At 37.8% G+C, this 288,358-nt stretch overlaps 1 pseudogene; it reads left to right on the forward strand.

The window, feature by feature from the left end:
• Positions 1 to 220: 220 nt before the first annotated feature.
• LOC143682391 (NHL repeat-containing protein 3 pseudogene) lies at positions 221 to 197,447 on the forward strand (annotated as a pseudogene).
• Positions 197,448 to 288,358: the final 90,911 nt, after the last annotated feature.

The raw sequence follows: 288,358 nt of genomic DNA on the forward strand, positions 1-288,358 counted from the left end.
CTTTGCCTAAGAATACCTGTATTCTACCTGACCTTTGCCCTTTACTTTCTTTTCCTGCACTATACATTTCCACTGCTTCTTTTCCTTCACCACCCTTGCTCCCTTGCTCTCCTGGCTAAGACCCATCCTTATACAAATTCCTGTTTGTCAGTTTCAGGAGCAATAATTACCTAGCCTTGCAACTTAGTTCTAAAAACTTTGTTCCATCCAAATCTACACGATGTCTGACCTGGACATCAGGTGTCTGATTATTACCGCCTGCTGCGTACACACTCTGAAATAGCATCATGGTTAAGGAAGAGAATGCTTTTTGCAATATTAAATGGAACGACACATTGCTCTTGTGATACAGGTGGATTTCACAATGATTAGACATTTAAAATTATTTGTTTGGTAGGTTTTGTTTTGTTTTGTTCAAATTGAAAAATAACGGGTCAAGGAGGGATACTTTTTAAGCTTTTGCCACAGTTTGGAGGGAATTAATCTATCCTTTTGTAATTAAAGATTAGATCCAAGGATTATTTTTAGCTGGAGGCTTTCTTAAACCACTTAGAATACTTGGCAATTGAACATTTTGAGTGTTTTTTCTTTTCTTTTCTGAGATTTCTTTTTGTTTGTGATTGGATTAAAACATAGACTCAAGGAGTATTTTCTAATGGTCTGGCTGATAGCTGGAAATAATATGCCATTTTCCCTACCTAATAAAAATAAACCAGAATCTCTTCTATGTATAAGATAATTTTAAAATCAGATCAGTCAGAGTAAATAACAGAAGTCACTGAAGAGGTAAAGTAGATTTTGGAGCCAGACTGCCTGTGTTCAAGCCTCTGATACTTATTAGCTGTGTGACCTTAGACAGGTAAAATTTCTCTGTTCTGTTTCTCCTCATCTATAAAATGGGGACAATAATGAGACTTATCTCCTAGTCTTATTGTGGAGATTAAAATAATATTTGTAAAAGACTTAGAACAATCTTCTGGTATATTATAAGCAAATAATTACTATTTTGAGCTTACTATGTCTTTTCTGGGAATAGTATAATTGGGGATAATAGTCTAATTGCCATTTGTACAAACTCTGATTACTGAAGGTATATAGGAGAGTAGCTAGCTCTGTCAAAAACTTGGTATTTGTTGATAACTAGCATGCATTGAGGAAACTCTTTGCCAGGCACTTCATTAACTACTTCCCATATACTAATCAGTTTCATTCTCATGTTAACCCAAACCCAATGAGGTAGGTACTGCTATTGTTTACATTCTACAGATGAGGAAACTGAGACTTAAAGGATTCAAATGAATTTCCAAAGCCACAAACCAATGACAGAGGTGGGGTCAAACCTATATTTGAATGACATCAGAATATTTGCCAATAATGATAATCTCCAACTTTCTCTTTTGTGCGGCAAATGAAAAGTGATGTATTATCAAATTTAGAAATTAAATTAAAAATGATTCCCAATCCCATGCTCCAACCTGACTTCCTTTCCAAGTGCTGCCCTCTTTTTAGTCTAGGTAGATTGTATTAAGGAAATTATGAGGAAGGGACCAACATATTTTTAGTGGAATAATAAATGGTATTATCTGTAAAAAATGGTAGTATATTTATACAGTGCTCATTTGTTAAATTTTCTATAAACATTGGTTTAACACTTGCGGAGTGTAAAACTCTGGGCTAGGTTTTTCTATGCAAGTATGCAAGGAAGAGTGAGAATTGTCTGCCCTCCTGTTGCCTTTTGGTTAGTGGGATCTGCTATGTATGCAAATAGATCTGCAATTGATGACCAAATCTTTATATATATACATATATATATATATTTATATATTTATTTATTGAGAAATCTCCGCTCACATAAGTCCAGCCATATTATATAATCAGTGGCTCACAATATTATCACATAGTTGTGTATTCTTCACCATGATAATTTTAGAAACATTTGCATCACCCCAGAAAAAGAAATAAAAGAAAAAAATGAATTCTTACAACCCAGACTCCTTACCCCTCCCTTTCACTGACCACCAGTATGGGAGCGAAAGTCTAACGTACCTCGAAACTAAGCATTTGGATCCTTTCTTTCTGAAATGTCACAATTTAAGTTAAGTTTCCCCAGAATTGTATTAAATAGCTAGCAAATCTATTTCCTATTGGGCCTTGAAGTATAGAATTTCCTTCAATTTTTAGGTTTAATACTGGGCAGCATTTCCTGCTGGTTGGGTGCATTCTCTAAAGCAGAGCCATTTCAGGTTGCCTGAAGTTATGAGGTTTAAATATTCCAAACATGAACATTTTTTTTCTAAGAGAAGGTTTAACTTCAGACCCTTAAGTCATTAAGCTAAGACCATAAAGAAAGTTTCCCTCAGGCTTTAATTGTGGGTTTTCAAGCATATCTTTAGTTTTGTGAAGTTTTAGAGTTTTTGGCCAACTCATGTCTCATAGAGGGAAAAGGAAGATGCCAGGAGTGGCTGACTGCAGTAGAATATTTGTTTGATCACGACTTTGAGAAATGCTAGCTTCTTTGCCCAATTGCTGGACATAAACATGTAATATTTTGCACTAAACTCTGTCCAATATCCCTTAGTCTTCAGGCTTCATTTAAAAAAATTCTGTTTAGAGTTTTCTTATCAAGGCTAATCATTTCATAAAGTGTTAGGAAGTATCTTGGACCATCAATTATTTAATGTGTCAGAGAATTAGCTCCTAGAAGAAATTTCTCTCATAATTTCTTGCAAATTCAATGAATATGAAAGGTGACTCAGGAGTTTTCAGATTGAAGAAATACCTGTCTTGATTTGACAAGTGTAAAGGAACTCGAATTCATGAATTTGCTAAGTTGCTCCTGGTGAATTGGCACCAGCTTGAGTCAGATTCAGGAAAAATCTCCTTTTATATGATACTCTGATTCAGCAAATCCAAATAGTAGATTCTGGAAAATAAGGAAACAGATCAAGATTTGAAGCATGCAGTATCTAAACATCCCCATCAGGTCTTATATACTTTTCCGTCTTCTCCACTTTCCTTAATTTCACCAAAATTTACTCTTCCTATATGCCACTCTCATCTATCCACTCACTGAGTAACCAGAGGGAATAAAAATACAATAGAATCAACAAAACCAAAAGTTGGATCTTTGAAAAGATCAATAAAATTGACAAACCTTAAGCTAGACTGACAAAGGAAAAAAGAGAGAGGAAGAAAAGAACTAAAATCAGAACTATAAAGGGGGTTACTACCAATCTGACAGAAAAAAATGGCTATAAGAAGATACTATGAGAAACTATACACCAATAAATTAGATAACCTAGGTAAAATGGACAAATTCCTAGAAAGACAGAAATGACCTACATTGTCTCAAGAAGAAATAGAAGATACCAACAGATGAATAATGAGTAAAAGAGATTGAATTAGTCATCAAACACCTCCCAACAAAGAAAAGTTCAAGAACACATGGCTTCACTGGTGACTTTTACCAAACATTCCAAGAATAATTAATACCAATCCTGCTCAAAATCTTCCAAAGGGTTGAAGATGAAAATGAGGGAACACTTCTTAAATCATTCTATGAAGCCAATATCACCTTGAAACTAATACCAAATAAAGATATTGCAAGAATATAAAATTACAGACCAATATCCCTTGTGAATATAGATGCAAAAACCCTCAATAAAATACGAATCCAACAGCAAACCTAATCCAACAGCAAACCCAATCCAACAGCATAATGAAAGAGAATTATATACCATGATCAAGTGGGATTTATCCCTGGTATGCAAGGCTGTATCATCATAAGAATATCAGTTAATCTAATACATCACGTTAATACAACAAATGGAAAAAAAACACACATGATCATCCCAATTGATGCAGAAAATGCATTTGACAAATTCCAGCACCCCTGCTTGATTAAAAAAAGAATCTTAAAAAACTAGGAGTAAAAGGAAACCTCCTCACCATGCTAAAGGGAATATATGAAAAACCAACTGCTAAAGTCATACTCCATGGTGAAAGACTGAATGCTTTTTCCCAAAGATCAAGAACAAGACAAGTATGCCTACTGTCATCACTGTTATTCCACACTGTAAGGAAGTTCTAGGCAGAGTAATTAGGCAAGGAAACGAAATAAAAGAATCCAAATTGGGAAGGGAGAAGTAAAACTTTCACTATTTGCAGATAACATGAATTTTATATAAAAAATCCTGAAAAATCCACAAAAAGCTACTAGTGCTAAGTGATGGGATACAAGATTATGCCAAAATCAGTAGTGTTCTATACCCTAGTAATGAGCAAACTGAAGAGGAAATAAAAATAAATTCTATTTGCAATTGCAACCAAAAGAATCAAATATCTAGGAATAAATTTATCCAGTGATGTAAAGGACTTATACTTGGAAAATTACAAAACATTGCTTAGAGAATTCAAAGAAGACCTAAATAAATGGAGATTTCATAGCAGCATTATTCACAATTACCAAAATTTAGAAGCAACCCAACTATACATCGACAGATGAGTGGATTAACAAATGTGTGTGTATATATATATATATGATGGAATATTATTCAACTGTGAAAAAGAATGAAGTTCTGATGTATGTGATAGAATGGATGAACCTTGAAGTCATCATTTTGAGTCAGAAACTAGAATACAATTACCAGGGCTGGGTAGGGCTAAGGAATGGGAAGTTAATGCTTAACTGGCATAGAGTTTTTGTTCTGAGTGATAGAAAAGTTTTGGTAATGGTTGGTAGGTATGGTAGCATAACATTATGAATGCAATTAACATTACTGAGTTATATATTTGAATGTAGTTAAAAGGGGGAAATGTTAGTTATATATATGTTACTAGAATAAATTCTTTTTAAATGGGACCGTATGACATAAACAACATGTACTGCAGACTATGTAATACCATTAATAATATAAATATAAGAAAAAGTATTCCAACAATTATAACAAAGTTACTATACTAATGTAAATGTTAATAATAGGGTAAACTGTGGGTATAAGGGGGTGTTCTAGTTTGCTACCTGCCAGAATGCAACACACCAGAGATGGATTGGCTTTTAATAAAAGGGGATTTATTTCGTTAGTTCTTCAGAGGAAAGGCAGCTAACTTTCAGCTGAGGTTCTTCCTTACATGGGAAGGCACAGGATGGTCTCTGATGGCCTTCTCTCCAGGACTCTGGGTTCCAACAACTTTCCCTGGAGTGATTTCTTTCTGCGTCTCCAAAGGCCTGGGCTAGGCTTCGAGTGCTGAGATAAGTATGCTGAGCTGCTTGGGCTGTGCTATGTTGAGCTCTCTCATTTAAGCACCAGCCAATTAAATCAAACATCATTCATTACAGCAGGCACACCTCTTAGCTGACTGCAGATGTAATGAGCAACAGATGAGGTTCACGTACCATTGGCTCATGTCCACAGCAATAGAGCTAGACACCTTCACCTGGCCAAGCTGACAACTGAATCTAACTACCACAAGGGGTACATGACAATTCTTATTTTTCTCTAAGCCTACAATTTCTTTAATAAAAAATAGTTTTAAAGAGGCAAGATGCATGGGGGAACATCATTATTAATACAACACTTATTTTAAGAGTACAATTTATTCATTTGGTAAAGTTATTGTTCCTCAGGAGGCACATTATCTATTTATAACATTTAATCCTGGTTTCTTAAGGTGTAGTACTAATGCCAAATTTGTATCAATTTTACCTACTGTACCCAAAGTGGAGATAATGATGATGATACTATTACCCGGAGGACACTTTCTTCTAAAAAGATCTCTCATTTTTCCTTTGTTGACTGTGGATGGTGCTGAAATAAGTAAGGGTAGATGTTATCATCCCACTTTTCCAGGTCATGCATAAGAAGCCCAGTGAGGACAAGCAGAGAAGCTGAGATTTAATCCATGTTTCCCACCATGCATCTGTGAGCCTTTTCCTATGAAGCTGTCAAGATCTGGGAACTCTTGATCCCGTGATCCTTTTGGGCTGGAGTCTGGAGCAACCAAGTTAGTTAGATGGCAAACTGAATTAATAAGATGATGGATGTGAAGGTGATGCCGGAAAGTGTATTTCTGGGTGTTTCTTTAAATGTGGCAAAGGTAGTAGTTTAACCAATTCAACAAAACTAGCTTGGAGAGTGGATGTTAACAACTCAGCAGCTGTTCACTGCATTGAGAGACTCTATTCCCCTTTTTCTGCCACTACGTTCTTATGCAATAAATATGTTCATTGATTATGACAGGCTGCCTTGTGTTATACAACCCAGGGCTCTCCCTGACCAGAGTGGAAGAACCATCCAAGAGGAGTACAGATTTAGAGCATAAATCAATGTGGGACAAGGTATTTGAACTTTGTAAGGGCAGTAATTTTTGTAACATTTGAAAAGACGGAAGACAAGTAAAATCTCAGCCTCAGAAGATTCCTGAGATGTCAGAGGTATATTTTCTAGTCTGAAGGAGCATCCTAGATGGGAAAGCTCTTTGAGAAAATTTAACTTACCTCCTGCTCCCATTACAATTAAATTTCTAATCATTAGCCATAAAATAGCCTTCTCGGTAAGAAATGGATTCAGTTTCAGCATTACGGGGGTAAGTTAGCACTTTTTCATTACTCTACTTGCAATATATATTGGCCACCAGGTTATCCTGGTACAGGGTCATGCATATGCTTGAGAATCAGATTTACAGTTACAAATTAATAACAAATATAAATTTTCCACAATCTGTCTAAACTTTAGAGTCTTATTCTCATCTTAAAGAAAGAACTCTATGACTTCTTTGGCTTACTAAGTCTCTTAACTCCTCCTTTCTCTGTCAACTCTGAACATTTCAATCAGAAATTACTGTTAATTTTTTGATTGCCTGGAAAGTCCTCAAAGGTATTGCCATATTCCTTCTTGGTTGTCTTAGGTCCAACTAGAAATAACATTCTCAAAAGACCCAAATGTGCTCCACCTTGCATCAATTTACTCAGGAGGATGCAGGAAGGAATTTTAGCCTGCCACAGTGTAATGACGGGTGTTACTGCTCAGTGAGAATCCTCCCAGCAATCCACACAGAAGTCCATGGGCTAATCTTTTCTAGTGCCCCAGTACAACAGACACAAGAGAAAGACGCCCAAGAGTTGACTGTGGGAGCCACCCTGACCTCATGTCTCAAATTGGAACTAATATCACCTACGACAACTCCATAGACATAGTTTCCAGCCTGCAAAGGACATGTTAATTTGCAAGTGTCTCTGAGCTTAGAGAGACCAAAGCTATGGTTTATTCATGGTTCTACCAGTTAAAACACAGTATACCATCAGGGGTCATTTTTACCATAAGCAACCATGCCTTGTAACATGGTTTGCATTTCACTTTTATCACATTTCTGGGAGAACAGAGATAGAAAGGTAACAAAGGTCAAATTTGACCATACAGGAGGAGAAATGCTTTGTTAACCCTTTAATCAATACTATTATAATAGTTTCTCTAGCTATACTTTACACCAGCACTTCTCAGTTCTCCCTCAAGATCCTAGGATACCCAGGGTGAAATTTAGGGGGTTTGTGAATTCCTAGAAATTTACATAAACTTTTCTAATAACTAGAACTAGAGAGTTACTTTGAAGTTGTAATCTGAACCTGGAGAAAATGCAGCAGCTTTGTAACTTTCAACAAACTGTGTGTTTTCATATTGCTTAACTGGAGTTGGTATTTCTGTACACTACATTTTAAGGGAAGAGTAGAGCCCTGTACAACCCTCCTATGGGCTCTAGAGATATGATAATAGGAGGCAGAGCCTAAGCATTTTCCCCCTTTCGTATCTCTTGACTCTTGGTTCAGCTTTCAAACATGAGTTTAGGTAAATTCATAGACAACAAGTATACTGAAAAAACATTATGGATTTTCAGGGTTAAATGTTAACCCTAAAAGACAATGGTTAGGAAAGAGCTTACGATGCTCTTTATCTTCAGAATGACCCTGAAAGCACCATCAAGGAAAAAAACATAAGTCTGTGCCAAGATATGGCAAGGTTGGGAGAGATATGCTGATAATCTCATAAGTAGCTGACCATAGCAGCTTTTGAACACTTGGCCATACTTCTAAATGTTTGTAAAATAGGAGTGCATAGGAACCTGGGTGTGTCTGCTGTATTCCAGGGATTTACAAATTTTAGAAAACAAACATTTTTGGGATTTTATTTCAATTGCAATCTTAAATATGAGCATGTTCTGAACATGTTCTCGTTCATCTGGGTCATACTGTGGACTGACTACTGCTGTGCAGTTTTGTTATCTAAATTTTCCTAAATTGGAGTTTGTGCTAATATTAAAGGTATGAGTCAGGGTTCTTCAGAGAAACAGAATCTACAGGATATTATGAGGTATTAGTATATGAATTGGCTTATGTAACTGTGGGAATTGGCAAGTCCAAATTCCATAGGACAATCTAAGTCAGAAATGCTGATGAAGGCTTCCATAAATTCCCCAGAAGAAACTGGTTGACTGAAATGGAGAGAAAAATTCTTTCCAATTGCTGAAATAATCAGTTCTCCCTTTAAAGCTTTTGGCTGACTGGACGGGACTTTTCTCATTGCGGAAGACAATCTCCTTTATTGGTTGGGGATGCAACCAGTGGACGATGCAATCAAATTATTATAAATGCAAATCTACCTGTGAAACAACCCTCACAGCAATAATCAGACTAGTGCTTGCATGAACAAACAGCTAGACACCATGAATTAGCCAAGTTGACACAAGAAATTAACCATCACACTATCCCTTTCCTCATAGTTCCCAACCAGAGGTAACCAGCATTCTGACTTCTGTCTCAATTGATTAGTTTTACTTATTCTTGAAATTCCTATAAATTATATCTTTATATATGTAACTTTCTTGCATTGTCATTATCACTCATAATTATGTCTGTGAAGTGTTATGCATGGAGGAGTAGGACATTTTTTACTGCTTTATAGTACTTCAGTATGTAAGTAGACTACAATATTTTGTTGCATTCTACTGTTGGACAGTTGGACTGTTTCTAGCTTTTGGATATTACAAATAAAGCTGTAATGTAGTTTTGAAGCTGTCTTTTGATAGACATATGCACCCATTTCTGTTGGGTATATAATTAGAAGTTCAATTCTGGGTCATAGGGCAATTTTATGTTCAGCTTAAGTAGCTACTGCAGTTATTTTAAACTCTTTTCTACACTTGTTACTAACAGTCATTTAAATTTTAGCCATTCTAGTGGGTGTGTACGATATCTCATTGTGGCTTTAATTTTCATTTTTCTAATAAGTAATGTGTTGACAACCTTTCATATGCTTCTGTCCATTTACGTACCCTTTTTTGTGAATTGCCGGTTTAAATACTTTGTCCACTTTAAAGAAAAGGATTGTTTGATTTTACCTTAATGATTTGTGGGAGTTTTACATGTTATATATACAAGTCCTTTGTAGGATATATGCATTTTCTAGTATATGTCTTGCCTTTTCAATCTCTTTAGCGGTGCCCTTTGATGAAGCAAAGTTCTTAGTTTCAATGACATTCAATTTATCAACAAGGTCGTTGTGTTTTTTGAGAAATTTTTCCTTCTCCAAGATCATGAGGATATTCTATTATGTTTCCTTCAGTAAGATTTATTGTTTTACTTTTCGCAGTTGATATATAATCCATTTGAATTCATTTTTACATATGGTATGAGGTAGAGGATGAGTTTTACTGCTTTTTATTCTGATGTCTAATTGATTGGACTGGTTCTCATGGAAAAGACCAGTCTTTCTTCACTAAATTTTAGTGGCATCTTTGTTGTAAATTAGTTGAGCATATATGTGTGGGTCTTTTCCTTGCCTCTCTATTCTGATCCACTAGTCTATCAATCCATTCTTTTAAAAGAAAGTGTTTAAATGTCAATGTAACATTTATCAGGCATATTCTCCAGAGTCTGTGATTGATCAAGCCTGAGAAACACTACTCTGTTAGCTAGACCAATATCTCTCCAATCTGCCTGAATTTCAGAATGATCTGTAGAGCCTTTTCAAGTACACATGCCCAGGGTCCAGCAACAAAGATTCTGATTTAATGCTTTGAGGTGGGGTTTAAAAATCTCAGGTTTTTAAAAAACTTCCTAGATAATTCGTATAATTGGCCAAGTTTGGGCATGACTTCTGTAGGTAATGCTCTCCAGCCCAGGTTGTTCTTACTGGCAGGTATGAGAGCTGAAAAGGAACTGAAGGATAATTGACTCCAAATTTCTCACCTTAAGATAAAGGTCTTGAAGCTTAGAGAAAAGAAATACGTTTTACAAATCATAAAGTGACACAGTGACAGAGAAAAGCATTTGAATCAGTTTCCTGACCATCATTCTTTTTATCCCATTCATTAATTCATTTGTTCACTTTTTATGCATTCATTCATTTATTTTTTCACTTTTTATTTCATTCAAATACCAAATATTTTTAAGGACCTACATTTTGGTTTGGTAGATCTTCCGGAATGCAATATACTAGAAATGGGTTGGCTTTTACAATGGGGATTTATTAACTTACCATTTACAGTAATTAGGCCACGAAAACGTCTAACTCAGGGCATCTATAGGACAATACATTATCTGAAGAAAGGCTGCTGGGAATCTGGACTCCTCTGTCACATGATTAGACACATGGAGACATCTGCCGGTCTTCCTTTCCTGTGTTTTGTTGCTTTCAGCTTCTGGCTTGAGTGGCTTTCTCTGTCAGCTCTTTTTTTTTTCTGTGAGCATATTTTCCTGGAGCATATTTGAAGGGAAGGCATTTCAGGCACTTACTCTAAACATAGAAGCATGAAAGGTGAGGAAGAGTTTGGAGAAGTGCACATAGTTGGGTATTCCTGGAGAAGGATTGGAAGAGGCAGGATGTAAAACTTGAGATAGAATTAGGGCGCCAATTGTAAAGGTTTTGTATTTCCTTTAAGGAACTCAGGTCTTAGACTGATGCTGAAAGGAAATCAGTAAAGAATTTTGAAAAGAAGATGACTGACCTAAGAAAGATCATTCTACTCTGAAGGATAGATTGAAAAGGGGAGAGGGGAGCAGGAGGTAAACCAGGAGGGATGTGAGAGTTTAGGTGAACTTTGATGTCTGAACCAGGGCTTGGGAATTGTGGACAAATGGAGAGGTGAATAGAAGATAAAAAGGGGTGGAATCTCCGGGACTTTTTTTTTTTTTTTTTACATGGGCAGGCATCGGGAATCGAACCCGGGTCCTCGGGCTTGGCAGGCAAGCATTCTTACCTGCTGAGCCACCGTGGCCCACCCTTTTTTTCTTTTTCTTTTGAATCTCCAGGACTTAATGACAGATTACATTTGGGGCATGTGATAGTTTGGAGCTTTTATGTATCCCGGAGAAAGCCATATTCTTTTAATCAATTCCTGTGGGTAGAACCTTTTGGTTAGGTTATTTCAATTGAAATGTAGCCCATCCCATTCAAGGTGGGTCTTAATCCTTTCACTGGGGTTCTTTCTGAGGGCAAAAGACATAAAAGCCCAGAAGCTCACAGAGAAAAAGCCCCCAGAGGAGCTGAGAGAAGGAGCCATTGAAGCCAGGAGCTGAAAGCAATGAAACCTGGGGATGAAGGACCAGTAGGCGCCAGCCACAGGCCTCCCATGTGTCAGACGTGTCCCAGATGCCGGTGGCCTTTCTTCAGAGAAGATATTGTCCTGTTGACATCTTGATTTGGACATTTTCATAGCCTAAGAACTATAAATTTTAAATTAGTAAATCCCTATAGTAAAAGCCAACCCATTTCTGGGAATATTGCATTCTGGTAGCTTTAGCAAACTGAAACAGGGTAAAAGAGAACAAAGAAATTAGGATGTTACTTAGCTTTTTTAACTTAAGAAATGGTATATATCATGGTGCCATTCATGGAGGGAGGGAATTCAGAAGGAGGAGCATTTTGGGAGAGAGGTTGGAGGATGAGCTCATTTCAGATGTTTAATTTGAGGTATATGTGGGTCAGGCAAATGGAGGTGTCATCTGGAACTTATGAGAAAGAACTATACTACAGCTATGGACTAGTGAAATAATCCTGGCTTTTGGAATAACTTGGTTATTAATAGCTTAGAACAAGAATTGGACACTGAAGACATGATATTCTTAGCCACAGTTATTCTGAATACAGGTTTCAGCATGAAATTGCTTTTTCCTACAGCAAGAGAAATAGATTTCTCTTCTGTAGTTTCACCATCTTTCAAAGTCACAAACATAGTATATTAGTGTCTGCTTTATAAATCTTTATTTCATAAGTGGCTTTGTCAGCTTGTTCTGCATGATCCTTAGTTCTTGCCCATTTGCCTTTGAACCATCTTGGCCTCCAACTTCCATACTATTCCATTTTCTATGTCTGTGAAACGAATTACCCCAAAACCTATTGGCATAAAACATGAACATTTATATTGTTTGTGAATCTACAATTTGTTCAGGACTCAGTGGAAATAACTTGTGTCTACTCCATTCAGCATCATCTGGGGTAGCTTGAAGGCTGGAGATTGGAATCTTCTGAAGGTTTTCTCACTCCCATCTAGTTGTTGACACTAGCCAAAATCTTAGCTGAAGCTATTGGCTGGAATATCCTGCATATGGTCTCTCCATGTGGCTTGGGCTTCCTCACAATATGGTAACTAGGTTAAGGTAAGTGGAGAGGGAGAGAGAGGGAGAGATAGCTGAAGGGTGGGGGTTAGGGGAAAAGAAAGAGAGAGAGAGAAGGAAGAGAAGGGAAAGAAGGAGGGGAGGAAGAGGAGAAGGAAGGAGAAAGTACATACTGCCTTTTATGATCTAGCCCTGGCAGTCACACACTATCATCTCCTGGATTCTATTCACTAAAGCAGTCACAAAGTCTCTCCCAAGTTCAAGGTGAGGAGAAATAGACTTTACTTCTTGATGGAGAGTGGTACGTTTCTGGATGAGATATAGGACCAGAAATATTGTCATGCTTATTTTTGGATTATGGATTCTGCCATATGTCTGTTTATGGTCTAGATCATTACCTTAATCTGTTTCTAACCCTTCATTCTGCCTCTCTTGGGACTTGCTGCATTCTTTTCTTCATGCTTGCTGACTATGGGCTAAGTTCCAGAACAGATGGAGCACAATTTGCATGCTTTTACATTCTTTTATCCAAAAAAAAGTGATCAAAGGTGGCGATATCACCTTTGACAGTCACTGGGGGAGAATGCCAAAGCCAAGAAAAATGCCTATAAAATCTAGAGCTTCCAAGTTTTCTGTCAGCGAAAACAGTTAGATTTAGGGACTTGTAGCTAGCAGTGAGATTTAAGATGTTTGGTAGCACAAATCAAAAACTACATGTCTTCTTGGGTTAACCAGGACAAATTTATGATGGAGAAATCATGTTTTTTAAAAAAGACTTTGTGAGATGAGTTAAGATTTCTGTGTCTGTAGGGCAATTTTTCCTTTTGAAATTTTGGAATTTCTTTTCAAGGTGAAAGGTACTGTTGGTGACTTTGTTTATGACTGAGAAAGCAATATATTTGCAAAGTGAAGTTCTTCCCAGGAAGTTAGTTGGTCCCTGACTTTTGTTGCAAAGCTGCTTTGATTTATCCACAAGCCAAAGTTTCTCAACCATAAGGTTGATTAAACTGGCTACCAATTGAAATATGATGTAAAATCATCCTGATTGGGCAGATCACATGACTAGGATAGAGCTTCTCCACCAAGGTCTGTGACCCTGGGACAGATGTTTTGAGTAAATTTATAGGATGAATGGAAAAACAGAACATCAATGGAAATGGAAAAAATAAATCCCCATTCTGAAACCACTAAAAGCCAGAGGATTTGAAGGATACCATGATGATTAAATTAATCTGTCCACTTGGCCAGGTTATGATGTCCAGTTTTTCTGTCAGGCAAACAGTGGTCTGATTTTTACTGTGGGGGTATTGTGTGGATTTAAATATTCAGTCAGATGATTGCATCTATGGCTAAGATTACATCTATATCAGCAAAGGAAATTGCCTTCAGCAATGACTGAAGCCTCATTCAATCAATTGAAAACTTTAAAAGGAAAACTGAAGATTTCAGCAGTAGGAAAGAATTATTTCTCTCTCTACTTCAGCTAGTCAGCTTCTCCTGGGGAATTCATTGAAACCTTCATTGGAGTTCCCAGCTTGTGGCCTGCTGTATGGAATTTACACTTGCCAGTTTCCTGGAAAACCCTGACTAATAAGGATACTCTGATATGAAGTGAATGCCTCACCAACATTTTTTGAGTGCTTATGCAAGACATGGTATAAAGGAAGTAGCTTATTTGTATTAAAAAGCATCAAGCACTAGCCATGGAAACTTGAATGTAATAGTAATGATTATAGAAGTATGGATAGATAAGTTCATTTATTTAGCAAATTTTGTTGAGCACATTACTAGACACTGTACAAGGTACCTACAAATATAGAGTTTAAAAAGCAGTTCTTTTCATCTTTAAACTTTTAATTCTGGAATAATTTCAAACTTACAGAACAGTTGCAAAAGTTATACAAAACCCATACAGAGAACTCCAGCATACCACTCTCAGATACCCAGATCCACTAATTTTAACATTTTGCCACATTTTCCATATCAAGATCTATCTATCATCAATTTATGTCTATCTATCTATCTATCTATCTATCTATCTATCTATCTATCTATCTATCTATCTATGTACTTATCTATTTATCATTTTCTGAACATTTGAGAATGGATAGTATATTCATGCTCCTTGAACACATAATACTTGCATGCACATTCCCGAAGAACAAAGATATTCGCTTATGTAACCAATTTAAATACAGTTATCCACTTCAAGAAACTTAATATTGATATAAAACTTACTGTCTATATTCCATCTTTCTTATGTCCTAATAATGTATTTATTTATTTGTTCATTCATTCATTCGTCCATCCATTTTAATAATGTACTATTGAGACTTATCTCCTTCATTATTAGATCCTGTTAGGATTAAGTATTACATTTAATTGTCATTGTCTCTTTAGTTGTTTTTCCTTTGCTTTTTTTTTTTTTCCCATGGGCAGGCACCGGGAATCGAACCCGGTCCTCCGGTATGGCAGCTGAGAACTCTGCCACTGAGCCACCGCAGCTTGCCTTCCTTCTTTGTTTTTTAACTGTGGAAATTTATATAACAAAAACTTTCCTGTTGTAATCACTGCCAGGCATAGCATTCAGTGGGATTAATCACAATTTACAATGTCTGTCACCCTCATTACCTTCTGTTACCAGAACTTTCCCATCATTCTAAACAGGAAGTCTGTACCAATTACGCATTAACCCCCCATTTGCCCTCCCATCCCCACTCCTGGTAACTCATACTCTACTTTCTATCTCTGTGAGTCTGCATATTCTAGCTATTTTATACAAGCAAAATCAGACAATATCTGTTCCTTTGTGGCTGGTTTATTTCACTCAATATATTGTCTTTGAAGTTTATTCATATGGTGGTATGTATCAACACTTCATTCCTTTAATGAATATACCACAGTTTATCCAGTCATCTGCTTTTGAACATTTGGATTTCTTTCGCTTATTGACGAAAGTGAATAATGCTATGAACATTGGTGTATAAAATATCTATCTGAATCCCTATTTTCAGTACTTTGGGGCATATACCTAGCAGTGGAATTGCCTAGGTATATGCCCCATATGGTAGATTAAAATTTAACTTATTTGAAGTGCTTTCCATAGCAGATGCACTAGTTTACATTCCCACCAACAATTTACAAGGGCTCCGATTTTTCTACATCCTTAACAGCACTTTTTATTTTCCATTTAAAAAAATAATAGCCATTCTAGTGGGTGTGATGTGGTAACTTATGGTTTTGATTTGCATGTCCCTAATGGTTAATGGTGTTGAACATATTTTCATGTGATTATTGGCCATTTGTATATATTCTTTGGAGAAATGTTTATTCAAGTCATTGGGCTTATATATACATATTGTCTATTTGTTGTTGAGTTATAAGAGTCCTTTATACATTCTGGTTATTAAACTATTGTTAGATATATGGTTTCCAAATATTTTCTCCCATTCTGTCAGCTACCTTTTTACTTAAAGGCAGTTCTTGCCTGGATGAGTTCACAGTTTGGAGAGAAGTATGATAAGCAGAATAAGGGCCCCCAAAGATGTTGACTTCCCAATCCCTGGAACCCTGTGAATATGTTACATTATTTGACAAAAGAGACTTTTAAAAATGTGATTAACTTAAAAGTCTTGATATGGGGAGATTATCCTGGATTTTCTGAGTGGGCCTAAATGCAATCTCAAATGTCCTTATAAGAAGTAACAGAGGGGGGTATGACTACAGAAAAGAAGACAGCAATGTAACAATTGAAGCAGATGTTTAGGATTTGACAGATGTGGCCATGAGCAAAGGAATACAAGGAATAACCTTATTTTTCACTCTGAATGCTTTAAATAACTTCAGCAAATGGGAACGCTATCTTCCAAAGCAGAATCTGATCCTTTAGTTTGGGTAATAACCCCAAATAATCTCCAAAGTCTACTGAATAAAATGGAGTTTGAAGTTATTGAATACTATTATGGGTAGCGATAAACTGCCTCACATATACAAACAGGTCTCTACCCCAAAGCATGATGCTAATAAAGTATTGAGCTTCATTTCTGTGTGTCTGTGTGTTGTATGTGGGATATTTCAATGGCTCCAAGTCACCGTACACTTATTTTATGCTTCACAAAAAACAAAAATAATCTGCTAATTAGACAATGAAACAATTATTTTCTAGAATTTTAATAGAATATTTAAAAAAGAAAATTTAATCTTATTTAGAAGAATTCAAATTATATACCATTCTGTACATATATGACAAAGAGAATCTCTGTAAAATTGGTTGATATTGCCCTGAAATGTCTCCTTGTTCAGAGTCTGCCTTTCCGGAATAATTTTCATTTCTGGGTCACTGGTGTCCAAGTCTGTCAACACACCATGACATCCTCTGTAACATCAGAATATTTGAAAAGAAGCATGCTGAAAAAGAACATTCCACTGCATGTTCTAGAATTTTCTCCAAGTCCCTTAAACCCCTGTGCCTGTTTTCATGCAGATGACCATTCTCCGATAATGAATATTTACTTCAATAATATCATATTTACACCTGGTTGTTCTGTTTCTATGCCTTATTGTGCACCTGTTAACATTCTGTTTTAATGTCGAATCATAATGTCATCTTTTTGAAAACATTTTAAATAGCACTTACACTCAACATATGCAGAATGGACAATGCATACGACTCAATTGAAATGACAGAATGAACAGCTATGAATAGGTTTGCATATGCATAGACAAGGTCCACTACATCATGACCATTAGTTGGCCAACAGTGATTGTGATATAGCACTGACTATAAGAAATCCACATCTCAGAGATTTTAAGATGGGAAAAAATGTACCTCTTGGAGTTTCTAGAATTTATTATCTTTGTATAAGATTGTTCACTTTTTATTCATATATAACATCTCTGTGAGCACCCTATTGCAGTTATTATTATTTGCCATATGATGAATAAATTATGGCTTAGAAAGCTAAGTGGCTTGCTCAAGATCAGATATATTCAAGGACATTGTCCCTTGGCCCAGAGTCAGTGGGGCAATCACTCTAATTCTTTCCTTTTTGTGGTGATGGATGAAATATCATGTGTTCTTCATAATAGCTTTTGAGAAACAGAAACATGTGCATACATATTTAATATCAGAGGACAAATACTCTTCCTTGGACATAGATGTTGACTCCTGCAAGGTTAATGACAATATCAAGAAAACATTTATACATGTAAAAGTACAGTAGGATATTAAAGAGTATTTATATATCAACTTTGGTATTTTCAAATGATAATTGACTTTTTAGATTATTGAAGACAGTTCTGTTTCCTTTCTTTCCTATATCATACTTTCTAATTTATCCTCAAATGTTATCCCCAATAACACTGACTCCAGTTTTTTAAAAAGGTCTTTAAAACACTTTCTTTTAAGAACCTAATTTTCAGGGACTATTGATTTAATTAGCCTGAGGTCATTTGTTGGATTACTAATGTCTGTGTGTTCTCTTCTGGAAGTAGAGAAGTGGGAATTGTAGTGGAAGGAGAGTTCATTAGCTTAGATCCTGTGAACAGTTCAGCTAAGGTCTCCTGATAACATCTACTCTGCTTTTCTGTCTGTTAACTATTATGGACTTCAATTTGCCTGATTCCTACACAAGGTACATAAATTACTGGTAAGCATTGAAATATATGATTTTTAGAAGAGATGACATCATGGGATGCCATTCAGCTAATGAGTTCATCACTTTGGGTTTCCATAGCTAAAATGTTGCACTGTACAAATTGCAGATACATGATTTTTACTCGAGGGCTCTGGTGTTCTTATTTTTACTCAAGCATTTATAGAGCACTACTATGTATCTGCCACAATGGCGAGGACTGGAAAGATAAGGATGAAAGAGACAGGGTTCCTGCTCTTGAAATGCTTATCCATTAATGGCAGAAGCAGACATAACAACAGATGGGTTTAGTCCACAATGGTCCATTATCTTATAGAGCATATAAAGGGTAGAGTGGGTGCTCAGAGAAAGCCTAGCCCATTCTGGCTAGACAACTTTATGCATTAAACTAAGGAATTCTCTTGGTTTCATGTGACTGTGAAGAGTTTCTGAAAGGCAGTACTTTTTGGAGATTGGAGATGGGATTTTCCTCAAGGCCCAAATCAAGTTTCTCCTCTCTCATGAATTCTTCCTTGATATACCAGGCCCCAATATCCTTTCCCTTTTCCCAATTATTAGTCTTAAAATTTGGTTCATGTATTTTTTCATTGTTTCCAGAGATTTACTTCCCCCTCATTTTTTATTGTATCTATTTGAAGTTACTAACGATATTAATATATAAATATTTTTCACATATGAAGCACTGAGTATTGGAGGAAGGAACCTGCAGTTTTAAAATAAGCTCTGATTGAGACAGATGTAACTAGGAGGGCTATGATTATATAGGAAATGTCCCTGGCCCTCATAATAGAAGACAAGTTTTAGAATTTCATCCCAGTGCTTTTCTCGCTATACTTTTCTCATTGGGTGGACAGGAAAACAGTATCTAGCTGTTATTATGATAAAGGATTTCAGAGAGTTGAGCCTCAACTAATTAATATGGTAGAAATTCTTACACATTGTTGAGCTTCTCCATGGTTATGTGGATGTAACATATGATTGGTTTTGTCTATCTGAATCTTTCATTTATTCAAATTTTTAAATACTTACTAAAAATAAAGACTAAGGGTTTTTTTTTTTAATTCACCTAACTGCAGAAGCAATAGTGTGCTATCTTTCTACTTTAATTTTTTAAATCGTTTCTTTGGATTTTGTGACACCTTTCTTTGCTGGATCTCATCATAGCCTCTCTGTCTATTTCTTCTCAGCCTTCTTCTTTCTCTTCCTTTCCTTAATGCATTTGGTTCTAGTCATTTTATCTTCTTATTGATTCTCCATTTCTCTTTATAGTTGTCTCCTTTTTCATGACTTTTACTAATATCTATATGCTTATAACTCATACACACACAAATACACATGCACACATATGAGACAGAGGAAGAGAGAACAGTGAACAGAAGAGGAGAGGAGGGGAAGGAAGGGGAGGGAAGGTGAGAGGAGAGGAGAAATATTCTCAGTCTTGGTCTATTTCCTGATCTCTAACCTACAAACATAAAATTCCTTGAATATTTCTGAAACTCAGCAAGTCCAGAACTGAGACCATCACCATCCCCTGTACCTTGTAAGCTCCTACCTCCCCTTGTGTCTGCTCCTCAGTTGATGACATCACAAGACACCCAGTTTGGCCAAATAAAAAAATAAAACTTGCTGAGCCACTTTGCCTTCTTGGTTGTTCAGTACTTTTTCCAGGGAAGATGCGTTCTGGTGGATGTTAACATGTGATACAAAATTTTTAAACTTTGTGCCTGCTTCCATATAGCCTTCTATATCCCTTTTTGTTTCTGATCTTCAAGTCATTTTTCCTTCCAGATTTTTGACCATCTTGCCAGATTATTGGTCACTGCCCAGGAATCTTTGTACATTCTTTTATTTTTTTTAACTTTTTATTTTGAAATGCTTTCAAACTTAAAGGACAGTTACAAAGTAATACAAATTCCATGCAGCAAACTCCAACATATCCTATCCTCTCCCCATTTCCAGATCCCATATCCACACATTTTAACATTTTGTAACATTTGCCCTATCCGTTCTATCAATCCAACTATCTACTTGTTTACCTGTCTGTCAATCTATCTATCTCTGTATCTGTTTATTAATTCACTTTCTGAAATCCTGAGTGTAGGTTGTGTACCTCATACTCCTTGAACACATAACACTGCCATGTACATTTCCTAAAAACAAGGAGATGTATGCGTGTAGCCACCTTAAGTGCAGTTATCAAGGTCAACAAACTTAATGTTGGTATACAATTTACCAATTTTTCAATTGTCACAATGATGTCCTTTTTTTTCCCCTTTGGGTGCATGGTCTGGGAATTGAACTCAGGTCTCCCACATATAAGGCAAGCATTCTACCTCGGAACCACCTGTGCACACAAAGATGTCCTTTTGAGCCTTTTCTCTGCCCTTGTTATATCTTTGTCCAGAAACATATATTGTGTTTAATTGCCATTGTCTCTTTAGTTGCTCTTTATTTCTTTTTTTTAAATTTGTGGAGTATACACACATACGCACACACACACACACACACACATATATAATCTCCTTTATATATATATATATCCTTTATACATTCTTATCTTTGACCATTTCTCTTTCTACACAAGGTAGATGATGGATGCACTACTCATAACTTCACCCATCTGGAAGATTTCCACTCTCTACTGTCTTTCAAGGACACCATTCAATCTGGCTGTTGGATGGCTGCTGTCCAGTTTAGGCTTCACTTATATACTGAGTTGGCAAATTATAAACCAAGATTGGGTTTTTTGTTCTCCTTTAGCTGGTTGAGTGGGGGACTAACCCTGATTGAGGGACTAATACAACTATGGTGGATGAAGTAAGCCTGGGCTATATGCTCATACAGCATCCTCGTGCCTTCTGGCCCTGTTCAAACTCAATTTTAGATGTATTATTTCCAACTTATGATTGATTGCTGCTGGGTCCATCTGACTTTATAATTTTGTCAGTCCAACAGAAGCTAGAATATGATGGGCAGTTCCAAGTACCTGGTTACTTGGTGCCCTATGGTCAGTCTCATCAGAGCAGATTAATATACTAGGAACTGTGTTTCATAAAGCAAATAATTCTTTTCTGCAGATGGCAAGGCCTTGCTCCCAAAACCCCAGGATTCTTGTATGTGAGCCTCCTGGTGGAACTTTTCAGAAATTCCTGCTGCATCTTTGTCTACCTCCAACACCACAGTACTTGCTGCATCTTTCTGTACCTCCAACACCACAGTGCCTGAGTGACCATATGACCTAAGTAAGAAGACTGCTTGTTTCATAGCCTGGAAGAACCTTTCCTTTGTTCTAAGCCCCCATTCACAGATGGCAGCCTTTCATATTTCCCAGTTTATGGGCTAAAGTAGGGTTCCTAGTTGTGAACTAGAAGCCCAAAGAAGCCTATCAGGAAGAAAGGAAGGAGTTATGCTTTCTTTTTTGTCATAGGAGATGAAAGGCTCATCAACTTGTCTTTTATTTTGAAGAGGATTGTTTGTGAATGCTTAAAAAAGAAGTGATAGACATTGAGAGTCAGTGTGGGATGACTAAGGAAAAATTATTATTGGATAAAGTTGTTAGACTGCTTGTTTGGAGGAGTACAAAAGATATAGAGTTCGGAACTTAGCAAGGTAGCCAACAAGTTCTCTCATTATTGCATTTAAAATAAGGTGGAGAAATATAGGCTTAGTTATGGTAGAATTCATATGACCATACTGAAGAAGTATTGTTTAATGGATTTGTACTAGTATGGAGGGATGTCTTTAGGGTCATACAATAGGATTCTTTCTTCATGTATCTTTTATTGGTAATTTGGTTATAGACATTGATGGCTGGCTGATGAACCCTTCCAGATCATATGAAGTTTCTTGGGGATAGCTAATATGGTAGATGACAAAATCAAGGTCCTAAACTCAAAATTGCCTTTAATGATTGGCCAAACCTAGCAAAGTAACATTTATAAAGTTTTGTTTCTGGGTCCAAAATATCCAGTGGTTCAAGTAGAGAATAGGAGAGCTATAACTGAACCAACATTAGGCATCAAAAATACTAAGTTTTTGCAGTTTGTTGACTAATTAGTTTAATATGAGTCATCAGAGATGTGTCTGCCTTTAAATTAATCTGTTCTGGGTGGGATTCCATCTATTACTATGTAAAGAAAATTGACACAATTAATTACCATCAGAGAGAAGGGATTTGAAAACCTGTTTAAGAGGCATTTAAAAGCAGAGGATATTTACTCTATTAGAGAAAATTTCTTGAACCAAGAATAGTGGAAAGAGTAATATCTTATCACTAACCTGTTAGTCAAGAGCCATTACTTATATAATACTTTTAGTAAAGCATTAAGATAAGAATTGGGACCAAGGTGGCATAATTATCTGGGGCAGGAGGATGAGAGGATGCCAGCATTTTGCCTCCATCATATTTTGCATAGCCTTTTCCATTGGTTCCTGGCTAACTGATCCTGCCAACTCTGATGTTATTATCTACCATCATCTCTATGCATCATAATGATTAAATTGCAATTGGTTTTATAGATCTAAAGGGAGGAAAAGTCAATAAGGTGACTTAGCAAAGGAAGGAAGGGGAGAAACTCTCAGTGGAATTAAGTCACAAGGCTGAAAACCACATAGGAAAAGTTTCCTTGTTAGGGGAGAGAGCCATGATTTACCCAGCATCTCTACTTCTCCACTTTCCAGAACCTTTCAAAGTAAATGAGGATGAAGTTTATATAGCTAATGGATGTATAAAAATAGCATTATCACCACTTTTATACCATTCGATTCTTATAAGAAGTCCATAGGAAATTCCACTTTATAGATGAGGAAATCCAGGAGAGGGAGGTTAAAAAGTATGCCCAAGGTAATTAGTTGGTGACAAATATGGGTCTTCTAACTGTAGGTATAAGAGTCTAGCAGAGTTTGGATTTCTCAAAAAATAGAATTGTGATAGGTAAGCAGGGGGTATTGAAGAAAAAAAGCCATCCATTGGATTGCAGCATCAAGCTATGCAATGGTTTGAAGCTTTATGTACCTTCAGAAAAACATGTTCATAATTTTAATCCATTCTGTTGGTGTGAACCCATTGTAAATTGGACCTTTCAATGCGTTTTCTTCAGTTAAGGTGTGGCCCAACTCAATCAGCATGGGTCTTAATCCTATTATTGGAGTCCTTTATAAGTAGAGTGAAATTCAGTCTGACAGAGAAAAAGCCACAGGAAGCAAAATGCTGGACATAGACAGAACCGAAAGAGAAGGGAGAGACAAGGAGATGCTGCCATGTGCCTTGCCATATGGCAGCGGAGCCAAGAATTGCTAGTAGCCAGCCACAGAATGCTATAGTTCCAGGAAGAAAACATCGCCTTGATGATGCATTGATTTGGACCTTGTTTTAACTTCAAAATTGTAAGCCAATAAATTCCCACTGTTTAAACCAACCCATTATAGTATTTGCTTGAGCAGTCTAGCTAACTAAAGCAAACTCATTTCCCAAGTGAGTTATTTCTCATATAAACTAAGAAGACCAATTTCCTCAATAGGCAGGTATTTTCCAGCTGTACTTAGCAGTATTATAAATTTAGGATGACAGTTTTCAGCTTTTAGGATGCCTTGGACATGTGGACAGTTTTCATTATTGCTGTTCTTTCTGCTTGTGGAGAAGTTTACATTGGATGGAGCCTTCATCTTGAATTGGCTACAGTCACAGTAGTCTAAAGAGATTTGTAATCTCTAATGCCTCCAAATGGTAAGTAAAAAGGGAAGCTTCTGTATATGTGTATCAGCTGACTCATTCTATTCTGATCTTAATAATTTTTCCTAAAAACTCTTTCCTGAATCACACGTAAATTATTATCAGATGTCACTCAACATGTGACTGCATAGGTTAAAACAGCCGTACCAACTAATTGTATCTAAATCCCTTCTTTTTCCATCTGGAGAGTTTTTTGCTTTGGCCCTTTAATCACTCTATATTTACTTGCTGCTAAGGACTACAATCCTTATACTTCATCTTCAAATGTAATTAAAACAAAGGGTGTGAAAAGAATGTCAATAAGACTGCCCATGGAGATTAATTCAGGACCAAGATAGCTTTTTTGCTTAGTGAGTGGAAAGGTTAGTGGCTTTGTGGTAAGGCTGTGAGGCAGGTGGCTGTGACAATACTTTTTTTATATAGTGTTGATTTCTTTCTAAGATATTCAGAAACCTATCATCACTGTGGATTTCTTGGACAAAGATGCTTAATATTTCCTGGGAATAGCAACCATATAAACTTTCTGGCAGACACAAACACATGAATTTATTACTTGAAGAGTATGCCTTTGAAGGAACAGGATAAAAGATTAGTAAATTTGTTTGGAAGGAGAGAAAGGATCGGCCCAATGATGTGAGATTCTAGAAAGTCAGGAGGCTACTAAGAAGGATGGAGTGAGAAAAGAATAAAAAGAGACTTGGAAAAGATTCACTTAGTTTTATCAAGACAGGGTGGGTGATAGACAATGCGATTCTTGGCTCCCTGGTACCTAAAGTGGCACGCTGGGAACTCATGGAATTTATGGAAGCAGAAAGCAAGGATCCGACAAGATGGGGAAGTTGGTGAGTCCAATGCGGGGTGTTTATGGGGAATTTGAAAACTTGAATATATTTGGATATAGATTAATAAGCGAAGAAGCCCGGCTTGGCTGGTGGCACATAGTAGTGGGAATCCAGTTTCCATGTGAGACTAGAAGTCTCAGGGTAAACCATGGTCCCCACCCCCAGTGGTCTTTTAATAGTAAGACCCAAGTCAGGAAAAGTGAATTCAGGAACCAGAGTCATGATCTCCAAGGGGGAGACTGACAAGAAGTAGGCTAGCTAAATGTCCACATGGGTGGGCAGTGGTACCAGCAGGACATGGAATGCCAGACAGGGGCTGAGGCAGAAAGCTTCTGCCAACTTGACAGAAGAGGTGGTACTGGCACTGACAAAGAGAGAACACAGGTTCCTGGAGCTCATCCCCAGGCCTTTGGGATCTATTGTAGCAAGACTAATTCCAGACTCCATTGGCTGGATGGACAGAGATGACTGCTTCCCCTACCTGATTAGAAAGGGCTTATGACTGGGGTTGAGCTGAGCCTTTTGGGGAAGAGCCTACATGATCACAGTTTAAAAGGGATGGAGAAAAGTTCATGTAAATACTGGCCCACTCAGAAATCTCTGGCCCTTGTCTTGTGGCTGAAGCAGCAGGAGCTAGTTTAGTGATAAATGGTGGCATCTGATCCCTGGGGACAATCAAGGTCGCCATTATTTCCATCCAAGAAAGGTGATTAAAACAAAAATGAAAATAAATGGTTTTAATAGTTAGATATAAGCAGAAAATGCTTTGAAGGGATCTATCAAAAGGTCTAATTAGCTAGAAGGAATCAAATAGGTGATTACTATAGGAAAACTTAAGTTTTCTCTTCTGGGGATTGGGTTGTAGAGTGTGAAACTTCTGCCTGGGGGAAAGACATAGCGCAGTGTGTGTATGCTCTCAAGGAGTTCACTTTCTGTATTTGGTTCCTTCTGTTATTGTAATAAATTACCAAAAACTTAGTGGTTTAAAACAACATACAAGTTCTGGAGGTCAGAGGTCCTAAAATCAAGATGTCACAGAGCTGTGTTCCTTTTGTAGGCTCTAGGGGAGAAACTATTCCTTGCCTTCTCCAGTTTCTAGAGACTACCTGCATTCTGGCTCATGGCTCCTTCTTCCTCATCTTCAAGGCCAGTAGCATAGCAGCTTCAAATGTCTCTCTCTGTTCTCTATTTCTGTTGTCAAATCTCCTTCTCTGACTCTCCAGTCTCCTTCTTATAAGAACACCTTTTGCCAGGGAAGGTAACACATTCAAAGATTTTTGGGATTGGGTCATGGAAATTTTGGAGCAGCATTATTCTCTTTCCTACACCACCTGTTTTGGTTTGCTAAAGCTGATGAAATACAATATACCAGAAATGATTTGGCTTTTACAATGGGGATTTATTGATTTACAATTTACAGTTCTTAGGCCATGAAAAGGTCCCAATTCAAAGGATCAACAGGATGATACCTGAACTCTGAAGACAGGCTGCCAGAATCCAGGACACCTCTGTTACATGGGAAGACACATGGCGATGTCTGCTGGTCCTTCACCCCAGGTTTTGGTTGCTTTCAGCTTCTGGCTTCAGTGGTTTCCTCTGTTTTCTCCAGGTCTTCTCTTAGTTTCTCTGGGACTTTTCTCCGTGAGCTTCTCTTAATTTCATCTCTTCACTTGTGTTTGTGTTTTATCCTCTTATAAAGGACTCCATTAAGCAGATTAAGACCCACCCTGAATGAGGGGAGTCACATCTCAGTTGGAATAACTTAATCAAAAGGTCCCACCTACAACAAGTCTGCACCCACCAGAATGGATTAAAAGAACATGGCCTTTACTGGGGTACATAACAGCTTCAAACTACCACGCCATCTAATATCAGAGTAGAGAGCTAGGTGTGAGTAGCAATATAATGTCCAGCATGGTGCCATACCCATAAGGGATACTGTATTCTTTTATTGAATTGAACCGAAGTGAATGTAAATCTTTGCTCTCAGTTTCCTCTTGGTAGGAGGTTGGTACATATTGATGCTTTTTGCCTGGAAAACCAGGGGTCCTGGGCACCAGGTCTTGGCTGAGATTCACTGTGTCTGGGTGCGGGGGCCAGAAGGGTCAGGCTCATGGACTGTGGAGCATGGCGCCAAGGGGCATCTCTAGCGAGCAGGGGTGAAGTGGGGTTGAGAGTCCAAATGAAGCAATGCTGGAGGGTGCTGGGGAAAAAATCAAAGATCAGGTACAAGGCAAAGGGGCAGCAGCTAAGGCAACAATGCCCAATGTCTTAGTTTGACAGTCTGCTGTGACAAATTCCACATGATGGTTTGGTTTAAACAGTAGGAATTTATTGACTTACAATTTTGAGGCTAGAAGAAATCCAAAATCAAGATATCAGCAAGGCTTGCCTTCTCCCTGAAGGCTGTAGTGTTCTGCAGCTGACTGCTGGCAATCCTTGGGGCTCCTTGGCTTGTATTTTTGCTTCTCATCACATGGTAATGGCTTCTCCTATCTGGCTTCTGGCTTCTCTGTTCTTCCAGATACTCATCATAAAGCCTCCAGTACTCCAAATTAAGGCACATATAGCTTCAGTTAGCCACACTTTAATTAAAAATAACATCTTCAAAAGATCTTATTTACAGTGAGCTTGCACCCACAGGAATGTGAATTAAGATTGAAAACTTATCTTTGTTGAGGCACATAATTCAAACTACCACACATGCAAGTTAAAGTGGGAGGCCAGAGAAGGAGTAATGTCAGGAAAGATAAATAATAATAGTTATAATAATAATTCATTATGTAAGCAATCATTATGTGCCAGCGCTGTGTGAATTTCTGTACGTTATCATATTTAACTCTCACAAGAACTTTACGAAGTAAATACTGTTATTATCCTTATTAAACCCACAGGAGACTGAGGTATATAGCAAATGAAAGAACTTTCCAAGGATCAAGAGCTCTCAAGTGGCAAAGTCAAGATTTGAAATGAGGTCAGTTTGATTCCAGAGTTCATAAGCTTAGCGCACTTTAAAATGTCCCAGTCACATTTCTGATGCCCTGAATCTCTGCATATGGTACTTACAGCTTTGTCCATAGGTTGGGGCCCTCAGTAAAGCAGGCCTTAGGGAACTGAATGCAAGATCCTATTTTCATTTGCAACAAGTTCCAAACAACTGAGCTGATTAGATTCAGATCAATGAGAATAAATATTTTTACATCATAGCAAAGAGTTCTATTATTATTATTAAATGTTTCTATCAGCACAATGTCTCTTATAGTGCTCTTGGCAGGTCTGATAAATTGATGGCTTCTAAATTAAGTCCAGTCCAGGCTGGTTGTTACGAATTCTGCTGGAGCTGTCCATTGCATTTGGCAAGCGCACCCAGTTGGGGTGCACCCTGTATTAGCATTTTAATTGCTGGATGATTGCTTTCCTGTTCCAAGACTCAGACCACAAAGGTAGAGCAAGTAGGTTTCAATTAGTTCTTATCCTGTGATTTACTGAGGCTATAAAGAACATCTCCCTGTAGCACTTGCAAAGTAATACCCTTAATGTACTAAGAGCAATAGAGAACATTAAAGAAAAATAATTGCTTTAACCAAGATATGGACATCCAGGGTCCCAAAGAAAATTCTTGGTTGAATGATAGTACATTTTCTTGGGTGGGTTCACAATGAAACAGAACAAAACAAAACAAAACAAAAAAACAGGGTTCTTCTAAATTCTAGGCTAGATATTATCTCCTTAAGGCAAACATGGGAATATAAAGGTTGAGGTTTTTTTTCCTTGGGCTGATTTACTTTTTTTTTTAGGGGGAATTAGTTCATTCAAATGCTACTTTTTCATATGCTGAGCTTCTAGTGGTCTGTCAACTGAGAAATTACAGATTGAGTTGCAAGGCAACAAAAGTGTTTATTTGGGGTCTTAGAATTGCGATTTGGAAAGCATGGATTTTGGTAGGACCCCAAACTGTATCGCATTTTGGGGCTTCCAAGCAAGGTTTCTTTAAAAAATGTGTCTCTCTACCTATATCTACTTCTGTATCTATATATACACACACACAGAGGCAGCTTGGTGATATGTATATCATAGGGAATTTTGTTCACAACTTTTTTTGTGGGGGTGCATGGGCTGGGAACCACAAGGCAGGTGAGAATTCTACCCCTGAGCTATCCGTGCACCCCTCAAGAAGTAAGGGCTTTTAAGGAAAAAGAAGATTACGTAAATTGTTTGTGAAGAACTATGATTTGTGACTATTTGGGGGCCTTCTGAATGTCCTTCAAGTTAAATGGTTTACTGATTTCTTTATCTTGCATTTGTTTCACGGCATCTAGATGTCCTCAAAAACATCGTTGCTTTGGTTTTGCATATCTTGGCTGTTTGTGATATCTGGCTGAGATGTGTATAAGAATAACTTCCTGAATGGCCTTCTGACTCCATTTGAAATCTCTTAGCCATAGTAACTTCATTTTGTTTCATCACTTTTCTCATTTCCCCTTTTTTGAACAAGATCTTTCTCTGAAAGCTTCACCGATCAAAATTTGATATTAATCCCTTGGCACCAGGGCAGCTCATCCTAAAGAGTCATGTCCCACATAAAGGGGATTGTAGGTTTACCTGCAGAGATTGGTTTAGAGAGGCGCCACATTTGAGCGATAAGGAGGTTCTCATGGAGTGGCTCTCAGGCATTGGTTATAGTTAAACTTAGCTTTGTTATAAGTTCCATAAGTACATGCTTCAGAACTAAGGGCCTGGTTTGTTAGCATGGCTTGGGGGCAGTTGTGGCCATTATTAGAGATGAGACAATGAATAAGAGACACCATAATAATTATAATAAGAAAAAAGATTAGCAGGGTTTGAAATATGCTATGAATTTAGTCACCATAAGGTTTAAGATTCAGCTAGGATTATTTTCGATTATCATATTCTACTTAAAGCTTTGGTTATATAATTTGTGTTTCTGATTATGTCCTGTTAACAAGGAGGACATTTTCTTATTGAACTTATGCAGATAATTATATTTCCATGAAAATAAGAATACTCATAAGTGTTTCAGAATTATAGGGGATCAAGGAGGGAGAAAAAGATAATTTTTTTTAGGCATTATAAATAGCTGAAAGGAAAAGCCAAAGGGATCCCTTTTATTAAAAAATAAAATATTAAAATATTAACAATATTTTCAACAAAATTCAAAATCTTTTTAATAAATTCATTCAGTCCTAGGTAATTCCTGTTCCTCTTGATTTTTTGTTAGCAATTTCATGAATCCATTAACTTCCTACTAGATTTTTAGAAATTCTGTATCGATTCTGTGGTATGATCTTAAAGTGCTTTAAGTGATGCCATTAGAAGCCAATGCCCTAGAGTACCTGGCACAGACCTTTTCACAGGTTTCTGAGACAGTTTTTTCTGTTGTTATTGAAGATGAAGCACTTTGGTCTATAGTTGGTTGCAAGTGTTTTCAAGAAAACTTTAGAATAAAATAAAAACTTATTTGTGAAATACAAAAGACTTAAAACATAAACAAAGAATGGCTATGATTGACTAATTACTGTTTTATAAAAGTGAAAGATTTAATGAGAATTTATTATAAAATAATGTATATTTTTGTGGCATACAACATTTTTTAGGAATAACTGAAATTATGCCTGAAAATATTATACTGTTGTTTGATACGAGGCAGTTTAGTACCAGGATATCTTGTGAACAGCGAGGACATTGCAAATTTTTAGAAATAATTTCAGGAATATATATATATATATATAAATAACATTTTATCCATATAAATCTAACTAATAGAATGTTGGAAAACCCCTTCTAATCTGATAATACTTTCTATTCAGTTTATAATACATTAAATAAACCTATTTCTAGCACCTTTCTTTTTTATGAGGTGAAAGAGTAGATTCTTTGTGATTTTCCAGGGGCCCTCTGGAAATCCCAAAGAATTTAAAATAAAAAGCTGTCATTCAGTATTTGATCTGGGAAGGAAAAATGTCAAAAGTTGTCAGGAGGGTTGAATGTTTGGTTAAATAGGATCACAGCTTACTGTGAAACAATACTTAGTGCTCTTCTTTAAAGTGGCAATAAAAGATTTTAAAAGTAAATATAGGAAATAATATAATGGTAACTGTTTTAGTTTGTAAGCTGCTGGAATGAAATATACCAGAAATGGAACAGTTTTTAAGAAGGAAATTTATTAAGTTGCAAGTTTACAGTTTTAAGACCATGAAAATGTTCAAATTAAGGCACCAACAAGAGGCTACCTTCACTCAAGAAAGGCTGATGCTGTCTGGAACACCTCTGTCAGCTGGGAAGTCATGCAGCTGGTGTCTGCTGGGGTCTTTGGGCTCTTGACACCTCTCTCAGCTGGGAAGGCATGTGATGACATCTGCTAGCTTTCTCTTCTCATTTTGTAAGGCTTCCCCAGGGGTACCTTCTTTCCACATCTCCAAAGGGCTCTGGCTGTGTGGGCTTTGTTGGTTCTAAGCTTTTTCCAAAACAATTTTCTCTTAAAGGGCTCCAGTAAGCAACCCCACCTTGAGTAGTGGGGACACATCTCCATGGAAACCATCTAATCAAAAGTTAGCACTCACAATTGAGTGGGCCACATTTCCATGGAAATAATAAAAAAGATCCCACCTAGCAATATTGAATGAGGATTAAAAAACATGGCTTTTCTGGGACACACAACAGTTTTAAACTGGCAACAATTTTTTTATTTTAAATAGAAGTGTGGAGACTTGCTTCTCTTGAACAATTAAGGACATAATAAAGCTAATACAAAGTACAAGAAATTATTTTCATAAAATATAGATTTTCTACCTTTTACATTTATTATTCAGAAAAAACTTTTACAACATCTCACTAAAAACAGACTGATAACATAAAAAAACTTTGTCATTTTAATAGAGAGAAAATCAAATTCTAGTTCTGCATTGTTGCCAAAAACCACAGGTTTGCTGCCTAACAAGTGCTGAAATGAATATAGTGATATTAGTGCTTCAGAGAGAGAAAGGGTTCTATTTCATGGCCTCCAAGAAAGGAAACAGGAATAAGAAAAATCTCAGATTTCCCTGAGTCTAAAAAGTTTAGGGTTTTCATGGATTCAAAGAAGGGGAGATGGAGTTGCTACTATCACAATAACAAGTGATATAAGCTAAAATAGCCACTACAATAACAGTTATAAACAACTGTAGTATCATGTAAAGGAGTGAGAAATTTACCATTACTTCACTTTAAATCTCTTACCTATAGTAATTCCGTTTTGTTTTATCTCTTTTCTCAGTCTTAAGAATTGGAAGCTTTGCATCCTTTTGAAAGATTTGGGTAGCTTATTAAAACACCCATTCCTGGGCCTCATCATAGACTGATGCAGTAGAGCCAGAGTGGCACCTGAGTCTCAGCATTTCTTAGAAGCTTTCAGGTCATCACAATGATGCCAGTCTATGGGTAACACTTCAAATAGCTGGAGTTTAAAGGCCATACAAATGGGAGGAAATGCTGCATATGTGTCATGAATTGAAGGTCTTATTGCACATGCCCTGTCTTCTATCTTTAGTTTTTGAGTAGAACTGCTTCAGTCACTCTAGTCGAAGAGAAGACCCAACCCTGGGGGTGGAGGAGGGGCAGCATTACCTGTGCAAGGATTTCATCGTTAGTTTATTTCAGAGACAATATGGACCATCCCCATTGGTCACTTAGCACTGCTAAGGTGTCTCATAGGCTGGATGTTCTTTATACTATATATATCCTTGTGACTTGGATTTCTTACTCTTGCTGGAGAAGGTGCAACTTCAGTTACTACAGTTACTATAAGGATTCTCCAGGGAAACAGAAATGACAGATCTATGCATGTGTGCATGCATACAGACACACACATGCACATATGTATGTAAATATTGTCAGATTTATTATGGGAATTGTTTCCTGTGACCATGGTGATTAGTAGTCTGAATTCCATAGGGTAGGCTACAAATTGGGAACCTCTGATGAAGGTTTTATTCAATTCCCCAGGAGAAGCTGGCTGGTTGAAGTAGAGACAGAAATTCTTTTGGATTGTTTAAATCATCAGTTCTCCCTTTAAGGCCTTCAGTTGATTGGATAAGACTTCTCCCATTGCTGAAGGCATTCTCCTTTGTTGTAGTGATATAACCAGCCATAGATGCAATCAGCCGACATGATTTAAATCCATGAACTGTCCTCCCAATAACTATCAGACCAGTGTTTTCTTGATCAAACAATTGGACACTGTAACACCCAAGTGGACAAATGAACTTAACTGTCACCATCCTAGTAACTCTAAAGCTCTTTACTTTATTTTTAAGACTTTGAAATAGACTAGTTTTCTAGAACTTCCTTCTGCAAACTTCAACTTGAATCTCAAGGCTTCCTGGCACAGCTAGAGCAATAACTCCTGGTCTGGATGGGAGCAGGCACTTGCTACTGGCTTTTATTGCCACCTTCAAGTTACCTATTGATTCCCTAAGGACTCTGTCTACAAGACTAGGCCATAATTTGGTGTTTGTGCTGAACTGAAATGGAGAGTGAAGAGAAGAGTCTGCATATTTCGTCTTAATAAATGTTTCAGTAAACTAATGAAAAAGAATTGTGCTTAAAATTACCTACATAGGGCGGGCCATGGTGGCTCAGCAGGCAAGAATGCTCGCCTGCCATACCAGAGGACCCGGGTTCGATTCCTGGTGCCTGCCCATGTAAAAAAAAAAAAATTATCTACATAATCAGTTTTTTTTCAATTCTCTATTGTGTGTGAAATTCCTGAGAGATTAATTTCCATGAGCAAGGATGGTGATGGTAATTTTATAAAGCATTCTTCTAAATTTAGATTTTCCTCAAATTGCAAATAATAATTTTGTAATTTACTATTGGCATTTGTGGAAGTTAAAGATAATTCAGTACCAAATTCTCTGTCTCTCTACCCATGATTTGTGGTTTAATCGGAGGTATCCTATTTTTTTTTTAAATTAAATAAGTTGTGGGTTTACAGGAAAATCATGCATAACATACAGGATTCCCATATATCATCCTCTTATTAACACCTTGCATTGGTGTGGTACATTTGTTACAGTTGATGAGAGTTCATTTTAATAATTGTACTATTAACCATAGTCCATGGTTTAACTGAGGGTTCATTGTTTTTGTTGTTCAGTTTCATGGATTCAAAAAAAAATTTATTCTAGTAACATATATATAACCTAAAATTTCCCCTTCTAACCACATTCAAATATATAATTTAGTGCTGTTAATGACATTCACAATGTTGGGCTACCATCACCACCATCCATTACCAAAACTTTTCCATTGTCCCAAATAGAAACTCTGTACATTTTAACTCTATATTCCCCATCCCCACTCCATCCCCTGGTATCCTATTTCTTAAGATCTTTTCTTCAAAGACTGCTAAGTACCCACTGACTCTCACTATACTCCCAGGATAAGGAGTGAAGTGAGGAGTGATTTCATAGAAAAAAATATTGAAAATAATTTTGTTCTATCTATCTTTCTATCTATCATCTTTCTTTATCATCTACCTATCTAGCATTTATTTATCATCTATCATTTATTTGGGTTGAAGGAATATGCAAATGGAAAGAAAATTGTCTACTCAGCAGAAATTGCTGTAGATTTGTACAAGAGGTGCTGTCGTCAATGGGCTTCCGTGATCAGGACAATTTTGTGATATGTGAAGTTCTTTCTAAATAATTTTTTCTCAAATCTCTGGATGTGTATGTTTATAAATGAGTGGTTGAAGTAAACCAAAAGTGGTCGACTCAGACTTAACTATAAGGGAAAAAATGATACAATTTCTATAGAGAAACACAGGAAAAAGTACTTGTTACATTGGGCTAGGCAAAGATTTCTTGAATAGGACACAGAAGGGCATAAACCATGGAGGGTTTACTGATAGATTCAACTGCATACAAAGGCACAGTTAAGGAAATGAAAGGTAATTCAAAGACTGTGAGAAATATTTTCCATATATATATATTTGACAAAGAGTTTTTATGCAGAATATATAAAAAGCTCTTACAACTCAGTAATAAAAGTCAAACAACCCAATGAAATGGGCAAAGGATTTGAATAGACTTTACACCAAAGATGTATGAATGGCCAACAAACATGTAAAAAATGTTCTGATCACTAGCTATCAGGGAAGCGTAAGTTAAAACTATAATGAAATACACCATTCACCACCTATAGTGGTTAAAACTAAAGAAGACTAATAATACTAAGCATTGGTGAGGTTGTGGAGCAACAGAAACTCACATAAATTGCTGGTGGGAATGGAAAACAGTATAGCCACTTTGGAAAAGAGTCTGGTGGTTCCTTTCAAAGTTAAAAACTCATATATCATATGAAATATATGTCCACACAAAGATTTGTATGTAAATGTTCATAGCAGCTTTATTTATAATAACCAAAACTAGAAATAATTCCAAATGTCTATAGTAGTAAAACAAATAAGCAAATTGTGGTATAGCTATACAATGGAATACTATCCAGCAATAAAAAGAAATGTACTATTGATACACTACAGCAACATAAATGAAGCTCAGAAATATTATGTTAAGTGAAAGAAGCCAAACACAAAAAGTAAAATTATTCTATTTTTAAGAAATTCAGGATGGACAAATCTATAGTGACAGAAAGAAGGTCAGGATTTTCTTGGTCTGGGGGTCCAGAGAGGGGTTGACTACAAAAGAGCATGAGGGAATTAGGGGGGAGATGAAAGTGTTTTATATCTTGATTGTTGTAGTGATTATATGACCACACATTTGCCAAAAGTCACAAAACTGAATACTTAAAATGATGAATTATACTGTATGTAAAAACCCAAATAAATCTGGGGAGAAAAGGTGACTGACTGAATCATGAAGAGCAACAGAGGCTGTCTAAAGACGCAGCATGGCTTAGTGGTTAGGGGCACAGGCATGATGTCCAACTGCCTGAGCTCAGTTCCAGCTGTGCCACTTTCTATATGTGTGAATTTGAGCAAGTTATTCTCTTCTCTGAGCTTTAGATTCTTAATTTGTAAAATGAAGATAAGAATTCATAGTTTATAGGGTTTACATGAGGATTAATATATTAAATCAATTAGAATAATGCTTGGCACCTCCAGGTTGTACAAAGTATTAAATCCATCATTGTATATCGTGGATCCTTGGCCAGTTTCTTGACTGTGTAACTCTAGATGAGAGGAAGATGGGGTTGAATGAATGTCCTGTCTTGGAAGCACGTAGTCTAAAAGCAGACTATTGGTTTAGAGGTGCAGGAGAAACTGTCACAATTTGTGGAGATCAAGAATAGGTTTAAAAATACAACAGATTAGTTTCTTTTCTTTTACAGAAATATTTATTAGATGTTTGGGAGTGACTCAAGACACCAGGGTTTACAAAACTTTGTACCTTTTTTGCTCTAGAGAAGAGTTTCCCAGAAAGCATCCTTTAAGTCGTTCTTTCACAGGACCCTTTCAGACTCTGATGCTTAGAAAAACTTGGAGATTAGATTAAATGAAGTTAAAAGCATTTATTTACTACCAGATTCTACAGACTTTATTTTGCCACTGTTTATCAACAGTGGAACAAATAAGCGAAACAGGCAGCATTTTCTAACCTTATTTGAATTTATAATCTTTTTTTTTTTCATAGCAAATCTTCCACACACCATAGGTTGGGAAAAAATCTGGCTTGGAGGCATGTAAATTATCTGTCTGCATCTTGGAATGTGTCAGCAGAGATTCTGGGAAGTCAAAAATGTCTCAATTTTGTCAAGATGGAACAAGTTACCATACGGTTTGGGGAGAACAGATCTCCCTAGAGAATTCAATCCAAATGGAAATTAACTTCAAGAAATGCCCTTCTTCTGGTGGGGGGATTTCGTCACCCATATAGAAAGTTATCAAATGGAGTCTTTTGAACCTGAAAGTAAGTATTCATGATTAGGTGTGGGGTGGGGGTAGGGGTGTGACATCTTAATGAAACTGTTGTTTGTTGGATTCCCCTAGTGCTGTAGTTAGTTGCTTTCATAGTTAATATTATCTCTTTTTAAAATTTTATAAGAAATTATTCTTAAGAATTGCTTATGTAAGTTGACTTTATGGATACCGTAATGTTCCTTATCACTAAGTATCTCTCATTAGCTAAAGCTGTGCTAAAATGTCTTCCAGAAAACTTACTCTTTTTGGATTAAGTTATAACTTCCAGAAGGTTTCTGGGAGCAGAAATACACTTTCAGCATCATTTAATATGGAATAATTGTCAGAATAGAGTAGGTACTGGTCAGGGATCAAGAGTATCCATAGTTCCCTCAAGAGAAGGGGGTGGGACTCTGGTAGGTGGGTCATGGCTCCCGAGTAACCTAGAACAGTATCAGGGATCCAGGTGTTAGGGGATGGGTTTCAGGAAAAGCATCCATCTCCAGGATTCCCACTGATTCCAGGACTCAGGCTCTCTCAGATCAGCTGTATGTCATTCTGCCCGTAATTCATCCTATCACAAAGGTCACCCCTTCATCACTTTTTACAAGAAATCTGTTCTTGGTATGTTTTTTTAAACTTTGATTTACTGATGATTTGAAGATTATGAGGAGGTGGTACTATCCTCTGGCTCCATCCCCATTCTCTTCTTTCTTCAACCCCAGCCTCTCTAGACAGGCAATTCATCCTACACAAATGAGCCTGGTAGTCTCACCTTTCACTCTAGTTGCTTTTCAAGACCCCCTTCCCCTTAAAAAATCTATAGTTCTTTTCCTAAGAGCAATTCTGGAGCCAGCTATTAAAAATATTAGCCTTTCCCTTATAATGTAAGTTAGGATTATCCAAAAAACAGAAGCACTTTAAATATTTAAAGTAGGAGGAGAATTAATAGAGACAATTATGGTTTTGAATAAGTTGGGGAAGACTGAAGAAGAGAAGATCAAGGAGACTATTTTCAGGAAATTCAGAAGTGTAGCAGTTGCAGGAAACATCATCTTCTAAAACACCGAAGCAGGAGATTCTCAGGAGAATGCCCAGAGAAGCTTGCAGGCCCCGCTAATGATCTCAGTTATAGCACCAATAAGAGGTGACTTCAAAACCCCACTGTTGTTTGCCAGCCAATTCAAAGCGCCTGAAAATAATGTATTTTTTTATTCTGGCCTCTAAATTCTGCACAAGTGCCTTCCACTGAAGTAATCAAATTGGAAGCCTTACTGGCAAGCGAGTCTGGAAAGTGACTCCCTTGCCGGTTTTCACTCTTTTAGTCTCTGGGTACAGGAGATGGCTTAGAAGGGGAGGATGAGGCTGAGGATAAGTAAGGAATATCTAGCAATCCACTTATATGTGATTTCAGTAGGGGAAGAAAAGGAAAGGGGGATACTAAGCAGATAGAGAGTCATGAATGAAGGAAGCAGGAGACACGTTGGGTGAACATGCACGAGGCTAGTTTGATTGAAATTAAGGGTTCCCATGTTATGAAAGAAGGTGTTGGAAATTCAGATGGTGACCAGGTTATGGGGACCCTTGAATAGTGGAATAAGATATTACATAATAAGCCACATTTTAAGGAAAATGTATGAAGAAGATGAATCTGACAGCTGTGTACAGGAAGGATTGAAAAGCATGGAAACTGGGAAGAAGGACAAGTTGGTCTAGCTAAGCACCATTTCCAGTCCCCGACTCTTGCTCTGCATGATTTGGATTCTTCCCCTGAAACAGCCACTGAGGGGGTGATGACTTGAAGGAAACAATATTATCCTGGCAGGAACAGTCAGATCCGTTTTAAAGCCCTATGCTTTAGTATTTGTGGACTTGCCACCAATTTAACAGGGTCTTGAGCAAGGTCACAAGAAAATAGCATCTCCCCCTCTGATAAACTGCTGATGCACAATATCTATTATTGTTGTTGGCAAAATAAATCTGCTTTTATAGGCTGTTTGCTTTGGAAAGTGAAAGCTCTTGGAAATTACATTTGGGGCAATTTTTCTGTCAACCTTTAAACAGTAACATGTGAGTGTTTTTGGGAATTGGTGCTTTCCTCATGGGTCTCCAATTCTAACTCAATCAATCAGTCAGTCAGTCAATCATCCCATCAAGAAAAGCTCAGAAGACTGGTGTTGGGGACTTTTTGGATGTTAGTAGATGGATGTCGCTGGAACAAGGGGTGCTTTGAGTGAGAGTGAGCTGTAGCTGGTGATAGCATGGAAGATTTTGGATTCTCCCTTAATGACTGATGCAATAGTGAGACTTAGAAAGGTTTAGAGCAGAAGGGAGAAAGGAAGACACATTGGAATCTGTGTTAGAGTCTGCTGTAGATGCTCCTTAAAGATCCTAAAATTATCTGCACAATATGAACTGTAAATAATGACCTTTGCATGATCTCATTTAATCTAATGAAGAAAAAAAACAGGTAAGAAGTCTGGATGCAAATAGTGCTCATAAGTTATCTAGTATTTGTTTTTAAATTTAATGCTGAGGCTGAAATGAGAAGATTTCAATTTATTTTCAAAATAAGTATCCACCTGTACATACATACATTCGATAGATGACTAACCAAATCTAAAGCATAAATGATAAATCTTACTTTATAGAATATGGCTAAAATTTTCCTCACTATGACTTGTAGGTTTGAAATGGCCTTAACATATTTTTATAGACCTGAGTTTTTTATTAGTGGGACTGCTCCTGTATCTGTACTACATTGCTTTTAATTTGGTTAAATAAAAAGCCTATCAGTGACAATTAATAAATGCTTACAATTTGAACATTACTGTACAAGATGTTGCAAGGAACTAAATAAGAGGTGAGAAGTGCTCCCAGCAGTGATAACAAAAAGATTGACAGACCCTCATTACGATTAGGGTTTCTACTGAGGCTGCAATACCTACACTGTGGGCTTTACTAATAATTGTTAGACTTGTGTATTGCTTGATAGTTTGAAAGCATTTCATATATACCATTAAAGCCTTAACACAAGCTTGCCCGTAAGAAAGTGAGGCAGTTTTTAACTTTTAACTTAAAAAAATTTTTTTTTAAGATGGAAGATTAAAGTTGGGGGAGATTAAGAAACTTGTGTGAAGTCACAAGTCTAGTACATGGCCATCAGATTCATGGCAACACAGCTTTGCCACATGTTTAATTTTTAATGTTGTTTGACATATATTGTTTAAAATCATCACTAGCATCATATATTGAGCACTCATCGGTTTACTGTAGAAGGGTAGATGTTCTGGTTTGTTTTTACTATCAACAACTTCTACTATCAAGTTATCCATCCTTCCAGATTCTCTTAAGTATTATGCATATGTTTGTAAGGACTCACTCACTCACTCAACACTTCTTGAGCTGCTACTGGTGCCCCAAGAGTAAGACATGGTATCTGCCGTCTCTGAGAGCTGTTGAATATTTGCTAAATACCCATCTAATTGTGCCTCCATGGTATCAGGAACCCATACAATGTATCTGCTGTTGTTTTGTTTCTAAAGGGTTTGTTTCCCATCAGACTTCAAAGAATTTAGTTCTCCATAATCCCAGGATTATGCTTCAATTTCCTAAAGTCTCTGCTTATGTCTGCTTTTTTTCTGGGTCCTTCTAACAGCTACGCAGAAGATCTGCTTCCATTCATTAATTCAACACTTATTTAGTGAGCCTCTGCTATGTGCAAAGCACTGTTCTAGAAGCTGAACAGAATTGGCAAAAATTTTTTCTGCCATGGCCATCAGATTCATGGCAACACAGATGCACCAGTTTGCATCTATTATATACCCCAGAAAAGCCATATTTTAATCCTGACCCATTCTTGTGGGGGCAACTGTTTCTTTTAATCCTAATCCAATATTGTAGGTTGAAAACTTTTGATTAGATTATTTCCACAGAGATGTGACACACCCAATTGTGGGTGTGGCCTTTTGATTAGATGGAGATGTGGCTCCACCCATTTCAGGTGGATCTTGATTTGTTTACTGCAGTCCTTTAATAGAGAAAACATTTTGGAGAGGGGTTAGAGCTGGCAGAGCAGAAATGAGAGCTGGTAAACTTCAGAGCAGAGATGACACAGATACCAACACTTGGAGAACAGGGACACTGATGTTTGGAGATGCTTGGCGCCCAGCAGGCATTACCATGAGATGTTACGCAAATCTCAAATTGAAGAGAGCCAAGGGAAGCCAAGAGATGAAAGCCAGCCCCAAAGAAGCAAAGTGAGGAACCCCCACAGAAACAGAGGCTGAAAGCAACGGAGCCCAGGAGCAAGGGACCAGCAGATGCTAGCCATGGGAAGTCATATGTGACTTCCCAGCTGACAAAGGTGTTTCTGACCCATTGGCCTTTCTTGAGTGAAGGTAACCTGTTGTTGGTGTCTTAATTTATACAGTTTCACTTCCTTGGAACTGTAAATTTGTAACTTATTAATTTCCGTTTATAAAAGCTGTTCCATTTCTGGTATATTGCATTCTGGCAGCTTGCAAACTAATATAACAGGGTTGCCACATTTTTAACTTTTAGAATTATTTTATATTTTTGTAGGAGGAAAACAGAGGATAGACTAATAAATAAGTAAATTAGTTAGTATAAATATTTTATTTAAGTACATAGATAAATATTTTTTAGCATTTTTATGGTGGTAAATGCTATAAGGATCTAGAAGGGAAGGAAGCTAAGAAGTGCCGGAGGCAGGTTGTGTGCAATTTAACATAGGGTGTTCAGGGCAAGACTTAATGAGAGGATGACACTTGAGTAGAGAACTAGAGGGAGGGAGTATGCTGGGAAGAACTGTTCCCAGCAGAGAGAAGAGCAAGTACAGAAGTCCTGAGATGGAAGCATCCTGGTTTGTTCCTGGAATGGCAAGGTGGGTAGAGTGGCTAGTGTGGACTGAAAGAGAGGCAGAGAATTGACAGTGAGGCCAAAAGGGAGAAAAGAGAAGGGCGATCGTTTAGGGTTTTGTAGGCATATGTCAGAATTTTGGCATTTTCTCTAAGTGGGAAGCTGCTTTATTGATCTCTAGAAACCTTCCCTAAGTAGAGAGGTCTCTCACTATGAGATACCAAATAACTCAGACTCTGCCCTGACTCAATTGTTGGAGTAGAGGTGGCATAGTGTGTGACCAGACCGTATTGCCCAGAGACAATAGACCCAAGTTAAAATGTTGACTCTGACATTTAGCAACCAAGAGATTTTTAGGAAAATTTGTTACCCCTCTAAGCCTCAGTTTCTCAGCTGTTAAATGGGAATCATAATTATAGTACCTACTCGTAGAGTCATTATTTCTGCTTGCTCAATGTCTGAAACCTGCTTCTTGAGGTTAGGAAATTTTCTTTTTAGGACCCTTGAAAGTGGAGCTTCACCATGGAGGGTGATTAAGTTACACAGGGCACAGCTTAGATGTGATGATGATAACTCAGGGTCATCCTTAACCTTAGACTGTGAGTTTCTACCCATTTCACAGATTAATTTCTGTTCAGCAAACTTGCCAGGGCTGTATTTCAAAATTAAGTCTTTCAACTCACTTAAGTCATAATCTCTAGAGGTGGGGCTACTGTATGCATTTGCATTTAGACATAGGTTAATTGACCTATTTTTCCAGTAGAGCTAGACTGTGAAGGGAAGAGACAAAGAATAGTGAAATTTTCATAAGGGAGGTAATCCTTTGACTCAATCCTCTGTGACTTAACTGTCTTTTACACTGCTTTAGCTGTCCACAAGCTGGTTCTTCTCTCCAAGCTAAGTTCTGGGAGGGTGAACAGAGATGAGTTTCCTGGTTCAGTCTTTCAGGTTGCCGTTGGATAGATTGGTCCCTGCATATAGGCACCTCAGTATGTGCATATAGGTTAACCTGCTCCTTCCAGAATAGGGTCGGGGATGCACAAGTTGGCTGCACACTGCACTTTGTAGGGGATGGAGGAGAGGCCAGCAAAGGTACCAGGAGGTTTGCCTATCTTTCTTTCTTTCTTTTTTTTTTTTGCATGGGCAGGTACTGGGAATCGAACCCAGGTCTCTGGCATGGCAGGCAAGAATTCTGCCACTGAGCCACCTTGCCTGCCCTCTCTTATCTTTCTAAAAACTGAGTCTTCTTGATTTCACTTGCCCAGTTACTCTAATGTTTTACCTGTTTTCTGCAGCTTTAAGGAAGATCACTTTGTCAGTTTTTACTAGTTGTTCTAAGATTTTTGGAGGAATGGCACCCTGGAACATCTTACGCTGTCATCTTGAAGGACTAGAAGTCCAAGCCAAATACCTTTTGGAAGTAAGATTATCTTTGGTGAATTCTAGCTATCTTTTTAACATGATCTTTGGAACTGTTAACTTTGACACAGTAAGGTGTCAGATTGCTTGGAATGGAAATTAGGAAATATTTTGGCATTTATACTTACAAAATGGATCAGAAACCAGAGAGATAATGAGTGGTGTTGTGCTGTAGGCATGCATTCCATTTATTCTTTTATTTGTTGATTCAATTAACACATGATGTTTGAGTATTTACTATGTCCTAGGCTCTGTGTAGATGAGGAAATAGAAGCCCAATGAAATTGTGACTTGGATAAAGTAAATAAGCTGGATATTTGGACTTAGCTTTTGTGCTAGGTAATTTCTGTTTGCCTCTCCAGATCCATTCCTCACTCTTTTCCACCCTGCTGTATGCCATAGCAGCCTCTTTGGACTGCATTATTTAGGTTTCTTTTTCCATTGGCCTCGTGTTGTACTCAGCCAATGGGAAGCACATGCAGGAGATGAAAGGGTGGGAGGAGAGGTCAGGGTATTTATTCCTCTGGGTCATTTTTTTTTTTATGCTGCAATTATGCAGTGTTTTTATTTCTTTACCCATGACCACTGCCTTTTCTTACAGTTATAGCTCTCACTGGGTTCTGGTAACTACCATCTCCCCACTTTAAACTAAGGAATATCAATGATTTTGTAATGTTGTCAGTCCAGGACTAATTCATATTCCTTTGTTGATTTCCCTTAGTTTTGCCAGCAACTTTGGAAATGCTCCTTCAGTAAACTCTTTTCATTTATTTTTTTTGTGTGTGGTATATATTTTCTGTCATTATCTTGACTGGTACAAAAGTTAGGAATAAAAGTCTTCCCAACACAATGGGAATCTCAAAATGGGTTCCTGGAATTGTGTGCTTATATCTTTGTTGAATGGTCAGATGATTTCCTTGTGGTGAGAAAATGGGACACTGTCAATCTATAGCATCCAGTAACATATTATTTCTCAAACTGTCACTACTGGTGAGTTGAGATTAAGTGCAATTAGCAGAAGAGAGAAAAAGCACAATCCTTTCGGATGGATTTGTACAATATGTACTAGTAGATAGCTGCCTTGTTATAGCCCCTCCTTCCAATGATAAGGAGATAAATAGAGAGGAAGATATTTAAATGATTGGAACTTTAGAGAGTTCCTCTATTTGTTTAATTAGCGAAGAAGGAGAAATGGCTGAAAAATAAGGATCAACATTGATTCAGAAGAACCAGATACAGGTTGGAAGTTTGGTCAGGGATCTGGAGAAAAATGGTTAGGACAACGATTAGGTTTATGAAACCCTTAGAATGGAACTAAAGGTGAAGATTTTTGTATCCCTCTTAAATGTTAACTAGAATGCATCTGCCACACTGGAAGTACTCAATAAAAAGCTGGACAGGATGAGCCAGAGCTAGTACTACATATTTTAGTTTCAGCAGCATTCCACTTGTGGATCAATTTCTGAATTGGCTAGTGGTTACTGTATAACAATCTACCCTGTCTCTTAATGGCTTAAACAGTAAGCGTTTATTATTTCTCATGAGTCTATGATGGTCTATTGATGGTCCTGGCCAGGCTTGGTTGGACTGACTTATTCTTATGCAATCTGCTTTTGGTCTGGTTGGCAGCTTTGATGCTTTTGGCTAAGTTGTCTACTATTTTTGTGATCTTCTCATGCTCCAGAAGGGTGGCTTGGAATTACTCACATGGAACTTGGAAGGGGAAGAGAGAGAAAGAAAGAGAGAGCGCAAGCGAGCATCCCTTCCACTGTGTTCAGTTGGCCAAAGCAAATCACAAGTGCATCCCAGATTCAGAAATAGAAGTTTCCAAGTTGCATTGAAAGAGGTGTGGATTCAGGGAAGGGAATAATTGTGGTAATTTTTGTAAAAACATCTACCATGCCCTATGACTTCAAGCTAGGTTCAGATAATATGAAGCATGCAGAAGATTAGAGGTTGGGAGAAGAAAGTGGTTAAGTTATTTATTTTACAGGCTCCTCTTCTGTAGAGGTGACTTCTTTTCTCTATGAGGAGATATTTCTCTTATAGCTACAGTTCTCTATCTGTATTCGGTAATTGTTCCCACCCCTTGCTTCTTTAGGACCAGGGATGATAAAGCTTTTCTGCTTCAGGGTGCTTCATTATTTCTTTGTTGGTTTTCTTTTATTTTGCCTGATCTTCTGAGTGTTTGATTTGTTTCCTGGTAAGAAATGCCCTTTTCCATTTTAAAACATTTTTTTAAGTCCCTACTATGTTCAAGGAGCTGGAATAATTATAGGGAAATATAAAAAGGGAGAGGTATGAGTACTCTATGCTTTGTTCTCTCAACCTCACCATCAGTGCTAATGTGCTAAATTAGATCTCTTACCCATTAACCTGAATATCTTCCAATTTTTTTGTCATGTTATATTGGGTCTGGGTTCTGCTTTTTTCCTAAGGTGGAGCAAGTGGATAGAAATGCAGTATCAGTATATATGTCTGTGCAGGTCTTTACATAATTCAGGAGCCTATTTTATACGGGGTGGCATCACATACCAGGGCTTCGTAGTACCTTTAGTGAAGAATGCTGGGAAATGACAGAATCAAGGAAGGGATATAATAAGATTTTGTTTCTTTCATTCTCTATTATTCAAGTTTTAGCAATTACGTAGTGTCTACAGGAAGGATCATAGACTGTGAGTCAGAAAAAGAGAATTATGGTTTCATTTCTTTTAATAATTAACTCTGATCACTCCATTCTATCTCTCTGATCCTCAATTTTTCTCATCCGTGAAATAAGCATGATAATAATGTCTACTTTCACCTGTCTTCCATAGTTATGCTAAAGGTAAAATAAGGCATCTCAGGTAAGGCACTTTGAAAGATACATGATTCTCTATAAAAGCAAGTTATTTTTATTTTTATATTTTTCTCCTTTTTACTACTGCCTTACTTAGAAAGCAACTCTCTCAATATTTCTTTAGAAATATTTCAAAAACTTTTTATGATATCAGAAATAATGCTTTTTAGAATGGGAAAAATACTGGGGAATGACATTAGCATTCTCTACTGGGGATTGTTGCACTTGGCATTCTGGTGGTGAGAGTACTAAACCTGTGAAATCAGTAGGGATCTGAAATTTGGACCAAACCAATTAGGTCCAGATCCAGCCAAGTTATTTATTGGCACTAAGAGACAGTCCTCATCAGTCCAAGGAGAGAACTGCCACCGCAGAAAAGGTTATGTCCTAATTGACCATAATGAGTTTGGTTCCTTTGGGGCTGGTGGTTTTCAGAAAACTAACAGTGAATATACAGGTAGGGGGGAATTTATTGCTAGAAGACCAGATTGGTGCTATACAATAGATTGGTGCCCTCTCATTACCCAAGACTATGCTTTTTTCTTTTTAATAATTCTGTGCAGGAATTTGACAATTCCTATGTGGATTGGAATTGTCAAAAATGGCTTTGGGTAGAGGGCAGTACTTCAGCCAGAGGGTGAACCAGACACTAACTGCAGTTAGTGTTTGCCAACTCCAAATTATTTATTCTTTGATAATGGCTTCAGTGCATGGGAGTGACTCAGGCTTTCTGACTCTGACTTTCCTTACTTATGCACTTGCTATTGCTGACAGGTTTGGGGAAAGCATTCTTAAGCCAGGATAATCAATTTCATACTCCTGGGAACTTGACTGTTGGATGATGAGACACAGAGTGTAAGTTTTTGGAGTTGAGACACTTTGAAGACAGTGTCCAATATCCTTCAAATAAATCCTCTTTTTTGCTTTAGTTTGTCAGAGTCACTTTCTATTACTTACAATCAAAATACCTTAACATACAAGGAGAAGTGATTAGATGGGTGAAGAAGAAATAAGCAAGTTTCTGACTGGTTTGTGAGAGCTTCCACAAATCTGACTTCATTTTGCCTATCTTCTCTATATATTTCTATATTCTATCTTCTCACAATCTAAGATCATGTGTACTTCTTTGCCTTTGTCTCACGAGAACTGTCATTATATTATTCCATTTCCTCTTGTCCAGTCTTACCTAAATTTCTTATCATCTCAATCTTCTCCTCCATAAATTCAACCTGGACTTCTTTGGTCTTTTCTTCTTTGGCTCTTTCTTCTTTGTACTATAAGATCAATGAGGACCATCATTTAGGCATTTAATTGATCACCATAAGTTTCTTTTGTGTTTTTGCTCCTTAGCCGAACTCTTGAAAGTAGGGGCTAATTCTTACATTTCTTTTCTATCACTATAGTGCCAAGCATAGCACTATATACATTTTAGCTGTTCAATGAAGATTTACTTAGTAATGATGGCATTCTAGTTTGCAAGCTGCCAGTATGTGATATACCAGAAATGAAACAGCTTTTAAAAAGGGGAACTTACTAAATTGCAAGTTTATAGTGCTAAGAGTATGAAAACATCCAAATTAAGGCAAGGCATTGAAATGCCCAAACTGAGGCATCAGGGAAAGATAGCATGGCTCAAGAAAGCCGATGGTGTTCAGGGTTTCTCTCTCAGCTGGAAAGGCACGTAGGGATGTCTGCTAGCTTTCTCTCCTCATTTCATATGGCTTCTTCAATAGCTTTCCTGTGGCTCTGTCCATTCTGTTGGCTCTGTTGATTCTGGTGGCTCTCATGGCTCTTTCCAGAATGGTTCCCTCTTAAAGGGCCCCAGTAGGTAATTCTATCTTGAATGGGTGGAGACATATCTTCATGGAAACCATCTAATCAAAAGTTACCACCCACAATTGGGTGAGTCACATCTTCATGGAAACAACCAAAAAACTCCCAACCAGCAATATTGAATGAGAATTAAAGAACTTGGCTTTTCTGAGATATACAACAGATTAAAACTGGCACAGATAACAGGGAGCAAGGCATTTTGAGGGAACAATAAGAGACCAATTCTTCATTAGTATGAACTTAATTTTATTTTTAAGTTTTATAAGGATGTTAGGGCTGGCTTTGAATGTCAGGATATGCAGCTTGTCCCAGATATCCTTTGTCTTCTAAAGGCAAACCCAGTTAGTAATCATTAGAAACTTCCACATATATCCAGTGATAGGAAATGGCATGGAGAAAAAGTGGGTCTGGAGAAAGTGAGTGGGTAGGAAAGGTGCCACATTCCACTAGGGTGGAAGGATGCTATTCAGATTCAATCAATAGTCACTGAGTTCCTACCTTGTCCCAGATACTGGCTGGAGTGTGTGCCAGTTTGAAATTTGTTGTGTACCCCAAAAAAGACATGTTCTTTAATCCTGATTCAATATTGTTGGGTGGGATATTTTGATTAAGTTGTATCCATGGAGAGGTTACCCACCCAATTGTGGGTGGGAACTTTTGATTAGGTGGCTTCCATGGAGATGTGTCTTCACCCATTCAAGGTGAAGCTGCTTACTGGAGTCCTTTATGAGGGAACCATTTTTGAAAAAGCTCAGACCTGACACAGACAGAGACCTTTGGAGATGTGGAAGGAAAATGCCCCCAGGGAAACCATTTTTAAAGGAGAAACCAGGAGAGAAAGCTAGCAAATGTTGCCATGTGTCTTCCCAGCTGAGAGAGAAACTCCAAACATCTTTGGTCCTTTCTGGAGTCAAAGTATCTTTCTCTGGATATCTTAGTTTGGACAATTTTCATGGCCCTAGAACTGTAAACTTGCAACTTAATCAATTCCCCATTTAAAAGCTGTTCCATTTATGGTGTTTTTCATTCTGGCAGCTTAAGCAAACTAAAACAGAGTATTTCCACATTATCTGGTCCAATCCACACAAGAACCCATGAGGTACAATTAGTTCAGCATTTAAGATAAATTGACTGAAGCTCAAGATGTTAAGTGACTTGTCCAAGTTTGAATGTTATTTAGAGGGAGACCCTGGCCAGGAATCCAGGTGTTCTGACTCCAGAAGCTGTCTTCATACTGTCTTTCTTTTTTTTATCAGCTACTGTAGCCATGATGGCTTGAAGCTGGATGTACCCCAGAAAAGATCATGTTCTTCTAATCCATTCTTGTAGATATAGGCCTATCATGGGTGGCATTTTTGGTTAGATTATTTCAGTTGATGCATACTCCAGGTGAGTCTTAATCTTCTTACTGGAGTCCTTTATAAGAGGATGGCAGATAGAGAAAAGACACAGAAAAAAGACCCAAAGAAACTGAGAGAAGACACCACTGAAGCCAGAAGGTGGAAGCAGTGAAATTCGAGAGACAAGGGAGAGATCAGCAAATGTTGTCATGTGCCTGACCATGTGACAGAGGAGCTGAGGATTGCTGGTAGCCAGTGTTCAGGGAGAAAGCATCACTTGTTGATGCCTTGATTTGGATGTTTTCATGGCCTAAGGGATCCGATTAGAGATCTCTAGAGAAACATAACCAACAGGAGATATCTGTAAATAAGAGATTTATAAAAGTGCCTCATGACAACTGTGGGGATATAAGAATCCAAAATTTGTTGGGCAAGCTGTAAGGCTGGCAACTCTGATGAAGGGTCTCAACAAACTCCACAGGAGAGGGTCTCTGGCTGAAGAAACAGGGAAAATTATCTCTTTTCCCTTAAAAGTCTTTAAATTATTGGATCAAACTCAACTGATAGGATTTTTTTTTATTTGTGGAAGTCACACCCTTAGTAAATCATAGATATAATCAGTTACAGATGCAATCAACTGACTGATGATTTCATAAACCAATCTTCTGGTTTATCAACTGGCCACAAAATATCCTTGCAGTAATGGTTAGGCCAGTGCTTGCCTGACCAGACAACTGGGTACCATCACCTGCGCAAGTTGACACCTGAACCTAACCATCAAAAACTAAATTTGTGGGTGGTGTGATGGTGGCTCAGGAACAGAATTCTCGCCTGTCATGCTGGAGACCTGCGTTTGATTCCTGATGCCTGCTCATGTGCAAAAAACAAAAACAAAAACAAAAAACTGTAAGCTTGTAAGTTAATAAATCCCCATTGCAAAAGACAACCCATTACTGGTATATTGTATTTCATAAACTTTTGCAAACTGAAACAGTGGCTCAGTTTTGAGCTTTGTAACCATTGATTAGTTGACAAAACTGTGCCATATTCTATGCCTCGATAATATAGTACCTATCAGAATCTGCATCTTCCATACCTCTCTAGTTTTATCATACACCAACCCCCTCTGGGCTCTAGCTTGGAGGGATCCTTCTCTTATTCTACTGTTTCTTCTGCTCTGTTGCTTAGTTAATTTTGACACAACTTTCAAATTTCAGTTCTCATAATTGTTCTATTACACATGTCACAATTGCAATCTTATATTTATATGTATGATTATTGGGTAATGGTTGTCTCTTCCCTGACATACATGCATACACACTGATTGTAAATTCCATTAGAACAGACAATTGTGTATACTTTTATTTCTATATATTTCCACTATTTATGACAGTGCCCAGCACACAGGAGGAACATAATTATTTGTTGGTGAACAGAAGTTTGAATGAACAGGTGCATGAATGGTGAATTAATGAATGGATTGTGAACATGACAAATTTGGTTTAACTGTTCAAATCCCTCATAATGGGCCAGAATTAATGTGAGGAAGTTGGTGGTTTCTATCCAGGATTTACCACCTTTGTGGTCATTCTTTTTTTTCTAATAACTCTCTGCCCCTGTCTTCTCCCTTCTAAATCTGCCTTTGGACCATTTTTATATCAGAAAAGACCTCCTGAATGCCTTTGAGCTAAGATATAAATCACTGCCAGTGACTTTCGGTGCTATGCTTTTGTGAGTTGTTCCATTTAACTGAAAACAATTTCCTAACTCCTAGGCTGGAGTTCTAAAGGTGATATTTCATACAGAGTGGATGGGTTGGGAAGTATATACCTCATGTTATGCAGTTAAAGAAGAACTATCTATGAGTGATCTAACACCTGTTTAGATCCTCAAAGTAGGACCTTTTCCAGGGGAATCTTCTCCTGGGAAATGTGGGATTAGTGTAAGCACAAATAAGAAGGATGGGGAGAGAAGGAGAAAAAAACTAACCTTTACCCACTCATTGTTAGCTTAAACAATTTTTTCAAACAATATTTTTATAAATTAAAACATACATTTGTGGTGATGGGGCAAGCCCAGGTCATGGGACTGAGTGGACCGAGCCGGCCACATGGTTTCCTTTCACCCTGAACCTGTGCGGGTGGGCCCTGGCCTGACTGCCTGGCCACAGCAGTGTACCGCCCCCCTCCTCCTGTTGGCTGAGCTTAGTCCTCCTGATGGTGAGGCTTGGGTGTGTGTGATAGCGCCCACCTCTTATTTGGCTTCCTGCCTTTGCACTCACAGGTTTTTGGTTCTCTGATTTTAAGAACTTTGTGCTTCACATTTCCTGGAGAACTGAAAACACTCCTGTTGGATGTGGGTTGCCTAAGTGTTCAGAATATCTTACTGGAGCAACATTTCATGCTGACATAATGAATTGGGCTATGTAGCTCAAAGAGGGATGGCATCCCAAAGGTGTTAGTGTTCACAGAAAGCAGATATTTCCTGGGAACCTAAAATGACATGGTTGACACACCACATGGCATGTTTGCAGCCAGCATACTACATGAGCAATCTTTCTGGAAAATGGATGTAGGAAGTGGACCAATGGTCATCCTGTTAAAAAATACAATTGCTTTGGCGAGCTTGTTCAAGTCTTGGTACCTCAGGCAAAAAAAGGCACTGTTTTGAATCCCCTGCAATTTGTCAATGCTGCAGGATTATATGTAGAGGACACAGGAGAGTTACCTTGTAGATGAAGATGGAGGATTGAATAACATTGCTCAGACTGTACCAAGATTTTCAATGCTTTGTTGCATGGAGAGGATGGGACAGGACCTACTCTGCTCAACATATCTCACAGTGGTACAATTGATTCAGCTGGTCAGGTGTGGGTGGCTGACTGAGGAAATGAAAGATCCAAGTGTTGGATAAAACCACTTGGGAATGGTTAGGAGCTGGGACTAATTGTTTCACAGAAGATGGACCTTCTTCCATTCCTATTAGGAGTTACTTGGTTATGGCCCAGCTGAATTTTGGCAGGCTTTTATTCATGGCAGAAGCCCGAGTAGGACATATTGGCAACTGTTTTGTGGTCAGCACTATCCAACTTGTGGATAAAGCTTCACTTCATTACTTAGACATGGGTAGGAAGATTAGAACTATCCAGCAGAAATTGGAGCAAAACAAGAACAAAAATATATCCTTTTTCGTAAGGGGCTTGCAATAGCCAAAAACATCTTGAAAAAGAAGAATGAAGTTAGAGCTGTCACATTTCCTGACTTTAAAACATATTATAAAGCCATAGTGGTCAAGAGAATATGGTACTTGCATGGTACAGACATATTAATCAGTGGAATAAAATTGAGAGCTCAGAAATAGACCCTCAGACCTATGGTCAGTTGATTTTTTTTCTCATTCAGCTTCAAATTTTATTTTCATTATTTTGGATTTGGTGAAGGAAAGGAATCTTGAATGAATGTATGGATCTGTGATATTCTGTTAATCTCTCAAACAAAACTGGAATATAGGTTCAAGTTGTTGTTAAGACCAGGATCTGTATCAAAGTCAGAGGAGGTCAATCACTGCTGCTGGGGAGTGTTATCTTCCAAGAGAATGGCAGGATACAGGAGTGGAGGTGATCATGGAAGGCTCGGGGTCCAGAGCACCCAACCCAGTACCTGAGGGTTCTCTACATAGATCATGTGTTGGGATGTCCATATCAGCTCTTCCAAGGGCATGAAGATGGCACAGGGTTGGAACTGGAACTTGGGAGGTGGAAGGTTGGTCATGTCTACATGGGGACAATCTGTGGAGACTCTGTCCTCCCAGCTATAGTACATTATTCTTTGTAGGGCCTCTCAATGAGGAGAAGGCAAGGCTTTGGTTCTTGGCTTCCAGCTGTCCTCCTCATAGTCCAGTAGAAATCTGTCGAACTTAGCAACACGTGGAGTCATTGTCACCAGCTCTTCTTCATACCCCTCTTGGCTGGGCCCTTCAGATACTGATTTAGACAGCATGTGATTCCTTTTCATCTGTTTGGGGTACATTACACATTCAAGGAATTCCTGTTTTTGAATTTAGCTCCGGATTTCCTCATCATTCCAAGGAGAATTTAGCTGGCCTGAGGGCTTTTCTGGTTCCTGAGTGTCTTTCTCCTTTACTTCCTGGGGATTTCTAGTTATTTCAGGATGAAATGTCAGTTCCTCCATTTCTCCATGTCAGAAAACTCCCTGAGTTTTCTCTGGAGACTCTTTTCTCTACAGCCATGGGGCCTACTCCAGGGTGGGCAGAGGAAGCACTCATTCCTGTACTGTAAGAGGCCCCGAGTTTAGAAATGTGCTCTCTTCTCTCTGCTGCATGGAATCTCTGAGATCTATGGTCAATTGATTTTTTTTTGTCTTTTTTACTGTGAATTATAATATATGTATACACAAAGAAGCAATAAATTTCCAAGTACATTTTAACAAGTAGTTATAGGACAGATTTTAAGGTTTGGTATGGGTTACTGTTCCACCAGTTTTTGTTTTTTTCTTCTATCTGCTCCAGGACACTGGAGACCAACAGAAATATCAGTGTAATGATTCAGCAGTCATACTCATTTATTACATCTTATCTTCTCTGTTATACTCCTTCTCTTTATATAACATATATACATAAAAGCAATAAATTTTAAAGTACATTGCAACAATTAGTTGTAGAACAGATCTCAGAGTTTCGTAAGGGTTACATTCCACAATTTTAGGTTTTTACTTCCAGCTGCTCTAAGATACTGGAAGCTAAAGGAAATATCAGTATAATAATTCAGCATGCATACTCATTTGTTAAGCACTACCTTCTCTGTATAACTCCACCATCTTTCTCACACTTCTTGGGGGTATTTGGGCTATGCCCATTCTAACTTTTTCATGTTGGAAGGGGCTGTCGGTAATATGGGATAGTGGAATGGAGATGGTTGATGTTCTGGAAGGGCTGGCCCCTCTGCATTTTAGTACTTATCTGGCCCAGGGACCCATCTGGAGGTTGTAGGGTTTGGAAAGTTACCCTAATGCATGGAACATTTGTAGAATCCTATATAATGCCCTAGGTGTTCTTTGGGATTGGCAGGGATGGTTTTTGTTGGGATTTGGCAAGTTATGATGGTAGCAATGTTTAACTGAAGCATGCATAAGAGTGACCTCCAGTGTAGCCGTTTGAACTCTCTCAGCCATTGATACCTTATTCATTACACTTCTTTTCCCTCTTTTGGTCAGATTGGCATTGTTGATCTCACAGTGGCAGGGCCAGGCTCATCCCTGGAGGTCATCTCCCACATTGCCAGCAAGACTTTCCTCCCTGGATGTCAGGTCCCATATAGGGAAGAAGACAATGGTTTCACTTGCAGAGTTGGAGTCACATCTGAGCAACAAAGAGGTCCTCTGGAGGTAACTCTTAGGCATAGCTAAGCTTCTTCACTACATACATAAGTTTCATAAGAACAAGCCTCAAGATCTAGGGCTTGGCTTATTGATTTGGATATCCCTAATGTTTGGCACAGTATCCAGTTTTTTTCCAGTGCCAATTGATTTTGACAAGGCTCTCAAACCCACTTAACTGGGACAGAATAGTCTCTTCAATAAATGGTCTTGGTAAAACTGGATATCCACCATCAAGAGAATGAAGAGGACCCCTATCTCACACCCTATTCAAGACTCAAATCAAAATGGATCAAATACTTAAATATAAGAACCAGTACCATATAACTCCTAGAAGAAAATGTAAGGAAGCACCTTCAAGATCTAGTGATAGGCAGTAGTTTCTTAGACTTTATACCCAAAGCATGAGCAACAACAACAAAAAATAGTTAAATGGGCACTTCTCAAAATCAAATACTTCAGTCCTTCAAAGGACTTTGTCAAAAAGGAGAAAAGGCAGCTGACTCAATGGGAGAAAACATATGGAAACCACATATCTGATAAGAGTTTGATATCTAGTATATATAAAGAAATCCTACAACTCAAGAATAAATAGACAAACAACTTAATTAAAAAATGGGCAAAGGACATGGATAGATATTTCTCCAGAGAGGACCTACAGATGGCTAAGAGACACGTGAAAAGATGCTCACCTTCACTAGCTATTAGGGAAATGCAAATCAAAACCACAATGGATATCATTTCATACTTGCTAGAATGGCTGCAATTAAAGGAATAGGCAACTACAAGTGTTGGAGAGGATGTGGAGAAATTGGAACACTTATTCACTGCTGGTGAGGATGTAAAATGGTGTAGCTGCTGTGGAGGACGATTTGGCAGTTTCTCAGGAAGCCAAATATAGAGTTGCTTACGACCAGGCAATCCCACTACTCAGTATACCTGGAAGATTTGAAAGCAGGGAGCGAACAAACATTTTCACACTGATGTTCACAGCAGCATTATTCACGTTGCCAAAAGATGGAAACCATCCAAGTGATCATCTCAGATGAATGGATAAACACAATGTGGTATATGCATATGATGGAATATCATTCAGCAGTAAGAAAGAATGAAATCCTGAAGCATGTGACAACATGGATAAACCTCAAGAACATTAAGTTAAATGGAATTATTCAAGACACAAAAGGACAAATATTGTATGATCTCACTCACTAATTATAATATGTGAACTCATAGACACAAAACAGAATATAGGTTACCAGGACATACAATGAGTCTAAATAATGGGGAGCAGTTACTTAATATGTGCAGAATGTTTAACTAGAGTAACTTAAACTTTTGGGAATGTATAGAAGAAATGGTAGCACATTATTATGAGAATAATTAACAGTGCTGAATGGTGTGTGAATGCAGTGGAAAGGAGAGATTTAGAGTCATGTATGTCATCTGAAAGAAAGTTAGAGGATAAATCATGGGAATGTATAATATAGTGAATCTTGTGGTTGGTAATGCCCATGATTAACTGTAGAAATATAAAAAAAGTGATTTGATGAGCTAGAACAGATGTGTGAATCTATTATAAGTACTTAATAATAGAGAGGTATATGGGGAAAAATGTACATTTTGGGAACTGTGGACTATAGCTAACAGTAACAATTTAATACTCTTTTATCAACAATGACTAATGTACCACACCAACACAGGTCAATAATATGGGGGGATAAGGAGTATAGTAGTATTAGGGCTTTCTTTTCTTTTCTGGAGCAATGAAAATGTTCTAAATTTGATCATGGAGCTGTATGTACAACCATGTGATGATTGCATACTTTGGATGAGTTCGGTGCTGTATGAATATGTCTCAATAAAATTGCACCCTTTGTATAGCTATTTTCTTTCACTTAATTCATGGGTTTTTTTTTTTCTTGGAGATCTTTCAAGTGGAAGCTCAGAGTCTCAAATTCATTGTTAAGTTCTGAAAAATGATATTCTAGTACAAGAATAATTTTCTTTATTTTTACCTGATCTAATGTCAGAAAGATTTTTTTTATATCGTTAAGAATCATGTTTGGTTGCCTTTCTTGGGACCTAGTTTTACTTGTAAATGTATAAGGATGTTTTAATGAAATAAATGCAAATTGTGAAGAAATGAGGTTGGAAATAGGGACTTACCTAGTTAATTGTCCCGGTAAACTAATTCTTCCAAGAGAAAATGGGATTGAAAATAGGTTTAGAGAATATTTGATTGAATTTCATGGGAAGAACTGAAAACTTCAAAGTTTTTTCACTTTAGATAAAATGAACTGAGAAATTATGAGTCAGATATTTATTTATTTGTATATCCACTAAGTGCTAGGTCCTGAAGATTAAACAATGAAAGGCAGGCTTTTGAGTATAGTCTGCTGGGAGACAAGCGTGCAAACAGTGCTGACATGGTGATGGCAACATGGTGTAGTGGGCTTCTAGCCATCACGCAGTGGAGCACCCTACTTCTGACGGCAAGTCAGGGAGGACTTGCAGGGGGGTCATCTGGGCCAGGACTTGAACAACCAAGTAGGAGTTTGCCAGGTAATGAGGAGGGAAAATGTGATCCTAGTAGAGATGTTATAAAATGTGATAAACTGGGCAGGCCATGGTGGCTCAGCAGGCAAGAATGCTTGTCTGCCATGCCAGAAGACCTGGGTTAGATTCCCTGTGCCTGCCCATGTTAAAAAAAAATGTGATAAACTTGCCGTGAACTTTGTAGGTTTTTAAATAAAATCCTAACTTAGCTTTGGTCCTTTAGCTATATGATGCTTAATATCAACCTTTAAATGTAGGAATAAAATGACATCTAAGCACTGCACTGAAAGGAATTCTACCAGATAATCTGATTGTTTTTTATAGATAGCATTAAAAATAAGGACTTTCCTCAGTGTTTCTTTCTCAAAATACTTTTAACATGGACTTAATTTTTCCTAGTATTTGTCTACCTCAAAAATATCAGGAGCATTATTTACATTTTTGGAGATGTGTGCCGCCAAACACATGTAGATATTGAGATGAATACTGTCCTGTCTTTCTATTCCTACATGTCTTTTTTTTTGTGAATATTGGCTTTCCAATGAAGACCATTTTAATTTTGTTCTAGTTTATGCTAGATTTTGGTGGAACCTTGCCATATTATGATCATTCAAATCATTTCCCCCCTTTCCTAGAATTACCTTCTCTCTCTATTCCAGTATATATCCTAAATTGTATAGCATATGATCAATCTTGAGTTGCCTTTCCTTATCATTCTTATGGTTGGAGTCTGTTTTACAGTCTTTGAGGAACTCACACTTTACTGCTTGAATTTTTTTCTACATGTAGATAAGAAGGTAAATCTGCGAATAGGAACTCCCGTCCTGTATTCCAAGGCCATTTATACATGTGTTTGTGCCACTCATCAAGTGTTATGATCTTGAATGTGTCACTTCTCTGTGCCTTAATTTTCTCTTTAGAAAAATGGGAATTTCATTTCTACCTTCATTAATGCTGTGAGAATCAGATGTGCAATCAAAGGGTACCTTTGAACCATATAAGTCCTTGTATGTTAAATGCATTTAATTAATGGAGTTCCTTTTAAATTTGATATTTATCTGATACCAACACAGGTTTACCTTAATTTTGCATTTATTGCTTTTATCAAAACATAACCTCATGGACTTTATGAAGTTTAGCTAATATAGTAAGTTGATTTGGATGAAAGATAGTAATTTGAGGTTTTGTTAGTCTGTTTTATTTTTAAGTCAGGATGAGAAGTGCAAATGTCTCTTTGAAGGAATGCAAGTTAAGTGAAATGATGTAGTCATTTTTATTTACCTTAGTTTTATACTAGATTCTTTTAAAAGTTGCTGAAAATAACATTTTAAAATATCTTCCTAAAAGTGCTTCTTTTATTATCATGCTTTTAATTGTAATATTTCACTTTTTTCTACAGATTAATTGGCTAAATAGATGAGAAATAAAAATGTGTTGTGTTTTCTAGAAATAAATACAAATTAATATTTTGGAAAGAAAGTCAAAACAAAATGTCCCATACATTTGCATAGAGTTCAAAATTGTCTCACAGTTCTTTTGTCTCACTTCCTTATGCCTTCTTCATAAAATCCCAGAATGCTCTGCTTCCTAAATGGGGAAACAGGCCTACAGAGGTTAAGTGGCTTGTTCAAGGTCACATAGCTTGTTAATGGCCAGATTCAGCCTAGAGCACAGGTAGTTTGAGAAATCTTAGGGAAGGAGATTGATTCAATAGCAAACTTTGCCAGTTTGAAAGGTTTCTGAAGAGTTTTGCCACAAAGAATATTTCTTAGGAAAGAGAAAGAAAAAAAAAATCAAAGGAGGTCAGACCATGGATCAGAAATTCATTAATTTCTCTGGAGGTCCGTTACAGGCACTACGGCCTTTGGTAGGTTTGGAGTATGTGTGTGAGTGTGTGCATGCACACATGTGTGTGTCTATTTGTATGTGTGTGTGTGTGCAAAACTATATTCCCAGAATTGCAGCCGGTTTGATCTCTTCTCAGCACCTGCCTGTCCTGTATTAAAAGGATTGATTGATGAGGCCAGATTTTGATAAAAATCTAACCCCCTGAGGATGGGAACTTTGCCTTGTTCCCCATCTTCTCCTCAACAAATAATATAGTAGCTGACCTATAAATAGCAGACCCCAATGGATGTTTGTTGAATTATAATTGAAAGGGTAATCTCCCCAGTGAAGTTGAAATTGGGGTAAGAAAGGGTTTGTGGGGTAGTGAGTAGGGTCGAGGCAACTGAGGGGCAGGGGATGAAAGAGACATCAGTTTAAGAGTCCTCAGTCTGAGGAAGGAGCTGCTGAGAAGGCGATATACACTTTGGAGCCAAAACAATTAACTTCCTTTTTTTTTTTTCTTCCATAAGCAGCTAGATTCATGGACCATTAGGTGGCCACCCGCAGAGTGTGATTTGAGGGGTGGGGAAAGCCTCCCCACTTCAGAATTGTTCCCATGTTATTCATGTTAGTCAAGACCCAGCAGAAAGCAAATGGCGCAATTGAACTAGGAATCGAGGAAGCTTTGAGCAATGAATGGTTGACAAAGTTATCTGCAGACAGAGATCGATGCTGCCAGTGGAGGAGGCACAGAACAGTTGGGAAGCTTAAATTTCTTGCTAACCCTTCAGGTTGAAGCTTGGTATAAAATGAATTACCGAGGAAAAGACCTCAGCCCTGAGAAGGGGCAGATGGGGGGGGTGGGTGGGTCATATGATTCAGGGGTAAGTTCACACTAATAAGAACCTTGGAAAACTGCATGATGAAAGTCATTTCTGGGCGGGCAACGGTGGCTCAGTGGCAGAGTTCTTGCCTGCTGTGCCAGAGACCTGGGTTTGATACCCAGGGCCTGCACATGCAAAAAAAAAGAAAGGCATTTGTGCTGCCTTACAACAGAACTTACCAAATTATAATGTGCATGTACATCACTGGATAGCTTGTTAAAATGGAGATTTTACTTTAGAAGAACTGGGGTGGAGACTGGTGTTCTGTATTTCTAACAGATTCTCAGATGCTACTACTTTTGTGTCTCATCAAAGCCAGATCCTTCCGTGTTTCTCAGCAATGCTGCCCTTCTGAAACTCTCCTCTATCTCCCTCCTTTTTCATTATTCAATCCTTCGACCTCCTATTTTCCTTTAGCTACAATCCAATTTCTCTGTTTTCACTAACAGCCAATCTCAAGACCTCTTTTGATGCCACCCTGGCCTGGTTTTCTTCCTACCTCTCTAGACACTTAATCTCAATATTGGTAGGTTTATCTTCCTCTGCCAGACCTCTAAAAGTAGTGTTCTCTTAGGCTTTATCTTATGCCTTTTCTCTGCCTCCTCATTTCTGCAAATTTATCTTCTCCATTCATGTGGCTTTAAATATTCTATGTATGACAATGTCTCCTAAATTTATATCTCCACTCTAAATCTTTCTTGAGCTTCATATTCATGTTTGCAATACATCCCTGCTTGAATGTTTAACAGGCATTTCCAAGTTTGTTAGTAAAACTAGCTTAAATTCACCTCCAAATCTTTCTCCCTTCATTGGAAATGGTACCATCATCTACCCAGTTTCTAAAATCAGAAACCTGGGAATTGTCCTTGTATCTCCCCTTTCCTTTGTACTCGCACCCAACCCATCAGCAACCTCCAATAACATACATCCATTCACATAATGTTACCTACCATTTCTACCCTATTCTATGTCACCATCATCCCTGGCCTGGAATACAGCAATAAATTCCTAATACGGCTCTCTACTTCCATTCTGTGCCTCTATGCTAACCTCAACCTAGTAGCTGGAGCCATCTATTATATTGGTTTCTTGCTTAAAGTGGCAAGGGGAATAGAGTAGCCATGATTGACTTAGAATGATCAGAATTCACTCTCTAGGACTGGAATTTGCAGCTACCCATGGAGCATATTTTCATGTGAGAAAAGGTGGATGCTTGAATGAAATTCAGATTCTGGTATGGTGGAAAAAGGGGGATATTTTTAATGTGCTGTAAGATGTTCAGGTTCCTACTTCTCTTTTATCACCGAGCCACCTTATGTGTCAAGAATGTATCAAAATGATACAGGAAACTGGTATTTGCTTTTTTAAATCTAGGATCCTAGAAAACGGTATTTCTATAAAACATTGAACACTTTTCAGTTTAAGTTTCTTAACTCAGAATTCCCTTTAATAGTGAGGCTTGTTTTGGGCAAACTAACATCACTAATGATACGTGCTTGATGAGTTTGGGTGAGCTGAAGTTTTACAAAGACCTTTCCTGCCAGCCAGAGCAGTAGGAATTAATTTTCTAGTTTTGGCAATGGGCACTGCACACATGTCTTACCTCACAGTGCAGGCTTATGTGGTACCATTTATTTATCATTTATAGAAACTTATAATTTCCACAGGGTCTCATTTGTCTCATTAGATTACTTCAATATTTTCCCCCTCAGGAAAAATGGCACATTGATGTTTGTAGAGAGACATAAGCAATAAATACATCTACACCTCAGGGTTGTTTTGGGGATTAAATGAGTTAATCCAGATGAAATGATGAAAACAGTGCCTGGCACATCATAAGACTCCTTTAGTGTCAACAATAATTTTAATAAAATAACATTATTGTTAGTGTATGCAATGTGATCATGACATTCTGTTCGTTCAAAACTGCCTTGAAACAGTCCTTTTAGTGGAGCTATTCTAATAAATAGTATAGAAGGCCTTGTCCTCTGACTCCTAACATGGTGTCCTATTCCTTCCCAGGCAGCTCTGAGATCTCGGTGTGAGGCCAGTGGCAGGAGGCCATACTGTACACAGCATAGCTCCCAGCAACACCAGCCTGCCATCCCGGTGATCTTAAAAACATACGGTTTTCTCAAGCACCTTAGAAGATGACTCTATGAGGAAATATTGTTGAAGGCAGGGCAAAATAGAGTTACATGGGGAGAGGAATAATGGCAGTCTCTGCGTGTGAAGAGACAGGGAGATTATGGAGTGAGAGGCTTGAGGTAAACTAGCACTTTGAGAAAGACAGCGTGGAAAGAGATTTAAAGATTTTTTACTATACCGTAGGAATGTACCTCCCTTTTAAAAAAATGTTCTTGAAGAGGTGTCAATAAAAAACATAAGCTCCCCTCTCCCCAACCCCCGCCTACTTTTTTTAGGTGCACGGTCTGGGAATTCCCCTTCCCACTTTCTTTTTATTACTGTTGGTTCCTGCCAAGTGTTTCTGTGAATTCACATTGTATTGTGACTGGAGCAGGGGAGACCCCAACAATTTTTTGGTTTTCAGTACCCTTATGAATCATACAAATATCGTAATAAGAATTGGTGAGCTGGTGCACATGACCATTTATTAGAACTGAATTCTCTTAAGAATCCTTGTTTTGGATCTTCTAAGTATTTATTACTCCTGGGTTTTACTGCTACAAAAATAATCAAGATCCTATTTTGAGAGAAGGCAAACAGTATTAGATTTTCAAGCTTTTTTCGGATGAATTGGTAATGGCAGACTTTTTCAAATGGACATTCTTTTGCCAGCATTTGAGTGCTGCATGATTAAACCTTCAAAATGTGGCTACACTGCACTGCAATCTGAACCAGGGTTAATATGCCCAAATAATGGCAAGGGCTCTTTGCCTATCTAGTGTAAACATTTCTCTGAGTGGTTAAATACATTTTGGTACAATTATGTGGTAGAATGTTATCTGATTATGAAAATTTTTATGACCAAGAAAAGTTTAAGAGCTAAAAGGGGAAAATATATAATATGAAGCTATGTCTTGTTTTAGCTTAACTTCATGAAAAAAAATTTGAAAAAAAAAAAAAGACTGGCAGAATATTCAGCAAAATGTTAATAGTGGTTATCTTCAGTACTAATAAATAGCCTGGAGTGCAAAATAGATGTCAGTTCTAGTTAGGGGGACATCCATAATTCATAAAGATGCCCTTCATAATCTTTTTTCAAAATGTCATTTGACAAAGTTGTTGAGAATGCTATCTATATGTTTTTCAAGATTACACAAAACTTATTACAGGTAATATTTTATTTCCTTTTTTTGGTACTGACCTACAACGTCCAAATTTTCTATAATGGTACTACTTTTACAATCACAAAACATTAATAAAAAGAACCTATTTCTTCAATTTCTAATACAAATAGTAGTTTTACTGACCTGAACCATTTTGATGGATACCATGAATGTTAATTATGATGATCAACAACTCAACTCCACAAGTACTGTATCTTGTAAAAATCTTAAAAATTATAGTAGTTGAAGAAGATATAACTCTGTATTGTGCCCAGCAATGATGCTGATGAAAATATGTTATTAATAATTCCAAACCATATAGATTGTTTAAGAGGGATAGGGAGTGATTTTTAAGTGGGAAGTGTTTAGGCCAAGAACTGGCAGGAGCTAAGCATGTTCCTGTTCAGAGTCCCCTATGGAGTTTACTTCAAGTCAGAATAAAAGCCTCTTGGCATACAAATCTCTAGAAGTAGACCGCATCAAATTACTTTTCCTTAGGGCAGCCACTTTGAGTGCAAGGGGAGTTTATATTGAACAGCAAACATGAAGTTGAGTTTGTACTACTTGTTATTTTTTCTCCCAGCATCTTTGTCAGTGGAAACTACATTAATTGATGAATTACTTCAATACATAAGTTATCAAACACCTACCATATGTCAATCATGGGATTCCAGATTATATTTGGTTGAGGAGACTCATAATAGGTCACTAACTGCAGTGTGATATGATGAGGGTTAGACTAGAAGTGTAACAGGGATCTCAACATAGACGTATACTACAAACAGAGTTCACTAAGATTCAGGAAAGTCTGGATGTTCTGAAGAATGCATGTGTGGTTTGGTTAGGGCAAGACAGGTTGAGAAGCCCATGGTGAAAGAGTTTGTCTTAAGGGAGAGAGTTGAGAGAGGTGAGACACAGGTTTGGCCCTAAAGTTGTGTTTTTGGATCAGAGGGTGTATTAGTTTGCTAAAGCTGCTGGAATGTAATAGACCAGAAATGGAATGGCTTTTAAAAGGGAATTTATTAAGTTGCAAGTTTACAGTTCTAAGGCAGTGAAAATGTCCAAATTAAGGCAAAACTATAAAAATGTCCAAACTACGGCATCCATGGAAATATACCTTGGCTCAAAGAAGGCCAATGATGTTCAGAATTTCTCTTGCAGCTGGACAGGCACATGGTGACATCTGCCAGCTCTCTTTCCTCATTTCATAAGGCTTCCCCAAGGATGTTTTCCTTCTGCATCTCCAAAGGTTTCTGGCTCTGTGGACTTTATTGGTTCTAAAGCTTTTTCCAAAATTGTTCCCTCTTAAAGAGCTCCAGTAAGCAACTCCACCTTGAATGTGTGGAGAAACTTCTCCATGGAAACCATTTAATCAAAGGTACACCAACAATTGGGTGGATCACATCTCCATGAAACAATAAAAAAGATCCCACCCAGCAATATTGAATGAGGATTAAAGAATGTGGCTTTTTGGGGGCACATGACAGTTTCAAACCTGTATAGAGGGGAAAGGTAATTTGGATCAGATAAGAGGTAGGACCTGATTTCTCCTCTTCATGGAAGACTAGTGTGAATGGGGACTTGAGGAGCAGACCTTATCATAAACATTCAGAGCAGCAAAGGAGGGTGATTCGAGATAGTAGCTGTGAAGATAGTGTTTCTGAACACTAGTGAAACATGTTGGGGATTCCTGGAGACAGTTGTCAGAGCCTTTTTTTGTGTGTGTCAAAGACTTTTAAAGGGGCTTGAAGTCCTACAGAGCCAGTGAAGTAATATTTAAACTGCTGGGTGGCCCTAATTTTATTCCCAGGCTTGCACAGTCTGGGAAGCATAGAGCCTATGATATCTCAAAGGAAAAGTTGCTACCTCAAGAGAATAGGGTGGAGAGTGAGATTAGAAATGTTTCTTGGAGAGCTAACTTTCAAAAGATGAGTATGGTGGACAGGAAAAAAAAAGTGTTATAAAATGCTGCATTATTGTAGCAGGTTCAACATTAGCAAAATGGGGGAGTAGCAATTCTTCTCAAGAGTACATATCTTCTTTGTAATTACAATAACAGTGACAAACAGGACCTACATCTACTGAGAGCTATGAGAAATATATTTGGTCTCACTTCTGCCATAATATTCTACTTTGTTTTCTGTTTTTATGTTTTAAAAACTGTTTCATTGTGGAACATTTGAAACATATACAAAGTAAACGGAATGCTATAGCCGCTGGCTTCAACAATTGTCAGTATTCTGCTTTTCTTGTGTCATTCATTCCACCATAGGTTTCCCACCTGGCAACTCAATATTAATCACGATTATTTTTACTGTTCTTTTCTGGAGGTGAAATTTACATATCTTGCAATGCATAAATATTAAATCTAAATTTTTTTGTAAATGCACTCATCCATGAAATCCATATTCCTGTCATGATGTAAATAATTTCTCTCTCCTCTGAAAGTTCCCGTGGCCTTCCATAGTTAATCCTTATTTCTTAGAGGAGGAGAAAATACTGTTCTTATCTTTTTCACTTTGGATTTGCTGTCTGCTCTCGAACTTCCTGTTAATGGAATGACAGGAATATTCTTTTGTGTCTTGCTTTGCTCAGCATAATGTATGTTAAGTTATTCATTTGTTATATGTATCAGTAGTTTGCTCCTTTTTATTACTAAGCATTTCCATTGTATGAATATACCACTGTTTGTTTATCCATTTTCCTGTTGATGGCCATTTGGATGATTTATTTTTATGTTGCTTTTAAAAGTCTTTTACTATGTGATTTATATTTTATTTGTGTTTTGTGATATTCTTCTGGCAGAAAGATTTTTATTTGCTCTAATAGTTGTCTTTATAATTATAACTCCATAAAATAACCTTAGTCTTTTATTTCCTTGTTCTCTGTCAAAAGTCATAATAAAATAATCATATTTTTAATTCCTTTTCCATTTCCCTACCACCAAATTATAGTTATTATTATCTATCTTAGTGTTTATCTTTGTTCTTTTGTTGCTTGATCTGTTAGCTTAAATGATATTTGTGATAAGGGACTGTTTGCTTTTTCCTGTGACCCACAGATGAATCCTGTACTCAGGATTTGAAGCCTTAGTGTGGCTCTTAGAACTGGTTGACTTCTTTCTTGGGAGTGCCTTAGGTATAACACATCCCCCAGCAGATAGTGGCCTGCTGGCACGTTGCTTCTCCTTTTGTCCAGAGCATATTAACCATTCACTGGTGGCAGTCTGACTAAAGTATGTAAGTTTTATGGCAGCTGGCCCACTCCCAGAATACGGCCTTTCACTATGCTACAGGCAAAAGAGGAATGTGTGTAGGACATCTTCCTACATCATCAGCTGATTGAGACTCACTGGTCATGGGGCATCAATGCCCATTAGTGAAGTTGACCTTGCTTTGTCTCTTTTCTATGTGAGTAACTTTATTCCATGCAGTGCATGTGCTGAGTCATGTTTTTGCTGGCAACCCTTACACCTGCAAATCATGGAATGGGTTGGGACCCCATGTCTGCTCTTCCTGGTGGCAAGCATTACCATGCTTTTGCCTCCCTCTATGCAGTAAGGCACCTTCCTTGGAAGTGGTAGTAGGTGTCTCCCCTGACAGACAGCAGTCTTTGAATCACAGCTTTCACAGTTGAGGCATCAGTATACTTTTTCTATCTCCTACCTTCTTTCTCCCTCCTCTCTTTTTTATTTTTATTTTTTGGTTTTGTATGTGTATTAGTTGCATCATTTCTATGTTGTTGGGCACATAATATTTATATTCTGTTCTAACTAGTCATGTTTGTTTTAAACTTTACTCTACTATTCGATATACTTAAGACTGTTTTCATTAGTCTGTTTGCTTTTGTTTTCCTCACCAATCTATGGTTAGCTGAAATTCATACTCCAGTCATTTCCCCAAGGAAAATGCATAAGAACAATATTTGAATTATTTCTTGGTAAAAACTTTTGTCTGTAGTTTTTATAGGTGAAGGACCATTTGGCTGGCTATAAAAGAATTGATTTACACTCTCTTTACTCGAGGACCTTGTATATATTGTTATATTAAATTCTGGCTTTGAAATGTGCTGAGGCAAGCCTGATTTCTTCATGGGCAGGTATTGGGAATCAAACTTGGTTCTCCAGCACGGCATGCGAGTACTCTGCCTGCTGAGTCTCTGTGGCCTGCCCAATTTCTTCCTCTTTTAAGTGACTATCTATTTGCCAGCTATCCAAAGGATTCTTTTCCTTTGAAATTTAATAACTTTAAATAGCAAATGTCATAGCATCAACAATTCTGGATTAATTTTTCCTGATACGTTGGATTTCTTTTAAATGTGTGTATGTGAGGGTTCTCTAGAGAAACAGAATCAACAGGAAATATCTGTAAATATAAAATTTATAGTAGTGTCTCACGTAACCGTGGGAACGTAGAGTCCAAAATCTGTAGGGCAGGCTGTGAAGCTGACGACTGTGATGGAGGGTCTGGATAAACTCCACAGGAGAGGCTCACCGGCCGAAACAGAAAGGGAGGCTGTCTTTTCTGAATCCTCCTTAAAAACCTTCCATTGATTAGATTAAACATCACTCATTGCAGAAGACACTCGCCTTGGATGATTACAAATGGAATCAGCTGTGGATGCAGCTGATGTGATCATGATTTAATTCTATGAAATGTCCTCATAGCAACAGACAGGCCAGCACTTGCCCAACCAGACAAAAGGGTACCACCACCTGGGCAACTTGACACATGAACCTGACCATGACAATGTGTATAACAAATCTTTAATGCAGGAAAAAGTTCTAAAATTATATTTTTAATTTTTCCATTATTTTGTTTTTGTTTTTTTAAAAATTCAATTATGCATGTGCCGGCTCTCTTTTGTCTATTTTCTGCAAATAACATATCCTCTGTAGACTTTTAAAACTCAGTCTTTGTTCCTATTTGATTTACTTATATAATTTTTAATCCCGTATCACTTAGTAGTTGGGCCAGTATTTATTTGCCCCTGTTCTTATTCCTAGTTCACCTTAATTTCTGTTTTATTAGTTTTTTGCCAACTTATTTCCTGAATCTCGGCCACTAATGCTTCATCTTTTTCTTACCAGCTCACTGTTTTTTTCTGAGTTATTCCATTTCCTCTTAATGCTGTTCCTTCATAAGGCAAGTCTTGAGATTTAAAAAATTGCATGTGAAATATGAGGCCACTGTTTTCAGCTGCTCCATGGCAACATTTTTCTGGTTAGTGTTTTTTTTTTTTCTGTTAATACATTTTTGATGGCTCTTTTCCAGTCTTTTTCTTACGGCATTTGTTTAAATTGTTTTGTGTTACTTAACATTAAATGAGTTAGGCTTTCCTAGAGACACAAGGGAACTTCTAGACTCTTCTCTCCTGTCACAAAGGCAGGTTGATTCCTGAAAATAAGACTCATCTACCTGACAAGTTCTTGACCTTAATAGCAGGCAATTAGTATATAGTTTAGATTGTAAAAATGAATGATTATAGCACATTATATGATATATGCATTCATACTCCATAATATAATATAAAACTTTATACATATAAATTTTTGTGCTTTTTTTTTGTCATTTAATTAGAAGCTAAATTGGAGCCTTCTTTTCTACTGAGGCTGATTAAACCTGGGGAAATACATAATAAATTAAAAACATTATTTATATACTTAGTTTATGTGTCAAAATAACCTAGAAGTGTTTTAAAGAGGGATAGAATAAAAATATTTTGCTTCTCTGTTTTCAAAATTGGAAGTTGGAAATATAAAATTAAATTCAAAAAGGATTATAATCAGTCTTACAACTATATTGTGACTAGTTATTAGAGAGAAACAGAAGAGAAGCAAGAACCAGGAGAGAAAATGAAAGAGTATAAGAGATGAAATAGACATCAAGAGACAAAAGTAAATAAACTCTGACAAGAAGAAAGAGGCATGGATTAATTTGGTGAGTATGTGTGAAATTATTTGGAAGATAGGAGAGACTAGAGGTAGCTAAGAGGTGATTACAGTCATTGAGATTTCAAAAGTGGGAATGTTACAAAGGATCAATTGGCAGTATATAACCATAGTGTTTTATTTCTCTATGGTACCATATGCAGAACCAAGCGCATATGAGGCGTCTAGTAGAACTATTATATTAATTTAGATAATAGGGTAACAGGGGCCGAGGCAAGGGTAGTGACTCAACTAAAATCATAAAAATGTGGAAAGTGGTCTAGACTTGGAGCCTGGAGAACTGGCTTGTAGATAAATCTCTGCTATAAAAGCTGAGTGACCTTGGACAAATTACTTCTCCTTTCTGAGTGCCTCGGTTTCTCATTTGTATGACAAGGGGTTGGACTGAATGACTTCTTTTCACTTGATTCCAACATTTTCATTCTTATAACTCATTTTGAAGAAAGGGACAGATTTCTTGTCTTCTGGCACCTAGTCTGATACTGAGTTTTTACTGGCTGGCATGTGTCTTTTTAGAGAGCTGCTGTGCTGTGGGGTGACAGCTTTCCCAACGTTCATGCTGAGTAGGGCAATGACACCCCCTAAGGTGACAGAAAGGGAAAGGATGCTGCTGCTCAGGGCTCAGGTCTTTCTTCCTGGCTCAGGAGGGAATCTGATGAATGGAGACTCACTCTTTCAGCTTGCCAATTGCTTCTGGCAGAGCTTTTGGCTTCAGGAACTTTGGCTTGATTATAGGAATAAAATTCTTAATAATCACAAAAAGATGAAACTCCTATAGCCCCCATTCCACACACGTCCACTCAAATTCTCTTTCTAAAACGAATCTTGTTATTCCTCAGTGTCTACAGACCAATCTGTCACTTGGCATGAAGTCTGCATTTTGGGCCCCTTAAAAAGACACTGTGTCTTATTAATCTTCATGTTCTCAATAACTAAATCAGGATCTGGCACAAAATGTAAACAAGAGCTTTTATTATTGAGGCCAGGCTGTGTTTCAGCCTCATTTTAGGCTTGTCTTCCTCACAGATCTATGGGTCTTCAACCAAGCATGACATGGTGGGAAGGGGAGAGATAGGCTGGGATGCCTTTGAGTGAATAAACTTACTCTGTAGACTAAGGTATTTTCTGAGCCATTAGTGTTTTAACTTAAAATAAATAAACTTTTTCAACCCATGGAGTTCCCACAATGGAAGGTGTAGTGTTCAGACTCTTAAGGTGACCCCATTCATCCCCACGTCCTGGTATTCATGCCCGTGTAATCCCCTCCCCTTGGGTGTGGGTGGACCTGGGACTTGCTTCTAACCAATAGAAGGAGGGGATGTCACTTGTGTGATCATGTAACAGAAGATTGTAGCTTTTGTCTTGCTAGCAGACTCTCTATTCACTCTTTCCTTTGATGGCTATAATGGCATAAACGACCATAAGGGGTGGCCATATGACAAGAAACTAAGGGAGGTTCTTGGCCAAGCCAGCAAAGAGCTGAAGCCTTTAGTTGAGAACTGGTAAGGAACTGAATCTGCAGCTAGCCACATGAGTTCGGAAGTGGAGTCGAGACCCACATGAGACAGCCCTGGATGAATCTTGATTGCAGCGTTGTCAAAGACTCTAAAGCAAAGACACTGGTTAAATCATGCCCATGTTCCTGACCCACAGAAACCATGAGATAATGAATGGTTGTTGTTTTAAGCCACTACATTTGTGGTAATTTGTTAAGCAGCGCAGAATAACTAATAAGGAATGGATACTTTTGGGGGGATGGAAAGGAGAATTGATTATTCAGGAAAGCTGAGAATGGGTTCCTGGCCTGAGAACTGGCACTATGGCAACTATATGTTTGAAGTTGGATGTTGTGTTAGAATCACTGACACTAGGATTTTTTCTTTCTTTCATTTTTTTCTTTATTAGAGAAGTTGCAGGTTACAGAATAATTCCTGTATACCACCCCACAACCACCACCTTACATTGATGTGGAATATTTGTTAAAACTGAAGATAGCACATTTTTATAATTGTACTATTAACTGTAGTTCATTGTTTAATTTAGGATTCACTCTGTAGTGTAGTTCCGTGTTTTTTTTTTCTTTAACTTTAATTCTGTTACTATGAATACAATTTAACATTTCCCTTTTCAATCACATCCAGATATATGTTTCAGTACTGTTAATTACATTTACAATTGTGCTACCATTACCACCATCAATTACCAAAACATTTCCATCATTCCAAATAGTAACCCTTTACATTTTAAAGCCTTACTTCCCATTCCCTATCCCCACCCCATCCCTGGTGTGGGGATATTTTTTAGATTCTAACTCTATGAGTTTGCTTATTCTAATAATTTCAAATCAGTGAGATCATAAAATATTTGTCCTTTTGTGTCTGGCTTATTTCACTCAACATGATGTTCTGTACATCGTTATTGTTGCATGTATCAGGACATCATTCCTTTTTAATGCTGAACAATGTTCCATCATAGGTATTACCATTTTTTTTAGTCCACTCATTGGTTGATGGACACTTGGATTGCTTCCATCTTTTGGCAGTTGTGAATAAGGCCATTATGAACATCAGTGTGAAAATGTTTGAATCCCTATTTCATTTCTTTTGGGTATATACCTAGTAGTGGGATTGCAGATGTCATGGTCAGGTTGACATATCAACTTGGCCAGATGGTGGTGCCCGGTTGTCTGGTTGGGCAAGTGCTGGCCTGTCTGTTGTTATGAGGACATTTAAATTATGATCATGTCAGCTGCATCCACAGCTGATTCCATTTGTAATCAGCCACAGGGGCATGTCTTCTGCAATGAGTGATGCTTAATCTAATCACTGAAAGCCTTATAAGGAGGATTCAGAAGAGACAGGCTCTTCCTGTTTTGGCTGGTGAGCCTCTTCTGTGGAGTTCGTCCAGACTCTCCATTGAAATCACTGGCTTCACAGCCTACCCTGCAGATTTTGGACTCTGCGTTCCCGCGGTTACGTGAGACACTTTTATAAATTTTATATTTGTGAGTGTTCACTGTTGATTCTGTTTCTCTAGAGGGCCCTAACTAATACAGGGAGTGTCTTCTGCAATGAGTGAGCTTAATTAAATTACCAGAAGGCTTTTAAGGAGGATTCAGAAAAGACAGTCACTCTTCCTGCTTCAGCCAGCCAGCCTCTCCTGAGAGTTCACTGAGGAACTTCATTGGAGCTGCCAGTTTGTGGCCTGTCCTAAATACCTTGGACTCTACATCCCCATGGTTATAAAATGTATATAAATTTATATTTATGGATATCTCTTCCTGATTCCGTTTCTCTAGAGAACTCTAGCTAATACAGCTAGGTCAAATACAAATATGGTATTTGTTCTATATTTAGCTTTTTGAGGAGCTATTTAACTGTCTTCCACAGTGGCAACACCATTTTACATTTCTGCCAGGAATGAATGAGTGTCCCCATTTCTCTGCATTTTTTCCAAACACTTCTTATTTCCTGTTTTTTGAATACCATCCATTCAAGTGGGTGTGAAACAGTATGTCATTGTGGCTTTGATTTGCATTTCCCTGACAGCTAATGATGTTGCACGTCTTTTCCTGTGCTCTGGCCATTTATATATCTTCTTTGGAGAAATATCAGTTGAAGTCTTTTGCCCATTGTTTTAAATAGGGTTGTTTGTCTAGGATTTTTAAATAGGAGGATTTTCAGGAAAAATAGTCTAAAACTTGGAAGTAAGGTAAAAAAAGAAAAAGGTTCCATGACCTTTGAATATCATGTCCAAGCATTTTCTAATAAACCCACCTGAGGTCATCAGACTCTTGGGAAATGTAATTGTGCTTGGCTAACAATTGATTAGAACCCAGATATTTTACAATTCTGTAAAATTAGAGTTTAATTTGTAGAAAACTGATGAGGTATTCTGATGCTTTCTAACTAGTAGAGAAGAAGATAACCTCAAAGGTTATGGTTTTCTTGCTTACAGGACATTAACCAGTTTTTAAAAATATAACTCAGTATTTTGTTTTAGCATTTCTTTTTCACTAATTGTATGAATTTCAGATTTTCATATCCTTGTGGAATCAATTCTTTGATTCTATAGTTTTTCTCATTAAGGAGTTAAATAAACTTTTACACAGGCTCACTGTTTGTATGAGAATTAAACTTTCACCATGGGGAGAATTGTGCTTTTACCTAAAGGTTTAGGAGAGGCAATCAGGTTAGAAAGGTTGTAGTCTGTTTTGAAGTCGTTTTCTTTGCAAGCTTGCTGTTTTTTCCTTAGTTTGACGTTTATTTAGGAGTGTGTGTAGTAAGGCATTTGGCCTCCAAAGAGAGGTCTGGTCTGTGTCCTGGCTCCTAGGGGATAACTTCTAGACCTTTAGAATTTCTTAAGTGACAGAAGGGTCTTTGCATTCATGGGGGATCCCTTGGGCCACACCAGATAGTTTATACAAACAAGGTGACTCCTAGTGGGCCTCTAGGAAGTGAATGCTAATAAGATGACTCCATCTGGGGCTGGCCACACCAAGAAGACCTACTGTGTGATTAGAGGGTTGACTTTGAGCCACGTGAGGGGGGGAAGGAGGGCTAGGGACTGAGCTCAGCCTGTGACCTTCAATCAATCAGTCATCCCTACATAATGAACTCTTAATAAAAACTCTGGACATCAAAGTTCAAAACTCGGGTGAACCTCCTGGGTTGGCAGGACTCTGTACATACTACTACACATTGATTCTGAGTGGAAAAGGTCCCTGAGGACCTTGGAAACATCTGGAATTCCCCCAGATGTCACTCTATGCATCTCTTTCTTTGGCGACTCTAATTTGTATCCTTTTGCTAGAATAAACCTGCAATTGTAAGTATAGCCAATTGAATAAAACTGTGATGTTCTAGTGAATTATTGACCATGAAGGTGGTAGTGGGGGGCCCTGAATTTGTAACCTGCTGCTCTGAAGTGGCACTGGGAACCCCCAAAACTGAGTTGGTGTTTCAAGTGAGGGCAATCTTGAAGGGATGGCTCCCTCAGACTTTGTGGTTTGGCTTAACTCCATGGCCAGGTGGTTTTGGAAGGGACTGCTGTAGGGATTATGTGGGAGGGCAGGTAATGTCCCCCCAAGCCTCCCTTTCCACAACCACTGTCCCAGACCTAGAGCTCTTGTGTGTTTACTTTGCAGCTTCTCACTCCCTCTTCCCTTTTCCTTGTCCTCACTTCCTTTCTCCTCTTTTATTACCCCCCTTTCCATTTTCTCTTTCATTCTTCACCTTTATGTACCCAATGCCAGAAAATACAAGGTACAGTTAAGTAGTGTTTGATTTCTATAAGCATAGCAAAGAATAATGCCTGATTTTAAGCTGGTTCAGTAAGTCCCCATGTATTGTTTCCTGGTAGAGAGGGTGATATATCTATGTGCCTTTAACTGTTCCCGCAGATCAGGGCAAGATAAAAGTAGAGCAGTGAAGAATAAATTATAGAATGAATGAAAATATACATAAGACCTCTACAATTTTGTCTGAATCAAATGTTGGATTCTAATCAATATAATGTATTTTTTTATTATTAAATAGCCCATTATAATATAATAGGGCAATAAATACTGATAAAAGTGTTCCAAGTGAGTAAGTCCTTTTGGAATAATGACTATTTGATTACAGAATGATTTGGCTTTTAATTTACACTAGCACTTAATGTGTTCCTGTTAACTGAACATTCTCCCAGTGGTAAGTGCAGCCCCATTGTCAAAGACAATGATGGATGTGTACCACAGAGGGAACTTCATTAAGGAACAGCTCCTGTGTGGGGCCGTTCTGAGTTCTGTGGCCTGGAGGCTTCCAGATAACTCCAGAATGAGACTGTCTGCTGTTGGAGGGTGCTGTGGGGCCTCATCAGGACCAGCGGTTGACAATTAAGAGTGAGTGGGGGTGGTTGGAATACACTGTAGTTTTGTTCCGTGCTCGTGCCATTTGTTACCCTGGGAATCTGGACAACATAAATACCTGCGACATAGAGCCATTCAAAAGAACTTCTTTAAGAGTCTGTGTGTCAGACTGCTACGTTAGGGGCAGTACTGACAGAAAACAGCAGCCGCAAAACAAGAATCCTAAAGGAACTATGGGATCTTAGGAAAGAATAGACTTTTCATTAATGTGAGGGTGACATTTGCTTCATCTACAAACCACTTGCTCCTCTTTCTCCAGCCACCCTAGCTGCTTCCCAGAGATCTATTCTAGCCGTGGAAACACAGCAGAGGGTAGATCTCCAGCACTCAATGTTCTAAAAGTTGGGCCAGGGAATCATTCCACTCTCTAGAACAAAAGAAAATCTTAATTGGCTAGCTAGAATTTCTGTTTTCCTAGGTGAATTTTAGACTAATTAGGTCAATATACATTGTCATCCCCCGAACTCAAAATGTCTAAGCCTTAATTCACCATCTTCTCATAAAACTTCTCTTCTTCCTCTCTTATTCTTCTCATAGTAATAGTTGCACTTAGTGGTGTGCTGGTAAATGTTTAACAGCCAGTTCTCCAGAATAAAAAAAAAAGGGCCCCGATTTCCTTGGTGTAAATATTCCCATGGTGGCTTATTTCAAGCTGCCAATATGATGTAGTTGAACATGGAGCTGGGAGGAGATGCACACAATGGGCTCTTGCTAGCTGGCCTCAGCTGACTCTAGCCTACTATTCTGTACCATTATCCATGTCAATAAAGCTTTAAAACCTAACCTTAAACTTTGACTTCCTTTCTTTCTTTCCCTTATGCCCCATCCTCCAATATATGCAATAAAAAGAAGGGACTGGATTTCCCCTCGTCATAAGCCCTTTGATAGACCTGACACACTCATGCAAGTATGTCACTAAATAGGTGATGCTCGTATTCCTTTAGATTAGCGGATTCATAATGTGGCTAATACTTCCCTAGAGGGTATTTTGGAAATTCGTGGGAATATTTCTGGTTGTCACAAGGGAGGGATTGCTGTAGTATTTAGAAGATGCAATCTAGGCATGCCTTTCAGTGTGCATCATAGTATTATATGAGAAAGAATTGTTCTTGTTCAACACAACTTTCATATTTTGTTCATAAAGGTGGAAAACTTGTTTACAATTGTCAAGCTTAAAATTTAACTTCATTGTAATGTATTTTTGCACGACTTTCATATCTAGTGACTTTACTGATTTTTTTTCTGGTGTCCACTCTTACCTATTTTTGCTTTTCTTTACTTGTATGGAATGGCTTCTGATCTTATTTTTCTGTAATCCAAAGTTATTCTCTATATGTATGTTCAAGACAACACAACTTTATTTTATCTTTGAGGACAGCAAGCAAGAAACACATATTATTTTATCATATATTATTTTCCCTTTTTATCTCTGTGCTGGTTTGAAACTTTTATATATCTCCAGAAAAGCATGTGCTTTTAATCCAGTCTTGTGGAGGCAGACCTATTGTTGGGTGAGAATGTTTGCTTAGGTTGTTTCCATGGAGATGTGACCCTGCCTACTCAAGGTGGGTCTTAATCTGCTTACTGGAGTCCTTTAAAAGGGAGACAATTTGAAGAAGGCACAGATGCTTGGAGACAGAAAATGCCCTGGGAGATGCTAAGCTAAGAGATGGAATCCAGAGTTTGCCCCAGAGAAGCTAAGAGAGGACCCACAGGCACTTAGAGAAAGAAAATGCCCCCAGGAGAAGCCAGAAAGACACACAGGAGCTGAGAGAGCCATTTTGAAACCAGCCCAGGAGTGAAGGGCCAGCAAATTTCACCATGTGCCTTCCCAAGTGACAGAGAAACCCTGGATGTGATTGTCCTTTCTTGAGTGAAGGTGGCCTCCTGCTGATGCCTCAATTTGGACATTTTCACAGCCTTAGAATTGTAATTTTGTAACCTAATAAATCTCCTTTATAAAAGCCAATCCGTTTTTGGTATACTGAATTTTGGCAGCATTAGCAAACTGAAATAATCTCCTTTAATACAGTAAGATATTATATTTAGCTTTTGGAATTATCTATATAGTTTATATTACCTCTGGAAGTATTTTCCGCAAGACAGAAGGCAGGACCTGGAGAATGTCAAATGCCAAGGAACGAGCCAAAATTCATCTCTTCTACATGTCACAACTCTGAAGCCAATCCGTTTCTAGAAGCATAGAGAAAACTGTCTGTGTTTGTTCAAAAGAGTGTAATTTTGGAAGTGGTAAATTGACTTTAAGGGGTGCAAGGAAAATACTGTTATAGACATATTCATATGTCAGAATCAATATATTTGTTCTACTTTGTGTCTTTTTTAGGTTGGTCTTTTCTCATTTGCATTATATAAATTAAAGCAACATAGGTGTGATATTAAGAACATTTAGCTTTAAGGACAGTGAAGGCACCCACCAATCTGAAAGGAGCCCAGCCTTAGTTGGAAAGCCTGTTCTTGGAGCCCCTGCTGAATCAGGGATTAGCCTTCTAGTTGCTGGATTGTGGTGAGGACAACAGGCTAGGGGTCAGGGGTTTGGGTGTTTGTGATGGGGAGAGTCAGTTGGGAGTTTGGGGCAGTGGATTTTTAAAAATCTGGTATGAATTATTTCAATATTTTATAAACATGTACAACTGTACAGGTGCTTACTAGTGGAATATAAACTTTAAGTTGTCATACTTTATAATATAAAATATAGGAGTGAATACTGCAGAGAATAACAGGGTTAGAAGAATGGGTTCTGTCTTCTGAGAGTCATGTCATTATTGATTCCAGGCACTCTTTTTACAGGGGGCCTTGTCTGCTAGACTGTCATCTATGTGCAGGCGTCCACGATGCCTCTGATACCCCTTCGTTCTTGGCACTTGTTCGTATGGCACTGCCTGAGACTTCTGGGGGCTTTACTCACTGTCAAGTGTTGATTTATGATTTTATTAAAATGTGATCAAGAGGTGCACTGTGATGATTAATCATTCTTGCCACTTGCCATCTAAAACCATACAGCAGCTGCCAACCGCATGGGAAAGACATATGGATCAGCGCTAAGCAGTCCTGGGAAATATGGGCTTCAGCGTGACGGTGTGGCACCCTGCCACTCGAGGATGACTTGAGAGCTGTGTGTTTGGCCTCTCACACTCCACCTATGAGCTACAGGCTTTGACCTCACCTGCTGAGTTGCTGTGGGTATCAAATCACATCGTAAAAATGAAGGTTCTACAATACAATATTAACTATTCATTGTGTTCATCTTATTATAAAAATATATTTTTAAAGCCTAAAACAGTTCAACATAGAAAACGTTAATCATTTTAAATAAACATAATATTTATTTAAATAAATATTCAAAGGCATTTATTTCTCAGGTTCAATTTTGTACCTTTCTTACTAAATTTTAATTTTCCCTCTATCAATCGACTTGGAACTCGTGCTTCGAGGTCTGAGGTGAGAACCTTGTGTCTAATTGTATTAACCATAATTAGAACTGTGCTAGGAGATGTAGGGAGGAGGGCTGGTGGAGAAATGAAGTCAAACTTATTTGAAGGATAAGAAAACCCATAATCCAATGGTGTATAAATTACCCCTGACTTGGCTTGTTCTCGTCTTCCCTTAATTGCAGGTCTCTTTAGCGTGGACCAGTCAAAATCTGAGATATTTCTCAATTTAAACTGGCTGCTTCGTTAAAGCCAAACTTTAAAATTGTTTTGACCCTTGTTAGCACATTTCCCCAACCTCTTATCTCACATTTCCTGTAGTTTTGATCATTGAAGGGTACATCTGCCATATCCAAATGTTTTCAAGTGCACTAAATTTGTCCCATTAATCCAATATTACCTATTGTTACTTAACAATATAGCTGCTGCCCAGATGCCCCTAGGTGTATTTATGCCTTGTTCCCCTTCAACTTTCATTTGCTCTTACTCTGTCACTGGTACAAATGCTCTCCATTCCATTTCTGTCCTTATTCTAGTCCTCTTCTCTGTTCTTGTGTCTATCTGGTTTCTTAAACTGTGGCTTGTTTCATGTCTCCAGATTGCACTTAACCATTTGATTCTATGAATTAAATCCATTTTGGCTGGTTTGTTTTTTGTCAGGCATTCTTTTGGATGCAACTCTGCTACATTTTAGCTCTTCTTTATCCTTCCAGTAACCACATCACTCCGGACAATGAAGGCTGAGCATACAAAGAACAAAGTATTGATATTAAATAAAACTTATAGTAAAGTTAATCAAACATGTAATTAATTATATGCACCATGGCTTTTATGCTACTTCGTAATTAGGCATGAATGATAAGCAGCTCATAAGTGACTATAATCTGTTTTACTTTTATGTGGCCTACCCAAGCATTTTTGGGAGTAGGGAGTGCTTGTGTGTGTGTGTGTGTGTGTGTGTGTGTGTATCTGTGTGTGTGTGTGTTTTGGTGGGAGAAAGGGGGATGAGAAAGGGTGATTTGGACAGGTAGTAAGTAAAGGAGTAAATGGAGAGGAGAGTTGTGACCTTCAGTCCTGACTTCTAACAGTGTGACAGGGTAGGAGGTGTTCATTATGAGGAGTAAGCCACAACTGTGTTTTATTTCTCACACCTTCTGCCTATTTCCTCTTTGCTTATGGCATACCTTCTGTCTGTATCCTCTCTACTTATGATCCTCAGAGCAATTTTCTGTTCTCTTTAATTTTACTTTTTCTTATCCCATTCCCTGAGCTGGAGGGAAGGGGGTAAAGGCTATAAATGTTGGTACTACATGCTGAATACTATGATAGTAGGACGATTCCATGCTTAAAAATTGCTCTGTGCATCTGCCTGAAATTCTAGCCTTTGAAATAACTGCCTGACTCCTCTGACAAGGAAGTCAGGGCTATTGGAAATTCAGAGTAGATTATAGGACATCCTAAAACAGAATTCCCAACTTGTGGACTGAGGGGTTTATCACAACAGATCGAATTGTCTTACTTTGAATAATTGCCTTGCCCATATTTACTCAGCTTTAAAAACATGCACAAGGATGTAGTGGTAATCAGTAAACTACAAATTTAAAGTATTATTGTACCCATAGTTGTTCTCCATTATGTATTCTTTCAATCAACAGAATCTAGAAGTAGAATTACTATCATGTGAGGTATTTGTGCAATTAAAAAGGGGTCTTCCTTTTAAGCCTCATATCTTATTATCTTCCTATTGAAGGCTCTGAACATACCATTCTTTTCCCACTTCCATTTCTTTGCAATTATTTCTATCTTATCTTATGTTTTATTATATTACTTCAGTTAATGTTTTGTTAATTTGATCTTCTGTGTGTTTCAAGGAGTTACAATTCAACCAACCTCAAAGGACTGCCATCTTCCATGAAACTTTCTCTAGCTCCTCAGCCACAAACATGGTTTCCTTCTTCAATATTCACATAACATTTAGTCTCTTGATTTCAATACTTATTCATTTTTGTCTTAGAGTTTAATTACTTGTGTGCCTACCTTACCATTCATAGGTAGCAAGTACCTCCTCTGCTTATTTTGTTCATTTTTAGAGCCTCAACAGAACTTGAATACAAAACTATCACAATGAATGTTTTTTTAAAAATCAAATTGGATTGAAATATCAGGAAATAATGCTGAAGAGGTTGTTAATTGGCTTGAAATTCTCTCAGGTGAAGCTTTGAAACTTATTGCTTAAATCCAATATATTAATTAGAGATTTGTGCCCCAAACTTTTCCTAATACATTTATTTTAATAAAGAATTAGCAAGGATTATATTCTCTATTGGTCATAATGGGTGCTTAATATTAATCAGAATGACTTCAGGTCAACATGGCAGACTGAGCTGATATGGGAAATGCCCTCTTCCGTTTCAAACACAGAGAAATAGTGGTACAATAAGCAACAGCAATAAACAACAATGACAACCACAAAGCTGTATATAGAGCACTGAGTTTGGCATCAAGTAAGAGAAATCTTAAGATTCCAGAAAAAAAGAGGAAATGCAATATCAGGATTTTGTCTTGAGTACTATGGGACGGATCTTAAGACTTGCACAGGCAGGAAGTTGGGGTCAGGGTCAGTATGGATGAGGACTGGAAGACAGCTACCTGATTAAATCCAAGAGTCACAAAAAGCTGCCCCATATGTGAAATGGGACTATAAAACTCTTGTCTATTGACATGTGGAAGATGCAAGGATATCTGGCATGTGTTTGGCTTTAGATGGAAAACAAACTCTGTATTTCACTGGGTACTGTGTACAGGTATGAGTATCTGGATTCATACTATACTATCACATGGGTCAGGGATCCTAAATTGAGAAAGTAACATGAAAACTGGCCCTAGATAGGTAAAACCCAAGATCTCTTGGAAGAAGCAAACATATACTCCTCTGAATGAGTACTTCTATACACCAGAATACACAAATTATCCATAGAGATCAGTAGTTACTTATATAAATTAAAAGAAATAGTAAAAAAAAATAGGGAATGAAGCATTTGTTTTAGGAAGAATCAGCAAGCACAAAAGATGATTTACACCCAGAATATAAGAGAATCTTTATAGCAACATTTAAAATATTAAGAGGAATGAAGAATAGAACCATAAAGTAGGAACATGATTTTATAAAACACAACAGGCTTAATTTAAAAAATAACCAAAAAGGAATTCTGGAAGCAAAAAATACGAATATTGAAAATGTTAAGCTAAACAATGAATAATAGTCAGCTGATGAAAAAATGTATAAATTAGAAGATAGATCTGAGGAAATCATCCACATTGTAGCACAGAGATTAAAAGCTGCAAATATGAAAAGAAGAGTGGAGGGTCCAATGAAAAATCCAAATATTTCTAATAGTTCCATAATGCATGAATAGAAATAATGGGGGAAAGAAATATTTGAGAAGTTGATTTCTGAGCATTTTCTGGAATTGAATAAATGCCCAAGTTGATAGATTGATGAAGCACACTAAATCCAGGACAGGATAAATAAAAACAACCCACACCTAAATATATCATAGTAAAATTCTAGATCAACAAAGAGAAGAAAAAATTTTTAAAGCCTAAAAAGGAAAAAAAAAAACAATTAGATTACAAGCAGAATTCCCATTAGCAACAGTAGATGCTAGAAGAAAATAGAATAATATCTTTGAAGTGCTGAATGATAAAACCTTTCATTAGAACTTTATACTCAGCTAAGCTAACATTCAAAAGTAAGCAAGGATAAAGACCTTTTCATCTGATGGAAATTTGTGGTTTTCACAAATTTTTGTGAAAACTCCTAGACAATATATATCAATAAGAAGTAACTGTTCCAGGGTAGTGGTTTGCACATACATCATGAGTAAAAACAATGATAAACATGTAAAAGTATATATATTAGAAAGAATAATTTGGGAATAAAAAGGTAGTATTAAAATACTGTATAAAAACAAGTTAGGTAGCAAGCAGAAAATTATAGATACAAGTTTTATGGCATTTTCATGATTTTTGGAAGCTAGATGAATTATTAGCTTTGTTGAATATGCATTTTAAACATGTGAGAGAACCATTGAGAGGAAAGAAATAGAATACATAACTTTTAAACTAATAGAGGAACAAAAAGAAAAATTGATCAATTTAGGGTAGGAAAGGAGGGGAAAAATATGGTATTAAAATGTCCTAGTATTCAATATTCACAATAAAAATTAAGAGATTTAATTCACTCAATAATATTCATATGGTGACCTATATGTATCAAATTGCAGAGTGGTGTGTACAGTTGATAACATTTATGTAACTTTAAAGGACATACCTATATTATATGTAATAAAATACTAAAAAATTGACTAGAAAGGTACACATAAATTCATCATGGTAATTGCTTCTGGGGAGGGAGAGAGAGTAATGGGCTTGAGACAAGGGGAAGAGATAATTTAAATTTTACATCTAGTGTTCTTTATTATTATAATTTTAGTTTTTTATTGTAGTAAAATATATACAATGGAAAATTTCCACTTTTAACCATTTTCATGGGTACGATTCAGTGGATTTACAATAGTGTGCTACCAAAACTTTTATACAAAAATTTTGAAATAAAAATAAAAAATAATTAACTTAATTAATCCCAATTTCCTTTTGTTAGTTGTAAGTGTGTTACTCTTCCTCAGGTATATTATGTTAAATTACATATCTCCAAATTCAGTTTAATGATGGAAACTCAGCTATCATGGCAGCCCAGAGAGAGAGGTGGTTTGGAGCAGAAAAGCTTCCGTTGGGCACAGGGGGGAAGTGAATGGGGCAATGGGGCCATGCAGAGGGATCCTTGTGGGATATAGTAAAAGAGCAAGTAATCCCCTTCCACAGCCAAGGGGTCACATGGAGTGGGCAGCCATACCATTTTCTGTGGCTGCATCTGCACCTGTTCTATTTTCTCTCTCAAACTTCTACAGGGAGGTGATGAGGGTCAGCTCTCTCTAGGCATCAGCAGAACTTTATATGATTTCTTGGGAATCCTTCTGGCCATTTCTGAGAGAAAGGATTTGATAAATGTGAGAATGGAGACAAGACAATGTTTCACTCTCAACAACACTTACTGCTTCATAGGCCTGGGGGTAGAGAGAACAACTCAGATAAACACTTGACTGTTTTTTAAAACAGTCTAGAATTGTAGCCTGTGACGGAATTGGTTTTTAGTGGTGCTTGACTAGAACCAGAAGAACTAGAACACCTAGTAGGTGACTGTTCTAGTTTGCTAGCTGCCAGAATGCAACATACCAGAAGCAGAATGATTTTTAAAAAGGGGAATTTAATAAGTTGCTAGTTTATAGTTCTAAGCCTGAGAAAAGTCCCAATTAAAACAAGTCTATAGACATGTCCAATCTAAGGCATCCAGGGAAAGACACCTTCGTTCCAGAAGGCCGATGACGTTCAGCGTTTCTCTCTCAGCTGGAAGGGCACATGGCGAACATGGAGGCACCTGGTGTCTTTCTCTCCAGGCCTCTTGTTTCATGAAGCACCCTGGTAGGTGTTTTCCTTCTTCATCTCCAAAAGTCGCTGGCTGGTAGACTCTCTGCTTCATGTTTCTGCAGTGTTCTGAGGCTTTCTCTAAAATACTTCTTTTATAGGATTCCAGTAAACTATACAAGACCCATGTAGAATGGATGGAGACATGTCTCCATATAATCAAGTTTAATACCCACAATTGATTGAGTCACATCCCCATGGAGATAATCAAGCTTCCAACCCATAGTACTGAATAGGGATTAGAAGAAACTGTTGCTCTCACAAGATTGATCAGGATTAAAACATGGCTTTTTTAGAGTACATACATTCTTTCAAACCAGCTCAGTGCCCAATAAAAAGCAGTTTCTTTTGTTCAGGTTTAATCGAAAACTTCTAATGGCAATATCCTGTCACCAGAAGTGATGGGAAACAGCAAGTTATACCATCATATTTTTCAAAATTTTAAAATCAAATTCACTCCAACAATTTTCTTCATTATCCAGCTGAGTCAAAAATTCAGAACCACATTGGGATGAACTGAAGAGTAGACTGGTCTTCAGGAGATCAACTCTCTGCTAGATGAGTTCCCTTCATTAAACTCAGTTTGAAAATGTGTAATTTAATCAAATAAGAGCATAATATAACTGAGGAAGAGTAACACTGGCATTCCTTTCTCAGTCACTAGCTAGGTGACTTGGAGAAGTCATTTCACCTGTTTGGGCTTGATTTTTTTTTTTTTTTTTAATAATCTAAAATTCTATGTCAACATCCAGACTTTAGGCTTAGATTCTTCCTGCTATAACTCTTGTTGGTTTATAGTGACTTCATTCAAAATGAGAGGAAAGTGAGAAAGGACCATGGCAAAAAAAAAACTATGCTTTCAAAATTATCCAATTTGCCATGGTCCTACCTAGCAAGCATATGCATGCATGCTGGCACTGTTCTAAGTGTTTTACATATATTGAGTCATTAATGCTCATGACAACCTATGAAGTTGATACTATTATTATCCTCATGTAGGAAGGTTTATGCGCTTGAGGTTACAAAGTAATAAGTGGCAGAGCAGGGATTTGAACTAAGGAAATATGACTTTAAATCCATTCCATTAATCACTGTACCTTACCACACAAGCAATCTAATACCTGGTGGAAAGGAAAGGGGAGATTTTAAAAAGTACTGCAGAGGTAAGAAGGAAGGGAAATGGAGTGCAGAACTTTAGCACTTGGCTGGGAAACTGGCACTGCTGGGTAACTTGGGCTTGGATATTTTCAGGGATGAAGACGTCTTTTTCATTTTGTTCTGTCTTCCAGTATATGATGAAACTCTCCTGGAGTACTGAGACTTTGTCTGCCTTTGTTGCTTTTCTTCAGGGAAGTTCTTTTCTTTTGATGAAAATGAATACAAGGATGCCAGATGACTGTCAATGGCTATTTCTATAGCCAGAGTTACTCAGTTTCTGCACATATTAAAACACTCTGATTTTAAGTGAAACAGTGGCTGGAAATGGTGGGAAGAGCATGGAATTTGTGTAAGATAGATCTAACATGGAACTGTGGCCCTGCTTCTTTGAGCTGCTTGACTTTGAGTCTTCTTTTCTTTACTTTACGTAATTGAGAACTCTATCTTACCTTGTAGCGAGAAAACCTATATGAAGCAAATGCCTAGTGTAGGGTAGGCATTCAGATAATATTTCCCCTTTCATTTTATCATATTTGCCTACTTCATGTCATCCTTTCTTGCATTAGTCCTTGGTTTCTCTTGCATCTCCTGTGCTTTTAAGTACAATCTGCTCAGCCTTGCATCTGATATCATTCACATGTCAAATCCTTCCTCTTTCTATTGTATTTGTGAATCCTTCTGACAGTCCCTCACTTTCGCCAGACAATCTTCTTACTCTTCTCTACATATGCCTAGTAGTGTATCCTCCAAGCTCATCTGATAACTGAGCTCTCTTAGTTTCCTAAGGTCTGTCTCCTTTCTGCAGAATAACAGGCACCACTCAATCTTGCTTCAGTGAATTTGCTCATGCCATTTTCCATGCAGATATTGTTCTCCTCTGGCTTCTAAACCTTGATCCCTAGTAAAAAATCACCTCCAAGAAGGTTTCTATGAGTAAAAGCATCTGCTTAGTGGACAAGGAGAAGCCTTCACTGAGGTTGGCAAGATACAGATTAAAGGTGATGCAGGGAGCAGACCAAGCAGTTGGCATTACAGAGGGATCTGTTTTGAGTAAGTGAGCATGACGGACTGGGCTCTAGTCTTTGGAGCTGTAACATAGCAGAGGATCCTGAACCTGAAGGAGCATAGCTAGATGATTTAAAGAAACTTTCATAAGGTCAGATAAAAATGGCTAAAAATTAATTTGATGATAAGGATCTGAGCTGCTGGCTTATGTAGGGCCTGGCTTTCTGAATGTCTATGGGAGCTGTATTAGTTTTCTAGTGCTGCTGCAATAAATTACCACAAACTTAGCTGCTTAAAGCAACACAAATATATTATCTCACAGTTTCTATATGTCAGAAGTCACTGGGCTAAAATCAAAGTATCACCAGATTGCATTATTTTCTACTGGCAGACAGCAGGAATCTGCTTCCAAGCTCATTCAGGTGGTTGGGCGAATTCAGCTCCTTGCAGTTGGTGGGCTAATGATTCTGTGTCCCTGCTGGTTGTCAGCTAAGGACCACTCTTTGTTCTTGGACACCTCTCTCTAGTCCTTTCCTGACACATGGACCTCTTTCTCAGAGCCAGCAATGGCACACTGAATCCTTCTTACGCTTAGATTCTCTCTGACTTCCCCTTCTGTCACATCTCTTCTGCTTCTTCTTCTGCCACATGCCTCTAACTCCAGCTGGACAAAGTTCTCTGCTTTTAATAGATTTTTAGATTGGGCTCAGCCAAATCATCCAGGATGATTTCTCTATTTTAGGCTTATAACTTTAATTACATCTTCAAAATCCCTTTCACCGTGTAAGGTAACATATTCACAGGTTCCAGGGGTTAGGGCATGAAATGTTTGGCAGGGCACATGGCTCTGATTACCATGGAGACCATGAACCCAATGTTAAGCATTAAGTTTTTTATCCATGATTTATAGAGGACCACTAGGTCAGGAAGCTTAGTAGAGTATCATAACCATTTTCACCCCATACTGATTTCTTCTGTACTCTATGTCATCTCAGCATGACAGCCTACAATTTATTTGGTTTAAATTATATTTGTCTATCTGTCAAGGTGTTATTGTTCTTTATTTGTTTAAAGTATGTCTGTTTCATGTCAGAGACTGTCTCTAGAGGTAAATGTGTCTACGTGTGCATAGAAGAAGACTTGTCCTTGCAGGATATGATTTGAGGGGAACTGCAAGGGTTTCCTGAACTAAACATGTCTCATGAACTATGGTGTCTGAAATTCCATTACTTAAGAATAATGCCTCTGGCTTACTAGGGATATTAGAGGTTCAGGAAAGCTCTATCAATATGCAAATTCTTCTTAGAAGCTTAAAGTTATTTCAAAGCCATTGATAAATCTTGGCTAAGATGTCAACATAGGGTTTTGACGGAAAATAACTTGATTTTGGAAAGGTGAGAAGAGACGTTGAGGCCCCAGGGATGCTGCCTAATGAAGGCCAGACTGAGCAGGGTGTCAGAGAGTGGGCAGCATTTGTCACATGGGAGATGTTCCCAAAGTAAACCAAAGTGTGCAAAGGGGATGGGAGGGGAAGGGTTAGACCACAGGCTCTGAAGTCAGACCACTTGGGGTCATATCTTGCCTCAGACACTTACAAGCTCTGTAATTTTGGTCAAATTCTTAAACCTTCTATTTTTAAATGTGTGAGGGTATATGGTACATATCCCAGAGATTCACTATTCTTCCTTATATGTTGTTGTGGACAATAAATGAGATTATGCATGTAAAGTGCTTATAATAGTGTCTTAGCATGATTGGTTATTAAATGGTCACTACTGTCATATTTATTTTATTTTTAAACTTTTTTTGGAATTGAACCCAGGTCTCCTGCATGGAGAGTGAGCATTCTACCACTAAATTACCCATGCACCCTTTGTCACCCTTATTTTTATTTGTTGAATTTCTTTCCTATTTATAACCATACGTGGAAGAAGCATGGAAACTTGGAAACCTTGCCTGAAAACGGGTATTATTATCAACATTTTACAGTGGAGGAAAAAGAGAAATAAAAGTTTCCTGAGGTTTTATAGAAAGTAAGAAACTGGAATTGCTGTGATGTCCTTCCTGATTGGGTGTACTATGTAGCTTTCTTACAGGACCATAGACCAGTGCTGTGTCCATGTATTCTCAAGTGCCACTTGGAGACAGATTTTGAGCTAAGTTTTCTGCCCTTCACATTCAGGCCAGAAGAGACCTTGTTATGTGGGAGACAAAATCAAGGAATTTAAAATATGATATCCTTAGGAAAACAGTGACTCTCATTGCCGTTTTCATATATCTTCTATGGAATCAAATCTAGGTTCTCTTCCAACCACATTTCTTCTGACTCTTGAGAATTTTCATTAACTAGGTTCATCGGGAATTGTTTTTTTCAACTGTGGCTGCCATTTGATATTCTAGGGAATGATTTAATGGTTATAGTCATCTTTTTATTAAGTCTATTTCTTCATTCTTAATGCTTGCATTATTTTAGAAATGCAGAAAAAAAGATTTACAAAAAAGAGAAAGTTAAGTAAAAGAACAATGGAAGGTGTATGGTACATATGCTAGGGATTCATTATTCTTTTATTTTATCCAATTTATATCTGTTCCTTCAAATATTAATTCTCTATCAGTCTCTTAAGGTGAATTGTTTGACTGACATTTTCTTTTTCACAATGCGATTAGATATCATTTTTGAGGACATGAAGGACAGATAAGTATTAATAATATGAATAAAACATTAAAGTTTCACAGCTTTGTATCTTTGAAATTGCTTTTATATATCTTATTTCAGTTCATGCTTTAAACATTCTTGTTCTGTAAGAAAGACTTTGTACAATAAAACCTTAATTTTTATGAGGGCTTTTTTCCAGAAGCCTTCTCAAGTCACCAAAATTGTTGCGTGTCATCTGCCTCATAAAAAAATAAAATGCAATTGAAATGTATAGGGAGGAGATGTGAAATGAGACTCCACTTTAGTTCTTTCTTACTTCACAGCTAGTCATGCTACATCTTGCCGCATTTATTATTTCTGTGTGTCAGCCCCTTCTCAGAAAAAATTATAACTTATAGCATGTCTTGGTCATTAATCACCTGTGATAGTTGAAACCGGATAAATTGAATTTTAAGAGTCTACTGCAGGAATATCAAATATGCAGCTTATTGTCAATATTTCCCCACCCTAGCCCTAAGTATTTGTGGAAGTATATCTTACTTATCTCTGGGCTTGACTCAGTTACCCAGTGTAACTAAGTAGTTACCACCAATGGGTTAGAATTGGCTCTTTGCCACCCTGGAGCTGTGTTATTATTTGCCACTCTAATGTAACCAGAAGGATTCTAATTTATCCAAGCTTAGAGAATCATAGATTATCAGAAGGGGAAGGGATTTGAGAGATTGAGAACAACCCTCGGAAACTTAAAAAGAAAAAAAGGAATGGAAATCCTTGGAAGCAGGACCAGAATCTGGATTTCTCTGCCCAAGAATCTACCAACATTATCAGCATGCAGTTACTTTCCAAAGAAGAGGAGAGACTCCCCTTGTTCTCCCTATTTTTAGTTAATGATAAAATCACAGAATATCTGAATCAGAAGGAACTGAAATGCCCAACTGGTCCAACTTTCCATCCACTGTTGGAAGAGGACCACCTAGACTTTATCTGAATACTTCCAGTGGCGGGGAGCTCTTGACAACCCTTCCCATTTTGGGTCCAATTTGAATTAAAATTTTCTACCTTTTAGCTTTCAACTGGCCCCAGTTTTTCCCTTTCAATGAGGCCCACCAACTGGTGAATATATTATTTTTCCCTCAGAGGTCAAACATTTAATTTCGTTAACACCACCTTTATCCAGACGGCTTTTAAAAAGTAAACATGATGGTGAGCATTTTGAACACACTATTGAGTGAGCAGGGACATACTTTGAGGTAGATGTGGAATCTGCTTTGTAGAACCTTCCTAGTGGCTCAATCTAGACAGTTGCTTTCTCCTCAGGGAACATAGAACTGAGTGAGGCATCCACAGCCAGGGGTCACAGACCAGGCTGTAGCCACACAGGCTGCAATGGAGGTTCTCTGTCCTTTGTTCAGGTGGGTTACCTTGGAAGGATTTTTGTGGTTTAAAATGGCTTCCTCTAGGTATGTGAGTTTCTCCCTATGTGCCATTTTGACTGATAGTAATTTTTTCCACAATCTAAGCCGTTTTGACATGGAGAGTGTGCTTTTCCAAGGTACTTTTGAACTGATCGTTCGCCATCAGCCTTTGACAAAGCTACATATTATCGGAAATACCAAAGGAGCAGCTCTACTCCCTACTATAACTCACAAAGCATATTAGGTGCTGAAATTCTAATACCTCATTTTCATGACAAATGATGCAACAAGAGCCTAAAATGGCTGCCATGAATCTCCGCTTCTGACTGTGATCACAGGGGAAGAAGGAAAGTGCCAAACACTTAACCTCTCCACTCTGGCACGTGGTTAGCATGTAGCATACAAGAAAAGCAGATCATGAGTTAAGGCTGCCATTAATATGGCTTTGGTGCCCTAATATCTTTGAGTGGACTGAATTTTAAAGCCTTGGAACGTGTCAAGAAATCAGGATGACAGTTCCCTGCACATACAGGCACTGGAAAATGGATGATTGACAGTCATAGAAGTAAAAACATCCCATTTAAGTGAGTACATTAATCATGGTTAAAGCTAGCTCTCCAGGGCTCTATAAGAGTATAAGAAGGTTTCCAAACAGCCTGTAAGCTTTCATTTCACTGACTCAATATGCAAATGGAACACAACCCCATGTTTGTATCAACCCTAGAGGTTTCCAAATGTACTCAGCATTGGTTATGACACTTTACAGTATACAGCAGAATTCAGAAGTAGAATGCAGTCTAATCCTCATATAAAGGACTCTGCTAAAATACCAATGGGCTCTACATCAATGTGTTTCGGCATTGGTGTAAGATCAATGGCATGACCCCTTGACCTCTGTTACATAAAGACTTTGAGAATATGGGTAAAATACTTCTTGGAAGGGAAATAAATTGTTGGGAATGAGAGAGGAATTTATAGAGTGAGAGAGAGAGAAAGGGCAAAAGAGAGAGAGAGAAAGAGAAAGAGATGGCTCAAACTTGTAAGCATTTTATAGACTGTATTTAGGATGGTTTTTAGTTTTCTTTCTTTTAAGTATGGGAAAGTCTGTTACAAAAGAGTCAAATTCAGTTCCCAAATCAGTTATTACATAAAGCTAAAACAAAAAAAGCTTAAAAAGTTGAGATTTTGGAACTTTTCATCCAAGCAATGTAGAAGTTAGCATCACAGTGGCAAAAAAGATTTGCCTTCTGTTCTAAGGCGTCACGAGCTTTTCCTCATTAGAATACTATGAAGCAGCCATCACGCCTGTGTATACCCAATTCCATGTTCTACCTGCTCAGGACTCCTTGGACTCCATACTTTAGAAGAGAAACTTCTTAGTGGAAATATCTTACAGGCAGGGATAAGATGAAGGTTTCAAGCTCCTTTGCTTCCCCAAACTCTTGGGCAACATTCCAGAGTCTCCATGGGATTGACCAGAGTGGAGGTCCATTTTCTGAGTTGCATTTGACTATGAATTGTTTCATAATAAAAATACCACAATGAGGTTCAAGAGTAGTTCAGTGGTAGAATTCTCGCCTGCCATGCAAGAGACCCGGTTCGATTCCCGGTCCATGCACTTCCCCCAAAACAAAACAAACAAACAAAGCAAACAAAAATCAAACAAAAATTCAACAAATGGTGCTGCAATACTCACATGGAAAAATAATTAAATGTGATCCACCATATCGTATGCAAAGAAAAAAAAATCTGCAAACAACTTCAGCACTTAATAGGTGGCATGCATTCTATTAAGTTATGTTAGGTGCTAATGTAATTCTTCTAAAAGCCTTCTGAAGTAAATTACTATCATTAGCCGAAGATGAAGATGAAAAGGCCCAGATGTAAAGTATCCTCTCCCCTCACAAAAAGAAGAGTTGACAGTGTAACACATCTGAAATGTTTTTCCAATTAGGTGCTATGTGGTACGAACTGGGACGGAGATGGGTGCAGTGAATTGGGAATGGTGTAAAAGTCCAGATAGTTTGCTCAAAGAGCTCACTCTTGAGAGAAATACAACATTAGAGAAATCATTTTTTTTTTTTTTTTTTTAGTTTTCTCATTATGAACTCCTTTTAAATGGCAGATACTTTGGGAATATAGTACATTTAGTCAGTAACACTTTTACAGTCCACAAACATTTATTCGACCAGCTAGCCGTTCCAGGGCAGCTGTGTCAATCCTGGACATCTGTTGGAGAGGGAGACTGGGAGTTCTAGAAGGGAGGAAAGAGTGTAGACAGGGAGGCTAGGCCACCCTTCATGACACCACAGGGGCTTCATGGTTCCGGCACGGTGCAGACCATTCGAATCACTGCACAAACAAACATTTGCTCATCAACTACTGTAGTTCAGTTACTGGCCTCAATTCTGTGGATACAATTATGAATAAGGCATAGTTCTTACTCAGGTAGACAAGTATGCAAGTAATTGTAGTACAAAGTGATGTGTCAACAGAATCGTGAAAAGTGTAATAAAAGAGGGGCTTCTAACCTAGCCCTGGCAGTGAAGAATTTTTTCCCAGAAAAGGTGGCAGCTGAGATAAGTCCTAAAGGATTTGTAATAAGTCTCCGATCTCTCTGATGTACACTCCATTTGCCAACGCAATAAGGAATGTACTGGCGAGAAGCATACCATCCTCCAAACCAGCCACATGAATTTATTTGAAAATTCCTGACTATCCACAGTTATTCACCTCTGGGCCACTGCAGGTTTATTACCTTTGCAGTCTGTACTTTTCTCAACATCACCCACCCCCATTTACTCCTACCGCATACACAGACACATACACCCATACACACACATACACACACACACTGCAAACTTGAGAGCTCTGATTCATCCTTACTCAGTGGTGGCTATCCTCTGGAGGTCACAGCTCCTGATAGGAGAGCTCTCTGACAGCAAAGGGGATGATAGGATCCTGAAATATTAGAGACAAAGTGATGCTGCTAAAGTGTCAGGTGCAAGGCGGGCACAATTATTTGATAAACCACTGTGTCAGAGTAACAGCCAGGAGGCCTGACCCACAAAGAGCTATGGAGATGATTGGCAGAGGCTGGTGTTTCTAAGAGCAAGAGAGATGAGCAGCCAATAAAGGAATACCACATCTATATAACCAATATAATTCAAGGAGGGGTGATCAGGAGGGGGAACCGGAGTTTGGACCTAGAACCACTCTCTGCCAGAGAGGCCAGAGCAAGGAAGAAGTCCCCTGCAACAGCACAGCAGTTGTATACTGTGGTGATTTCCCCAGTTCTTTTCCAAAGGGACCTGCAGGCATTTACTAAGATAACCATACACTAAGGAAAGGAAATACCTAAACATTTTGAGGACTTTTTGTCACAGGATTTGAGTTGACATCGACACCTGTGAATCCAAAGTATCATCACGTGTCCCTCCCACTCCTGTGGCAGTCTGCGCAAATGAAGCCAGTTAATAAATGATGTGCTGATCCAAATTGCCTAACAGTGAGTTAACTGAATATTGAGTTTACTTGTGGCTATTTTCCCTGTCCTTGAATTTATAACTGAACTAAACATGTGCAGTACTTGGCTGAACCACTGTATTGGTACCTTGTCCTGTGGAGTAAGAGTTATTGTGGAGAAACCCAAGTCAAAATTCTGAAACTGCCTTCCCATGACTGAAATAAAAGTAAAATAAACAACATCACACCCCAGGGAGATTAGTAGATGTTAGTGCCACCAAACATCGAGTTGGTCTCCTCAAGGAACGGTGTCATATTGGGAGCTTAGCATTTGTCTCTGTTGTTGACGGAATGAACACAACAGTGGCAGTAGATAGTTCAGCCTGGTGAGTGGGAATCCATGCTGTTTGGCTGATGCATAGTCTCTACTTCAGCCACCATAGCCACTTTATGCATGCACCCATGGTACCTGCCTTGCTGTGGCCAATGATAAAAACTAGCCAACCATTCTGTATACTTGATTTTTTGGACACTCCCCTGAAGTAACTTCTTTTTGGTGAGCATCATCATGTGATAAAAGATCTTCAAATTTCATGTCCTCTGTCACTGCCTACTTGTCCACCAGTGAACATAGCAAGAGTTTCACTAAACTTTAAGGAATGATGTGTAAACTCCAAACTTTTCATGTCAAGAGAAAGGGGAGGAATAATCATCTTGGCAAGGGCAATTAATCTTGATTATCAGAGAAATAGGATGCAGATTCCAGGCAGAGGGAAAATTCTGTACAAATGCACCAAAGTATGAAAAAAAAAATTAACACAGATTGTGGGGATAAGTAGTTAGTGTGTTTTGGATCAAGCTCATATGGGATATTCTAGCACTGGCCCTGCCACTTATTCACTGTTTGGGGAAGTTAAAATTTCAGCTTAATACTTACTAGCTCTGTGATTCTGAATTCCAAGTAGAGAGGGGCAGGTCCAGCAACACCAGTCAATTTTATGGGGTGGACAAATCTGTCAAAGATTTCCCCTTAGAGGGATAGGAGAAAGAGACAAATGTTAAGCTCCCAATATGACACTGCTCTCCCTAAAAGAGACCCTCCTCCTCCTCCTCCCATTTTCTTCATATGAATCAGGGGACTGTGGATTCCCCAAAAGATTCTGATGAACTGCTCTTCTCATCAAACTCAATAATGGGATTTCTAGAATTTTTGTTCTCAGCTGTGAATTGTCTCCATAGCATTTCTGTCCCCATATTATATGTGTTTCTGGCTGCAGTGTAGGGAGATTCGAAGGTGGAAAGACCAGAGGTGAAAAGCCCAGCTGGTAAGCAGTAATCCATGGATGGAGTTGGGATGGGAGGCTGTGTCTTGTGATGCTGAATAAACAGAAGGCTGGGAAAACACTGAAGAATGCATTCACAGTGACTCAGTTGGATTGCTTCTTTCTTGATGACATTTCTGAAGCTGACATGCAATTAGGGATCCAGTAGGTCCCAAGAGTATAAATATTCATTTGAGTGGGTGCCTAGATAGTTTGTAAAAGTTTTTTCCTGGGTCATGATTTATGTTCTGAGTATAAAATTTGGCTTTTTTCTCAATCCTGTCTTAACCTTTCCTACCTGAATAAAGACTATTCATTGTTTCACATCCCAAAGGGAAACAGAGGCCAGACAAAAAACTCAATAAGGGCTTATATTTACTAATTCTCTGTGTGTCCACCTACTTCTGCTTAGTTCTGCATACTTGGCTAAGTAGACTGGGAGGCTAGAGAAGGCATGTCCTTGCGGTTTTGTTTTGGTTTGTCAATGGCACCAAAGTGCCATTCTGCAATATAGCAGAAATGAAAAGGCTTTTAAAAAGGAAATTTATTAGGTTACAAGTTTACAGTTCTAAGGCCATGAAAAATTTCAAACTAAGGTATCCCAAGAAAGATACCTTAACTCAAAAGAGGGCGATATCTGTCACATGGCTGGCATCTGCTGGTCCTTGTTCCTGGTTCTGTTGCTTCCAGCTTCTGATGCCTGTGCAAAGCATCTATGCACTTTGACTTAGCTCCTCTGGAACACAACTCTGGGTTCTGGCTTGCTTAGCATCTCAAGGGAAGGCACATGGCGATGTCTGATGGGCTCTGTACCTCCAAACATTCATGTCTAGGCAAAGGCTTCTCTTTGCTAGCATTCCAAGCATTTCCCAATACCTGTGTCTCTGTGAGCCCTGAAACAACTGTGTTTTCTCCAAAATGTCTCTCCTTTTAACTGACTCCAATAAGCTAATCAAGACCCACCTCGAAAGGGTGAAGTCACATCTCCATCTAATCAAAAGGCCACACTCACAATTGAATGTGTCACATCTCCATGGAAACAATCCAATCAAAGTTTCCATCCCATAATATTAAATCAGGATTAAATCATGTTGTCCCCATGAGATTGGATCAGAAAAAGGACATGGGTTTTCTGTGGGTGCATAAGAGCTTCAAAATGGCACAGGTTTCTTACTGCCAGTATAGCATTTTGTAGTGCTGCCCAGTATAGAAGATAATCTTGGAAGTAGGCTTGGAGTTGCGGCAGTGAGAGGGAGAAAAGGAGACAGATAGGAGAGGTTTAATTGGTTCTGTGGTTAACTGGGAGCTGAAAGGTGAGGAGAGAAATGGGGTCAAAGAAGAGTCCCAGGTTGTTGGTTTGGGGTTTATGTGGATGGGAGAGAGTTTAGCATGTTTAAATGATGGGAGAGGTTAAAGAAAAAGAGAGAGGGAAGATGGATGATGGAGTGAGACTGAGATTCCAATTTGGAGGGCTTTTGCCTCTAGCTAGTTCTGGATTTGAGTGTACCTCTTGCTCGCATCTAGATTTCTACCTCTGTCACCACCTCTTACATTGTCCGCTCATATACATCCCTGCTTCAGTTTCCCTGATCTCTGTTTCCTGGGTCCTGCTGGACGGCCCCGATTTCCAATCTGCTCACACCTAGGATGGGGCCTTTTACAATCCCTGCACCTTAATCTATAATAAAGTTAGCCTTAGTCCAGGAGATACCAAAATGATCTCCTTGGCTAACTTTGTTCAAGGAGTTCCTACAGGCTTTCACCATACTCTGAACTCTTCTCACGGTATATATTTGCTTTTCCACATCATTGTTTATCCCTGGGATCACCTAGAGGCACATTTACAAAGGAAATCATGTGTATAAATTTGAGTGGACAGCAAACACATTAGCTATTTCTCAGCCCCATTCTGAAACTCAGCTGATTGATAACAGGATTTTATGTTTGGCTTGTTGGCAGGATAGGGATTAGGCAATAAGGAGCTTTTTCCTCCCTGGGATATCCAAATTCATCACCAGAGTAAAGTAGTGCCCTGGCCACTCGTCTTTTTTTGCTTAAAATACCAGGTTCTTTCCCTTCATTTGTATTAATGAGGTCCATCAAAATGATTAAGCTTTGGTGGTTTTGCAGCCCATAAATTATCAAATATAAAAGCTGGGAGGGATTTTAGAAATAACCCCAGTACAAAACTTCATTTCATAGATTTGACAACTAGAGAGGTTAACTGACTTGCTCCAGGCTAAGCAAGTCTCCTCAAATCACATTTCTTTTTATTCTTAGAAATGGAGATTCAACCAGAAATGTACTAGTAGTTGAGCAGGAAGAAACAAGGAAGGGAAGTTTTCCCCCCATGCTCGGCGCTCACTCATCCTGAGTACTTTCTATTGCTGTGCTCCCTTTTTTGTCTCTGTTAAACAAGATACATTAATTTTGTACAGCATACAGCTCTGACATTTTGCTGGAGAATATTAAGGGAGTGGTGTGCCTAGGAAAGTTACAGGGTCATGAAACCGGAGGGAAGGGGAAAGGGCAATATGAAAATGTGACAGAAAAGATGTTCCTTAGTGATCAGTACTCAAGGCAATGTGATTCTGTTTTGTATTTATGGCCACCATAAAATTCAGAGTCAGGACAATGAGAGTCTTCTGGGATGAAGAGGAGGCTGCTGCTAGACTTGCCTGTGTGTCCTTCTGCTAAAGAGCATAGAACTGTGAGAGTGAAGAACTTCAGAGCCAAAAGGGATGGAAAGTACTCTCTTGTCCAGCTGAGTCTCAGAAAGGGAGATACTTGCCAAAGATCACACAGCAAATCAAAGTCAGAGAAATCAGGACATGGATCTCCTGATTCCTTATCTTAATCTTATTTCTTAATATCTTGGCTTTTCTATGAGCAAAGTTATGGTGTTGTGGAAGTTTTCTTGGCCCTATTGCATTTTAGGTGGCAAATCTATAGGGAGTCATCTTGCAATGACAGTTAAATCCAGGAAAATGAAATGGTGAGGATGTGGGTGGGATGATACAAACTTGAACGTGACAGTGATCCTGCCCGAACGGGATTAATTCTGTAGAGAGATAAGCAGCACACACCAGTAAATATAATAGGAAACAGGAGGAGATAAGTGCCAGAAGGCCTCGTATCTACATAAAGAAATTCAGCTGAGAGAGAAATGATTTTTTTGTTAACTGACATATACTGACAACCTACCTGTGACCAGATTTGTGTTAGGTATGATAAAGGAGATAATAGACACGGCCCTGTTCTCTTTCTTAAGGTACTTCTTGTCTGTGGCTTAAAAGGCATTGTTTTGGTCCCAAATTTATATCCTTATCTTGGCCATCTCCTTTTTAGCTTTCCTTTGGACTCTTGCTTAACTGAATATGTCTGCGGTGGCTTTGTACAATTTAGTTATGATGGAAATACATTTCCCTGATTTCCCTTCCTTATATGGCTCTAGGTTAGGGCTGACCAGAAAAGAAATTTGGGAGAGCTTTGGAAAGTGGAAGTGAAACAGTGGTCATTTATATGCTCTGAAAGTCAGCAAAGGGCAGGGGCCACTGGAGCCCACACATGCTGTCTCTGAGCTCCTGACCTGTCTTAGTGCTGTGAAGTTACAGCCCCTGCCTCAGCTCTTCAGCTCCAGCCCGAGCTCCACTTTCAGCTTCTCTGGGTCCTGGGCCAGGCACATGTGCAGGTCCCTGGCAAAGGGCTCCACCTTCTCCTGCAGGTCATGTTCTTGGTTTTCCTCATCTGATGTCCAGCTTTTCTTCCTGATTGGCCTTCCCAACTTCAGGCCCAACAGCAGATGCCTTCTACAGTCTGCTTAACTAGCTCCCACAGTTGCATGAGCTGTAATTCCTATAACAATTTCCTCACTCACATTTCTGATTGAACTTTAACTCATACAATGTATTATTGTGAAGGCTTTCTATAGCTTAAACCACTATTGAGAAATTTTATTTTTCTACTTAGAGTATTATTTCTTATTTTTCTCATTTAGCTGTCACTTTTCAAGGCTTATGGCATGAAGTCATGACTCTTCCTTTTTTTTTTTTGACTGATTTTTATTTATCTCTTACCCCGATTTTTATTTATTTGTTTTGCTACATATAGAAGAAAGGAGACTCTTTGATCTGATTTCCTCTGTTTTTGTGTGTGTATGTGATTTTTGTCCGGAAGCCCAATAATAAATTTCTTAAGGAGGATATTCTGTTCATTTCTGTATCCTCCTCATAGCATAAGTGCCTAGTAAGTCTATTTTGAATTGAATTGGACTCTCCAAAATTTCAGTCTGCTGTTTCTGTTATTGCTCAGCTGCAAGCACAAGTGCATCCATCCTGAAGACTCAGACTTCTGTACTTCCCGAACAAATACAGCCCAAGGCAAGCAGGATCATAGGAATCACATCCTTTACTATACATTTTCCCTACTACTTTAGGTCCAATATCTAGTCTGTCTGGGGTGATTTGTCCTCTGGTGTTAATGCAGACAATCTGAACTCTCACTCAAGTCATCTAACAACCTCAAAATGTTGATGCTAATAAAAATATCTTGATTCTGTGAACTGTTCATGAGATCAGATCCCTCAGGCACAACATCTGCCTTATTTGGTTGATTTTACCATTTCCATTTGGGCACTAGACAGCTGGCCACTCTGAGTGGTATGGAGGGAGAGGATCAGTCCTACCATCACATAATTATCCCAACCCACTTTCATTGATTTGCCCATATGCCTCGCATTGCAACATTCAACGGAGGGCAATTACAGGACGCTTTGGGTGTCAAAGAATAGGAACTCAACTCATATCCATTTTAAAACCTAGTGGATTTATCCAGTCATGTAAATGGAAAAAAAAATTCAGAAGCAGATTAGGCTTTAGGCATGGGTTCAGATTTCTATTTCTCTTTCTCTGTGATTGTCTTGGCTTTGCCCATGTACAAAGTTAGGTTCCATCTTCAGATTCCTTTTCCTTTAACATACATAACAGCTGCCAGTAGCAATTAGGGCAACAAGCTCCCTTGTTTATATTCAGCAGAAGAGAGGGTAGCTTCTCAAATTTATTTTACAAAAGTCTTGACCTACACTTTGATTGAATCATAACTGAAATGCTGATTGTAGTAAGGAAATGCCATACACTGAAAATCTAGGCCTGAGTTATATACCCAAGTACTCTGGCAAGGAGATGTTATTAACATGATTAGGAGATGAGTCAAGACTCTTCTTGGAAGCTGGGCGTGAAATCAATTACACCCAAACTGTGTGGCAGTGAAATAACAGGGGATAGTAGAGTATACACTGGGGATGGAATCATAATTTCTACCAGATGAGGGTAGAGACTTGCATCGGATATTAAAGAATGGATATAATTTGGATATAGAAAATTACACAGTAAGCTTGGATCCACATGCTTTGTCCAGCAAGAACCCAAGAGCAGAAAAATTTCCATCAAATTTATATTACTTTACTGTTGTTCGGGTAGTGCATAACTGTAAGCAAATCAAAGCTCAGTGAAACAGGTGAAAGCTGAGCAGATGGTGAAGGAATGAGGAGAAAACTAATGACAAAATTGGATGGTTCTTTGGCTGTAACAATTCTACACTGTTTTTTTTTTCCTTCCAGAACATTATTTTGATTGGCCAATTACATGCTATAAGATCAGATTGAATTCCACGAAGAAACACTTGGATGGAAATGATTATAGGTACAGTCATTTTATTAGTATTCTTAAAGACCTCTGATGAGGAATAATGATGGTAAATCATTAATATATATTTTCAGCTGCTTTAAAAATTAAATCTGTTCCACAATGTGTTTCACAATTTTATAGCTATTATAGAAATCCCTTTGGGATATTCTCATAAAAGGCATTCCATAAATTTGATCTGTCCTTGTATTGCATTAAATTTTACAGCAATAATCTGGCATTTAAAAAAGCTCCAAGGCATCATCTCCTTCAAAAGCAGCAATGAAGGAAATGTAGGAGAATGGAAAAGAGCAGATTCTGGGAAAGGAGTTGTATTTTTTTTTTCAGAGTGGTACAAGGAAAGGGTTTAGAGGTGATCAGTGGTTTTTGGAGAGCTTTATTCCACATTTACCTGAGGCTTTCTGTGAAACCTCATTGTTCCTTTTTCAATTGTCCCTCCAAAAACAATGCATGCAGGGATCTCCTCTACTTGACATTTATAATACAGCCTGTTGTGTGGATCACTCTTGCCTCTTTGTAGTGGGATCTAAGAAGGATGATGCAGATAAATCTAGCCCAGAGGTGATAAAATTAACTCACCCATTTCTGTTTGCATAGTCTGCTGTTTACCATAATTATTATTAAGGTACTACAAAGCTTTGTTTCACTAGTGAGCATGGTACTCTTCTAATCTCTCTAGGCATTTGAAATTGCAGATATAAATCTTAAAGAATATTCATGAAAGGAGGCAAGGAATCTCCCTAATTTGTTGGAATATTTAATTTTTCAATCATCTAACCTCTGTTTTAACTTTAGGTTGGAGAATCTAAAGGGTGTGGTTTAATGGTATTGCGATCAACTGCATCAGACAGTTCTAAATGGAAGGGGTCTTGACATTAGTGCCTGGAAAACTTGGAATCAAAGTATTTTAAATTTGGGATTTTGATTGATACATCAGTTATTCTGGGCTATGGTTGATACAGATGTAACCCAGATTCAACCCAGAGACAACGTTTTTCTGACTGAAACAAACTGAATAATGAATTAAAGAAAATAGGAGAAAGAACGAAATTGTGGGAGCGGAGATTCATTTCAGGAATACTAAATGCTTCATGAAAGCAAGACATGGCCTTTACAATGGGAGGGGTTTCATTTTGTTTAATTGTATGGGGTGGCAGCAAATTTGTGGGTCTTATATTACATGGCAGGTATTATTTGGCTAGGCTGGTGTCTGATGACCTCTACTGGACAACATAGCTATGGTCGCCATTACTAGTATCCATCAGAATCCAGTTCTCTTCTTCCTGGGTTCATAGAAGACTAGCATCCAGACCCCCGTCCATATGACTAGCTCTAGCTAATAAAATGTGAGCTAAAGTGATTTGTGCCACTTCCTGGCTGACACAGTGAAATCTCTTTCCCCTCATTCAAGAACATCGAGGTCTTATGTTGAGTTTATGAAGCAACAAGTTTGAAGTGTCTTAGATTTCTGAGTCATTGCATGGAGTACAGCTGTTCCTGGATTGTTGCCTACATTACAGAAGATTTTATAGGAAAGGCAAATGCATTTTTGTTAAATTACTGACATTTTTGAAGGTTTTGCTACTTCAGCATAGGCTGACTAATATAATAGCTGAACATTAGTTGAAATGGAAATAAAAGGAGGTTATCTCAAACTACTATATAAAATAGGCTTGCAAAAACTTAGTTGAAGTAATAACTGGTTCTTATTTCATTTCAGAGGCTTCTAAGGGCAACAAAGGTCTGTAGGAGTAAAATATCCATTTCATTGATACTTTGTTATACACATAGGAATAATAGTAAGGACTGCATAAATATCTTCAGGATGTTCCTGACTACCATATCAGGAGGGACACTCCTGATTTCCATACCAGAGAGAGAACAACAATTCCAGTGAAATGCCACCTGGGTTTTAGTTCCATTGGTTAACTGAGTGAAGAATAGCAATTGCCTACTAATGTCAGCTCGAGATACTATCCAAACAATGTAACAGATGGGGTTCTGACAGGGTGCTCTAGGAGCCCAAAGAAAAGGCACCCAGTGGTCACAGTGGACCACTCTGAGGTTCTTATAATATCTGTGAATCTACTGTCTTGACACATAGTGGTACTCAAATGAACAATGAGTAGACAAAACCAAGCAAATGGACTTCTCTTAGAGGCTGTTTCAGCAAGACAAGCTTTAGAGGTGAGTACAGTTACTAATGAAATGGGGGTAACTCTAGGCTGAAATGGCAAGATGTCCATGTGAGATCCTACTGGCCCCCTGTCAAGTTGGGCCTGTGACTCTTTCCTGCCATCACAGCAAGCTCAACATGTGATTGTCTTTTGCACGTTGCAACTTTTATTCCTGGGAAAAAAATCATGTTCTCCTTCATTCTCCCTCCTGATGTCCTAAGGTTTGATGGATTTCATTAGGCGCACCAGGAAATTTTTAAGGGGAAAATCATCAACATTAAATAATTCTGGGGAGCCAGAGGAAATCACAGTCAATAGAATGTTTCTCCTAAATGCCATGATTTCTATTGGAATTGCTGCACTACGATTATATTCCAATGGTGTATGTCCTAGAGTTAACAAAAGTTCCATGATATTTTGGAAAAAAATAGATTCCAGTATTGAATGCCTATAACTCTGTTTCCAGAGAAAGTAATATTATAAGACGCCTGGGATGCTTCTAAGACATGTGGTTATTCCCTGGTATAATCTTGCGGTTTTTTTCTTCCTACCTGCCCTCAGATACTATAAGATTAGTCCTTAGTCTTTTTACTTGCATGATTGGTTTCTCCTTATCATCATATGAACATCTCTTTTCTCATCCATTTTGACTTCTGAGAAGAGTAGGCTCAGAGCTGTCAAGACAGAGCACCCTGAAATGAGCTACTATAGGAGGTAGGTCTTGGCAGATGTTCTTAGGTTGAAGAAGTGACTGAAAGTTCCCAGTGGGAAACACTAGGTGGAAATCAGAGCAGGAATGGATAGTGCCGGTGGGGCTCAGCAGTAGGCAGTAAGCAAAGGACCAGACTCTCGACTTTGGCAGTTTACATATGAGTAGAGAGTTAGGACTTCAGCTCTTCATATTGATCATTATCCTTAAAATTTAATTAATAATTAAATAAATTTAATTATTAATTAAATACATTTAATTAATGACTATTAATTTTTATTTTTTCCTTCTTCTTTTCACATTGGAATTCAACTGGCTATAAAATATGGTGTCTTTCTCAATTCTAACTTCTGCATAGAGAAGCAGAAGAAGCCAGTAGCTAAATAAGCACTTATTTTGTTTTACTAAATTGTAATATTACAGTATTTATTAGCTTAGGTTTTGCATTTATAGATTGAGACTGACTAATATTGAAATCTTTCCTTATCTTTTGTTTGTTTGTCAGATAAAAAGTAAATGTTTTTCTTTCTATTAATTCCCTTTGTCCTTAGATTGAAATGCTCTTATTAGCATGGAAAAACTCTAGGGACCTGGAGAACTTTTAGGATTGTATGGGAGCTATTTCCCTTAGAGGCTGTTGCAATGCAACATTTCTCCAATGCCCCTGATTTACAACAAGTACACCATCACAATGTAGGGAGGATGGCCTTATCAATAAATGGTGCTGGATTGATTGCATATTTGTATGGGAAAAATGAATCTTGACCTTTCTCTCATACTATACTCAAATATTGATTTGAAATGTATCATAGACACATGTATGGTAAAGCAACAAAAATTTTAGATGAAAGCATGGGAGAATATTTTCATGACCAAGGCATAGACAAGTTGTTAGACGTAACACAAGAAATATAATGATATAAAATACAGGGTTGATAAATTGAACTTCTTTACAATCTAGAACTGTGGTCCATCCAAAGATATCATTAAGATAGTGATTAGACAAATCACAGATGGGGAGGAGATATTTATAATACATGTATCTGACAGAGGAATCATATCTTGAATATATCAAGAAGTCCTATAAATCAAGAAGAAAAAGATAACCCAATTAAAAATGGGCAATAGACTTAAGTAGGTAGTTCACAAAGAGAATATTCACTATATGAAAATGCACTAAACATATCAAGAAAATGCGACTAAAGTCACAAAGTGATATGCCATATACCCAACATAATGGTTAAAATTTAAAAACTAATGATGCTAAATGTTGGCAAGGTTGAGTGTGAAATGGAATCTGCATACATTGCTGGTGAAAATGGAAAATTGGCAGTGTTTACTAAAGTCTCACATACCCTATTATCTAGCAGTTCTACTCTTGGTTATATGCCCCAAAGAAATGATTGCAAGTATCGATAACACAAAGGATAAAAAATGCAAGAATACCATTATGTTAGTTTGCAAGCTGCTAGAATGCAATATACCAGTACTGGAATGGGTTTTATAAAGGAAATTTAATAAGTTACAAGATTACACTTCTAAGCCTGTGGAAATATGGGATCCAGAGAAGGATCCTTTAATTCAAGAAAGGCAGATGCCTGGAACACATCTATTAGCTGGGAGGGCACACTGGCCCCTTGATGGTCCCTTGCTCCTAGGCTCCATTGCTTTCAGCCTTTGTTTCTGTCGTGGTTCCTCATTTTGCTTCTCCAGGGCCAGCTTTCATCTGTTGGCTTCCCTTAGCTCTCTCCAGGTTCTGGCTTGCTTAACATCTCATTGTGACATTTGCTGGGCTCCAGACATCTCCAAACATCTGTCTCTGTTCTTCAAGTGTCGACATTTGTGTCAAGTCTGGGCTCTGTGGTTTCTGCTCTGTCAGCTTTGCTTTGAAGTTTCTGTTGGCTCTGTTGTTTCGGTTATTTCTGACTCTCAAAAATGTTTCCTCTTTTAAAGGATTCCAGTAAACTAATCAAGACCCACCTCGAATGGGTGAAGCTACATTTCCATCTAATCAAAGGCCACACCTACAATTGGATGTATCACATTTCAGTGGAGAAAATCTAAAGAAAAGTTCCCAACCTCCAGTATTGGGTTAGGATGAAAAGAAATGGTTGCCTCTGCAAAATAGAATCAGGATTAAAACATGGCTTTTCTGGGGTACACAATATTTTTAAACCAGCACATTCACAGTTAGAAAGATAAACTACTGATAAAAACGTGGTTGAATCTCAAAGGGATAACAATGAGCCAAAGAAACCAAACATTATGTGATTCTGTTGATATGAAGTTCAAGAACAGGTTAAACTATTCTATAGGGATAGACTCAGAATAGTGGCTACTACTGTGGAAGGATATTAACTGGGAAAGGTGGTGTGTATGTTTATTTTATATGTATACATTCCATGTGTATGGAAAAATACATCAAGCTATCTACTTAAGATTTGGGCGCTTGACTGTAGATAAGTTATATCATAAATAACAATCCTACCAATAAAAAGACAGACTGATAAAGGCTACTTACATTTCCAATCTAGTTTCATCTTTGCCTTTCCTCTCACTCTGAATTCTTTTTAGATTGTACTGAAATGAAAGGCATTCTATTTCTTTAAGGGAAGAATATATATATATTTAGTTTAATTAGTAGATAAAATGTGTTAAGTCCATGAATTCAGGGGAGACAAGGAAAAATCTAATATGTGAGGAGGTGTTATTAGAGTTTACATCCCAAATGAATGTGGAGATTGAACTGAGCAGACCCCTTTCCTGGCTGCTCCAATCATTGGGCCTTCTCTGTATATTAACAATTTATAATAAGCAATGGCAAAGAGACCTTCCTGAGTTCATGTAGGGTGAAGTGCCTATCTCATTGGTCCTGCATGGACACTGAGGAGGAGTAGCCAAGTTTGGATACACTTCTCTTTGGAGGACAGTTGGAGGAGACTTGGGAGGGGTATGTATGGTGGACAATGGATGAAATTTCAGTTAGAGCCTTGAATTACAAATAAAAGTGATGACACAATTTTTGCAAGCTTGGGAACTTCTTAGGGCAAGTGGATCTATTTCTTCTGCTGTTAATATAGGCAGTGTAAATAATTTAAATTTTCACAAATCAATGTTATGTCATTAGTTCTGCTTGGTGGTCCCATTCCTCCTTAGAAGGACTTCCACGTCCTGGCATGGCGCTTTTATGAATTGGTTTGAAACTGTGGTAATTTATTCCCTTAATCACTTTTTCTTTCCCTTGCTATTATTAAAGAATGTTGAGCCTAACCAAAGTTTCATCCCTTTCACAAATAGTTGCAAGGGAAGGCAGTTCCCAGAAACATAGAACTCTAGAATTTGAGAGACTTGAAGGATCTTGGTGACCATTTAATAAAAACATTCTACCGTATATGGACTGTCCATTGTGTGCCAGATATTATGAGTGCTCTCATGCATCTGCCTCAGCATTTTATATTTTATCAATGTACTTTCTTTTTATTATTTGATTTTATTTTTACTATAAACTGGTATTAAAGAGGTGGAAGATGTTAGTGCATTAAAAAAAAAAACAAAGTTTAAGGATTAGAGAGGTTTAAAGTAACTTGATCCAATTGGTAACTGAAGAACTCTGAATATCATCTAGATTTTTGAGTCATAGTCTAGTGATCTTTTCTTCATGTGATAATTCTGTTCTGAGAGCAGTTTGGATATATGAAGGGGGAAACGAGTCATAAAGCACAGACCATAGCACACAGGAATGGGGTGGAGGGAGTAGGAAGAAAGGATAAAGGGTGGAAGATATGCTTGTCTACTTCCCAGTTCTTCTAGGGCCAGCTCTGACTCATTAGAGTCCTATTGATGCCCCAAGCTATTTCTGGAAGAAAAATAATAAGCAATGGTATTGACAAGTTTTGATTAAGACTGTGGGGAGATGTAAACTGCTCTAGTTTACCATTACACTTATTTAAAAAATGTTTTAGTTGTCCCCATTTTCTTTCAAGCAATCTAACCACTGAAACCACTCTTTCTGCAAGTTTCATTTTACAAATCTCCTCGTTGCCTCTAAAGTTAATTTTGCATTCTCTTAGATTAATAATTGGTTACGAGTATAGTTATTTTTCTTGTTTTCATGCTTAATTTTTGTCAACTCAGTTGGACTCTTTTATTCATGAGGGCAGGGGCCATATCTGTTTTATTCATTCTTGTGTCCCCAGTAATACATCTCTTAGTTCTTCCTTCTGCTTTCCCTTCTCCAACTATCTGCACTTTGAAGAAAGGTCACAAAGTCAAAATAGTACAATATAATGAAAATAACACTGACCTTTCTGTTTGAATTTGCTGATATGCATTCAAGACTTCCTGTGGGACTTGGTGGGTACTTACCAGCTCTGTCCCATCTCTTATATAGAGTGCAATGGTTTGTCTTATGTGTCAACTTTGGTAAGCTGTAGTACTCAGTTATTTAATCAAACATCAAACAAGGTCTTGCTATGAAGGTATTTTACAGATGTAGTTAACATCAACAATCAGTTGACGTTAAGTAAAGTCTATTACCTTTCGTGGTGGTTTGAAATTGTATGTACCCTAGAAAAGCATATTCTTATAGTTAATCCATGCCTGTGGGTGTGGACCCCTTGCAAGTCAGATCACCTTTTTTCACTCTTTTTTTTTTTTAATTAGAGAAGTTGTGAGTTTACAAAACAATTAATCAAATATCGTTAAAATAGTTTTGGGTGGGCCGCGGTGGCTCAGCGGGCAAAGTGCTTGCCTGCTATGCCGGAGGACCTCGGTTCGATTCCCGGCCCCAGCCCATGTAACAAAAACGGAAAAACAAAGTACAATAAAGCAAGAAAGTGTTTGGAAATGTTTCCCTTTCTTCCTTCCTTCCTTCCTTCTATCCTTCCTTCCTTCTCTCTGTCTTTCCTTTAAAAAAAAAAAAAAAAAAAAAATAGTTCTATCTACCTATTATTCATTATTTACATTAGGTGTATTTTTCCCCATATTCCACTCTTTCATTACATCCTTGCCATGTATTTGTTATAATCCATAACATATAATCCATTGTCTACAGCAGAGTCCACTATGCAGTGCAGTCCTATGTTTTATATTTTAATGTTCATTCTTGTAATACATTCTTCTTAAGTTCTCTTTTAACCACGTTTACTTGTCTAGTTCAGTGCTATTGATTGTACTCACAAGGATGTACCACCATTACCACCATTGATTTCCAAATCTTTACCATCAGCCTGAATAGAAATTCTGTACAAGCATCAACTCCTCATTCTTTAACCCCAATCTATTGCTTGGTGACCTATATTCTAGACCCTAATCTTATGAACTTGCTTAATAATAGTGAGATCATACACTATTTGTCCTCTTGTGTCTTGTGTCTGAATTGTTTCACTCAACACAATGGGCTCAGGGTTCATCCATGTTGCTGTATGCATCATGACTTCTTTCCTTTTTACAGATGAATAATATTCCATCTCTCTCATACACACACCAAATTTTAGTTATCTATTCATTGGATGATAGACAATTGGTTTGCTTCCCTCTTTTGGCAATGGTGAACAATGGCTGCTATGAACATAAGTAGGTAAATATGTGTTCGAGTCCATGCTTTCAGTTTTTCTGGGTACATAGCTAGTAGTGGGATTGCCTGGATCATATGGCAATTCTATACTTAGATTTCTGAGGAACTGCCAGTCTGTCTTTCACAGTGGCTGCACCATTTTATATTTCCAACATCAATGAATGAGTGTTCCTATTTCTTCACATCCTGTTCAACACTTGTAGTTTTCTGTATTTTTTTTTTAATTCTGGCCATTCTAGTAGATGTACAGTGATATTTCATTGTGGTTTTGATTTGCATTTTCTTAATATCTAGTGATGAGAATATTTTCATGTGGGTTTTTTTTTTTTTTTTTTTCCGCATGGGCAGGCACCAGGAATTGAACCTGGGTCTCTGGTATGGCAGGTGGGAATTCTGCCTGTTACGCCACCATGGCCCGCCCTTGTCTGTTTTTCTGTTATTTGTATTTCCTCTTTGTAGAAATGTCTATTCAAGTCTTTTAACCATTTTTAAAATTGGATTGTTTGCCTTTTTAATGTTGAGTTGTAGGATTTCTCTATATATTCTAGATATTAAACCCTTATTGGATATGTGGTCCATATTGGACATGTAGTTCAAAATTTTCTGCCTTTGAGTAGGTTATCTTTTCATATTCTTGACAAATTCCTTTGATGCATGAAAGTTTTTAATTTTGAGAGGATTTCCTTTATCTATTTTTTCTTTTGTTACTCGTGCTTTGGCTGTAAAGTCTAAGAAACCATTGTCTACCAAGATCTTGAAGCTGCTTTCCTACATTTTCTTCTAGGAGTTTTATGGTCCTGGTTCTTATATTTAGGTCTGTGATTCATTTTGAGTTGATCTTTGTATATGATGTGAGATAGGGGTCCTTTTTCATTTTTTTCTCTATGGATATTCAGTTCTTCCAGCACTATTTCTTGAAGTCTACTCCACTGTTTCCTAGTGGAGTAGACTTGGCAGCCTTGTCAATTGTCAATTGGCCATAGATGTGAGGGTCTATTTCTGAACTCTCAATTTGATTGCAGTACTATGCTATTTTAACCACTGTATCTTTGTAATATGCCTTAATGTCAGGAAGTGTGAGTCTTCCAATTTTGTTCTTTTGTTTTTTTTCCTACATGTTTTTGGCTGTTCAGGATCCCTTAACCTTCCTAATAACTTCAGAAATTGACTTTCTTATTTTTGCAAAGGAGGTTGTTGAAATTTTGTTTAGGATTTTGCTGAATCTGTAAATCAATTTGGGTAGGATTGACACCTTAATGATATTTAGCTTTCCAGTCCATGGGCATGGAATGTTTCTCCATTTATTTAGGTCTTCTTTGATTTCTTTTAGCAATGATTTTTAGTTTTCTGTGTAAGGTCCTTTATACTTTGGTTAAATTCATTCTTAGACATTTGATTCTTTTAGATGCTATTGTAAATGGATTTTTTCTTGAATCCTCCTTAGATTGCTCATTACTAGTATATAGAGACACTATGGATTTTTGCATGTTGATCCTGCATCCAGCTGCTTTACTGAACTTGTTTATTGCTGGAGTAGCTTTGTTGAAGATTTTTTGGAACTTTCTATGCATAGGATCATGTCATCTGCAAATAGTGACGGTTTTACTTCTTCTTTTCCAATTTGAATGCATTTTATTTCTTTTTCTTGCCTAACTGCTCTAGCTAGAGCAATGTTGAATAACAAGTAGAATCTTTTGATGAGGCTACTTCAGTTAAGGTGAGACCCACCTAATTCAGAATAGGTCTTAATACTCTTACTGGAGTTCTTTATAAATGAAATGAATACAAAGGGAGAGAGAAAAGCCACTGAAACCAGAAGCTGAAAGCAATGAAACCTGTAGGAAGGGAGAGACCAGTTGTTGCCACAATATGCCTTGCCATGCAGCAGAAGATCACTAGCAGTTAGTCTTAGGAAGAAATCATTACCCTGATGATGCCTTGATTTGGACATTTTTCTCAGCCTCATCACTGTAAGCTCATAAGCTAATAAATTCTTTTTATTAAAGCCAACACATTTCATGGTATCTGCTCTTTCAGTGGACTAGCAAACCAAAACAACCATAGTAATGTGTGTCAGCTCCATCAAATCATTGAAGGCTTTAAGAGCAAAAACTGAGGTTTCCTGGAGAAGAAGAAATTCTGCCTCGAGACTTTGGTAAAAAAATCCTTCCTGGGTTTCCAGGCTGCCAGCTTGCCCTACAGATTGTGAATTCAAGAATGCAAAGTCAATTTGTGCCTGAGTAAGCAAATTGCTGGTCTGCCCTACTGATTTCAGACCTGTCAGAATCCATGATCATGTGTGTCAATTCCTTAAAATCTCTTTATATATATGATATTATATATCATTTATATATGTCTTATTGATCATTTTTCCAGAGCACCCTAATAAGACAGAGAGATAATAATGCAACTCTCCAATCCACCCCCCTCATTAGGGAGAAACAGATGATAATCATTGCTGTAAAAATGAGTGTATGAAAGAGAATGTGGTATATTTGGGTTAAAAATATATATATATTTTTAGAGTAAGCAGGCAGAAAATTAATTAGGTATGCATGTGAGAAGACATGTTGGCATACTTGCAAGAAAAGAAAGGTGACAAGCAAGAGGCCCCAATACTGTGGGGCTATGTACTTTTATAGATTTAGTTCCTTTTGTATTTTTTTAAACAAATTTGTTAATCGAAACTTTTTATGTACCCAATTGTGGGTATGACCTTTTGATTAGATAGAGATATGATTCCACCCATTCATGGTGGGTCTTGATCCATTTACTAGAGTAGTTTAAAAGGGAAAACATTTTGGAGAAACCATAGATGCAGATGCTTGGAGAACAGTTGCTTCAGAGCTGACAGAGACACAGATGTTTGGAGATACTTTCAGTGCCAACAGAGAAAGCAGATGTCTAGACAAAGGCAGAGCCCAGTAGATGTCACCATATGCCTTCCCATGGGATGTTAAGCAAGCCAGAACCCAGAGTTGTATTCTGGAGGAGGTTAATGTCCAAATTAAGTCACTAACAAGAGGTTACCTTCACTCAAGAAAGGCTGATGCCATCCAGAACACCTCTGTTCTCTGGGAAGGCATGTGGCTGGTTTCTGCTGGTCCCTTGTTCCTGGGCTCCATTACTTTCAGTCTCTGTTTTCTGTGGTCTCCTCTCTAGGCATCTTTAATCTAGGTTCCATGTCAAATAAAGCTGAATTAGGTTGTTTAAATAAACTGACCAGAGAAAATTTAAATTTGGGAAAATTTAGAATAAAGTAGTACAATTGACAAATATATTTGGTTGTTTTAGTTATCTGTAATTAAAAAAAATAACAGAAGGATAGACAATCTCTTTTAATTCTTGTAATACTTAATGTTAAACTATTTTAGCACCTCACTATTACAAGGTAAAAGAGCAAATATTTTGCAACTATTCTCTTCTAAAAGTGAGAAGAGACATCTTTTGAAATAAAGGATGATAAGGTCATTATAAACATTTAGACAGAGTACACAATGGTTAAAAGAGCAGCATTGACTATGACAGATTTTCATAAACTCCCTGTAACTTTTTATATGTATCTAGGACTTGTAGTAAGCAATGACTAAAAAATTCAATTTTTCAAACCTTCTATATCTCCATACCCATTCAGAGCTTGTAGTCAGTAGTAATGTAAAAATTCACTTTCTCAAACTTTCTGCAACTTTCCACATCCATTCAGGGCTTGTAGTCAGCAATGACTACCACAAACAAAAATTCACTTTCACTCTAGGAATATGTTCATTCACAAGATTTATATGTTGCAAGACCATGCTTTGAGGAAGTTGGAGGTTAGGAAGGTCTGCTGCTAAGGCATTCTTAAAGATACAGGGACTATTCTGAAACCCTTGGGGAAGTACTAAGTGAGCAGGGCAGGAATCTTATCCTTAAGTCCCTGCCACTCAAAGGCAAGAGGTATTGAAAGTCAGGGTGACGTGGGATACAAAAAGTGCATTTTTAAAGATCTAGGACTGAGAACCTGAATGCAGACAGGGAATACTATGCAGGCTTGCACCAGGATGCCTTAATCCCATGCAGATGGGTTTATTTGCTCAAAGATGTCCTTTGGAATACCAAAAGCCTCAATCTAGTAGGAGACTCAGGGTAAACAAGAGGGTAAACAGGTCTACTAATCTTAAGGTGGCCCCTAAGAAGTGAAGAATATTCCTCCCTAGAAGGGGGTGGGACATTCAGGGACAATGAGAAATTGATGGGATACCAGAATGTCGACACACCTACAAGGAAGAGGGGTAGCAAAAGTCCTAGTTTCGGCTACAGCATCAACTCCCTTAATTAGGCAAATCCGAGTAGAGGTAATTTCAGAGTGGCAGCTCAGAACAGAGTAAGTGTCTTTATTATTTAATTAAGAAACTAACAATCTTACCAGCCACAACAAGTATCACCCAAAGCTACTCTAGATTGATGGTCAGATGTGAAGACAGCACAACCATAAGTGGTCTTGGGCATGCTCATTCTTCTTTACTTGCCATGAGCATGGCTTGAGGGGCCCAGTGCTCATGTTGGAGGTATCCAGGACAAGGCCCTGGTGGGTCCCAAGGTTGAGGGTTATCTCAAGCTTTCTGGCAGCCTCTCTGCTAGTAGCCCTCTGACTTGCAGTTGAATCAAGGCCCTTGAGGTTTGGAACCATGATTTGGGTGACCTCAAGAAGGCAGGGCACTTTTAACTGTGACTATGATAAGCTGAACCTGTTCTCTGGTTCAACCTTGTCTTCTTCACCTCCTCAGCCTTGTCTTGATTGTTAAAGACAACCTAACACTTTATTAGTGGGAGTTTGTGGGCTCATGGAAAGCTTTTGCAGTTTCCTCAGAATTCCAGAGCCATACTGGTTGATGAACTCAGCACCCAGCAAAATATCAACTTCCTGGGAATCTGGGCTTTATATTAGTAAACTTTTTAGGGGTTCCATTGGAATAGGTCTGAGTTTTTCTCTTTCTCCTGAGTGATCTCCCTTAGCTTATTATGATTAACTGACTTGGGGTACATGTTTTTCATGCCTTTTATCAAATAAATTTTAAAAGGGATTATCAAGAAGATTTTTCCCCTAATATAAATTGAGACACACATGTGACAAGTCCATCTCAGGGCCTTGTCTTGATGAAGAGCCATAAACATCAGGGTGTAGGGAATTTCTGACATTTTCCCTGACTTTTATAGACTGGAGGATGGTATTGTAATTGAGAGTCCCATTGGAGGGCCAAACTTGCCCATCTTTTCACTTATATTGACTGTTAGCATTTCCCATTTTCCCTGGAAAAGGAAATAGAGGCATCTCACTAGCATCAATGTTACTTCTTGGCATCACAACACACATCAGGGCTGGACATTTCTCTCTCTGCCAGCCCAGTCTCCTGGGAACATGGGGAGTAAAGTTGCCCGGCATCTGCAGGACACCTTTTTTTTCAGGGATGTCTGGACGTACGGAGGTTGTTTCCCAGGCCTTGCCTGGAAGAATTCCAGGGCAGTGCTCTCGAGGAGTCCTTCTTCTCCACTGGTCCAGACTCTTGGGAACACAGGGAGTAAAGTTACCAGGCATCCCTGAGATGTGCTGCTGGGCATCCCCAGGACATTCCTCCCCAGGAGATGTCTGGACTTACAGTCCTGAGGTGAGGGTGCTTGCCCCATTTGAGAGAAGTCTAGAACAATGCTCCCAGGAATACCTTTGTTCTATAAGCATCCTGTTTATTGAGTGCTTAAGAGGGAGCAAGGGAAGTTTTATATGCGGCTGCGATGGGTCTAAATAGAGACTAAATGATTAAGGCCTGAAGGAGAGAAATTCCACTGGAAAGAACCCAATTTCCACGGGCCTAAACCAAAAGAGACTCCCTAGAATGTTAAAGAGAGCACCTTGTTTGGTATAACAATCCTTAGCCTAGAATCTTGTGTTACAAAAGATGGAATGTCTCAGAATGCATAAAAATTCAGAAAGAGAAGAAAGAAGGAGACTCTCATGGAGGCAGGAGAGAGGACCTCTGTCAAAGAGGTGAAAAGAGGAACAGATCTAGCAGGAAGAAGGGTCTGAGGGGCAAGGAAATCTTAGGCAAGTGACAATTAAGAGGTGGTCCCAGAGGGGAGAAAGGAAGAGAGTGTGGGGAAGTCTTGGGAATTAAGGGGAGAGAGAGACAGAAAAAAGGGGACTTGATTTGGCCTCCATTGGACTCCTGCTCAACACAGGGGGAAGCCCCCAATCAGGTCTCAAGGGCAGTATCACCCAGTGCTCTGAGTCTCTTTGCATCTGCACAGCAAGGAGGCAGGTTCCTGCCACCTCTGAAGAGAGAGTCAAATACCCAGGGTAGGCTAAGCTTATGTCCTGGGGAATCCAGATCAGAATCCCAGTTCTCAGAGACACAGAGTTGCATGAGGACACAGGAGAGGATAACATGAGTCAACTGAGAAGAAACGGCAAAAGCATGCAGTCAATAGCCATGTCTTACCAGTCCAGATGGTTAGAGAGAAGTGTCTACTGCCTGATTTGCCGAAATATGTTACTGGATTTAGGTTAGAGAGAAGTGTCTACTGCCTGATTTGCCGAAATATGTTACTGGATTTAGCTTTCTAGGTTCTTGGCCATGTCTTGAGAAAAGAATTCAAGGGCACAGCACAGGATAGAGTAAGCAGGCAGAAAATTTTAATAGATATGCCCAGGAGAAGACATGCAGATACTCTTGCAAGAAAAGAAAGGTAAAAGGCAAGAAGCCTGGATAAAATATATATATATTTAATGCAATTTTATTGAGGTGTATTCAATACCATATAATCATCTGAAGTGTACAATCAGTTGTTCATACTATGATCATATAGTTGTGCATTCATTATCACCATCAATTTTTGAACACGTTCATTACTCTAAAAACAATCAAAATAAGAATAAAAATAAAAGTTAAAAAGAACACTCAAAACATCCCATATGCCCACCTGCCTATTATTTACTTATTTTTTCCCTTTTTTTTCTTACTCATTTGCCTAAGTACTGGATAAAGGGAGTATCAGTCACAAGGTTTTCACAATCACAAAGTCACACCATAAAATCTACATAGTTGTACAATCATCTTCAAGAATCAAAGCCACTGGATTACAGTTCAGTGGTTTCAGGCATAGATAAAATACTTTGTAAGTATAAATGACAGTAGTTTCTAGTTTTGCAAAGCATATTGTTAACTTGTGTACTGAAATAAAAAAGAGCTAAATTATAGTCCTGGTTCAGCCACTTAGTAGCTATGTGTTTGGTTAGTTAGTCTTTTATAGCCTCAATTCTTGTATCCCCTTGTATAAAGGGGATAATGGTATGTAACGATCAGTTTATTGAAAAACATAATAGAAATGTATTTTAGGCATCTAATATAACACATGGTGTATAGTAAACATTTCATTAAAGGCAGATGGATGTGATAACAAAGATGAACATTATTATCATGGAGATGAATAAATAGAAGGGAAGAAGAGTGAGGTAGAGGAAGAGTAAGATGGAGAGAATGAGGGGAGAAGGAAGTGATATTTGAATTTGGGAAAGTCATTACATTTTTTGAACCTCTGTTTCCTCATCCGTCAAATGGTGCTACTGCACTTGGCTCTTTTTGTGTGTGAAGATAAAATGAAATGATGTATGAGAAAACATCTTAAAAGCTATGACGTGCTATACACATGGAAGTATAATTATTAAGTAAAAGCATTCTGTATTTGTAAACTATGTAACATTTTCAATGTGTGTCATGTGAGACACTGGCCTGACAGAAATGCCCAGGCAATGCAGAAATGCCTGGGAAAAATGAACTCTGTAAATGTGATGCAGCTCTTACTCAATAAATTCCCATCTGGGAAGGAAATGTGGTTAGACTTTCAGGTTACATATACCCCTGGTCTGCCCTGCTATTGTAAACCAATTTATATTCTCACTATTTGCCATGCTTTATTCTATAAAGTAGATCTTTCTGTACTTGTCAGCAGTTTTAATCAGAGTGATGAAGCCAGATTAAAACTATTTAAATATGGTAATGTTCTGACAGTGGGTTAAATAGGCCCTTTAACAAATGACTCTCCATCAAACCCCACTGTCCTCACCTGAAACAGCTGCACATTATTAGCACCAATATTCCTGCCTACCAGATATATTCCATATATCTTCTGGTCTTTGCTCTTGCTATCCACCCATGAGCCGTGTGACAACTGGTGAATTATCACACATTCTTTGCACATTATCCCTCTCTCTCTCTGGGGCCACTGAGGTGGCTTTGTCAGGCTGCACTGAGAATTATTACCTTGCTGATCTATCTGTTCCTGGGCCACTTTCCCAGGTTAGTGACAGATCACTGTCTACAGGAAAAAACCATTTAGAGCACTTAAGACAGCCTTGACAAATGTCTAATATTTTGGGTTCATTTGAAAAGCCATAAGAATTAACATTTACTGTAAAGGCTCAAAAGATACAAGAAGTTGAATATTAAAACTAAAAGGTGTGCTTGAGGCTAGTCCATTTTCATGTCCACTCTTTGGGGAAGGATGTTGCAGTGGTGCTACTTAGATAGCACATCTATTCTTCATTTTGTTTTGGTTGGGAGAAAAACCCATAGATAGACTTTCATGGGCTCCCAAACAGTGTTCACCTAGACCTGAATGAAATGGTATGGGTCTCCTGTAAAGGATGCTCTACTCCCAAAATAGCTTCTTTCTCTATCTTCCTTTGTTCTTTTAGTGATCCACCATTCTCAGATTTCCTGCTCATTCCCTTGGCTTCTTATTCCTTAAAACTTGGTTCAGTTTTCCCCTGCTCTGCACTACTCTTCTAGGCTCCTCTACTCAGAGATTGCACCTTTCACTCTGCTCTGTGGAACTCTGTGCCCATTTCTATTATAACATATTATTAGGCTCCTCTGTAACTAAATTTATATGCCTTATTCATTGGGGCATGCTCTTCTTGGGAAAAAGTGATTTCTTTGTTGTTATTGTTTTGTTTTTATGACTACCAAAAGCTTTACTGCTTACACCTGTTTCCTGGCTTGTTTGAGGGCTGCAGGCAGTTGTATATAAAGATGCCTCCTGGCTGGAAGGAGGGTCTTAGGCAGAAGCCTGGATGCCAGGGGAATGCAGAGGGGTCCTCCAAAGACCTCTGCTCCAGAGTCTCCTCGTTATGCTGGAAGGTGAAGATACCTGCTTAGCATAACCTGTTGGCAAGCCAGCCTACAATGGTACGTCAAGTGGTCACCAATTTTCTTGATCAATTTCACCTCCTCATCTAGGAAATGGCTCTCCATAAAGTCACAGAGACAAGGGTCCATCTTGGCAGATTCCAGGGCATCATATCCAAAAGAGCCTGATCCACATTCTTGCCCAGGGCCGTGGGACTTCCATGGTGTCCAGGATTTAACCCCATTCATCTTGGAAATTCTTCTGCATATCCTGGAAGGGATGCAGCCTCCGTGTTGGTTTTGCATCTTCAAGAGAGAGATTCTGGGTACCCTCATGTTTCTTCTTCAGTAATTCATGGAAGAAGTGATCCATGTCTTCCAGGATCTTCAATCACAACATCATTGTTGTTGAAATAGAAGTCCAAAAGAGGTAAATGTGGGAAACCTGCTGATGCAGGTTGACTAGGTGGTTGTCAGAGACCTCCACTTAGGTGGAATAATTCTGATGGATCTGGAAACTGTTGATCACAATGAGAAATTAACAATAAAAAATGATGTGAGCTGGTCCCAGAAGCAGGGATGGCCAAGAAGATAGTCCTAGAGATTGCCCTTGGAGAGGATGTTGGAGGGTGTCTGAGGCTGAAGAATGATGGAGTCCTTGGGTCTATTCTGTCCAATTACTATTAAAACAAGAGACAGATCTGTGGGACCCTGGAATGTCTCTTTGTTCAGTTTTGTATTCCTAGAGTCTGGTCCAATGCCTACCATTAAGACATTAAGATGTTTCTCAACCATCAAGTGCCTCTATCACTTATGAAGTATAGAGCAAAAATTTTTTAGGAAGTGGTAAAGTTTTCAAATTTATTATATAATACCATGAATTAGGAAGGTGTATTGATCAGGTCCTTGCAGGAAAAAGAAGGTTCATTCAAACTGGAAAATTGAGGAAAAATTAATAAAAGAGTCTATTTAAAGAAGATGTGGGCAAGGTTTAGGAAACCTTAGGTCCCTGGGGCAAGCAATAGTGTGGAACCATTGCAGAACATGATCAAAGACAAGGGTAAAGAATGGGCAGCAGAAATCAGTGAGCATAGCTGTATGGAGGGGATTACTGACAAGGATTGTGGCCCTTGGTATAGGCACATGCCAAGTCTGTGGTGACCTAGAAGAGGGGAAGCAAAGGAAATAAGTATCACCAATCACTCTCCTCTCTCTCTCTCTCCAGTCTTCTGCCAGTGAGGCCCATTGGCTGTGTCCAACTGGACACCAGAAGACAGTCCATAAAGGTCAGCCTGCTGGGGCATAGGCAGAAGGTGGGGTGCTGTGGGAGAATAAGTAGAGAGTGATTCTAGAACTACAAACAGAAGTTATTCACCCATTTTTCCATTTATCATCCACTTTTGTTCTTACCTAGGTTAAAAATTCATATCCCCAATACAGGAGAAACAAAAGTTTGGAGAAGCTAACACATCATGGACATAAGTCACATCACTTTCACCTAAAATCTACATTTTCCACTACCAGGGGTTTTCGTATAAGGTAGGATTGGAAAAAGAAGGTTGATGAAAAATTATTTAACAAGATATATCTTCTGTAATTCTGCTTTTGTAGCTGGTTGAGACTCAAGTCAATAATCATTGCTGACTTCTTCTACCATTTTTGCCATGTTCTCCTTAATCTCTGCTAGCATTGAAGACAGATGTTTCTTTACCTGATGGTATGATCTAAACATTCATTTCCACAAATTTTAATTAGTGGGAATCCTCTTTTCATTGGTGTTCTAGTTTGCTAGCTGCTAGAATGCAATATATCAGAAATGAAATGGCTTTTGAAAAGGGGAATTTACCAAGTTACATATTTACAGTTCTAAGGCCATGAAAATGTCCAATCTGAGGCATCCAGGGAAAGATACCTTGATTCAAGAAGGCCGATGATGTTCAGAGATTCTTTCTGAACTGGGAAGGCACATAGCAAACATAGCAACATCTGCTGGCTTTCTCTCCAGGCTTCTTGTTTCATGAAGCTCCCTCAGGGGCATTTTCCTCCTTCATCTCCAAAGATCTCTGGCTGCATGGGCTCTAGTGGTTCTCCTGGATCCAAGGCTTTTTCCTTTTAAAGGGCTCCAGTGAGCAATCCCACCTTGAATGGGTGGAGACACATCTCCATGGAGGCTATCTAATCAAAACTTGCCACCCACAATTGGGTAGGTCACATCTCTATGGAACAACCAAAAACTCCCACCCAGCAATATTGAATGAGGATTAAAGGACATGGCTTTTCTGGGGTCCACAAATTCAAACTGGCACAACTGGGTTGATACATTTTTCTACTTATGGTAACTACTAGAAAAGGGATGGCTAAGAAACACCCCAGTGAGTCCTATAGGTTCCAAGCTTAGTCTTCCTTGCCCCAGTTGTATAGTAGCAAACTGATTTCCTTTTTGTAATTGGGATCAGTTGCCCTGACCTGTTCAGTGATCTTTTTCTCTCCCTATTGGTGCAACAGAATTAAGATCCCAGACTGTCCAGGAGGCTATTTCAGATCTCAGTTAATCATATCAATTATTACATTCCCTGGTGGAAGTGTTACTCCCTTAATCATCTAGTACTCTAAGTCCAATGTTGTAGGCAGAAAGCAAAAATTGTTGTAGGCAGAAAGCAAAAATTACTCTAGTGAGTTATTTGGTATTATAGTGGGAGGGGGCCCTCCCAGCTCCCCTCCTCTACTTATGAATTCATACACTCTGGCTCTGGGGGAGAAGGCATAATATATTGGTCACTGGTTTCAAACATAGACTGAATCCAGTGGGAAGTATGCAGTCTTATAGATGTTCCTAGGTAGTCTTTAATCCTTCAGCAGGCCATTCCATATTACCAGCTGCTTCTGGGTGCTTGGGCACCCAAAAGATCAGTAAATTCTACAGGCATGAGATTTCTTTTGGCTTTTCGTTGTCCTCTAATATGTACCATGGCCTCTGACAATATTGTATGGGATGCCATGATGATGCATGAAGCATTGAATAAGTCCAAATGCTGCTGTGTATGTCCACCATTAAGGTTTTGTGTATAAGTAAATACATAATTCTCAGTATTGAGATGCACAGTAATTTGATGTCCCATGTTCTAGTGCTCATTCTATTACAATTCTTAAAACATATTTTGAGTTATCTTTCAAATAGAGAATAGTTATGGCCAGAGGAAGCAAGACCTTACTTCAAAACCCTAGCATTCTGCTATTGGGGTTTCCAGAGATCCAAATATCATTTCATCAGTCTTAGAATTTTTTCCTGTCAACATGTGTAAAATAGCACCTTAGTAGGTTCTGATATAGTTTAGTCCTAAAGACTCTGAACAATTAGCCACTGAACAGAAGCTTGAAGGTCAAACCACTCTGTAATCACCTTGTCCTTGTGTCTTACTGTGGTAATGTCATTCACCTTATTTTTGGTGGTTAAGTGCTCCCAACTGGCCTCCTTTACTCAAGGATTCCATTATTCCTACTGAGATGAAAGATAACAATAGTTTTATGTTTTCCCCACCAATATCTATGTTCTACAGAGAAAAACTGCTACAGAGCTTTTTAAAGATCCCATTTCCCTCTTAAAAGTGTATTTTTTGATTGGTATTGCATTGAATCCGTAAATCAATTTAGGTAGGATTGAAATCTTAACTATATTTAGTCTTCCAATCCATGAACAGGGTATGCCCTTCCATCTATTTAGGTCTTCTGTGATGGAAACAGCCAAAATGTCCATCAACAGATGAGTGGCTAAACAAACTGTGGTATATACATACAATGGAATATTATGCAGCTTTAAGACAGAATAAACTTATGAAGCATGTAATAACATGGATGGACCTAGAGAACATTATGCTGAGTGAGTCTAGCCAAAAACTAAAGGACAAATACTGTATGGTCCCACTGATGTGAACCGACATTCGAGAATAAACTTGGAATATGTCATTGGTAACAGAGACCAGCAGGAGTTAGAAACAGGGTAAGATAATGGGTAATTGGAGCTGAAGGGATACAGACTGTGCAACAGGACTAGATACAAAAACTCAAAAATGGACAGCACAATAATACCTAATTGTAATGTAATTATGTTAAAACACTGAATGAAGCTGCATCTGAGCTATAGTTTTTTTTTGTTTGTTTGTTTGTGTCTTTCTTATTATTATTATTATTTTTATTTTTTTCTCTATATTAACATTCTATATCTTTTTCTGTTGTTTTGCTAGTTCTCTTCCTAAATCGATGCAAATGTACTAAGAAATGATGATCATGCATCTATGTGATGATGTTAAGAATTACTGATTGCATATGTAGAATGGAATGATTTCTAAATGTTGTGTTAATTTCTTTTTTCTTTAATTAATAAAAAAAATATATATATATAAATGTATTTTTTAAAATACTTTTACAAAGAGTGTGTCCTCTGAACCTCCCTCATGTATGTGGTTAGGTGATGTCTGAGCAAGTTGCACATATTAGATCCATCTCAAAATTCTCATATCCTTGACACTTTGGACTTCTTTTACTGTATGCCAATAAAATTTCAAGCTACTTATATATAGGCCTATCAAGTTCAAGTTTCAATTAGCCAACCCTGCCAGCTATTAGCACCCCTCCCTGATACCTGAGCCAACATATTGAATCCTCTCTTCTAGGTGAAGGCACCCATATCAGAACATTTAATTCTCATTTGTCTTAGAATCCCCTTCCATACATGCTTCTCTAACTCCACCTGATAAAAACTGGAGGCTTAGAAACTCTATTAGTGTAAAGGCTTTCTCCTTCCAGAGTAGTTCTTATTCTTCTGCCTAGGTGCTATCTAGAACCTACCTCTTGTCGTGGACAATGAGGGGTGGTTAGGATGGATCCTGAGGAGATTCAGCATCATCTTGAGAGACCTGGAAAGGCTGCACCATTGAAAGGCTTTTATGAAGGGAAGGCCAGTTCCCTCAGATAGTGGGTTGAAGGGGAAAGGCAGCTGCTTCTCAAAGAAAGGGAAGTTTAGGGGATTTGTGGTTTTTATTCTCAGCTTTGCCTGAGAATAAAATGCCTTTCTTATATCAACCTTCCCACCAGTGCCCTTATCATAGCCCAAGAACAAAGATGATCATATAATTGGTGATACAAACTGCAGACCTTTCATAGGCCATGGCCTTGGTCACTAGCTCTATCTATATTGTCCATAAGGAGATGAGGGTCTTCTTCAGAGCTCCATTGAAGCTTTGTAATTTCCCACTCACACTCTGAATTTGGAATACCTAGCTTTATTCTTCCTCCTGTGTTCACTCTCTAAGGCTATCAGAAGCAGCCAGCTCATCCCTCACTATTTTATCACTACTTCCCATTTGGTGACCAACTACTGAAGCCACCTGAACTCCCAAAGCTTTGCCATGGCATCACCAGTAATAATTTTAGTACTCAGAATGCTAGCACATCCCACTGGCTACCAATGTTTCATTTTTTCTGCCATGGAAGTTATCCATTCATCCTTCAAATATATAATCAACATAATTCCAGAATCCTATTTTGAGGGATTCTTTCCAGTTACTGTTTCAGTCACCTGACAGAAAACAGATGGAAAGTTTAAACTAGAAAATTGAGTAGAGTTTAATAAAACTCTACTTACCAAGTTCATGGCATGATTTAGGAATACCACCAGTAGATCACTTAGTACCAGCCAGGTCTAGCAGCAGCAGATGTACTATTATCACTTTGAAGTCAAAGTGTGAAGGAAGGGAGCAGTTGCCTGAACCTGAAGAAGGGAACTCTATGGAGAGAACCAGTGGACAAGAGCTATAGCTTTTGGTAAAGAAACATAGGCAACCCATAGCAACTTGACCTGGGAAATAAATACTCCAAGCACACCCTCCTTTCATCCTCCAATATCCTGACAACATCTGCTTCTCATAGTGAACCCAACTGGAAACCAGAGGAACAAGGTGATTGTTGGGGTACTCACCAGGCCAGCTTCCTGGGGCAAAGGGAAAAATAAAGGATGGAGAGTACATCTGGAGGGGGAAACAGAACACTTCATATAAGAAGATTCAGGGATCCCTATAATAATGCCATTTCCTCTCGCATTTTTTTTTAATTAATTAAAAAAATTAACTAACACAACATTTAGAAATCATTCCATTCTACATATACAATCAGTAATTCTTAATATCATCACATAGATGCATATTCATCATTTCTTAGTACATTTGCATTGATTTAGAAAAAGAAATAGAAAGACAACAGAAAAAGAAATAAAATGATAATAGAAAGAAAAAAATAAAAAAAAAAGAAAAAAGAAAAAAGAAAAAAAAAGCTATGCCTCAGATGCAGCTTCATTCAGTGTTTTAACATAATTACATTACAATTAGGTAGTATTGTGCTGTCCATTTCTGAGTTTTTGTATAGTCTTGTTGCACAGTCTGTATCCCTTCAACTCCAATTACCCATTATCTTACCCTATTTCTATCTCCTGATGGTCTCTGTTACCAATGACATATTCCAAGTTTATTCTCTAATGTCGGTTCACATCAGTGGGACCATACAGTATTTGTCCTTTAGTTTTTGTCTAGTCTCACTCAGCATAATGTTCTCTAGGTCCATCCATGTTATTACATGCTTCATAAGTTTATTCTGTCTTAAAGCTGCATAATATTCCATGGTATGTATACCACAGTTTGTTTAGCCACTCATCTGTTGATGGACATTTTGGCTGCTTCCATCTCTTTGCAATTGTAAATAATGCTGCTATAAACATTGGTGTGCAAATGCCCGTTTGTGTCTTTGCCCTTAAGCCCTCTGAGTAGATACCTAGCAATGGTATTGCTGGGTCATATGGCAATTCTATATTCAGCTTTTTGAGGAACCGCCAAACTGCCTTCCACAGTGGTTGCACCATTTGACATTCCCACCAACAGTGGATAAGTGTGCCTCTTTCTCCACATCCTCTCCAGCACTTGTCATTTTCTGTTTTGTTGATAATGGCCATTCTGGTGGGTGTGAGATGATATCTCATTGTGGTTTTGATTTGCATTTCTCTAATGGCCAGGGACATTGAGCATCTCTTCATGTGCCTTTTGGCCATTTGTATTTCCTCCTCTGAGAGGTGTCTGTTCAAGTCTTTTTCCCATTTCATAATTGAGTTGGCTGTCTTTTTGTTGTCGAGTTGAACAATCTCTTTATAAATTCTGGATACTAGACCTTTATCTGATATGTCGTTTCCAAATATTGTCTCCCATTGTGTAGGCTGTCTTTCTACTTTCTTGATGAAGTTCTTTGATGCACAAAAGTGTTTAATTTTGAGGAGCTCCCATTTATTTATTTCTTTCTTCAGTGCTCTTGCTTTAGGTCCATAAAACTGCCTCCAATTGTAAGATTCATAAGATATCTCCCTACATTTTCCTCTAACTGTTTTATGGTCTTAGACCTAATGTTTAGATCTTTGATCCATTTTGAGTTAACTTTTGTATAGGGTGTGAGATACGGGTCCTCTTTCATTCTTTTGCATATGGATATCCAGTTCTCTAGGTACCATTTATTGAAGAGACTGTTCTGTCCCAGGTGAGTTGGCTTGACTGCCTTATCAAAGATCAAATGTCCATAGATGAAAGGGTCTATATCTGAGCACTCTATTCGATTCCATTGGTCAATATATCTATCTTTATGCCAGTACCATGCTGTTTTGACCACTGTGGCTGCATAATATGCCTTAAAGTCAGGCAGCGTGAGACCTCCAGTTTCATTTTTTTTCCCTCAAGATACTTTTAGCAATTCGGGGCACCCTGCCCTTCCAGATAAATTTGCTTATTGGTTTTTCTATTTCTGAAAAATAAGTTGTTGGGATTTTGATTGGTATTGCGTTGAATCTGTAAATCAATTTAGGTAGAATTGAGATCTTAACTATATTTAGTCTTCCAATCCATGAACACGGTATGCCCTTCCATCTATTTAGGTCTTCTGTGATATTTTTTAACAGTTTTTTGTAGTTTTCTTTGTATAGGTCTTTTGTCTCTTTAGTTAAATTTATTCCTAAGTATTTTATTCTTTTAGTTGCAATTGTAAATGAAATTCGTTTCTTGATTTCCCCCTCAGCTTGTTCATTCCTAGTGTACAGAAACACCACAGATGTTTGAATGTTGATCTTGTAACCTGCTACTTTGCTGTACTCATTTATTACCTCTAGTAGTTTTGCTGTGGATTTTTCAGGGTTTTCGATGTATAGTATCATATCATCTGCAAACAGTGATAGTTTTACTTCTTCCTTTCCAATTTTGATGCCTTGTATTTCTTTTTCTTGTCTAATTTCTCTTGCTAGAACCTCCAACATGATGTTGAATAACAGTGGTGATAATGGACATCCTTGCCTTGCTCCTGATCTTAGGGGGAAAGTTTTCAATTTTTCCCCATTGAGGATGATATTAGCTGTGGGTTTTTCATATATTCCCTCTATCATTTTAAGGAGGTTCCCATGTATTCCTATCCTTTGAAGTGTTTTCAACAGGAAGGATGTTGAATCTTGTCAAATGCCTTCTCTGCATCAATTGAGATGATCATGTGATTTTTCTGCTTTGATTTGTTGATATGGTGTATTACATTAATTGATTTTCTTATGTTGATCCATCCTTGCATACCTGGGATGAATCCTACTTGGTCATGATGTATAATTCTTTTAATGTGTTGCTGGATTTGATTTGCTAGAATTTTGTTGAGGATTTTTGCATCTATATTCATTAGAGAGATTAGTCTGTAGTTTTCTTTTTTTGTAATATCTTTGCCTGGTTTTGGTATGAGGGTGATGTTGGCTTCATAGAATGAATTAGGTAGCTTTCCCTCCACTTCGATTTTTTTGAAGAGTTTGAGCAGAGTTGGTACTAATTCTTTCTGGAATGTTTGGTAGAATTCACATGTGAAGCCGTCTGGTCCTGGACTTTTCTTTTTGGGAAGCTTTTGAATGACTGATTCAATTTCTTTACTTGTGGTTGGTTTGTTGAGGTCATCTATTTCTTCTTGAGTCAAAGTTGGTTGTTCATGCCTTTCTAGGAACTTGTCCATTTCATCTACATTGTTGCATTTATTAGCATAAAGTTGTTTATAGTATCCTATTATTACCTCCTTTATTTCTGTGAGGTCAGTGGTTATGTCTCCTCTTCCATTTCTGATCCTACTTATTTGTGTCCTCTCTCTTCTTCTTTTTGTCAATCTTGCTAAGGGCCCATCAATCTTGTTGATTTTCTCATAGAACCAACTTCTGGTCTTATTGATTTTCTCTATTGTTTTCATGTTCTCAGTTTCATTTATTTCTGCTATAATCTTTGTTATTTCTTTCCTTTTGCTTGCTTTGGGGTTAGTTTGCTGTTCTTTCTCCAGTTCTTTCTCCAGTTCTTCCAAGTGGATGGTTAATTCCCGAATTTTTGCCCTTTCTTCTTTTTTGATATAGGCATTTAGGGCAATAAATTTCCCTCTTAGCACTGCCTTTGCTGCATCCCATAGGTTTTGATATGTTGTGTTTTCATTTTCATTTGCCTCGAGATATTTACTAATTTCTCTTGCAATTTCTTCCTTGACCCACTGGTTGTTTAAGAGTGTGTTGTTGAGCCTCCACGTATTTGTGAATATTCTGGCACTCTACCTATTATTGATTTCCAACTTCATTCCTTTATGATCCGAGAAAGTGTTGTGTATGATTTCAATCTTTTTAAATTTGTTGAGACCTGCTTTGTGACCCAGCATATGGTCTATCTTTGAGAATGATCCATGAGCACTTGAGAAAAAGGTGTATCCTGCTGTTGTGGGGTGTAATATCCTATAAATGCCTGTTAAGTCTAGCTCATTTATTGTAATATTCAAATTCTCTGTTTCTTTATTGATCCTCTGTCTCGATGTTCTGTCCATTGACGAGAGTGGGGAATTGAAGTCTCCAACTATTATGGTAGATGTGTCTATTTCCCTTTTCAGTATTTGTAGTGTATTCCTCATGTATTTTGGGGCATTCTGATTCGGTGTGTAAATATTTATGATTGTTATGTCTTCTTGTTGAATTGTTCCTTTTATTAGTAGATAGTATCCTTCTTTGTCTCTTTTAACTGTTTTACATTTGAAGTCTAATTTGTTGGATATTAGTATAGCTACTCCTGCTCTTTTCTGGTTGTTATTTGCATGGAATATCTTTCCCAACCTTTCACTTTCAACCTATGTTTATCTTTGGGTCTAAGATGTGTTTCCTGTAGACAGCATATAGAAGGATGCTGTTTTTTAATCCATTCTGCCAGTCTATGTCTTTTGATTGGGGAATTCAGTCCATTAACATTTAGTGTTAGTACTGTTTGGGTAATACTTTCCTCTACCATTTTGTCTTTTGTATTTTATTATATATATCATATCTAATTTTCCTTCTTTCTACACTCTTCTCCACACCTCTCTCTTCTGTCTTTTCATATCTGACTCTAGTGCTCCCTTTAGTATTTCTTGTAGAGCTGGTCTCTTGGTCACAAATTCTCTCAGTGACTTTTTGTCTGAAAATGTCTTAATTTCTCCTTCATTTTTGAAGGACAATTTTGCTGGATATAGAATTCTTGTTTGGCAGTTTTTCTCTTTTAGTAATTTAAATATATCATCCCACTGTCTTCTTGCCTTCATGGTTTCTGCTGAGAAATCTACACATAGTCTTATTGGGTTTCCCTTGTATGTGATGGATTGTTTTTCTCTTGCTGCTTTCAAGATCCTCTCTTTCTCTTTGACCTCTTACATTCTAACTAGTAAGTGTCTTGGAGAACGCCTATTTGGATCTATTCTCTTTGGGGTGCGCTGTACTTCTTGGATCTGTAATTTTAGGTCTTTCATAAGAGTTGGGAAATTTTCAGTGACAGTTTCTTCCATTAGTTTTTCTCCTCCTTTTCCCTTCTCTTCTCCTTCTGGGACACCCACAACACGTATATTTGTGCGCTTCCTATTATCATTCAATTCCCTGAGCCCCTGCTCAAAATTTTCCATTCTTTTCCCTATAGTTTCTGTTTCTTTTTGGATTTCAGATGTTCCATCCTCCAGTTCACTAATTCTAACCTCTGTCTCTTGAAATCTACCATTGTAGGTTTCCATAGTTTTTTTCATCTCTTCTACTGTATCTTTCATTCCCATAAGTTCTGTGATTTGTTTTTTCAGACTTTCCATTTCTTCTTTTTGTTCATCCCTTGCCTTCTTCATGTCCTCCCTCAATTTTTTGATTTGGTTTTTGAAAAGGTTTTCCATTTCTGTTCATATATTCAGAATTAGTTGTCTCAGCTCCTGTATCTCATTTGAACTATTGGTTTGTTCCTTTGACTGGGCCATATCTTCAATTTTCCTGGTGTGATTTGCTATTTTTTGCTGGCGTCTGGACATTTAATCAGATTTCCCTGAGTGTGAGACCCAGCAGGTTGAAAGACTTTCCTGTGAAGTCTCTGGGCCCCTTTTTTTTAATCCTGCCCAGTATGTGGTGCTTGTCTGTCTGCAGGTCCCACCAGCAAAAGATGTTGTGGCTCCTTTATTAATGCCACTATTAGTGTTTGGTTGGATCCAGGCCCTGCCACTGTCAGAGACTCCTTCCTCTCCCTCCGGGCAGTCACCTGTGGGGGAGGGGCGCCGACTGCCGGCCGCCGCGGCTTGGGGAACTTGCCTCTCCAAGACTCTCAGCCGGTCCGGGAAGGAGGGAGGGAGGGGCACTGGCCGCCAGCCGCTGTGGCCCGGGAAAGCGTGCGCCGCTTGGGGAGCTCACCGCAGTGGAGTCTCACAGCCGGTTCAGCCAGTCCAGACTGGGGTATGCTGTGTTTCCGGTCCCTGCTGTGGCCCCGGGAGCTGCTCTGCACTGTTTCTGGTCACCTAGTAGTTGCTCTGGAGGAGGAACTAAGACGCTCGTACCTTACTAAGCCGCCATCTTGACCCCGACTCTCTCTTGCATTTTTATAAGCATTCTTAAGAAGAAAGTAAGGATGTAGAGTTGTTCTTAGAGCTCATGTGGGTGTTAATTCTATGAGATCATCATTGTGTATGGTGCAGTATAAAAAGGCAGGGAGCTGCTTTATGAAATCACTAACCTTTAACCTTTAACCTGAATTATGAATGCAATTCACTTAATTTGAGCCTTGGATCCAGATAAGTTTGGAGGTGAGATATTGTTGAGGGGAGAAGCATGGTTTAATCAGGCCAATTTCTGGGTGGCACGAGTGCCTTGGGATTGATTATGTGGAAGTAACATTGTCTGTGGGGAAGAGAGAGCAGACTGAGAGAAGAACAGAGGAGAGCTTATCAGAAACGTGGCTCATTTCTCATTTTTACCTGATATTACTTTAGAGAAATTGCTTTTAAAAAGGCATGTTCCAAGGCACATAGAAGTAACTGTGAAATAGCTAAGAAATTACCTGATAGTTTGTGGAATAGATAGAACCTTGTGTTTTAGTTGGGTGTATGAATGTCTTTTCTCCCCTATTCAATTACAACTACCTTAATGGTATAGTTTTGTCTTGTTCATCTTTGTATCCTCAGAAGTACCTACCACAATGCCTGTTGAATAGTGTGAACCAATAAATACTCTTGAGGGATATCAAATTCTTCTGCAGGCTAACGTTTAGTGTTCCATAATGCACAAATCATCTACAAATAATGTTCAGGAAAATAAAATAAAACAGAATTTAAGTCTATTCATTGATTCTTGCTGGCAGCTCTGCTCCTAGGACTTTAGGGGAAAGTTGAAGTTCTCGGCAACATTGGAACTAGGGAATTATCATTAGTATTAGAGGCAGGTCTTAAATGTTGTCTTAAAGAGTCCCTTAAACATTGCTCTGGTCAATACAGACTGTGTCCTGTGAAATTAATGTGAACTGTTTCACACCTGAGTTATGATTTTCTTTGTGCTACTTTTCTTATTGGGATTTGCTCCTGCAGTTCATATTTCTAACCCACCCTGAAAAGGTCTTAGTACCTCCTGGTGAATGACCCTTACTCTGTTTTCTGCCCATGGTGCTGCTTATTGAGTTAGCAACTAAAATCAAACTAAGTACACCTGTCCACCTCTGCCTCACCACATGACTGGGTGCCAACTCTCTCCAGCCTTGTCTTGCAAGGCCAGGTGGCAGGTTATCTCATAAGGTGCATTGTCCCAATTCTTTGAGATGTAATGGCCTGAGGAAAACAACAGATGTTGAATGATTTATCATTTTCAGTTCTGCAGAAGGTAGAGTTAACCAGAGAGAGAAGCCGAGAACCTAGGTCAGGATCTCCAGAGGTCTGTGGTAGGAAGCGTGGTGGTGGGACCATGTTGGGGCAAATTACAAGGAAGTGATAGGTGGGGATAGTCTAAGGACCCCATGCTTCTAGGTGTCCCTGCATGTGTCTGTCTCCTACCTGCCTCTGGCTCAGGTCTCTCGAACTCTTTACTAGGCTGTGGTTCATAGTCCTAACTTAAATGTCCTTGCACTTAAGGTTTTTATGTGTTTAATGTGGAATAGGTGCAATGATCTCTCAAATCTTTTTCAGCTCTTAAAGCCCTCCTTCTATTTTCCTGCAGCACACATTTGGTTCTTGACTTCTCTTGTGGAATCATGTGAACTCTCAAGTGATGGAGCAGGCATGCACTAGTAAAGAAGTATATGGAAAGAACTTTGTTTGAACACCCTCTGAAGGAAGAAGGCAGTCGCCCGTTGCCCTGAATGCACTTTAAATGTATTAGTTCGTCATGTCATGGAAGAATGACACATGAGATTTAGTGATATTCCTAGTGACTAATGCCATGATTGAGAATGCAAATGTAAAGCGTGCTCTTAAAAGGATGGAACCAGATAATTACTATTTTTTACTAGTCCAAGAACTAAAATGAAGGCTTAAAATGCATAAATAAACTTTGTTTTTTTGGGGGGGAGCATGATTTGATGACACAAGAGGGAAAGAGAACTTGAAATGGATTATTATTTTTACTGTTAGGTAAGTGACATCTCAGGAAAAGACAATCTCTCTCCACTTCACCTGCACACACCACCACACTTATACAAATGGGGATGCCATTGAGAGATCGGTTTGCAATTAGCCAAATGAAGGGAACTGAGACAGCTACAGTATTATCATCTGACACTACTGAATGGTGGAAGATCACATGGTATAGAGCTTTGCCATCAGACAGATTTGGATTTTTTTTTTTTTTTTTTACATGGGCACCGGGAATCGAACCTGGGTCCTTGGGCATGGCAGCAGATTTGGATTTTAATCCAGGCTCTAACATGTATTAGTGGTATAACTTTGAGTAAGTTATTTAACTTGCACAAATGTCAATTTCTGCATCTTGAAAATAGGCAGAATAATATATATATATATAATATATATATATATAATATTTATTTCAAAGATAGAAATGTCTGCTTTGCGCTCAAAGTCAAGATACAAGTTTTCTGACTGTTCTACCACTTATATGTTTACATAGAGACAGCACATGTATTAGCTGAGAATACAGACTTTGAAGCCAGAGTGCCTGGGTTTTGTCACTTACTAGCCATGTGACCTTGGGCATGTTATTCAATCATTTTGCATCCCAGTTTCCTGTCTCTAAAATGGTGATGATGATGGTGATAATTCATGGAATTAATCATGCCTCAAGTATCTAGAGTGGTGCATGGCAAGCAATATCTGCTTGACATATTATTATGAGACCTTGGGCCCCTTAGTTGGTAGACATATTATAGGGTGTTTAATGAGGTAGCCCTGGGTTTAAAACCTGGATCCACTAATTATCAGCCCTGGAGCATTGAAAAAATCATAGTGCTTACACTTTTTATGTCTCAGTTTTGTTATTTTTGGGAAAAGTCTACTTTCTCACAGTCCCTCCCCAACAAAAAATTGATAGGTAGCATGATCTAGTGGAGGAAGCATGGATTCTAACGTTAGAAAAACTGGATTTGAGTCTTGGTTCTAACATCTGTGATGATAGGCAAGGCTCTTGGGGAGGTCTTCAGATTATTATTTTCCATAAAATGGAAACAATCTGTAGTGAAAATGAAGGAAAACAATACATTTGAAAGCATCATGAAAACATGAAGCACTATATAAATTCTAATATTTAGAAACATCATTGTTGGCTGCCTTTTTTTTTTTTTTCCTGTAGCTACGGTGTGAAGTGAAAATAAAGTCCCCAAAGTTTTGGCCCAATAAATTAAATCCTGGTTTTGACTTCTGTTTGTCTTATGATTCATCAACTGAGGTGATTAGATCCTGGAGATATGTGACAGTATGGTGGAAGAGTTATCAAAATCATATCTTCTTGAAGGACCAAATTTCCTCAAAGATTTTGGGGAAAACATTCTTTTATATTAACTATGATGGAGTAGAATATAAATCATTCATGAATTTTTTACATTAAAACATGAGACTTTTTAAAAAATTTGTGATTGTGGTGAATTGATTCTGGCTCTGTGGCCAAAAACAATCATCAGCTCTAGGTAATTGTCCTCTAATTGATGGCACTTTGGTGAAAAATTTTTCACCAAATTTGGCTGTTATTTGTTCACCAGAATGAACAGACTCTCTTATTTAATTGTAGACTTAACTATAAGGAGAGATGAAAGTATTTTATCGGAAGAGAATAAAATATGTTTTCCTTGTGGTCTAGAAACTTTCTGGGAGAGAAAACTGTATCAGCTGGGATAACTTTGACTGCAAGTGATTAAAGTATTGCAACTCATAATGAATTCCTTAAACAATCTGGAAATCTATTTTCTCATATATTTTACGTCATAGGAAAGGCAGTCTTGAGGTATAGTACAGTCAGAGGTTTGAAGATGAATTATTCCAAAAGGGCCCAGACATTTCTTTCTGTCTCTCCCCTCTTCCGCCTAAGGTCACACGATGTCTATCAGTGACATTTGTGGCCACCTAGTTCCTTATTTCCCTCCAGTGGAGGAGTGGGGGAGGGTGATTAGAGAGTGGAGCCTGAGAGAACTCGCATCAATCACAGAATATAAATCTTTTGATTCGGTCTGATCTGGGGCATCTTGTGTTATGTCTCCACCTCTAGCCCTATAACAATCACTGGGGAGTGGAATCAGGATCATTGCATGGAGAGTGTGTGTGGGCATGGCTACCAACACAAATTATGGTCATATAGGAATGGAGGAAGAGTAGGATGAGTGTTGGGTAGGAAATCAGCAGTGCCCATTTCAACTGTCCTCGAGGGAGATAGAGTAGAAAACTTCTGAAAATTTTGTCTCGGGACTTTGGAATTTTCCTTCCAAGATGAATTTTGGTCTATAACCATGATACAAAGTTGGTCATTATGATTATGATTTTATCATGTTGATTTTTGTCCTTCTTTGCTGTAATTTCCATTGCTCAGAAAATAGAGGAGACAGTGAAGGGAAATGCTGTTCTGGTAATAAATTATAAGCTCATTGAGAACAGAGAGTACCTGGGGGAAAGTGCCTGTGTCTTTGTGTAATTCATAAAGCCAAGTAAGGGCATTGTCAGAATGCCCTAGATCTTAAGAAGCATATTCCAAACTCAAGGAAAAGATCAGTATAATTATTAGATCAGAGACTTAATAAAATATACCTCAAGAGGAAAGAAAATTAAAGAAACCTTAAATCTGACAATATAGCTGTGAGAGGACACATGGGAAAGATATTTCATCTTAATGCCTAGCTCTGCAACCTTTCAGTTTTCTCCTCTGTAAGATAAGAATAATAATATCCAATTCATATGAGAATTAGAGGGAATGTGTATATATATATATATTTCCAAACACATGTATACTGAAGAAGTGTTTTACAATTATTATTGATCATAAGATGCAAGAAAAGAGGAACATATTTAGATAAATTATATAAATGTTTTGATTAAATAAAAACTTTAATAACATGTGTTCATGTGCAGAGGAAGGGGCACAAAGTCCAGGATGAATCTGAAAGTGTGATTTGAAGTTTTAAAAAACAGAGTTAGTGAGGGCAAAATGTTTCTGAAAAAGTGTTTAGGATAACAAAAATCTTTTACAGAAAACCTGTATTTGAAGCAAGATAAGTAACAAGAATGAGATGATCTGTGACTTATCCAGATGGCAGAAGGCAAAATAGCCTAAGGAGTCTTGTGCTTCTGTCTTCTTTCAACAGGAAGGAATAAATCAAACACAGAAAAGGGGTAACTGAAGAATAAGTTAAGTGAGAATCAGTAAGAAAGGTCCTGGCTTCTTCAAATGAGGTTATCTGCAGATCCAGAAAAGTTAAACTTCGTGGATCTGAGAAAACTTGAACAATAGTCAATTGGGTCAGATCTCTAGATGTCTGTAATTAGGTGTTCATGTCTATTTACTGGCTTAATGATGAAAAACCCAAATGTTTTCCATATGGCAAATTTGATGAAAGTAAAGTGTAGGTATGCCTGCATAAACACACACACACACAGTCAAAAGCTAGCAGACAAGCTAAACCAATGATGATAGACTTATGCTTAATTTTATCTCCCCCCAGCTATATTTTTCCCTGTTCCTTTTTGCCTAGTTTTCTGATTAGTTTTCTGTTGTGTTCAACCCTATTTGGGAGAAACTAAATATCCAAACCTGCGAACACTTCTTGAACCTTTCCAGGGCATACTATTCTTTTCTCCTTCGTTATCTTTCAGTGTTGGCTGCCTAGATCTCACTACACAAGTTTCTTCTTCCAAGGCAGTAGCCATATTTTGGATATATGATGATGTATTATTCTTCCACCACAGCTTATGATTCATTTTAAGCAAATACCTTCATGTTTATCCTTCTGGGTATATTTTCCTTTCATATAGGTACAAATTGGAGTCAAAGTGATTACCTTCAAAGGAATTATCCACTAGTATGGAAATTGGCATAGAAAGGGAAATTCATACAGCAGGCATAGATAGGGATAGATAGATAGATAGAAAGATAGATAGTGCTAAACATGAAGTTTGCCTCTCATGCATAGTAATAGCTCATATAGTTTTGGAAAATAAATGAATTGATATTGCTCAAATCGTCCTATAAAAGAAGCTGCTTTCCCCCCCTACATCAGGCTAATATCTTTCTTTATAATATTTCAAGTGGCAGAACATGTAAAGGCATTTATTCTTGAATTAAAAAAAAGAAAACAAACTAGGTCAATAAATTGATTAACTTAAATATGTTATTAGTTTTTTATGTTAAACCAGTAATTAAAATAATTAATTTATTCCTTCTACAAATTGTATTTACTTCCCAGTACATAATAGGCACTATCTTAGAGGCTGAAAATACAAAGGTAAGAGAAAAATTACATTCATGGCACTTACATTCTGGTGGAAAGAGAGAGATAAAAACAAATAAAGGAAAATAAAGAACAAAAGGAAGATAGGGAGAGCTAGCATGGGGAAGGGTTGCTGTTTACGTAGAATGATCAGGAAAATGTCTCTAGCAATATGACATTGAACTGAGACTTACAGAAATGAAAGAGCTAGTCATGTTTGGAAGAAGAGTGTCCCTGGCTGAGAGAACAGCAAGGGCTTAGGATCCAAGGCAGGAATGTGGTGTATTCTAGGACTGGCAGAGACCAGTAAGAGGTGACCCATGACGTCTGTAGCAGGAGAAAGATCATAATATATTAGAGCTTGAAAGGTCCCCAGAGAGCACCTTGTTCAACAATGCCCCACTTTATAAATAAAGAAAAGGTGGCCAACAGAATATAGGTGACTTGCCAGAGGTTACCCAACTAAGTTATGAAAGATTTGGAATTAGAACTTGTTTCTTTATATTCTGCTTTAGTGCCTAAAAATCCCATTTGTTTTGTCCTTTGATGAAAATATTTCAAAATCTCTGAGACGGAGGGTGGGGATCAAGATGGTAGGGGAGATATTCCAGGCTTATGACCTCCACCCCAACAGACATTTTAAACAAGCAAAAACAGGCAGATTTTTTTTCTTAGAGCTCTAGACAACAGGTAAAGGGTTGCAGTTAACTTGCAAACTACAAAATCAAGAGAAAGGCAACTTAAAAATGGAAGGAAAACTTTGTGGCACCATTGTTGCTCCTTTCATTACTCCCTCCTTGGCTCAGAACAGAGTGCGTCCGTGCTTCCAGTGTGGATCTTTGGTCCTAGTTCCAGAGGGAGTAGAATAACCCTTTTACACATACTAGGGTCCATGAATGTCTTTACTATTCTGTCTGGTGGCAGCTTGAAGAACTAAACTAGGACACTTATTGCAATTTCTTCATTGAAGAACTTGTCCAGCATTTAGAAGCAGTCTATGGGGGAGCTAATGCTTTGTAAAACAGCAAGCAACTCATAGATGCTTGGGGCAATAGATTACTGGCTCTAAGGCATAAAATATAGCATTTGGGATGGGGAAGAACAACTATTTCCTAGGAGAAAAGGGGACATTTGGAGTCTTCTATACAGGAAAATTCCTAAGGCTATATATACATACCCTGGATAAGATAATGCTCAGAAAAGACTGGGGGACCCTATGCTTTTGCCATGGACTGTTCCTTAGACCTCTTGTTTGGATGGTTAGGCCCTGAAGGAGAGCCCTTGCACAGGCTATGGGAATGTTGATTTCCTTCCTTCCTTCCTCTCCTTTCCTTCCTCTCTTCCTCCCCCTGCCCCCTTGCTTCTTTCTTTCTTCCTTCCTTCCTTCCTTCCTTTCTTTCTTTCTTTCTTTCCTTCCTTCCTTCCTTCCATCTTTCCTTCCTTCCTTCCTTCCTTCCTTCCTTCCTTCCTTCCTTCCTTCCTTCCTTCCTTCTTTCTTTCTTTCCTTCCTCCCTCCCTCCCTCCCTCCCTCCCTCCCTCCCTCCCTTCCTCCCTTCCTTCTTACTTTCTTTCTTCTAGTTCCTGGCATTCAAAGAAATCTTAGTATAAAACTAGCTGGGTACAAGTTTAGGGAACAGATACCACAGCAACTAAATTTCAGAGATAATATATTAAACATTAAAATGTCCAGTGTGAAACAAAAGATTACAAAGCATGCAAAGAAACAGGAAATGGTGGTCCATGCAGAGAAGCAAGATAAAGCATTAGATCCCATCAACAAGGAGGATGAAGACCTTGGACGTATCAGATAATGGCTTTAAAAATATTGTCTTAATATTTTCAGAGAGCTAAGGGAAACAGCCCCCTCAAGAAAAACCTAAAGGAAATCAGGAGAAAAATAGATGAACAAAAAAGAGAATTTTAATGAAGATATAGAATTTATAAAAAGGGTGCAGACAGAGATACTGAAGCTGAAGAACATGATAACTGAAAAAAAAATTTCCTAGAGGATTTCAAAAGCAAATTGGAGCTGGAAGAAAAAGAATCTAGACTGTGAAGATAAGGCAATTGAAACTAGTCTAAGGAGCTGAAAGAAAAAAGAATGAAGATAAGTGAACATAGCCTAAGAGACCTGTGGGATACCACCAAGTATAACATATATATGCCTTGTAGGAGTTGCAGATGGAGAGGACAGAGAGAAAATCAAAGCTGGAATAATTTCAGAAATAATGCATTAAAACATCAAAGTTTAATGAAATATTAATTCACACATCCAAGAAGCTCAAAATCCAAATAGGGTAGAGACCCACACTGAATACATTATATCAAACCACTGGATGCCAGAGACAGAGAACCTGAAAGCTTCAGGAAAGAAGCAAACATGTCATGTACAAAGGAGCTGCAATAAGATTAAGTGCCATTTTTTCATCAGAAACCCTGAAAGCAAGAAGGCAGAGGGATGACACATTTAAATTACTGAAAGAAAAAAAAATTGCTAGGCACAATTTCTGTATCTGGTAAAAGTGTCTTTCAAAAAGGAGAGAGAGATAAAGAAATTTCCAGATAAACAAAATCTAAGTTCATCAGCACTAGACTGGCCCTACAAGAGATGCTAAAAGGAGTTCTTTGGGTTGAAAGGAAAGGATACTATACAGTAGATCAAAGGCACATGAGGGAATAATAATTAATACTAATTAATAAATAATAGCTAATAAAAGTAATTGTGTGGATAAATATAAATTTTATAATATTGTATTTTAGTTTGTAACTCCTCTTTTTACTTATCATAGGGAAAGTATTTTATTAGTTTTTTAATGAAAATGCATAAAACTTAATGATGAATGTATTGTTTATATACAATGTATTAAGGTGTAATTTGTGACAAAAATATAAAAGTGGGGGGACAGAGGGGCATAGTATCTCAGTTTGTATATGCTGTTGAAGTTAAGTTGGTATCTAATCAAATGAGATTAGGATATTAAATTTAAGCACCACAGAACCACAAATAAAATATACACAGAATATATACAGAAGGAAAAATATACACAGATGGAAAGAGAAGGGATTCTAAACATTCTTAGAAAGTAATGGAAGAATTGAGGAACAAGAAAAGTATAAGGTTTATAAAAACCAAATAGAGAAATGGCAGAAGTCTTATTTATTATCAGTAGTCACTCTAAATGTAAATGGGTTAAACTGTCTAGTCAAAAGGCAGAGAGTGGTAGATAGGTACAAAGCATGACCCAAGTATATGTTGTTTACAAGAGTCTCACCTTAAATACAAAGACTCTAATAAGTTGAAAGTGAATGTATGGAAATAAATACTCCATACAAGTAGTAACTAAAAGAGAGCAGGGGTACTGTAGTAATATCAGACAAAATAAAAATTTTACAAGAGACAAAGGACAGTATAAATTGATTAAAGGGTCAGTTTAACATGAAAGTTTAATGTTTATAAACATACACCTAGCAACAGAGCCCCAAAATACACAAAGCAAACATTGACAGATTTCAAGAGGGAAATGAGAAATAGTAGGAGACTTGAATACACCACTTTTAATAGTGGATAGAATAGCTAGACAGAAGATCAATAAGGAAATAGAGGACTTGAACAAAACCATAAACCAACTAGACCTAACAGACATATATAGAAGCTTTCATCCAACAATAGCAGAATACATATTCATCTCAAGTACGCATGGATCATTTTCCAGGATAGACCTCATGTTAGGTCATAAAACAAGCCAATAAATTATAAAATGTTGAAATAATACAATGAATCTACTTTGCCCATAATGGAATGGAGCTAGTAATCAAAGCAGAGTGAGAACTGGAAAATTCACAAATATGTGAAAATTAAACAAAGCACTCTTAAACAATCAATGGATCAAAATAGAAAACACAATTAGGAAATATCTTGAGGTGAATGAAAATAAAAACACAACATACCAAAAATTGTGGGATGCAGCAAAGGTTGTATTGAGAAGGGTAATTATAACTTTAAATGCTTGCAAGAAAAAAGAAGAGATACCTAAAATCAGTAATCTCATGTCACACTTGGAGGTAATAGATAAAGAAAAGCAAATATGCTGTTTTGAATCTGCTTTGCACTTCAGAAAAGCCTATTTTATTTTAATTCAATCTTGTGGGGGCAGACCTATCGTTGGGTGGGACATTTTGATTAGTTTTTTCAATGGAGATGTGAACCTGCCCTTTCAATGTAGATCTTAATCTGCTTGCTGGACTCCTTTAAGGGAGAGACAGTTTGGAGAGAGTTCAGAGCCATAAGAATTTAAAGAGACTAAGGCAGAAATGCCCTGGGAGAAACAAGCAAGGATCCATAGAAACCAGACCCGCAACAGGTGTTGCCAAGAGTCTTCCCATGTGACAGAAGAATCCTGGATGTCAGTAGTCTCTCCTCTGAGAAGGATCCTTTGGCTGATGCATTAATTTGGACATTTTTCATGGCCTTAGAATTGTAAATCTTAACTTAATAAATCCCCATTGTTAAAAGCCAACCCCTTTCTGATATGTTGCATTCCTGCAGCCTTAGCAAACCCAAACAGCAAACTAAACCAAAGTAGAAGAAAAGAAATAATATGAAAATAGATTGGCAATAAATGAAATAACAATAGAAAAAAACAGTAGAGAGACTCAATGAAACCAGAAGTTGGTTCTTTGAGAATATGAATAAAATGATTAACCTTTAGCTAGACTGAGAAAGTGAAAAAGAGAGAGAGGATGTAAATAATAAAAATCAGAAATGAAAAGAGGGATATTACTGCTGACCTTATAGAAAAGAAAGGATTATAAGAGGACACTATTAAAAATTGTATACCAGTTAATTAGATAACCTAGATGAAATGGTGAAATTACTACAAACTGCCTATGATTACTCTAGAAGAATCAGAAAATCTCAATGGATGAATAACAAAAGAGATTGAATCAGTAATCAGAAACCTACCAACAAAGAGAAGTCCAGGACCAGACAGCATCACTGAATAATTTTAGTAAAATTCTTTGCTAAAATTAACTTAAAATAATTCAAGGAAGAATGGGCACCAAATCTTTCAAAAGATGAAGAGGAGGGAACTTCTCTTAACTCTTACCAAAGCCAGATAAATTCATCACAAGAAAAGAAAATTACAGTATAATATTTCCCTTATAAATACAGATGCCAAAATCCTCAATGAAATATGAACAAATTGAACCCAGATTTATATTAAAAGATGTATATGCCATGATAATGTGGAATTTATCCCAGGAATGCAAACATAGTTCAACATTAGAAAATCAATCCATGTAATACACCACATTAATAAAATGAAAGGAAAAATATATGACCATCTCAATTGATGCTGTAAAGGCATTTGACAAAATCCAGCACTTTTCTTGATTGAAAATTGGGAGAACAGAACTTCCTCAACAAGGTAAGGGGTGTATTAGTCTGGGTTCTCTAGAGAAACAGAAGTAACAGGGGAGATATTTTTGACAAGGATGTCAAGTCCACTTAATGGGGAAAGAATAGTACCTTTAACAAATACCCACATGTTAAAAAATGAAATGGACTCTTATCCCATACCATATACAAAAGTTTTACTCAAAATACATCAATGTCCTAAATATAAGAGCTGAAACGATAAAATTTTAGAAGAAAACGTAGAGAAATATCTTCAGGACCTTGTATTAGGCAATGAGTTCTTGTACTTTACACCACAAGCACAAACAGCAAAAGAAAAAAATAGATAAATTGAACTTCATTAAAAGTAAATTTTTTGTGCATCAGAGGACATTATCAAGAAAGTGAAAAGATGACCTACAGAATGGGAGGAAATGTTTGGAAACCATATATCTGAGAAGAGTTTAATATCCAAAATACATAAAGAATACCTACAACTGAACAAAGTACTTAAATAGACATTTTTCAAAGACACACAAATGGCTAATAAGCACATGAAAAAATGCTTAACGTTATTAGCCTTTAGGGAAATGCAAATCACAACTACAGTGAGGTAGCATTTCACACCCATGAGAATTGCTGTTATATAAAAAATGGAAAAGAATCAATGCTGGCCAGGATGTAAAGAAATAGGAACTGTTTTATGTTGTTATCAGGAATGTTAAATGGTGTAGATTGTGCAAAACATTCAATAGTTCCTCAAAAAAGTGAACATAGAACTACCAGATGACTTGGCACTACCACTTGTAGGTACAGACCACAGAATTGAAAACATATACTTGAAAGAGATTTGTACACAAATTTTCACAGTGGCATAATTCACAACAGCTAAAAGATGGAAGTAACCCTAGTTTCTGTCCATAGATGAATGGATAAACAATATGTGGTATATACAATCAATAGAATATTAATCAGCCACAAAAAGTCATAAAGTTCTGATGCATGTGACAACACAGATTAACTTTGAATATATCATTGTGTTAGTTAGGGTTCTCTAGAGAAACAGAATCAACAGGGAGCGCTTGAAAATATAAAATTTATAAAAGTGTCTCACTTAACCGTGGGAACGCAGAGTCCAAAATCCACAGGGCAGGCTGTGAAGCCGACGATTCCAGTGGAGGGCCTGGATGAACTCCACAGGAGAGGCTTGCCAGTCCAAGCAGGAAGAGAGCCTGTCTCTTCTGAATTCTCCTTAAAAGGCTTCCAGTGATTAGATTGAGCATCACTCATTGCAGGAGATACTCCGCTTGGCTGATTACAAATGGAATCAGCTGTGGATGCAGCAGACATGATCATGATCTAATTCTATGAAATGTCCTCATTGCAACAGACAGGCCAACACTTGCCCAACCAGACAAACAGGTACCACCACTTGGCCAAGTTGACACATGAATCTGACCATTTCAATCACGTTGAGTGAAATAAGTCAGATGTAAAGGGGATAGATTTTGTATGATTCCACTTATTTTAAATAAGTAGAATATACAAATTCATAGAAACAGAAAACAGAGTATACATTCCTAGGGATGTGTGTAGGGGGGCAGGGATGGGGATTTAATGCTTTAATTGTACAGAATTTCTATTTGGGATGATGGACAATTTTCAAAAATGGTGGGTTGTGATGGTAGTCCAAAACTGTGAATGCAATTAATTTCATTGAATTGTATGCTTGGGAATGGTTGAGTTGGGAATTTTATGTTGTATATATATTACCACATTAAAAAAAAACAGACTAAAGAGATAATGATAACGAAATGCAATACACGATCCTGGACTAGATATAAAATAATGGTGGAGAAATAGTCCAAAAGTACCTTTTTTTGACAATTGAAAAACTAGTTATAGACTTTACGTTTTATATAAATGCTAAATTTCTTGAGCTTAAGAATTGTACTTAATATGGTTACATAAGTGAATATCCTTTTTCTTAGGAAATATGCATGGATGTATTAAGTGGTAAGGAGCATGATGTATGCCATCTACTCTTAACTGTTCAAAAAATAGCTAGATTGATGGTAGATGAATAGATAGAAGAATAGGTAGGTAGAATGTTATAACAAATCTGGCACAGTATTAAAAGTTGATAAATGTGAATATTTGGGTAGGTTTATAATACTATAAACTTCTGTACTATTTTTGCAACTTTCCTGTAAGTTTGAAATAGTTTCAAAATAAAGAGTTTTTTAAAAGTCTATGAAGATCTATATGTACTGAAGTCAATTGGAATATTTTTGATGAATGAGAAAGTTTTGGACCCTCAGGGTCTTCATTTTGAACTTGAGCTCTCCTTGTCAAGAGCCAGAAAGTAGTTGAGCAGTGGCAGAGACTCCTGTCCCCTGACTCTTATTGCTACATAATTTAAAGACTTAAATCATCCAGCATGGGACGAAGAGACCTGGGGCAGAACTTTGTTTCTTTCTTTGTATCACATGAGTAAAGAATCATTAACCTCAACCCCCTGAGAAGAACTCACAGCCAGGAACTGAGAGGACGAGGTGCTCAGTTAGGAAACAAAAAGGAGGTTGGGAGCACACAAAGTAGTGTACGCTTTAAAACAGAACAAGAAAGGATGAAGAAACAGATGGTGGGCACAATGGAGGCCTGTGACCAGGGGGCTGCCTGGGTGATGAATAGACTAAAATAGGACATTATCTTAACAGAGGATGAAAGAACAGATCTTCCCTGGATCACTTTTACAAACAGCATAGAAATGACTCCGACAAGGGTTTTAGGGTTAGTGAGGTTAACTAAGCTATACCAGGTGAGCTGGTCAGCTGTTAATTTTGGATTAGAAAGAGCTATACATAAAAGTAGATACTACTGTGTCTTTTTAATTTTTCCACTTTCTTACTGAAAACTTTTATTGGGAAAAAACGTCTTCCATCCTGTTCTTAGCTGAACTTCGGTTAAAATAGATGTAGCAGGGAGGAGAGAATGAGGCCAGGAACCTGTTGTGGGTTTTGCAGTGGTGTGGCCTGGAATTGGAGTAGAGAGAGGTAGAGAGTCTCAGAGTGACTGAGTATTATTGTGAATTTTGAATTCCTTTCCTTTAGGAGCAAGTTGTTATTGTAGAAGATCAAAAATCTATGTGTGCTGAGGCCACAATATTCATGTTCAACACACATTAAAAGTCATACAATGGGACCATACAGTATTTGTCTTTTAGTTTTTGGCTAGACTCACTCAGCATAATATTCTCTAGGTCCATCCATGTTATTACATGCTTCATAAGTTTATCCTGTCTTAAAGCTGCATAACCGACATTCGAGAATAAACTTGGAATATGTCATTGGTAACAGAGTCCAGCAGGAGTTAGAAACAGGGTAAGATAATGGGTAATTGGAGCTGAAGGGATACAGACTGCAACAGGACTAGATACAAAAACTCAAAAATGAACAGCACAATAATACCTAATTGTAATCATGTTAAAACACTGAATGAAGCTGCATCTGAGCTATAGGTTTTTTTTTTTTTTACTATTATTATTACTTTTATTTTTTTCCTCTATATTAACATTCTATATCTTTTTCTGTTGTGTTGCTAGTTCTTCTAAATCGATGCAAATGTACTAAGAAACGATGATCATGCATCTATGTGATGATGTTAAGAATTACTGAATGCATATGCAGAATGGTATGATTTCTAAATTTTGGGTTAATTTCTTTTTTTCCGTTAATTAATAAAAAAAAATAAAATAAAAAAAAAAGTCATACGATAGAAGAGGTCCTGTCGGACATCGTTGGTAACAAGATTAGTATAAGAAGAGGACAGAGTCAGATTGACTCTTGATCAGTAAAGACACAATTCCAAGTACTAGGGAAAGATAACGAGGCCATTACTCTGCAAAGATAAGAAGTTGATGTATCTGAATGGAGCGTGAGCAGGAATAGAGTCTGAGAGAGAGGTTTTTTTTAAACAAATTCTTTCATGATCCTGATATTTTATATATTGTGATTCCGGGGAAGGCAGGAGGACAAACTTGACTCATTTAGGATTGACTTGAATTCTGGTTAATCTGCCACTATATTGGTCAGCTGTTCAATGACAAAACTTGAAGACACTGAAGGTCAGGAAAGATGCCCAATGAGACAGAACAGAGATAGAAGTAGTTTTCTTCCCTTTCTAACTTTCCTATGTAGGCCTATTAAAAGCAAATCTTTGCTCATCAGGGATTCTCTAAATTCTTTCAATCCTAGTTTTAAGAAGCTGATGAATAAATTAAGCAATACTTCAAGCAAGTATACTTTCTTCTGCCTTCAAAATTGGCTTTTATTAAATTGTATCTTTGATTCTCTTGAGAGTGAAGTGGCTGAATTTCTCTGGACACTGTGTCTTCTTCAGACATACTGTTCCTACACTTCATTATACCAGACTCCCCTGAATGTTGAGACCTAAAATTGAGCAGAGTGTGAGGGGCTCTAGAAGTGTAGTGTGAGCCTTTCTAATACATCTAGATCTTACTAATATGTTTCTTGATGGAAGTTTAACCACTTCCCCCCACCCCCCCAAAACTTCAAAAATTAACAGCTGGATTCTCATTTAACTTATCTTTGATCCTTCTAAGTTGTTGGTAAAACCCTCTACTTGGCATTCATAACACAGGTAGTTTCTTCTCTCTTCCTTTATTCAGCCCCTCATGTAAACTGTAAAAATGCAAACAGCTGAGGGGGAAGAGAAATTACAGACTACTAAAAGGAAGCTAGCAGGATGTGTAAATAAAATTCCTACCTCCAACCAACCAAGAGCAGAATTAGTACAGTCCTCAAACATTTGTGGATGTTTAGGGCATCTTTGTGATTCCTATTTTCAGAAGACTTATCTAGTTCAGTTTAAATTAGTTACTGAGGTGTTTGTGCTGGTTGTACTTGGACTATAAAAATAAGAATAGCTTTGTCCTAATACTTGAAAATTTCACTTTCTAGGGGAGGAAATGGACAAAAGGGCTACTGTGCAAAATGCCATAGAAGATGAGAGATGCAGTTAAACCTAAAGAGAAATACATAAAGCAACCTATCTCAAGTTGAGCGCCAATCCCCAGCCCATCTAGATTTTCTGACACTATAATCCATGGTAATTTCCCCCACTTTTTACCTCTTATGAAATTCACTAATATTATCTCTTCATTACATTGTATAGGTCATGATTTTGAGCAGCGACTGTGTTTCCTTGGTTCTGCAACTTAATAGTTATGTGAGCTTTGACAATTTCTTGCCTCCCTGTGCTTTAGTTTCCTCATCAGCAATATGAGGAGAATGGTTTTTATGCCATAGATGTGTTGTGAGGATCAAATGACTAAATATGATTAGAATACTTAGATTAACACAAAAATGTCGGCTATTATCATTGTTTCTGCTATGGTTTGTCATTGGAGTTTTCTCTCCCCACCTTGAGGTAATCTCTTGTAGAGTAATTTTCAGTGGGGTGCTGGGCTGACAGAGTCAGCATGTAGTGCTCTGGGTTGCAGGGCTTGATGGAAAATAGATGTAAAAAGGAGGGGTTGGTGATGAGTTTGAAATGACAAAGAAATAAGCTTCATGGATTTCCAGCCTCTTCTGGGTTATCCCCATTGCCTACATCTGTAAAACCTTCTATTAACTGAAGAATACTCACCTTTGGAATTCTGCAATGACTACATTCCTGTTGCTACTATGTTCCTTCCTTACTTCAACCAATTATTTTCTGTTGTTTTCTCTATTTTTCTGGGAATGTTCTACTTTGGAATGGCCCCTCCATGAGTGAGGAGAGGAGTGAAGACAACTATAGGTGTGAGTACCCCACCTCGATCTGGTACAGTGGCATATGTTTTGTTCCTTTTCTGCCTCTTCTCTAGCTAGTTGACATCCCTGTTTCTGGTCCTTATCAGGACTTGAGATGACTGACTGTCCAAGCCCAGTGCCTCAATAACTGCCTGTTCTCAGACTGTCTGCCTGGTCTAGCCTGGACTCGCACAGACCATGTTCATCTCAGCTTAGACAGAATGCTCTGCAGTTCTCCTTCAGTATCTTCTCTGACAATGGATCTTTAAAACCCATGGTTTAATGTGACGTTTGTGATATGTGTGTCCATATCCCAAAATATTCCTATTGGATGCTATTCCAAGCCTTTCCCCAACTCTTGATTCAGTTTGTTTGTTTGGCCTAGTAGAAATTCCTAGTGATATTATTTCTTGGATATCATTTAAATAGCTATTGCCTTTTAAGCCCATCATCATAGGTACCCAATCCTCTCACATTTCTTAAAAGAAATATTTCAAAGAGGTCTTATGGACAGTAATAGCTAATCTGGGGGGAAGGAGAAGACATTGAGAATTCATTCATTTTTTCCTGTAAGGAAAGATCTCAATCAAATCTGTTCAGAACAGACTTTTTGTTTGCTTTTGTCTTCAGTTAAAGTTAGTCATTTCTTTTTTGAAGATACAAATGACAGTGGTTCTTCAATATATCAGTGTAACTACTCAGTATTTTTGAAAGCTTTCTGCATTCCCATTTGGCCTAATAAACCCACTAGGTTTCAGCACAAACTGCTAAAATACAGTTTGCTTTTAGGTAACTCTGTTTTTGAACCCACACAATTCTGTAGAGAAAACACTCAGCTTTTGCTACAGATTCAAAGCACTCCTACAACAATCCGTCTCTAGCTTTTAAAGAATGATAACTTTTAGAAAAAGAGTTATAGTTTAAAAATAAACTGCCTAATCACTGCGGAGTTTCATGAGTGAACATGTCCTCTTTAAAGCTGAGTTTCTCAAATTTTAATGTACATATGAATCACCTGGACATCTTGTTAAAATGTAGATTATGATTTAGTAGGTCTGGGGTGGGAATGAAAATCCTGCATTTCTAAAAAGCTCAGGAAATGCCAATGCTGTTGGCCCAGAGACCACACTTTAATGGTTAGACTCTAAAGGGCTACTGTCTGTATGTGTCACTTAAATTTCCCTGATTTACCAGCTTGTGAATAAAGAGCAACTCTTTAACATTAACGCCCAAATAGATGCCTTTTAGTTGCTGTCTGCAGGATTTTACCTCTGTACCATTCCCACCTGTTCTAGTTTGCTAGCTGATGGAATGCAACACACCAGAGATGGATTGGCTTTTAATAAAAGGGGATTTATTTCATCAGTTCTTCAGAGGAAAGGCAGCTAACTTTCATCTGAGGTTCTTTCTTATTTGGGAAGACTCAGAGTGACCTCTGCTAACCTTCTCTCCAGGCCTCTGGATTCCAACAACTTTCCCTGGGGTGTTTTCTTTCTGCATCTCCAAATGCAGAGCTGCGAGTGCTGAGATGAAGGTATGCTGAGCTGCTTGGGCTGTGCTACATTGCCCTCTCTCATTTAAGCACCAGCCAATTAAATCAAACATCATTCATTACAGCAGGCACGCCTTCTAGCCTACTGCAGATGTAATGAGCAACAGATGAGGTTCATGTCCCATTGGCTCATGTCCACAGCAGTAGATCTAGACATCTTCACCTGGCCAAGTTGACAACTGAATCTACCACACACCCCCTTATCCCTACCTGGTACCCCCAGAGAGACCTCATTTGTATGCAGGAACCATCCAGCTGGGATTTCTCCCTTGAGTTCTTGTTGGTGGCAATCATCCTTGGAAGAGCCCTTGAATAAAATGTGTCACCACAGCTGCTCTGAATCCCAGTGCTCTGCTGGGGCCATCACCTTTCCCCAGGTCTGTAGGCACAGTTCTCCACTGGTGGCCAATCTGAAGCCCCACAAGAAATGGTGTAATCACAGGTTGGGGTGGGAGTGAGAAAGAGGATGGAAAGTTTGTCTTTGACTTTAGGTGGGTCAGCTTGGGTGGCAATACTTTTGCCCAGGGTCTTACATCCTTTTATTACCCCCCCTCGGGAAAGAAGGAGAGATGGGGAAAAAACTTTACAAAAATCCTCCCTTCTCCCTTATTTAGTTCTCAAAAATATCACAATTCCTCATACATATTAATTCATTTGTCAATAAATATTGATTAATCACCTGCTAAGTTTCAGGCATCATTTAAGCATATTTCAATTACACATGACATGAAAGGGGGTCTAATTCCACTCATCAAAAATATCTGAACTTTTGACAATTGTTGACAATTGTCAGGGTCCTTGTCTATAAGATATACTATGATGATTGGACTTTGAGTGTTTCTGGCAAGGGTTAGAGAGTAAGATACTGAGACAGGATTAGGTGTTGGATTGCTGTGTGGTAAGACTTACATTCAGGGATGCAAACACTGGTATGTGTCCCAGGAATGTGGTCTAGAGATCTTACAGATAACACCTCCTCAATCCATCCCCCCTCCCCTCCAACACTCCTGACACACATAGGCTGCAAGAGAAAATTGAAGGTGCAGTTTTTATGAAGGAGATTGAGACTTTGGCCAGAAGGAGTGCTTTGGGAGAAGATGATAGAGTTTGACAGAGTAGAGGATGGGATTTATTACAAGTGCATGCAACACTATTTGGTTTCTCTGACACATGAAAGTGAATGTGGCTGCCACCTCATCTGATCCTAAGAAGTTTGCAGATGGAGAAATAAAAATTTAAACTCTAGTTGGGGAATGCTTACCCAGAGCAGGTTGGCAACTTAAGAATGACAAGTGGTTTGTAGACAGTGGACAACTGTGAGGATGCCCAAGCATCAGAACGTGAGCAAACAAACACACAGATTTTTAGAATCAACTTCTATGGGAAACTGAAGTTTTAGGGTATGTGTTTGGGTGATGTGTGGTTAGACTCTCTCTTCAGGTTCAAAATGATCCTTCAGTTGAGTTTAGTCATAAGTGAGTTACTTGGGTGTTCCAATTATAGTTGAAATGTAGGTATTAGTATACTATTTGCCTTAGACAGTCAAAATTATTTATGAGCCCCTTTGTGTGTGTGCCAAGCAGTGTTCCAGGCTCTTTGAGTGCAGTTGTCAACAAAACAGACCAAGATTCTGCCCTCAGGGAATTTACATTTTAGTAACATTCAAGTCATGGAGCTATTCCAGGGTGGGGCAGAGGAGACTGGGCTGGGCTGATCCAGGAAGGAATGTTCTGGTGGTTTCTGCAGGGCCCCAGGCAGAGGTAAGACTGACAGGATAGCTCTTAGAGGCTAAAGCAGGCGGGGACCTGGCCAACTGTGCTAGGGCCCAAAATTGGAAATCCAATGCGTGAAGAGAGCAAAAAGATCAAAATAGGAGTGGGGTAGGAATATTCAAGTGGATGAATAAATTCTTATAGCCACTTTAAGAGCAATTTGGCCATATCAATTAAATGGGAAAAAGAGCAATCTCATTACTTACCTCCCCTGGAGGACAACTTACACATGTGCCCAGAGTCAGGTGAAGGAAAATAATAGAATCACTGTGTGTTATAGCAAAAATCAGAAGGAATACTGAAGTCTATTAATGAGGAAATGTTTGAACGATGATATACCTCTACTGTGGAGTATGTGCTACAGTTAACAAAATGTGGTAGTTCTACATACGATATAAAAATGAAAATATTTTTTATAAGAAAAAGGTGGAAAAGCAACTTGTAGAGTGATTTGTAGAACGTGTAACACTCACTCTCACCTCAGACACCTTCCAAAAGAAAAAAACAACAATAAAATGAACAAGAAACCAAAAATCCAAATATTACTGTGTATTTTCTATAGGTGCATATATGTAGGCATGTCTAGGAAGATTTTTGTGGAGAAGAGGGCCTGTGAAGGAAACCTTGAAAAGGTTTGGAATTTTGACAAGTGTAGATAGGCACATGGAACATCTCTAGCAGAGAAAAGAGTGTAAGCAAATATGAAATACAATCTAGAAGGATGTCTAGAAGATATAGTCTAGAAGGGAAGGGTACCAGGTAGTATAGATACATTTGGAAAGATGGGTTAGGCCATATCATGCAGGACCTTGAATGCCATGCCACATTATTTTGACTTTATCTGTAGGCAATGGGAAGCTTTTATTTTTTTCTGTGGGTAGGGGAAGGTCATAGGTTGTATCTCATGGGCCATAGAGGCTAAGATTTGCATTCAGGAAATTGTTACCAGATCTTGATGAAATAAGGAACTTCCACCAAAATATAAATCAACACAATGCTTCCTTCATCAAGAAAGTCTCACTATGAAAAAAATATCAATGAACTAAGTGGTGTGTTTAGTGATGTGTTTGATATTCTGATACAAACTCATCACCCCATAAACTGGAACAATTTGGGATCTGGTGCCATTCAGCAGACAAACTGAGTTGAGTATCACTGTTTGTGGTAGTTAGATTCAGTTGTCAACTTGCCCAGGTGAAGACACCTAGTTTTGTTGCTGTGGACATGGGGCAATGGTACATGAACCTCATCTGTTGCTAATTACATCTACAGTCGGCTAGGAGGCATGCCTGCTGCAATGAATGATGTTTGACTTAATTGGCTGGTGCTTAAATGAGAGAGTGCAACGTAGCACAGCCCAAGCAGTTTGGCATATTTCATCTCAGCACTCGCAGCTCAGCCCAGGCCTTTGCAGATGCAGAAAGGAATCACCCTGGGGAAAGTTGTTGGAACCCAGAGGCCTGGAGAGTAGGCCAGCAGAGATTATCCTGAGTCTTCCCACATGAGAAAGAACCTCAGATGAAAGTTAGATGCCTTTCCTCTGAAGAACTAATGAAATAAATCCACTTTTATTGAAAGCCAACCCATCTCTGGTGTGTTGCATTCTGGCAGCTAGCAAACTAGAACACTGTTCTAGACTGTTTACTTCACACAGGAGAGCCACTCTGGGTCAGTTCCGGTTTAGCTGTTTGCCTAATTAACCTTTTTTTTTTTGACTTCTGGGGTTAGGGGAGATAAGCTTTACCTCCCCTTCTGCTTTCCTAACAGGCTTTTTATTTTCTCCTCAGGTTGGGAGGTTGATTCATCTTACTAGATTTTGTCAGGTTGTGTCTGACTACATATATTTAGTCTTCCCAGATGTCTAATCTTTGTCAGTGGAGAAATATTTGAAGTGCTGACAAGGCTCTTATGGACAACATACCTATCATTACAGCAAAGTCTGTGGGATTAATTCTTCTTAATTATGTTAATGCTGTGCCATCACTCAAATTTATTGATGCTGTCTGGTCATGTCTAGAAGATTTATAGGTATCTATATTCATCCCACACAGAAGAGACCACAAATAATGTGGCTAAATTCATTTCAGTGTCTTTTTTGCCTGAGACAAATGTTATGCAATTATTAAAGAAAGCTCTTTAATAAATAAGCCCTTATTTTTGAAAGTTTCCTCTCCCAGATCCTGGAAGGAGAGTTGGGGTTTTAGGGATTGTCTCTTCCAATTCTGCACATCCTCCCTCCCTTTTAATTATAAGATCCCTCCTTAGCTGTGATTATTACTCCCTCCTCAGTCAAAAGAAACCACTTGTAATTTCCTTGGAAGGCAGATTGCATAATGTACATGTGTGGGCATCCATAAAATCTAAGTATGGTGGTTTAACTAGTTTAATGTATCTCTCATTGTGCCAGAAATCAGTAAATAATGGAAGAGGAAGGCAAAAGAAGGAAGTTAGAGAAAGAAGAGTGGGGAAAAGAGTTGATTGACAATGGAAGAATAGCATTATTATTAGGACAAATTATTGGGAAGGAAAAAAAGTCCTGAGATACTGGTCAGACAGTGGATGTGGTGTCACCTTAATAGCAGAGCTAGATGACTGGTAGAAGATACACTCTGTCCCTTTAGAATCTTCTTAAAGAATCAGACTAGAATATATACCTGGAAGAAGAGTAAGCATGATAATTTATCTGTCCCTGAATTATGTCAGGCATCAGAAGATGAGAAAGTGTGATTTGGTTAATGCTTTGGCGTTTCATCCCAAAGTCCAACTCTTAGAAGCATCACTAGAGAAATATGTTATTGTCCAAGGCTTGGACTCAGGAACTCTGACCTTAGACTAGAGATTCTTGTAGTGGCTTGAAGCTATTATCCCAGAAAAACATGCTCTTAAATTTAATTCATTCCTGTGGGTGTGGACCCACTGTAAGCAGGACCTTTTGATGAGGCTACTTATGTTAAGGTGCAACCCAACCCAATCAGGTCTCAATTCTATTATAGGAGTTTTATAAGTGCAATGAAATTCAGACCAACAGAGGAGAGCCACAGAGGGAGCAGCCAGAAGCTGAAATTCGATGGAACCCAGAAGAGAACTAAGCATTGCCAGCAGCCAGCCTGAAACATCACAGTCTTTGGGGAGAAGCATTGCTGTCATGATGTCTTGATTTTTACTTTCTTTAGCCTCAAAATCATGAACTAATAAATTCCCATTATTTAATCCTGCCCACTGCATGGTATTTGCTTGAGAAGCCTATGAAACTACAACAGTTCTCCTTCTGTTTTCTTGTTTGTATTTGCCCAATCTCCTCACCTGCAGCAGATTACTAGGTATACATATATTGACACCTTGTTTGTAGGTATTAACTGACATCCTTAAGCACCAACTTCCAACTATATAATTTGGATAGAAGACATGCACTTAAATGAAGAGCTATTAAACAATTAGACTATTAAACACTAAGTAGTCTTGAAGACTCAGGATCTTCCTTAGAGCATGAAGAGTCATACTAGGCTTATTGCCCCAGCATTCTCTGAAGCTATGGGGATGTGTGGAGATATTTATTCTTGTTCCCAATAACCTCAGATCACTGACCCTTTTTGTTTTTATCTACTTCGGTGTTCCTGTCTCTTTCCTAATAGTTAACCATTTAAAAATTGTTGATACATCTATTTTTCCTGCTATAATATGCTTTTGGATAACATAATAATTATTATTAACTATATTTATGTGCTATTTTAAGATAATAGACTCTGTCAGGACCTTGGGGTTAGTCTACTCTTTCTCTACAAAGTGCAATTTCTGACAATCATTACCCAGTTATCTCAAATAAAATTAAAGACTGCTAGAAATTTAAATAGCTTTTGATTTGACTACACTGTTTCAAAAAGAGAAATCAAGGTAATTGTCACCATTGAGTACTCAAATAATTACTAAATTGTCTGCCTTCCCTGCTAGATTTTAACTCCATTAGAGAAAACTCTGATGTTTACTTTTTCCAACCCTTTATTTCTATTCTTATTTTAAAAATTTATTCATGCCACTATTTACCAGATGCTTTTCATCTAAGTGAATGAAAAGTCCTAACTCTTTTTATTGGAGTCTTTATAAGTGGAATGAAATTCAGACCAACAGAGGAGAGCCACAGAGGGAGCAGCCAGAACCTGAAGTTCAATGGAACCCAGAAGAGAAGTAAGGATTGCCAGCCGCCAGCCTGAACCATCACAATCTTTGGGGAGAAAGCATTGCTGTCATGATGTCTTGATTTTTACTTTCTTTTAGCCTCAAAATCGTGATTTAGTGATTTACTAAAATCGTGATTTATCCTTCCACATATTTTAGTGGAGGGACAGAGAAAATAAAGAGATAAATAGTTATAAAATGTCAGGTGTGATGAATGTTTTAAAGACTAAGCAAAGGCACACAGGTAGAGAATGATGGGTGCTGAGCTGTTTTATCATGGTTGCCTATCATTCTTAGATAATTGTTGAATAAATGCTTTCCATTTTTGTAGCTCTAATACAAACAGCCACACTCTGGACACTTGCCTGCTAATTGCCTACATGAGACTATATAGCTAAACATTGGAAAGAAATAAAATCTCTCTTTGCTTTGAGATTAAATATATAATGGCTTAGTAGGAAAATTATTTGACAAATTCCAATCGGTGGGATTAGAGAAGATAAAGTGCCCCTATTAGGGAGAAGGGTGATAGAAGATAGAAGCCAGGAAGAAGGGGGAGGAAATGAGGAGTTGTTAGTTGAAGAGTTAGCCTTGGCCGGGTGTTGATTTTTTTAGGCAGCCAGGAAACTTAGCTGACACCGGCACACAATGAGTAGATTTCTTGGGAGAACAAAGCAAGAATTTTTGAATTTGGTAAAATGAACCTATTTAAGGAAACTAATAACCATCTTTAAAGGTGATAAAGCTACAGTCGGTGACTGGTTAATTGATTTGAGCTGAGTCAGTCCCTGATCTAGATTACTGCTTAGAGCAAAAGACTGATTCTTCTGTCCTAGGAAAGCCCACCTGCCTTGAGAAATCAGCGATGGACTCCATTCATCCATTTATTGACACTTTTCTGGGAATGCAGGGTTGAACAAAGCAGATATGATCCCATTATCATGGCACTCACAGTATAGAGAAGTTGAAAATAAACACCTAAGTAAATGATTTTAAATTATGATTAAGCATTAGGAAGGAGTCTGTGAGGCAAAACTTGGAGGGGGGGTGGTTTGACGGTCTCTCTTGGAGGAGACAGTTTTTAATCTACGACCCATTAGATGATGTGTACAAAATAAAGAGAATTTATTTGGGCTTTTGAATTTGCAAAAAAAAAAAAAAAACATAAAATATTTTATCAAATTCTATTGTTATCATGAGATCTAAAGCATCAATGATCAATATTTTATCAACTTCTATTATTATAAGACCTAAAGCATCAATGATTAATTTTTAATCAATTTTTTCTTTTGTATGTGGTTTCTAGTTTTCTCCGTTTGTTTTTAAATTTTTCACTCAAAACATCTATTTTGTGAATGATTTTTCCGCTCACAGTATTATTTTTTGTCGATCAGATTCTTCAAGTTTGTTCAGTGCATTCAAATTTTAATTCACATGGATTTGATCATATTTCCATTTCTAATTTGACTTCATCCAGGTGAAATTCTTTAGTAAGTCCACTACAAATGGCTTTTTTCTCCTTAATAAGCCACAGTGATGATGATTATCTCTTGAGCAATTTGAGAGGGGTAGAAAAGATGCTGAGATTCAGGCAACCGTCAGATAATGAATAATGAGGAATAATGAGGTGTGATGACTCAGGTAATGGTTGTATGTAAACAGGGTAAAGAGGCAACATATGAGTGTCCAGAATGTCTTTTCTCCAACTGAGGCTCTATTTTGTAGGTCATGGAGTTATTTTATGTCTGGTAAGGAACTAGGGATTTGAGTCAGGGTTCCAGTCCTATGGACTGATGGACTGCAAGATTAAAACTTCAGTCAGTGCTGATTTCCTTCCTACCTCATTGGGTGTGTGGTGTACTTGTGGGCAGACATATGTGTTGATTGACTTGGACTTCTTCTGAGCTGCATGGGGCTGCCTGTCACACATGGTTCTTTATTCACAGTGCTGGGCAGCAGCTTGCTTCTTTCAAAAATGATGTGTTGGGCAGGGTGACGGTGGCTCAGTGGCAGAATTCTCACTTGTTATGCTGGAGACCTAGGTTCGATTCCTGGTGACTGCCTATGCAAAAAAAAAAAAAAAGAGAGAAAAAAGGTATGTCTGCCCATGTCTTCATCCACCCTTAAGTCTTCAACACTCTGGGGTCAAAATGGATTCAGGTTGGCTTTTGTAACCAGCCTACCACGAGGGTCTCTGAACACAAGGGATCATTGGTTTTATTCCTCAAAGTGTGTGCTAACATTTTTTTGAAAATTTTCTACCATGCTGATATCTGCAAATAATAGTTTCAGTTGTCTGGATCATCTCTTTGTCTGGTACGAGTTTTCATTGAGCATGGCAACCTTCTTTGTGTATTATGGTGGGGCAGAGAGGCTTCCCAATTTCGTTAAGGTGAAATTTCTGTTTCTTATTTATATTCTCCTGGGGTTTGATTGGTTTTAGGGCAGATAGGATGGCAAAGGACATTGCTAGTCTATATTAAATGGAAATTTGGAAGATTTAAATTATTTGAAGGTATAATAACTTTGAAAAAAATTCAACTGAAAAGGGTAGATCTTGTATTCACATTAAAAAATAAAATATATTTACAGAGGACATCTGAGCTTACAAGTGGTATTAAATTAGAATTATGTAAAATGTTATAAGACATAATACTCCTTCAGAACAAAGCCCAAAGACTGTTTTGGTAAAGCATGGCCTGGACAAGGGGATGCCCAGGTTTGGGACAATGGGGACTAATTATCACCTTGAGACAAGCGGAACTACAGGGAGGTGTACATTGTCCCTGCCTCTGCCTCCTAAACCAGATGCAAATCTAAGAGATTGAAAAGTAAACACAGGAAACTGAAGTCTAAATATCTTAGAGTTTTATCACTTAGCTTATCTTTATATAATGTTTACAATTTGAACGCTCATGAATATCAGTTTTCCTTCAGAACAGCAAAGAGTTTTTCAGATTCTAACTGGCAAATAGAAAAACAGTTGGCTATTACCTCTACAAGATATTAGAAAAAGAAATTCTAATCTTGATGAAGTATTACTCAAAGAATTCACTTAAAAAAAAAAACTAAACTGAATTCAAAAGTGTACTCTATAAAACTTGTGCTAAGTACAACTTTCTGGGAATTTATCACTTTAAGTCTGTGAGCCGTATCCTCTCACAGCTGAACGGCCAGAGAAGCTAATGCAGCTTCTGAGTGTGCAATAGGAAAGGTATGCCACATAGGTCTCAGAAGCCCCTGAGACACTGCAGGCAGATTGGTGGTGACAGAATTGCTTGTCCAAAACTAGTCATCTTTCCCAGATACTTCTCTTCTTCCTCTACTATCATGCCCTTATCCACCATGCAAGCAGAATATGGATTTCATCTTATATCAGCTGTCTCTGAACCTGGTGGGTTATAATATCCCTGGAATGTATATTCTTAAAAATATTTCCAGGTGCTTTTAGTCCTTACTGTCTTAGAGAAATCCCTCTCATTCATTGCCCTTCTCTGTTCCATCACCAAACTCTACAGTGTCTACCATCTAAAAATATTTCAGATTCATTATTCTCCATTCCCACTGACTGTCATATCTCATCTCAATTACTTCACTAGTTTCCAGTTTTGTTCTCAATAAATTTATTTTCATATTTATCCCAATAATAACATACCTCCTTTTTCATCCAGCTTCCTTTCTTCCTTCAAACCTCAACTCCAGGCCTGGGCTTGTCCTCTGTAGGGTTCACTAATGCTCTATTTAATGTAGATGCCCCTTACCTGCATTACCATTGCACCCTGCAAAAAGCATTATCTTATGGAATTGCACTTTTAAAAATTAATTTCTCCCAAACAGAGGACTAGGTCCGCACACTGTAGAAATTCTTATTCCCTGTGGCATCTTTGTATCTACTAGGCACTTGCTAAATGTTGAATGAAAAATTAAATAAAAACTCTCAGTGGAGACTTTCTGGCTCAAGTAGGTGGGGAGAACTCCATGGAAGAGGTGGAAGTTGGGCCTTGGAAAATGGGTAAGATGGTCATGTAGAAAGAAAGGAACCTAAGGGAGAAGAACATTAGACAGGAAGTTTTGTCCTTGGAGAGGAAAAACAGGGCATGCTCTAGGCTCTGTCATTTAGGGTACCTTGGTCAGTCTGGAGGATATATAGACACTGGAGGGCCCTGAAAGATGAAATAATTTGACATTGCAAGGCAATATGAAGCCCTAAGAAGTAGCATGGTGGAGGACACTCTATCCAGATACCCACCTATTTTCTTTGCCAGTGCTGTGCTACCATCTCCCCTAAGTCTGCTCAGTTTGCAGCAAAATAGGGTTGCCAGATTCAGCCAAGAAAATTGCAAAACACCCAGTTAAATTTGAATTTTGTAGAAGTAACAAATATTTTAGTAGAAATATTTCCCGTGAAATTATTCATTGTTTATCTGGAATTCAAATTTAACAGGGCAATCTGTATTTGATCAGGTAATACTAACTGGAAACAACTTACAGTTATGACTTCCTTCAGTTTGCCCTTGGACTAGGCACTGCCTTGTCCTACAGTAAGCCAGAGGTGCCTGGGAGTTCACATAGTCTAGAGCAATCAGGAGTCAATCGCTTGGTGAGGCAAGTACAAAAGCCTAGCATTCTGGAGGTGGGTTTATAATCCAGACTCCTTATGGGATCAGGCTGAGGCTAGGAATCTGCCTGAATCATACCCTTGTTTGGCTTCTTCCCCTTCTCTTTCCTTCTTTCTCGACTTCCTTAATTGTCTCTCCTGAGAACAATTCCTTAAGAAATCACTTGAGCTCAAGTTCTTGGCTTGGGGCCTGTTTTTGGGAGAGCTTGGCCTGACACACAGCAGGTTATAGCAGAAAAGAGCTTTGGGATTAAAGTCTGATATTATGTGAGATATTTCGTTATTTAGTAATCATACGTCCTGGGCTAATATTTTGAACATCTTTTAAATGAGGCTAATATGCGCCATTCCTTTTGCAAAAGGTTGTGGTGATGACAAAGATGGGATCATGTTGAAAAACTGGAAACCATTTCCTACATATAGAGTGTTGTTAAGAGGAGATCTGGAAGCTTGCTGATTGATAGCTTGCTTTCTTTCTATACCTGCATGGAGTTATTCAAGTCTGGAATTTTAATTTTGCTTTAAGGCTACGCATTTATTTTTCTGAGTCTACTACTGATGGCATCAGCAAATCAGAAGACTTCTAGGAATTTATTGCTCATCTCTAATTCAAGTCTGTGAACTTCTGTCTAGTGGGAACAGTGCTGAGTCCCTGATAGCATGAAAGAGAATTTCATATTTAAATTACTATTATTTTTCTTGAAAAAGATCCTACACGAAGAACTAGGTAGGAGTGGGGAGTCATGTTAATACCAGATGTAAAACTTAAGAGCCAAGCATAATTTCAGATTTTTATATTAAAAGATAATTTTTATGTTCAAATGTCATAACACTTTATTTAAGCATTTAAAATAAAAGCCAAAGTTTACCTTTACTCCCCAAATATGATGTAACTATAATCTTCCAGAGGGCAATAGCCACTGATCAATTACATGGTGTCCTTGTGGTGTATAACAGAAGGAATCCACTCAAGTGATGGAATCCAGTGAATTTGAAATGTAAGCCCTGGTGAAGCATTTTATTCATGCTGAAATATAACTGATTCAGAGCTTTTTGTAAAATCTTTACTCTTGATTTATTAAGGGAGATTAAAGAGAGAAGCAGTGAAGTAATAGTTTATAGACTCATAGATGAGGGAATAAAGCAGAATATAAAGTGGAAAAGAAATTTTAGTCCAAAGTCACAAGGCCTGGATTTGAGTCTTGACTCCTTCAATTACTAACTGTGCAAATTTAAGCAAAGCAGTTATCTGTTTTGAGCCCAAATTTCCTTATTTATAAAATGGGTACATCACCAACTGCTCTATTAATCTCATTGGATTAATAATGAAAATATATGGTTTTAAATACTGTAATGCATTTTTTTTTTCATTTTATTATTCTTAGTAGTGGTGATAGTTTGGGATATGAGAGTTTCATTCACATGAGACTCTGGGGTGGGGGTGGGGATGCAAGATGTGTATTTTAGATGTCTTCTCAATCTGCAAAACAAGAAGCAGTGATACACTATAAAATTTAGTGCTTTTCCTAAAGAAACTTCAAGTTAACTTGGGGAGGAAGACATATGGCGAAGCCTCTACCACATTGTCATGCAATAGGACCTGGGATGAATTCTGCGTCATATAATATAGCCAGGTTCATTGGGGTCTGCTGTCCCCCATCTCTTATCTCCGAGTGGTGACATTTTTGAACAGAGCTTTCTGGACTTGCTGTGAGTAGCATACTGGAAAAGGAGTCTTCCTCTGATGCTCTTCCTTTGTATAGGGCAGTATAAGGGCAACTTCCTTCATTATGGTTAGAAAGACTATTTGAGCTTCAGACAGGCTGTATTAGACACCAGATGTTCACAGCTGAATGAAACAGCTGCTATGGATCCCATAAGAAGCTGAGAGTATAGCTATTCTACTAAGGAAAGAGCCCTTTTCCCAGCTGGCTTATTCAGGCAACTCTGAATCAGCTCTCAGGATGATTTTTGGGCAATCCTGCTTGTTTAACCACAGATAAAATAGCATAATTTGACATTAAGTGCTCAAGTATGTGTTATGGATTGGAATTGCTCATGGTTAAGAAGTGAAGTCAGTGCTGCTGGGGCCACTTCTAAGTACTCAGGTAAGTCCATTCTCCAAGGCACATTGGTGAAGAAGCTTTAATGCCATGTTGCAGACCCATCTGAAAGATATTTATTACTGTTCCAGATAACAGAGCTGTGAACAGACCTAGAGGCTCAAAGGTAAACTGGAGAATTACCTGGTACTGGGAAGAAGGACCTCTGTATTAGTTTGCTAATGCTGCTGGAAAGCAATATATACCAGAAACGGAATGACTTTCAAAGAAGGAATTTAATATGTTACAAGTTTATGGTTCTAAGGCCATTAAAATTTCCAAACTAAGGCATCCAGTTAAAGATGCCTTGACCCAAGAAAGGCCAGTAGGTCCAGAACACCTCTGTCAGCTGGGAAGGAACATGGCTGGAGTCTGCTGGTCATTTGGCTACTGGTTTCAAACAGCTTCCCTGAGGGCATTTTTTTCTGCATCTCTAAATCTCTGGGTCTCCTGTTTGGTCTGTCACTTCTGAACTCTCCAAAATGTTTCTCCTTTTAAAGGACTTAGTAAACTAATCAGGACACACTTTAAATGGACAGGGTCTCAGCTCCATCCAATCAAAAGTTCTTACCCACAACGAGTAGATTATATCTCCATGGATACAATCTAATCAAAGGGTCCCACCCTACAATATTGAAATGGGATTAGAAAAACAAGGCTTTTCTGGGGTATATAATTTCAGACCAGCACAACCCCCCAGATGTCAGAATCCAAATCACTAGGGAGCCAGGTGAGAGAGCTGGAAGGAGCCTTAGCACCCGTGGAAGCCTGTGGTATACCTCTGTTTGGGCCCAGGACTCCATGGTCCCCTTTATCCAGAGGCCAACAGCAGTAGAAGTGAAACCTATGTTTTCCTTTCCGAACATTGTCAGGGATATCAGCCCAAGCAGAGAATCTGTTAAGTGGAGTAATGGTCTTGCCTAATGGGCTTTGATGGCAGCTAATAGCCAGCACAGGCCCAAGGATGACAGGTTCCTTCAGAGGATGTGGCCACTAACATATGCAGCCCAGATTCACTTCAACCCCTGTGATTTTAAAGCACACACAATCAATATATTTTGTAGTCTTAGCGAAATAGCCTATACCATGGTTTGGACATTTTCATTTTTCATATATCTTTATTACAGGACTTCCTGGGTGGCATGAACCTACCCAATTACATACTAAGTTTCCAAGAATTAGGGCATTGCTAGGGCAGAGAAGATGCACTTTAATATGAAACAGTTTTGGTTGAGCTGGTGTTTTAGTTTGTTCAAGCTGCTGGAATGCAATATTCCAGGAACAGAATGGTTTTTAAAAAGGGAATTTATTGAGTTGCAAGTTTACAGTTCTAAGGCCATGAAAATGTCCAAATTAAAGCACCAGCAAGAGATTACCTTCACTCAAGAAAGGCTGATACCATCCAGAACACCTGACAGCTGGTTAGGCATGTGGTTGGCATCTGCTAGGGTCTTCTGGCTTCTGGACACCTCTTTCAGCTGGGAACGTGCAACTGACATCTGCTAGCTTTCTTTCCTCATTTCATAAAACTTCCCTGTGGGCATTTTCCTTCTGCCTCTCCAAGGATCTCTGACTGTGTGAGCTCTATCAATACTAAAACTTTTCCCAAAAATGTTCTCTTTTTAAAAGTTTGCATTAAGTGACCCTACCTTGAATGGGTGGAGACACATCTCCATGGAAACCACCTCATCAAAAGTTACCACCCACAGTTGGATGGGTCACATCTCCATGGAAACAATAAAAAAGATCCCACCCAGCAATTCTGAATAAGGATTAAAGAACATGCCTTTTCTGGGGTACACAGCAGTTTCAATCCAGAACAGCTGGGAAGCTGAGAAACTAGACACAATGTCAGATCATGAGACCAACAAAACCTCATCTTCCTAGGTGTGGTGTATAAACTCCAGAGAAACATGTTCCCGAAGTTAATCAACGTCTGCGGATGTAGACTTATGGTAAGTGGGGCCTTTTGATGAGGTTACTTCACTTAAGTTGTGGTCTACCTCAATCAGGATGGGACTTAATCATATTACTGGAGTCCTTATAAGAGAATGAAATCCAGAGAGAGAGAGAGAGAAAGCCACAGGATGCAAGAAGCTGAAAAGGAACCCAGAAAAGAAGGAAGAGATCAGGAGGCACCTCACAAGCCTTGCCATGTGGCAGAGGAGCCAGGGATTACCAGGTCTTTGAGAAGAAAATATCACTTTGATGATCACCTTAAGGATGACTTGATTTGGACATTTTTATAACCTCAAAACCGTGAGTGAATAAATTCCCAGTATTTAAGCCAAACCATTTCATGGCATTCGCTGAGCAGCCTAGGAAACAAAAACACTAGGGATTACACAAAATGCTAAGAAAATTACCAAAAAATAAAGGGAATTTCTAAGTGAAACCACTGACTTAGTTGAACCTCAACAAAGGGAACTTTGAGTCAGTAATGTCTAACTTCTTGTCGAGTTTTAAGTCTCTTCTCTGACTTTGAGAATAGGGTTAGCAGAATATGTCTAAACTGAGATCTTAGTTTTATTAAGTGGCGGTATGGTGTAGTGAGATGAATATAGGATTAAGAGTTAGAAGATCTGAGTTCAGTTTATTAACAAATAGTCACTGCTGTATTTTCAAATGGGCACATAGTGGTGTTTTATAAATGAGGCAGAAAGAGAACTAAAGCTCCATGAGAGCAGGGACTAACAAGGGAAACAAACAAAAAACCATGCTATTCCAATGCAAGGTGGGAAATGCTATTTATTCTTTTATTTATTCAAATATTTTTGCACCCACAAAAAGTGCAAACACTGTTCAGGGAATTGAGACAAGTGATAAAACAGACAAAAGCTGTGCCTTTGTGGTTTAGGTGATAAAAAATAAAGAAGTAAATGCTATGGTTTCTAGTTAGTGGTAAGTGTTATAGAGAAAAAAAAACTCAGGAAAGGGGGCTAGGGAGTCTAGCTGAGATTAGGGAGGGGTTGACATTTAAAATAGGTGGTTAGGAGAGGCATCTCTTAATAAGGGTGCTAAGAGGCATCTGACCTCTTCTTGAACAGAGAGGTGTCGATGATAACTTCCCAGGAAATGTGATATGCAACCTTGCCATGTCTCATCTGGTCTCCTGGGGCACTTCGTTTTAATATCTTTCAGCCTCATTTCCTTCACTTACACAGTGGGGTGCCTTACCTATCTCACCTACCCTACCTGCCTCACTGTGAGACATCAAATAACGTGATGGCTGAGAATGTGCTATTTAAATGTCAGTTATTACTATAGCATGACTTTGACATTTGATGGGAATAAATGAAAATGTTGAAAGACAGTGACAGACACCTGAAGGCTTTTCTGAATATTTGAGTAAGAGTAAAATAATAGAACCCTGAGGAAAGTTCAAATGAGTAATCGTATAAGAAAAAGTCAGAAACTAATAATTCCAAATTAAACTATCTGCTTGAAGGAAGCTTGGCAGGTCAAGCCCAGAAGCAGTATTAGCTTTAAATTTGATTCTATAAGTAAGGATTAAAAAAGAGTTGATGCAGCAAGTCCTGTGCTACAGAGAACTCAAAAGACACACAAGACAAAGACACATGTAGAGTCTAAAGAGTATAAGGTCTTAGAGGATAAATATGACCAGAAACCTTTAGAAAAGAGAGAACAATTCAAGACTTTTGCCTTACAAGTGCTAAACTTTAGGGTGAGAAGGGATAATACTTAAATATACCGAGGGTAGCATTTGATCATTTACGTTGTCTCCATGTGTTTTGTTTGTTTTTGTTTCATGTTTTGTTTGTTTTTGTTCCACAAAAACACTTCAAGCTGGGTATTTATCTTTGAACCTGGTTTTCATTTATAAAATAGATTTTAGCGTCTTGCCCAAGGAGATATATTTAATAAGTGGCAGCAGATGGATTCAAACACAGGTAAAGCCTGTCTAGCTCTTGGAACCATTCAAGGGTTGCGTCCAAGAGGTTGACTATAAGCTGGGGACAGGATCCTAAGCAATGAAAAGTAATTTAAAAGGTTGTCCAAAATCAAATAATCTTAAACAAGATCTTTCATAATTTCATAATTTTTAGGGCAAATGTATTAAAGCTCAGTGTTTGGGTTTCTGTGCTTTAGGCTTATGTGTAGCCTGCATGTTGGGTAATTTCACACTAGCTGATGGATGAAATTATTATTTATCGAAGGTGGAGTGTGCACAGCACCCGAGTGAGAGGGAGTAAAAGGACAGGTAGTAGGGGAGGCTTCAGGGACAAGCTGGACATTAAAGGGCCCTTAAGGTTTGGATACGAAAGGAAAGGGTGGTAGGAAAGGGCGAGGGCAGAAAGCGGGATCAGTCTGGTGTACAGCCTTCACCTGGTTTGTCCTTTTGGTCCTCTCGGGTGCACAGCCCTGTGGACTGTGTGGTCACCTGCCTATGTATATACCTCTCTGGTTTGATAAAGTATCGTTGATCTAAACTGCGTGGCTGCCACAGCAACACAACAACTGAGGAAAGTGGTTGGAGTAGAAGTGTGAGGGAGATAGCCACAGGAGAAAACAACCAGTATTCTGAAGCATTTTATTATTTCAAGGCTGATTCTCATATAGTCTCTTGTGTCTCTCATCCTGTTGAGTGGACTGAGGATAGAATTCGCATTTTACGGGTGAGGAAATGGAGGCCAGGAGACTCTGAATGAGTGTCCTAAGTGTGTAGGCTACCCAATGACAATCAAGTGCAGAGTGAGCAACTGCTTTGTATTAAGCACTCTGCTAAGTACTATGGTGTACAAAGGCACGTAAGGGAAGGTCTGTATCCTTGAGGAATTTCCAAACAATTCATGTAAGATGCTATCAAAGGGGCGGGTCGCGGGGGGCTTAGCAGGCAGAGTTCTCCCCTGCCATACCGGAGACAGGGGTTCGATTCCCGGTGCCTGCCCATGCCAAAAAAAAAAAAAAAAAAAAAGACTGCCTCCTACCAGTTGTGCAGCTCTTTTGGCTCAGTATTGAAGGGTGTCATTGGAAGGCAGAGATGGGAAAGAAGGCTCGAGGTGGGATTGTTAAGGTTTGGGCTGAGCCAGAAGAAAGGATGGAATGTGCACAGATGAAAGGATGGGATAATTTAGAGAATAATGGGATGAGGAATGGGGCAAGAAGATGTACAAGATATTCCATAACAGGGGAAAACGTGTCTGGAGCAGGCAAGGCAGCAGGCATAACCATACGAGTTGATTGTAGCCAGATCTAATAGGACCCTTTCGTATAACAATAAGGGATTTGGGAGACCCTTTAAGATATTAAGCACTGGATGGCGTGAGGAAATGACTCTAAGGGACATTACTCTGTGAATAGATTGAAAGATATTTCTAAGGAAGAAGAGGAGGGATGGGGAGATTACATCGGAGGCAGCAGTCCTGGAGCAAGGCTCTAAAAGCCTGATCAGAAAGGGGAAGGTTTTGAATGAGAGTGCAGAGATTGATTGTAAAGGACTTGGAGAGCAAATGCTAAATACTGAGGGCAACAGAGAAGGAATAGAAGAGGACTCTGAGGATTTCAAGAACAGTAAAAGAAGTCCATTAGGTAAAATGGAGTAGTCTGGGTTTAATCTACTGGTGAATCTATCAAGTTATTATTATTATTTTTTTAGGCAGAGAGTTTTCAGATTCTCTGGGAAGCTGTTCTCATTAATGATTAACAGTGACAGACTATAGTAATATGTAGTCTTGCTTCCATATTAAAATGGTAAAAATAAAATAACTAATAAATCAATTTACTTACATAGGATGTAATAGGACAAATAAAGGCATAGTGTTACTATATATTGATGGATATAATTGACTTAATAGATATTAACTCCTTATCTTGAATTGCCATTCAAGATTTGTGAAAATAGATCACTGGGATTGTAACTATTTTCCTGTCTGCAACATCTGTAGACTCTGCCAACAGAAGTATTTTGATTTGACTGATAGAGTGTTTTTTTTTAAATTGAATTGAATAAGACACTTTAGGAAGGCATCTATCCCCATCCCCCACCCCCCACCCCACTGGCTACCCACCACTCCATATTATGGTGCATCAGTCTATTCCATTTATTTATAGCTACCTGGTCCTTGAAAGCATTTGGTTTGGGACCTGCAGTCTAGTCATTTGCTTGTGGAGCTATGGAAGATTGTCCTCTGTAATTTCTTTCTCAGCATCTGTAGTGGACATTGCAGGCTGGTCTCCAGCAATGATTTTCCCTTTTTCTTTCCTAAACAAAACTCGATCTTTGTTTAAATGTTTGTATGCCTCCATCTCACACTCCACATGCTTCAGGGAAAGGTGACCCACCCCGTCACCACCCCTCCCCCCCACTCTTGGGGTGGTCCCTGAGGAACCTACATCTTACTCTCTTCCTCCTTGACACATGATTGGTTGAGGAAAGGACATGTGATCTAACCCTGGTCAATGGAACATGAGGAAGAGCTTTCTACAGTCTTCTGGAAAAGGTTGCTTACTCTTCTGGGAAATCTTCTGGAGGCTAATGAAGTCTCTCTTCATAGCCATTTTGAGGAAGTATTTAGCAACAGTTTCTGTTGCCACATCCTGGGTCTGTGAGGCGAACCAGCCTTCTGGTGAAGGCATCCTTGCAAACAGTAGAGTAGAGAGACAAAGAGACTGTATTTTTCATGACACCATTGCACTGCTGAATTAACCAACTTTAAGACTTACCCTCTATGTTATTATGGAGCCAGATAGTTGCCTTATTACTTCTGCAGTTTGGGCTCTATTTTATCCTGTTGGTAGCCAAGAAGCATCCTAACATCCATTACTCCTGTTTAATAGATCAGTAGTTTTTGTGTTCCACACTTGAAACATTCCACCATACTTGTTCTCTGTGCTGCATGTAAGAAGAAGGATAAATGACAGCTTCAACTCCTCCATTAACCTCTAAGAACCTGGAACAGAATTAGACACAATGTAAATGGTCAACCTAAGAAAGTACAAGATTTTTCCAATTATAATATATCTTCCCTAGACCAAAAGGAAAAGAAAATTAAAAATCCTCTAGATTTGAAAAAATGGAGGAATAATTATATTTTTAATGTTATTGGAGATCTTACAAACCCTACATTCAATTACAAACCTTGACTTTAACAAGATTCCACCAGTAATTTCTGAAACAATTGTATAACTTCCAAATCAAACATAGGTTTGTTTCTGCAAATTAAATGTATAGACAGAGGGATAGATAGATAGAAATAGATAGAAAGTTATATAGCTCAATAGATTTAGGTCGTCATCTCAAAAAACGAATGCAATTGAAATTAGGGTGTTTTCAAATCCGAAAAGACTGAGATTATCTAACAATGATTTGAAAAGTAGGTGATTGCCTAATTAATATCAGGAATACCTATGCCTTCCTATAACTTTCTAATTGAATATTCTAGTTGATAAAATAAAGCTCAGGCTTGAAAGCTATCAAAGATGCATTATTCTTTCAAGTCAAAAGACCATGTAGGGGATGCAAGGGTAGTTCAGTGGTAGAATTCTCACCTATCATGCAGGAGACCCAGGTTTGATTCCCAGTCCATGCACTTCCCCCAAAAAACAAACAAGCAATACAAAGAAAAAAAATGTAACAACCGATGCTGCAATAAAGGGATACTCACATAGAAAAATACTGAAATGTGACCCCACCATACAGCATACAAAATTTTAAAAATAATAATAGTAAATACATATATAAAAACTATATAGATACTTCAGGTCAAATTGGCAATAGTTGCATGTCTTTATAGAGATAAAATTAGATTTTCTTGTTACTGCTTCTAAAAATAAGGAGATTATATTGTGTTTCTTACTCTTTTTTTTTTTTTTTTTTTTTTACCACAGAGTCTGGGAGTAGAAAACTGTGTGAGTGTTCCTGAAAACATGCCAACAAGCAGTTTTATTTTTATTTTTTATTTTTTTTAATGCTCCTGAAACAGCAGGTGAAGATGTTAAAGAGGAGGTGCTGAGCCAGGCAGCTACACAAGACTGCATTGTAATTCTTTTTGCAATTTGTTGCCATTGCAGATTCCGGCTCCCTACTACCCTGGGCAGAAGTATTAGAGGAATCAATTCCAGTGATAATTTTAGCCACAGAACTTGGTGTGCAAGTGATGGAATCATGCAGATAGACATACTGTGAATACAGAAAAGAGGAATTGTAAAAGCCTGTCTGACTCACTGAAACACAATTTCCTGGAACCTAACAAAAACCTGTGGGATTTGAATGATAATTCCACCATTAGCATAAACCAGCTCCACCCAATTTCCACCTGTTAAAAGAGGCAGGTCCCCTGTGGCTGATAGGCAATAAGGGAAAGTAAAGTGTGACTACCCTAACCATCACACTCCATACCTCAACAAGTACCCTAACCATCACACTCCATACCTCAACAAGTTGCTCTCTCCTCAGTTCCCTGACCCAACAGTCCTCAGAACACAAACTCACTCCTACTCCAGGCTTATAGTGGAAGACTAAAATTGGGATGTTTCCAGGGATGCTGACCTTTGAAAAAATATATCTCAAAGGAGGTTCACACTTGGTTTTCTTCTGTTTTATTTCTTATTACATACACTACAAAGAACGGCCTTGTTCAATTCTGAGTTTATGACTAGTTCCACACCAGGAAGTCTTTACATTTGGAATGACGGTTTAATTTTAAACTCCTAAACTATGTTTTAATCCAAAATTCAATCTAACTGATAAAAATCCTTGTGTAATGTGGCCTTTTATGCCAATCCTTTCAATATATGCATCACTAAATAAATGCACTGAGAGCAGGAAATATATCATACATTGCATCAAGGATAAGGATAATCTGGGGTGAAGTGTAGTTTATGCCATTCCTCTTTCAGATACAGAAATGGATTTTACATAAAAAGCAGAGGTGCTACAAGAGATGATCATTTCTTCTCGGTTTCAGCTGAGAATAAGTGATCCATGCTTTGCCTTCATACATTTCCCTGAAAGGTGTAAACTTGTATTTAGCTTTTAATAGTAAATGCAAATGATTTGAATTTTAGCATATGAAACAAACAAACAAAAAAAGGCATTGGGTGGGGGGAGAGAAAAGAGAAGGGGTTAAGATTTGGTGCGGATCCTAGAGACAAGGAAATGCGAGACTTAGACAAAGGAGGGCAGCCTGGAAATAAGTTTCCCATTGCACCCATTACCTCAGCACCAATGCATTTTGAAATAGAGTTGCCCTTTGGATCTTCCAGCTATTTGTCCTAATCAAGGGAAGAGTAGACCCCTCAAACACCTTAAAAAACTCAAATTAATGCATTGAACGTCAACATTGTCCCCATTGATATTCTCACACGGATTTTTTCCCAGGCCTGTGCTGTCCATGGTACTTTGCTTAGAGACCTACATCCACATACATCTTGGTCCCCCTTGGTTCCAAATGCTACTCCTAAGCAGATTCATCAGATGAGAAAATTTGTCAAAGAGTTCTAATATCCTTCTAGTCCTTCAAAACCTAGTTTTAGTACCAGGATATGCCATATTCTGCTACCTACCCCAAACACACACAGTCCTTTAAAAGACCCACCAATGGCTTCTCATCAAATCAAAGCATGGAAAGATATAAGACGTTTCTCATATCTCTTTAATACCCTTACATTCTCCTTTTTTTGCTTTATTAACGGGTATCCTAACAGCAATTTCATGTTTTACTGTGTATTAATGGTATTTTCTAGTGTTAGCATTTATAGATGTTCCCCGGTGACCAAGCTCCACCGATATACACTTGCTGTTTATAAATAATTCTGATTTCAGGCTGCTTACAAATAAAAACCTCAAACTCACTAGATGCCACTTCCAAATATAATCAACCAACCTCATGTTAGTGTGCCCCTGCCTCCTGCTTACCTGCTTCTCATGGAAACCACCATAAAGGCACTTGCCTATCGTTTCACACATTGTCTCTCTCTTTTCTGTCTGTGTTGTAACTGATCCTGGTGCTTTCCTGGTGTGGCGCTGTGTGGCATGCTGTGTTCTCCTCAGGGGTTGGTGAGTATGGTACACCTTTGGAATGGTTCCAGTCTCTCTCTTGATCTGTGTCTGGCCTTAGCATATCTCTCACAAGGTAATATGAACAAAATACAAAATACCCCTTATGCCTGGAGGGCTCTTTTCAACCCTTCTACGAACCATGTCACAAGCATTACTTCCTCTAATGCAGCCCTTTCAGATATTGCTAAATGAGTTGGAGAAATCTTTCCAATCAGTCTCTAAATAAACTTCCATCAAAGCATCATTATGCTCTCCTGCTCTTGTCTACATGTCTGATTCCCTCACCTTGATACTTAACCTCTCAAGGTCAAAGGCCATTTGTTTTCATCACCGTGTACATCAGAGTTAGGCACATACTAGTTCTTCATTATGCTCAAATGCTTAAATTTCAGCTTGTCAGATTACATTTTACTCAGAGTGAATGGTTGACACATGTGTCCCAAATCCTCTGGTTTTCTAGAGAACAACTAAATAATGAAAATGTACAGCAAATCTCTTCTTTTGAGATTGTACCTACAAAATCTCCTTGCGCCTTTATGCATATCCAGGTTAGGGCTACATGGGTACACTAAACAAATGAAATTAAAAATTATTTTCTCCCGTTTCCTTTTTGAACAATTTAGTCTTAAAATCATTGGCGAGACAGAGCAAGGCAGGTGTCCATGCTGGCAGTGGGGGCTGGATGCAGCGGGGTGTGTGAGTAGCACAGAGCATGGTTTTAGAAGCCTGGTAGGGTGAGGAGGCCACCCTCATGAGATTTGGAGCCTGAGTACTCTGAGGGTGTCTGTGCAGCCCAGACCAATCAGCCTAGACATCTGATACCCAGTCCAAGGTATCAGAGTCAGAGTGCAGAGTGGGGTGAGATGTAGGAGATTGATTATTCACAGCTGGATTGATTCAATAAGTAAATGCATTAAGGATATGAGAAACCAAGTTTCTTAAAAGAAAAGGGCATTATCAATGTGGAATTTCAGATATAGGATGGGAAAAAAACTTGAATGAATCCTTATTTGTTGGATTGAATTGGAGGTATTAGTGTGAAGAAATAATATTCAATATATTGCTATAGATAGCTGAAGAAATATAGATGTAAATGTGTTTATTACGTACATGTATATACATCTGTATTCCCTGTCCACTAAGAAGGAATGGTAGCAGCTATACTCTTATTGCAATTGTCACACTGAGTACTCAAATCTTGGCATCTGTGGTAGTTAAGTTCAGGTATCAACTTGGCCAGGTGAATGTGCCTAGTTCTGTTGCTGTGGACATGAGCCAATGGTACATGAACCTCATCTGTTACTCATTACATCTGCAGTTGGCTAAGAGGCATGCCTGCTATAATGAATGATGTTTGATTTAATTGGCTGGTGCTTAAATGAGAGAGCTCAACGAAGCACAGCCCAATCAGCTCAGCATACCTCATCCCAGCACTCGCAGCTTAGCCCAGGCCTTTGGTGATACAGAAAGGAATCACCCTGGGGAAAGTTGTTGGAACCCAGAGGCCTGGAGAGAAGGCCAGCAGAGAACGCCCTGTGTCTTCCCACTTAAGAAAGAACCTCAGTTGAAAGTTAGCTGCCTTTCCTCTGAAGAACTATATGTCAACTAAATAAAACCCCTTTTACTGAAAGCCAATCTGTCTCTGGTGTGTTGCATTCCAGCAGCTAGCAAACTAGAACAGCATCTAAATACCATTCCCCAATAAAAGGAGCTAGGACTTCTTGGAGAAATGGTTGCTTCCAGGACTGGAGGAGAGATAATAGAATATGAGCATGGAACATCTTGTTTGGTTAGCAAACAAGAAAGTGCTCAAAGAATCATGGGGAAATGTCAAAGAGACACAGAAACCAGCTTGAAGGGTCTTTCACTAGCCAAGTCAGAGACAATTTGAGGGTCCAAAAAATAGCAATATTAATGGATTGTAAGCCACTGAATACATAGAAAGCCACAAGTTTATACTAATATAAATCAATTAATAAATGATACATTGAAAGTTTAATGAGGAATGGGATATTTACATAGTTTCAAAGTATCTCCCCACAAAATACTTATTAATTACAAAGGGCAAAATGTTTTTTGCCCTTTGTAATTTTGTCATGGTTGACACCACTTTACTTAAGTGACCACAGTGATCATTACCAGTAATGAAAGAAATCATAATCATGTGACAGAACATACAAGAGAAGATCACATAATCATTTTTTGATAACCCTGCCAAAGACATGTAGCCTGAATATAATCACAAGGAAACATTATGCAAACCCATATTGAAGGACATTCTACAGAAGGACTAACCAGCAATCATCAAAAGTCAAGGTCATGGAAGTTAATAAACATATAAAAATACATATCAACAAAATACAACACTCGATTTTGAACAGGATCTTTTTGCTCTCGAAAACATTATTGAGACAACTGGCAGAACCTGAATGGACTCTAAGAATTAGATCTTGGCAATGTATCAGTGTTAATTTCCTGATTTTGACTATTGTGTTATGGTTGTGCAGGAGAACATCCTTGTTTGTAGGAATTATCCATTAAAGCATCAGCTTACTCTCAAATGCCTCAGAAAGGAAAAAACTCCTTTGTATTTTATTGCAAACTTTCTGTAAGTTTTGGACTGTTTAAAATAAAAATGTAAAAGTTAATTATATCACAATGATTTTATATCGCTTATATTTTTGAATCCTTGTGTGATTTTTTTGCAGGGGGATATATGAATCCCAGAAAAGATCATATTCTTAAAACGAACCTATTGCTGCGGGTGTAGACCTATTGTGGGCACATCTTTTGATTAGACTATTTCAGTTGAGGCTTGCTTGAGGTGGGTCTCACTGGAGTCCCTTGTAAGAGGATGAAATTCAAAGAAAGAGAACAGAAACTGAGAGAGAAGGATACACAGAAGCCGAGAGAGAAATCCGCAGAAACAAAGAGGAGGCCACTGAAGTCAGAAGATGGAAGTAATGAAACCCAGAAGAGAAGGGAGGGACCAGCAGATGCCATCTGACACAGAAATCCAGGTATCATCTAATGATGCCTTGATTTGGACATTTTTCATGGCCTCAGAACTGTAAGCTTATAAGCTAATAAGTCCCCATTGTTAAAAGCCAGTTTACTTCTGGTATATTGCATTTTGACAGCTTTAGAGAACTAAAACACTTCACATCAACCCTTTTGGAAGGTAATATCATTACTGTTTTAGTCATCAGAAAAGATTCATGAAGAAGTTAAGTGACACTTTCAAGGCAGAGCCAGAACTTAATCCTGAGACTTCTAACTCCATATCCTTTACTCTCCCCAGAAGGGATGCTCACAAAGGATCAGACGGGGACAAGCAATAATCTCTCTTTAGAGCAATCATTCTCAAAATTTACTGTGCTTATAACTCTCCTAAGGAAACTGTTTATAATGCACCTTTGCAGCTCTCACAGTCAGAGTTTCTGATTTAGTAGGTCTTGAGTAAGAACCAGATAATCTGGCTTTCAACAAGCAGTCCAAGTGATTCTGACACAGTCATCCATAGGCCAAACTCTGAGGAACATTGAGCTTGATTAATGGTCATGAGTAGCTACTGATGTCAATTTAAATCAAATGCTATGACTAAGCTCTCACAATGGCCCAGAAATAAGAAGTAAGATTTACCTCCAAACTATTTGCAGCACAAAACTCAATCTTTTCAAACTTTAAAATTTTTTTAACTCTAAAATACTTTAATTCAGAAATATCCACACACATACAATCCAAGCCTATTATTCAATCAATGACTCACAATATCATCACATAGTTGTGTATTTTTCACCATGGTAATTTTTAGAACATTTGCATCACTCCAGAAAAAGCAATAAAAAGAAAAAAACAACTCCTACATCCCATAGCCTTTACCCCTCCCTTTCATTGACCCACAGTATTTCAATCTACCCAATTTTTACCCTTTATCTTCCTTTATTATTTGTCTATTTTTATCCTTATTTTTTTAACTCACCTGTCCATACTCTGTATAAAAGATACATCAGATACAATGTACATGGTCACATTGTAAAAGCTTTATAGTTATACAGTCTTCTTCAAAAATCTAGGCTACTAGAACATAGCTCAACAGTTTCAGGTACTTCCTTCTAGCCACTTCAATACACCATAAACTACAAAGGGATATCTATATAATGCATAAGAAAAACCTCTAGGGTAACCTCCTGACTCCGAATCGATCTCTCAGCCGCTGAAACTTTATTTTGTCTCATATCTCTCTTCCCCCTTTTGGTCAAGAAGGACAAAACTCAGTCTTAAAACAAAAAATTCATACCCTACAATTAAGTCATAGCACCCACACATTCTTACATTTTAGTTGCACAAGTCTAGCTATACTAACAAGAGAGTCCTGCAGCAGACAAATCAAAAGATTAAGAAACAACGTCTTTAGTACTACTTCCTGAGTGCAGAAACAACTTCTTGAGTACAGAGTCAGCAAAACTACCTACGAAATTCACTTCGGAAATATTTCTCCATCATTGAAAATCCATTTTGTTCACCCCCTTTAGATGTGAGAACAATTACCCAGGGCCTTTCACCCTCTGCCTCAAAGGCAGCGGTGGCACTTCCCCACCTTTAAAGTCTTTGCATGCATTAAGAGGTGGTCTCTCAAACGAGGTACCAGCTGCTGGAGAAATTGCTAGGAGGAAGGAAGAGTGTTTTTCTTTCAAATGTTTTCCCTAAAGAAAATAGTCTGAAATGTTTTTAAAATATGCAGAATGTCTGGAAGCTCTTCTAGCTTATTTTAAAAGTAAGCTCAAACTGAATAAAATAGATTAAGCATCAAGAAAAGTCATTATAAAATGAAAAAAAAGACCAAAAAATATTCTTTAGTACTTCTTGGAAGAAACTTTTTTCAAAGAGAGAGAGAGAGAGAGAGAGAGAGAGAGAGAGAGAGAGAGAGAGAGAAAGGGGTTGAGGGAGAGAGAGAGAGAGAGAAAGGGGTAAGGGAGAGGTTGGTTGAGACAGGGAGAGAAAGGGAGAATGGAGTTTGATGGGGACCAAGCACTAGCATCTTAGCTTCAGAGACATGTAATATACTGAGAATATGATAGTCTTCTGGTTTAGTGGTGGTCCAAGTTTGAGCCTTGGAAGTATTCATTGCTGGAATTTGAACATGATGATGTAAGTTTGCAGAATTGATAGGTGGGCTATCAGGAGTCTATCTGCAAGGAGAAATAAGAAGTCTCTTGAACAATGAATCCTCAAGAAAGTGAGGATCCAGTTGCCAGTTAGCACTGCCTTTGGGAGGAAAGGAGTGAGAGATAGCACCAGAATGGTCTCAGAGATGTGTCCAGAACTACTCCCCTCCCCATCCACATACATGTCTAGGTCCTAGGAAGAAAGAAGAATTAAAACTCATTTTGCCCTTATTCCTGACCCCATGAGAACCATTTTAAATTTTATGTTCATGTTTTCCTCGCTTACATCTGAGACATTCCTCTGGTCCTTGAGCAAACTTAGCGGTCCTCAATACTCAGGAGTTAAGAGCTCAGGCTCCAGAATCAGAGTCTCGGTTTAAACCAGCAGTGGTCTTCCTGACCTGGGAAATTCCTCTTCTCTGAAGTCATAGGATTGCTGGGGCTCTGGAGCTAGCCACGCCATTTGCAGCAAAGATTTGTAAGGCCTTGAAAAACTGTTCTTGTTGTGCTACTGATTCCTAGGAAAGACTGAATGCTTGACCATGGGACACCAAGTGTTCCAGTTTGCTAGCTGTCGGAATGCAACACACCAGAGACGGATTGGCTTTTAATGAAAGGGGATTTATTTTGTTTGTTCTTCAGAGGAAAGGCAGCTAACTTTCCACTGAGGTTCTTTCTTATGTGGAAGGCACAGGATGGTCTCTGCTGGTCTTCTCTCCAGGCCCCTGGGTTCCAACAACTTTCCCTGGGGTGACTTCTTTCTGCATCTCCAGAGGCCTGGGCTGAGCTGCGAGTGCTGAGATGAGGAATGCCGAGCTGCTAGGCTGTGCTACATTGCGTTCTCTCATTTAAGCACCACCCAATTAAGTCAAACGGCACTCATTGCAGCAGACACGCCTCCTAGCCGACTGCAGATGTAATTAGCAACAGATGAGTTCACATACCATTGGCTTATGTCCGCAGCAACAAGACTAGGTACGCTCACCTGGTCAAGTTGACAACTGAGTCTAACTAACACACCAAGTGACTATTGTACCTGGGACTACTTACAATGAACAGGCTTCAGTCAGACCACCAAGTCATGAAGTCAGATGGGTCCAGCAGCAATCCACTGGAAGATGGAAATGGTACATCTGGGATTGAGCTTGAGTAGGACAGAAGGCATGAGTAAGCTGCATGAGCAGTATCCCAGATCCTTATATTATTCAGTATGCTTGTACCAGCTCGTCCTTCAACTTACACCTATGACCATATGCATCCCATATGACTATCACAAAGAGAAGAAAAGTTCAACTTTGTTTACAGATGGATTGGGCCAGTATTGAATATAAGACAAAAATGGATGAAGCTCCATTACAGCCACATTTGAGGGTGGCCATAAAATTTGCTTGGTAAAATTTTTCCAATAAGCAAAGTATTGTGTCTAACTGGTAATTAATCCACTTTTAGGTAGGAACAAGTGGCCCGAGATGAGAATATATTCATGTCCTTATTCCCAGTAGCAAATGGCCTGGATGGATGATCACTCAGTGGAGGACATTTTGTTTTCTATAACCCCAGATTTGCAAGATTTCAGATCTTGGCCCCCAGAAGGGGATGATCTTTCAAGGGGACCCAGCAAGGATCCTGTGAAACTACAAACTTGTTGATTGGGATTTGGATTCCTTGTGCTCAGGGTTCGGCAGACAAAAAGAGAGGTTGACATCTTAGCAGGCCAATTGGCCCTAATCAGCAGGAGATAGAGCTGCTATTACATAAGATCAGACAGGAAAATAAATGTGTGGAACTGCAGTGATCAACCTGGGCACATGTTGGTACTCCCTTTTCCATTGCAACTGCGATTGGAGAAGTGTAGCACCTTGGCCTATAAGCTGTATAATTACCAGTGGCTCAGCCTCTTTGAGATGAGGATGTGGGTCATAACAGGTAAGCTGCAAAGATCATCAGAGGTGATAGAGAGATAAGGACAGAGATAATGAGTACCAGTTGCAACCCCAAGACCAATTTTAGTAATAGGATATGGTTTGTCCCACTGGCATTCTCCCTGCCCCTATTCTAAATTTCCTTGCATAAGGAGAGAGCCAGTAACCCTTGAAGGATCTGCTCCCTGAGCATGTATGGAGAAATTAATATGTGCTATGAATGATGGACTGTGCCATGGATCTCCCTTCAAAAAAGCATCTGTTGTTTAGCTACAAGGAGTGCAGTTATTCTATGCTTTTAACTATTAGCACCTTCAGATACCATCTCAACTTTCATTCTGAGGCCATGATGTACTTAAGAAGATCCAAACAATTTTTGGGCGTGGTGTTGGTACTAGAACCTTGTCATTTCTGCCTGATTCCTCTAATGGGTCATTTTTGCTCCAGAGTTCCTCACTGGTTTGGTAGGGACTTTATTAGTACTCATCACTGTTCCAGATGATGAACTGTACCTAGTCTTGCTTCTTGCCCCTCTTATTTTTCTCAGGCATTTTCCTGTCTCCCCCTGTAAACTCTTGTCTCAGAACTAGATCTTAGCATATGCTTACAGCAGGACCCAACTGACACAATGTATCTAGGTTAGAATGACAGACTGGGGCTGGGCTGAAGTTGCCTTGTTCACATGTAGCTCCTTATTTTCTTCCCAACTTTCTTCTTTGGGTATCCCCATTCACTCAGCTCTCTTTCCCTCTCTTGATTCTGTATGCATGGTATACTATGGTGTATAACATAGAAAGGTGTAGCACCAACTAAAATTATTTAGTTGAAGCTATGACCACTGAAGAACAAGTAGCTAAAAATCTATGATGTGACTACAAAGTTCAAATGTACTCTAAGCATTGCTTGGAATTCTTTACTTGTACATTTCCCTTGGGAAGCTATTTCAGTTGAGTTAAATTTCCTTTTATTTTGATGCAAACATCCCTAAAAGGAATAAAGAATTAAGCTTCTCCTATCAGTATTGTATACTTAATGTGAATATCAGTTTGATCGAGACTTCAAAAACTGGACCCATAAAATAAACACTGCTGTAGATGGGATGCAATTGTTATTGTTGTAGATGGATGGACTTTAAAAATATATATATCATAATGGTACTATTTGTTGAGTGTACTAGTAGTTACTCAGAAACACCTACTGAACTGAATCAAACTACACCATGAGTATCCTATAAATATTCAGTGTTGGTGGTGAGACAAGCAATCACAACTCTCTCTTAATCCTAGCAGGTTGTCTTCTTAGCCATCATTTAGTAGATCCCTGAAGCTTGAGATCTGCTAAGAAGAATAAAATAAATTATGAAAACATCAAAAATAATATAATCAGAAGTGCAATATGTAGTGCAAGATCCAGTTATAATATGGTAACTGAATTGCATCATTTCTGATTTTACAATTGGGATGCACATACTTAGCAGCTGAGAGAACCCTAATGGCTTTCATGGTAGGAAGGGACAAAAGGAAGCTTTGGAAACTGACTCACTCTGGGAGTAACTGCAGTGATAACCAGCACCAAAAAAAAAAAAAAGGATGTTGCATGGTGGTCTCAATCTTATACCCATTTAGTTCACCTTTTAAGTCCTTGCATAATCAAGACTGATCATGGCAGATGATGGTAGATAACAAACAATTAGTCTAACTGTGTAGAAACCCCAATTAGAGCTTCCATGCTGGATATGATATTTTATTGGAGACGTATCATCAACGGAGCAGATCGATGCAGATTCTGGAATTTGATATGTGGTTACCAATCTTATAATGCTTTCTTTTTGATCACTTTCAATAAGGAAGACTGAAAGCATTTTATTTCAAACAATTAGTCTAACTGTGTAGAAACCCCAATTAGAGCTTCCATGCTGGATATGATATTTTATTGGAGATGTATCATCAACGGAGCAGATCAATGCAGATTCTGGAATTTGATATGTGGTTACCAAACTTATAATGCTTTCTTTTTGATCACTTTCAATAAGGAAGACTGAAAGCATTTTATTTTCAGGAAACAGGGATAGCAGCTTGGATTCCCTATCTTTTCCCAAGGCTGTGTGGACTCCTGCTATTTGTCATAATATAGTCTGCAGAGAACTTGAACATCATAACATTTCACATTATACTACATGGTCTACTATATTGATGACACTATGGTAATGGATCTGATGAACAGAAAGTAGCAAGTGCCCTAAATTCCCTAGTAATTCATTTGTGATCTAAAAGATGAGAGATAACGCCCTGCGAAGATTTGAAAGCTCACCACCTCAGTGACATTTAAAGGGTTTGGGACATGCCGGGATATCTCCTCTAAAGAAAATGGAAAATTGTTGACTCTTGGTTCTCCTAATTCTAAGAAAGAGGCACTGTACTTGGTATGCTTCTTAGGTTTTAGAGGCAGCACATAGCACTCTGTGGAATATTGCTTTGACTCACTTATTGGGTGACTGGAAAGTATGTCATTTTCAAGTGAGGCTGAACAAGAATTCTCAGTGGCAAGTCTAGGCTAGGGTACAAGCTGCCATGCCATTCAACCCACTTAATCTGGTAGGTCTGGTGATGCTAGACATATCATATTGGATAAGGATGCTAGGTGAAATCTCATGAGCATGGGAGAAGAATTCTAGCATAGAACCCCAGGGTTCTGGAGAAAGGCCATTCTCTGCAACAGAGAGCTACCCTCTATTTGAGAAAGCTCTCCAAGTATAAAGTTGGTGTTAAGTTACTATGTCTCCTGCCCTTTGTGTTATGCCTTTGTACCAGCTGGTTGGAACAGTACCTAAGCCAGAGACAAAAGCATATGGCTGGACTTGAGGGAAGTCAGCAGCCCCAGAGATGTCTTGTACAACTCTCTGTCCAATAGGAACACTTTACATTGGACTTAATCAGCTGCTTCCCAATAAAGAGAATGCATCTCAAAACCAAATGGGATCATCACAATTTCTGCTGCTTATTTGTATCACTAAGTTTCTGCAAGGGAGGATACATATCCCAAGTTTCAAAGTGACGGTACAGTTACAGAGGAGACAAAATTCTGTGCTGGGTCAGGCTCCTTTGTATCTTTGCTATAAAACACCATTATTGCTGGCACTTCTCTTTATTGACTTTGAGAAAAATTGGCTGTATGACCCTGGACAGGAAGTCTCTGCAGGCTTTTTGCCAGCCTTAGTTGAACCCTCTGCAAGATACAAAAACTACTCATTTGTAAGAAGACGAATAATCAAACATTCAATTCAGTTCTTATTTTTGTGGAGTTGGTTTCGGTTTGCACAGAGCTGGGCTGAAAATTACATTTGTACCATGGTTAAAGGCTTGCTTTCTTCAGAAAACAAAGTAGCAGTATTAGCCAGGACTCTCGTTCCCAAGTAATAGATCTCCAACTTTAATTACATTAATTTTTTTTTATGTAAAAAAAAATTGGGTGACTTAACTGATGTTTCCAGGAATAGATGTGAGGGATAGCTGGATCCAGGGACTTAAGTAATAAATCCATTCAAAATGTTGCCCTTTCCATTTCCAGTCCCCCTTCCCTTCAAAAGTTTTCTTTATTTTCTTGTTCCCCATAGCAAAATGTGACTGGTCCGGTCTTATTGCTAGCTCTCTCATTGTTAATAACTCCAGCAGAAAAAGGCTCTTGTTTTTAAAAAACTCATCCTATTTCTCTGAATTGGAACTGGGTTAAGTCCTATGTCATCCCTGCCTGTTCTAGTTTGCTGGAATGCAATATACCAGAAACAGAATGGCTTTTAAAAAGGGGAATTTAATAAGTTGCTAGTTTACAGTTCTAAGGTCGAGAAAATGTCCCAATTACAACAGTCTATAGAAATGTCCAATCAAAGGCATCCAGAAAGATACCTTGGTTTAAGAAGGCCGATGAAGTTCAGGGTTTCTCTCTCAAGTGAGAAGGCACATGGCGAACATAGTCAGGACTTCTCTCTCAGCTGGAAGGGCACAGTGGGGACATAGTGACATCTACTAGCTTTCTCTCCTGGCTCCCGATTTCATGAAGCTTCCCGGGAGGTGTTTTCCTTCTTCATCTCTAAAAGTCGCTCGCTCGTGGACTCTGCTTCGTGGTGCTGCAGCATTCTCTGCTTGTCCGAATCTCCTTCATTCTCCAAAATGTTTCCTCTTTTATAGGACTCCAGAAACTAATCAAGACCCACCCAAATGGGTGGAGATATGTCATCACCTAATCCAGTTTAACAACCGCTCTTGATTAAATCACATCTCCAGGACATGTTCTGATTGCAGTTTCAAACATACAGTATTGAATAGAGATTATTCTGCCTTTATGAAATGGGATTTTGATTAAAACATGGCTTTTCTAGGGGACATACATTCTTTCAAACCAGCACACTGCCTGAGGAGATGAATGTTCAGTTTGACCCTGCCTGAGTTACATGTCCACCCATGGAGCAGAGGACAGAGGCACCCAAACACCATGACAGGGAGTGGAGGAAATGTGGTGCTCAAGGAAATCAAAACACTGTTTATCACAACAAAGAAAAAACGGATGCTGGGCAGGCATATCATCCACTGTTCACGACAAGCAGCCTGGTGTCAGGTGCAGCCTTAGGAAGGCTTTATCTTTAAACGTAAGCAAATTAATATCAAATCATAATGCCTTCGGGGATGCTCATCTTAGTTAAGAAAAACTGCTTGCAGGCAACAGCTTTTGACTCTAATCAGTTTGCTAATTATAATTATTTTCATTAAAGCAGGTGCTCAAAAGCTTTCTGTTTGGCAACACGTTGTTAATGGTTTGAGTTATAGTATGTGGTTGGAGCTTTTAAAGTTGTATTTCTTGTTGAGTATTTGATCAATAATTTGAAGCAGGTTCCACCTTAATGTTGTTTTGCTCTATTTCCATTATGTTTCCACTCTTATTTTGTGAGCATGAAGCTGTCCACTGGCAACCCTGGGGAAGCAGTTCAGTCTGGAATCACAAGGCTGCCTCTTAACGGATTGCTCATAGGGAATTTCAAATCACTAATCTCCATTAAATTATTAGTAAAATGGGATAATCCCTATCTCTCAGGGATAGTGTGAAGGTTCAGTGAGAGTGCAAAAAGCCCCTAGTCCAGCATGAACTTGGCCTGAAACAAAGCTGGACAAGTGGGGTTGTAGGGGACGGTAGTTGGTACCAACCTGGAAGAGCTGGGTGAGGCTCAGTGCTGGTCAGCACCCTGCCTATTTCATCTATGGTATTAAAAACCTGAACAGTGTAGCTATTAATTTAAGATGAGCATCACATATCACTGACTGCCGTGATCAAGGGAAAGTATAATTCTACCTAAACATAAGAGAAATTATTTGCAGAAAACATTTCAGTTGCTCAGTAAGGTTTGATTTTAATCATAGCCAATTGTACTTGGGGCATTCTTATCTCTGCCATGGTATTTAGTAAGAAAGGGAGCTGATTACTCCCCAGGAAGCTGAGCTGTCTTCATGTTTTCTTTATATCAATTTCCAAACAAGAATATAACAAGTAAAATGAGTGCAGCTGGGAAGGGTGGCCAAAGGCATCTTACCTGCTGGATCCCACAACTGTTTCTCTCCATTCACACATGTGGTAAGGTGGCATCTTTGGCATTTCAAGGAACTGTGAGCTTGGATAACGTCTCCAGTTTTCTAAGTATTGTAACTCACAAGGAGTGTAAGAGTAGGAACCACGCCAGTTTTGTTATCCAACTTCATACCAGGTCCTCAGCACAGTGTCTTGCCTGTTATGGTGCTCAAATGTTTGCACTAGTGCTGAGGACACCAACTGTACATGACAGATAGTTATTCAAAGTGACACCTGGGTCCTGTTCCACCATGACTCTTAACCTGGATTTAGGGGAGGTGCGGCGTGTGGCTAAAAAGCCACAGGAGGTCCACGAGACCCCTCAACCTTCCATGACTCTGTGGATGAAGCAGCCACTTCCTCTGTTTTAGGGGATTTGTTTTCAGAGTTCTTCTTCAAGAATCCAGCCAAAGCTCTTAAGAAGAGTGGTAGCCTGACAGCACAGAAGGCACAGTTGCATCATCGTGAAGGTCAGCGACAGCCATGCAGACCTTTGAAGTAGGTCGCACTCTCTCTCCGTTTTCTGGTTAGGGACCAGAGCTTGAATATTTTCACTCAGCCAATCATGGACAACACTGGAACATGGTCTCTGGCTTGACTGCACGTCCATTTCCATCCACTATTACGTCACAATTTCTACTGTGTGTTACACTCGCTGACAAAAATGGCATGATGGGAAAAGCCTTTAGAAATCTGACTCTTTACTTTCCTATTCTATAATGTTTGTACCATCCATTCCACTTTTTAAAATTTGATTACTCCCTTTTTGTGATTTGGTAAAGAAGTTGCAGGTTTACAGAACAATCATGCATAAAATACAAGATTCCTAAATACTACCCTGTCACCAAGACCGTGCATTGGTGTTGAATATTTGTTACAATTGATGATAGCCCATTTTTAAAAAACTTTTCTTTATTGTATGGTATAGCATATATACAAAGCAAAGAAATAAAAAGCAATCGTTTTCAAAGCACTCTTCAGCAAGTAGTTACAGGACAGATCTCCGAGTTTGTTATGGGCTACCACACGATCCTCTCAGATTTTTCCTTCTAGCTGCTCCAGAATGTAGGAGGCTAGAGGGCTTAAATATTCCTTTATCATAACAATCAACTTTTTCCTTCTTTTTTGTGAAAAATAATATGTATATAAAAAAGCTATAAATTTAAAAGCACAGCATCACAATTAGTTGTAGAACATATTTCAGAGTTTGACATGGGTTACAATTCCACAATTTTAGGTTTTTACTTCTAGCTGCTCTAAAATACTGGAGACTAAAAGAGATATCAATTTAATGATTCAGCATTCATATGATTTAGCATTCATATTCATATTCATTTGTTAAATCTTATTTTCTCTGTAAATTTCCACCATCACCTTTGATCTCTCCATCGCTGTCTTTAGGGCTGTTTCAGCTATGGCAATTCCAAATTTCTCAAAATGGAAGGGTCTGTCATTAAATGGGGTAGGGAGATGGAACTATCTGATGTTCTGGAGAGGCTGGGCTAGGTTTCAGGACTTATCTGAACCAAGGACCCATCTGGAGGTTGTAGGTTTCTGGAAAGTTACTCTAGTGCATGGAACTCTTGTGGAATCTTATATATTGCCCTAGGTGTTCTTTAAGATTGGCTGGAATGGTCCTGGCTGGGGGTTGGCAGGTTATTACAAGTAACAAGGTTTAACTGAAGTTTGCGTAAGAGTAACCCCTAGAGTAGCCTCTCTGCTCTATTTGAACTCTCTCTGCCACTGATACTTTATTAATTTCACTACTTTTCCCCATTTGGTCAGGATGGAGTTGTTGATCCCATGGTGCCAAGTCTGGATTCGTCCCTGGGTGTCACCTCCCACGTCGCCAGAGAGACTTTCACCCCTGGCTGTCATGTCCAATGTAGAGGGGAGGGCAATGATTTCACTTGCAGAGTTGGGCTTAGAGAGACTGAGGCCACATCTGAGCAACAACAGAGGTCCTCCAGAAGTAATGCCTATAGGCAGTCTAAATTTTTCCGCTACCTACATAAGCTTCACAGGAGTAAGCCTCTTGATCGAATGCATGGCCTATTGATTTGGGTGTCCCTAAAATTTGACACAATTCAGGGGATTCCCTGATAGTAAGGTTTAATATTTCCATATTTTCCTCCCATTCCTCAGGGGACTTTGCCAATATTTTTTTATTATCTGCTTAATATACTCAAGGATGTATTCAGGCATTACAAAAATCTTTACAGGATTAAAGAACCTCTTTCTTATTCTGTGCTCCCTGTGTTTCAATTGTTCAAATGAGCTATAAAGATAGGTTAAATTAGATTATGCAATATGGAAAATTTCCATTCCAGACCAAATAAACCTTTCTTCTATTGGTTTCAAAGAGTATGTGTGGTTCTGAAATATAGACACTGTCTTCCTTACCTCTATGATCTGAATTACTTTAACCCCAACCTGTTTGGATTCGTTTTTATTTCTAAATATCAAGTTATGTATATAAAAGAGCTTCTCAAAATCCAGAAATAATAATCACCACTCTGGATTTAATGTGTCTGTTCTAAAAGCTTATAATCTAGGCCCCTGTTTTCTTATAAGCATTTTCTAAAGCTGACCATACCATTCTTGTTCTTTTGTTTCTGGCTTATTTTGTCTCACCAAATGTCCCACATGTTCATTCCCATCATTGCATGTCTCATGACTTTGTTCTTTTTGTAGCAGCACAAACTTCATTCAAAAGCATACACCATTGTTCGCCAATCTACTTCTCCATCAGTGCATCCTGCAGCCACCTGCATTCATCGGGCATCACATAGAGGGCCCAAAGTCCACACTCCATCAACATTCTCAATTTCAGATAATTTCATTGTCCCCAAGAGAAAGAAAACCAATAAATACACCCTCACACTAAATAGAAAATCTAAATCTCCTCTTAACTCTTGTCCCTCCCCCATTATTTATCTCTGTTGTTGCTGCGGTAGTGCTGATGGTTTCTTTTGAACATAGCTCATAGCATGCAATAACAATTCCCCCCCTGTACCCTGGGCTTAAATACTCTTTATACAAGAATCATATTTTTGAAGTAATTCTTGCAAGAATTCATATTTCTAGTGTTAATCATGGAACATGTAGGTCTGTATAACACCTTTCAATCTTGTTCATCTTCAATATGGTAATATTATTTACAGACCCACTAGAGAACCACATTCACTCTTATCTATTCCCTTACATTGGAGTTCAACCTCACTAGTTAACGGTTCACCCATCTCTAGCTTCTGTGTATCTCTAGGTCCCCTATATTCTGTGTTATAAGTCTCTGATTTACTTTAATTCTGGTCATAAAAGTGGAATCATGCAGTATCTATCCCTTTGTGTCTGGCTGATTTCACTCAGCATTATGTCCTCAAGGCTCATCCACCTTGTCATGTACTTTAGGATGTCATTTTGTCTTACTGCTGCATAATATTCCATCATATGTATATAACGCATTTTGTGATCCACTCATCTGTTGATGGGCATTTGGTTTGTTTCCAACTTTTGACGATTGTGAATAATGCCACTATGAACATCAGTGTGCAAATGTCTGTTTGTGTTGTTGCTTTCAGCTCTTCTGGGTAGATACCGATAGCCTATTTTTATAATTGTGCTATTAATTAAAATCCATTGTTTAACTTATGGTTTAGTGTTTCTATAGCATAGTCCCATGGACTTTAAAATTTTTTTATTCTGATACCATATATGCAATCTAACATTTCCCTTTTTAATTTTATCCAAATATATATGTCAGTGCTGTTAATTGCATTTACCAACCATCATCAAAACATTTCCATTATTCCAAATAGGAACCCTGCATATTTTAAGCCTTAACTTCCTATTCCCTATCACTACTCTGTCCCTTGGTAAACTGTATTCTAGATTCTGACTCTATAAATTTGCTTATTTGAATAGTTACAAATCAGTAAGGTTATTCAATATTTGTCCTTTTTTGTCTGACTTATTTCACTCAATATTATGTCTTCAAGGATCATCCATTGTATTGCATGTACCAGAACTTCATTCCTTTGTAATGCTGAATAACATTCCATTGTGGGTATATGCTACAATTTATTCATCCATTCATTGGTTGATGGACATGGATTGCTTCCATCTTTTGACAATTGTGAATAATGCTGCTTAATGCAGTTTTAATTTTTAACAAAGATGTACTCACATGCATTTTAAAGAGTCAAAGCAGTTTACAAGGCATGCTTGTCCCATCCTCCAATATTCTGCTCTCAGAAGCAACCGCTTTGAACTCTTTTGGCTTATTCTACAGTATTTATTTACATAACTAAATAATAAGCTTATATTTCTACTTCTTGATTAAGTTGTAAGCATTCTCCTTGCTTTCCCATTAAGGATGCTGAGGATTCAACTAGTTTTTCGCCTTCTTTCCCCTACTGCACACACACATTTGTTGTGTCCCCATCCTCTCAATATACAATTTGATAATTTTAGTTAGATCATGATATATCTGGTGTTTATATTATTATGACTATGTAAATCATTTAGAGCTGAACTGTGGGGGTATACTATGGCTACTTTTCTTCATGCAATACCATAGTCTCAAAGCTTCTTTCTTTCTTTTTCTTTTTAGAAAATCTTAGTTTTCTAGATATCGCCTTAATTCAATCCCAAATTATTTCCAGTTGTGCAGCTCTCCTCTCAGTGTGTTCAGATACATACTCAGTATTATACCACTTTCATCTTCTTGAAGACTATCTCCTGGAGCCTTTTCACCTTCTTCAATCTGAACAAGTTGCTGTCTCAGATGTTCTCTTGGGACCTCTTACCTTCCTTGTGGATTTCAGACTCAAGACCAGCATCAACTCCTGCTTGAGTTTCCAGCATGCCACTTTGCCCTACAGAGAACCCTGACTGATACTCAGCTTAAAGCTATTTTTATTTTTATTTATTTATTTATTTTGCATGGGCAGGCACTGGGAATCGAACCCGGGTCTTTGGTATGACAGGTGAGAATTCTGCCACTGAGCCACTATCGTACCGCTCTATTTTTTTTATTTATATTTATATTTTTATCCTTCAAAAGAAAATATTTTTCTGCTCTGGAAGCTTTGGATCTCTTTGTTCCCATTGTTCGAAATTCCATGTATTATACTTTTTCTAGTCACTGCAAATGTTTATGAATTTTTCATATAGAAGAAGCTATTCTATATGAATTTAACAGTCCATTTAACAGTGAGGTCATGAAAGCACAAGAAGTTATGTGTCTGGACTGTCCCCACCCTGGAGGCTAAAGAGATGTGTGTGGAGTGAAGCCCAGATTTCTGGAATCCCAGTCTTGTGTGTTCTGCTCTGCATAAAGTAGTGGTACCAGACAGTCTAGCAAAGAAACCTAAATGACTGGGAAATAGAGCAAGCCACTTAACCCCTGTGGGGTCAGCTATAATTGGATTTTGTTTAGTCATATTTTGCTACTGCTGCATAAGAAATGGTGTGATATTATAATAACAAATATTTCTTGTTTGTGGGTCCCTGACTTGTCTGGAGAAACTGCAAAATGGTTTATAACAGCAAATATTTTTTGCTCACGGGTCTGTGACTTCTCTGAGGCTCTTTGTTAGCCTCTCACTGTCTTGTTCTAATGGACTTAGCTCCAGGCTGAGGTCTGGTTCAGGTTTTCTCTACATGCCTTTTCATTTTAGGATCCAGGAAGAAGAAGCACTGTCTGCCCGAGACTTGTTCTCATGACAGATGCTACATGCCACAAGTCCACCTGAAGTTTCTGTTTGTAGCTTATATCACATTGATTAATTTTCCACTGGCAAACCCAATATCCCTGAAAAACAGAGTTTACTTTCCCCACGTAAAGGAGGGGAGAGTGAATATGTGAATATTTGCTGAAGAACTGTAAAATCTCCCTCAGCCTTACTGTATCACGGACAATTAAAGATTGCCACATTTTTAAAATTTCAACACATAGTAATAGTGCAGGGAGTTAATACCATCCTTCCTTGCTGGTAGGAAAGGAGAAAGGTGGGATTCGAAGCCAGAAGGCTAAGTAACTGAGTGGTAATAGCTTTTATCTGAGACCCCAAAATATATACATTCATACCATGTTAGCTGTGCATTAAATATGGCTCACTTTTTCTATTTCTGTTCTTTTCTATAAAATGAAGTGTCCAAAATGCACACTTGTACATCTGGATCTTCTGGCAGCCTGTTAATTCTGAGTCCTTTTTGACATTACACATATCTGCTGCATGATGGTTGGTGATATAAACACTGACTACCAAGAGCCTACTCAATCTTCAAAGACAAATGTCATCACTGTTCAGTAATTTATGACTGGGTTAGAAAATGTTTCTTGTCTTGTGCTGGTACATTTATTATCATTGTGTGTGTCCGTTTGATATAAACCAGAATATTTGATTTTGAATGAGGTCATACTACTCAAACATCCTAAAAGGAAGTGAGCAAGAAGATATTTTGCAAAGAATCATAATAATGTAAAAAGTGTTTTTTACAGTGCTTTATTCCACTCAGACTTGTTTCATTTGTAACATTGCATTTGATGCTCACAAAAGCTCTGTAAGCTAGATAAGAAGAAGTGGTATAGTTCCTTAGACCAAGAAGTATGGATTAGTCCAAGTCCAAGTTTTTAACAATGATTGTGATCACACTATTTCTATTTTAAGTATTTTGACTTCAAAGATTCCCATAAGGTAAATCCTGGTCCTAAATCCACCTCCTTAAGATAGATTAGAAACTCAAAATATGTGTCCTCCCCCTTTCTTTTGTCTTGATGACTCTTGAGGTAGTTTGTATTGGAGGGAGGGTTTAGCCAGAGAGAAGGCAGTTCAGCTGCTGAAGAATATTAGAGTTCTTTTGGTCTGAACAAGCTAGAAGCAGTAGAATGCAGGGATTTGAGCCAGAGTGTTTTTTATTCTAGAGAGTGTCAGTTGAATGTAAATTAATAACAAAAGGTATTTTGTTGTTATATAACCATTTTTTTGAAATATTATCAGGCCTTAAAAAGTTGAAAAATCCCTCAATAATATGCCCTTTTCCCTTATAACCTGTAAGTAGATATTAAGGAATGGGATGGTTGGGAAATAAAAAAGCTATACCCTCATACTCTCCTCTACTTCAGCTCTGCCTGTCTCTGACTGGGCAGGCTGCTTTGAAAACATTATTCTGTGCTGGAAAGGACATTTTAGCTTTCCTAAGGTTCATGCATTGTTTTCTCTGGCTGTTTGGATATCTGGTATTCTTCCAAATAGGGATATGCTTAGGATAGAGCTGGGCACAGCTGTGCAGTGTAATGAAGTCTGGGTCCCTTGAGCTGCCCCTGATATTGCTTCAATAAAAGAACTTCCGAATTCAGGCTGTAGCATCATGATGCATCCTTTTTCATCTTCTCAGGGGAAACTTCAGTGCTCTTTAGCTCTTCCTGAGACTCTAGCTAACAATTTTAGATGAACCATGAATTTGCTGAGGGACAGGAGGATGGTGTATTCTCAGCCTCAGGTAGGTAATAGATATAAAATCCAAAGTTTGCTACCATGTTCTTCTAGTCACTTAGATCATGGTATTCCCCAACTTAAAACCCTTCCAGGGCAACCCCTTTCACTCCATTGCTATGTCTTACAAGGCCTTAGGCTCCGACCTTCTCTTCAACATCTTCTACTGCTCAAATTCTTACTCACTTTCTATTTTGAAATTTCCAACTGTTCTGCCTCAACCCTGAGTTTTAAGCTGTTAAAACATACCCGTGGCCAATGCCATGTGCTTGTTCTCTGTCTGTGGGGAACATCATTTCATTAGCTCTTCCTGTGCCTGGCTCCTTTTTATCCTTTAGGTCTAAATTTAAGGCTTACCTCAAAGAGACCTTTCCCTTACCCACATTAACAAAAATAATAAACCTTTTCATTTGCTTACTCATAGTCCTATTGCTCTGTTTAGTTCTTTTATTGCATTTATCACAATCTATAGATATAATCTTTATAATGGTTATGTCTTCACTATTTCTTATTTTCTCTTTCCCAATAAAACAAAACCTCCTGAAGGCAGAGGACTTGTACCAGTTACAGTTTCTATTTTCAGTGTCTAGAATAGTGCTTGCCAATAGTAAGCTATCAATAAATAAGTGCTCAATGAAAGAGTGGGCATGGAAACTTGACCAAAAGTAATGCAAACAGAGACTCCGTGCTATTTATCGTATATGGCATATGTAAGCAAAAACAAAAGCAAGGCTGTGGTGAGACTCTGTAATAAATAAATCTTGATTTATCTGTCAGTCTTGGCAACTTCCCAGCCTGGTAACTGAAGATGTCACTGTGGTCCCAAGAAAATCCCTGAGAGGCCAGAACTTCTGCTATGACAACACTTCCAGCAGTGGCTTAAGCTATTCGCTTTTCCATCTCTGACTTTGGGCTGACATTTCCTGTCTCCCCTGTTCTTTCAGTGGCCACCTTGAGACTCTACAGCAATCCAGAGAAACTCACCAGGAAAGCTTTATGGATCCCTATCATGGTAAATAATTGGTATCAAAAGCAATATTGAATCAAATGCATGTGGGCAGCTTTGTTTTATTCACAACACTGCTTTTATAGCTTAATATTCAGGGTTTCTTATGAGAAATGAATTTCCAACCCTGTTAGATATTGGACTCCAACAAGCTTGGATGACAGATTCCACAGTTGTTCTTGGCATCCAGAATTCTGCAGATGCTTCTGCAAGCTCTGCATGGACATGAACTAATATGACATTAGCTGCAGTACAAAGGCTATTTGTGCTTTCTAGAGAACAAGGCCATAAATCTCAGCAGTGTTTTTGAGATGCTGGCTCCTTGAAACACATTTTAAAAACCTACAGCACCATATGGATTTACTTTCAATGTCAGCACATGGCTGGAAAAAATTTCACAGCCATTTTTGGTAGTGAGGATGTATACAATGTGTGGCACTCAATTTATTAAACTAGTCTATAAACCTGCTTTTCTTTTTGTCTTCATGAGGCCAAATCTCTGTTTCACTGAATATTAACTCTTTAATTGATTGCTTTAGTGTCATAGAGAGAGCTTGACAGTGTGTATCAATCTTTATTTAAAAGACGGAGATTAGACCATGGTAACTGACTATAGTACTAGTTGAGACTATACTCAATGCAATGCAAACATTTGTGGAGAAATATGTGAGGAAACTATTTCTATTCTCACTGTGTGACCTTAGGTAAGTCACTTAATTTCTGTCCCAGTGTTTTATCTGTCAAATGGGTCCATTTCTGTCTAATTAACTTGCAAGAGATTTGTGTGGGTCCTGCTAGATACAATCCAGAGAGGTGAAGGGATTCGTTCATGGACATACAGCTGGTTAGAGACAGAGTCAGTATCTGGGTTTATGTCTCAATGCGATTTCATTCTTGCTCATACCAGTATATTTCCTTGTCTGAACACAGGTGCTTTAGTGAAAGTGTCATTGAATTTTATTTTTATTTAATAGTTAGAAAATCAGTTGTTCTTACCCTTTCCCTAGGGAAGTTTCGATTGCTAGTACTTTATCTAGAAGCTGCTGTCCCAGGGCACAAAGAGTGATGGAAAACATGAATGAGGTAGTGGAGAGGGAAAGAAACGCAAGGTCTTGTGTTACTGTATATGCTCCCTCTTCACAGGAGTTGTTAAGAGACACAGTTGGTTACTCTTCTTGTGACCCTGCTTGGCCACACAGGGTGACTTTGGACAGGCTGTTTTGAAATGGTACATTTGAGGAAAAGGGAGAACAAATTTTTCTGCTCAGCTTTCTCTTATTTCCTGTCTTCCATTGGTCACAGCTTACCTCATGTAGATTTAGTTCCCCTGCCCTTCTGAGTTACCTGTCCACTCAGTAGCCACTTGGAAGGTCAGATCCTATGACCCGTGGAGTTGCATTTCATTTGAATTGTGGAAGTGAGAGATAGAGTCGGAGACTAAGTACATTTCTGGTTGCTAGGCAGATGTGCTGTGCTGGTTCTGATCTGAATCCTGGCCCCTCTCAGGAGGGGAGTGTGGTGAGAGGAAAGAGGTAAGGGATCATAGGCAGTCGCTGAGCCATTTGCCCAAGGCATCTGCTAAAATAGTTTAAGTGGCCAAGGATCCAGGGAAAAGATAGGCTGAGAAGATCTGAAGAGCTGCGCAAGGCTAACATTTCAAGCTATTGAAGGGATAAGGCTTGCATTTTTGAGTGTTCAACATTTCACACCCTAATGATTTCTGACATGATCTGGAAAAGTGGGTAAAAGTTCCGTGCTTGCAACAGTCTAAGAGAGCTATAGCTTTCTCAAGCCTCAAGAGCCAAAATCCCATATTGCTAAGTTACTCTATGTGGAGAAATGTCTTCTGGCACTTTTGAGGGATAAGAAAGGAGCTGCTAAGGTAAAATATAGTCTGCATCTGGGCCATAGGCATAATCAGAGTTGGTAATTGCTCATATGATATATAAGAAGTGCTGTTTTGAAAGGATGTATGGACCCTAGAAAAGCCATGTTTTAATCAAAATCCCATTTCGTAAAATGGCAGAATAATCCCTATTCAATACTGTATGTTTGAAACTGTAATCAGATCATCCCTCTGGAGATGTGATTTAATCAAGAGTGGCTGTTAAGCTGGATTAGGGGATGACATGTCTCCACCCATTTGGTCTTGAGAAGTTTCTGGAGTCCTATAAAAGAGGAAACATTTTGGAGCATGAAGGAGATTAGGAGCAAGCAGAGAATGCATCTAGAAGATGCTGTTGAAGCACCACGAAGCAGAGAGTCCACAAGCCAGCTATCTTTGGAGATGAAGAAGGAAAATGCCTCTTGGGGAGCTTCATGAAACAGGAAGCCAGGAGAATGAGCTAGCAGATGATGTTATATTCACCATGTGCCTTTCCAGATGAGAGAGAAAATGTGACTGTGCTCACAATGTGCCCTTCCACTGAGAGAGAAACCCTGAACTTCATCAGCCTTCTTGAACCAAGGTATCTTTTCCTGGATGACTTAGATTGGACATTTTTATAGACTTGTTTTAATTGGGACATTTTCTTGGCCTTAGAACTGTAAACTAGCACTTATTAAATCCCCCTTTTTAAAAGCTATTCTGTTTCTGGTATATGGCATTCTGGCAGCTAGCAATCTGGAACAAGAAGGTTGCTCCAAAACATGCCCTTTATTAAACAGATTTCTCATCCATCCACTAGATTGCTAGAAACACCATCTCTGTATGTTGATTCAAAGTAAGCATGTTATCTGGAGCAGAGTTATCGTTGGCCATTATGCGCTCTTCATTTGTTTTAAAGATATGATATGAAGCACTGTACTTAGAGTCTAGTAAAGGGAAGTGAGATAAGAAGTATGGTATGTGGTTCTTATCTCTGTTAAATTTATACCTAGTGAACAACAGCACCTATTAGACTGTCAAGTTAGCATCAGCCTCCAGAAATCCCTGTGGATTAGATTAGGAATGCTTGATGAGAAAGAGATGATGATGTTTTCCTGGAACACATCACATGTGATCAGGACATTAATTTTATAATTGTTATTTTTGCCTTTATTTTATTTAAGAATGTTACTTTGCTAGTCATTGGTAAGGTCTGTAGAATTTTGTTTTGGTTCAGCCTTTATTAAAAATGAATGAAGTTATATGCAATTCTTAAGGAATTTGTAAGTTTTCTTCCTTTTACTTTTGTGCTCTGAACAATTTAATAGGTATTGGAATAATACAATTTGTGAATTTCCCTGGGAAATCAGGTAAGTTTGGTGTTTTTAGTTGGGCAATTTTTAAGTAACTTTTTCTATTTTCTTTTCTGGAAATTGATGGGGTTTTTTTTGTTTTTTGTTTTTTACATGGGCAGGCACCAGAGTCTCTGGCATGGCAGGTGAGAACTCTGCCACTGAGCCACCATTGCCCACCCTGGAAATTAATGTTTTGATTTTTCCATCTTCATAAGAATCAATTCTGAGAATTAAATTTTCCTAGAAAATTATCCATTTCTTCTAGATTTATAAATTTATTTATAAGAACTTGTGTGAAGTAATTTCTCACTCCCCTTTTTACTTCCTGTGTGTCTTATATTTTGGTGTCTGTGCTTTCTCTTTCTTTCTTTTTAAAGCTGACTAACTAAGGATTGTGGGAAGATGGCGTATTAGGAAGCTCCAAGAGTAAGTAAGTCCCTCCTCCAGAATAATTATTAAACAGGCAAGAATTGTCTGAATCAAATATTTTGAAACTCCAGAGTCCAGCAGAACACTGGGCAGCATTCAGGGAAGTTCAGAAGGAAGAGGTTGGTAAATTATGGTAAATGCCAGTAAATTGCTGTCTCCATGCTGGGGTTACCCACACGCGTACCTCGCTTTCGTGGCAGCCCAGGCCTCAAAGGAGTTTGGCTCCTGGGGAAGTTTACTGTTTTCAGAAACAGACATAAAAATCCACTTTCCCAAGACCCAGCATGGATTCAGGCTGAGTTAATTACAGCTTTTATTAAGCTACTTCTCAAAGTTGGGGGCTTGGCCCTGAGGGCAGCCACTGTTCCAACCCTGAGCCCCAACAAAGGCTGTGGAGGAGACTTAAAGATGCTATGCTTTCTCAGAGCTGAAGAGGAGAGTTGAAAGGCTGCGTTTTCTGGGTAGGTCAAGAAAGCACAGCTTCAGGGAGCCTTGGAAGAAACTCTGGTCCCCTCCTGGACTCTCCCTCAATCCCTCTCCAGGGCAGTTTGGACTTGGTCTGTGCCCCGTTTTCGAGCATCTGGCCTTGTTACAGCTGGAAAAGATTGACTTTGGAAACTCCACATTGGTGTGCCCCCTCCCAGAATTTGTGCCCCCAGCAAAAGCCGCCTGAAACAAGGAAAGCAGTGTGAGAAACAAGGAAAGCAGTGTGAGAAACAATTGAGACAGATGACCTGTGGCAAATACGGCGCAGGAAAGGGACGGCTATCTCCTGCAAACAGGGGAACTCCTAAGCAACCAACAAGCATGAGCCTAGGAAAGACACAGGCCCAGGAAAGAACTGGGAGGACTGTGTACTTTGCATTTACTTGGAGTGGATCTTCCTTATTCAAGGGCTGACACTCAAGAAAATCTGTCATATTGCCAGCTGGTTAAAAAACTCCAGAAACAGACATCTTAGAGAACACCTCCCAAAGTCAACAGTTTAAAATATTAAAATTTTATATGTTACACGTTTACATGTATGCAATAAAAGATTATAAGACAAAGAAACAGGAAATGAGGACTCGTCCAAACAAACAGGATAAAAATCCTAAAAGCACCAAACAAAGAAGACCAGACTATGGACATACTGGACAAAGACTTTAAAAACATGATCTTCAATATGCTCAAGGAGACGAAAGAAAGTACAGGAAAGGACTAAAGGATATTAGGAACAGTGAATAAGCAATATGAGAATCTTAGTAAAGAGAGAGAAATTTTAAAAAGGAACCAAACAGAACTACTGGAGTTCAAGACCACAATAATTGAAATGAAAAATTCCCAGGAGGGTGTCAACAGCAGGTCGCAGCTGCCAGAAGAAAGAATCACAAACTCTCAGATAAGACAATTGAAATGAGTCATGCTGAGGATCAGAAAGAAAAAAGAATTATGGAAAGTGAAAATAGCCTAAGAGACTTCTGGGACACCGTCAAGCACACCAATCTACACATTATGGGAGTTGCAGGAGAAGACGGAAGGGGCAGAAGGGGAGAAGAGAGAAAGGGGCAGAAGGAAAGGGGTAGAAGGAATACAGAAAACTTTGCAAACCTAGCAAAAAGTGTAAATATGCATGTCTAAGGGCAGAGAACATCAAATAGGATAAATGTGAAGAAAAATATACCCTGCCACATATTGATCAAAGTGTTGAATGCAAAGGACAAGGTAAGAGTTCTCAAAGCTGCAAGAGAAAAGCAATGTGTTATGGATAAGGGAATCCCAATTAGATTGAGTACCAATTTCTCACCAGAAACCATGGAGACAAGAAGGCAGTGAGTTCAAATACTTTAAGAGCTGGAAGTAAACAACTGCCAGCCAAGAATTTTATATCTGGTGAGACTTTCTTTCAAAAATAACGGTGAGATGAAGACGTTCCCAAATAAACAAAAGCTAATGGAGTTCATCACCACTAGACCTGTCCTACAAGCAAGGCTAAAAGGAATTCTTTAGACTGAAAGGAAAGGACACTAAACAGTGGCTCAAAGCAGTGAAAAGAAATAAAGATCTCTGATAAAGGTAACCATTTGGGTAACCATAAATATAAATAGTAGCATATTGTACTTTTTGGTGTAATAACCCTACTTCTTGTTCCCTACAGGTGCTAAAGTACAAATGTATAAAAGGTAATGATATCTCTATGGTTTTTGACATAAAATGTTCAAAGATGTAATTGGTAGCAAGTAAAAAAAAAAGGTGGGGGGATAGAGAGGTATAGGAAATGTGTATGTAATGCTTTTGAAGCCAGGTTGGTATCAAACTAAATATGATTGTTATATATTTAGGATATTACATTTTAACCCCATGATAACCACAAAAATAATATGAAAAATATTTCCAGATAGAAATGAAAAGGCACGCAATGTTGTACAACACAAAAAATAAAAAGTAGGCATTAATAGAAGAATTGAGGGACAAAAATGACATAACACAAAGACTCAATAGCAAAATGGCAGAAGAAAGTGCTGCATTATAAGGAGCAACTTTAAATGTAAATTAATTAAACTGTCCATTGGCAGAATGGTTAAAAAAATGACCCAATTATATGCTTTCTGAAAGAGAGTCAAGTTAAATTCAAAGACATAAGTAGGTTGAAAGTGAAAAAAATGGGGAAAAGATGTGCCATGCAAGTAGTAACCAAAAGAGAGCTGAGGTGGTTACACTAATATCAGATAAAATAGACTTTAAGTCAAAAACACTTATGAGGAACAAGGATGATCCAGACATTATATACTGATAAAGGGGGCAGTTCAAGAAGAAGATAAAACAATTATAAATATATATTTATCTAACAGCAGAGCCCCAAAATAGGTGAAGCAAATATTGACAGATTTGAAGGGAGAAACTGACAGCAGAAGACACTAATACACTACTTTCAGTGATGGATAGAACATCAATAAGGAAATATAAGACATGACTATTCACTAAAACAGACTAACTGGTGGCTTGTCTATGTTATTGGCCTTCCCCCCCCCCCCCAGAACCAGTATTTAGATTTAATTATTGGCTATATTTTCTATTTTTATCTTTAAATACTTCCTTGCACTAAAAATATAGTATTTTTTCCCCAGTCTTTTGAATTTATTTTCTTTTGTTAATATTTATTCCCCAGCCCCCTGATTCTGTGCTGAGGATTGGCTGCAGCTGCATTCTGCTATCGAAGGCCATAGCTCTTGTGATTGGCCTTCCCTTACAGCTACAGATAGGGCTGTCTCTAGGATTGGGTAAACCATTCCCTTCTTGTAATAAGAGAGATTGTGTAGGCTTGGAATGTGAGCATAAATTAATTTGTGGAATTATATGAATTTTAATACAGGTTTGCGCAGCTCCAAAGCTCATGCTCTGAGTATGAATTCCAGTTCTTCTATTATTCTGTGTGTCTTTGGGGAAACTAATTTCTTTGAGCCCAGGCATCCTTGTCCAACATTGGGACCATCCTTGCAGGGCTGTTATGAAGATTAATAGAGAGATTATTTAAAGCATCTTAAAATGATCTACTCCTGGGTTTCCCATTTTTTTTCTGGTCATTCATAAGGATCACTTGCAGTTGTTGTTAAAGACAAAGAATCTTGAGATTCCCACTAGACTTACTGATTCATTCTTGGGGAGAAAATTTTAGGTAACTTTTTAAAATACATTTTTTACTAAAATATAATATACATATAGAAAGTAAACAAATCATAAGTCTGATGATTTTTTTAAACAAAGTAGTCATGTCCATGTAACCATTGCCCATATCAAGAAATAAAAGCATAGATCAGCCCACCGAAGTCCCCTTTAGTACCTTTCCTAATGATCATATCAGAGATTTTTGTTTCTGGCTTATTTCATTTATTATATTTGTGCAATCCTATCATGTGTAGTTATAGTTCTGTCATTTTCATCATGGTATATTATACCACTAGGTAGATATACCATAATTTGTTCACCCATGCTGTTATTGATAGATGACATTAGTTTTGGGCTAATATAGGCAGTGCTGCTAAAAACATTCGTGTATATGTCTTTTGGTGAACATATACATGTATTTCTCTTGGCTATTGTGCTGGTTTGAAAGGATGTATGTCCCCTAGAAAAGCCATGTTTTAATCTTAATCTCATTTTGTAAAGGCAGCCATTTCTTCTAATCCTTATTCAGCATTGTATGTTTAAAACTGTAATTAGATCATCTCCCTGGAGATGTGATGTAATTGAGATGGGTTAGTAAACTGGATTAGGTGACGACATGTCTCCACTCATTTGGGTGGGTCTTGATTAGTTTCTGAAGTCCTATAAAAGAGGAGAAAGAGATTCAGAAAGCAGAGCAGAACGACATATCCACGAGAAGCAGAGTCCACCAGCCAGTGACCTTTGGAGATGAAGAAAGAAAATGCCTCCTGGGGAGCTTCATGAAACAGGAAGCCAGGAGAAGAAGCTAGCAGATGACGCCATGTTCACCATGTGCCCTTCCAGATAAAAGAGGAACTCTGACCGTGTTCACCATGTGCCTTTCCAGATGAGAGAGAAACTCTGTGTTCACCCTGTGCCTTCTCACTTGACAGAGAAACCCTGAACTTCATTGGCCTTCTTGAACCAAGGTATCTTTTCCTGGATGTCTTTCTATAAACTTGTTTTAATTGGTACATTTTCTCAGCCTTGGAACTGTAAACTAGCATCTGATTAAATTCCTCTTTTTAAAAGTCATTCTATTTCTGGTATATTGCATTCTGGCAGCTAGCAAACTAGAACAGGTATATATGTGGTAGATTGAATTATGTACCCCAGAGAAATATGTTCTTAATCTTAATCCATTCCTATGGGTGTGAACCCACTATAAATGGGACCTTTTGAATATGTTATTTTTAGTTAAGTTGTGTCCAACTGAATCAGTTTGGGTTTTAAGTCGGATTACTGGGGTCCTTTATAAACAGAATGTAATTCAGACATAGGAACAGAAAGCCATGGGCAGGGGCCAAAAGCCAAAGCCAATGGAACCCATAGAAAAAGGAAAGGATATCGCCATGGGCAATGTCATGTAGCAGAAAAGCCAAGGACCAAGGATCCCTGGCAGCCAGGCCCGGAGTGCCACAGTCTTTGGAGAGACAGCATGACGTTGTTGATCCCTCAGTTTTGGATTTTTCCTGGCCTCAAAACTGTCAGCCAATAGATTGCGGCTGCTAAACCAACCCATTGTATGGTATTTATTTTAGCATCCAGGAAACTAAGACAGAGTAGAATTGATACATCATAGGTTAGATTTATGTTTAGCTTTGATAGATATTGTCAGTTATCCAAAGTGGTTATACTAATTTACATTTCTACCACTAATAATGAGAGTTATAATTGCTCTTACTCTTTACTAATACTCAGTATTATTTCTCTTTTTCATTTTAATCATTTTTGTGTGCTTGTACTAGTATTTCTGAGCTTTCCACTTGTATTTGCTTGATTACAAATGAAACTTAGTAATTTTTCATATTTTTTTGGTCCATTAGGATGTTCTCTTTTATGAAGTGCCTGTGTAAGTCTTTTACCCATTTTTCTACTGAATTGTTTTTTTATTTTTTGATTTGTAAGAATTCTGCATTTTCTGGTTACATGTCCTTTGGAGGCTATATGTGTCCATGTTTTCCCAAGTCTAAGTTTGCTTTTTCATTTTCTAATGGTCTCTTTTTAACAAGTGTGTAGAGTGATAATTATAATCTATAAAATTTGGAAGGACTGATTTTGTGTAATTCAGATCTGAATTCCATTTGATGATAGGGCTTAGATGAAATCTCTATATTTCCTATGTCACTTGAATCCCTGTTAGAGAAAACACATACAGTCAGTACTGTTTGCAGAATAATATCTATACTAGGCGGCTTCCTCAAACTATTCTCTTTCTTTGGGACAAAGCTTTTCTCTTTATGGATGTTCAGGCAGACAGGAAGAAGAGTATTTGATCCTAAGATTACTTACGCTATGGCTGTACTGATTCAGAACTGCTATAATGGTGTTTCTCAGTGTGATACTATTGGCATTTTGGGAAAGTCAGTTCTTATTAGGTGAAGAGTTCCCTGTACATTTCAAAAGATTTTGCATCCCTAACTTGTTTGACTCCTTCCCACTAAATCAACTTTGTCCTACAAATTTATTTCAAACATTAACACTCTCTAATATTTCCAGATTTCCTCTGGGGATCAATACCATCTTCTACCAACTCTATTGTCAACCACTATAAGATACTCATATACTTGAAATGTGATATAATTTTTTTTGAGGGGAGTCAGAGCTTGGAGCTTTTTTGAGATATGTATGTGATTCCTTCCTCCCTGTACCTTCTTATTTTCCAGTTTTTCCTAGATCATTGAATTGGCTTTAGGATTGTAGGTGATATGGCTACACATTGACGTAGTCCCATCATTCAAAATTAGAAATTTTTGAATCCTGGAGTTTAAACCCTGAGATAACTGTTTCATTATTCACCAGTGATTTTTTTTACCACAACCAAACTTGCATGACTCCCAATTGCTTTTAATTGAAATGGTACTGAAAGTTTCAGAAATCCTTGGGGGTAGAAATTTTTCATTTGGCAACATCAACTCAGTACCTTTTGTAATGTTAGTGCTTTCTAAATAATGAAGTCTTGAGTTTTTTCATTTCACTAAAACCAACCACTGAAACAGAATTTAATGCCTACAAACTTTTCCCTTTTGTCAGTGAAATTATAGCAGCTCCATAACACTGGATAGCTATGTAATTTATTTGTGAGGCTTGTAAAGCACTTTATATGTTCGTACTCTCATATCCTCTGTTAATCTGGAAACTTATCTTCACTTCTCCCTCACCCTTTGACAGAACTACTCTCAAATGAAGTAACTTACAGAAGGTCACACATTTATGTTAGTGCTAAAGCTAAAAATCGACCTCCAGTTTGCTCTCTGACAGCTAGCTGATGCTTGAGGAATTGGGAAATTATTATTGCTGATCAGAAAATAACTAGTCCATTACTGGGGCCATTGGAGAAATACACCAGGAAGATTGTATAACGTATGCAGTTCAAAATGCTCAATTGGTCCTCTATGGGGGCAATTCACCCAAAAAGAAAAATTTCAAACCAATCCATCCTACAATTTAAAAAAATACACGGGCATTTTTAAGACCAATTAACAACCTCCTTGCTATTTGTTTATGTTATTCTTCTTGTCTAGAATGCTCTTGCTTCTCTCTTCTATTCAAATCACCTAATGTTTCCTACTCATATGTTAAGATCTAATACAGATGCAATGTATTTCTTTAAACTTTGCCATATTATGGGACCCTCTAATGAGCTCGTTTTCCTGAGTGTACTTATTATACTTGATGTCATTGCCACCCACTTGAGCACTTAAAACAGTATGTTGTATAAGACAGCATCACTAAGCAACTGGAGAATAGAATGATTTCTACATTCCTCATGGAACTTGGCAAAGTGGATACTAAATACTCATTTGTGGATTATGTAAACTCCTGAGAAGAATTTTAACTTCCCATATAAAAATTTAAGTTTGCTTACTTTATTTTTAACCCAACTCTCCAAAAGGTTTTTATGATATAATCTTATTGAACACTCTTTAGGAGTTGATTTAATGGATATGAAGATTTAATGGAAAATGCATATTTTGAATCAGAGAAGCATTGCTGTCTGTTTGCTGTCACAGATGTATTTGCCTGCCCCTTTTTATCTATGGTCTTCATTTTAATTTGTTTTTAATTGCCTATTTAACACACCTAGCAATTAAAGTGAAACAGCTCTTTGACAAATGTGAGAGCTTTTTAATTAGTGCTAATTGCTTTGGTTAATTAAAAGTAATGCTTTATATTGTGTTACTGGTATTCTCTTATATAAAACTGGATTAATGACTCCCAATCAGTCCTGTTACAAAAGGACTTTCTTTTGTAATTACTGGGGCTTTGGGCACGCTGTCCCTGCAGAATGAGAAAAGATGGTTAGAATTTCAGAATAAGTTAAGAGTGGAGGCAGATCCGCCTAGATCATTACTAGGTGGATTTGGTTGCTAGCACAGCCTAGAATCTTGGAAGTTTCTCTAAGGCTCTTGCTGAAGGGGTGGTCTTGGCTGCTGCATCAGTCAGAGACCCCAAAGGAAAGATACATGATACTCATCAAATTAGGACAATTTGAGGACGATTTACTAATGGGATCTTTTACAAAGGTCTGAGGTGGATGAAGAGGGTCACAATGGAAAGATCTGTCCCTCCCTCCCCCTTCATTCAGAGGGGCAATGGAAGGGAAAGGCTACTAGAACACGGATTCTGGAACAATAGAGTCATTTAGAGATGGCTGCTTTGAGAAAATCAGTGATCACTGGTGGTGGGGCATGTGGACCGTAAATTCATATTGCAGCGACACTGTAGGATAGAACCAGGGGGAACAAATAACTTGACCTCATTGGCCTTCCTCCCTCTTAATTCTTGCAAAGACACCCCATTGGCTGAATCTCACTGATAAAATTCATACAGGTCAGCCTTCTGGGGCAGAGAGCAGATTGGAAGGTGGAGGGTGGACCTGAATGGCTAATTGGAATATATCTGGCACAACTGTTATATTTATATCAGACCTTCAGACCCTACTAATTGAACTATGTAGACTAGAAAGCTGAAGGTTCCTTTGGGGAAGGCCTGAGGAAATCATTCCTGTGTATAGTTCCATTAGTGTTGCAGGACCTTTTTCCATGGACCAATGAGTTTCAGGTCCAAGAAGTGGTTCAGTGAAAAAAGTGGGTAAGAGATCATGGCATTTTATTGGGCAGTTACCCTTAGCTTCTTGATCAACCATACTTAATTTCTTTCGGTTATATAGATTGAGCCATGCTCTATTTGGTTGCCTTTTTATATTTCTGCTATGGATGCCATATTTCATTAACTATTTCTATGGCTTTCTATGGGTCAAGTCCCTAGCTGCCAACCATTTTGCTACTAACAATTAATGTCACTCCTCCACCTGCTATTGTGCAGCCCAGTTCTATAAGGGGCATTTCTGACTATTAGCCTTGGTTTACAGAAGACAGCCACTCCATTCCTTCTCAGTGATGCTCGTGCTCTTCTCACCAGTGCATCTTAAAAATTGCTTTTTATTGTAAATGACATTTCTTTCAATACTCCCTGGAGTATAGACATCTGGTTGGTTTTCTGGCCTTATATAGTAGATCTACTCTAGCATGACCACTTCTCTGAGACTTTTGATCCCTTCATACCACCATCTACCAGAGTAGTTCTGGCATTTCTACTTCACCTGGGAGTTTGGAGGAAGCAATGGTCCATGCTAAGAGCTACTCTATCAGCATGTTAGTGCCATCTCCCAGAGCCTTGCCAGTGTGTTAGCTCCTCTGTTATGGAAAAGTGTTCCCATCTTCTTCATTGACATATGTTGTACTCTCTTTGATCAAGCATCCTCAGGATACAGTCTCATATGCACTATCCCACTCCTGCCAGTACTTTGCTTCAGCTGATTCTAAGGGGAGTTTGGCTTCTGGATGAGTCTTCAAAGTTGTTCCAAAATAATGGTAAGAAGCCTGGCATTTATTCTCCCTCATTAATCAGCCATTCAAACAACCTGCCTTTGTGAATTTGAGTAAGGTAGCTGTTTTCAACTGAGAGTAAGGTGTGAAGAGGGACCTGGTGTATTTGCCTAAACTCCCAGTCGTTGGTGGAATGAGTGGTTCAGACGCGGACCTTGAAAATTGCTTTCTAAGCTGGTTAGGATACTGGGAGACATGGGTGGAAGGTTGGAAGTAGGGAGGAACAGAGAAGCCAAGGTATTTTTCCCTCACTTTCTGGCTTAGGCCGTGTGTTCACTACCTGTCCCACCAGAAAGGCCCACTGTGAGTCTAGTTCTTCTTACTCCACGCCCTGATCTCTGATCACAGTGCCATTTTCCTTTGTCTCTCCAGCCTAGGAGTGGTAACATCTTCCTGTTATTGCTAATCTTTTGGTTGTGTCACCTTTACTGTTTCCATAGGAGATAGAAGAGCTGAAAACCAATTTCTTGTATTAAAAATGTCTTCTGTTTAAAATGCTTAGAATGATTTTAACCAGTCTCCTATTTTTGGATATTGAAGTTGTTGCTAGTTATTTGTCACTTAAAGCATGGATCCAAGATTATCCTCATTATTAAATCTTTGGGCATATCTGTGATTATTTTATAAAGCTGAATTCTCAGAGATAGAGATATTGCTGACTTAGATGTAAAACTCTCAATCACCTATTGCTAAATCTTCTTCCAGAAAAGACTTTACTTGTTTATACTCGCATTGCTTGTTTTTGCTTAGATACTAACTTACTCTGCAACATAACCAATCACCTTGGCCTATCGAGCCACAGTTTTCTGATTTGCACACTGTCATGATGGTTGCAGCCAGGGCACCATGATGGGAATGGTGACCCTCAGCACTGTGCATGTACAACCTGCACAACTGTTCCCAGCAGTCATGCTGATCTGAACATATGGAACATAATAGAAACAGGCCTGGCCTACTGTGAAAGAGATGCTGAAAGTTAAAAATGTTGAGCAGGCAGAGACGATACTACTGTGCTGCTTCTCGCTGCCCATGTATGTATAGTTTTTCCCATCATCTCTGATGTTCAAATCCTTGACAGTGCCTCTGTGATGCCAGTTCCTCTTCTTCTGAGAAGTCTTCTTTGATTTCATCTAGGCACTCACTCAGATACCATCCTGTACATTTCCATGTTTTGCATGTGCTTGTCTTGCTATTCCTAGAGAATTATTCTCAGTTGAGATATACCTACTTTCCCTCCCTCCATTCTACCCATGTTGTTTATAATGATGCTGTGTTAACGGAAAGCTCAGTTGAATAAACTGTTCCTTTTAACAAGATTTTCTTGATCATTTTTCCTCCCCAAGAGCCAAAATGAAACTCTCTTGCTGAGGCCAAGCACCTCTTTCATAAGGCTAAAATGCTAATCCAAGCCCCAACTCCTCGGTGATCCTGCTATTTCTCCTAGTGTACTATTTACTCTACAACCACAGTTGATGTGTGGTAGTATTGGAGTCGTTTAGTACACTGAGGCCTGTATTCATGCTTTGTCACCTATGTGGAAGTGCAAGTACGTACTCTAATAGATTTCCCACATTTTGAAAATAAAAATACAGGACACCAAGTCACATGTGAATTTCAGATAAATAGCAAATTGATAATGTTAGCATAAGTATGTCTCGTGCAATGTTTTGGATATGATTATACTAAAACATTATTCATTGTTTATCTGAATAATGAATAATTTCATTATTTAGTTAATGAAAAATTATCTAAATACAGCTGCCAGTCTGGCAACTCTACACTCAATGAAATGCTATTATTTTCAGGTAGTGTTGATAATGCCAAAGGGCTATGTGCTGTTTACATTTGCTGTCATGTGACTTTATAATGAGCAGTTGTTATCTTCAGGTAACTTACCTTCTTTCCTTCTCTGTCTGCCTGATCTCATTATGTCTCCCTGTGTGTTTTTGTTAACCTCCTCACTGTTTCTCTGAGGGTTCTAAGGAAGTCTTCACAGTATCCTAAGCCACATGCATAATGAATCTAAAATGAATCTAGCAAGAGACACATTTTTAAAGGCACACTTTTTTGGAAACATCTTTATTGAGATATAATTCACATATAATAAAGTTCACTTTTTTAAAGTGTACAATTCAGTGATTTTTAGTATATCCACAGAGTTACGCAACCATTGCCACAATCCAAGTTTCGAACATTTTAATCACTTCAAAAAGAAACACTATACCCATCAGCAGTCATTCTCTATCCCCTTCCTATCTGACCCTATGCAATCACCAATCTACATTCTAGCTCTATAGATTTTCCAACCTGGATATTTCATATAAATAGAGTCACATAATATGTGGTCTTTCATGACTGGCTTTTTCCACTTAGTCTGTCTTCAGGGTTTATCTATGTTGTAGTATGTATCAGTACTTCATTCCTTTTCATCACTGAACAATAGTCCATTGTATGTATATGCTATATTTTTTATCCATTGACCAATTGATGCTATTTGGGCATTCCCCCTCTTTGGTTATTATTAATAATGCTCCTGTGAACATTTATATACAAGTTTTTATGTGAACATAAATTTTTATTTCTCTTGAGTGGAATTGTTGGATGGTATGGTAACTACATGTTTAACATTTTCATGAATTGACAAGCCCTTTTCCAAAATGGCTGCACCATTTTATACTCTTGCTATAAGAATACCATTTTCCACATCCCATCAGCACTTGCTTTTTTCTCTCTTTTTGAATGTAGACATCCTAGTGTGTAAGAAGTGGTATCTCACTGTGGTTTTGATTTGATTTCTGTAATTATTAAAGATACTGATCTTTTCATCTGTTTATCTGCCATTTATATTTCTTCTTTGGACAAATGTTGATTCATATAGTTTACCCAATTTTTAATTTAGTCATTCATCTTTTTATTATTGAGTTATAAACATTATTTTTACATCCCAGATATAACCCCCTTATCAAATATATGATTAGCAAATATTTTCTACCGTACTGTGGATAGTCTTTTCACTTTCTTAATAGTGTCTTTTGAAGCACGAACATTTTTAATTTTGATGTATGACAATTCATCTATTTTTGCTTTGGTTGCTTGTATATTTAAGAAACTGTTGTCTGAACCAAGGTCACAAAGATTTACACCTATGTTTTCTTCTAAGAGTTGGATGGCTTTAGCTTTTACATTTAAGCTCTTCATCCAATTGAATTTAATCTTGTATATGGTTATTAGGTAAGGGTCCTACTTCATTCTTTTGCATAAGGACAAAACCACTTTGCAGTGGTTAAAAGAATATTCTTTCCTCATTGAACAGTCTTGACTTCTTTGACAAAAATCAGTATGGGTTTATTTCTGTCATCTCAATTCAATTTCATTGTTGTACATGTCTTTTCTTAGGTTAATATCACAGTCTTGATATTGTTGCTTTGTAGTAGATTTTGAAATAGTTACAAGTGATTCCTCTCTTTTTACTCTTTTTCAAGATTATTATGGCTATTTGGAGTCCCTTGAATTTCCCTATGAATTTTAGGATCAGTTTATCAATTTCTGCCAAAGGAAAAAAAAAGGTAACTGGAATTCTGATTGGGATTTGATCTGTAGATCAATTTGGGGAGTATTGCTATCCTGACAGTAATATGTCTTCTGATCTGTGAACATAGGATATCCATCTGTTTGTTAAATCATTGATTTATTTCAACAATGTTTTGTAGTTTTAGTGTAGAAGTCTGGCACCACTTTCTTTAAATTTATTCCTAAGTATTTTACTCTTTCTTTCTTTTTTTTTGCCTTTTTAAAAATTTTATTATTATTGTTTTGCATGGTCAGGCGCCGGGAATTGAACCCAGGTCTCTGGAATGGCAGCTGAGACTTTCTTTCTTTTTTAATTAAATTTTTGTTAGAGAGGTTGTAAGTTTAAAGAAATATCACACATAAAACACCATTAAGAATTTTATTCTTTTTGATAGTATTATACGTGGAACTGCTTTCTTACTATACTTTCAGATTGTTTATTACTAGCGTGTAGAAATACAATTGATTTTTGTATGTTGATCTTGTCCTGTAAAATTGCTGAACTCATTTATTATTTTAATAGTCTGTTCATGGATTCTTTAGGATTTTCGCTATATATGATAATGCCACCTATACAGAGAGGTAATTTTACTTCTTTTCCAATCTTTATGCCCTCTATTTTTTTTTCTTGACCAACTTCTCTGGGTTGAAACTCCCATAAAATGTTGAATAGAAACAATGAGAGTGGACTACCTTGTCCTGATCTTAGAGCAAAGTATTCAGGCTTTAAAATAATTAAGTACAGAAGTGTGAGGATAGTTCAGTGGTAGAATTCTCACCTGATGTGCGGGAGACCTGGGTTCAGTTTCCGGCCCATGCATGTCCCAAACAACAAACAAAGAAACCAACAAAACAAATAAACAATTCAACAAATGATGCTGCAATAATGGGATACTCGCATGGAAAAAGAATGAAATGTGACCCCACCATACAGCATAAGAAAAAAGAAATCATTAAGTACATCGTGGCTATGGTTTTTCATATATGATCTTTATTAGGTTGAATTAAATTTCCTTCTATTCCTAATTTATTAAGTTATTTTTGTAAACATGAAAAGCTATTGGATTTTTGCAAATGCTTTTTGTGTATCTATTGCGATGATCATGTGTTTTTTGTGTTTTGTTCTAGTGATATAATCTGTTATATTAATTGATTTTCAGATGTTAAGCCAACATTCCATTCCTGAGATAGACCCCAATTGGTCATGTTTCTAATCCTTTTTATATGTTGTTGAATTCAGTTTGCTAATGTTTTTTGAGGCTATGTGCATCTATAATCCTAAGGAATAATGGTTTATATTTTCTTTCCTTGTGGGGTCTTTATTTAGTTTTGATATCAGGGTAATACTGGTTTCACAGAGTGAAATGGGGAGTAGTCTCTTTTCTTCCATTATTTGGGAAGGGTTTGTGAAGAAAAGATGTTAATTCTTTTTTTTAAGCATTTGTTAGATCTCATCTGTGAAGCCAAATGGTCCTAGGATTTCCTTTTGGGGTAGTTTTTTTTTTTTTTTTTTTTTAACTAATTTCATCTCTTTACTGTTTATGAGTCTGTTCAGATTTTCTATTTATTCTTGAGTCAGTTTTAGTAATTTGTGGCTTTCTGCGTATTTGTCCATTTCATCTAGGTTATCTAATTTGTAGGCATACTATTGTTCATAGTATTTAAAAAATTCTCTTCAGTTCTGAAAGTCAGTGGTGATATCCCCACTTTCATGCCTTATTATAGTATTTTGAGCCTTTTCTCATTTTTTCCTAATCAGTCTAGCTCAAGTTTCATCAAATTTGTTGATCTTTTCAAAGAATGAACTTTTGGTTCATTGGTTTTATTGTTTTCTGTTATCTTTTTTTCATTTACTTCCTGCTAATATTTATAATTGTCTTTCTTATCTTTGCTTTGCACTTTGTGAGTATCCTTTTTTTTTTTCTCATATTAAGGTGGAGGGCTAGTTATTGATTTGAGATTGTTTTTCCTTTTTACTATAGGTATTTACAGCAATAAATTAATTCTAAGCACTACTTTAGCTGCGTATCATAAATTTTAGTATACTCTTGTTTTGGTTTATTAATCTCAAGGTATTTCCTAGAAATAAATTACAGAAGAAAAATGGAAAATACACAAATATGTGGAAATTAAACAATATACTTTAAAAAAAAATCAAGAGGTCAAAGAAGAAACCACAAGGGAAATTAGAAGATACCATGAAAGCAATGAAAATAAAACACAGCTATTAAAACTTAGGGGATACAGTAAAGGCTGTGCTCATAGAGAAATTTATAGTGTCAAAGCCTACATGTTAAAAGAAAAAAGATCTCAAAACAGTAACCTGATGTCACACCTGGATGAACTAAAAATTGAAGAGCAAACTAAACTACAAGTGAGCAGAAGGGAAAATAATAAAGATTAGAGTGGATATATGTGAAATGGAAAATGGAAAAATAATAGAATCAACAAAACCAAAAGTTAGCTCTTTGAAAAGAACGATAAAATTATAAAACTTTAGCTGGACTGGCAAAGAATAAAAGAAAGCAGACATCATAACTGAAATCAGAAATGAGAGAGGGACCATTACTACTGACTTTACAGAAAGAAAAAGGATTATTAGAGGATTCTATGTAGATAAAATGGACAAATTCCTAGAAACCCAAACTGATTCAAGAAGAGGGTGCAAATCTCAACCGCCCAATAATAAGTAAAAAGATTAAATTAGTAATAAAAAACACCCCAGGACAAACAATGGTGGCTCAGTGGCAGAGTTCTTGCCTGCCACACTGGAGACTGGGGTTTGATTCCCAGTGCCTGCCCATTTAAAAAAACAAACAAACAAACCTCAATAGGGCAGGACATGGTGGCTTAGCAGGCAGACTTCTTGCCTGCTATGCCGGAGACCCAAATTCGATTCCCAGTGCCTGCCCATGCAAAACAAACAAACAAAAAACACCCCAACAAAGAAAAGCCTGGACCGGATGGCATCACTCTTTAATGTTACCAAACATTAAAAGAAGAATTAATAACAATTTTGTCCAAACTCTTCTAAAAAAAAAAAATTGAAAAGAAGAGAAAACCTCTGAACTCATTCTATGAAGTCAGCATTACCTGAAAACTAAAAAGAGATAAAGGCATCAGAAGAGAAAATTGCAGAGCAGTATTCCTTATGACTATAAACGCAGAAATTCTCCACAAAATGCTAGCAAACTGTTTCAGTTTGTTAAAGCTGCCAGAATCCAGTATGCCAGAAATAGGTTGACTTTAACAAATTACAAATTTACAGTTCCAAGGCCATGATCATGTCCAAATTAAGGCATCAAGAGGAAGATACCATCTCTGAGGAAAGGCTACTGGCAATCAGGGTTCCTCTGTCACATGGGCAGGCACATTGCAATATCTGCTGAATCTTCTCTCCAAAGTGTCTCTGGCGAGTTCTTTCTTTCCTAGCTTCTCCCTGGGCATTTTCTTTATGAGCTCTCCCTCTCCATGAGCTCTCTTAGAGGACTCAAGGAAAGGATTAAGACCCACCTTGAATGGGTTGGGTCACATCTCCATGGAAACAACTTAACTAGGTTGTCCCTGCCACAACAGGTCTACACCCACAAAAAAATGGATTAAAAAAACATAGCTTTTCTGGGGTGTATAACAACTCCAAGCCAGCACACAAACCAAATCCAAAAGCACGTTAAAAGGATTTATACACCATGACCAAATGAGATTTTATCCCAGGAATGCAAGGGTGGTTCAACATAAGAAAAACAATATTATACATCACATTAATAGAATGAAAGGAAAAATATTACATGATCATCTCAAGTGAGGCAGAAAGGCATTTGACAAAATCCAGTACATTTCTTGGCAAAAACTATCAGAACAGTAGGACTAAAAGGAACTTATTCAACATGATAAAGGGCATATATGAAAAACCCACAGCTAAATCAGGAACAAGTCAAGAATCAGAATTAAGATATGAATGAGGAACAAGACAAGTATGCCTGTTTTCTCCACTGCTATTCAACATTGTACCAGAAGTTCTAGTGAGTACAATTAGGCAAAAAAAAAGAAGAAGGCATCCAAATTGAGAGGGAAGAAGTAAAACTATTTCTATTCACATATGATATGATTCTATATTTATATATAAAATCCCAAGGAACCTACAAGAAAGTTTCTAGAACTAATAATGGAATTCAGCAAAGCGGTGGGGTACAAGATTAACTTACAAAAATCAGTTGTGCTTCTATACACCAGGAGTGAATGATAATAAAAGGAAGTCAGAAAAATAATTATATTCACATCAGCATTTAGAGAATAAAATATCTAGAAATAAATTTAACCAAGGATATGAAAGACTTGCACATGGATGCATTAGTAAGGGTTCTAAGAACCAACTGGAGATATCTGTAAATATGAGATTTTATAAAAGTGTCTCACACAGCTATGGGGATGCATGAGTGCAAATTCTGTAGGTAGCCTGCAAACTGGCAACTCCGATTGCCATAGAAGGTTTTCTATGAATTCCCCAGGAAAGGCTGGCTGGCTGAAGTAGTGATGGAAATTCTCTCTTCTGACTGCTGAAGTCATCCCTTTCTTTTAAAGCCTTTAACTTATTGGATTAAATGTCTCTCATTGTTGAAGACACATGCCTTAGTCGATTGTAGATATAATCAACCATGGATGCAATCAACTTCCTGATCATTTAAGTTCATGAAATGTCTTCACAGTAATGGTTAGGCCAGTGCTTGTTTGACTAGACAAATGGGCACCGTTACCTGGCTAAGTTGACAAATAAGCCTAACCACCACAATGGATAACTACAAAGCAGTGCTGTAAGACATTTAAAAAGACTCAAATAAATGATAAGACAACTAGTGTTCATGGATTGGAAGCCTCAATATTGTTAAGATGTCAATATTACTCAGATTGATGTACAATTTTAATGCAATTCCAATAAAAATTTTGGCAATATTTCTTGCAGTCATGAAAAGCAAACATAAGATTAATGTGGAATGGGAAGAGAATATGATTAGCCAAAACTATCCTTTTAAAAGAAGAACAAATTTTGAGGAGTCACACTTCCTAATTTCAAAATTTACCATAAAGCCACAATAATAAAAAAAAAAGTGTGGCACTGGCATCATAAGGACAAACAAATAGACCCATGGCATAGAATTAAGAGTGCAGATATAAACCCACACATCTATGGCCAATTTTTGTCTGCAGTGCCAAGTTCACTCAAATAGTCTCTTCAACAAATGGTGTTGAGAAAACCCAATGTCCATATGCAAAAGAGTTTATTTATACAAAAATAAACTCACAATGGATTAAAGACCTTAATACAGTGCTAGAACTGTCAAACTCCCAGAAGAAAACATAGGGAAGCATTGTCAGAACCTCGTGTCACACAGTAGTTTCTTAGACTTTACACCCAAAGCACAAGCAACAAAAGATAAAATAGATAAATGGAATCTCATCAGAATGAAAAATTTTTGTTCCTCAGAGAACTTTGTCATAAAAGTGAAATGGCAGTTTACACCATGGGAGAAATATTTGGAAATGAGTTGTCTGATAAAGGCTTAATATCTGAAATATATAAAGAAATGCATCAACTTCACATTTGAAAAGTGGGCAAAAGCCTTAAACAGACATCTCTTCAAAGAAGATAAACAAATGGCCAGAAAGCACACGAAAAGATCATTAGCATCATTAGCCATCAGGGAAATGCAAATCAAAACCACAATGAGGTACCAATTCATACCCATTAGAAGGGGTCTTATTTAAAAAACACAGAAAATTACAAGTGTTGGAGAGGATGCAGGAAATAGGAGCACTCATTCATCCCTGGTAGCAATGTAAAATGATGTAGCTACAGTGGAAGACAGTTTGGCTGTTCCTCAGAAAGCTAAGCATACGACCTAGCAATCCCACTACTAAGTATACACCAAAGAATTGAAAGCAAGAACTCAAACGGATATTGGCACACCAACATTCACAGCAGCACTATTCAGAATTTCCAAAAGATTGAAGCATGCCAAGGTTGATCTACATATGAATTGATAAACAGAATGTGGTATATACATAAAATGGCATATTGTTAAGCCATAAAAAAGATTGACGTTCTGATACATGCTATAACATAGGTGAACTTTGAAATGCTTGTCGCATGATATAGGCCAGACACAAAAGGATAGATACTGTATGATTTCACTTATATGAAATAGTAGAATAAGCAAATTCATATAAACAGAAAGTAGATTACAGGTTACTAGGGATTGAGGGATTGGGAATGGGGAATTATTGCTTAATGGGTACAGAGTTTCTGTTTGTGGTGATGAGAAATTTTTGGTAATAGAAGGTGGTGATAGTAGCACAATAACATGAAATGTAATGTCATTGAATTGTATACATGACAGAGGCTAAAATGGAAAGTTTAGTGTTGTATATATATTACCATTATAAACATTTTAAAAAGAATGAATACATATGCCCATCAAATATCAAAAAATAATTTACTAATGGTTAGGTGTGCAAATACATATTCAATAAGAATTACAGGTCATGTAGGAACTAGTAATCATGTCTGATTTTCTTTTTTCCCAGAGAGGAAGAAAAATGTCAAATTAAATGAACAAAACTGGAGAAAAATTTCTTCATTCTGTCTCATTAAGTTATGTGGTTTCCTGTTCATTATAATAATTAAAATATTTGAACAGTGACTCTAAAACTTTAGTTTTGTAAATTTTGTTTACAAACCAGGCAATGACTTTATTTTTGTGTATTAGTTTGCTTTTACAAGAAGGAATAGAAACATGCTGTTTCGAGTTCCAATTGTGCACTAAAATATAATTTTCACACCATCCTCTAGTAACACATCCTACCTGCTGCGTATGGAGTGGCATTCCAGTTGAGACTTTCTCGCTGGAAATTTGGTCCTGCATCCTTTTACTTGTAGCGATATGTTAGGATATATCTTCAGCTTTGAAAGTTTATTATAATCGGCATGTGGTTTTAGGAACTGCCATTTTTTTCTCCATTAATTCAAGAAGGTTTCTTGGAGGAAGTAGAGTTTTCAGAACTTTTAGGACAGAAGAAAGCTTAAGTTACATGAAGGAATGTTTCCCAGGCTCAGGAATATGATGTCTGTCTAATATAGTAGGGATTCTTGAGCTTGGCTCTTTACTATATTCATCTGGAGAACTTGTTGAAAGAAAGCAGATGCCTACATCTATCCCTAAAGTCTATTAAATATGTCTGTGATGGGCTCAGGAGTCTGAATTTTTTATAAGCTCCCCAGAAAATCCTGAACAATACGTTCGTGAATAAACTTCGTACAGCAATTGTCGAAGGACCACATCTTGTGATTTGTCTGTTGTTGAACTCTCCCTCTTATTGGACTGTTTTCTTTCATTGTAAATTATATTGGGCAGTGAAGCTCGGAGTGACTTGCTAGAGTTTAAAATGGAAGTAATTAATTCTGTTCAAGAATCCAATTTATCAATTCCACAAAGGACTAAGTGTACTTATTTCAATAAGTATTAACAACCTTTGTTTTGCTGGCTGAAACTTGGACTATAACATTGTTCAGTAAGCATTATTGGTTGAATTCTTGTTGGATCGATACAGCCCAGAATGCCCTTCATGCTAACTCAACCCAATGCTAACAGTTTTCAGGCCCCAGGAAAAATGATCCGAAAGAATGAACATACTCAAGAAAATGTGATTAAGCTGAGAGGTTTGAATCATATTCATTGATTTTAGAAACTTGGTTCTTGTTAGAGTGAAAATCAGCTTTAAGTATTTTCGAAAAAGGATTAGGAAAGATTTGCATTTATTTAATGTGAACTAAAATTCTTCAAGTTGCATGAAATGTCACTATTACAGATTTAATCCTTTAATTTAAATTATGGTCTCTGGTGTGTCTGTCACAGTAAAAGTGCTAGTCAGTGTCAGTCTAATGATATTTTAGAGGATTGTGATGTAGTAAAAAAGGTACTGCAGTTGAAATGAGAATATTTGCCATTTTTCACTTTGCAGTCTTGGCTAAGTCCTTTAACCTCTCTGAGCTCAGTGAGGAGTTGAGAACTAAGTAGGATGTGAAAGCATCTAACAGTCGCTTTTCTTCAACAGTATCCACCTCCCGTACTACTCCTCAAATTAAAAAACAAATCCATTTTCAGACTTCTGGGAAACTTCTCAGAAACATAGATACCTAATTTATCTCAAGATCGGGACTCTTGATGAGATGGGACAGAGGATTGGTAAATTGGGACTCAGTTTTGTCGTAAAGCTTTGCTTTCCTCTTATCTGGTGCATTAACATTTTCTTCTCTTTTGGAGCTCAGAGCAGGGCTACTGACTATCATTGTGATATTCCTGTAGCACCTAAGACACTCTTAGAGAAAAGGATGTAGTGATAGTTTTACTTCTTCCATCAAAATTGGCTGATATCATTAAACTTTATATGTTAATATCCAAAGACTTGTGGGTTGCCTTTTTTATTGATTGTCATTCTTACGCTTAGAAATTAACATTGAGGGTAGAGAAGTCCCAACTAAGCTAGAAAATGAAAAGACACAGAAACGGAAATGAATATGGCTTGAATGGGGGGAAGAGATAAATGTCTGGCCTGATTGAGCATTTGCATTTGGAGAGGGTAGGGCTAGATTCTAGGAAATTTGAAAACCAGAGTGAGTATTTTGAACCTGATGGACACACACGTTGAGATGGAGACTCATAGGCAGGAAGTTTACCAGGGAGTGTTTGTTTGGGCTGTACCTGTGGAAGAGAAGAAAGTGGGATTGGTCAGGCAAAGCTGGCTTTCATGCAGTCTCACTAAAAGCCTCAGCCAGCTCTACAGGGAATGTGAAAGCTGGGGTAGATTTTTAGGTTTGTCCTTCAGTGCAGTGATAGGACTGGGCCTTTTTAGTCCTATATGGTCAATCATCAGCTCCCATCCCCCCAGCTGCTCTCCACTACCCTCCCCACGCCCCCACCCCACCCCATCCATTGTCAGTTGACTCCATTGCCACCACCACCACCACATCACAGGCAGCATGACCTGGGGTAAAGCAGCTCTATTCAGTTGAGGGTAGTTTCCAGAGAGGGCAATAGCTAAGGGATGTCAGTCTGCAGCAGACTCAGCAGCTGGAGGAATCAGTCCTTTATTCTTGAAAGAGTACCTGGGTGGCACATCACAGTACCCATATAGGGAGCCACTGCCTTTTCTTAAGCAGTCTATTGTCAGTGGGAAATGGTTATTTGTAAATGGTTAGGTGCTTGATGATTCCTTTAAGCTGTCAGCTATGAAACTAACCCAAAGGCTGTAAGGTTTACAGTAAAACTGTTGGAGGAGTGAGTGGCAAAAATAAAAATCGTTATTTCACCTAATAGCATTTGTTTCCATACATTTTGCACTTGACTGGCACTGTAGCAATGTTTAAACATACCATATTGCTTTGCATTCTAAAAACAGCTGTTGGTAGGATGCTGTATTTCATTATCATTCTGCTGGTTGTCAGCATTTTTTTGGATACAATTAGAAGCATGTAATTTCCAGAACAAATGAGCCATTTTGAATATTGTGAGAAGTGTAATTCAATATAATATAAGCCTGCAGAATAATTGAGTTTAGAGAAACAAATATACAGGAGTTGGGGCTGAAGAACCTGTCAGATGAATAACCTGGCAGTCTCTTTCACTTCTGATGCAGTCATTGATGTGGAAGTGACACCTAAGGAGAGGGGCTATTAAAAAGCAACACACACCTGTCATTCCTTTGCTGTCTTGTTAATGCTGGACTTGCCTATTAAGAAACAGGATTCATTTTCCCTTGGACTTTTTGACTGTACAATTTGAATAAATGAGAACTTTACATATAAGCTCTAACATGAATAAAGAACTTTGTGATAATGAAACTATTTTGTTCTCCTATTTTCCTATTATATAGATTTAGCCAGAAGTGAAAATTATTCATGTCCTTTTGAGAAAATACATGTGGCTTTCAGTCTTTGATTTCTATATTTAAATCTGGCTCATCAAACTGCTTTTAACTATTCTTTGAATCATCTTCTAAGATACAAGTAATATGTACTTGCTGGGGGAGAGGGTATCAGAGTTGACTTAGCTATGGGGGATGTGCTAAAGCTGGAAGGGGACTTGGAGAACCAAATATCCTAGTTTAAAAAAGAGAATGTCATTTGCTAAAGGTGACGTTAGTGTGGACAGGGCCAATATTACCACCCAGGCTTCTCAATATCCTATTCATTTAGCCCTCTTCCTTAACTGTGGTGCAGCCATCAAAAATTGTTTCATATAGGGCCACTGAGCGGTGCTTGCTGCAGTCATATTCCCTCCTGAGCAGTGGGAGACAAATATGCTATAGTCTTTCAATGATCTCCACTCTCCTATTTTTAATTTCTTATCTATCACTGTTTCATCTTTCCCCCTAAGGATTAACCTAATAAGGAACTCAATTTATAACTTATGTAAACATATGTACCTACTTAGTTTGCAGATGAATTGATAAGATGCATTGTATGGTAAATTCTAATGTGTTTCGAAAGCTTCCATTTCATAATACTGATCCTTCCTTAAAGCCTTTCCATCTTGGATTTTCTCCATCTGACATCAGTGAGGTAGCAGAGCTAAAAGGTTTCTGCTTATCCCCCTTCTGCTGACTTGAATACTGAATTAAAGAGAACTGAATGACTGAAATGCCTCAAAAGTATGGAAATGGTTAACACATGACATATCTATATAAGTGGATCTCTTAAAGCCATTAATTGTTTCCAAACAAATATTTCATGACTATAATCACTTAGGGAGGTGCTCATGATAAAACATTAAGTGATAAGCAGGATATACCACTGTGGAATTTCAGTATTTAGCATTCACGGTTTCAGCTTTTTGTTAGGAACCCTGAGGGTCTAGCACATGTTATAATGTTACTGGGAAATATATTTGAATCCTACAGGCTCTGAGTCTATTCGACAGGAGTGAATTACTTAGCTAGAGGGGAAGCTAACCAACTGCTGGTATCCAGATAGCCTCAAGTGGCATCTCAAAACAATTTGTTGTTTTCCATTTTGAGGTTATTCGCTACCTGACTCTCAGTGATTAATTTCATTTTTTTTTTTTATAAAATGTGGCTCCCCAAAGAGCATCAACAGCTATCACTGCAGATGCAAATGAAAAGAAAACAAAACAGTTTAAAACTGATGGTTTTTAGAAAACAAAACTTCAAAGTATAGAACGTCAAATTCAATAACGACTTACATTTATGATGTGACTAAGTCTGTCATACATTCTGTTTGGAATCAAGGAAAAGCAATCTGAGGAATTGCTGTGACTATTCTAGGCAGTAAAAAAAAATGGTTCATGTGCAAGGGAACTTTGGTTAAAGATGAAAAAGGTGGTTAACTTGAGGTTCAGGGGTGTGCACAAAATCAAATCATTCTCAAATGAAATGTGAATGATGTGATAGAATCCCAGGAGCTTGTGTAAACAAACCTGGGAAGCTACAGGTGGCAAAATCCCTGGCATGGCTATACACCCAATCATTTATCATAGGCAAATAGGAACAAAAGCCTTGGTCACCCATACAAAAATTTTCTTCCAGAACAGACAAGACTGTGGAGGATTGTGGGGAGATTCAGATTTAGCGTAGACCAAACCTTTTAATGTTCAAGGAGAAGTCTTGGCATATCAGAATTTAAGACAGCCAAGGCCAGGTATTCTTCCAGTTTTGGGCCACAAGCCTGACTCTGTGACTAAGGAGCTACTTTTCTGTGATGCCTAAAATATTAAAGGGATTGATAAACATCTTTAACTGTTTTATTAAGTCTGCTTTGTCAAAGTGCTATTTATGAATTTGAGGCCTGGCTAAGTTGTATTTAATGAAAAAGCAGATTTTTAATGTTCATGGGAGATTTATCAGTATTTGTCCATGTAAAACACATGGGCACATATACTCATAAGAAAATGAAACAGAAGTAAAGGTTGGAGAAGGAGGGAGAGAAAGAAGAAAGAAATTAATCAAAATTTAATTGTTAGAAACTTTTGTTTCTGGTCATGATGAAGTATCTAATATTGGAATATTCCTTCCTGTGTTTGCTATGAAAGTAGACAAAATATATAAAAACATCCATTTTAAAATATTTGACAATAGGCAGCATAGGCCTATGATCCAAAAGAGAAAGAAAACAAACAAGGTGAGGTCTAAAGTCACCTTGTTTTCTGACTAGAAGTTTTTGAAGCATGATTCTTTTAGTTATCTCATTGCTAAAGCAAATGCCATGCAATGGGTTGGCTTAAATAATGGAAATGTATTGGCTCATGGTTTTGAGGCTAGAAGTACATATTAAGACCTCACCAAGGTGAAACTTTCTTCCTGAAGACTGACTTTCTGGGGCTGGCTGCTAGCAATCTTTGTTCTTGGGCTCCTCTGTCACACAGCAACGCACATGGTGGCCTCTCCTGACCTCTCCCTTCTCTTTCCAGTTCCATCGACTTTCAGCTCCTGGCTGCTTCCTCTGTGGCTTTCACTATGTCTGAATTTCATTCTGCTTGTAAAAGACTCCAGTAATAGGACTAAGATCCATGCTGATTGGTCTGGGCCACACCTTAACTGAAGCAACCTCATCAAAATCTCCTACTTACAATGGGCTGACACCCACAGGATGGATTGAGTTTAAGAAGGTGTCTATTGGGGGCACATAGCTCCAAACCACCACAGTGACATAGGTAGGAGAAGCCAAATAGAGCACATCAGTTTGCTGAACTGAGGAAACAGAGATAGGAGTTTGGGGCTGCTGAAGTGGGTGGATTTTGTGAGGAGAGGAAGGAGATATGTAGAAAAGAGTTCCAGAAATCTGTAAAGGAAACTTTTTGAGTCTTTGGCTGAATAGGATGCTTCATGTTCACATGATGAAACCTGCATAGGCAGACAAAAAGAAATCAGTGGGAATCTGAGTACCACAGAGCCTCAGGATCTTGCACAGGACAGAACAATATGGAAGTTCTGACCAGCCAGAGTAGCAAGACCAGGATGAACACTTTGGGCATTCAGTTGACACCCCAGAAAGGCCATGACTTGGGAGTAGGACTAAACTAGCCCTAGAGTAAAGGCTACTACTAATCAGGGTTTCTCAACCTTGACACGACATTTTGAAGCAGATAATTCTTTGTTTGGAAGAGGAACTGTCTTGTGTATTACAGGATGTTTTTCAGCATCTTTGGCTTCTATTCACTAGATGCCAGGAGCAGTTGCGAGTAGTAACAATAAAAAATCACCCCCACTTAAAAAAAAACCTTTGCTATAGTTCCTTCATGACAAAACTTATGAATAAGCTTCAAAAGGATCAACATGATCTCTGAGTAAATCAAGTGCTCAGTAAAACAAACCTTAATATTCTTGACAGAAAGTCAACACAATCTGCACAACTAACAATGTTGAATTCCTAATATTCAGCATACAAACTGTAGTGAATGCCTGTGTGTGCTACCCAGATTACCCTATAGGAATGAAAATCTTATTTCTTTAGCTGTTGAGATGTCTTCTGGAATGTGACTCTCAGCTGTCAGCCTCCTTCAGGGTATGCCTCTGTTGAAAAGAGTTGCCTTGCCCCGTTTCACACCCCCTTTCTGGAGTAGTTTGTATCTACTGGCAGATTGACATGGGGATATAAAAGCCTGGTCCCTTGTTTAAAGTTGGAAAATCTCTGAAGAGTTACTCCAGCTCCAGAGCTTGTTATGTGATCATCTGAGGCTTTCTTGGGGGTAGTAATGCAGCCTATCTTCTTCCTCCAACCTATCTTACTTGATACACAGTTTTTGCTGGTGTTGATATCAAGGCACTCCCTAATGAATGTCCTACATGGTAATCTCCATCTCATGGTCATCTTCTAGGTGAATCCTACCTACAACACAATTTAAAAAATCACTAAATATATGAAGTAGCAAGAAAATGTAACCAGCAACCAGGTCAGTCAATAGACACAGGTATAAAAGCAACAGACATGATATAATTAGAAGAAAAAAAGACTTTAAAACAGCAATTTTAAATATATTTAAGGGGAAAAGAAATGTAACAAAACAAGATGTCAGTGGCTAAGAGAGTTCAAGTAGAGTCAAGAGGCTATTCTGGAGGCTACTCTCATGCAAGAAGGAAAAAAAGCAAATAATGGTGATGACATGCAATATTTAAAAAACTAATCAATCCGAAAGAAAGAAGGAAAGTGGAAACTAGGAAATAACAGATGAGATAAATAAAAACTACATAGAATACAACAGTTACCCCAACAATATCAATATTTATATTAAATGCAAATGTACTAAACACTCATACTAAGAGGCAGAGATTAAATAGTAGGAAAAATAGGAGGACCATATAAATGCCATACAAGAGATGTGCTTTATTAAACATGCAGAAAAGGTAGTTAAAAGTAAAAGGGGGGGGAAGTAAAAGGGCAAAGAAATATAAACTATGTGTTTTAGTTTTCTAATGCTGCCAGAATGCAATATACCAAAAATGGAACGGTTTTTATAAAGGGGATTTATTAAATCACAAGTTTACAGTTCTAAGGCCTTCAAAACATTCAAACTAAGGCATCCAGAGAAAGATACCTTGACTCCTAAGAAATGTTAAATGGCATTCTGGATTTCTCTCAATTGGGAGGGTACATGGCTGGTGTCTGTTGGGCTCCTCTCTTGACTTCTGGTTTCAAACAGTTGTCACAGATCCTGTGGGTCCTTTGGGTATTCTTCTCAGCATCTCTAAATGTCTGTGCCTGTATTGGTTCTGAACTCGTGAGCTCTCTTAAAGATTCCAGTAAACTAATTAAGACCCACCTTGAATGGACAGAATCGCATCTAATCAAAAGGTCAGAGCTACAATTGGGTGTGTCACCTTTCCATGGAAACAACTTAATCAAGAGGTCCTACCTTACAATATGGGATCAGGATTCAAAGAACATGGCTGCTCTCACAAGATTGGATCAGCATTAAAAGAATATGGCTTTTCTGGGGTACAAACCAGCACATGATGCAAACATAATGATAAGAAAATTGGAATGATTATGCTCATATCAGACAAATTAGATTTTGGGACAAGTAATATTACTGAATAGAAGGACATTTAATTATGATAAAGGAGTCATTTCATCAAAGAGAAAATCCAAGTCAGCCTCTTTGGGGCCTACCTCAGGTGCAAAAATCTGTCTCACCCAAAGTTACACTTTTCCTGGGACACCCCACATCCTGAGTGAGGCAGTGTATAAAGACCCAGCTACTTTGACCCAATGTGGGAAAATACGTTGGACAATATCTACTCCAGAGCTCCTCGCCTCTCCCCCTCAACTAATGGTCAAACACTTAAGCTCTGCTAAAACCTAGACAATATTTTTAAAATCAGGAAATCCTATGCAGCAGAAGGCATGGACTTACTCTGAAACCTAGCGGTCTGCACTGTAACTCTGAATGAGATTTTCCGTAGACTAATGCTAGGTACCCCTAGCAATACTGGATCTGCCAGGCATATGGCATAATTGAGAGGGCAAATGGATTTGCTGCAGAACTCTACATTACTCTACATCACACTTGAACTGGATTTTGAAAATAGCATATATCAAACTCGAGAATATTTCATCCATTATCAGTTGACTTGGAGAGCTGCCAAAGAGGCCCAATGAGGACTTTTTCTGTGGTAGATGATGCAAAGTTGCAACAGTTTTTCCTTTATTGTAGTGGGGATATCTTGATATGCCATAAAACATTGGATACATAAAGGTTCACCATTGTGGCAAGACGTCAGGAACTTGAATTGTCACAGGATTTTCCCCACAACAACTGGAAAGAATGGTTTTCACTGAAGCATCTAAGCCACTTCCTAATTTTCATTTGCTGGTCAAGTTAGTATCAGTATAGTGAATTATCAGGAAGCATATATTATATACAACCTTTGATGTTAATGGCAATCAGCTAAAAATATACTTTACAAACACCGAAAAACTGAATTTAGGGTTACATATTTAAACATTTATATCACAAAATGCTAAGAACTAAAAGACCATAATGAGATATCAGGGTTTTTACAGTATTAGTAAATTATGAAACTTGAGGTTTTTAAGATGCTTAATCTCATTTACTTAATTTTCTATTTTTTTGCATCTAAAACATTTATAATATCAGAAAAATCATTCATGCAAATAATTTCTAAATAAATATAGGGTGTGCATCCTAAAATGTTTGTTTGTTAATAGGAGCACAGAATTAATGTTTAGATTCCAGTTCTGAATAGAGTTTTAAATGAGGAAACAGGCCGAGAACTGATGTGACTTATCTCATCACATAACTCTTTAAGGAGACCTGGTTATAGAAGTTCCATTACCAGCCTTCATATCTAGAAGTTTTTATGCTAAGTTAAATAACTTTTTTGCCTTTGTGTGTTTGGTCTTGAATATCTGAAGAGTATTGACCATCTTTAGTATATATTTAGTGAAAATATATTTAGTGAAAATAGTCAAATTGTTATTGGGGTTATTATATACTAAAATAATGGTTTTAGCTAATCTCATATTTATCCTAAAAGATGATAGTCATAAAAAAGATCCTTTAAATTTAGGTCCCTGTTGAGCTCTTATCAATCAAGGTTACTTATTTTAAAACACTTGAAGCTCACTGTTTCACAGGCTTGTGGAGTATATCATTATTTGATTTTGAAGCATTTCATAACCTTGCAGATTGTGCCCTATAGGCCCTACTACCCACTCCTTTTACCTCAAACTGCCTTGTCTGGGACCATGATGCTTTTTTCTATTGTTGGAAAATACACCAAATTCACTTACACAAATTGCAAATTGAACTTCCACTTTTACTGGATATTTGCAATGTATAACAGAGCTGAGTGACAATGATAAACATTATCAGTTGGTGATGCCATTAAGATAGTAACATTGGCCCCAACCATCAAAAATTGAGGATTTGCATTCAAAGTAATGCAGCACATTTGACTTTTATATACTTGATGGTCTATTGAATAAGTTTACATACAACAAGGGATGTTCCATGAAATCATGTGCATAGACAAACTGTTGGGTAGAATGTATTGGTTATTGTGGATGAATGAGAGAGAATTTCACATATGATGGGCATAAATACATACTTTAAATTGGGGTTGATGAAACATATAGATGTTTTTTAACAGATAATTTTTTAAAATGGTTATATAGCCTCTAATATAGGCTCCTATTTACATGAATCTAACAGATAGGCAACCAGAAATCAAAATTTTGGTGCTATTTTTTTAGATGATGCCATACTTTGGAAAATGAAACAATGATTCTATATTGTTTCCTTGAATTATAATTAAAATACAAATATTTTATGAGTAAGAGGAATGCTTTTTGACAGTTATCCACACATTCTACATAAAAAAATGAGTAAGGAAATTTGTTTATGGTACTTAAGTTAATCATTTTACTACTGCTTCTTCCAGACCCTCCCGATCCTCACTTTTCTACTTATGATAGTCCATTAGGCTAAATTTTTCCAGAAGGAAATCAAATGAATTTTGAGAAAATGACTTTGTGGACAGGCTTTCTATTTTTGTTTCTATTCTGTTTTCTGTAGTGTTCAGTCATTTGTTTACTTATATAAATACAAATTATGAGTTAGAGATTTCTCTGAAATAAATTTACTTACAAAATTAAAACTTTTAAAGAAATAAGTAATTTTATAGGATCTACAGTTTGAAAACTCACCTCCAAATTTTTGCTTATACATTACATAAAATATAAACATAATTACATAAAATTATGTTTCCAATTTAAGGTGTTAGTGAAATGTTACATAAATAAACTGAATACATCATTGCTAACAATGCATAGCAGCTGAAAACTGTTCAAAGCTAGCTTCCCAAAGATTCTTATCAAGCAGCTAAATTGGAAATGGGGAAGGCATTTTCACATTTGCTGTAGTCATGTAGCAGGTCCTGAATAAAGTAGAAGCCTACCAAGGAAAGAGCAAATTTTGAGAGGGATAAAAAAAAAGTCTATGTCTTGGGATATTTTCTTAGGTGGTTGGCATGGCATAGGGTGCACCAGTGGGCTCCAGGATTGGGCAGCATATAGACCTGTTTCTACATGATGGAGGTAAGTGCATTCTGATAAGATACTGAAAAATGAAATAGAAGTTTTCCCGACTAATTTCTCCTACTTTGTTGGCATTTAGTATTGATTGTGAAAGGCAAAAGCTTATGGACAGGGTGAATAGGGGAAGGAACTTCAGAGGAGGAGTCAGAAAACCTGATATTAGCCATGGCATGTTGGTTAAGTCTCAATGGTAATCAGCCTGAGAAATCATTGCCTGTTCTTACTCCTCTTGTTCCACACCCCCACATTACCTTCTCCCCATTTCTCAAGTGAGAAAAGTGAGGTTCCAAGCAGTTATAACATTTTATGTTTTATGGTTCTGGGTAGTGAGTTTGAAACACCACTGGAATTTAACATTTAGAACCTTTGATTTTTTTCTTGTGTTAAATCCACCAATGTTTTTCCTTTTTCATTTTAACAGTTATCCTGGAAATCGTCAAAGCAAACAGAGGTGAAACAAGCTACTGTTCAGCTTTGCGCTACAGAGCCTCTCTTTATTATGTCTGAACATGAGCCTCTTTAGGAAGGAGGTCTGAACAGATCACAGACCTTCAATTGCTGCAAGAGATACATTCTTGGGATATATCCTAAAGAGAATCACACATGCTTCATTCGTAGGCTTTCTTCTCTGCAGTGATTCTGTGATAATAAATGTGTTTAAAAATCCATTATGATGTTAAATCTGTAGATGGTAGATTGTTTTGAATTTGTAGTAATAGCATAAACAATTTCACATTTCAAATGAAATTTTTACTAAAATCCTTATGATAGAACAATGTAAAATAAGGAGAGATTTGAACAAATAGGATACAGCTTCTTTGTTTAAAATACCAGCATAGATAAAAATGTATTATTCATATCAAATTTTTCCATTGCTTTGAAACTGAAAATTATTTCCGTAGCAACCATGATATGTTCATCTAGCTTGATGTACAACATGGAAACCCCATATCACACACTATAGTTTCAATCCCCCTTTTTCCCCTCTACAATCTGCTCTTCTTTTCATAGTTATTTTTTGGGGGAGGGAGGGTTTTCTTGGTTCATAAAGTACTTCTTTGTCTGTGTCCTACCAAGAATCTTGTGGTACTAGGACTGGGCTTTGGTATGGTTTGAGGATGAATATAAGTCGGGATGATAGATGCTAAAAGTTAAATGGTCTATTGATCAAGTTAAAATATTTTCAGACAAGATGGGTGGGGCAATGAAATCAGGCATTGTGAATTCAAGAACACTGGTTCTAAAACGTAGAATGTCAAATAGTGCCTCAGCCAACAGATCACATAATGAAAGTTCGAGAATCCAGGCCAAACCTTGAGGAGAGTGAGAGGCCAGAATTAAGGCAAAAATATGACAACGCCTAGCTGGGGAGCAAGCACATTATTAAGGGAGGAATTTTGTTCTTAAGAATACTATACATGTTTTTATTAAGGCAAAAGTAGTGTTTGTTACTATCATTGGCAATGAATGTAGTTGTGCATAGGCAATTAGATTATACTTCCATTGTGGGGGTCAAGTATTGACGAGATCTGGCATTCTGTCTCATCAGTCCAGGCAGACTGCTGGAGAGTCATTCCTCACTGCCACCGTCAAGGCCTCTGCAGAGCAGGAGTTTCTCTGTCGCCTTTCAGCTCTCTCCAGAACATGGGAAAATGATGGTTTCTCCACAAACCGCTATCTATGATGTTGTTTAAAGTCCTTCATCATTTCTGTACCGCTTTCTGATATGAAAATCATTATGTTTTCTTGTGCCATGTTAGACAACAAGAGATTCTGTAACTTCCTCTGCCCAGACACACCTTGAAGCCATTTCTACACTGGGCGCGCACTAGGTGGGAACAATTCTCTTCTGCTCATACCTCATAGATTCCTAAATATATCTTGAGTTTCCATTGTGTATTGCTCATCTCCCCCCACCCGGAAATCTGAGGTCTTCCAGCATCGAAGCTCTCATTTTTTCCTTTCAGACTAGTCCTATCCCCAACCCAGTGTTAGGAAGTTTTGTAATTTATTCTTATTCTTTTCCAGCCGTATCTATTGTCTTTTCAAAGTTCCTCCAGTTCTCCTGAGTCCTTGACTTGTGAAATTTAAAACCTAAGGTTTGAATGCCTTTTTTCTTCTTTTTATTAATCTTCACTTCAGAGGCAATGAATACAAAATGGCCTACCTGACTTTGAAAAGAACAAAGTAGTACAAAATATATAGGGAAAATATTTAAAAACATTATATAGCTGTTATAAATCATTACATGCCCTCAAGTAAAATTTGCTTCTTACCCAACCCTTACCCCAAAAGGATGGGACATCCATCTAAGTTCAAAATTGCATTCTTCAAGATGTTATCATCAGAAAACCATGGATTGCTTTGCATATGGAAATAAATTTCCCTGCCACTCCAAAGTCGGGAAGGTTGCTTAATATTAGATTCATCATTACTTATAGGTTTGCTAATTTTTTCTTCAAGAAATTCTTCCTTCTCCAAGAACTGGCCTCAACCGTCCCAGGAAGCTCAGGGAAAGGCAGTGGTAGAACTTGCTTTGGGCTGAAATAGCCCACATTTTTTTCACATACCTGAGGGGTGAGATAATTTTTCTTGTTTAAAGGCACCAGGTAATGTAAGCTGGTTCTCCAAAATGAATCTCCAGCAGTGGTCTCTCTTTCCTCAGAATCATGGTTCAGTCTCAGTGTCTTAACTGTCTGAAGTGAGAGGGAAAGAAGCCAGCTCTCATATGATGAATATGATTTCTTCTCTGGGGTTTGTTTCTGACTCCCAATTAAGTGCACCTTAACTTCCATTGCTAGATGTGCAAATGGTCTATCTTAATGTTTGACTCTCTTTTTTTTTTTTTTTTATTAACGGAAAGAAAAAAAAAGAAATTAACACAACATTTAGAAATCATACCATTCTACATATGCACTCAGTAATTCTTAACATCATCACATAGATGCATGATCATCGTTTCTTAGTACATTTGCATCGGTTTAGAGGAACTAGCAACACAACAGAAAAATATATAAAATGTTAATATAGAGAAAAGAAATAAAAGTAGTAATAATAGTAAAACAAACAAACAAACAAACAAACAACAAAAAAACCAGAAAAAACCTTATAGCTCAGATGCAGCTTCATTCAGTGTTTTAACATGATTAATTTACAATTAGGTATTATTGTGCTGTCCATTTTTGAGTTTTTGTATCTAGTCCTGTTGCACAGTCTGTATCCCTTCAGCTTCAATTACCCATTGTCTTACCCTGTTTCTAACTCCTGCTGGACTCTGTTACCAGTGACATATTCCAAGTTTATTCTCGAATGTCCGTTCACATCAGTGGGACCATACAGTATTTGTCCTTTAGTTTTTGGGTGGACTCACTCAGCATAATGTTCTCTAGGTCCATCCATGTTATTACATGTTTCATAAGTTTATCTTGTCTTAAAGCTGCATAATATTCCATCGTACGTATATACCACAGTTTGTTTAGCCATTCTTCTGTTGATAGACATTTTGGCTGTTTCCATCTCTTTGCAATTGTAAATAACGCTGCTGTAAACATTGGTGTGCAAATGTCCGTTTGTGTCTTTGCCCTTAAGTCCTTTGAGTAGATACCTAGCAATGGTATTGCTGGGTCGTATGGCAATTCTATATTCAGCTTTTTGAGGAACCGCCAAACTGCCTTCCACAGTGGTTGCACCCTTTGACATTCCCACCAACAGTGGATAAGTGTGCCTCTTTCTCCGCATCCTCTCCAGCACTTGTCATTTTCTGTTTTGTTGATAATGGCCATTCTGGTGGGTGTGAGATGATATCTCATTGTGGTTTGATTTGCATTTCTCTAATGGCCAGGGACATTGAGCATCTCTTCATGTGCCTTTTGGCCATTTGTATTTCCTCTTCTGAGAGGTGTCTGTTCAAGTCTTTTTCCCATTTTGTAATTGGGTTGGCTGTCTTTTTGTTGTTGAGATGAACAATCTCTTTATAAATTCTGGATACTAGACCTTTATCTGATATATCATTTCCAAATATTGTCTCCCATTGTGAAGGCTGTCTTTCTACTTTCTTGATGAAGTTCTTTGATGCACAAAAGTGTTTAATTTTGAGGAGTTCCCATTTATTTATTTCCTTCTTCAGTGCTCTTGCTTTAGGTTTAAGGTCCATAAAACTGCCTCCAGTTGTAAGATCCATAAGATATCTCCCAACATTTTCCTCTAACTGTTTTATGGTCTTAGACCTAATGTTTAGATCTTTGATCCATTTTGAGTTAACTTTTGTATAGGGTGTGAGAGATGGGTCTTCTTTCATTCTTTTGCATATGGATATCCAGTTCTCTAGGCACCATTTATTGAAGAGACTGCTCTGTCCCAGGTGAGTTGGCTTGACTGCCTTATCAAAGATCAAATGTCCATAGATGAGAGGTTCTATATCTGAGCACTCTATTTGATTCCATTGGTCGATATATCTATCTTTATGCCAATACCATGCTGTTTTGACCACTGTGGCTTCATAATATGCCTTAAAGTCAGGCAGCGCGAGACCTCCAGCTTCGTTTTTTTTCCTCAAGATGTTTTTAGCAATTTGGGGCACCCTGCCCTTCCAGATAAATTTGCTTATTGGTTTTTCTATTTCTGAAAAATAAGTTGTTGGGATTTTGATTGGTATTTCATTGAATCTGTAAATCAATTTAGGTAGGATTGACATCTTAACTATATTTAGTCTTCCAATCCATGAACATGGTATGCCCTTCCATCTATTTAGGTCTTCTGTGAATTCTTTTAGCAGTTTTTTGTAGTTTTCTTTATATAGGTTTTTTGTCTCTTTAGTTAAATTTATTCCTAGGTATTTTATTCTTTTAGTTGCAATTGTAAATGGGATTCGTTTCTTGATTTCCCCCTCAGCTTGTTCATTACTAGTGTATAGAAAAGCTACAGATTTTTGAATGTTGATCTTGTAGCCTGCTACTTTGCTGTACTCATTTATTAGCTCTATTAATTTTGTTGTGGATTTTTCTGGGTTTTCGATGTATAGTATCATATCGTCTGCAAACAGTGATAGTTTTACTTCTTCCTTTCCAATTTTGATGCCTTGTGTTTCTTTTTCTTGTCTAATTGCTCTGGCTAGAACTTCCAACACAATGTTGAATAATAGTGGGGATAGTGGACATCCTTGTCTTGTTCCTGATCTTAGGGGGAAAGCTTTCAATTTTTCCCCATTGAGGATAATATTAGCTGTGGGTTTTTCATATATCCCCTCTATCATTTTAAGGAAGTTCCCTTGTATTCCTATCTTTTGAAGTGTTTTCAACAGGAAAGGATGTTGAATCTTGTCAAATGCCTTCTCTGCATCAATTGAGATGATCATGTGATTTTTCTGCTTTGATTTGTTGATGTGGTGTATTACATTAATTGATTTTCTTATGTTGAACCATCCTTGCATACCTGGGATGAATCCTACTTGGTCATGATGTATAATTCTTTTAATGTGTTGTTGGATACGATTTGCTAGAATTTTATTGAGGATTTTTGCATCTGTATTCATTAGAGAGATTGGTCTGTAGTTTTCTTTTTTTGCAGTATCTTTGCCTGGTTTTGGTATGAGGGTGATGTTGGCTTCATAGAATGAATTAGGTAGTTTTCCCTTCGCTTCCATTTTTTTGAAGAGTTTGAGGAGAGTTGGTACTAATTCTTTCTGGAATGTTTGTTAGAATTCACATGTGAAGCCGTCTGGTCCTGGACTTTTCTTTTTGGGGAGCTTTTGAATGACTAATTCAATCTCTTTACTTGTGATTGGTTTGTTGAGGTCATCTATTTCTTCTTGAGTCAAAGTTGGTTGTTCATGTCTTTCCAGGAACCCATCCATTTCATCTAAATTGTTGTATTTATTAGTGTAAAGTTGTTCATAATATCCTGTTATTACCTCCTTTATTTCTGTGAGGTCAGTAGTTATGTCTCCTCTTCCATTTCTGATCTTATTTATTTGCATCCTCTCTCTTCTTCTTTTTGTCAATCTTGCTAAGGGCCCATCAATCTTATTGATTTTCTCATAGAACCAACTTCTGGTCTTATTGATTTTCTCTATTGTTTTCATGTTTTCAATTTCATTTATTTGTGCTCTAATCTTTGTTATTTCTTTCCTTTTGCTTGCTTTGGGATTAGTTTGCTGTTCTTTCTCCAGTTCTTCCAAGTGGACAGTTAATTCCTGCATTTTTGCCTTTTCTTCTTTTCTGATAAAGGCATTTAGGGCAATAAATTTCCCTCTTAGCACTGCCTTTGCTGCATCCCATAAGTTTTGATATGTTGTGTCTTCATTTTCATTCGCCTCTAGGTATTTACTAATTTCTCTTGCAATTTCTTCTTTGACCCACTTGTTGTTTAAGAGTGTGTTGTTGAGTCTCCATGTATTTGTGAATTTTCTGGCACTCCGCCTATTATTGATTTCCAACTTCATTCCTTTATGATCCGAGAAAGTGTTGTGTATGATTTCAATCTTTTTAAATTTGTTAAGACTTGCTTTGTGACCCAGCATATGGTCTATCTTTGAGAATGATCCATGAGCACTTGAGAAAAAGGTGTATCCTGCTGTTGTGGGATGTAATGTCCTATAAATGTCTATTAAGTCTAGCTCATTTATAGTAATATTCAGATTCTCTATTTCTTTATTGATCCTCTGTCTAGATGTTCTGTCCATTGATGAGAGTGGGGAATTGAAGTCTCCAACTATTATGGTATATGTGTCTATTTCCCTTTTCAGTGTTTGCAGTGTATTCCGCACGTATTCTGGGGCATTCTGGTTCGGTGCGTAAATATTTATGATTGTTATGTCTTCTTGTTGAATTGTTCCTTTTATTAGTAGATAGTGTCCTTCTTTGTCTCTTTTAACTGTTTTACATTTGAAGTCTAATTTGTTGGATATTAGTATAGCCACTCCTGCTCTTTTCTGGTTGTTATTTGCATGAAATATCTTTTCCCAACCTTTCACTTTCAACCTAAGTTTATATTTGGGTCTAAGATGTGTTTCCTGTAGACAGCATATAGAAGGATCCTGTTTTTTAATCCATTCTGCCAGTCTATGTCTTTTGATTGGGGAATTCAGTCCATTAACATTTAGAGTTATTACTGTTTGGATAATATTTTCCTCTACCATTTTGCCTTTTGTATTATATATATCATATCTGACTTTCCTTCTTTCTACACTCTTCTCCATGCCTCTCTCTTCTGTCTTTTTGTATCTGACTCTAGTGCTCCCTTTAGTATTTCTTGCAGAGCTGGTCTCTTGGTCACAAATTCTCTCAGTGACTTTTTGTCTGAAAATGTTTTAATTTCTCCAGCATTTTTGAAGGACAATTTTGCTGGATATAGGAGTCTTGGTTGGCAGTTTTTCTCTTTTAGTAAATTAAATATATCATCCCACTGTCTTCTAGCTTCCATGGTTTCTGCTGAGAAATCTACACATAGTCTTATTGGGTTTCCCTTGTATGTGATGGATTGCTTCTCTCTCGCTGCTTTTGAGATCCTCTCTTTCTCTTTGACCTCTGACATTCTAACTAGTAAGTGTCTTGGGGAACGCCTACTTGGGTCTAATCTCTTTGGGGTGCGCTGCACTTCTTGGATCTGTAATTTTAGGTCTTTCATAAGAGTTGGGAAATTTTCAGTGATAATTTCTTCCATTAGTTTTTCTCCTCCTTTTCCCTTCTCTTCTCCTTCTGGGACACCCACAGCACGTATATTTGTGCGGTTCACATTGTCCTTGAGTTCCCTGATACCCTGTTCGAATTTTTCCATTCTTTTCCGGATAGTTTCTCTTTCTTTTTGGAATTCAGATGTTCCATCCTCCGAATCACTAATCCTATCTTCTGTCTCTTTAAATCTGTCATTGTAGGTATCCATTGTTTTTTCCATCTTTTCTACTTTATCCTTCACTTCCATAAGCTCTGTGATTTGTTTTTTCAGTTTTTCTATTTCTTCTTTTTGATCAGCCCATATCTTCTTCATGTCCTCCCTCAATTTATCGATTTCGTTTTTGAAGAGGTTTTCCATTTCTGTTCGTATATTCAGCATTAGTTGTTTCAGCTCCTGTATCTCATTTGAACTATTGGTTTGTTCCTTTGACTGGGCCATATTTTCAGTTTTCTGAGCGTGATCTGTTATCTTCTGCTGGCGTCTGGGCATTTAGTCAGATTTCCCTGGGTGTTGGACCCCACAGGTTGAAGATTTTTCTGTGAAATCTCTGTGTTCTGTTTTTCTTATCCTGCCCAGTAGGTGGCGCTCGTGGCACACGTTTGTCTACGGGTTCCACCAGTGAAAGTTGCTGTGGGTCCTTTAACTCTGGAAAATTCTCGCCGTAGGGGAGGTTCGGCAGCCGAAGCGTCTTGGAAGAGTGCCAGCTGGCCCAGGGTTCCGAACGCGGGGAGGGTCGCCAGCCGCCGCAGCATGGGAGAGCGCCCGACCGAATTTCCTAGTCCGCCCGGGGCGCCAAACGTGGCGGGAGGGCTCCACCTGTCGCAGCCTGGGAGAGTGCACTGTTCCCAGCCGGACTGGGGAGTCACGTGTTTGGAAGGGACCCCCCGGTCACCGTTCTCCGCAGTCTGGGGATTTCCGACCCAACTCTCTCAGTTGGTCCGGGAGGCCTTGCGTGGTGGGGGCGCCAACTGCTGTGGCCCACGGGGACCGCCTGCCCAATTCTGCCAGCTGGCCTGGGAAGGAGGAAGGGAGGGACTCCGGCCGCTTGCCGTCCCGCCCGGGAAAACCCTTGCCCCTCGGCGATCTCACCGGAGCTGGTTCTCCCAGACAGTCAGCTGTTCCAGGATGGGGTACGCCGTCCCTTTGATCTCCATCGTGGCTCCGGGAGCTGTTCTGTATTGTCTCCACTCCCCCAGTAGCTGTTCTGGAGGAGGAAAGGTGAGGGTGGCAAGGCTGTGGAGGTCGGTGGCGGAGGAGCCGGTGAAGGCAGAAGAGGAGGGCGGGCAGGTCAGCTGCTGCAGGGCGTGGGCACTGCGCGGCAGGCCGGCGGACAAAGAGAATGTTTGACTTTCTTACAGGAAAGGCCAAAGAACAACAACAAAACAACAGGCTGTTTTGGAAATCCTCTCCCTCTGGTCTTATCCAAAGCACAACTTCTCTATAGTTTTCCAGGCCTTAAATATTAATGGCAGCTAAATGGGGACATCATTTCTTGGAAAATGGGATTTTACCACCTTGGTGGCTGGATCTGGTGCTGCTCTAGTCTCCCTTATCTCTCTAGAAAAAGGTTCAGTACCTACAGGATTCCTGAGTCCAGGTTAGAGGCTGTAAATCTTACTTTTCACATTCTTCTCTCTCTTTCCTTTAAATTTACAATGTTTATTTTCATATGTTGTTTCATTTAGTACTATATAGCACATATTTTGCAACAGGCAAGATATTTTCATGACTATATTTCTATTTAGAGAAGAGAAAACTGAGTTAAATTCGTGGTGTGCTCAGGGACGAACTCAGTAATCTAACAGGAAAACCCACACTCTTGTCACTTATCCATGAAGATCTTGTGTGTTGAGAGCTGTATGGTTTAAATTATTGATTAAAAATGAAATCATGTTATATAATATAGAAAGTTGCTGGGCTTGCTTCATCAATACAGAACCAATCATTAACAAATTACCATGCTATTGTCATTTGTGAGATCCTTTTGTCAATGAATCCATGTATTCGAATTCAAACATTTTTAAAAATGGGATAAGGGGGAACCATAGTGTCATAGGGGATGTTTGCCTTCATTTTGAAAGTATTAGACATTATTATAACAATCAATAATAAGACATTATTATAACTATCAATTAAAAAACAGATGTGGAAACGTTCATTTTCACTTTGGAATATTTGGGAGAATACCCAAAGTTGTTTATGAGCTTGGCTTGCAGCATCAACATGTAATTATGATCAACCTGCCTCTGAGATGCTGAGTGGAGGAAATGTGAAGGAAGGCTGCTTAGTGGCGCTGGAAGACAGCCTCTTTACTCTGCTGTACACGCAGCCAATCTCATGCAGTGCCACTTGCCTGGAGAGAAAGAATCAACATTTTAGACATTTCCCAAAGCATGGAGTACCCATAGTAGCTTCCTGTAAAAATGCTGTATTTCCACTTATTTGAATACCTGATCCACATTTTCATAGCCACTCTATAACCAAGAGAACCATCTGAAGGATCCTATCATAAGGTGGAAAATATATAGGTAAAAAGAATTTAATTCTAACTTCAGAAAAATGTACTGATAGAATATATAAGCATCAGTAATTCACATAATGATATTCATCTCAGCATGGTTTATAACGTAATAGGAACAAGAAGCAGAAATAGCAATCAATACTAATAGTGATAAATTACATAAATAAATTTTACTACAACAAAATTCATAGCTGTCACTTGAAAAAGAACTGGTGCAGTTTTTTTTTTTCCAAATTTATAAGTCTGATTACTCAGACTTTTTAGAAAATTTTAATGCAATTTTATTGAGATATATTATATATTTACATACCATATAATCATTTAAAGTGTACAGTCAGTGGTTCACAGTATCATCATATAGCAGTGCATTCATTATCACAATCAATTTTAAATGCTTTCATTATTCCAAAATAAAAGAAAAGAAAAGTTAAGAAAAAAAAATCCCATACTCTCCTCCCCCTATTATTTATTTATTTGGTTATTGTCTTTATTTTCTTACTCATTTTCCACACCCTGGATAAAGGGAGTGTCAGTCATAAGGTTTTTGCAATCACATGGTCATACCTTAAAAGCTATATAGTTGAACAATCATCTTCAAGAATCAAGGCTACAGGATTACAGTTCAAAAGTTTCAGGTATTTTCCTCTAGCTACTCCATTACACCAAAAACTGAAAAGGGATATTTAAATACTACATAAGAATGGCCTCTTGGCTCTGTTTAAAATCTCATCCACTAAAAGTTTATTTTGTTTCATTTCTCTTCCTTGTTTTGGTCAAGAAGTCTTTCTCAATCCCACAATGCCAGGGCCAGGCTCATCCCTAGGAGTCTGTCCCATGTTGCCAGGGAGATTTACACCGCTGGGAGTCATGTCCAACATACTGGGGAGGGCAGTGAGCTCACCTGCAAAGTTGGCTTAGAGAGAGAGGCCCTATCTGAGCAACAAAAGAAGTTCTCTGGGAGTGACTCTGAGGTATAATCATAAGTAGGCTTAGCTTTTCCTTGTAGGAATAAGTTTCATAGGGGCAAATCCCAAGATTGAGTGTCTGGCTCATCAAATTGGCCACACCTAATGCTTGCTGAGAATATCAGGTCTTCCCCAGGTGGGGAAGTTTAATATTTTCACTTTTCCCCCAGTCACAAGGGGACTTTGAAAATACCTTTTAATCTTCTGCCCTGATTACACTAACCTGAATAAACCAACAAGATTTCTCTCCCTATTCAAGGTTCCATGTAATTTTGGTGTTCGAATAAGCTGACCATGCAACACACTCTTCTCTTTTGAAGTATTCTGATACTTAGAATTTAATATATCAGTAAATTACAAGAAGATTGCCTTTTTTCTCTTTTCCTATTTCCTTTGAATAATTGCTGTATTTCTGGGTTCCAAGAACTCCCAGAACCCACTCTTTGAAATTCAGAGTGAATTTACAGCGGGTGAGACTTCCCAGTTTCTCAAAACTTCCTAATTAATCATTCAAGAACACAGCTGTTTTATGAAGTCCAGCCATCTCAAATGCCGTGGGGGGAGAAAAGACAGGGCATGAATCCAGAGAACAAAGCCTAGGATAAAAAGATGCTATCTATTAGAGGGCTTTACATTTTCCATTTGCCTTTAATCTAAAATACAAGCAATTCTCCTTAACTGGTGTCCTGACTTGGGGTCACTGCCACTCAAGAACAATCTGTTTACCTCAGTTGTTAAGCTGCATATTTCCCTTAAGCTCTCTGGGCTCTTAGCTTCTAACAGTCTCACTGATTTGAATTGTAGGTTTTCTTTGAGAACCTTTTATATGTTTTATTCTGAACGAATAAACATTTCCCAGGCCCCAAGGAGATGAACTGCTTAGGAGGTATAAATAACACCAAACGCTAGCTTGCTTTGGTGTCTCCTGAGAGCAATGGCTAGAACAGGGAAGCTACCGAGCATCTGAGCATCTGACCATGACATTAAACTGGAGCCTGGCAGTGGGTCAAAGTAGAGCGGCTGATTCGGATTCATCTGTAGAGTAAACAAGATCAGAGCTGGAATGTTCTTCCTTTACCCCCCTGTTATCTAAAAATGTCTAATTGTTTATGGCAGTAGTTTGCTGAGAGTAGGAAGCTTTTTTCCCTTGATGATCCACAATCTGATCTTCTGTTCTTTTAGGCAATTCTATAGACATTCAGTTGTTGTCCATCTGAAGGCTACCTACCAACAACCCACAGAATGAATTATAAAGAATTACTGATAGTGTTCAGAAGCTACACTTCTAGCATTCCCAGATGGAAATTTAATGATGCCCTAAGAAGACTGGGTCTTGCCAAGTGCTTTCATGCATGTATCCACACAGGCACAGGGCTTTCCTCAATTAATGTTGCCTTGAGTTGATCGTGATTTTTAATTGCCAATTTAATTATAAATTACAGTTTACTTAACATTTTGTTACCTCTGAAAAATAGAGTGATGTGCATTTGAATCAACAATATTTTTTACCTATGCTTTTACAAAAACTAAAACTTAAAACATGCATATTCTGTGGTTCAAATGTGAGTTACCCATTCTTATATTGGGTAAGTATATGCATACAATGTCCCTTTCTGCAATTTGCAAGTTCATTAATATTTCATCAATTTTTAGGGGCCTGTGAATTTGTGTTATTTAAATAACCTGCAATATATAATCAAGGTATTTTGAAATACCTGTTGTTTTTCTAATTCATAACTGTTTACACAATTGTATATTTTTCTCTCATGAAATAAATCATAAGTCATCATACTGGTACTTAAAATTTATAACAGTTCATTTCTACTTTGTTCCTTTTCAAATCTTTATTAAGATTTGTTCCTATTCAAATCTTTATTCTTTTTCTTTTTCTGTCCAAAATTTGCAATGTATGGTATAGTAAATTTTGGGATCTTTTTCCTTTCTTCAGTGCTATGAGGTTCAAAAAGTCCAATTACATTTCTTGAAGATTGGTTCATGTTTCACTTACTCATATATCCTTCTCTGAGTGTTTTGCCCCCAACTCTCTATTTTAGTGTTAATTTCTCTTACTTTTGATTTAATCAGTTTCTCTTGAGTCTGCAGTACAATTTTCAGTTCTCATTAGGATCATCAAATCATAAAATTAATTTATATTTCCTCTAGTTCAAAAACTGTGGGGTGACATCTGAAGAAAATCATTAGACAGTTTTTTCTAAATGGTTGGATTTATTGGGGTCCTTTCTGTTAGTGATAGCAAGACAGGTGAGAAAAGCAGGAGGAACACTTTTAAGTACTGGGAATACTCAGATCTAGAAGGAAAAAGTGACTCAAAAATTAATTCAGTGACTTAAAAATTAAAGGTTATTTTTGAGCTAATTCACATAAGTGTTATAGATGCCACAACTAGACAAACGAAGCAGTGGAAGGTGCTTTGTCTTACTTTTTAAGTGATACTCTAATGTAATAGCTGCTTAACTGATCTCATGTCTTCCTACTCAAGTCCACACTCAATCCATTCTCCTCAATGCAGTCAAGATGACCTTTTAAAAATGCAAATCAGACCACACTGCTTCCTGCAAAACTCTCTAATGGCTTCTTGTTGCAGTTAGGATGAGATCCCAAGTCCTGCCGTGGCCTCCAACAGTCTATGTGTCTGACTCTGGCTACCTCTCTCTCGCTCATTGCTCCAGCCCCACTAGCCCATTATCTCCTCTTAGACATGATGAGCTTGTTCTGGCCTTGTTGTCTACTTTGCCTAGTGCTCTTCCCTGGGATCTTTGTGTGCCTGGCACCTTCTTGCTGTTCTGATCTCATCTCTGATGTCAGCTTTTCAGTGAGGGCTTTGCTGACCGGTTGCCTTAGTTTACCAGGGCTCTGTAACAAATACCATAGAAATGGTTGGCATGAACTACAGGAATTTATTGACTCATAGTCAGAAGGCTAGAAGTCCCAAATCAAGGCATTGGCAGTTGTGACTGCTTCCTGAACTCTGTAGGGTTCTGCTGGCGGCTTGCTGGTGATCATCTCTGCCCCCATCACATGACAGTCTCTCTCCTTGGTCTCCTCTTGTGGCTTTCTATTTCTGTATTCCGTTTCCTGTGCTTATAAGGACTTCAGCCATATTGATTTAAGGCCCATATGTATTCAGTTTGGCCATCCTTTGACTAATAAAATATTCAAAGAGCCTATTTACATTTGGGTTCGCACCCACAATACTGGGGATTAAGGCCTAAACATACCTTTTGTGGGAAACATGAGTCAATCCCAACAGCATCCTTTTTACATATGTGCCATCCGTTGCCCCATACATCCTCACTCTCCATCACATCACCCTACTAATTGCTTTGTAGCTCATCAGTGTCTGAAAGAAATTTGCAAATTTGCACAGTGTTTACTTACTTTTTTTTTATTTTTGCATGGGCAGGCACCAGGAATTGAACTTAGGTCTCCAGCATGGCGGATGAGAATTCTGCCACTGAGCCACTGCAGTACTACCTGTTGTAGTACTACACCACTCTTCCCCATAAATGCAGGCATTATGAAGGCAGGTACTCTTATGTCTTATTCAACATCATATCCCTGGAACCTGGGCCAGAGTATTGCAAAATGTGTAATAGGTAACCATTTCTCAACTGAACGTGTTTAGACACTGGGAGAAGAACAAGGGGAAAATAAGATGAATACTTGATAAATTATTTTGAAAGTTTTAAAATGCTAAACAGTTAAAATGGTGATCTTACCGATGCAGTCTCTAAAATGGAATATTTCATACATCATCAAAGACAGGCATTGGTAGTACCTTACCAAAGTACTTTTATCCAGTTTTCTATACCTACCTAGACTAGGATAGCTATAATGGTATCAGAAAAAGTTCTTATTGGGAAGGTTCCACTAAGGCATACATGTAGCTCTGGAAAGACTGCTATGTGTTTTCCCTTCTTCTTGGACTATTGGACTTTATTTCCCAGCATCCCTTTCTGTTTACTAGGCTCATGTGATTAAGGTCTAGCCAATAGAATGTGAATGGCATTGATATGTATCACTTTCAGGTCTGCCCATGCAAACCTCTCATGCTCTTTCACTTCTGAGGTCAACTTGCAAACCATGGGTTATATGTTGAAGTGACACAGAATGGAAGGAATCTTGGTTCCTTAGTTATCACTTGGAGATGTGTCACTACTAGTTGGCAACATTTATTTTGAATTTTACCTAAGTAAAAAATTTTTGCTGAGTTCAACAACTGAGGTTTCATAGGTTACCTGTTTTAGAAGCTATTGTTATCTTAATTAACATAGGTGACTGTAGTGTCAAAGTAAATATAGATTCCAAACACTGGTGATGAAAGAGATTTAAACCCCTTTTCACATAAGATCAAAGGTTGTGGGAATAGAGAAAACTCTTTTATTAATAAGGCTTGGAGTTCAATTTGTACCTTCTCCAGATTCTTTCCTCTTGTCTTTTCCTATTCTGTGATTTAGGTTCTACCATGACCAGTATCTTCCTTTGATAGGATTAGAAAGGACAATGCTGAAGAGATAAAATTCATATCTGCCAGTTTGGCAGAGTTTGCAAAAACCTTCTAAAATGAATATTACTTCCCTGGGCTTTTGGCTAATGGCCAGATGGTGATCTGATTTCTTCCCTAAAATATAACTTGCTCCCCCAAGGCCCATCTATAAGCAAACTGTGAAAGACTGAAATTTATTTGTCATGTACAATGGTCTTCCATTTTTCCAACACTCTATTTTCCTCTCTCCATCCCAAGAACCAGGGCTCTCATGCCATTCCCCTGCAATACAGAGCCCCTGATTGACGCAGCCTTCCTTTCTGAACCCCTTTCCCAAGCCTTCCACTCTCTGGTAGCATTTGGGTGGTAAATCTGTTCTCTCCTACACCCTTGGAAGTCCTCTCTCAGGGCCACTTCCTCAGATCCTTATTTTGCTCTCAATGATTTCGACCACTCCACAGTAATCAAATAATGGTGGGAAATAGGCAATGTGTTCACAGACAGCAAGTGCTTTTCTTCACAGACTCAGTGAAGGTACAAGACCAAATAGAGACAACATCTACAATGGTTTCTCTTTCAATCCCCGTGGAGGGCTGGGCAGTAAGTACATAGGTTGGGTTTCTGAAGCTCTCAGATAAAGGGCTGTATACACTTACCTACATGCAGCGATTATTCCTTTTATGCCAGAAGCCTCAGCTGATTGTTTTAGCTGCTAACTTGCTAAGACAGGGGAAGGTGATAATGCTGGTTTCATTCCCCATATAAACCTTGACCTCTGTCTTGAAGACTTCATTGAAACAAGGTACTGGGACACCTCAAGTATTGAGAAGAAGATTTCATGGGGGACCCTGTGAGTAACTTGGATTCTAATCCTAGTTCTATCACCAACTAGTTGTGCGTCTTCTTCTGGCAGGTCACTGGCCTTTGGATCTCTTTTTCCCACCTGTAGCATATGGTAATTCATTTGTAATTGCTTTTTAAATCTGTGATCTGACAGATCGAAGGAAGTTCTAGGAACCCTCTTAGGACCCACATGGGAATGGGTCATTGAGCCTGTGGGTTTGTATTCTTTCTTCTTCTGCCATTTCTGCTTCATACCACATTTAAGTTTCTTATGTAGAAGAATTGCAATATAAACTTCTGTTTAAAGAAAGGATCTTGGGCTACTTGGTCTGAATCTGATGACAGTCCTCACTTCAAATGTTTTGCTCTATTGGCTAAAGGTCTCAGATAAAATCTTTTCCATTCAAAAATTAAAAAAATACAGTTACAATTTCTCATGGTTCTCTTTCAGTTCTAATGTTCTATGATTGCCTAACATGGGAGTGGGGCTGAGACCTGGCTTTCCTGGAGCATGCTCTAGCAGTCATATCAATGAAAATACTGAGGGGAATTGCTCGTTCACAGCCTCCATTCAGGTAAGGATAGAGCCAAAGCAGGCGGTTTAGCTAGCCAGGACCTAAACTTTCACATAACAAGGCTAATTGCCATGCCAGGTAAGACATTCCACAGGACTATTTGGGAGAACGTTTTTAAGAGATTCCATGGTATTAACGGTCTCAGCCACCTTTCTAATGGTTTTATTGACCTAAAAGAATAAAGCAGGAGTACTACCTAAACTGTCTTTCTTCTTGAAAGTAAGTGACGAATATTACAGTGAATAGAAATAATATCCTGCATGTCTCATAGCCCTAGAGAAGCTTGTGTGAGAATACACAACATGCTTTGCAGACATGAAGTTGCACTTAAGAAGACCCTGCTGAGTTTACGGAGCCCACAAGGTGGCACATGAGCCGCAGAGATGACTGATGAATACAGTGAAATCAAAGGGAGGGAATTTACATGAAAAGAAAGTGTAAGACCCCCCTCAGACGATCTCCTTCATGTTGGACTCTCCTAGGATGTCTTGTCCAGAATTCTATTCTTAAATATCCCTGTTCTTGCATCTGTTTCTAGTTTTTTTCTTCTAAGAAAGCAAGGTCTACGCTTTTTGTTGCATCCCTTAAATTCTACATATTTTCATTCAATTCTTTGAACTTAAGCTTGCATTGGATTTTATTTTAAGGCCCTTATTAACTGTAAGTATTAGAAAATATTTATGGGCAAACCACATATTCAACAAAAGACTTGTATCCTCAATATATAAAGAACACTTAAAATTTAACCTTAGAAATAAACAATCCAATTAGAAAATGGGCAAAGACATGAACTGATATTTCACCAAAGAGGTATATAAATGGCAAATAAGCACATGAAAAGACTTTAAAGTTGATTAGCCATTAGAGAATGAAAATTATAACCACAATGAAGTATCCCTACATATCTACTAGCATGGCTAAAATAAAGAATAGTGATAACACCAATCACTGGCAAGGATGCAGAGAAACGATCACTCCTAAGTTGCTGATGGGATGTAAACTGGGACAGTCTGGAGAATAGTTTTGACAGTTCTTAGTAAAACTAAATATGGACTTAATGCTAAGACTTAGCAATTGTATGCTTAGGTATTTATAACAGAGAAATAAAAACTTATTTTCATGTCTAGAGTAGCTTTATTTTTAAGAGCCTCAATTTGGAAACTATCCAAATACCTTTCATTGTTTAAATGGTTAAACTGGTATGTTCATACCTTAGAATACTATTCAGCAATAAAAGGGAATGAATGATTGATACATGCAACAATTTGGTCGACTCTTCAGGAAATTATGTTGAATGACAAAAGCCAATCTCAAAAGGACATATATTGCATACTCTTTTTATATAACATCCATAAAATATGTAATTATAGAATTGGAGAAAAGATTAGTGGTTTTCTGGGGGAGCATAAGGAGCTTTGCAGTGATGGTCAGCTAAGTCTCTTGATTGTGGTGGTGGCTACACAAAGTTTACACATGTGATAAAATGTTTCAGAGGTACACACACACACACACATACACACACACAAATGAGCACATATATAATTGGTGAGATCGGAATAAGCTTACTGATTGTACCAATGTAATTCCCTGGTTTTGGTATTGTGCTATAATCATGCAAGATGTTAACATTGGGGGAGGCTGATAGAAGAGTACACAGAATCCCTGTACATTACTTTGTAACTTCCTGTGACTCTATAATTATTTAAAAATAAAAAGTTAAAAAGGTACTGAATCCAAAGTAGAATGGAGGCAAAGTTGTAAACAAATAAAAATTATTTATTGAGCTGTGCTTTGAAATTTATAGCTTTTTTGTATTGATGTTATTTTTCACAAAAAATAAGGAAAAAAAGTAGATTGTGATGATAAAAAAAATTTAAGCCCTCTAGTCTCCTAAATTCTGGAGCAGTTAGAAGGAAAAATATGAAAGGATCATATGGCAGCCCATGACAAACTCTGATCTGTCCTGTAACTACTTGTTGAAGAGCGCTTTGAAAACTATTGCTTTTTTATTTCTTTGCTTTGTATATATGTTATAGTATACAATAAAAAAGGTTAAAAAAAGTATTTATTGAGAAAAAGTATTTATGGGACAGTGGAAAGAATACTGGACTGTACCTAAGAAGGCCTGAGTTCAAATCTGATTTTGTCTTTACTAGTTGGGTGATCTTGGGTAATGTATTTTAGCTCTATGAATTTAGATTGCCTCATTGATATAGTAGGGACTACAAGAACTGCTCTATTTCAAAGGGTTATTGTCAGGAATCAAGATGTATATAACACCCTATACAGTGCCTAGTCCAGAGTATGGCTCAATGAATGTTAGTTCTTCCCAAAATATCATATAATCATTATATCAGTTTTGATTTATGCTCATGGAATGTAAAATACTATTCTTTACAGGGAAGTTGGCTGTGTTTGGGGGATTTCTATTTTTGAGAGAATATTTGTAAGACTCCCAACTATAATTTTGTTCTTAGAGTCTGTGCCAAGGATAGTTAGGTATCTATATCTATAATTCATTTGGATATAGGAAAACTAATTACATGTTAGGACTTTACCATGGTTGATAGTTGGACCAAAGGCAATTTGCAACTTTCTATCACTGCTGTCTATTTTCTGTAGGACATCCATCACTAAGAGTTCTTTCAGGTCACTGAATACTGTTATAATAGGATTTATTTGCTTAACACTCAGTGCACCAGTATACAAATTTCCAGAGCACCCTAAATTGAGTGAAAGCTTTTAATAACTTTACCATATCATTTGGGTTTATCTTGATAATTATGTTTGAAACAATAGATGGACATTTTGGTGTTGCGGTTTTCACTGCATATCAAACACAAGCTGGCCACTCTGTTGAATATTAGTCTGTGATAAATGAGTTTCTGGAGAATAGCTACCCAGGGAGTCCTACCTAATGGACTGATTCTCTTTAAGTCTTTTTCTGTATATTCAGAGGTTACTTTTATTTTGGTAGACCCTAGCTCAATTTTTATTGGTTCTGCCTTTCTAACTCGGCTCAAAATAGGAATTCGGGCAAATAGTGGGGTCATTGGGTTGGATTTAATTTTCTGAATTTAAATTTCCAGCCTCATTGACTTACCTGTTCTAGCTGTAATACAGTTTCCCTTACATTTCATATTTAAACTGACATTCTCTCTTTTGGCTTTGTCTTTGGGCTTCTAGACCCATGGCTTCTCAGAATTAGACAAACTTCTGTAGAACAAACTTCCTCTCCAGAGAAGTGCAGTGGGAAGGAAAATCTCGGACTTGTTCCTACCTCACTGATGCATAAACCAAAGAAGATTTCACACACAGAATATATATTATGTGAAATACAATGCGCGCATACAAAAAAGCAATAAAATTTAAGACACAGCACAGCAATTAGTTGTAGAACAGATTTCAGAGTTTGATGTGGGTTACAATTCTACAATTTTAGGTTTTTACTCTAGCTCCTACATGACACTGGAGAAGACTAAAATAAATATCAATATAATGATTCATCAATCATACTCATTTGTTAAACCCTACCTTCTCATGTAACTCCACCACCTCCTTGGATCTTTCTCCCACTCTTTAGGGTATTTAGGCTATGCCCATTCTAACTTTCTCATGTGCCCAACAGTTTTTACTCTCTTCACTCATCTCTCCCAGTACACCGCAGAAAGGTATGCACATATCCTCCCAGCAGATTGTGTAGTAGACTGGATTTTCAGAATATTTATTCAGTGGGAAAACAAAGCCCCATTCAGACAGAGACCTCTACTTGTTAATCTTTCACAAAATGTGAAAAATAAGTAGGATGAGTTAACATGGATGCTGTTATCCTATTAACTTATGTTAAAACATTTTTATTGATGATAAAGTAGCAATTGGATGTTGCATTATCAAGGGTATATGGACTGTGTCTTTGGAAGATGGGTCATGAATGTAGGAAATGAATTTTAGTTTTTGAAGGCTTATAACAAAGTAATTTTTAATATTTTGCAGCTATATTTGCAAGAAGTAGTTTCTAACAGACTATTTGGCCTTAGGAACTGGTTCTTTTAATATAAATAATTCAACCAATCTTAATTAAATATTCTAACTGAAATTGTAGTCATTTTCTGTTCATTTAGTTTATTATACCAGATTTCAAAGTTAAGAAACATTTTTAAAAAGTAAACTAATCTCTTATTCATCAGAAAGCTTTTTTCTTTTTTTGATAGACTATTTTTTAGAGCAGTTGTAAGTTTACAGAAAAATTACCCAAATACTACAGTTACCATATTACCCCCCCAAAAACATAGTGACCTAATGTAAACTATAGATTTTAGTTAATAATATAATAATATCAATTTATCAATTATTGGAAATGTACCATACTAATGCAAAAATGTTAGTAACATAGCTTTCTAAGTTCTACTTGACATAGAGACTTCCTAACTTAAATTGTAGAAAAATTTGGGCTTGGGTTAGCTGTTTCTATTCGATATCAACTAATTTGAGACACATACCAAATCCAAACCTGAGTCACTAATATTAAAGCCTTAAAAAGTAAAAGCCTGTTGCTAGTGCACAAAAATCAAAGAAAAATATTTTTCCTAATATTTCGGTCAGCAAACATCAATTCATAGGATACATGCAACCCCTTTTTTTCTTCTGCTATCCTTGTCTCCATGTAGACCAGATGCTTTACATTATCTTATTTAACCCTTAGGATATCTCTTCAAGATTGGTATTCTCCATATGTGACCGATGAAGAAATTGAGACCAGGAAAGTTTCAGTAATCTTCTGAAGATCACTGATCATATCTAGCGTTTCTCAACACATAGTCCACGGAATATCTTTCTCAGACTATCTTGGGATTCTAAAACACAGATTCTGGTGCCTCATCTAGGGCTTCTAAATTTTTTGAATTGGGGCACATATATTTTCATTTTTCAAACTAGCTTCCTAGGTTCCTGTGAACACCAAATTTAGATCACTGCATTTATACCATAGCTGTAGCTTAGTCTATAGCCTAGCCTGGGAAATAGAGTTCCTGAAATACATAGCAAGTGAGGGAAGAGAAATTAATGGATCTGACAGCAAAGACACAAGCGATGGATACATACTTCCTCCTCAGATGGGACAAACATCTCGCCCCATTTGTTGTTCAGTATTTCATGCTACAATTGGGAGGAAGGGAAGAAACTGATTAGGTATGGTTGAACCACTGGAATCCTGGTAGGTTGAACCACGATTACCATGAGCTAGGTCCTCTTCTCCTCACCTCTCCTCTCAACTTTCAAGCCTTTGCATGCCCACCTGGTAAGCAGACAATGCAATATCTGAGCTCACAGGTCTAGGCAGGGTTCTCCCTTGCTCTCTTATGCAGTTAACGCTAGACAGATTCTACCTTCTAGCATCAGAGAGGGAGGTAAGAGACCCTTCCTCCTCCCCAAAGATGTGCACATTCTAATTCCCAACATTTATGAATAACTTAGTCTTCATCACAAAGGGAACTCAAGTTTTCAGATGGAATTACGTTTGTTTTATCAGGTCACCTTAAAATGGAGAGAGTACTCTTGATTATCTAGATAGGCCCAGTATAATCATAAGAGAATTTACAGAGGGAAGAAGGGGACAGAAAGTGAAAGACAGAGGGAGATGTGACTATGGAAGAAAAACACAGAGAGATGCCACATTTCTGGCTTTGAAGTTGGAGGAAGGGATCTCTAGAAGTTGGAAAAGGCAAAGAAATGGAGTCTCCCCTAGAACCTAAAGAAAGGAACATCTTCCTGCTAACATCTTCACTTTAGCACAGTGAGACCCACATAGGACTGCTAACCTTCAGAACTGCAAGATAAAGGTTTTTGTGGTTTTCAGCCAGTGAGTTTGTGGTAATTCATTATGGCAGCAATAGAAAACGAATACATGTGCCCATCCTATTTATTTTTCATCAGGAATCCTGTTCGTTGGGGAAAAAAAACCTGATGCTTTGTTTCGTTTGTCTCAAATTTATACAGCACACTTAATTGACTGGATATTGGGAGGAAAAGGCTGATGAATAGTAGGTATTGGCAAAACACTATAATAAACCTCTAAAAATCTTTTCAAATGATCATGGAACTTAGGTTTTTAAAATTTACAGCTATGGCCTTTAAACACAGCTTGGACTGACCTTTAAACAGAGCTTGGACTTTCTATTTATAAAATAAACAAAAAATAGCATGATTGGTATAGTAGTTAAACTAATATCATGTTATCTGTATTTTTATCAATGCCTTTAAGTTCATTTCCACAAATTTTTTCATAAGAAATGCAGAAAATGCCTGGACTATAAAATGACATTATTCATCCTTGATATGAAAATAAAAAACATTAAAGAGGAAATTCTGAATGGGAGTAAATATGGAAGCTGAATTTTTCCAGTGTGTGTGTGTGTGTGTGTGTGTGTGTGTGTGTGTGTGTTGGTTGTATAGGGTATGTACATAAATTATGATTATTTGTGGCAGAGATGACTTCACCCCAAAGTGCATATTACCCCTTTGATGGAGGAGAACTGTCTTTGGGAAGTGGCCTCCCAGGCTGAAACTATATCTCCCACTATTGTCTTTTTTGTAGGTAACAGCCATATGACTACGTTTTATTAATGGAATGTGGCCAGAAATAATGCCACTTTTAAGCTAAAGCATGCTTTTTTGTGTCTTTTTGTTTCCTGTGTGCTAACAAGGTTGTAAGAAAGGCAGAGCCACAAGATAAAATTCAGGTCCCTAGGTCACCATGAGGTGGAAAAGCTATCTGCAAAATAGTAACACCCTCATTGGACTGGTATATGCAAGGCAAATAAATAAATTTTGGTGATCCGCTATAATATATTAGTGTGTTAATAACAGGTTGATTTTCCTTGTTTAATATGTAAATTGGTACCTTGAAGTCTGAGGTTGTATTTTAATAACATACAATTTGTGGTACTAATATAAGAGGTAGAAGGTGTATGGCAAAACATTTGATAAACTTTTACCTGTGATAATTTGGAATACAGATAACATGGCTACAATAACTAGAGATTTATATCTTTTACATTTTAAGTCATTATTTGATTAGTTGGCTTAAAATCTACCAACTTTTTAACTGTTATAGCTTCTTTGCATTTGTTCTTTGTTTATCCTCCCCAACCCTGTTTTTCTGCCTTTTTTGGTCTTAATTGAGCATTTTATATGATTTCATTTTAATCTCCTTTTTTGCATATTATTTATACTTCTTTTCCATTATATCTTCTCCTGGCATATTATTTATACTTTTTTTAAAAACTTTTTTTTAGGGACTGCCCTAGGATTTTTAAAAAATATTTTTATTGACAAATCTTCACACACATACAATCCATACATGACATACAATCAACGTCCCACAACATTATCACATAGTTTTGTTTTCATCACCATGATCATTTTCTAGAACATTTGTATCATTCCAGAAAAAGAAATAAAAAGAAAAAAGAAAAACTCATACATCCCAGACTCCTCAATCCTCCCTCTCGTCAACCACAGTATTTCTATCCACCCAATTTATTTTACCCCTTATCCCTCCCATAATTTACTTATTTCTTATCCATATTTTTTTACTCATCTGTCCATACCCTGAACAAAAGGAGCATCAGACATAAGGTTTTCACAATCACACAGTCACACTGTAAAAGTTATATATTTATACAGTCATTACTGGAATACAGTTCAACAGTTTCAGGTACTTTCCTCCAGCCACTCTAATACACTACACACTAAAAAGGGAAATCTACATAATGCATAAGAATAACTTCCAGGATAACCTCTCAACTCTGAAATCTTTCAACCACTGAAAGTTTGTTTTGTCTCATTTTTCTCTTCCCATTTTTGTTCTAGAAGGTTTTCTTAATGCCAGGTCCCAGCTCATCCCACATTACCAGGGAGATATCCCATGTGGGGGGGAGGGCAATGAGTTCACCTGCCAAATTGTCTTAGAGAGAGTGTGGCCACATCTGAGCAACAAAAGAGGTTCTCTGGGGGTGACTCTACATATTAGTACTATATACATACAATGACTACTGAGCAACCACCAAAGTTATGAGGCATGCATCCAAGTGAATGAATCATTAGGACTGTATGTTGAATGAAATGTCAAAACCATACAGAAATAGCGGGCCTCACTCATATGGACTAACTATAATATAAAAGCCCAGTGAACCGAAGTCGAGAGCGTGGGTTATCAGGTTGGGGCCTGTTGTACGGGGTCTTAGATTGCGCGCTCTCACAGCAGTCACCTCTGTTCAGGAGTTGTAAATGTTATTTCTAAATTTCGAGAGACTGAGTTGCTTGTGTATAACCTAGTCATTCCCAGAAACTTCAGGTATTTATGTGATACCTGAGACTCAAAGTTAGAACTCTGAAGCTATGAAAGTCAGCAGTACTACCCCATAAAGGAACTGTTCAAAAAGTTTCTGACCAATATTATTTTTTCTTCCACTGGAAGAACATTTTTTCTTTTTTAGCATTTCTTGAAGGGCAAGTCTCCTCACAATGAGTTCCCTCAGTTTTTGCTTGAGAAAATCTTTACTAATCTTTTATTATTTATTTATTTGTATGTTGTATGGTGGGGGTCACATTTCATTCTTTTTCCATACGATTATCTTGTTATTGCAGCACCATATGTTGAATGTGGCGGGGGGATTGAGAGGGAAGTGCACAGGCTGGGAATCAAACCCAGGCCTCCTGCATTGCGGGTGAGAATTCTACTGCTGAACTACCCTTGCAGCCCCTAATCCTTTACTTTTGAAGAATAATTTTGCCAGATATAGAATTCTAGGTTAATTTTTTTTCTTTATTACTTTAAAGATTTCACTCTACTCCCCTGTTGCTTGTATGGATTCGTAAGAGAAGTTCAATGTGATTTTTATCTCTGTTACTCTCTAGATAAGGTGTTTTATTTCTTTGGCTTCCTTCAACATTTTTTCTTTGTCTTTGGTGTTCTGTGGTTTTCTAAGCAAAATATCTTTTGGTATTTATTTTGCCTAGTGTTATCTGAGCTTCCTGAATCTGTGTTTTGGTGTTTGTCATTCATTTTGGAAAGTTCTCAGCCATTGTTACTGTAATTATTTCTTCCTCTCAGTACATATTTTCTTCTCCTTCTGGTATTCCAGTGAATCGTATGTAACACCTTTTGATACTTAGAATTCTTTTTCCTCTTTGAATTTCAATTTGGAAAGCTTCTAGTGACCTATCTTCAAGCTCCCTGCTTCTGTAGTCAGCTATGTTGAGTGTACTGATGAGCCTGTGAAAGGCATTCTTCATTTCTTTTGTGTTTTTATTTTTAGCATTCCCTTTTGATTCTTTCTTATAGTTTCCATCTCTCTGCTGACATGACTTATCTGGCCTTGCATGTTGTCAACTTTTCCTCTTCCCTTAACATACTATTCATGGTTTATTTTAAATTCCTTGCCTAATAATTTCAAAATGTATGTCATATCTGATTCTAGTTTTGATCCTTCCCTTTTCTCTTCACACTTTGTTTCTTCTTGCTTTTATGTATACTGTGTGGTTTTTCTTGCTGAAAGCTGGATGTGTTGTATCAATAATTAGGAGCTGTGGGAAATAGGTCATTTTAGAGAGGATTTACGTTAATTCAACTACACATTGGCCTGTGTTTAATGTGTGTGGTAACTATAGGTATTAGACACTTCAAATTCTTTTAGGGTCTTCATTTTTGTCTCCCATTTTGGCTTTGAGACTTTGTTTTGTATTTCTCTTCAGAGTCTGTGTTTTGCTGCTCTTTCAGCTGTAGTCTACTTTTATTACATTAGAGGCTTGCTGATATGTTGGCACAGTATGGAGGAGGGGACATTCTATAATCCTCGATATACATACATATGTGTATATATATATATATGTGCATTCACATATGCACACATGCACATACTCTATAGCACTCTAATCCAGATATGCCTCTTGTCAGCCTGAAATGAACTTACACCACAGGGACAGAAAATTAGAGAGGAAAATATTCATAAATAATAACATAAAATACAAAATAATTGTCTTCTTTTTGCCTCCTATGCAACGTCTTTCCTATATAGCTGGCTCGGAAAATGTGACCCCACTAAAAAGTCAGGAATAACTGAAAGGGAGTTGTAGAATTTTGCTTGGTTCTCACACAAAAATAATATGACAGAGGGGGAGGAAACATAACAAAACAAAAGGCAAACAGAATTCACACCAGAAAATTATTCCATGAAATAAAATACAAAGAGTAAACTTAATACTTCTCAAGTAAGGTTTTTCTACAAGAAACTCAAAGGAAGCACACAATGCTTCAAAAAAGGGAACAGATCATTCCTTAATATCCTTCAAGCTCCATTTCATAGGAAGCAACATATGGCACCCAACGTGGGGCTCGAAGAAGAAGACTCCAAGACAATATTAAGGAACCAAGGAAAAGCCTCATTAGAGAGATGTGTGTCCAGCCAATAGGAGAGGACTCAAGTCATACTGAACTAGGTTCCAGCACTCATCTCACCACAGATATTTCCTTGGGAACCAGAACCTCTACAGCATCAAATGAAGGGATGATTCTCACTCCCACTAGGATGGACATTAAGAAAATGAATAGGGACTTCCGGAGAAGATGGCGGCTTAGTAAGACGCGCGGGTCTTAGTTCCTCCTCCAGAAAAGCAACTAAAGAAACAGAAACAATACGAAACAGCTCCCGGAGTCACGACAGAGACCAAAAAGACAGCGTACCCCATTCTGGAACAGCTGAACGGGCAGGGAGAATCCGCTGCGGTGAGCTACCCGAGGGGCGCGCGTTTTCCCGGCCGGGGCGACTGGCGACTGGGGTCCCCTCCACGCACGTGGCTCACCGGCCTGACTGGGAACGTTGGATAGCGGGGCCCTCCCGTCACGCTTGGCGTTTGGGGCCAGCTGGGCAATTAGGACCGGCACTCTCCCAAACCGCGGCGGCCAGCGACCCCCACCTCCACGCGCGGTTTCCCGGGCCGACTGCGGTGCAGACAGACGAGCGCCACGAGCGCCACCTACTGGGCAGAAAAAGAAAAACAGAGCCCAAAGATTTCACAGAAAAAGCTTTCAACCAGCTGTGTAACACACCCAGGGAAATCTGATCAAATGCCCAGACACCAGCAGAAAATAATGGATGACCACTGCTAAGTATCTACTCAAGGGACTTAAGGGCAAAGACACAGACGGACATTTGCACACCAGTGTTTATAGCAGCATTATCTACAATTGCAAAGAGATGGAAACAGCCAAAATGTTCATCAACAGACGAGTGGCTAAACAAACTGTGGCGTATACCTACGATGGAATATTATGCAGCTTTAAGACAGACTAAACCTATGAAGCATGTAATAACATGGATGGACCTAGAGAACATTATGCTGAGTGAGTCTAGCCCAAAACTAAAGGACAAATACTGTAAGGTCCCACTGATGTGAACCGACATTTGAGAATCAGCTTGGAATATATCATTGGTAACAGAGACCAGCAGGAGTTAGAAACAGGGTAAGATAATGGGTAATTGGAGCTGAAGGGATACAGACTGTGCAACAGGACTAGATACAAAAACTCAAAAATGGACAGCACAATAATACCTAAGTGTAATGTAACTATGTTGGAACACTGAATGAAGCTGCACCTGAAATATGGTTTTTTGTTTGTTTGTTTGTGTGTTTGTATCTTTTGTTTTTGTTTTTTTTCTTTTTCCTTTATATATATATATATATATTATTAGTATTATTATTTTAATTCTCTTCTCTATATTAACATTCTATATTTTTTTCTGCTGTTTTGCTAGTTCTTTTCCTAAATCGATGCAAATGTACTAAGAAATGATGATCATACATCTATGTGATGATACTAAGAATTACTGAGTGCATTTGTAGAATGGAATGATTTCTAAATGTTGTGTTAATTTCTTTTCTTTTTTTTGATTAATAAAAAAATTAAAAAAAAAAAGAAAATGAATAAATTCACAGGTGGAAACAGAAAAAAAAAAAAAAGGGAACAAATTAGAAAGTGCTAATAATTTGGAAAGGTCAGACAAGAGATGAAAGAGAAGAATAAAATTATCACAAAAACTGAAAGCTTATAGGATAAAAGCTTGAAGCAGATCTAGAAAATAAAATAAGAATTAATATAAAAAGATTAGAGAGAAAATGATGGATATGAAAGAAAAAGAAAGGTCAATGTAAATATAATTGGTTATCTCTAAAGAAGACAATAATGTAAATGCAACAAAACCTATTCAAATATATAATGGGGCAATTTTTCTGAAATAAAGGAATCTTTAGATCGTGCAGGTATCTCAAAAATGAATTTGAGAAAGACCTGATAAAGAATGTTCAAGAGGAAAAACTACCTTAACAAAGATACTTGATTCAAAATAAAAAAGAATTTTATGGGTATCTAAGTGGAAAAAACACCTGCAAGAGTTAAACTTCTCCAGAATAAGAATCAGTGCTAGATAATAGTGGGACAATACATAGACTGTCTTCTGGGAAGAGTAGCCAAAGATTTTGTTCCCAGTCCATATGTCTATCTAGTTTAAAAGCAATAGACAGGTGAAATACACAAGCATTCCTGGAATATTGTTCTCATTAGCTTTTCCTGGGAAAGAAAGAAACCAGGATTGTAAGAATCACATCTACTTAATATTACAAATATGGTTAACAACTGTGGTGTTTATGAATAGAGTACCAAAAGTAAAATTTATAAACCTTAGCATTGTAAACATGGTATATCTAACAAAAATTGACAAGTAGTTCTAGAAAGGGCAAGAGGGATGTAGTTTAAATGTATTAATGTCCCATTTTTCTTAGAGGGGAAGCAATAGATACTGGGCCAAATTTATATATGAAGAAAGAGAGTTATAAATGTAAAGAGTTATATAAGATAACCTAAACATACACAAGAAATCTTCCAAGTAATTAATCTCAGACTACCTAGCTTGCATGCAATTTGTCTTTTTTTTTCCCTTTCCAAAGAAAGGAAATATTACAAATGAAGATCAAATAAATAATAAAAGGTCAGATCTAAGATTAAATATATGCCATTTATAATATGCAAATAGGTCACATACATGTAGTTTAAATTGTCCTAGAAGCAGATCTTGGGACAAATGCTCAAGTGCCAGTCATGTATTTGGGAGGCACACAGGAAAGTGGAGAAGTGATTCAGGAAAGTTTGGGCTGCTAATAGAGTAAGCCTTATTAAATCAGCTATCATCATGGGACACTGAAACTAATTCCAGGGAGGAAACTGGGGGAAGTAATGCAAAGCTATGTCTTAGAATTATCCCACCCAAGGGGTGAAAAATGGGTATGCTGTATGTCATTTCCTGTCTGCCATTGGTTGAGGCTGCTGGAGGGAAAGTGAGTGTTAATATAGCAGTGCTTCAGGCTAGCCACGTAGGTAGGAAGAGCTGCCTTTGCAGTTCAGGGGAAAATCTCAGAAAATGAGAAGCAGCTACAAGTCAGCAAGAGCTTAATAAAGGTCCCAGGGATATGGGTGGGTCACCAACAGTATCTGCTACAATTTCCAACTATTTAAAATAAAAATAATTTCAGGGAGCATGGGTGGTTCAGTTGTAGAATGCCCGCCTTCCATACGGGAGACGTAGGTTCGATTCCCAGACCATGCACCCCCCCCAAACAATAAATTAGTTAATTTAAAAAGGTAGTTTCAGATTGCATTAAAAAAGCAAAACAAAACATATGTACTATAGGAGAATGTGTCAGTTTGAATCTGTTATGTACCCCAGAAAAGCCAAGTTCTTTAATCCTCATTCAATATTGCTGGGTGGGACCATTTTTATTGTTTCCATGGAAATGTGACCTACCCAATTGTGAATGGTCACTTTTGATTAGATGTTTCCATGGAGATGTGTCTCCACCCATTCAAGGTGGGGTTACTTATTGGAGCCCTTTAAGATGGAACAATTTTGGAAAAAGCTTTAGAGCTACCAGAACCAATAGAGCTAACAGAACTAACAGAGCCTGGGGAAGCCATTGAGGATTCCCGGAGAGAAAACTAGCAGATGTTGCCATGTGCCGTTCTAGCTAAGAGAGAAACCCTGAACATTATTAGCCTTCTTGAACCAAGGTATCTTTCTGTGGATGCCGTAGTTTGGATAGTCTTGTAGTCTTGCCTTAATTTGGACATTTTCACGACCTTAGAACTGTAACCTTGCAGCTTAATAAATTCCCCTTTTTAAAAGCCATTACGTTTCTTGTATATCACATTCTGGCAGCTTTCAAACTAAAACAGGTACGCTGAAAATTTGATTCAGAAAAACTGAGGGTCAAAAAATGGAAAAAAAACATGTAAAAAATCTCTTTTAGAGGGTAGGAAGGAGGACTAGATACCATTCATTACTAAGCCTCTCAATTAAAAAAAACTATATAAAAGTTAAAAAATTTTAAATGTTTTGCTGAGCTGATGAACTTAATCTGAAGAGGATGAAAATCAAGTAAAAGCGGATATAGGGAGGTTACATGCACAAAAATTGGAATAGCATCATAGAACTTGTCAAACTCAGGCATCTAAGCGAAACCCTTATATAAATTGGAAACACTTTGCAACATTGAGATATCTTTGCTGGGGTCTACTAGAAAGTGAAACTGAGGTGTGGATTACTAATTTGGTAAGGGGTGGGGGGCAATGTAAGCTCTGGAAGATAAGGGTAAAGGACAAAGGTGATGAGGCACGAAGAGGTGGGATGTGCGTGAATAAGGCAATGCATTTCTGTTCTGTCTTACACAGTGCACATGGGACTTCAGAAGCGTTTTAAGTAGAAGCCATAAGCTCATACAAGTATCCCAGGACTCAGAGAAACAAGGGTAAATTTATCTGCTTCGTTACTTCCTGTCTCTCATTTCTTGTTGTTTAAGTTCACCCCACACGGAGCTAACTTTCTATATGTCAGGGTTGCCTCATCCAGTCTCGGTACTGTATAAGTAACAAGATCCCATAATTTGTTGTGTGGTATTTCACTCTAGTTTGTAAGTAGAGAGGAAACTTCTCTGAGAGAGAGTGAGCAGGAGGCAATTGAGGGACTCTGAGAAGGTTTTGTGTTGGCTTGCCCTAACATGAAGGAGAAAATCTCCATTGAGATTTATGACCACCATATGACCTTCACATAAATTTGAGGTCCATGTACATGCTACCTGTGTGATCCAAAAATCCTAAGCATAAAATCTAATTAAACATGGACCCCTTATATACTGACACTTATGAAAATGGTAGAAACAAATGGAAATCATCTCTGGAGGAATTCAACTTTAACCAAGATCTTGAAGAATTTTCAACAAATAAGGGGCCAAAGAATGTGAGATTGCAATGAAATCATATAATACCCAAAGAAACAAGGCATTATAAGTAAAACCTACAGGAACAGGAAACATTAGAATCAGACTAATAAAAACTTCAGATATTAAAATTATCAGATACAAAACACAAATGAGTTATGTTTACTACATTACATGATGAGAAGTTTGAAAATATGAGCAAGAAAAATCCACAACAATAAAATCCAGATTTTGAAAAAATATGACTGCTATTGATAAGAAATATAAAATTAAAATTAAAACTTTTTGGATGATACTTAGATAATAACGGATATATTATTGTTATAACAACACATCTGGATATTGCTTCAAAGTACTCCAAAGTTGGTGGAAATAGTCAGCAGGAATTAAAAAAATCAAGTTTGGCCATGAGTTGATAATTGTTGAAGCTGGTGTTGGATAAATGGGGATTTATTATACTATTCTCTCTACATTCATGTATGTTTGAGATTTTTCATATAGAATTAAAAAGAAAAACAAAATAAAGCAGAACGCTTTATGAATGTGTTAAACAGTAGTTTAGATGCAAATGAAGAGAGACAACATCCAAATAGAAGATCAGCTGGATCAATCACTCACAATTCAGCACAAAAAACAAAGAGATAGAAAATATTAAAGAGAGGTTAAGAGATATGGAGAGTAAAGTAAGAATGCCTGAAGTATATTCTATATTTTCTGGCAGAGAACACCTGTTAATTCATGCTCTGTTGGCTAATTTTTCTTCCTTTTCTCACTTCTCAACTCCCCTATTGGTACTTCCTAGGATCAGCTTAAAAATGAACTAATTGTATTCAAATCCTCAGTTATATTTTTGAGAGAAACAGTCTAAAATATCTCTCAATTCTATAACTATTTATTGTTGTTTATTTTCACCAAGAATCCTCAATATTTTTCTAAGTCTGGAAATATTTTGAATTACATTAGAATTATGAATTCACTGAAGGTTTGAAATGATTTGCCTGTAAAACCATCTGAACCTGGTGTCTTTTTGGAGGGCAGTTCTTTGTCAAACTTCTATTGCTCCCACATATTCCTATTTGAGTTTTCTGTTTCTTGAGTTAAATTTGTGCAATTTTCTAGACAATTTCCCATCTCATTCAAATTTTCCCCTTTATTAAAACAAATTTTATTTAATGTTATCTGTACTTTTCTTTATTTGTGATTTGATCCATTTTCTAATTTTAACATTGTTTACTTTTGTTTGACATAGTTTTACTGGTCAGTTATGCCAGGCTTGCATTTTTAATGTTCTTTCTAAATATCTTTTTCTTGGCTTTTGATTCAGTGTCTACTCTGAATTTATTTATTGACATTTTATTAACTTTACTAAATTAATTGCTTCCTTTTATATCTTTAGGTTTATATTTTTGCTAGTTTAGTAGAATGCTGTGGTAGTTAGATTCATTTGTCAACCTGGCCAGGTGTAGGCACCTAGTTTTGTTGCTGCGGACATGAGCCATTGGTACATGAACCTCACCTGTTGCTAATTACATCTGCAGTTGGCTAGGAGGCGCGCCTGCTGCAATGAATGATGTTTGACTTAATTGGCTGGTGCTTAAATGAGAGAGTCCAACGTAGCACAGCCAAAGCAGCTTGGCATACCTCATCTTAGCACTCTAAGCCCAGCCCAGGCCTTTGGAGATGTAGAAAGAAATCACTCCGGGGAAAGTTGTTGGAACCCAGAGGCCTGGAGAGAAGGCCAGCAGAGACCATCCTGTGCCTTCCCACATAAGAAAGAACCTCAGTGGAAAGTTAGCTGCCTGTCCTCTGAAGAACTAACAAAATAAATCCCCTTTTATTAAAAGCCAATCCGTCTCTGGTGTGTTGCATTCTGACAGCTAGCAAACTAGAACAAATGCTTATATTATTAATTTGAAATATTTCTGTTCTATTAAAGCTACTTGATATAACTTTTCTTCTGAGTGTGACTTTGGCCATATTCTGTAAGTTTTACTTTTTAAATCATTGGCATTTTCAATTTTCTTCAAAATGGAAATATTTTCATAGCATTTCCTAAAATTGCCATAAAGTTTTTCCATAAAATCAATATTTTATATTATATTATTTTTTAATCAGAAAATATAATAACAACAGAGAGACAAATAGATCAGTGGAAGAGAAGTTGAAAAATGGTTGTAAATTTTAATGGTAAACAATATATGATAAGGGCTGAATTTCAAATCACTTAGAAATGGAGTGCCATTTAAATAATCAACCTGACATTTCTGGCTTTGATCAGAAGTAACTGGACCCCCTACATCAATCACACACAGAAATAAATGTTCAGTGGATTAAAGATACAAATAATTAAAATAAAAGAAATTTAAGGGTAATGTTTTTATAACTGGGTATCAGGGAGCATCTGGTTGAACACCAAGACATGAAGAAAGGGCTGACAGTCTTGGCCACATAACATTTTAAAGTCTCTGTATTTGGAAAGATGCCATAAAACAAGTTGAAATAGGTATGAGAGATTGGAAGAGAATATATGCAATATATATGGCAAAGGATTGATTTCCCTACTTTACAAATGCTCCTAAAAATAGATGAGAAGAAAGCCAAGTAACAGAGAAATGGATCAAGGGCATTAACTCTCAAGCAAGTTGTAGATGAGTACACACAGGGCTCGATATGAAACACTATTGTCTGGTTTTGGCCTGTTAAGGTTCTTGTTTTTGTCTTATTACCAAAAGTTTGCAGTTTTTACTTTGATATTTTCTTTAGTCCAAGGGCTATAATTGAGTGCTTTATTCTTTCTAAGTATTTGGATTTTATTTTGACTATTCATTTGTTGCTGTTTTCTAGTTTTGTTGGGTAATGATAAAGTATTTTCTGAGTGATGTGGTCTATTTTAAGAAGAACATATGGAGAATTTGTTAACTAATAAAATTTTATTAAATGTTCCGTTGGTTCGTAAAATGTCTATTCTGGTTTTGGGGTATGAAATCTTAGAAAAAATTATTAAACATTATATCATGGTTGCTGGTCTTGGTATTCACTCTAAATCTCATTTTTTATATTTAATCTATTTTGAGAAATGTGTTTCTGATGTTTCTAATGTCTCCTTGAATTTATAAATCTTTATTATAGCTATCTTGATACTTTATAATGTGCCTGAATATTTATGATTATTGTGTTTTCTTTGTGAATTATCTTTTATCAATATATAATTACTTTTATGTTGCAGTGAAAAATGTTTGCTTTGAAATCTACTTGTCTCGTATAAGTGTTGCTACAACTGCTTTCTTTTCGTAACATTTTCCTCATGTATCTCATCTATATTTGACTTTTTAAAACATTTCCTGTATCATTTTGTTTTGAATGAGCATCTTGTAAATAGCATGTACTTATACTTAAATGATCAGAACATGTCTTTTAATGGGGGAATTTAACCCGTTAAGATTACTAATAGGTCTCAAGTTATTTCAGTAATTGCGTTCAAATTTTTAAGGAAAATCACTAATCAAAGAAAATAGCATGTGAAATTTCTAAATTATAACAGTAAAAAAAGAAAAAAATTTCCACCATTCAAGGAAGGATGGAAGACACAAAAATCTACCAGGAAGGCAGCACATAAAAAAAAAAATCCATGGCTATCTTCTATGACTATTGGCATGCTTTTACTTCTCTCCAGTAACCCTGCAATGATTTTTTAATGAATCATTTGGAATTTTAGTTATTTATAATTTTATTCTTTTACTAACATTAATAAGCAGTCCATTCTTCAATATTGCATAAAAATATGATTCCATTCATTGATTATTTACACTTAAGTTAGGTTACACTTCACCTAAAGTTGGTTAGCTCTACCTAATAAGAAAGGCAAACAACATAGCAGAACAAATTGTTCACAGTGCTATTGTTGTGAGGTTGCACATTTTATACCTTCATCAGAATGGATTTATATATTTATTTCACAATTTTATAGAATTTGGCAGTAAATTGTCTTGAGCTGGGAGCATCTTTCTGAAATTTGTAAAAATTTTTTAACTTTGTTCCTTGCCTGTGGTCATTTATTTGATACAAATATCTGGTGATTCTTCACTGCGTATTAGTGTTTTTTTTATTGCAGATCTCGATTAATCTATGTGATCAATGGGTGTGAATTATATTAGGACCTTAAGAAACATAGCCATTTCCTCAGAGTAAATGTCACACTGGTGGGAAGGATAAACCAATAGCAGGTGGTCTTTTCAGAGAGTATGGGCAGGGAACAGGTCACCACCAGCTCCTATTGAGAGTTCGAGGACCGGAGACTTAATCCCTTTATCCCTCCAGAGTCTTAGCAGATGGAGGAGACATACAAAGAAGATACTGATAGGACAAAGGATACAAATATACACTTTTTAAGAGTCACGAGAATTTATCATAAGCCCCAAAAGGCTAGGCAAAAGGTTTTCATTAAAACTGTTTTAAGAGAGAGAAAGCATGTGCAGATGGAGACAGAGATTGGAGTGATGCTGCTACAAACCAGGAGTATTCTTGGGGTTTCCAGATGCTGGAAGAATCAAAGAAATCTCCTTCCTTCGAACCTCTGGAGGGAGCATAGCTCTGTGGGCACCTTGATTTCAGATTTCTGGCCTCCAGAACTAAAAAATGTGTCCTCTATGGTTGGTGCCTCTTGAAAATATTGGAGTGCACATGTTAGTGTAAACAGGCCTTGCTTGGAACTGAGTTCTACTATTTAATGTACATCCTTGTGCCTAATCTCTCTAAGCCCCGATCCTGCCTTTATGAGATGGAAATAACAACACCTACTCAATGGTGAAAGATTGAAAGCTTTCACTCTAAGATCTGGAATAAGACAAGGATGCCCACAGTCACCATTGTTATTGAACATTGTGCTAGAAGTTCTAGCCAGAGCAGTTAGGCAAGAAAAAAAAAGGCATTCACATTGGAAAAGAGAAATAAAAACTTTCACTATTTGCAGATGACATGATCCTATATATAGAAAGATTTGTTAAACCTGCAACAAAGCTACTACAGCTAATAAATAAGTTCAGCAAAATGGAAGGATACAAGATCAACATACAAAAATCAGTAGTGTTTCTATATACTATTAATGAATGATCTGAGGAAGAACTCAAGAAAAAATTCCATTTACAATAGCAACTAAAAGAATCACATATCCAGGTATAAATTTAACCAAGGATCTAAAGGACTTGTATATAGAAAACTATAAAACATTGCTAAAAGAAATCAAAGAAGACCTGACTAAATGGAAGTGCATTTTGTGTTCATAGGTTGGAAGACTAAATATTGTTAAGATGTCAAGTCTATCCAAATTGGTTTACATATTCAACACAATCCCAATCAAAATTACAACAACCTACTTTACAGAAGTAGAAAAGCCAATTATCAAATTTATTTGGAATGATAAGGGGCCCTGAGTAGCCAGAAATATTTTGAAAAAGAAGAATAAAGTTGGAGGACTCACACTTCCTGACTTTAAAGCTTGTTACAAACTACAGTGTTCAAAACAGCATGGTTCTGGCATAAAGATGGATATATTAACCAATGGAATTGACTTGAGACTTCAGAAATAGACCCTCTATGGCCAATTGATATTTGACAAGGCTTCCAAGTCAACTCAACTGGGACAGAATAGTCTCTTCAACAAATTTGCTAGGAGAGCTGGATACACATATGTAAAAATTGTAAGAGGCCCCCTATCTCACACTAAGTACAAAAATTGTCTCAAAGTGAATTAAAGACATAAATAAAATAACCATAACCATAAAACCCCTAGAAGAAAATGTAGGGAAGCAGCTTACAGATCTTGTGGTAGGCAATGGTTTCTTAGATTCTATACTCAAAACACAAGTAATGAAAGAAAAATAGATAAATGGGACCGCCTCAAAATTAAAAACTTTTGTGCTTCAAAGGACTTGTAAAGAAAGTAAAAATATTTGGAAACGATAAAGATTTAATATCCAGAATATATTAAGAAATCTTACAACTCAAGAATAAATTGACAAACAGCCCAATTATAAAATGAGCAAAAGACTTGAATAGTCATTTTTCTAAAGAGGAAATACAAATGGCTAAAAAGAACATGAAAAGATGCTCAATTTCACTAGCTACTAAGGAAATGCAAATCATACCACCATGAGATATCCTTTTACACCTATTGGAATGGCCACTATTATAAAACTAAAAAACTACAAGTGTTGGAGAGTATATGGAGAAATCAAAGCATTCATTCATTCCTGGTAGAAATGTAAAATGGTGCAGTTTCTGTGGAAGACAGTCTAGAGATTCTTCAGGAAGCTAAGTATAGAATTGCCATATGGTCAGGCAGTTCTGCTGCTAGGTATTTACCCAGAAGAGCTGAAAGTAAGTACTCAGACATTTTCACACTGGCATTCATAGTGTGAATAATTCATACATAGAATAATTCATAGTGGCATTATTCACAATTGCCTAAAGATAGTGGCCACCCAAGTGTACATCAACCAACGAATAAATAAAGAAAATGCGGTGTACACATATGATGGAATACTATTCAGCTATAAGAAGAAATGAAGTCCTGATGCATAGAACAAGAGGGATGAGCCTTGAGTACATGATGCTGATGGAAAGAAGCCAGATGGAAAAGGACAAATATTGCATGATCTCACTAATATGAACTAATTATAACAAGAAAACAGAGTTAGAATCTAAAATATAGGTTACTAGAGTATAGAATGGACGTAGAGAATTTCTATTTAGGTTGATGTGACTATTTGGAAATGGATAGTGGTGATGGTAGCACATTATTGTGAGTGTAATTAACAGAACTGAATTATGTGTGTGACTGTGGTTGGTGGGGGAAGTTTTGGGTCACGTATGTTATTAGAATGCAAGTTAGAAGATAAAACATGGGACTGTATAGCACAGTGTTGTGGATGATGGACTGAGGTTAATAGTACAAGTAAGTATAAATATGTCCTTTCATGAATTATAACAAATGTACGTCACTATTACAAGGTGTTAATAATAGGGAAGTATATGAGGAAAAGCACACCTACTGTGAACTATGGACTACAGTTAACAGTAATATTTTAATATTCTTTCTTTAATTATAACAGGCACCACACTAATGAAAAGTGTCAACAATGGGAAAATTGTATTTTTTTACTTGACTTTCCTATAAACCTATAACTTCTCTAATTAATAAAAATAACAATAAAAACATTATATTAAGTGAAAGAAGCCAAACACAGAGTACTACATATTATATGATTCCATTTATATAAAATGCAAATATAAATATATCAATAGAGACAGAATTAGATTAGCGGTTATGTACGCATAAGGAAGGATAGAAAGATTAAGAGGTGACTGCTAATGGATTTGAGGTTTTTCTTTTTGGAGTGATGAAAATGTTCTAAAATTGATTGTGGGTAATGAGTGCATTTTGCACACTTTGGATACCTGATGCAGTATGTGAATATATCTCATTAAAATTGCTTTTAAATTACTGTTTTGAAATGTTTATTTTTTTATAATTACTTTAATTCAGTGAAAAATTTAAGAAAAAATTGAAGCTCAGACCTGAAGCTAATTGGGGCCTCTCTCAAACTAATCAATAGTTGAATCCAACTATTTGCAGGCAGAGAAGCTGAGAGAGATGATAATTTTCTCTGGGTGGGCTTGTGCCCAAGGAGTTCAGGGCAGCAGAGCATCTGCTCCACAAGCCATGGCAATGGAAAGCATCTGTTCCATTCTTGCTTTTCAGACCCTGTAAAATATGAGTGTCGGACTCTGACTCTTGGAGAGGGAAAGGGAAAAGGTTAAAAGATGCTCTCCCTGGTGAGAGCAGGGAGAGCAGAAAGTCTGTCCTGTGTGAGCCAAGGTGAATATACGGAGAAGGCAGGAAATTGCTCGTCATTTCACTCACCTGTTCAGCACATAGCTTTTTGACTGTGTTGATTTGCATTTTGCTAGCTCTATTTATCATTTGTAGATGTGGGCATCCATCTCCTTTGTATTATCCAGAAGTTTTTCAAAGATTTTTTTCCATGTTGGTACCTTTCCTGTTTTCTAATGATCTATAGGCCATTCTTATTTTATCTTTTATTGCAGTGGGAATTTGGAAAGGAATGGATGCAAATCTGTGGACTTATTAGTTTACTTTCTTGAATTGAAAAGGGGAGAGGGTGGATGAGTAGAGGTTGTGAGTAAAATGTAAGAAAGAATGTATTAAAGGGCAGGCAGATGTTGTGAAACAGTTGTTCAACAACTTTGCAACTGAGAGGCTTGAGAGAAGATAATAAAGCAAAGCCATTCCTACACCTACTTTCAAAGATCTTATAATCTTGACAAAAATGACATTAGCACCCCAAATAATTGGAAAGGCACTCTTTACCACTGTTCAGTAGAAACATGGTATGCTGTGGCATGAGGCTTATACCTCTGTTCTTTATTTCAGCCTCTGTGCTCACATTTCTATCATCTAGAACTTCTGAAAAGATGAGCATAGTCCATGTTGGATGCTGGGGACTGGAAAATAAAAAGACACATAACTGAATAAATATGTGTTGTTTTCAAATTTGGTGTTTGATGCATATGCATGGGGGCATCATTTGTGCCTTGAGTCCCTGTCATGCCCTCAGGCACTGACCATTTTGGACATCTGCATATTTTGACTCTAAGACGGAGAATGCTCCTAAGAAACAGTACTTCAGAGTGTAGACAATCATGTTTCCAATAGTAGTTGAATGGCAAATTCTTGATCAGACATGAGCTCTGGCTCTGTAGTGGTCAAATATGATGGCAATTGAACCCAACGTTGAAAGTTTGCCTCACACCCTCTCATAACGTCCTACAAGGAGAGCATCATTGCTCTCTGTGTATAGAAAGCAAATGTACACTCCACCTCCCACACTTGAAAAGGTGTGTATCCTAAAATTCCTTACTATTTTTCTAAGAAGTAGATTCACTAACATTGCCAAACATTTCTTGCAGCCTATGCTCATGTATTCAAAGTGAAGTGAAACCCTTGAGATGGCTTTGTACAAATAGAATGCCAAGTACCACTTAAGAGCCAGCTACCATATCTTACCCACAACAGGAGTTCCTGATGGTAACTAATTTCAGAAATTGCATTTACAGGACCATTCTCAGGTACTGCTCTGTGCTTGCAGCTATGATTCTTTAGGCAAAGCACAGTGTGGTCCCCCACTTAAGCTCTGCAATTTCCTCATACAGTTTGATTGATCATTTAGCATTTATCAGCTTCTGAAGCTCCATGCCCAGAAGTGACATTTCTCTGGAATAAGAGCCTTTAAAAGCATAGAGGACTGCTAGATGTGATGAGTGGATGATTTATTAAGCCTCTGGGCCATTTGGAGTTTCTTCAACTATAGTGCAGATGTTGCTTAGTGTCCCAGATGATGATAAATGATGCCCTCATAGGAGCTTGATCTCAGAGAAGGTCTCTCAGTTTGGTGAGCTGTACAATTTCTTTTGTGTAGAACAAAGTTCTTAATAGGTTTTTGTTGTTGTTGTTGTTGTTTGAGGAGAAGTCAAGGACCCTTTGAGAATTTGATAAAAGCTATGGAACTTTTCAAAAGAAAACGAAATTTGCCCAGATTTTTGCATATAGTCCTTGTATGCAATAGATCCTTGTATGCAAAGGGTCCCAGATCAATTATTCTAATACAGAATATACACAGCTAATGAATGTTAGAAATGGTAGCCACTCTAAGAATAAGTACTTTGTGTTTTGATGCATTGACCATGCACTGCTTTTGACATTTGGGGCATATATTCCAACTCTACCCGAGACTTGGCAAAGACTGTGTATTCAAGTTTATGCCTTGGCAAAAGGCCCTCATCTTCTCTGTGGCAGAGTATTCTTCTCTGTAAAAGGAGATGGCTGAACTACATGGTGTCTGGGGTCTATTTCATCTCAAACATCTCCATGTAGCTTTTGTTCCTATCCCTACTTAGAAACTGGTCTTGTCAAATTTACTTGTACCCGCAATCTTTCCAAATCTGATGACATTTTAGTTTCTATTTTATGTGACAGTTTAACAACATTTGACAAAGTTGGCAACTATTTACTTGAAACCCTTTTCTTCTTGACTATCCAGTAGCATTTTCTGCTATTCTGTTCTCCATTTCCATTGCTGGCTTCTTCTCAACTGCTTGCATAGTAAATATTGGAGCATCCTATGGTTTAATCCTGGGGTCTTAATTTATCTCTATCTGTATTCATTCTCTAGCTGAGTTCACCCAGTCACATTACTTAAAAATTCTCCAGGATGCTGATAATTCCAGCCCTGACTACTACTTTGAGTTGTAACTCAAATGGCAAACCACTCCCTTGAAATCCCCACTTGGGGTTAATAAGCACCTCCAAATTGATTGCAATATGGTGCCATTTTTCTGAGGGAGGGAAGATTGGAAAAGAACCAGTGTTGGGTTTAAGGGGGCAGGTGACCATTTAGCCAAACTAAACATTGATAGGATACTGTTATTTTTTTCTTTTACCTTATCCTTACCATCAAATCCATCTAAAATGCAGAATTTTACCTCCAAAATATATCACTGTTCTACTGGCTTTCTCCATTTCTATTATTGTAGACCAAGCCACGAATTACATCTCACCTGGTGTAAAGAATAGCCCATACATTTCCTCAGAAATAATACACAAGTTAAATTCCTCCAACCTGTGTCCTACTTAATCTGCCAAGGTGACGGACCCAGATAGCTAACCAAGCCTTTAGCTTGTTACACCTGGCCTGATACAAAACAAAGTTCCACTTGAACAAAACACACCCCTATAACGTGGACAAGTCCCTGTCCAATCAATAGGATTTGGGCTAACTTCCTTCTTTATGTCTATAAAAACTATTTGTCAACACAAAACCAAAAACAGCTTCCACTTTTGTAAGTGATTGGCTTCCTTACTGCAGCAAAGCTTTTGGTGTCGCAGATAAAATGCTGTAATCTGCATTACTTGACTCCACTAGACTCTGATTTGTTCTTTGACAGATGCATTACAATAGTGTCCTCTTGGTCTTCCTCCTTCCTCTCTTACAACCTCCAGTCACTCTTCAAACACCAACCACACTGACCTTTCATGAGCACAAATCAGATTATAATATATCATTTCCCATCTAAAACCCATCAATGATTTCTCATTGTTCTTAGAAGGAAATTTTAATGGCCCCGTGATCTCCCTATACCACTATGCTCAAATCCTACTTTCCGTTATATCCAGGTTCAATGGATTTTTTTCTTTATTTGATAGACATTCTAAGCTCTGCTCCTTTTTCTGGGCTTTCTTCTAGAGAATATGCACAAAAATTAATTAATTTTCACCTATATGTTGCCTTATTTCTACAACTAGATTATAAGCTCCTTGAGGATAGGCACCAAATTTTATGCTTTTTGTCTTCAACATCTTCACTTTTGCATCCACCCTCCTTTCTTTGTCTACATCTAGGAGGGCATCTTGCACTGATTCATTTAACACACTGTTTCTATTTTTATTAGAGAAGTAGTGGGTTTATAGAACAGTCATGAATAAAATACAGGATTCTTATATACTGCCCCAACCCCAACACCTTGTGTTAATGTGGAACATTTTTTACTATTGATTATAGCACATTTTATAATTGTATTGTTAATTAAAATCCATAGTTTTACTTAGGGTTCATTGCTTATGTAGTATAATTCTATGGATTTTTTAATAAACTATTTTCAGTTACCATACATACAATCTAACATTTCCCTTTTTAACCAGATTCAGCTATATATATTTCAGTGCTGTTAATTGTGTTCACAGTGTTGTGCTACCTTCACCAACATCATTACCAAACTATTTTCATCCTTTCAAATAGAAGCACTGTACATTTAAGCCTTAACTTCCCACTCCTCATCCCCAACCTTGTCCCTGGTAACCTATATTGTAGATTCTGACTATAAGAGTTTGTTTATATTGTTTCAAAACAGTGAGATCGTACAATATTTTTCCTTTTGTGTATGGCTTATTTCACTCAACACAATGTATTCAAGGTTCATCCATGCTGTCGCATGTATCAGGACTTCATCCCTTTTCACAGATGAATAATATTCCATAGTATGTATATATCACATTTCATTTATCCATTCATTTGTTGATGGACACTTGGGTTGCTACTATCTTTTGGCAATTGTGAATAAATACTGCTATGAACATCAGTGTGCAAATATCTATTCAAGTCCTTGCTCTCAATTCTTTTGGATATAAACCTAGTCATGGGATTGCAGGTCATATGGTACTTCTATGCTTAGCTTTCTGAGGAGCTGCCAAACTGTCTTCCTCTGGAGCTGCGTCATTTTACATTGACACCAGCAATTAATGAGGTTTCCTATTTCTCTGCATCCTCTCCATTACTTGTAATTTTTTTAAAAATAGAAACCCTTCTAATGGATGTGAAATGGTATCTCATTGTGGTTTTGATTTGCATTTCCCTGATGGCTAATGGTATAGAACATCTTTTCATGTGCTCTTTGACCATTTGTGTATCTTCTTTGGAGAAATGCCTGTTCAAGTCTTTTGCCCATTTTTTAATTGGGTTGTTTGTCTTTTTCTTGTGGAGTTGAAGGATTTCTTTATATAGTCTGGATATTAAACCTTCATTGGATATGTGGTTAACAAATATTTTCTCCCATTGAATAGGTTGTCATTTTACTTTCATGTTTTTTGAGGAACAAAAGTTTTTATTTTGATGAAATCCCATTTATCGATTTTTTTTCCTTTTGTTGTTTGTGCTTTGGGTTTGAAATCTAGGAAACCATTGTCTAACACAAGTTCCTGAAGATGCTTCCTTACATTCTCTTCTGGGAGTTTGATAGTTCTAGCTCTAATATTAAGGTCTTTGATCCATTGTGAGTTTATTTTTGCATATGGTGTGAGGTAGGGGTCCTTGTTTTTTTTTGCAAATGAAGATCCAGTTTTCCAGGTGCAGAGCCTATTCTTTGCCCCATTGTCAAAAGTAATTTGTCACAAAAGAGAGGGTTGACTTCTGAGCTCTCAGTTCAATTCCTCTTTCTATATATCTGTTTTTGCGCCAGTACCATGCTAGGTGTTTTTTTTTTTTTTATTACTTTGGCTTTGTAATAAAGTTTAGGATTAAGAAGCTTGAGTTCTTCAGCTTCATTCTTCATTTTCAAGTTGACTTTAGTTTGTCAGGGCCCCTTACCCTTCCATATAAATTTGATTATTGATTGCCTTCCCCATTTCTGCAAAGAAGGTTATTGGAATTATGATTGGGATTGCATTGAATGTATAAATTTCTTTGGATAGCGTTGACATAATAGCAATATTAAATCTTTCAATCTACGAATAGATTAGCTGATATTTGCTGAACATGATCTTTCTGGGATACATACAACTTCAAACTATCACATAGTTCCTCTTTATCACTTATATCTTTGCACATTGAGTATCCAAAAACATAGACTTATTAGTTTTTTGCATTTGCATTTTAGTACCTTTAGGAAGTAAGAAGTGAAGGTACATACGAAACAATACAATAATCCTGATATTTATAATTACCCAAATGGTTATCTTTATTGCAGGCCTTTATTTATTTATGCTGCTTTAAATAAGCATATTCATTTAGACATATTTAAATTAGTCATATTTAATTAAACATATTTAAATATGTCTAGTGTCCTTCAATTCAGTTTGAAGAACTCCCTTAAGCATTGCATGGAGGGCAATTCTCAGCTTTTGCTTATCTGAGAATGTTTTAATGTCTCTCTCATTTGAAAGAGAATCTTCTGGATATGAAATTCTTGGCTGGCAGTTGTTTTTCCTCAGCATGTTAGGTATTTCAACTGATTGGTTTCTTGACTTTATGGTTTCTGATGAGAAATCAGTGCTCAAACTTTTTTTGCTTTTCTCTTGAAGCTTTCAGAAGTCTCTCCATGTCTTTTGCATTTGACAGTATAATCCATATATGATGGGACATATTTTTCTTCATGCTTATCCTGTTTGGTGTTCTCTGAGCTTCTTGGTGGTGTATATTCACATGTTTTCCTAAGTTTGGGAAGTCCTCTGTCATTATTTCTTTGGCTATTACTTCTGTCCCTCTCTTGATTTCTTCTTCTTCTGGGACTTCCATAACACATATATTGGTTCACTGGATGGTGTCCCATACATATCTTAGGTTATTTCTTTTTACTTTCTACTTCTCAGCCTGACTCATTTCAAGTGTCCTATCTTCAAGTTCACTAATTCTTTCTTGTGCTAGCTCCAATCTGCTTTTGAATCTTTCCTGGGCATTTTTTTTTTTTAATTTCAGTTATTGTGGTCTTGAACGCCAGTAGTTCTGTTTGGTTCCTTTTAAGATTTCTATCTTTTTACTTAGACTCTCATATTATTCATTCATTGTTTTCCTGATATCTGATAGTTCTTTTTATGTGTATTCCTTCCTTTCCTTGAGCATTTTTTAAGATCATTTTTAAAAACTTTGCTCAGTGTGTCTACATGTTCATCTTCTTCATTGGTGTTTTCTGAATTTTTATCCTCTTCCTTTAGATAGGCCATCATTTTCTATTTCTTTTTTTTTTTTGTCATGTACTCTTTCATTGCCCACTGTATACTTTAATATTTAAAAATGCTAACTCTGAGATTTACTCCCTGAGATGTCTGCTTCTTGATTTTGTAACCATCTGGTGATGAGAGCGGTTTTCTTGAGCTTCAGCCTTCCTTTCACAGAAGTTAGCTCAAATGAAAGCAGTGTGCAGGGTTTTTCCTGTCTTTCTTGGCATCTGTCTTGTCCTGGACTTTTACTTGTTAGTTGTTTTAGAGTTCTCCTGTTTGCAGGAGTTTAGTTGTCTCTTCTGTTTCCCAGGGAACAGACCTTCCTCTCCCAGGTATTTGACACTGGTGGGTCTTTGTCCCAGACACTCTGCCTCTATAGATTTTTTTTTTTCTAATTTTTTTTTTATTAATTAAAAAAATTAACTAACACAACAATAGAAATCAATCCATTCTACATATGCAATCAGTAATTCTTAATATCATCACATAGGTGTATGGTCATCATTTCTCAGTACATATGCATCGATTTAGAGAAAGAAATAGCACTACAACAGAAAAAGAAATAAAGTGATAACACAGAGAGAAAACACAAATAAAAATAAAAAGTACAAAAATATATAAGAGAAAAAAAAACAAAACAAACAAAAAAAAACTATAGATCAGATGCAGCTTCATTCAGCGTTCCAAGATAATTACATTACAATTAGGCAGTATTGTGCTGACCATTTTTTTTTTTTTAGACGTCATACCATTCTACATATGCAATCAGTAATTCTTAACATCATCACATAGATGCATGATCATCGTTTCTTAGTACATTTGCATCGGTTTAGAAGAACTAGCATTATAACAGAAAAAGATATAGAATGTTAATATAGAGAAAAAAAATAAAAGTAATAATAATAAGAACAAAACAAACAAAACAAAACAAAACAAAAACCTATAGCTCGGATGCAGCTTCGTTCAGTATTTTAACATGATTACTTTACAATTAGGTATTATTGTACTGTCCATTTTTGAGTTTTTGTATCTAGTCCTATTGCACCATCTGTATTCCATCAGCTCCGATTACCCATTATCTTACCCTTTTTCTAACTCCTGCTGAACTCTGTTACCAATGACATATTCCAAGTTTATTCTCGAGTGTCGATTCACATCATTGGGACCATACAGTATTTGTCTTTTAGCTTTTGGCTAGACTCACTCAGCATAATGTTTTCTAGGTCCATCCATGTTAATGCATGCTTCATAAGTTTATCCTGTCTTAACGCTGCATAATATTCCATCGTACGTATATACCACAGTTTGTTTAGCCACTCGTCTGTTGATGGACATTTTGGCTGTTTCCATCTCTTTGCAATTGTAAATAACGCTGCTATAAACATTGGTGTGCAAATGTCTGTTTGAGTTTTTGCCCTTAATTCCTTTGAGTAGATTCCCAGCAATGGTATTGCTGGATCGTATGGCAATTCTATATTCAGCTTTTTGAGGAACCGCCAAACTGCTTTCCACAGTGGTTGCACCATTTGACATTCCCACCAACAGTGGATAAGTGTGCCTCTTTCTCCGCATCCTCTCCAGCACTTGTCATTTTCTGTTTTGTTGATAATGGCCATTCTGGTGGGTGTGAGATGATATCTCATTGTGGTTTTGATTTGCATTTCTCTAATGGCCAGGGACATTGAGCATCTCTTCATGTGTCTTTTGGCCATTTGTATTTCCTCCTCTGAGAGGTGTCTATTCAAGTCTTTTTCCCATTTTGTAATTGGGTTGGCTATCTTTTTGTTGTTGAGTTGAACAATCTCATTATAAATTCTGGATACTAGACCTTTATCTGATATGTCGTTTCCAAATATTGATTCCCATTGTGTAGGCTGTCTTTCTACTTTCTTGATGAAGTTCTTTGATGCACAAAAGTGTTTAATTTTGGGGAGTTCCCATTTATTTATTTCCTTCTTCAGTGCTCTTGCTTTAGGTGTAAGGTCCATAAAACCGCCTCCAATTGTAAGATTCATAAGATATCTCCCTACATTTTCCTCTAACTGTTTTATGGTCTTAGACCTAATGTTTAGATCTTTGATCCATTTTGAGTTAACTTTTGTGTAGGGTGTGAGATATGGGTCTTCTTTCATTCTTTTGCATATGGATATCCAGTTCTCTAGGCACCATTTATTGAAGAGACTGTTCTGTCCCAGGTGAGTTGGCTTGACTCCCTTATCAAAGATCAAATGACCATAGATGAGAGGGTCTATATCTGAGCACTCTATTCGATTCCATTGGTCGATATATCTATCTTTATGCCAATACCATGCTGTTTTGACCATTGTGGCTTCATAATATGCCTTAAAGTCTGGCAGCGCAAGACCTCCAGCTTCGTTTTTTTTCCTCAAGATGTTTTTAGCAATTCGGGGCACCCTGCCCTTCCAGATAAATTTGCTTATTGGTTTTTCTATTTCTGAAAAATAAGTTGTTGGGATTTTGATTGGTATTGCATTGAATCTGTAAATCAATTTAGGTAGGATTGACATCTTAACTATATTTAGTCTTCCAATCCATGAACACGGTATGCCCTTCCATCTATTTAGGTCTTCTGTGATTTCTTTTAGCAGTTTTTTGTAGTTTTCTTTGTATAGGTCTTTTGTCTCTTTAGTTAAATTTATTCCTAGGTATTTTATTCTTTTAGTTGCAATTGTAAATGGGATTCGTTTCTCGATTTCCCCCTCCGCTTGTTCATTGCTAGTGTATAGAAATGCTACAGATTTTTGAGTGTTGATCTTGTAACCTGCTACTTTGCTGTACTCATTTATTAGCTCTAGTAGTTTTGTTGTGGATTTTTCCGGGTTTTCGACGTATAGTATCATATCGTCTGCAAACAGTGATAGTTTTACTTCTTCCTTTCCAATTTTGATGCCTGGTATTTCTTTTTCTTGTCTAATTGCTCTGGCTAGAACCTCCAACACAATGTTGAATAATAGTGGTGATAGTGGACATCCTTGTCTTGTTCCTGATCTTAGGGGGAACGTTTTCAATTTTTCCCCATTAAGGATGATATTAGCTGTGGGTTTTTCATATATTCCCTCTATCATTTTAAGGAAGTTCCCTTGTATTCCTATCCTTTGAAGTGTTTTCAACAGGAAAGGATGTTGAATCTTGTCAAATGCCTTCTCTGCATCAATTGAGATGATCATGTGATTTTTCTGCTTTAATTTGTTGATATGGTGTATTACATTAATTGATTTTCTTATGTTGAACCATCCTTGCATACCTGGGATGAATCCTACTTGGTCATGATGAATAATTCTTTTAATGTGTTGTTGGATACGATTTGCTAGAATTTTATTGAGGATTTTTGCATCAATATTCATTAGAGAGATTGGCCTGTAGTTTTCTTTTTTTGTAATATCTTTGCCTGGTTTTGGTATGAGGGTAATGTTGGCTTCATAGAATGAGTTAGGTAGTTTTCCCTCCACTTCGATTTTTTTGAAGAGTTTGAGGAGAGTTGGTACTAATTCTTTCTGGAATGTTTGATAGAATTCACATATGAAGCCGTCTGGTCCTGGACTTTTCTTTTTAGGAAGCTTTTGAATGACTGCTTCGATTTCTTTACTTGTGATTGGTTTGTTGAGATCATCTATCTCTTCTTGAGTCAAAGTTGGTTGTTCATGTCTTTCCAGGAACCCGTCCATTTCCTCTAAATTGTTGTATTTATTAGCGTAAAGTTGTTCATAGTATCCTGTTATTACCTCCTTTATTTCTGTGAGGTCAGTAGTCATGTCTCCTCTTCCATTTCTGATCTTATTTATTTGCATCCTCTCTCTTCTTCTTTTTGTCAATCTTGCTAAGGGCCCATCAATCTTATTGATTTTCTCATAGAACCAACTTCTGGCCTTATTGATTTTCTCTATTGTTTTCATGTTTTCAATTTCATTTATTTGTGCTCTAATCTTTGTTATTTCTTTCCTTTTGCTTGCTTTGGGGTTAGCTTGCTGTTCTTTCTCCAGTTCTTCCAAATGGATAGTTAATTCCTGAATTTTTGCCTTTTCTTCTTTTCTGATATAGGCATTTAGAGCAATAAATTTCCCTCTTAGCACTGCCTTTGCTGCGTCCCATAAGTTTTGATATGTTGTGTTTTCATTTTCATTCGCCTCGAGGTATTTGCTAATTTCTCTAGCAATTTCTTCTTTGACCCACTCGTTGTTTAGGAGTGTGTTGTTGAGCCTCCACGTATTTGTGAATTTTCTGGCACTCTGCCTATTATTGATTTCCAACATCATTCCTTTATGGTCCGAGAAAGTGTTGTGTAAGATTTCAATCTTTTTAAATTTGTTAAGACTTGCTTTGTGACCCAGCATATGGTCTATTTTTGAGAATGATCCATGAGCACTTGAGAAAAAGGTGTATCCTGCTGTTGTGGGATGTAATGTCCTATAAATGTCTATTAAGTCTAGTTCATTTATAGTAATATTCAGATTCTCTATTTCTTTGTTGATCTTCTGTCTAGATGTTCTGTCCCTTGATGAGAGTGGTGAGTTGAAGTCTCCAACTATTATAGTATATGAGTCTATTTCCCTTTTCAGTGTTTGCAGTGTATTCCTCACGTATTTTGGGGCATTCTGGTTCGGTGCGTAAATATTTATGATTGTTATGTCTTCTTGTTTAATTGTTCCTTTTATTAGTATATAGTGTCCTTCTTTGTCTCTTTTAACTGCTTTACATTTGAAGTCTAATTTGTTGGATATTAGTATAGCCACTCCTGCTCTTTTCTGGTTGTTATTTGCATGAAATATCTTTTCCCAACCTTTCACTTTCAACCTATGTTTATCTTTGGGTCTAAGATGTGTTTCCTGTAGACAGCATATAGAAGGATCCTGTTTTTTAATCCATTCTGCCAATCTATGTCTTTTGATTGGGGAATTCAGTCCATTGACATTTAGTGTTATTACTGTTTGGATAATATTTTCCTCTAACATTTTGCCTTTTGTATTATATATATCATATCTGATTTTCCTTCTTTCTACACTCTTTTCCATATCTCTCTCTTCTGTCTTTTTGTATCTGACTCTAACGCTCCCTTTAGTATTTCTTGCAGAGCTGGTCTCTTGGTCACGAATTCTTTCAGTGACTTTTTGTCTGAGAATGTTTTAATTTCTCCCTCATTTTTGAAGGATAATTTTGCTGGATATAGGAGTCTTGGTTGGCAGTTTTTCTCTTTTAGTATTTTAAATATATCATCCCACTGTCTTCTAGCTTCCATGGTTTCTGCTGAGAAATCTACACATAGTCTTATTGGGTTTCCCTTGTATGTGATGGATTGTTTTTCTCTTGCTGCTTTCAAGATCCTCTCTTTCTCATTGACCTCTGACATTCTAACTAGTAAGTGTCTTGGAGAACGCCTATTTGGGTCTAATCTCTTTGGGGTGCGCTGCACTTCTTGGATCTGTAATTTTAGGTCTCTCATAAGAGTTGGGAAATTTTCAGTGAAAATTTCTTCCATTAGTTTTTCTCCTCCTTTTTCCTTCTCTTCTCCTTCTGGGACACCCACAACACGTATATTTGTGCGGTTCATATTATCCTTGAGTTCCCTGATACCCTGTTCAAATTTCTCCATTCTTTTCCCTATAGTTTCTGTTTCTTTTTGGAATTCAGATGTTCCATCCTCCAAATCACTAATTCTATCTTCTGTCTCTTTAAATCTATCATTGTAACTATCCATTATTTTTTCTATGTTTGCTACTTTATCCTTCACTTCCATAAGTTCTGCAATTTGTTTTTTCAGTTTTTCTATTTCTTCTTTATGTTCAGCCCATGTCCTCTTCATGTCCTCCCTCAATTTATCGATTTCATTTTTGAAGACGTTTTCCATTTCTGTTCGTATATTCAGGATTAGTTGTGTCAGCTCTTGTGTCTCATTTGAGCTATTGGTTTGTTCCTTTGACTGGGCCATATTCTCAATCTTTTGAGCGTGGACAGTTATCTTCTGCTGCTGGCGTCTGGGCATTTATTCAGGTTCCTCTGGGTGTTGGACCCAGCAAGGTTGTAAGATTTTTCTGTGAAATCTCTGGGATCTGTTTTTCTTATCTTGCCCAGTACGTGGCGCACGTGGCACACGTTTGTCTCAAGTGTTTGGAATGGGTCTCCCCCAGTCACCGATCTCCGTGGCCTGGGGCTTTCGGATCCAAATCTCTCCGTTGGTTCAGGGGCCGCGCGTGGTGGGGGCGTCAGCTGCCGCGGCTTGAGGGGACCCTGTGGCTGGTTGCGGGCCGCAGCAGGCCTGGGGGATTCCCCACCGGACCAGGAAGCCTCCCGTGGGGGGGGGGCTTCCGCGGCTTGGATAGCCCTCCTACCTGAGACTCGTATCCGCGGACTCGAAGTAGAGACTCGAAGCCGCCCGCAAAAGAGGGGTGCCACCTGCCTCGGCTTGGGAAACTTGCTTCTCCAATACTCTCAGCCGGCCCGGAAAGGGGGGAGGGAGTAGCTCGGACCCCCGCAGCTGCCGCTGATCGGGAGATCGCACGCCGCTTGGGGGTCTCACTGCAGCCGAGTCTCGCAGTCAGTCTAGCCAGCCCAGACTTTGGATAGCCCTCTGATCCGGGACTCGTAGCCGCGGACTTAACACCGAGACTCGAAGCCGCCCGCAAAAGAAGGGCGCCGCCTGCCTCGGCTTGGGGAACTTACTTCTCCGATACTCTCAGCCGGCCCGGGAAGAAGGGAGGGATTAGCTCGGACCGCCACAGCTGCGGCCGCTCAGGGGTCTCGCCGCAGCCAAGACTCGGAATCAGACTTGCCAGCTCAGACTTTGGATAGCCCTCTGATCCGAGACTTGTAGTCGCGGACTCGAAGCCACCCCGCAAAAGTGTGGCGCCGGCCGCCTTGGCTGGGAAGCTTGTCTCTCCGAGTCTCTCAGCCAGCCCCGGAAGGAGAGAGGGATTAGCTCGGACCGCCGCAGCTGCGGCTGCTCGGGAAATCGCCCACCGCTCGGGGATCTCACTCACCGCAGCTGAGTTTCGCAGTCAGACTAGCCAGCCCAGTCTTGGTTACACTGTGTGTCCATTCCCTGCTGTAGCCCCGGGAGTTGTTTTGTACTGTTTCTGTTCACCTATTAGTTGATTTGGAGTCGGAGGAACTAAGACGCATGTACCTTACTAAGACGCCATCTTGGATCTCCCTCTATAGATTTTTACACTTCTTTCATTGTGTCATATTGGGTCACCCTGGGGAGGACTTTCCAAAGTCAGATTTTCCCAGTCAAAACAGGGCCAGGGACTCCAGAAGGGGGGACACAGACTGGCTCCAATGTGCCCTAGGGAAGGTATCAGGAAGGGCTCCAAAAGTTTTTTGACAGTCCCTGAAGCTGAGCTTTCTTGACCTGTTGGCAAATGCAGCCCTTCTACTAACAGTCCCCCACAGCCCTGAGGAAGTGCTGGGTCTTCAAATTTCTACTGGCTCTGTCTGTCCCAGGAGGGCTGAAACAATGACTGAGGCTGCCTTTGTCTAGGTGTGTTGAAACAATGTCTTCCTCCAGCTTTGTCAGGAATGGGTTGAAACAATAGCTGCCCTCAGAGCCAGGAACCAGCAACTAGTCAAAAGCCATGGTCAGCAATTAGCTGTGTCCTCCCCTGTTCTTGGGGAAGAGGATTTTTACATCCTTTTCTGTCACCAGCAGCTGGCTAGGGACTGGACCCTGTGGTGGCTTGCTGTGAGAGTGAAGAATGGGTGCTGGTAGCCTCTGTATGGAGAGAGAAATTTACAGTTTTTTATAGTAATTTATCTGTCTCTTCCTCTGCTCTTCCCTGAATGTTATATAGTGCCCTTCTGGCCTCTAGAGTTCCAAAATAGTTGTTTCAGAGAGTTTCTGCCTGTTTAATAGTTGTTTTGGTGGGAGAACTGAGTTCTGGAGCTCCCTACTTCACCATCTTCTCTCTGCCTAATTCTAACACATTGGTTTTTGAGAACCTACTATGTACAGGCTGTGTGTTAAGTACTAGAAGTTTAGTAGATGTGAGATGTTGAGATTTTTTTTCTCTCTTAGTTTAGAAACATGAGCCATTGCAGGTTAAGGACAGAAGTGAGGAAAAACTTGCAGTGATAAATGTGAGATGTGTCAAGGCAAATTTTCAGCTCAGGTAGAGTGTCATCTTCCTAATGAATTTTGAAAACTATCACAAGTCTACCTTATTGCTTTGGATTAGTAATTGACTAAATAGTACCTTATTTTCTTGCAAGTATAAATATAATTTCTCAAAGTGCTAAATTCACCCATAGTCTGCAGCAGGGGATATCAAACTTAATGGAAAATAATGACATTCTTAACTAGAATAGACAACAAGTAAGGCAAATCCTTGCTTATTTTCCTTTCTCCTGATGAACATCTTCTACTAGAGTTTTGTCTGAAACACAGCAGAATAGTGTATCAAAGCTTGCTAAAGGAGAAAATATTACTCTTTTAACATTGCATTTTTCCTTCAATCTTAAAACCAACAAGTACAAAATGTTAGGTGTGAAGCTATGTCTGTTCAGATGTTATATTTGTGAGGAGAGAATCCACTTTACCTCTTTGTTTAACAGTCTCGTCTTAAAAAATAACAAAACAAAATAATTTATAGTAGGTCTTACAAGAGTATAACCAAAAGCCTCCTTGCTAATTCAAGTGGAATTAGCTACCAGGTTTAAACATTGCATAGCAACTTAGCTTTTAGAGTTTAGTGAGCAAACTTAAGCAAGAATTTAAAGAATTTAAATTCTTGTAAATTTTAACCTATTAATTATACAAAAGCACAGTGGCTCTATTAATCTCAGTTGGGATGAGAATATTCTATTTTGGTTAAAAATCAAGAGGCTTATGATTATCATAAGTGGAAACGAGGGGCATGGCTTGTTATTTAAAAAAAACAACAACATTTTTCTACTCCAGTCTGTTCTAATAAAATTAGAGAGAAGCAGAGAAAACAACATAGGAAAACATGAGCTCTTTTTTGCTGCAAGGAAAGAAAGCCTGTGGTGGAGAGCCTGTACCCATGGCCTGTTGACTGAAGCTGCCTTGAACCTGAAAAAAATAGAACGTGACGCTTATGGACCCTAGAAGAGCTTTTGACCAATGGTAAATTAACAGGGTTTTTAATAACCTAGAGAACCACACATTGAAATAAATGATAGTTTTTAAAGTATTATCTTTAGAGGCCTCTACATTTCTAAAAACATGCCAAAGAATAGTTTTATCTTTTTAAAACTCTAAATATTTTCTTGAGAAACAGTTTGAGTTCAATTTGTTTTACTAGTTTGGTGTTTTACCAAAACCAATGTTGGTATACCTTAAAACTTGGCTCAGAATGACTTTTGGCTGCTTCTAAATATCGAATTTTTCCTCAAAGTCAAGGATTTAGCATCATGAATGATGAGGAAGAGATTCGACGGCTATTCCAACAGAGAAGTTTAAAAACTCTTATACACTACTGTAACTTCCATGGGATATGTGTGCATTCTTTTAAAGGATTCACTCTGAAGTGATCAAAACTCAGATATACATGAATTCAAGTGTATTTACAAAAACATCGGTCAAGCTACTTTACAATCTTAGATTCCAGGTAGTTGAAACAAGCATTTTTTTCAAGCCTACAGTGAAAATTCTGTTGAATTAAGCAATCACTTCTTTTTTTGAAGGATTAGATAGAAGGGCCCCTAAAAGTCTATACTTTTCTCCTTAAATCCATTTGAATATTGTTATTTTTAAATTACTTATTTTTTAAGTCAGAACAGAATAATTGAATGGGAGAGTATTCCAATGTCTAGCCCTGTGACTTGCATGTTGCTTACTTTTCCACTGTGCTTTTGTATAATTAATAGGTTAAAATTTATGAGAATTTAAATTCTTTAAATTCTTGCTTAAGTTTGCTCACTAAACTCTAAAAGCTAAGCTTCTATGCAGTGTTCAAACCTGGTAGCTAATGTTATATTTGTGAGAAGAGAATCCACCTTACTTCTTTGTTTAAAGGTCTTGCCTTAAAAAATAACAAAACAAAATAATTTATAGTAGGTCTTTAATTAGGTCAAATTTATGAACTACCTTTATCATAGGTCAGGCTGAATTTTATACTTGAATTAAATTCAACAAAATCATTTATTATTGAGCACCTTCCAAAGGACAGAAGATCATGACTCAGGCTTTGCCACCCTCAGTTATGGGTAATTGTTCATTTGGTGAATAATGTCTTAGTTATTTCCTGGCATTATTTGGGTTGTTTCTAATATTATGTGAATACAGTATCATTATTGTTATTCTTGTTACTACTATTATTCATCTAATAATTTAAACACTTTGTGTGCACCCAAAATATTCAGGTGAAATGACTATTCTAGCTCTGAAAACTAAGATGATGTCAAATGTTAAACCAGGAATTTTTATATTTCTCGAAATTACAGAAAATAATTTGAGAGTAATCCACATTTTTAAGAAAAGCAACAAATAACAAAGCTGACACTTTCCTATATTGTTAGCAAACCACAAGCTGTTCCCCTTCACTGATTGCCTGTGCTCTGTGTCATACCTATTTCTTTCTAATAAGTTGTGATTTCAACATCAAGGCACATCATTTAAATAGGTAGAATATTCAACCCATAGGCTAAATCAGCATGGATTTATTTTCTTTCAATACCCATCTTCCAGTTCAATAACTCTGCAGAAAGAATATCAATAATGAACATTTTACATGGAGTCTTTGGAATACTGTTGTCAATTGAGAACTTCAGAAACTGGAAGCCACCACTTGATCTACCTCTAAATCTTGATTTGAAATTTTCCCTTGTCTAACCTGATACATGAGTGTTATTATTAATAACAGTGGGATATCAGTTTAAATAAAAAAAGGCAAGAGAGCTTCCAAACTGCAATCTCTCTCCTTCCTGACCATCCATTTTCTCTTCCCCTCCCCAGCTCTGCATATTCTGTACTTAATAGTTTCTCACTGGATCAAAGACAGCTCTCGATAGCCTCTAAACACTATTACCTGTGGAGCCAGCCTTCTGCATTGCTGATAAAACATCATGAGTGACTACATCAATAGCAAAGGGAGCTCTTTCTGGCCCTGACTTGCTCTCAGTGTGGGGCTGATATTCTTATATTCCTAATTCACCATAAGTACACTGGTTTCCCAACCATAAGTACACTGGGTAATTGTTCATTTGGTGCGATAATTATTTACAGTTCATAAGCAGTCAGTGTTTATAAAATTGAATAATGTCTTAGTTATTTCCTGGCATTTCTAGAATTTTTAAAAGGCCTCTAATTCATGGACTTTTTCCCGCCCACAGTGTTAGAAGTCACTTGTGATATGGTGGGAAAGTTTCAATATTGGTGATGATTTAATTAAGATGCAAATGTTAGTGGACTGCAAACAATAAATAATTTAGCACATGTACCTGTAATAAGTTCGTACTTATAAACTGCTCAGAATAGTGCCTTGTCCCTGGTAAGCACTGTATACATGTTTGCTATTAACTAATCCTTGCATCTTAAATCCTCACTAACACTAGAATTCCCTGACCATAATACAAATGGTGAGATGCTACACAGTTCCTTATCCAAAGCCTTTCAGAGCTGGTATAGTTTGGAACTTAATTTCTATTTCCCTGAATACCTTTGGTGGTGCTACATACTATATATAATGTTACATCTTCAGTAGAACCCCATCATTACATATATTATTTCTTCAGAGCATGAATATTCATAAAACGTGAGAATATATAGACTACAGATTGCCACATTTTGGCTGTCAAGAATGCAGTAAAAAAATCATAAAGGGAAAGAAGCACTCTCAGGAACTAATTTCTCAATGCTTTTTGGACTATAGAATTGCAGATATAGAATTAAGGACCTATAATATTATCCCTTGTCTATAAATGAGGAACACTAAGCAAAGAAAGCACCATAAGTTGTCCAGGACCAGATAGTAGGGAATATTAGAGCAGGGATTTGAATGCAGCAATTTGGCCCTAGAGTTAATATTCTTATCTAATCTATGTTTCTGACCCAATTTGGTAAGACTATGGTGATATGGGGTTTGATTGGTTTTATGTCTTTACCCTTGTTTTCTTGGCATTAAAGATAAAATTAATAAAATATTGAGATTGTTTGTGAAGTGACTGTGTGCAGAAACAGCATATTTAGGGTTCTCTTAAATTTTATTCCTTTATTTGGGACAAATGGGGCTTCAACTTTGACATCTCTTGTGATTCTTTCCCTTTTTCTCTACCTGCATTCTCCCAAAGTCATCTTGACATGTGCTTATGTTGGTTGTACCTTGAAACAGATACTGTTGGTGCCCAACTCATATCTCCTATCCTATCACAGAGGCCTGTGGAAAGTTCTCCTACATGGCAAAGAGTCCCTGGGCCTCTATCTGAAAACTTTTCTTGGAATGTATGTCTTTTCTGCCTGCAGGTATAAAGGGCTGGCTGGAAGTATTGGAGAATTAATGCCTGAAAATAACCCTACACCAATGATGTGTGTGGGGGGGTGGGCTTGTGAATAAATACCCCAGCTGCCTCACCCCTCATAGGACAATTCTGAGGGATGTTCCTCACAGTGTCTTAAAGGGCCTCCACTTTCTCACAGCAAAACTTCCCCCATTTATGCATCCTTACTGTGTTTCTTCCCTTCTCCATTTCACTTCCCCACTCCTTAGTGGGCCTTACATGCCTCTGACCATGGGTCATCAAATGACTAGAGCTGTCAATAAGGAACTGAATGTTGGTAGACCCACTAAGTCATATAATTTGGCAGGCATCAGGGCAATAGCACTACTCTTTCCTTCTCCAGCAATGGAGAACTTACCTTCTTATTTTTTGTCATCTAGACAGCACTCTTGCTTAGTGAAGGGTCAAAGACAGGGATCCATACAGCACAGTTCTTCCATTTAATTTCAAAGGCAAAATTCATTGATATTTTTTTCTTATCTCATCTATCAAAGAACGTCAGCTCTAATGACTGATGGTTATGTCTGAGTGGAGATGGTACAGTTCTTTCTTTTCTTTCACCAGTATATTTTATACTGATAGTAGAGTAGTATTTTACAACATTAGTTTATGACTGCCTTCCTTTTCAATCCCATACTTTCCTCATGTCCATCCATACGTATGAGCAGGTAGTAGACACATTATTTCATTGCCTTCAAGAAAGTATATGGAAGAGTACAGAAGTGGTGTTTAAGATATTCTCCATTTCTGTCCATTCTCACCCTCTGTTTTAGTTTGCTAGGCTTCTCAAAGCAAATATCATAAAATGGGTCAAGTTAAACAATGAGAATTATTCACTCATGGTTTTGAGGCTGGGAAAATGTCCAAATCAA

The sequence above is a fragment of the Tamandua tetradactyla genome, chromosome 1 (assembly GCF_023851605.1).
Source record: "Tamandua tetradactyla isolate mTamTet1 chromosome 1, mTamTet1.pri, whole genome shotgun sequence".
Taxonomy (NCBI): domain Eukaryota; kingdom Metazoa; phylum Chordata; class Mammalia; order Pilosa; family Myrmecophagidae; genus Tamandua; species Tamandua tetradactyla.